General features: G+C 40.7%; 17 protein-coding genes and 1 long non-coding RNA gene across 32 annotated transcripts; 10 read left to right on the top strand and 8 right to left on the bottom strand.

Annotated features, from left to right (window-relative positions):
* Positions 1-5,643: 5,643 nt before the first annotated feature.
* On the bottom strand, positions 5,644-7,509 carry LOC108881452 (neurogenic differentiation factor 4-like). Its single transcript, XM_018673481.2, has one exon. It carries the CDS (start codon positions 7,495-7,497, stop codon positions 6,436-6,438), a length of 1,062 nt encoding a protein of 353 aa, XP_018528997.2. The 5' UTR covers positions 7,498-7,509; the 3' UTR covers positions 5,644-6,435.
* A 6,031-nt stretch (positions 7,510-13,540) lies between these two features.
* Positions 13,541-17,044, bottom strand: endou (endonuclease, polyU-specific). Its single transcript, XM_018673480.2, has 9 exons — positions 16,894-17,044; positions 16,631-16,753; positions 16,395-16,517; positions 15,160-15,331; positions 14,841-15,046; positions 14,371-14,484; positions 14,177-14,283; positions 13,943-14,085; positions 13,541-13,864 (listed from the first exon to the last, which is right to left on the bottom strand). The coding sequence occupies exons 1-9, from the start codon at positions 16,949-16,951 to the stop codon at positions 13,744-13,746; spliced, it is 1,167 nt and encodes a 388-aa protein (XP_018528996.1). The 5' UTR covers positions 16,952-17,044; the 3' UTR covers positions 13,541-13,743.
* Positions 17,045-18,204: 1,160 nt separating this feature from the next.
* Positions 18,205-21,701, top strand: tsfm (Ts translation elongation factor, mitochondrial). The gene is made up of 6 exons (XM_018673483.2): positions 18,205-18,335; positions 18,662-18,814; positions 18,925-19,053; positions 19,166-19,288; positions 19,840-19,921; positions 21,118-21,701. Exons 1-6 carry the CDS (start codon positions 18,288-18,290, stop codon positions 21,504-21,506), a joined length of 924 nt encoding a protein of 307 aa, XP_018528999.1. The 5' UTR covers positions 18,205-18,287; the 3' UTR covers positions 21,507-21,701.
* Positions 21,702-22,475: 774 nt separating this feature from the next.
* myl6 (myosin, light chain 6, alkali, smooth muscle and non-muscle) lies at positions 22,476-26,411 on the top strand. The gene is made up of 6 exons (XM_018673486.2): positions 22,476-22,606; positions 22,922-22,949; positions 24,126-24,269; positions 24,901-25,074; positions 25,216-25,293; positions 26,023-26,411. Exons 1-6 carry the CDS (start codon positions 22,604-22,606, stop codon positions 26,049-26,051), a joined length of 456 nt encoding a protein of 151 aa, XP_018529002.1. The 5' UTR covers positions 22,476-22,603; the 3' UTR covers positions 26,052-26,411.
* A 786-nt stretch (positions 26,412-27,197) lies between these two features.
* Positions 27,198-38,677, bottom strand: smarcc2 (SWI/SNF related, matrix associated, actin dependent regulator of chromatin, subfamily c, member 2). 2 transcript variants are annotated; one of them, XM_018673473.2, is made up of 26 exons: positions 38,520-38,677; positions 37,697-37,816; positions 37,509-37,594; positions 37,278-37,359; positions 36,559-36,651; positions 36,298-36,367; positions 36,124-36,193; positions 35,768-35,843; positions 34,501-34,745; positions 34,259-34,383; positions 34,056-34,109; positions 33,405-33,442; positions 33,181-33,311; positions 32,836-32,907; positions 32,582-32,695; positions 32,299-32,452; positions 32,087-32,203; positions 31,919-31,981; positions 31,540-31,798; positions 31,230-31,391; positions 31,073-31,134; positions 30,855-30,975; positions 30,606-30,769; positions 30,374-30,508; positions 29,911-30,274; positions 27,198-29,397 (listed from the first exon to the last, which is right to left on the bottom strand). In XM_018673473.2, the coding sequence occupies exons 1-26, from the start codon at positions 38,628-38,630 to the stop codon at positions 29,333-29,335; spliced, it is 3,153 nt and encodes a 1,050-aa protein (XP_018528989.1). In that variant the 5' UTR covers positions 38,631-38,677; the 3' UTR covers positions 27,198-29,332. The 2 variants fall into 2 exon arrangements, with proteins under 2 accessions (XP_018528989.1, XP_050930225.1); XM_051074268.1 differs by having other exon boundaries at positions 37,278-37,353.
* A 5,190-nt stretch (positions 38,678-43,867) lies between these two features.
* On the bottom strand, positions 43,868-62,455 carry c1ql4b (complement component 1, q subcomponent-like 4b). Of its 2 annotated transcripts, none has more exons than XM_018673484.2 (3): positions 61,945-62,455; positions 59,921-61,395; positions 43,868-46,714 (listed from the first exon to the last, which is right to left on the bottom strand). In XM_018673484.2, the coding sequence occupies exons 2-3, from the start codon at positions 60,458-60,460 to the stop codon at positions 46,535-46,537; spliced, it is 720 nt and encodes a 239-aa protein (XP_018529000.1). In that variant the 5' UTR covers positions 60,461-61,395; positions 61,945-62,455; the 3' UTR covers positions 43,868-46,534. The 2 variants fall into 2 exon arrangements, with proteins under 2 accessions (XP_018529000.1, XP_018529001.1); XM_018673485.2 differs by having other exon boundaries at positions 59,921-60,576.
* A 27,584-nt stretch (positions 62,456-90,039) lies between these two features.
* pfkmb (phosphofructokinase, muscle b) lies at positions 90,040-100,173 on the top strand. Its single transcript, XM_018673471.2, has 24 exons — positions 90,040-90,145; positions 91,581-91,652; positions 92,652-92,756; positions 94,168-94,241; positions 94,700-94,777; positions 95,077-95,266; positions 95,406-95,571; positions 95,651-95,695; positions 96,402-96,510; positions 96,609-96,704; positions 96,795-96,887; positions 96,971-97,096; positions 97,220-97,284; positions 97,379-97,442; positions 97,551-97,697; positions 97,794-97,864; positions 98,013-98,100; positions 98,232-98,384; positions 98,522-98,686; positions 98,789-98,850; positions 98,954-99,065; positions 99,173-99,272; positions 99,384-99,489; positions 99,868-100,173. The coding sequence occupies exons 1-24, from the start codon at positions 90,055-90,057 to the stop codon at positions 100,007-100,009; spliced, it is 2,520 nt and encodes an 839-aa protein (XP_018528987.2). The 5' UTR covers positions 90,040-90,054; the 3' UTR covers positions 100,010-100,173.
* Positions 100,174-100,320: 147 nt separating this feature from the next.
* On the top strand, positions 100,321-114,155 carry espl1 (extra spindle pole bodies like 1, separase). The gene is given in 33 exon segments (XM_018673470.2): positions 100,321-101,374; positions 101,537-101,625; positions 101,882-102,184; positions 102,281-102,802; positions 102,804-103,031; positions 103,166-103,267; positions 103,423-103,534; positions 103,679-103,806; positions 104,034-104,227; positions 104,411-104,653; positions 105,061-105,205; positions 105,464-105,623; positions 105,801-105,940; positions 106,314-106,448; positions 106,581-106,697; positions 106,788-106,959; positions 107,074-107,202; positions 107,340-107,496; positions 108,014-108,123; positions 108,309-109,453; positions 109,550-109,967; positions 110,112-110,243; positions 110,501-110,714; positions 110,902-111,095; positions 111,319-111,446; positions 111,636-111,758; positions 111,935-112,084; positions 112,235-112,402; positions 112,570-112,674; positions 112,786-112,901; positions 113,004-113,087; positions 113,226-113,390; positions 113,688-114,155. Coding segments are annotated over 32 exon segments (6,522 nt in total). The 5' UTR covers positions 100,321-101,374; positions 101,537-101,544; the 3' UTR covers positions 113,890-114,155.
* An 874-nt stretch (positions 114,156-115,029) lies between these two features.
* Positions 115,030-117,859, top strand: pfdn5 (prefoldin 5). The gene is made up of 6 exons (XM_018673469.2): positions 115,030-115,165; positions 116,184-116,286; positions 116,654-116,685; positions 116,825-116,899; positions 117,025-117,130; positions 117,441-117,859. Exons 1-6 carry the CDS (start codon positions 115,100-115,102, stop codon positions 117,524-117,526), a joined length of 468 nt encoding a protein of 155 aa, XP_018528985.1. The 5' UTR covers positions 115,030-115,099; the 3' UTR covers positions 117,527-117,859.
* A 1,671-nt stretch (positions 117,860-119,530) lies between these two features.
* On the top strand, positions 119,531-130,800 carry larp4ab (La ribonucleoprotein 4Ab). 2 transcript variants are annotated; one of them, XM_018673458.2, is made up of 15 exons: positions 119,531-120,079; positions 121,753-121,888; positions 122,238-122,484; positions 122,941-123,077; positions 123,333-123,436; positions 123,734-123,844; positions 124,341-124,394; positions 125,210-125,422; positions 125,636-125,739; positions 126,165-126,386; positions 126,635-126,686; positions 126,803-126,967; positions 127,077-127,210; positions 127,302-127,473; positions 127,954-130,800. In XM_018673458.2, exons 1-15 carry the CDS (start codon positions 120,077-120,079, stop codon positions 128,329-128,331), a joined length of 2,232 nt encoding a protein of 743 aa, XP_018528974.1. In that variant the 5' UTR covers positions 119,531-120,076; the 3' UTR covers positions 128,332-130,800. The 2 variants fall into 2 exon arrangements, with proteins under 2 accessions (XP_018528974.1, XP_018528973.1); XM_018673457.1 differs by lacking the exon at positions 119,531-120,079 and having other exon boundaries at positions 121,747-121,888.
* A 430-nt stretch (positions 130,801-131,230) lies between these two features.
* atf7b (activating transcription factor 7b) lies at positions 131,231-137,573 on the top strand. Of its 4 annotated transcripts, none has more exons than XM_018673461.2 (12): positions 131,231-131,356; positions 132,450-132,511; positions 132,879-132,975; positions 133,111-133,238; positions 133,368-133,493; positions 133,689-133,840; positions 134,015-134,111; positions 134,237-134,356; positions 134,537-134,686; positions 134,941-135,129; positions 135,256-135,361; positions 135,511-137,573. In XM_018673461.2, exons 2-12 carry the CDS (start codon positions 132,464-132,466, stop codon positions 135,744-135,746), a joined length of 1,449 nt encoding a protein of 482 aa, XP_018528977.1. In that variant the 5' UTR covers positions 131,231-131,356; positions 132,450-132,463; the 3' UTR covers positions 135,747-137,573. The 4 variants fall into 4 exon arrangements, with proteins under 4 accessions (XP_018528977.1, XP_018528978.1, XP_018528975.1 ...); XM_018673462.2 differs by having other exon boundaries at positions 133,368-133,505; positions 134,956-135,129; XM_018673459.2 differs by having other exon boundaries at positions 133,368-133,505.
* Positions 137,574-137,852: 279 nt separating this feature from the next.
* On the top strand, positions 137,853-175,452 carry dip2bb (disco-interacting protein 2 homolog Bb). 6 transcript variants are annotated; one of them, XM_018673452.2, is made up of 40 exons: positions 137,853-138,440; positions 152,562-152,639; positions 153,168-153,320; positions 157,344-157,469; positions 157,587-157,928; positions 158,247-158,393; positions 158,575-158,592; positions 159,026-159,145; positions 160,025-160,222; positions 160,482-160,573; positions 160,857-160,967; positions 161,086-161,209; positions 161,358-161,467; positions 161,781-161,883; positions 161,978-162,042; positions 162,476-162,569; positions 162,656-162,775; positions 162,876-162,990; positions 163,099-163,238; positions 163,914-164,050; positions 164,175-164,255; positions 164,439-164,566; positions 164,860-164,974; positions 165,087-165,288; positions 165,854-165,966; positions 166,235-166,258; positions 166,781-166,861; positions 167,014-167,137; positions 167,256-167,377; positions 167,787-167,898; positions 168,757-168,866; positions 169,461-169,591; positions 169,708-169,876; positions 169,975-170,145; positions 170,241-170,302; positions 170,796-170,853; positions 170,950-171,024; positions 171,136-171,310; positions 171,550-171,673; positions 172,228-175,452. In XM_018673452.2, exons 1-40 carry the CDS (start codon positions 138,356-138,358, stop codon positions 172,478-172,480), a joined length of 4,908 nt encoding a protein of 1,635 aa, XP_018528968.1. In that variant the 5' UTR covers positions 137,853-138,355; the 3' UTR covers positions 172,481-175,452. The 6 variants fall into 6 exon arrangements, with proteins under 6 accessions (XP_018528968.1, XP_018528967.1, XP_018528972.1 ...); XM_018673451.2 differs by having other exon boundaries at positions 153,165-153,320; XM_018673456.2 differs by lacking the exon at positions 158,575-158,592 and having other exon boundaries at positions 137,854-138,440.
* Positions 175,453-176,713: 1,261 nt separating this feature from the next.
* On the top strand, positions 176,714-181,560 carry atf1 (activating transcription factor 1). 4 transcript variants are annotated; one of them, XM_018673466.2, is made up of 8 exons: positions 176,714-176,895; positions 177,728-177,831; positions 178,720-178,842; positions 178,995-179,092; positions 179,179-179,312; positions 179,698-179,880; positions 180,146-180,293; positions 180,723-181,560. In XM_018673466.2, the coding sequence occupies exons 2-8, from the start codon at positions 177,733-177,735 to the stop codon at positions 180,865-180,867; spliced, it is 930 nt and encodes a 309-aa protein (XP_018528982.1). In that variant the 5' UTR covers positions 176,714-176,895; positions 177,728-177,732; the 3' UTR covers positions 180,868-181,560. The 4 variants fall into 4 exon arrangements, with proteins under 4 accessions (XP_018528982.1, XP_018528980.1, XP_018528983.1 ...); XM_018673464.2 differs by having other exon boundaries at positions 176,716-176,895; positions 180,140-180,293; XM_018673465.2 differs by lacking the exon at positions 176,714-176,895 and adding an exon at positions 177,147-177,166 and having other exon boundaries at positions 180,140-180,293.
* Positions 181,561-181,645: 85 nt separating this feature from the next.
* Positions 181,646-184,076, bottom strand: LOC108881441 (putative methyltransferase-like protein 7A). The gene is made up of 2 exons (XM_018673468.2): positions 183,421-184,076; positions 181,646-181,885 (listed from the first exon to the last, which is right to left on the bottom strand). Exons 1-2 carry the CDS (start codon positions 183,901-183,903, stop codon positions 181,649-181,651), a joined length of 720 nt encoding a protein of 239 aa, XP_018528984.1. The 5' UTR covers positions 183,904-184,076; the 3' UTR covers positions 181,646-181,648.
* An 82-nt stretch (positions 184,077-184,158) lies between these two features.
* LOC108881436 (putative methyltransferase-like protein 7A) lies at positions 184,159-186,187 on the bottom strand. The gene is made up of 2 exons (XM_018673450.2): positions 185,605-186,187; positions 184,159-184,922 (listed from the first exon to the last, which is right to left on the bottom strand). The coding sequence occupies exons 1-2, from the start codon at positions 186,097-186,099 to the stop codon at positions 184,689-184,691; spliced, it is 729 nt and encodes a 242-aa protein (XP_018528966.1). The 5' UTR covers positions 186,100-186,187; the 3' UTR covers positions 184,159-184,688.
* A 3,560-nt stretch (positions 186,188-189,747) lies between these two features.
* Positions 189,748-238,205, top strand: scn8ab (sodium channel, voltage gated, type VIII, alpha subunit b). The gene is made up of 27 exons (XM_051074529.1): positions 189,748-189,868; positions 194,008-194,345; positions 202,991-203,109; positions 203,301-203,390; positions 203,496-203,624; positions 205,364-205,455; positions 209,059-209,280; positions 209,505-209,568; positions 211,098-211,239; positions 212,331-212,897; positions 214,038-214,394; positions 215,655-215,787; positions 216,170-216,408; positions 217,773-217,946; positions 218,445-218,801; positions 218,914-219,087; positions 219,250-219,543; positions 221,220-221,337; positions 221,496-221,650; positions 222,363-222,536; positions 227,801-227,923; positions 230,195-230,479; positions 230,575-230,628; positions 230,718-230,855; positions 231,401-231,505; positions 231,622-231,892; positions 232,585-238,205. Exons 2-27 carry the CDS (start codon positions 194,064-194,066, stop codon positions 233,748-233,750), a joined length of 6,024 nt encoding a protein of 2,007 aa, XP_050930486.1. The 5' UTR covers positions 189,748-189,868; positions 194,008-194,063; the 3' UTR covers positions 233,751-238,205.
* Positions 238,206-253,813: 15,608 nt separating this feature from the next.
* On the bottom strand, positions 253,814-262,863 carry LOC108885996 (uncharacterized). Its single transcript, XR_001961330.2, has 3 exons — positions 262,789-262,863; positions 254,453-262,562; positions 253,814-254,355 (listed from the first exon to the last, which is right to left on the bottom strand). It is a non-coding gene; the product is annotated as an uncharacterized LOC108885996 (long non-coding RNA).
* Positions 262,864-266,301: 3,438 nt separating this feature from the next.
* Positions 266,302-280,801, bottom strand: si:dkey-195m11.8 (fidgetin). The gene is made up of 3 exons (XM_018680581.2): positions 280,603-280,801; positions 279,547-279,780; positions 266,302-270,388 (listed from the first exon to the last, which is right to left on the bottom strand). The coding sequence occupies exons 2-3, from the start codon at positions 279,569-279,571 to the stop codon at positions 269,226-269,228; spliced, it is 1,188 nt and encodes a 395-aa protein (XP_018536097.1). The 5' UTR covers positions 279,572-279,780; positions 280,603-280,801; the 3' UTR covers positions 266,302-269,225.
* Positions 280,802-281,841: the final 1,040 nt, after the last annotated feature.

The following is a 281,841-nucleotide window of genomic DNA, read 5'->3' as shown; positions in this document are numbered from 1 at the left end:
CCTTTTTAATGAAGTGATCAAACAGATCTTAACATGAATATTAATTTGGGACCTCTTTAATGGAGTACTTTAGTCTGGTTACAGTAATTGAGGGGTAGTGTGAATAAAAATGCACCAACTGTCTCAACCATACAATTCTTCATCCAGTCTTTAGCAGAAGTCTGAGGATGGCAGCCTCCTGGTGCTGCTGCTTTTTTCCCCCCAGTCACATTTCACAGCACAAAGCATCAAACATCAGGAGGCAGCTTTTACAGTAGGTGGCCTCCTTTAAAATGCTGATCCACTGCAAACCCTGAACACTCTGGGCCTCTCAGTCACCAGTCGCGTGCTTCAATTTGTCATCCAATGAAACACCCTAAGTGAAGTGTTGGGATTGCTGGGATGATGAAATTGAATGTGGGATGGCTGTGAGACGAACACAGTCGCACAAAATTTACAAACATGATACTGTGGGACTCCTGTGCGCTAGCATGTCGATTCCTCCCTGCTGCCAGTTAAGGTGCAAATTCAGATCGGATATCATAAATATGCTTGCAAGTGTCGTTTCGGAGAGGTAGGAGAGTATTAGGTGGAGGTGCGGGAAGAGAAGGCTAAGGTGAGATTGACGCATGGCACAATGTCGCACAAATGTCAGTCTAATTCTGATATGCTAAAAGGCCTCAGCTCTACTCCGCCTCCTCCATTACAGCTCACTGACAGAATATGGAGAGCAAATGTGAGGTTAAGTACCGTCTATCAAAGCTATATGAACAGTTTAATGACATCTAGTGTGTGAAGTGCTCTTGTGTAAATGAGACAGGCTGTTTAAAAAAAACCAAGTGTTAAATGCGAGTAGTAAAAGCAGTAACAGCACCGTCCCATCAGGCTTGGAAGGCTCCCACTGTGACACTGTGAAGAGATGCCCATGTAAACTCCTATCCCTGTTTAATTTAAGGCAGACACCTTCACTTTTATTTCATTTGCATAATATGGACACACATACACAGAAACAGAGACACCAACACCGTCTGGAAACATGCCACGAAGGGGTTAGGTTAAGGGACAGTGGGGAAGGACAGCGAACTGGAGCAGTAAGCACATTTCACCAGGGGGATACAGTTACACACACACACACACACACACAGATTCCTCCCCCCTCTCTCTCTCAGGCTTGCTCTCCTCTCTCTAAACCATTCTCTTTCTCTTTGCAATAAAATTTTTACAAGCACGCTCACCATTACATCTGACAGTCTCTCTCTGATCTATATATGGCTCATCAATGTTTATATATGTCTCCACTCCCCTCGACATGTGGAGCAGTTTGGACTGACGCAACAACTCATTCATCCAGAAAATTAAACTGCTGCTGGCCAAAAAGATGCATTTTTTATTACTCTCTGTTTACCTAGTTTTTGCCTAAGTTGGCATTTGTCACAATTAATCGTCCATAAGTAATAGGACACCTTATATACTGAGGCAGGGAATTTCTGTCTGCAGAAGGTCATACAAGGTCAAAAGCCAGACGGCAAATTTACAGTGTAACTGTCTTCTCCAAAACCAATGACATTCATGTGAATATGAATCAAAATCTGTTCCTTACAGGAATTATAATACAAAACAATATTTTCCTTTCTCTGTGTGGTGCTAATACTCATTGTGAATAAAACCAAATAATTTGACAGATACATTTTTATTTCTAAATTTTTTTTGTTGATCTTAACAATTGTAATTTCCAATTTACTATGTGTGGTTGCAGACCTCTGACTGTATGTAAAATTCATATGTGGACCGTAAATTAATTAATTTTAAACTGATATTTCCATCCATTGTTCGATGATTAATTATAACGGTTAGAAATTATTGTTATATGCAGCTTAGATGTACTGAAAAAATGTGGTGTAGTAATATTTAATAACTGTAGGTCATATTGCCCCCACTACACATTATACATACAACATTTCATACTTGGTCGGTATGATGGTAAAACTACATCCTGTGTGACATTAAAATCATCTTCAGAAGTCTTAATTGTAACTTGGTGAACCTGCATAAAACCTGTAGTGAATCATTATACCATATACTTTAAGTTATTAATTATTATTTTTTGTTTGTGCATTCTTTATTGAATTCAGTATTTCAGTTTAGAGTCTTGGCATTAGCATTAGCATTAATTTGCTAATGGATAATTAGCACAAAAGTAAACTTGAGGCTGATGGGAATGGCATTAATTGGACAAGTTGAAAGTAGTATTGGACAAGTATTGGACAAGTTGAAATTTTAACCTGATGATTTGGCAAGGAGAAAAGTTAGGTGATCGCCAGATTTATTAGGCTTCATGCTCTGCTGCTGGGCCGAGTGTCTGAACAAAATTAGTTCCAATCTATCTGGAAGATTTAGGGGATGAATTAAATATTTGGCTCAAGATGAAAATTTATCTGGGCACCATGAATGTTTGTACAATATTTAATGGCAATGCACCCAGTGGCTGTCAAGATCTTTTAACTTTTAGTTAAATCTTTCAATTTCACCGTGCACCATGTTTTTAAAGTCCCCCTCCACCTCAACCCTGTTTGAACTTATCCTATTATTACACATCTAAACTGCTAATCTAGTTTTTCTGTGCTGCAGCTGTTTTCTTTTGCAACTAATAAAATGGTGTGGTTGATTCTGATTCCTATTTTGCATAAATTCCCACCTACATCAGATCAGTTAAATACTTAATTTGTCTCATTGTCTATGATGGTGATACAGTCACGCAAAATCAAAGTGAAATTTATGAAACAATAACATTAAACTCAAATAAGAGTTTGACTTGAAATGGTGCCAGTCGTGTTGTTTTTTCCTACAGTCTTTTTTTGGCTCCTTTTCACCCCAGTGTGCCAGCAGTCCTGCAGAGTACTGTCTGTTTTTGTTCTTCATTTTTCCACCTCAAGGATAAAAGCACCAACCACATCCCTCTTCCCTATTAGCCCTTGCACTTCAGTGCCGCCTTTGAAGATTTAATCAGTCAGATTTCCTTGATTAATCCTTTTTCGTGTCCTTTCACGGTAAATAATTACAGAGTTTGATACGATCGCTAGCTGGTTAGAGAGGACAGCATGCAGATTTCTGATAGAGCAGAGTCCCCAGGTACCTTCATTAGCCTGATTATTCAGATCCAAACACACTCCATCAACCAGTTTACATGTAAATAGGTTAATTCTATTCCCACTCTTCACTCACTCTGTTGGCACACTGTGTTAAACAGATGAGAGCTCACCAAATGTTTTTTGTTCAGTCTCTACCTGCAGCATCACAACAGTGAAATTTGTGCAACAAATATTTGATTTGCACTATGAAGGCTGTGTGGTTTTTCAAGAAGAAAACGTTAAACCAATGACTGAATCTCAATCGCTTAACATCTGTGGAAAAGCCAACATTAAAAGAATATTTCCACTATTCCTTTTTTTCCATTACAGAACATTCAGAGGACCTCAGTCTGTGTTCACAGCTACAGCAGGTTGACTAATGGTGACACCCAGTGGCCAAATGCCCATCTCTCATCCAACCAGTGATTTTATTTTGGCAAAACCTGTCACCACTTGGTGGCAGTGTGACTCTACTCTTCTCATTTACAGCTTAATTTCTGATTTAATGATACAATGAAAAAAAAACAGCAAATTTTTCTGAGTTAGTGTTTAGCTCTGCCTGATGCTTTGTGTTATGTGTTGTTAAGTAAGTGCACAATAGTTGCCTACTGTTGTGTATCAGAGGAGATGAAGAACTGGTGCCCCGACTGCCCCTCTCCCCTCCGGATTAGTGAGTTAATGCAACCATTCAGTCACTGAGCTCTGATCAGCTGCTTAATACTGTTTTATCCCAAATAAAACAACCATGCACGCATGATGTGTGCACTCAGACAGACACATAGACTGCACATGCATAAGCATATATACACACTTTACTTGCTAAGAAGTTGCTCTCAGACAAAATCTCATGCTCACACAATTGAAAACAAAAAACTTAAGCCAGAACTGTTTTGGTTGTGATTTATTTTATGGCTCTATAATTTCCACAAAGAATCATGCAATTTATTACTAATTTACAGAAAACATGAATTTCCTGAATATCAGTTCTAGTTCAACCAAAGTAAACAGCAATTATATGGATTTGTAAAATAAGATGTTACCAAAATGTTCTTTATTTAGTCAAGAAGGAGCCTCATTGAGATTAAAAATCTCTTTTACATAAGTGCCCTGGCCAAGGACGCAGCAGCACATGAGCTATGTAGAATCTCTGCTGCCATCATAGGCTCATCCAGATAAGAGTCACAATCAGAGGGGTCAAGGGTCAAAAAGGGTAAGGACGAATGCCGCCTTTTCTTTGTATTGGGTGCAAAAGTCCCCCCTTTCAAAAGGCAGATCTTTTTTTTACCCTTAAACATTGGTCTGCTATCTATCATGTGGTTGGATAAATACCATCCTCTGTGTCCAGTGTCAAAGGCCCTATCTTCGGATAGTCGGGTGTCTCCAAAGAGCAGGGACGTGCCCTGTGTTTGTTATTCATCCTGCTGCTTCAAAGTTAGTCCCTGGTTTCCCTGGTTAGTAGTGCAAATGCACTGCAAACACACACACAGGCTTATACTAATCCCTGTGAAAACAAAGCTGTATATTTCTCCCAGTGCAGGTCAAGCGTGGGATGTTCGTCAGCATGTTTATCAGGATTATGAGCATTTCATCCATAATACAACCTCTAACATCATACATACCCAACATTCAGTGTTTCAGATAAAGAGATTGTACAGAAATTCACAGAAAGGTAAATTTACCAAGAAAATAATCATGCAAATGGCGACCATGACTCTTTCAGACCATTTCCCACCAGTGAGCGATGACCCAGTGTGACCTTGTGACCCCTTCGTACTGACCTCTCAGTGGGTGGCCTTCACACTGACCAACATGGACCATGAATCAACAGAAGTGGCTGCTCTTAGATCAGAGCTTTGTGGGTTTTTTTTTTTTTTTTTTTTTTATTGTCTTCTGCACTTTTACAGTACATCTCCAGCCCAATATTTTTCTACTCACTTTTCTTTTCAATCTACATTTCTCTTTTAGATTCACTCCTGTCTCTTTATTAAAAAGGGGTTAACCAACCCTATAAATCTTGATTTAGGTTTTATACATGTGTACATTCCTGAATGTCTCTATGTGTATTTAAAAGGCCAAGGGTATAGATGCACAGACATGTGTTTATTACATATGTATGTGTTAAGTTGTGGTCTGAGTGGATGTCTGACCAGGATTATGCCGGCCCAGTGTCAGTGAATCCAAAAGTCTGCATGGCCCGGGCAGCCATGTTAATCATAAATCTTTATCTTACAATCCATCCTTGCACATCCGCCCTTTCATTAAAAGACATCCAAAGGATTAGTGCAGATAAACCACAGAGATGTGGGGAGAAAAATGAGAAACAAAGTAGCAAGTAAACCGGATCCCTCGCTGTCGATGGTAACGCGAATGGACAAATCTGTCCATCTATCTGTCTATCTTAAAACATCACCCACATCAACAAAAAATAATCACAGAATCCATGGACTGATTGAATTTTTAATATTTTAATAACATCAACTTTCCCAAAAAAGAAACAAAAATGTAAAAGACTAATAAAAATTTACGTGGTATCCAATGCAAAGTCTGCTGAAAATTATTAATTTCCCCTGTGTTCACCTGAGAATGGTATTTTTTGCTTCTTCGCCTTGATCTCTCACTCCGTCACTCCCCTCATTTATTTTCTTACAGCTTGTTTGTCTTTGTCTATACATCTTCCTTCTGCAGACACCTTCCAAAAATCAGCTACATTGTGCTAGAAAATCTACCTCTGACGGTATTTCAAGTGCAAAACAATACCAAACAAAGAAAACTGGACACAAAAGAAAGATACAAAGAGACAAACTATCAGTCTAAGTAACAAAGAAAAAGCCTTGACCACAAATATGTACAAGAGGAAAACCAGACACACCTGCGCGTCAGAGCAGAGTCCATATATCATGTATTAAATTAGAGAATAAATAAAAATATTTTAATTTATGTAGAATATTTGATGTTACCAAAGCTAAATAAGAAGTGCTTGTATTACAGAAACAGGACATCTGGTCAAAATGGCCAAAGCAAGAATTCCTGTCAGGACCTGCAGGGTTTTATTTGGTAATCAGTTTTTAAGAAAATTTATTGGTTTAGGTCAAGTATTTTCTAATATTAACCATATCCAGCAATGCTAGTCTACTGTGCAAGTGCTCCACACATTAAAACCATTTTTATTCTAACGTTCTTCTACTAGCAGTTTGTCTACTGAGAAAGATCGATCCCTCAGTCTTAAAGTCCAGGAGACATCAGCATCAGTCAGTGTTCATGACGGATCGAAGACTGGACTCGACCAGTCAGGGTGTATTGATGGCTGAAGCAGAATTGCTGATCCTCTTTAGTCTCTGTAGACGGAGGTTAAATGTCGTGGGGGCATGTGCGGTGGATGGTAGGAGTCATACGGCCCCTCTAAGTGTACGTCATAGCTGCTCTGAGTCTGATACAGGCCCTGGTCCACAGGGGAAGGGGAGTAGTGGTGCGTGGGTGGGTAGTGGGGTGAAGGCTCCTGTTTGGGAACCAGGTTACTGCTGATGCTCAGAGGTGGTGTGGGAGGCCCGTCATATGGAGGGGTCCCCACTCCGCTGGCGTTGTACTCGTGTGGCGAGTGATTCTCGTATGCTCCCCCTTTCATCGCCCTCAGGTGAAGCAGGTGAGCAGAGTCAAAAGTACCATACGGCGGACTTGGAAGACCCGGAGAAGAATAGCTCACCATGCCACCAAGAGGAGTAGGTGGCGCTCGAACTCCGTGTCTGTCCTCTGGCCTCATCCCAGCACCGGGAGCTGGTCCCAGCTGCAAGCAGCCGGCCACCAGGTTGGTGGTGGGCTGAGAGAGTCCCTTACACAGAGTCTCCATGAAAGCCCTGCTCTCTGTGGACACGCCGCCCTCCAGAGCCTCAGACAGAGCACAGATGTAGTTGCGGGCCAGCCGTAATGTCTCAATCTTGGACAGTTTTTGGGTTTTGGAGTGACAGGGCATGATGCTGCGCAGGTTCTCCAGTGCATCGTTGAGACCGTGCATACGTGAGCGCTCCCTGGCATTTGCCTTTATGCGCCTCGCACGGAAACGCTCCTGCCGCGCTTTGGTCATCCGCTTTTTCTTAGGCCCTCGTCGTTTGGACTTGTTTTCATCCTCCTGTCCTTCCTCTTCGTCCTCCTCGTCTTCCTCAGCATCCTCACTGCCCATCTCCCTGACCTGTTGGTTGGGTCCACCTGCTCTGTAGTGATGTGATGAGACTGATGTGTCTCCGTCAGGTGAGCTCATGTCTTCATCCATCCACTGCAGAGGGCTGATGACCTCCTCTCCCTCACCTTGTCTCACATATGGCTTAATCATCATAGTACCCTGGAAAAAAGAAAACATCTCTATCAAACACAAACACTGTGGCACACACATCCTCATTACTGTTGGAACTACATAGTCGAGTAAAGCCTTTGTATTGATTGTATTGTCTTTACTTTTCTATTTAATGAATGCATTTTGTTCTTATTTTAGGCTGACTTGGTTTCACATTGCATTATTACACTCTAACTGAGTGACTGGCAAATTCTGCCATAGACCATAAAGATTATACAGGTTTTTGTTTCAAACAAGGACTTTGTTGTTGTTGTTGTTGTTGTTGTCTTTGCTGCTGTCATTAAATACAGTTTTGAGGCATTGAGTATTTTTGTCTTATGCTGCTTGATTCTTCTTGTCCACTGCATATCAGAGGACAAATATACACCACATTTATCTGACAGGTACTAGTTAGTTTACATGTTTAAATGTTACATACAAGCATAGAACAATGAATGAAATTATGAAATATGATTCACTGTTATCAACTCCACACCATAGACTCTATTAATAAATACTTTTACTAAAACTTTTGGTGTAGAATTTATAATACCTTTATAAATAAAATGTTGAAAACGGGACTTTTATTTGTAATGATGATTTGATGCAACAAGTCAATGTTTTTTTGTTTGTTTGTTTGTTTGTTTGTTTTTTTTAAATCTAATAATCATTATATGTCTGGGCTACTTTTGGGCCAACAGAAAAAAAATGATTCAATATTTCTCCACTAGTTTTATCCTGGCAGTGTAAACTCAAGAACAAAATAAGAACATGTCGAGTTCTTCTCTCTGGTGTGAGGAGGTTAAGGGATACATTGGGATCCTGTACAGAACGTAATCTAAAAAAATATCAATTTTGATTCTGCGCAGTCTTCAAACCGGGCCCAATGTTTCAGCACCGGACAGTTCCCCCCTCGGCCACAGGTGCTTCTGATTGGTCGAAACGCCACAAAGGTAGGACACGACTTTAACACCTTATGACCTGTGATCTAATTGTTTATTTCATATATGCATTATCTTTTTTTGTTTACCCGTTGTCTCCCCCTCTGTCTCCTCTTTTCAGGGTAATCCCGTCCAACTTGTGAACTGGTAATGCCCCGGCGAGATAAAGTCACTGACAGGACTTCAATCTGGGCCATCGCAGGATTTGCTCCGTGGATGAAGCGACGACCATGGGATTAAATGAAAGATCGACATCCCCCAGGTCAGTGACAGGACTCAGATTGAATTGAAATAGACTTTTCGAAAGCCAGAAATATTAATGTCTCGCCACAAATTGCGCGCTTTAGCAGCTATTTGCTGAATGTCAACTGAGGCATATAAAGATAAGCCTTTTATACTTTTTTTTCATTAGATATGTTCACTGCCTGTTGACTTTTTTTGTGTATTTTAGTCGGAAACCGCAGCTGCAGGGCTAAAATTGCGGTTTGCCCCATGACTGCCAAAAACAGGCGGAAAAAATCTGGACTAAAATATTAAAGAAATGTGAGCACCAAAAGTGAGTCCTATAAACTCATCCAGGCTGCATAGATCACTCGATCACTATGAATCATCTTTACCCGTACTGATGTGGTCCAGGACTTCGTGAAGAAGTTTGTCGGCTGGTATTTGTCTCTCCTCCACGGATCACAGTTTGGTCTCTCTGTCCATGAAACAGTGCTGAAGTTCGGTGCTGTCTCCCTCTGTGCAGCGCTGTCCCACACAGTGTGTCTCAGTGCAGGTCACTCTGCGGGGGCTCTGGGTTTTAACCTCCACGATAAAGCTCCTCCTCCCACTCCCTGCTGACGCTCTTGAGCTCGCGCGTGGCTGGCCCGTGGCTCGATCCCCTGGAGTTCGCCTATGGGTGTGTGTGTGTGTGTGTGTGTGTGTGTGTGGTGTGTGTGTGTGTGTGTGTGTGTGTGCGCAACCTGTGTGGAGGAGTCAGGGAGATGTGCATAAGCTCAGTGAAACAAACAGGAGAGGCCCGGGTCTTTGTTGCTTTGCGAGGGCGGCCGCCAAATCCGCACGTTTGCTTTGAGCGGAGGGGAGACGCGCTCAGTCGGCTGAGCCTAACTGTATGTGACAGCTTGAAGTTGCGTGTGAGCAGGTGTTTAGGCCAACTCCGTCCCCTTTTCCAGCCGTCCATCCCCTCCGCGCTGCGGAGACAGGACAGACTGTTAAACAAGTTCATCTCACCCAAGAGGCATCTATGACCAGACGGGGCAAGTTTGGTCACATGAGGTGTGCAGCTATATCGATAAACTGACTTTGGGACTTGTTTCACCCCCTCCTCCTGTGAAGAATCATGGGTGCAAGCACCGTGACCCATACTGAATGTTACTAGGGGGACACCCAGAATGAATGTCTTTACTTATCAGTGCTTCTAGATAATTATGAGTGTGTTTTTTAAAAGCTGGAAAAATACTTTTTAAATTATGTTCTTTCTTGATGCATTCAAGCAACCACATCATGCAGGATGTAGTTCATACACTTATTAGAGGAGTGATGATTCTCTAAATCTACAGCTTGGTATACTCCTCGATTTAATTGGGGTTCTGCCTTTCCTCTTTATCCATACAACCTGGTATCACCATTTCAGTCTTGGCTTCAGGATCATCATATCTCTAATATTTATACATCAACATTTCAGATAATTTGGTTTTGCAAGTCATTGCCTGCAAAGGCCACACTGAAACACTTGTCACTGTCAGTGAATTTTGAAAAGTGCTAAAAATTCTCATGTTTCAAAGCTGTTTTACAAAGACAACGCTGTGGGAATGTTTATTAATTATAACACAGTTCTCGAAATCAATATTGATCTCAGAAATAGAGGCAGTTTACCTCGAGAGGAGGCTCTGGAAAGCTAAAAAAAATCCTCAGAACTGCACTTTGTATAAGAATTTTTAATACTGCTATTTCCAAAGTCTATGATACAATTTTTGTTGACTGTGTAATATAAAGGGGCATAGCTCATATCAAAATACAGGCACGAATAATGCGTTTTAGTAAATTAACTCAATGTCTGTTCAGTTTACTCGGTGTCTTCTGAAATTAGTGTTGGGATATATGAATGTTTTTTTCCTCTAATACCCTCTTTCCACCAAATTAGCTCTGGTTCACTTACATTCAAGAGTCTTGAAACCTCGATGCTATCCAGCAAACCAACCTGCGTTTTTACTAGTTTTGAGCAGAACCACTGAAATCAAGGAAGTAACATTAATGGAGGGCATTGGACAATGCACATAGATGCATTGTACTTGGTTGTAATGTTTTCATTAATATGGGTGACAGTTTGTTTGGTAACGTATAAAAGGTTGGAGAAGGTGCAAACTTGTCAGTGTTGGAGTGTGGGCATATGGCTGTTTCCTGGAGGCAGTACGTGCCACTATAAACTCCATTTGTATGCAAAAATAGTAATAGATTTGTTTGTTCATTTTTGACCAGCACTCTGAAATGATAAACTTAAGTCATTTTGTAGACTGGACATATTCATACACCAATAGAGAGAGAATATATGTGAATTGGGATTTAAATGTGGCTCTAACAGAGAGGCTTGTGGTACTTTACAACGTAATCTGCACACCCAGAGTATGTGCTTCTCATTCCCAGGCCGACCACCTACCCCACTGCTCCTCCCCCTGGGTCTGTGCCTGTCCTATTCCACACCTGCAGCCTGAAATGGGAATAGCGGAGCTGGGGCTCTTGCATCCCCAGAGTGGAACTAGCAGGGGAATATGTTCGCTGAGGCCTCGTGTCCCCATTGCATATACGTACACACACAACACAGTTTATGATACTTAAATAAAACAGAATTTGCTTTTTATTTTGTTTCAGAGTTGTGAGCTACATCCTAATTTAGTAAAATAACAAGTGTGTCTTGATAAAAATGCTCATTTTTACTCCTTTATCATTTTTAAATCCAGTTTGACCCACTTACAGTATGTCGCCCATTCTTCATGTTCCACAAGTGGCACTCAAGTGCAATACTGTATGTATGCCATGATGTCCCCAGGTCCCTCAGTGCTGGCCACACATGACAAGGCCGTCCTGCAGATGGTCTTCTCTTAAACATACCTCTTATTTCAACAGTGTGTGGCTCAGATGCTCATCTATTCTCCACTGGCTGCTCAGCCCACTCAGCATGTTCACGTTACTCAGAGGACAGTCACTCGCTCACCTTTTGTAAGTATGTTTGTGAGATGGGAATTTAGTTCATTATAATAATAAAAAAAAGAGGAAGGACAGATAAAACTTCACTCCAGTACACACACAGACATGACCTTCCTCTGAATCCCCAGTGTTTCTGTGTGTGATAACGGGGGAAAGTGGGCCTTGTCCATCTGTCATACTGGAAGTCCTCAGAGAGATGCCAGCACTGCAACGCGAGGAGTGTGTGCATGTGTATCTCGGTGTGTTTGTTTGTGTGTGCGGCAATTAGAAATTATTTTCTTTCTACAATATCAGCAGCCTTGGTCGTTCTCCTACTGCAGCAATTGTCTAACAAGGTTATTTCAGTGGACCAAGGTTGTAGCTCTCACGCTGCATGTGTCTGTATCCACTTCAAAATTTCTACCATTGGTGACACTGGTGACAATGCAGTCATCAAATTGTTTGGAAAGCATACAAAAAACTCCAGAGAATGAACGTTGCTCTGTGTTTCATGGTCCCCCATCAACTTTAGAAATGGCCGGCATCTAAGCTAAACTTGAACCTCCCTCCAGCCCAGCACCGACCCTGGGGAGACAGGGGTGATGCTGACCATGTGTCCTTCTACTAACCATCTCATTGATGGACCTGGCTACTGGGTAAAATAGACACCCTCCTCTCTGCCTGAACCCCTAAACCCCCTTAACCCTATCCTAAACCCTCTGTTGGCCCCCTGTTGTGCGTGCTCATTGGCTGACCGCCTTCAGGCGTCCCTTTTCCACGGGTCCATTGTCTGGCCCCATAAGCAGCTTTGTTTCTGCATGTGCAGCTGGGCTAGCCCGCGCAGCCATTAGCCGCAACTCGCCAAAGGGGAGAGCGGGATAATATAATTACAAAACAAAAGTCAGGTGGCTCACGAGATCTGCCAGGAGAAGCCCATTTGGGGGAGATGCGGGGACATGCTGGCGGGTGGCCAGCCATAATTCGATTATGAAGTTGTGTGAGTGACAAAAGAAACAATTGAATCTTTTTTTCTTTTATTTGCCCCACTGTGATTTAATTTGATTCCATTGGGTCTTTAAAAAGAGGGCAGTGTGAAAAGAGAGAAGATTTACTCTTCTAATTTCTAGAGTCACCAGCTCAGAAAATGTAATATTGTCTAACAAAATAGTGAGAGAAATTCCTCCCTGGGCTGACTTTATTGTCATGTTGCCGCACCACTTCGACTGCATGTGAGGCCAAAATCAGATGAATTGCAGAAGGCTGGAGTTTTCCTGTGAACTGACTGGTCTTGTGCTCTTGTTTTGCATGAATGCACACAGACTGGTGGACAATGGGATCAGTGGCAGATCCATCTCCTGTAATACTTTCTTTAAACAGGGCTGCAAGTGTGTCCCCCTGTTCTGTCAGCAGACCCGAATTTATCCTGTTAGTCACCCTAGATGAGTGAAAGAGTAAAATCAACCCCCATCCCAGCTGGACACACTCGCACACACACACACACACACACACACACACTTAACCCCACACTGGGGAGCTCCACACACAGCTTTATGGACAGCTGATAAGAACAGGTTTAGCTGGTGGCTACTGTTCAGAGCAGGTCAAGCAGAACAGGATCTGTTAATGTCTTTTTGTTTCTGTAGTTCATACTGCAAAAGACTGCCTTTTTTTTGTTTTGTTTTTCTGTGATATAAGACAATAAGCAATTGTGTCAAATGCACACATGCTCTTACTACTGAAGGGCTGGTGTCAGTATTGTGCCCGCTCAGGGTGTGTAAACGCCCATTTTTTGCCCCATTAGGCACAGTTTGATCGTGCCCCTGGGAGAGCACCACATTCTCATGCTCTGTAACTGCTCAGAAATGTTTCACTGCAGATTAATCGACTGACTGGTTTACTGTTTTGTTTATTCAAGTGGATATGTGTGTGTCAGGGTGGGCAATGTCTGGGGTACATCAAACAAAAGAACCAGTACTTGAAGATACAGTTTTCAGATTATTATGAATTGCTTTATTACAACATGGTGGGAATGAAGATCAGATGGCGTGACACGTTGATGCCACCTCATACCTTTTAACTTTTATTTAGGCGTACTTCGCACTGAGATAAGTGCCTCTGTTGGGAAATGTTATTTCAAAGTATTTTACTGCTCTGTAAGTTGCTTCTCCTTCAGCAGATAACAGCTTCAGTTCCTGGGTGTTGCAGGAAAGGCCGAGCCAATGAACTTCTTCCCATCACCGTAGGTAGTTTTGTCCCAGGTGTAGGTTTGAATGATGAGCTCCTTTCCTCCCAGGCTCAGACGACACCTGAGGACGATGGACGGTTAAAAAAAAAATTAAATCAGAGAAGCCAGAGGACATCACAGGACATGTAGATTTACTCACTGTTTTCCGGGACGAGTGATGTAGCAGAGGCTGTAAATGGCAAAGTCAAATTCTGGGCTGCAGCCAATGACTGCAGAGCCAACCTGCTTGTAGTAGCCATCCCACATGAACTGCATCCCCATGACATCAGGGTAGGTAGTCCACTGAGAGTGACAGAAGGAAAGAAAATGAACAGAGTGCCTCATATATCACAACATAAACCACCGTAATGTGATCTTCATTGCAGATGCTTACAGGCCCATTGAAGCTATGACTGTAGTAGTTCAGCTCTCCCCTCTTCTCAAGAAGATAAAACTGGATCCAGTTGTGGAAACCAGACACTTTTCCTCCCTTGACCTCTCCTGTCATGCAGAGTGTAGTTCTTGATTAATACATGAACATTTTTTTTTTCAAGACATCTGTGGTGTTTCAAAGAAATCTGTCCAAACCTGCAAAGATGTGTTCAAAGCCACTGGAGTCCATCTTGTTGTTGTAGCGGGAGTATAGACCAAACCACATCATCTTCAGATCCTGAATGAACTCTTCCTCTGATGCATAGACACCTTCAAATGCAGAAAAACATACATCTTATACACTAGAGTGGAAGTTTTCAGACTGGAAGCTGAAGGGAGAAACATGAGGCAAAGATACTACAGAAAATGAAAGGGAGTCTTGGTACTTAAGACCCCAATGGTGCATCCAAACACTCATTTTTGGAGTCAAAACTCAATCAAGTCTGGACACGGACATGATGCACATATTCTTAGATTCAGATCTCTCATCAGTATCTCATCACTGGTCCATTGCAAATAATTAAAACCTTTCAAAAGTACTTGCATTAGAGAGTTCGCATTACCAGACCTCTACGTGAGCAGTGCAGAACCAGTGTCAGGATGTATGTTACACATGGAGCTGTTACCCTTTGTGTAGAGGAAGGCAAACAGCTCCCTGCCCAGCTCAGTGTTGGACATGGTCTCCTTGACGAAAGTCTCTTGCTCAGCCAGCTGCTGAGGGTTGAAGTCCTCTGTCTGCCCAGTCATCCTGTGGTAGTTGTCCAGAACAGCCAGGAAAGCAGCATATGTGGGTCTGGAGAAGAGAGTCTCCTCATCCAGGTAGCGGAACAAGCTGGATGCACAAGCACAAACAGAAGATAACACAGAAAAAGAGGTAAATCTATCAAGATCAAGTAGAGGAGGAGACAATAAGAGGATGCTGGGCTGATAAGATCGTCTGCTCACGGCTGAGAGGAGAGATCTGTCTCTGAGCTTGTCTCAGAGTTGGGCACCAGAGCCTGAGGGTCGATAATCAACTCGGACGCTGAAGCCTTGTTCGAGTCCAGAGCGTAAAGCGCCTCGGAGACGGATTTGATCTCAGCATCAGTGATCACACTGCCACCACCACCTCCATCACCTGTAGAATCACAAGCACACAGTCTACTGGTAACCTGTGATAGTGATTTATGCTTTTCTGTTGCAAATGTGGTATTATCAGTAGTAGAGAGTAGCTAAGTACATTAACTCAAGCACTAAACTGACAACTTTGTGCTTGATTACTTCAATTTTTCATTCTTCATATTGAGAACTTTTACTTTTTATATTTTATTCTAGTTACATTTTGTTTATAAAACCTCTGAATGCAGGAGTTTTATTTGCGATGGAGCATATTTATACTATAGTATTGCTACTTTTACTCAAGCAAAGGCTTGGAATACTACTATGTTCACCATTGGGTCTTAAACACAGAGGGAGCAGGTGAAGTTGAGGTGTTTTTTTTTCTAATGTAGCACAACAGTGACACCTGCTGGTAACACAGGAAAAAAATGGTAGATAGAGGCTGGTGGTGGACGTACAGAGATCCTTGAGTAAAAGTATCAATTCCACAGTGTAAAAATACTCAATCATAAGTCCTAAATTCAAAAGTTTACTGACATAAAAACTGTTTTCTCTTTCCCGGAACTGCTAACAAATCGTAGACATCTGAAAAGTGACAACTGGGCCCAAAAGCTAAAATGTTTGGGGACCCTTAAAAATGTAGTGTATTCTATGTTATTTTTATTTAAAGTTTTAACTTAAATTGAAAAAAATAGAACTGTCAAATACATGTGGAGTAAAAACTACCATACTTTCCTCTGTACATGAGTAAATATAGCTTTCGTGTACTTGTAAATCACCACTGCAAGCTGAGACAACATGCATGTCACTAATCACACAGAACACACCAGATAAACTGAATGAAAGACAAGAGGTTATAACTAAGATTTTAGTTCTTTTCACAACAGATTGAGAAATGTTCAGTTGAGAGCTTGTTCAGTGCAACACCACAGGGGTTACTGTTGACTACTTAGATTTAGCATGTGAAAGTCACCAGGTGCAACATAAACATATAGAAGCTACGTGACCAACAGTGTTGGGATAGAGATACGGTACGGCACGTGAGACAGGGTCAGCTACAGGTGGCACGTGGTTGTTCTTACTGTCACAGAGGTCTGTGTAGTCGCTGCAGCAGTTCTTGTACTGGGTGCACTTGGAGTTGCAGTGGCACTTGTTCTGAGAGTTGTATTTCTCACCACATCTACCTTTACAAGATGTGGCTCCAGCTAGAAGGGAAAAAAAGAAACAGGAATACTGGTTAATTAAAGATGTTCAACATAAGTTGACAGTGTGTGGTTAATGATTAGTTATAAAGCAAAAATCTGCTTTTGGCCCTCACCTTTGCACAATTCAGCGTAGTCTGAACAACAGTCACTGTAGCGTTCACAGGATGGGTTACACTGACAGGAGAAATTACTGTCTGTCCCATAACCACACCGACCCTGACACGAGTCCAGGGAGTCTGGAAACCAACAGGGCAGATTGGTATTTTAGTAACACAGGAATGCAGTGATAGCCTATTTGATACATGTATCATATTGTCACTGATAAACCTGTAATAATGGGTTATAGTGATAATAAAGCAGAAAAAATATCTCTTACTGCTGTATCCCTGGCAGAACAGAGTCACACAAAGTGCAAGGAGAGTGATGACTTTCATCTTGGCTCAGGAGCAACATGAAAACAAGGTGAGCTGCATGTCCTCATGGTCTCCCTTTTATAGCAAGCTTCACCTGACCAATACAAACATAACACTCACCCAGCCCATAGGTCAGGAGGTCAAGCACTTCAGCGTGATCGTGTCTCTTGGGTAAAAACATTTATTTTAAAAACACTCTAAAAGATGAGACATACCTTTTAATCACAAGTTATTGTTGATGTATTTATGGTTCGATAGGACATGTGAGCTGTTGGAGAACCAAGCCTAAACAAAGTGGCAATTTATAATTTGTGTGTGTGTGTGTGTGTGTGTAGATAAATTTTCTGTCTCTCTCCTCTTTGTGAAACTGGACACCTGCTTTGCACATAGACGGTGCTTTAATGTATCAAAATAAGATGATATCAAGGTGTGAGCTGCGATAACAACTGCAGTTTCAAACTTTTTACTTCTTGATTTGACAATAAATGTGTTTCCATTAAATTAAAAGTGAAATGTCTCTTTTGCAGCCCATTGCATTGAAAAGCAATGAAATCCATCTCAAAATATTTTTTTAAAGTTATAAGGTCTTTCAGTGACTTTTCCTTTTTTCTCCTGCCAGAGTGACCAGATGCAGAATTTCACAGGGTTTCTGCAAGACAGCTCAGATTACCCAGAATAGCTCACCTGCTTCAGTGTCCCCTGGTCATGCAGTGGTCACATGCTCCTTATGGAATTACAAATATCACATAACAAAGATGCAAGATTAATCAAAGGGTGGACCAGTACAAAGACATGATATATCCAGGGGGTTTTAGGCGCACTGGAAATAGACAGTGTTGACGTAATTAATTGTTTTCCATCTCTAACCCAGAGAGGAAAAGTACACATTTGTATTTTTTGGATATTTGCTTAGTGCAGTGTAGTCACAACTGTCTGTGTCTGTGACTGTCGGTTAAATTGTGGCATTTTTTTGTCCCATGTTTTTCAAATAAACTCTAACTAGTCATGTGCATATATGCAGGCTTAGCTACCTTATCACTGTTACAAGATACAACTAATTGTGAGGGTCTTCTCAACGTTTTTGTCTGGCGACCCTCTCAAACAAAGGGTGTTACATAATATGTAATATATATATGTATATTATATATATTAAGGTTACCACCTGTAACCAGTTCAAATAGAAAAGTTTTTTTTTCTCTGCAGCTGTACTCCTGTGCTGTGGGGGGCGCTGAGCGGTAGTAATAACCAACTTTATGTCGACTTGTTTGGCCCTACACGGCTTCCTTACACAGCGTGCCGTACAGTTCAATGACATTCTGAGCTTTCATAAGACTCTTCACTTCTTCAGGCTGTAATAATGTCGTTAACTTTCTTATTCAGAACCGTTGCAAGAGACGTAGTAAAGGTGAGCCGATGAAATCTTACTCTCAGACATATTCTTTACATTTTACCTACAGTTTGAGCTTTCACGAGCTGGTTTTGATGGCTAGCTTCTTCTGTACTTGTGCTGGGCCACTTTGAATGAGATGCCTGTCTGATCCGTTCACATTTTAGGTTAATTATATGTGATTGTGACCGGATAGATTCGCATGATATTTTTGCTTTAAGTGGCGTTTGTTGTGGCAGAGGTTTGGTACATCTGACTGTCTACTAGAGACAGGGTAAACCTAGGTCACTGGACTTTTTGAGGTTATACTGTATGTTACACTTTGTACCATCTGTCATCCTCAGGTCAGCCTTTGCCAGCATGTACAGTCGTTACACACAGGTTGTCAGCTCCTGGCAGCAGACAAAGCCCTCCTGATGAAACTGCGGAAAAGCACCGGCTACACTTTCATTAACTGCAAGAAAGCACTGGAGAAGTTTGAAAATGACATAGCACAGGTAACTGCCCCCGATCTCTCTCTGCACTCACAGTTCAAGGTGCGACACAACAATATATGAAATCACCAGCTGTGCGCCTGCGTAACTGATGTAATCTGTCACATTTTCAGGCAGAGACCTGGCTACACGAGCAGGCCCAGAAGGAGGGCTGGAGCAAAGCGAATAAACTGGAGGGCCGCAAGGCCAAAGAGGGTCTGATTGGTCTGTTTGTAGGAGATAAAGCTGCAGTTATGGTGGAGGTGAGGCTAGTTGTAACAAATACTGACATCATTGTTTCAGCTGTCCCCAGTTTGGTGGGCATGATGGCATCCAGTTACATGTCTTGTCTTTCTTCTTGTCCATTTGATGCAGGTGAACTGTGAGACGGACTTTGTTGCCCGTAATGAGAAGTTTCAGCAGCTGGTAAAGGATGTGGCATTTGCCACTTTGACTCATCACCAGAATAAAGCCCAAAGCCAGGCAGGATATGTCAAGGTAAAGCAATTAATTGTCTTCTGGTTTCACACTGAAACAGATGTAACCATAGCAAATAAGTGCATCTCCCAAAATGTTGAACTATTCCTTTAACCCCCACACTCTAGTTAGTGTTTGGCTACCACACTCCATCTTACAACATGTAGTCTGTATTCAGTGTAAGCAGAGTTTGTAAAACTGCAGTGACTTTCATTTATGAATTATAATATTGTCATGCTTTTCTCTGCTGTGTGAATGCCCCCCACCCCCTCACCCTTACTCAGTGTTTATGATTCACTATTATTTCATTGTGAGCAGCTGTAATATCTCCTGTGATCCATCCATAACTGGAGGGTGATGTGTAAACAGATATTGTTTGACAATATATGCATATATAAAACCTGTCTTTATATTATAAACTAGAGCTGTACCAAGCTTACACAGTGTGATGCCAGGCTGATTCGTCATCAGATAACAATGTGTTGCATATTTCAAAATTGTGACTTGAAGAGTTTTTTCACAGGAACTTTTCCTCATCTCTGACTCTGCTAATGTACTGCATGTGTTTTCAGAGTGTCCTGGCAGGTGAAGAGTTAAGCAAACTCAGTGTGGATGAAGGAGCCTCGCTTGCAGACAAGGTGGCTCTCACAATAGGTCAGTAAGAAAATATTTTTCGCCTTAAATGATGCTTCTCAGTTTCACTCTAATTCATTCTGATTAAGTTTTGTTTTTTGACATGAAACCCTCACGCTCCTTTTATCAGCAGTTTATGTTGTCCAAGCATTTTTTGATAATGAAACACCACTGAGGAGTGTGATAGTGTGATAGTTTTGGATATATTTGAAACATGTTCCCACCAGTTAAAGACAGACATTTGGATGTAGGTAATATCTTTGAACTATTCAGCTAAGTCATATCCTTAGACCTTCAGTTTATTTTTTAGGATATATTTTCTGCACCCATATCCATGACATAAAAAGATGAGAGTTTGTTGGCAATTTCTGCTTATAATTACGAGAGAACTGGTGATTCCACATATTTATCTACTGTAAGTTGATCTAAGTGTTTATGTTCAGATGCACACAGCTGATCTGATCTGACCGAAGACATCTGAAAACTGGATTTCATTTAGTTGCATTCACTGTCTTCATTACTAAATATTCTGTAGCAGTGTGGAAAACTGGACACTGATTGAATTCAGCAGCACTGAAGACTTAAGCAGCTAATTGATATTTTTATAAAATAACAATGTGAGGGGGAGTCTTGTTCCCCTGACTTCACAGAGCTATATAGTTTGTTTCTATATAGTTTGTTTAGCTGTTTTGCTCACAAAAAACCTACTGCCCACCAACCAGCAGACAGACAAAGTTAGCAGTTAGCTGGTGAACACAGTGGAGCATGTAGCAGTTCGTCTGATATTTCCCTTAGCAGGTAGAGACTAGAGACAGAGGTGCAAGAATAAACATTGGACTTTTATTCATCAAGTGGCCAGACACATGAATCAAAGTAAATGATAATGGTCTTCCATCCTTGCTGGATGTGCAAATAGGCAACTCACAAATTTGCCATAAGGTTATAATATGTCAATTTTTTTCCACAACTTGTTTCCACTGCCCCCAAGTGGTAAAAAAAAAAGTTTCTGCGGGATTGAAAGTATGTAATTGTTTAAACACTTTTCCCTGTTGCTCTAATATTACAAGTATTTTGAACATAATAGAATGTCATCAAATGCTCATGTTGCCATGAGGGATTTGAAAGTGACAAACTTCTTTTTTTATAACTTGACAGCAAAACAGAAGGAGGAGAAAACAAAAATAATTCACTGTTAAATACATTTCCCTCTTTCTTAGGTCGCCTCGGTGAGAACATGTCAGTCAAACGGGCGGTGACAGTCGGTGTCCCTGCTGAGTGGCACATCGGCTCATACGTGCACGGCGGTGTGAGCAGCCAGACTGAGGTGGCCATGGGGAGGTACGGTGCCCTGGTCGTATTCCAGGGTGGAAAGGAGGAAGAACGTGCGACTTTAGGCCGTAAGCTGGGACAGCATGTAGTGGGAGAAGCTCCCCTGTCACTGGGCAACATGGATGACCTGCCCTGCGGTGAAAGCGAGACACGTCTGCTGCCTCAGACCTTCCTGGGAGACCCCAGCAGGACTGTAGCACAGTTTCTCAGGGGTCAACAGGCTCGAGTGCTGGACTTTGTCCGATTTCAGTGCGGAGAGTCAACCGGTGAAGAATGAAAGGAGGCAAATGATTTATGCTGTAGGATTTCTCTTGTGTCTTTATTTCATATGAAATATATCCATTTATTATCTAACATTCAGACAGTCACATATTATCATCATGAATTTGGAAGCAGAATATATAAACCAACCAGCACCGGTGCCTGATGAAATATACAATCCATCAATAAAATGTGTTCTCTGGAAATCTCAGTCAAAGTTAATTGTATGTGATTCACAATATTTGAAATTGCAAGATTCACTTGTTTGGACAGATGTAGATGTATTTCTTGTTGACTCAGTGTGATGTGCTGTAATTATTTTTGACTCCTTTCATTCTCAGGGATATTTACATAGGAGGTAAGGTTGAAGAAAATATCAACCTTTGTCCAAGCCTTCGCTCCAAAAAAAAAAAAAAAAAAAAAAAAACACTGCCTAATGCAAGAAAAAAGTTTTGAAGCTAGATATCCGAAATATTTTGAAAGGGTGTTTCTACTTGAGTGATAGGTGATAATGAGTTAAGGTTTCCAGCTTTGTTGGTACCTTATATACTTATTAAATTACCCACACTGTGCTGCCCTGTTACCTCTATTTACTGTTGATTCCCCAAGGGATACACTGTGGTGCAAAAGTTTTAGGTGCTTTAGATGTTTCTGTAGATGTTTCCTGTGCCACTGGCTGCAACATAACTCCAAAGCTCATCAGATATAAAGTAACAGTGCATTAACATTTGAAGTAAGACTAGTTTTAACGTCGCTTTACTGCAGTAATTGTATTTCACAAACAAAGAAAGTATGGTGCCCACACTGCACAGTTATTATTTATTAGTAGCAGTAGCGGTTGTGTTGTGTTATTTTAAGGTATGTTTGTCGTTAGCATTACTATAATTTCATACAGTCAGAAAGCTAGAGCTGGTTTAATGTGTTGATGCTGCTCCCCTGCAAAACAAGCGATAATCGCAGTTGTGGAATGGAGGCGTGTGATTGGCTGTTGCTGTACAAGCTGCAGTGACATCATCGGGGATGTGGAGACGCCGGAGCTAACTGCTGGTCTCTTCATAGCAGAAGATACGAGACCCTCCCCCGTCTGTCTGTGTTTTACAGCCAGAAACAGACATGGTAAGTAAAGAGAATGTCCCAGACTGATATGTCCGAATAGGTTTTTATTATAGATACATAGACCATGAAAATTGGTCTTTATTCGTAGATTTTGAAAGCACATAACCTAGTTAACATTAAGCTAGCTGCGTATCTGTCCTGGCCTGCTTTAACGTTAAGCCTTTAGCTTCAATCTGTTTCTAAACTGTGCGTTAGAGTCAATGCAGGATTAAGTCAAGGCTTTTGTAAAAAACATAAACAAAACCCCCTAATGTCTGCCTCTTGTTTTTCGTCTCGCCACTACTCCCCTCTGTTTTTTAACCCTGCTTCAACCAGTCTGACTTCTCAGAGGACCAGATCATGGGTGAGTTAACATCTGATTAGCAAAAGAGATTGTTTTCTGGCAACGGTTAGTAATGTAGTAATGTAAATGTAAAGCAGTGTCTCAGTAATGCATTTATGCAACATCATTTGAAATAGATTTATGACTTTTGATCCTGTAGCGCGACTTATGTCTGTGCAAACCACTGGATCCTGCAGGTAACAACAGCTGACTGAGCTAAACTAAACATTTTCTAACTGTATGAGGTTTTAATGTTTATGTGCACTGGGCTGTTAACGACTTACATTTTACATAGCGTGAATACATCACAAGTGCCACTGAATATTGTACTAACCTGCAAAAAAAAGTAATCTGATAAACTGTGTTGGTGTGTTTTTGCATGCAAGTGCCAAAATATACATGTGACATGTCAGCAGTCGTGATGAAGACATGTGTGTATGGATTATGGTGCTGGTCAAGACTTTACTTCTCTGGTGTGCTGAAAGGCGTGGCAAAGGACACTGAAACTATTCTTCTGAGGCAGTCACTAAAACAGCAACAGATTGTTACGACAGACCGCATACCCTGATGTGGAACACCAGCTATTTTGAGTTATTGCTTAACATAAAAGAAGTCTTGTTGTGTCTTTAAGAATAGTATTTGCTCCAACAGCCACCACCCCCACCCACTGATACTGACAAGAGTTGCCTCAGGCAGTGAGAGAGATTATGTGTTTAAACAAAACACTGTATTTCAGTTTTTCCCTCAAGGTTTGTTTGTTTCTGCTCTGATACTGAGGTAATGCAAGTGAATATCATAACTTTAAATTATTAAAAGGGAGTTAATGTGGAGGAAACAAAGAAATGAGAAAAAAAGACTATTGATCTGCTCATCCCCTACTTCCAGAGTAAGCTATACACCCCTGTTCATCCCAAGATCTAGATATATGAGTTTAGCAGTGACTTGAGTAAAAAACTCACAGTGATATTTCACGAATGCAACTGCATAAAGCTAGATTTATTGTGGGTTCTGATACAGTGCCGTGAGCGGACAGGATACCCACCTACACAGCAGTCTGAGGAGTTGCCATGCAACTCGGAATATGCAATATTGTAGCATCTGTAGGACTGGAAGCCCTGTGTTGTTATGTGTATGTTGTTGCTTGTGTGTCCTGTAATGTTCATGTACCTGAGCTCCACCTATATATCCCTGCATTAGAATTCAAGGAGGCCTTCCTTCTATTTGACCGGACGGGCGAGGGGAAGATCACCTACAGCCAGTGTGGGGATGTTATGCGGGCCCTTGGACAAAACCCTGTCAATGCTGAGGTCCTCAAAGTCCTGGGAAACCCCAAATTAGAAGGTGAGCCTCTGATAAACTGTTCCCATGATTAGTTCAACCTCCTGCATTGTCATACAATTATAATCAGTACATGTGCTGAATTGTTGGTTTGTGGCTTGTTATAGTAGGAGTTTGAGGGTACAGCTATGAGCTTATAGAGCTTTTATTTTTGCAGTGTAAACAGTTCAAAGCTCTGCAAATCCACCATCCAAATAAGATTTCTTGTGTTCTCAGTGATCTCAGAGAGCCTATGACTGTAATGTTAACAGTAATTGGTGTGTGTGTAGGTGTATGCAACATGCACAGTTGCTACTATTAATACATTGTTTTATCAACAAGGTATCAATGCTTATTTGTGTGTTTTGTGGGAGGATAAAAGCATATCAGTCAAGCTTTATTTGAATAGCACTTTCATACAGGTTAGTGCAGTTCAAAGTGTCTTGCAGATGACTGATAAGGTGATAAAATAACAGAGGACATTTAGATTAAAGAGACAAAACAAAAATGCTAACAGTGAAATTACATGAAGATACATTTTAAAAGCTATAATAATAATAATGCTCCAATTTATTACAGTTATGGAGGTGTTTGGAAAAAAAAATCTATAAAGACTTAACTCTCATGTTTCCATTTGGTATTAATTCACCTGCAGAGATGAACCACAAGATGCTGGATTTTGAACAGTTCCTGCCCATGCTTCAGGCCATTGCAAAGAACAAGGACCAGGGCTCCTTTGAGGATATTGTAGAGGGCCTGCGAGTCTTTGACAAGGAGGGAAATGGTACAGTGATGGGAGCCGAGCTACGTCATGTCCTCACCACACTAGGTAAGACCTTAGATGTCTGCAAGACACAGTGTTAGTCCTCATCAAGTAATCACAGCTGTCATGCTTGTTATCTTAAGTAATATCTCAGAAGCCTTCTTATTGTGCCTTTAAAGAGTCAATAAATCTCTCTTTGTGTATCAGGTGAAAAAATGACAGAGGAGGAGGTGGAGACTCTTTTAGCAGGACACGAAGACGCCAATGGCTGCATTAACTATGAAGGTAAAACCGCACAAATATTTAACGGCTAAACAGCAAAACCAGACTATATCAAGTACTGTCCTGTGCCGTGTACCACGTGAAAATGTGTGACGCAAAACAATGGGAGTCGTTGTGTCACATGCTCACTGTCTCAGTGTCCCCACATTGTGTTCAGCTGAGCAGAGGGAAAGTCCTCCTCACTGTTGATCTCCTGTAGAAACCACTCAGAGACTCACCACCGCCCAGGGGCCTCACATTCATCCAATGAGCGCCAAAGGGAGACAGTTTGTACACGTCTTAACACGCTGTGGCAGTGCAGTGTGTAGCAGTTATTGTAACTTTCTTACTCCCAAACATGTCTGGTTTAGTTCCAACAGCAGCTGTGCAAGTTAGACAAAGAAACTAAAGTTAATATAATTCCATAAACAGAACAGTAAATGGACGAGGTTTGCAGATTCAGTCAAAAATGTAGCCTTGCAATTAGAAAACCTTGACAACATTGAGTGTAGCATGTGTATTTGGTGAGCCCTGATCAGTGGTGGTATGTATTTTCTGATGTACTGCTCTTCTGCTCTTTTTTCTACTGGTTTTAAATTTTTAAAATAACACGTATCAGGACAAATACTGAATAGATGGTTGGAGAGAGCTTGTATTCTTTATGACAGATGTTGCATGTTGAGCTTGTTCTGCTTTTATCTGACATTCTTCAGACTTAATTCCGATCTTGTGTTTCTCTCTTGTTCTCGTCAGAACTTGTCCGGATGGTGATGAGCGGTTGAGGAGTTCAGAAACACACTTCCAGCTTTAATTTTATTCCTGAATGTTTTTGTTTTGTTTGTCTCATCTTTCCCTCCCATCCATGTCATCCTACCTCCACCAAGTCTGTGTTTTGTTTATTTTGGCGTCTGCATTTTATTTCAAAAGTGCCTTTTCTGTCTAATGTGAAGAGACCATTTCATCTCATTTTCCTAACATTATTCACCCTTGCAGGCACAATCGGCAAATATTCCCTCTACAGTTTAACCTTTGCCAATCAACGTTTGTCAGTCTTGTCAACATTTTTCTTTCTTCTTCGTTTGGATGGATATGATAATGTGACATGTTACATTTAACAGTATTAAATAATCCTGGTCTACAAAGCGTCTTTTAGTCTTTAAGTCTGTGCTGAAATAGCTCTTTACAGGTTATAAATATTACACTTACTCAGTCACAAACAAAATATTTTATTAGATTCATATCAATATTAAATTAAAACAAATAAAAAATACTGGAAAATATTAGACAAAATGTTAAAACACATTGGTAAAACTTTCTAAAATTATTAGAAAAATTCCTCCATGATCCCTGACCATCTCTGGCACTGTAAACAAACTAGTGAGCAGACCTTTAGTTCAGATTGTTTTGTCATCTTCTGTTTCCAAGGTCTAATTAATTTTCAGAAATGAGGGATCAGTGAAAGATGACACATAAATATTTAAATGTTGCTTTTCAAGTGGCTGCTCTCATTTTTAATCTGTGACACAAACTGATCTGATCTCATCATTAGGACAAGGTTGCGTTGAAGCAGCACCCAGGCCTTTTTCACAGCAGACATTTTGACTTGTCAGAGCAGGAACAGCACAGGTGTTACTAATGACATTAACGAAGGACACCTACTCCGACAAGGATAAATGTCTGCTGTGGAAAAGGTCTGTTGGTGATTTTAAACATTTTCTAACAATTAAATTCTATTCTGCCTGCACCTGGTAGTCAGAGATTTCATAACAAAAGTGTGATTTATCTTTAAGTCTGTACTTTAGTATTGTGACAAACTGGTAAGCTGGTTTATTCATTTGTAGATTTAGCTTCATCTGTGTGCATTTTTCTATTTGTGTGACCAGTGTGTGAAGTAGGTGACAAAAGAACAGACCACTCTACACAGGAACTCCTCTTCACATCTTTATTTTTTTCCCCAACATTTTGTAATTAAAACCTGAACCGCTTTTATTTTGCCTCTTTTTTCCCATACAAACTGCCAGAGTAACTGCCAGCACTAACGTGATGATTTACTGAGGAAAAAATTCATTTCTACCATATAATAATCAATGCAATTGCTGCTACTTTCAGCATAGTGAAAAACATACAGAAACTGAACGGACACTTATTTCATATCACAAAATCCACACAATGTAGTAATAACACAGATAAAAGAAGTCCATTTATGCTCACAGCTGTGGTGAGGACTGCAATACTGGCTTGACGGACATTAACTATAAAGTTTCACCATCTGACTGGATTATATTTCATGACACTGACGTGATGTGCTGTGTGCAGAATGAAGCATGTTTTTTTTTCTTTTAAATTCTTCAAACTTGGTGACACACAACAAATGGCACTGAAAATAAAACTGAGCGGTAATATGGTTTACAGATCTTAATGGCATGCGTTCACATACACACATGCTCACAGTCACGTCTCAGACAGATCCTGACAGACCTGTCTGAATTCATACACAACGGTGGAGAGGGTAAATATAGGCTACAAAGGTAATAATATACAGGTACAATGTTGACATATCAAAGGAAAAAGATGGAAAAACGGACAGTAAAAAATATAAAAATTGATAGGATAAAAAGTGAGGATACTGTTGCAGATATTAAGGACACGATTCTCCATTGTCAGCCGTTTAAGGTGCGAGCTCCCTTGTTTTTGACAGCATTGACATTTCCACTTCCATCTGTAACTTGAAATGCACCAGCGAAAAAACAAGCTGCTAAAAAAAACACTCCTCTTCATTTTCCCCGAGCAACCACAATAAAACTCACTGAATAAATGTGAGATAAACATGATTATAAAAAACATTTTGGTTTAGCAATTAACACAAAGTCAAATTATGAATAAACACATTTATGGTCGCTGATAGAAATTATTATTCCCAGACCGTCTTCTTCAGTCATTTCTTCTGAATAAAACTACATTCCTCGCAAAACAACGACCTTGATGCTTTGAGTTTATCCAAATTTGCAACACTGAAGTGCCTCACTTACACATTAATAAGTGCTGTGGACATTAAGGGACATTGTTAAGATAACTAAAAAACGAGGTCTTTTCAGGGCCTCACACTGTCAGTACTTTCAAATAGTTCCCTATTTGTCATTACAGGGCAACAAATGGTGTGTTTGTAACAGAAAATCCAGTTTACAGTACATATTCTCCAACTGCATCCAGACAAAACATAATTTCAAACTGGCTTTTGATTTGAACATTTTTCATTCATTACAGACTTTTCTCTGGTGAGAGACATTGTTTGTTTTTTTTTTTTTAGACATGTGACCTCCAGGCCAGACCCTGTAGAGTGACCATTGTCCATGTAATACAAATGAAAAATAGAAAGCAGAAAAAAAGTAATATTCCCAATCAAGTTTCCAAAACCTTCTGTATGAAAAAGTATTTAAGACAACAGAAGGACAATAGAAGTGCTAAAGTTCAATTTCGTGGATGCTTCAAGTCTTTCAACGAGACCTAGGGAAACATTTTAAAAGTGCATTTTCTTCTTACATATACTTGAATTAGTACCTACAGTACGGGGGGGGGGGGCTCTGGAGAGATTATGAAGCATGAGACTTCACAATTTCCAAAACACTGAAAACACAAGATGAGTCTTTTCTCTTCTTTTCCTTGAGTGCCAGCATGTTGGTAAGACCCTCTCAGTTTACCAGATCTCTGGTATTAAGCTTAAAATAATGAAGTGAGATGTTGCTGTCTGAACGACCTCACGGGATGAACAGTTTCTGAACGAAAAATCTATTTTCTTCACCGGCCGATTCAATTTGAAAAGGACTTTTGTTTTTTTCTTTTTCAACTCATCGGTCAAAGCAGAGGTGGCTTAATTAAGACGTTACCATTTTTCCTTCTCACATCAATTGTCCAGTTGGAAACAAATAAACAAACAAACAAAAAAAAAGCTGAAAATGTAAAATGTGTTCTCTTCCTTCAGTTTATGATTTCTTCATTTCAGATGATACAGGCAGGAGTCAAAGTGGTCAGAGTCAATCGGATTCTCAGGCAATTTATTGACCTCTCACTGTGGAGGAGGGACTGGAGCTGCGGGGTGGAGTGCCTCCCCAGAGAGAGGAGCGTTGGGCTCTGAGGAGGTGAGGCAGGGGAACAAGAAAAAAATGTTAAAACTCTCAACAATGTAGAGCTGCCAGGTTTTACAATACAACCTTTAGTTCTTGTTACAAGACAAAGGACACAAATAGACTTACTAAGAGTCTGTGTAGTCAGAGGTTTGTGTAAGTAACTGACTATACATTTACATGGGACTAATCTTCTCATTAAAGCTTCACAAATGTGATAATTTGTTGCTTTCTCCTAAAATTGTACTACATTGAGTATTTTTAGGTTTTCTATTGTTGGTCGGACAAATCAAGACATTTCATGATACCACTTTTTGTTTAATCTTATTAATTGATTAATCAAGAAAAGAACTGGCAGATCGATCGCTTGGAAAAATAATAGTTGGCTGAAACCTTAGGTACCCAATCAGCTGGTCAACACAGAAAAAAGGTAAATGCCTGAATGTCTTTATCATAGCACTAACACACATTAAAGCTGCCAGTTTGTGATTAAATGTCAGGCCAATGAGGCTGCACTCACCATGAAGAACAGGTGTAGTGCTGGAGCTGGAGTGGGTCGCCGGGGCCTGGCTCGGGGGGCAGGGGGGCGAGGTGTGAGGGCCCTGAGGTGGTTGGGACTCAGGAGCCGGGGTGGAGGAGGCTGGAGGAGCAGGGCTGGCGGCCGGCTGCGGTGCTGGTGTGCTGGGAGCTTGCTGGGTCCCTGCCAGGCCCTGGGGTGGCGGGGCCGAGGCAGCCTGGTTGGAATGAGGGCCCCCGGCCTGGCTGTGCTGCTGGTGCTGAATCTGCTGGAAATGCTGCTGGCGAGCTCTCATCTCAGCGTACTTCAACTGCTCCATGTGGAAAGACTGACGGTCGGCCAGCAGTTGCTGTCGCTGGTACTCCAACTACACAAACACACACACATAATTATGTTAAAGGATTTATACTGTAAACAGGTTGATTACTGTCTGCTGACGCTACATATCCCACAATCCCTCACTCACAGCCTCCCTCTCTCTGTCCATGATGGTTTCCAGTTCTTCAAAGTGTCGCAGTTTAATCTCCAGCTTCTTCATTTGGGTTTCCACCAGCAGAGCCACAAGAGATTTGATCTTCCTCTCCTCCACTGCAGCCAGGTGCTGTGAGGGAAGGTGGAGGTGAAACCAAAGTTAGAGAAAATGTTTTCCAAAAAACAAGGTGATGAAGGTACAGCTGTTGTGTGATGAATAACTTCACCTTGGCTTTGACAGCAGCAGCGGCGAGTGCAGACGCAGCAGCAGTGGCCAGGTTCCCCTCTCCAACATCTCGCTCCACCTTGGCCTTCCTCTCTCCCTCGCTCTCTCCTTCTCTCTGTCCTTCCTCTGTTCCCTCTTTTCCCTCCTTCTCCTTCTCTCCATCACCTAAGAGAGAAAGAAACTTTACAGTTTTTTCACCCTTGACAAAAACATGGTATCTCCTGCATCTGAGAGTCGTGCACTTTCGTACCCATCTCTGACTCAGTTTTGTCCGCCTCCCTCTCTCCTTCAGGTTCTCTTCCCCGCTCCTCTTCCTTCTTCCCATTCTCTGCCTGCTTTTCCTCCTCCTCGATCGCTCCATCTTTGCTGTCCTGTGTGGGGAATTGAACGCAGCACAATGAGCTTTGTGGAAAAATGCATCAGCAGAACAAATAAGAAACACTATGTATTATAACACACGTGTCATACCTTGGCCTCTCTCTTCTCTTCACTTGATTGGCTGTCACTCTTGCTTTCATCAGCATTTTCCTCTAGAGGTCAAGAGAGAAGACGGGTCAGAAGCTCTGTCCTGCAATTTTATATATGTACTGTATGTTGTACATGTGTGTGTGCGTATCCATTCTACCAGGTCTGTCTCCCTCCTCCAGTCCAGTTCCTGCAATGCCACTACCCTCCAGGCCGTACAAAGGGTCCTGGCGGCCGCTGACCCTCGCTGCCTCCTCCACCCGCCGCACGTGAGCTTCAACCAGAGCTGCAGGAACCTCCTCCTTCATACGAGAAAACTCCTCTGAGAGACAGAGAGACAGACGGTGTTAAGGTTAGTAAATCGACCATCAGTTAATACATTTCAGGAATTTGACTGCCTAAAAATAGATGAACCAATGATGCATTACATTATTATTAAACTGTTTTCAGTGTCTGTAGCCACTTCTCACCCAGAGCAGATTTGGCTGCAGCTGAGGCCACACGTGGGTCGACTACAGAGGCGAGGAAGGCCACTGTGCTCATGACAGGGTTTCCTGCTTGGCTGAAAGGTATCGGCTGGTAGGCGAGCGGTCCCAGGGACGAGGAACTGTCCTCCAAGTAGGGGTCTTCAATGGGCAGCCGCAGGAAGTGCAGGATACACTCATCCTGTGTGCGGCTTCCCACGTGTTCTGACACTTTGTTCCAGTCATCCTTGTACATCTCCAAGCCCTGAGGAGAGTGAGGGACTACATTTAGCTTTGTGTATTATTGCGATTTATTTTATACATTTTGTGTTTATGCTGGTACACTGATCCACTGTCACAGTGTTGACTTTAAGGACGTTTGTACCTCAAGTAGTAGTAGTGTCTCTTGCTCGGTCCACTCCCTCATGGAACTTGCAGCACTCTTGCTCTGCACACAAAAAAATCACCGCTTATTAAAAAGAAACATCATTGAAAATAAGTAATACATTTCAGTAAAAGAATCATTCTGCCACCCATCCTCTCTCACTTGTACCTTCGCAGAGCCAGTTTTCTTGCTATACATGTCAGTCCGCAGCCCAAAGTTTTGCAGATCTGCAGGTTTATCCTTCACTTTATCTGGGAATGACATCATCTGCTGGGTGGCAGGGGTCTACAGGTCAACAGTGACAGAGGGACAAAAGTAAAACACCCTGGAATCTGTGTGTATCTGTCTATTTGTGCGCATATGTGTGAGTGTATATGGACCTGGGACGACTTGGGCTGCAGGGGCACCAGACTGGATGGAGTGTCTGCCAGGACATGGAAGTGAGAGGTGGGCGGAGGACCCATGGGTGTGGGCCGGCTCTCAGAGTCCACCTGGTAGTTGATCAGGCCCCACTGCTCTAGGAAGGCATGGACTCTGCAGAAAAGGAAGCACAGCGTTCCTTACAGACCCAGGCAGTTTGACTAAAACATGTAACTGTGTAAATGCAGACAGTTAAAACTCTGGACTGGCTGATTATGTTCGTCATGTCCAGCCTCCACCTACCTCATGATTGCACACACATCTCCTGCTAGGTTCCTGCGGCAGGCGGTGGAGGTCAGGTACTCCTGAGGGTTCAGTCGGTAGGTGTCAATCATGAAGTTCCTGTATGCCAGGTAACTGCCAGAGGTAGACAACAATCAAGATATAAAAACCACAACTTACTGTTGGATTTTGTAATTGTGTGACAAATAAGTCTTTCACATCAATACCTGTGATAAAAAGTCAAATACTGTGTTGTGCTCTGATCACATACTTACATCTCAGGGGTTTTGGATTTGTTCTTTCCGTTGAAAAACTCTGGCAGAGCTCTGCGCTCAATGGCATGAACACTGCAGGGAAAACAGTTAAGACAGAATGAAGACTCACAGTTGAACTACATGCTGATGACTCATTTTTGACTTTTTGAGTCACCTCAAAAATCTCCAGCTGGTTTTCTTTCCAACCAGAAATGATGACAACTGAGTTCACCCTTTAAGTCTCTATGATTTTTATTTTGTACATTTGAATCTTTAAAAAACACCACTAACATCTCTGAAATCAGATTACTACCAAAAGTGGAGAAAATACTGAAAAAACAAAGAGAGAAAAAAAGATAATCTTACCTGTTGTAGTCAAACCAGGCAGCGTAGCTTGGTATGATGATGTGGTGCGTTTGCTCTGTCACATTGTCCTCGTGAAGGTCTGAGCCTTTCACCGGTTCACCCTTCACACTCGGAGAGCCTTCCTCTTCCTCCTGTTTAAACACACACACACATATGTCAAGATGACATATGGATTTACTGTCCTCAATACATAATATCTTCTTGCACTTCTAAAAGTACCTTACCTTGCCTGTTGTTTCCATGGACTCATCCTCTTGCTCATCTGTTAAAAATCACAGATTAATACTCTGAATCAACAGAGGATTTATTCACAGTTCGTGGCCACGCATGTTTGTGCATACAAGGAATCTGAGTCTGGTTTCTAGTGGCTCTCAGTGTATTTACACAGAGTACACAGAACCCATAACAATATCCAGTGAGATATGCATGGACATATAGCAAAAACAAAGACAACAAAGCTGAGCAAAGATAAATAAACATAAGCATGGCTATTATGTAGTCAAACCAGAGGGTAAAAAATGGCTACAACACACAACACACACAACATATAATGTGTATATACATGTCAACCAGTATCTGACTGATGGATGATATGTACATGTTATTACACAATGTGAGTTTCAAACTAATATAAATGTGTCCTGTAGCTGTATTATTACAGAGTTATTGCAGTTTCTGATATTAGATGACTGATTGACTGTTCATTGGAGTGATGTCATGCACTTTTCCTTTCTTCATGTCAAGAGGGATGACAGTAATGTGAAAAATAATGTGCTCTTATATGGAAATAAGAGTAAACTGGTGTCTTATGACCTGACAATGTAAACATGTCACAGGTGGCCATGTTGGTGGGGACACAAAAACATCCTGCTCACCCATATCTGTTCCTCCCTTGACTGGAGTTGAATCAGAGTCCTTCTTGGTGTTATCTGCAGAAATCAGGTATAATGTGACTGACAGCAGCTGCTTTACAGTTTTAAAAGATAACAATAGTGATTCGTGTTGATGATTATCTATTGTTGGAGTTGGCTGTATGGATATTTTTGTTTATATTTTGCACATATGTGGACGTGTGTACTTGTCTTGGCTGGGTTTCCCTCTTCAGATGCTGGAACAGGTGACGCTTCATCTAAGTCCTTACTAAGATCCTCCTGCTCCTCCTCCCTCTGGCCCCGTTTAGACTTGGTGTATGGGGTCGTTGGCCTGTCAGCACACACACAAAGGACAGTATTTTACTATGATACCATGCCTTCTACAAAAAACATCTACAGCATCAAATAACTGTCAAATTTCTGAGCATCTGCACATCAAGTCACAAACCCTTTCTTGGTGTTCTTCTTCTTGCTCTCCTGAGGTGGAGGGGTGGGGGAGGGCGACGGCGAGCGCTTCCTCTTCTTGGCACTGCCGGGTTTCTTGTCCCTCCGCTCGTCAGGTGTGGTCACCTCATCTGTCAGGGTCTTGGCTGAGATCCTCTTCCTCTTGGGGCAGCCCTCTCCCACTTCGTAGTCCTCCTCGTTCATCCACTCATTGTACTGGTCCAGGTCTAAAATCCATTTGGCATGGACCTGTGAGCAAAGACCACACATTGTATGTCAGATATTGAAACACTGTCAGTAAGCATGTCAACTGCTTGAGTGAAATGTCAACAGCTCGTCAATGAGCTTACCCAAACAGAGCTGCGCATTTTTTCAGAGACAAACTAGAATGTCTAAATACCATGTCTGTGTTAAATTTTAGGTACAATTTAACCATACAGGGTTTTGGTTTGGAACAAGCTCACTAAGGAAAAGTCACTGAATGAAAACAAAATATGAGCTGACTTAGGATTGAATTATATCTGTATGAAGTCTGAAGAGGACTGAGGGAGAAACATTTTCACTGTGAGTAAACAGAGTGACAAGAGGCTTGATAGTAAACTAACCTAGTGTGCGCACTGCTCTAAATATTTGAATGCTTCACTGCTCTTACTATCATGTCCTAGTGAGCGCCCAATGCCTTGAGCGAGTGACACAATAAGAGCTTCTGACGCTGCTTTGAAATCACGGTCGGCTCTGTTGCCTCAAGTGCCAATTTGCAGCAGCACTTCGTTCTTGGATGTTTTGCACAGAGAGAAAAATATTAAATGAGCAGGAATGCCCAAATAGGGAGCTATCAGCTCAGTGTACACAGTCTCCCTGACAGGTTTGTATGAAAAAGAAAGCTGGGATACATGAAATTAAATTCGGTTATTATAGACTTGTGTTGTTCAGAAAACCACAAGACGTTTATTTTAAATTATAGCCATTGTAAAGATGTTTTCCAAAAATCTTGCACATAAATGGATGCACAAGTCATCTATAATTTTCAGTCTAATTAAACAGTGCATCAGACTCCCATAAAAAATGTTTTACTCATTCCAAGTCTCATGTAGCCTAAATAAAGGGATAAAATAATTAGATACTACATATATATGCACAAATATGATGTAGTTGAACAGTGTAATTAAATGTTTAATTAAATGTAGGGATATATAAGCAGCATTGTTAAAATTAAGAGAGACTAAAGAACACACAAACAAGGAGAAACAATTAAAAAAGAAATGAGGTACCTTCCTGGGCTTTTCTGGGCTGGGAGGGTCCTCCACAGCAGCCTCAATCTCGCTGGCTGGGATCCAGGTGTCATAACTATACAGTGAGAGGGACAAAGTAAAAGGTCAAGCCTTGGGAAAGATTACAAGTTTGAGTTTGTAAAAACACCTCAGGAAGAGCAATGTGTGGGTTAAGTTTATAGACAAAAAGGCAGGAAAGAGCTCCAAGAAAACAAGAATAGCACTTGACTGTGTGGGAACTGTTTTATGCTTCCACAATCAGATCAGGTAACAGTTCTCAGTCCAGTGTAAAATGTCATGTGGTGCTCACACTGTTCTACCACTGCTGTGTAAGTGAGTATCAACTGAGGACATACCTGTCAGGAAAATATCCCCAGTGGAGCAACACTTGCTTGTCTCTCTTCATCACGGGACGCACCCACTCCTCTGGACCAAAGAGAAAAAATTCTATCAGCACAAAGTGAATCAGTAAAGCTGAACTGACAACAGGCACAACATGCTGTCTTTAAACACAACATTTGAAGACTCACCTTCCTCCAGACTGGCAGGAATAGGAACCACAACATGGGAACTGGAGGCCTTGTCCTCAGTCACTGAGCCCTGCAACAGACATTCAAACAACTGATAAACTGTGTGCTCTGAAAAAGGAAACTCCACATCTTTGCTTTATTTGGGGACAATAAAAGGAAACACAGATTTAACTAAGAACCTCCAGTGCAAGAAGTTTTGTGTCTACAACAATGACATATAATCGTCTTTAACTGAGAAAACAAAACAAAAAAAAAACATACCTGATGTCTTTTGATTATGTCTTTCAGTTTCCCGAGCAGTTTTGGTTCTATGTCAGGGCTCAGGTAGATGACGGGTCGAGTCAGGCAGTTGTTCTGAGATGACGAGATGCAGCAGATGTGTGTGAATGAATTAAACTATGACATTCACAAGATTAAATTCTTATAGGCCGGAAATATATATATATCTCAACGCATACACACTCTATTTCATATAATCTCCATCATAGTAAAACTCTGTCAGTGCAATGTTCTGTTGAGCTCTTCAGATTAGGAGTGGTGGAGGATCTTGTGGTGCAACTGCAGGACTGATTAAGGAGGATTACTGGTCAAGTCACATGACTGGGTGCCCTTCATTATTCCTATCTGTAGAGCTCAAGCAGCCTGATTCTCAGACACTTCACAAATATGATGTAACAAGAGGAGACATGTAACCTCTCAAAGAGACATCATTTATCTCTGGTGCCTACAGCAGGAAAAAAAACTGCTCCCGCTGAGCTCAAAGTTAACTGCATTAAAAAACAACAGTGATTTAAACAAATATTGGGTAGTGTGGGAATATTGTTATAGTTTGTGAAGTGAACTAAGGTCTAGATGGATATGAATAAAAACAGCTGTCACCTCTATCCAATTTCACAAATTTAGAGCTGAGAATATCCTCTATAACTATGTGACTTACACAATAAATTGCACATATATAAAAGCACCAAGGTAAAACTCACCTGCACAAGGGACTTCTCAATGGTCATGAACATCTCCACATTTCGGTCCATCCTCGACGGATTCTGGAAGTCAAACCTGCGCCTACCAGGAAATTAGACTGGAGTTACACACGAAACGGCAACATAGCCAAAATCCAACTGAGCACTGTACTTCTAGGTGACTGCACAATGTATGTAATTTCACTTTGTTTGTCTGTCATGCATCTAAACCAGCTAGAAAGAAAGTCTTACCATCCTTGGTCACTCTTGAACTTGTAGGCAGCAGCCAGGATGTGGCACAGAGCCCCCCCTGACTTGAAGTCCAGGAAACACTTCATCTGTAGACACACACAATGTAACAGTTGCAGGGTGTCTCATTGGAGTAAAGTTAACAGTATTTGAGTGAATGAGGTGGATAAAAACAGGTAAAGGAGACATACCGGCAGTTTGGTGAGCGGAGGGTTGCTGACATGTCGTCCGAACACCTCCTCCTGGAACTGGAGCAGCTGGACCACCAGGCTGGACAGAGACTTGTTGGTGGGGGGCTCGGCCTGGATGTACTGAGAAGACCACAACAACACAGAGGGGCAGTCAGAGCTGAGCCACAGAGGGGAGGACGGACACATGAAAATAAACTACAATGTGCTTTTAGCTGCTGTGTGTCGATGGAAGTTACACAGCTTTCAGTTTTACCACTGAGAGCTTGAGACAGTGAAGTGATACAATATGTGATGAATGGATTAATTCATAAATATCGTCCATTTCATCATCATTATTTTTGGCGAGTTTTTAAATAAATTCTGTATTTGGTTGCATCACCCTATATAAACACCGGCACACTGCTCAGTGCTCCTCCAGACAGGCCGTGGCTTCAGTCAGCGCGGCGCGCCACACAGAGCCAACATCTGGATCTGAGCTGCATTACCGTTAGCCCATTAGCTAACTAGCTTGCTAGCTGGCTGGCCGGCTAAAGTCACCCCCCTTTACAAAAATTCATCCACGTAAGTAGGACCGTGTGCTGTTTTCAAGTCAGTTTAGCTACAATAGCGTACGGGGACACCGCCATTCGCGGCTGCATCTGGCGCAGCTGTTGGCTCAGCATCCTTTTGTATCCCGGCTCGAGTGAATCAAACAGCTGGACGCTCAGCAGCACCCTCCCTCCCTCCTCTCTTTGTCACTGCCTCTGCCCAGCGGGTAAGTGCCCACATTTCATGGTGAAAATGTATGGTACGTGTGTATGGGTACAAAACATGCGCTCGGTACCTTTTTGTAATTCTTTCCCAGCCAGACGCGGACATTATCAAACTGAGAAACGGTATCAGACGCTTCGAAATATTTTACATTCGGGCCGCCGTCTTTCTTCCGCACCGCCATCTTTGCCTGCAGACAACCAGTCGACGTCGCCTGCCGCCCAGCGGCCACAGTTTGGTACTACAACCGCTGGACAACATGGTGCTGCAATGACTCCTGCGGAACAGCAGGGGGCAGAGTGGTGTAGAGGATGTTTTTTTATCTGCTTCAACATTGTGTGGCAGGTTTCAAAGAAGTCATGTTACCAGCAGGTTACTCTGATTACATACTTGAAAGCATAGCAGCGATTCAATTAAAATACCTCAGAACTGTGCTTACAGTAAGGACAGTGCTTGAATAAATTTACTCAGTTACACTGCCCTACTGCACTTGTCAGGGTTTTATTTCTATATTACTGATTCATCATTATTGTTGTTAAAATGTGAGGATTTCTTTAGTTATACATTTGGTTGAGTTAGGGCTGAGTTTTACTGCTTTCCTGACTGTTGGGTAGTTTAGTTATAATAATGTATCATCTTTAATAAACTGTTTTCTATGAAAAATGTCAGATGTCGGTGCAGCAGTGCAGTAAAAAAGTGCAACATCTCCCTCTGAAATGTAGTGGAGTAGAAGTGTAAAGTAATAGAAGTTATAGAAATATATATACAGAAAGAATAAATAATTTATATTATTTCATCGTATTTACTATTGTAGTCTCCGAGGTGTTTTATTTTGAAAAATGACCTTTCCATCGCATCCGTCTGTCCCTCCTTGACACTCACCTGTCTCTGTCATGGCTGCGATGCCCGACAAGTTAAACTAGCTAGCTAAAATGAGCAAAACAAAAAAACAATGTCCGTGGAGAGCGTCTTTGAAAAGGGAAAAGGACCCAATGATGAGACAGCAGAATGTCAAGAAAAGCTGCACTTAATGGGAAATACCAGGAGTCCAACTTAAAGTACGACCTTATCACGACAGGTGATTCACATGCAGAGACCTCCTCTACATGTGGCAACAGGCTTCAAATAAAGAAATGAAGCCTTCAAAACTGCTTCGACACATAGAGACAAAGCACCCTGCATTAAAAAACGAGACAGAGCCCAAATTCGTTGAGGAAAAAAACGTGAAGAAGAAGGACAGAAAGAAGTCTTCACGGCCACGGCCACCACAGCAACAGGTGTAGCTGCACTGAGAACACTGTACTGCTGCTGCGTTATGGTGAGTTGTATTTATTATGCTCTTTTCATTAGTTTTTATTTTATGCCAAGCAACTTTCTTGGTGTTATCATAAACTTCTCTCTCAGGAAATAGTTATTACCACACCTCAACAATGAAAAGTATTCTTCTTTGTTCCCCTGGTTATCAGCTCTGGACTTGTTCTTCCATGTTCAACCCTCTCAAGAATGAAGCTGAAATAGTAGAAATAATTGGATGTGAGGTGTGAGGGATATTTTGTCCACAGCCTTTATCACTGCCCCATGTGCCTTTGTAGAGGACAAGGAACAACATATTACAGCCAGTGTAATGTTTTCCAAAAAGAAACAAACACTCAGGTCATGTACATTACTGCAGACACTCGTTCAGATCTTGTTACTCATGAGTCAACTTCAGCCCTGTAAGACAGACTGGATGTTTTGACTACAAAGGCTCACTTCAACAAAGTTAACAAGTATCTCTGTGCTACAGTATCTGTTATGACAACACTGTGAGTGCAATCTTTAGGAGCCAAACAAACAACTGGACCACACTGGTGGAAAAATCCTTGTAATACAAGGATATTTTGAGAGGGATGTACAGCAGTATAAGGTGTTGGTGGCCCCTGTCTTAATCTTTAAACATTTTTTTGTGTCAGTGAGGCATTTATACATATTAAGGAATTCATATGAAAGAATGCTGTTCTTTCATGAACCTCTTTGGGGCGTTATAAGGCCTGATTGATTTGGTTTAACAGGTCAGGTGTGACTTTGCCTTCACATACTAAAAATCAAACAATTTTCAGAATCAGCAGGTTGTTTGATGCCCCACAAAGTGCTGCCAGTGTGTGATATACTGTAAGTGGCAGTTGAAAGAAGTGTGTCTGTTTGAAAATTAAGTATAACCCAGGCCTCACAACTACACCTCAGTCTTTCACATTAAACTTCCTCTCTAAGTGATTTGAAGGTTGATTAATTGCTAATGCCTTGAACAGACTGCACAAGGAGGCCAAACCTGAAATAAATCACTTACATGCAAATCTTTAAAAAAGGGTAATTAAATTTTTTTAATTGGCAAAAAATGACCTCCCGCAGCAAGACCTGAGTGAGGGTGCTGATGAGATGAGACAGAAGAAAAGGAAAGGCAGGCAGCAGGGTTTTTTGGATACACAAGCGAATGAAATAAGACTCACAATCAAAACAAAATGGTTTTGACTCAGTGACAGTGAGTGCACAGTGGATATTTGATTAAAATATGGCTTTAATAATCTATGTAATAATCATTCATATTAATCAGGTAGTTAGTGTCTCCTGGGCCGACTATCAATTAATTATCTTGGTTGCAGCAAGACCTGACCTATGAAGGCACTCTCTTGGAAACATATAAAGTTTGTTTCACACTTGAAAGTTGTTTTTGCAGGAATGTCTGTTATTCACTCAGGAGAGTCAGGATGTAGCAGCAGGAGGAAATGATGACTTCATTTATCCCAATTTAATATCTAGTCTTAAAAGTTGTTTGTTATGTATTTCTAGCTTGTGATTCATATGGATAATGTGTCAAACAAGTTTTACTGGTCATTTTTAAAAGGCAGTTTCGTCAAAAGAGGGTTGCTTCATCTGCATGTTACTGTTAAAGGCAGAGGTTCTTAACCTGGAGATCATGCTTGAAAAATTTATATGAAATCAAATAATCACCAAACTAGTTGGTGATTATTTTTCAGATGACCAATTAGTTGACCAATTGAATCGGCTCTAGAAACTGTACACAGTTCACTGATGTGTGCATCAAATGTGTCTCATGGGATTGCTGCTATGCAGAGCTTCATTTATAAGGTTCATATAGGAAAAAATAGGGAGGGGTTGTAAGGACTATAGTTCAGTGATGTGCCTACTGTTCTCTAATAGGTTAAATATTTTCATATTGTCATGCAGACATCATTAAAATTATGTTTGGGAAGGGCTTGTTTCAATAAAAATCATATAGAATACATACATATATATATACTGTAACAAATTCAGCAAATGACACATTTAAGCCATTAGTGCATGCTCCATCACAGACTTATGTATTATATGAATATAATATGTCCAAAAATATAATATAATACATCCTATAATATTCTATAAATAACACAGCAAAAATAAAAGCTTCCATGGCGTATACATGGATATATACAACCAAAAATTATGCACAAAATCATACACATTTATCTGGGCAGTACGAATTATATTCCATAAATTAAAATGTCCAAGGACTACAGCATTTTTTTGTCATCCTACCCCTATAAGACTTTAAATTAACACAGACTTTTACATAAATGTCATAAAAATGGGGAATTCAGCACACATAAAAGTACAGAAAATATAGACATGTCAGACTGTTTTCATGTCTGTGACCTTTTTACTGGTCCTCATTTAGTCAGAGGCTAAATTAACCTTCATTAACAGAGAATAGGTGTGTGTGTGTGTGTGTTTGTGTGTTTGTGTTGTGTGTGTGTGTGTGTGTGTGTGTGTGTGTGTGTGTGTGTGTGTGTGTGTGAATCTTACATGACCCAGGCTAATTTGTGAAAGTCCAGAGACAACATTGAAGAGAGTAGTGCCCCTTGAACTAGTATTCCTCAGACTCTCTGTGTGTTTGTGTTTGCTCGTGAGCGTGTGTACGCATATCCGAGTAACAGCATGTGTCTGTGTGTGTGTGTGTGTATGAGTTGCACCCGTCTGTACTGAAGGAAAGAAGCCTATTGATTATTTTAATCCTCCTATTTGTGAGTCTGTGATCCTCTCGGCTCAGCCTTCCACAGGGGGATTGCTAATGGGGCTGAACGCTTCCCTCCTCAGCCCTCTCTCCCTGTCCAATTAACTTAACGCTGGAATCTGCGAGGAGGGAGCACTGGGACCTGGGGTGGGCTGGGGGGGCTTTCACTGCTGAGATACAACCCAACTGACCCCCCCTCCCCCAAGTCCAGCATCTCCTCTTTTGCACCACACTCAGCAAGAACCTCCTCATCCAGAATAGTACTACCTCCTACCTTTAATTAAAAATCCATCCCCTTGTTTTTATTCTAGTGAGGTGAGAACTCCCTTCAGCCAGTGTTTCATTTTCACAGGGTGGCTTTGCAGCAGGTAGAAGCAGCATCAGGTTCAGAAAGGTCAGTGTAGCTGTAATTCTGTAATTCTGCTTGATCTCAGATGTTTCATTCCATATTTTGTCCAGTGAGTATTTGTGTTCAACTATTTCCTGTACCTGAATTTAGTCAACCACACCTTTAATTATGGAGTCAGATACAACTGATAATAAATCTGAAACAGAGACATGGTGACCACAAGGCATTGTTTGATGAAATTTAAATTTAAACACAGGCTCCTCTTCTCTAAAGATAAGCTACATTAAATCTTTCCAACATGCTCCAGTATTTGGGAAGAACTATGAAGACACATTGTACCACAGAATGCTGAGGTTTTGGTATCTGAGGGACTTTACAAAACTCTCACCATCCCAGCAGATCTGTGTTAATTATCAGCCACACTAGTGGCATGGCTCTGTGGGTGGCAATGTCGGTCAGTTAATTGTTTCACCACTCTGGTACCAATTTGAATATTTTAAGTACTACTAGATGGGTTGCGATGAAATTTTACCATAAGTTAATTTGTAGTTTATGACTAAATACCTGCAAAAAGACATGGCTGTAGTTTGTGTTTGGTGCTCATCAGTATTATCATGCTATCTCCTAAACTAAAATGATCATGGTAAATATCATACCTGCTATAAATCGTCATTGGCATTATAAGCACACAGTGTCAAAAAATACCCTGAAGATTATAGGCATCATGAAAATAGACTTTATGGCAGAAGATTTGCAGGTGTACCTGATAAAGTGACCACTGAGTGTAGTATTCTTTATCAGTGGAGCAACACCATGGCAAGACAGTTATTGTTGGATTTTGTTTGTAACATTGGGAAATATTTGTGGATCTCAGGGTAGCTTTTATTCCGCTGTAATTTAATAAATATTTGGTTCCAGTATAAAATGTTGCTAAAACATTGTAATCTTTGTGATCAAAAAACCTGAGTGGTGGAGTAAAGAATAAAGAAAGTGCTGGTTTTACTGTGACTCAGTGACAGCAAAATAATCCTGAATTTTCTTTTTTATTTGTGTTTTGTGGTCTTCGGGGGCAGAGAAAAATCTATGTTGATTTCATACATAACAAATACACACAACTCAGCTTGCAAAGTACAGTGACAACAATGAATCCACACTGCTCATGAACAAAGGTAACAGCGCCAGAAAACACACACAGTAGGACGCGGCATGGCACAGAGGTTATGTAAAGCCACTCAGCAGGAATGTCTGTGTAGGATAATACACAATGTCAGAATGTTTTTTTTTTTTTTTTTTTTAAATCACAGCACAAGAATGACAAGTTGATCAGAAAGTTCACATTCACATCTCATCAGGGTACAGTCATGCTATCAGGCCTCAGGGCCGGACCTGCTCTGCCACACATCGGACCAATACAGAGCTCTCTTCTTCTAAACTACAATAGATGTGTTAAATTGAGATTTACATTAAACCCGTCTAAGCATAATATCATGAAAAAAATAGAATTGTTAAATATGCTAATTTGGTTACAACAATATTTTTATATTTTTTCTGTATGCAAATTCTGAGTTACACAGTGACATGCTTCTGTTGTTCATTTCCACAGGTGTTTCCCACCATACAGAACAAACCTCTGTCTCCATTTAAGAGGCTTTTATTTACAGCAGTGAGTTACCTCCAGTTACATACAAAGATTCACAGTCAGAGTGCTCCGTTAAGCATCTGCATTTCATTAAGTGTGTAACAACATTTGCATGGACTGCCTACCGTTGGACAGGTTTTCATCAGAAATCCCTGTCAGAACGCTGTTTGTTTTGCATGGGATTAGCTTGTTCATATAGCTTGGATTCAGCAAGGGATACTGTCTCATGCATTAAAAATAAAATAGAAAGTGTAAGGCACAAAAAACCTATAGGTATGGCATATGGCAGTAAAACATTAACAACAGTCACTTGCATTTCAAATACATCTTCACGTGGTTACATTCACAGTAAAATCCATGGAAGTTTGACATTTTGGGAAATAGCCTAAGTCATTTACTTGCAGAGAGTTGATGATGAGATTGATACCACTCTTGTGTCTGTGTGGTAAATATTAAGGTGGAACTGGCAGCCTGTTAGCTTAACTTAGCATACAGACTAGAAATGGGGAAACAGCTAGCCAGGCTCTGTCCGTAGGAAAGAAAACCTGCCAGCCAGCAAAACCTTAAATTCTTCTGCAAACAAGGTATAAATGTTCATTAGTTAGCTTTAAAGGTTCTGGTAGGTGGAGTTTGTTACATCACAATAGAGTCAGGCTAGCTGTTTCCCCCCGTCTCAAGTGTCATGTTAGCATTAAGCAGTAAGTATGCTTTTTCAGAACTTCTCAGGTGGTGGAGTAGCTTTCCAAAACTCCTTCCCTGACAACCTAGATCTTTTCAGAAACTGTCAATCTGACATTCATGTTTACTTTATCCCAGGATTAGCAAGCTGTGCAGAGGTGAGAAAGGAGCTCAGATTTTAAACTCTCTCTTTTTTCATTCTTGACACAACTGAGTGTCAAGAGTGAGTAGTCATGTTTTCATATAATTGTCAAGCAAATTTTGAAGCAAATTTTTTTAGTGGCATATGCATAAAAATATGTTGATAGAAATAAGGCTAATGACAGACATCTTTTCACTCCACCTTCCCATTTTCCCACAAGGTCAGACATGGCAGGGGTATCAACCTTCTCACCTAACTCTTGGCAAGAAAAATTGGCAGCTGAGCGAATTTTCCAAAATGCTGAACTATTTTTTTTAAGTCTTATTCACCGTACTACAGACTGTGGATGTCTGGTTTGAGTGAGGGTGTAGAGAAAGCCTCAGCTCATTAGCAAGACATGATGAGACTCTGTCATAAGCTCTGGCTCAGGGAAAATCTCAAAGCTAAACCTCAATATCGATATACTGTGTGTGTTAAGGGACTGTTACCGACAACCTGACACCCTTCCCCTCCCCTCCCCTCCCTCAACAGGAGTCAGAGACAGTGCAAGTCAAACTAACAGCAACGCAATGATTTTTTACACCTCAACACAAACGGGAGAGTGAACACACACATATGCTTGCACACGGCTGTGAACACAGACATACGGCACACTGGATTGTGATCATGGTGTTTGGCTGTTATATCAGCTGCGATCAATATATTCATGACTTTTCTCGTTTGGTGTCTACGGCCATATTGAAAATCCATCTCATGGTGAAGGCGAGAGGCAGCAGCCAAATACACACACTTCGATTTACAGTCTACATTCAGAGATCATTTCAGTCGATTTCAGACCGGTGGGTGAGACGGTCATCAGTTTAACAACTAGGAGCAGTTCAGTCCAAGTGTGCACACCTGTGTGTGCGTGTACAAGCGAATGTGTGCATGTGAAACAGATGTTAATTGTGTGTTTTAGCCATGCTTACACATACTGTACATGGCACAGAATAATGACCACACAGGTGTGTGTATCATAAGTAAATGTTAGCCTGTGGTATATACAATACTATATTCATTTTTACACAAATTCTCCTCAAACTCTATTTGTTAACTGTGATCATGTTATTTTATGTTTTGTGTACTGAAAGCATTGGAATGACAAATTACATTATGGAAGCATGGCGTGTTAGAGGAGAGGAAACTTTTTGCTTGATTATAGAGAGAGAGAGTATATAAACGTGAGTATACTGTCAGTCGGGGTAGATGAGGAATCCAGAGAACGTGCTGTATTTGTTGGTGTTTCCCCCGTGAACTTTGCCGCCGTCCAGCTGTACACAGACTTCGTCCCCCACATCCAGATGCAGGATGACGCTGTTTGAGGCGTAGTCGTAGTTCTGATCTGCGTCTTGAGCGATTGCACTGGCCCTCACCTGAGATAAAAGGCAAGAAACATTTAAGTAGAAAAGGAAATGCCACAGAGAAATTAGATTATTAATGAGCCTGTTTAGTAGAGTTTTTGTGCCATGTGTTGTTGCTGGAACACTGTGTCCTATGGTGTTAACCTGGCATCTTAACCCCTAAACCACAGGGGTCTGCCAATTTCATATTGGCCATTTTGTACCATATCGGACAAAGATTTGATCCCTCTTTGTGAGTTCTAGTTTAAACTGAGTGGAAAACCTCCTCAGCAGTACATAATTTAATAGGAAAATTCAAGTCTTCATGCTAATACAAATATTGTATAATTAGTCTAAACTTTGCAGATTTTTTAATAACAACTTTGCAGCATAGTTAGAGCTTCTGCGTATTTTACAAAATTGGGAGACAGAGAAGAAGGTTGAGGTTGGATGAGATTGAAGAGAGGGGGAAAGGGAGGCAGTGTCTTTCAGATCTGATTTTTACATTTGTGGTGGTGACATGACTTATTCAGGTTTACCACTACAGATTTACTTAGGCACATTCTTGCTCAATGTATGACCAACATCCTTGAACTTTATCTATGAATGGCACTGAACCATTTAACTAAACTCAACTCAAATGAAAAAAATATGTTATTTGTTTGTAATGACTCTTCATTTTAATTATTGATAATTATTGTAAATTGTACTTATTTGAGATTTGAGAACACTATTGGAGCTCAGATTAAAGACAGACTTTTTGAGCTTTCATGGATCTGTGATCATCAACTTTTTTCCATTATTACTGTATATTGGAGATGAACGATTTTCACTGGCTAGTTTCCAATATTTCATTAAGGCAAATCCAATTTATTGGTCTCACCCATTTGTCTCTTCAAATCACTGTTCCCACAGTCCTCTCTTCTCTTATTTAGATCCCTGGTCCTGTCTTATAGGCCCAAAACATTAATCATCACCTGCAGTGCAGACATGTTTCACCACAGTTGTCTAAATGTTAATTATGGGGTTAAAACAGTGAATATGGCAGAAATATGGACATCTATGCTCCATGTGAAGAGAGCAAGTATAATGTAATCCAGTGATGCTTAATGCAACACATAAGCATCGCATAATAATTAAGAAAAAATGACCATCTGACATTTTTTTATATGATTTAGACAAGTTTATCTTTTTAATCTTATCCCAACCTCCCACCCACAACCAATCCGTTCACTTTATCTGGATGTAACTAGTGCCAATTTATTTCCTGTTTCATTCTGTGATCTTGGTGTAATGTCATCAGCACAGATGCCTTCCTGCCCACTGTGTAGATAGATGAGATGTGCAGTGATCTTTGGCCTCAAACCTCCATCTGAGAGCACAACCTTTCTTAGTTGCTATCAATTTTTCCAGAGGACTGTTGCTCTCACACCTGATCCACCTGTTGCAGAGGCGAGTCTGATAGGGGATTGCAAGGGTGGCATCAAGGAGGACATCAGTTGATTTGTCAAGCAATTACAACAAGTACAATAAATACTGTTTCTTTCAGCTGAACTGCTAACACTGTTCACCAAACTCATTAGGTATTCACAGTTTCTGACAAATTTTGGCCATTAGTTTTTAGTGTCTATGGTTGTTTTTGGCCATTGTTTCATTGGTATTCAGCTTTGCAAAGTGATATACATTAAATGGTCCATTTTACACTTGCATATACAGTAAGCATAAAATGGATAAAGACCATCATGTAAATCAGCAAGTAATGAACACACAACTGGCATATTGTCACCTTTTAAGTTTATAGAACAAATTGTCAGCATACAGTTGCCATTACACATTACGCTTTCATTTGGAGTCATGTTTCTGTCCACCAGATGAATATAAGTCCAATATTCACTCTCTCTTTGGTTCTGGTTTTGGTCCTAACTAACTCCTGAGGGAAATATCTGTCTCTTTGGCTGCTAATTGCTCCACTGTGTTCACCATGTAGTCACTAGGTGTGTCTGTTTGCCGTTTGGTGCTGGACAGATAGTGCACGCTGGAGTTTTAAAGCTTTTATGCCACAAACAGCTGCCTGCTGAGGCTGAGAATACAGCTGATGAGAGCAGTGAGAGGGAACCAAAACATCAAAACAATGAGCTGAAAGTCACTGAGGTGCTTTGCAGTGTTGTGGGGAATCTGGATAATTCTCTGTGGGTTTATAGGAGTGACACCTTTCACATTAAATATAATAATTTTTATCTATTGTTATAATAAAGATATTGATTATAGCAGCTTTAAATTTGAGCACAGTAGGGCCCTGTTCATACCTGATATAAACAGGCATCTTGGGTGATCCAGTCACAAGTGTAGAGGTGTGAATGTACCCATTGAGGATGTACTAAGATCCGATCACTCAGACCACATTCAGTGGTGGTCTGGGCTGCATATGGCCATATTGTTTTACCAGTGTGTACACAGATGTGTCCTGGGCCACACTGACGGACTTAACTAGCGTCTTCCCCTTATGTGGAAGCACATACTTATTCAGGTGCTCAAGTAGTATAAGCTGGCTTTGTCACAATGTCTGAAATTTTCAAAAAGCCCATAGAGATATATAACGAATGCATCAAACATCTGGGGTGATTTGGTTTGCCTGAAATAGAGCCAGTCTGTGTTGTTTTGATATCTTCGTCTTCTTTTGAATTCAGACGGACTAGGCACAGGAAGTGCATTGTTGCCTCCCACTGGTTAAAAACAACAATGCATTTGATTTTTACAAATGGAAATGAGATATGTGTTTATTTACATTTTTCTAATTTTTTTTTCTAAAATGGAAAACATTAATTCAACTATATTAAGTGCTAAACATGGCAAAAGATGCCATGCATGAGCCTCAAAATTACCAAACAATGTAATCAACACCCCTTCAACACAGTTACATTATGGCCTTTAGACATTATGAGCTTCATAAAAAATGGCATTAATGGCTGCCATCCAGCAGTTGCTGGTATTCACAGATACATTATCTGGTGTGAGGACTATAGAACTTGGAGCAATATGGTCTTGTCAGCCATTCTTCATTCTTTTATCTGCATTTGGACAGGTTTACGATGGGACAAACACACTCTGATTAAATATGATATTGGGTGTGTAATGGTATGACCAGCCATTTAGAAGGAAATCGTTCCATCTGATGATTACTGTACATGTTTACATACCAGAGAACAAATACCACACCACTGAGTGCTGATCCAATAATGCACCAATAATGCTCCCATACATGTTGCAATTAAGAGGAGGTTTCATTAGGACAAGAATGAAGCCAAACACTTGCAGCAGCCCACACAAGTAGATTTGATGTCATGTTACTTCCTTCCCCCTGTAATTGGAGCTTTTTCCCTAGATGAACACTCCAGTATCCCAGGACTTAGTTGCACACACTTCAAGGTGGGAAAACAGCTGACTCCATTATTTCATCTACTCCCATTCTAAGATCAAAGTCTTAAGTTTTGTTTTCGCACACAGCAAGCAAATCTCCTTATAATAAATTGCGCCATTATTGGGTAAGTAACCGACTATTCAAGCGGGCGATCAATTTAATAGTGGAAAATAAAGTACACAAGCACATACATATTAATGAATGCAAATATGATACCCTCACTCCATCCTTGTCTCTTGCTCTGTGTCTGGGTCTGACTAAGGATATGGTCCATCATCTCCACCAGCCTCATCAAGCCTCCCTGACTCCCTTGTGATCACTAAAACAAATCAAATAAGACTAAACTACCCATTTCTCCTCATCCTCCATCCAAAATGAACTTCTTTTTTTTCTTTTTCTTCTTTTTTTCATCAATTTGACTCACTATATTTGTCTGTACAAGCATTTCCTCCGTGTAGAAAAGGTGAACATTTTTATTCCTCCTCCTCAAGACAGAAATGAATCAATACATTGCCTTTGTTTTAATTCAACTCACATCACTCCATTAATTGTTGTCTCTCACACCTCACGCCCCTTCCATCATCCCTCTCCCGTTCGCCACCCCATCCCTATCTCTTCATCCTGCGCCCATCTATCCATCTTTTTGTGTCCATACACTCCAATGAGATGCAGGTCACGCACACACTCTCTCCTCCCCCCACCGTGGCAGTGTTGGCGGGAGCAGCGACTAAGTGTGTCCCTGTCCGGTCTAAATCGGATTGATTAACGGCGTGCTGCTGTGGCAGGTCTCCTGAGGACCCCACCCCCCACCCCCCCCCCAGCCCAAAGCCAACCCTTCTCTTCCCCATCCCCTCGCTGCATCCCTCACCCCTCCCTATACCTCCAGCTGCGTCAGGGCAGGCTATACACGGCTGCAGGCTACGGTAATTGGTAGCCGGACAGCCATGGCAGCTCCCCGCCTAATAGGTCCAACTCCTCAATAACTCCATACAATCACAATAAATGGGGGCACAGGATAGGCTACAGTGGTCAAATAGGCCCATAAAATACTAGCAGGAGGTCAAGATACGATCCTACACACACACACACTCACACACATGCTCCAGTTCTTTCTACATCTCGATAAGAGCAGTTCTCTTTCCTGTTTGTTTTTTATGAATCTCAAGTGAACACCTGAGAAAAACCACACAGCATGCAAGACATTTTGTTATTTTATACTGTTATACTGCTTTGCACTGAGGGGACTGAACAACTCCCCTGAGGAGGCCTAATAGGTTTTGGGAAAAATATAACAGTGAAGAGATTCTGACATCTTGTACATCCAACATCTGTCTACATGGTTGAGCAGGATGATTCCCCTGACAATATTTTCAGCTGAGTTAGAAGCTGACAGACTGCTGTAACTTGCTACAAGTACAGTATATGCTTACAATTAAAGCTAGTTTACATCTCTATATGTGAATACACAGCAATATCACAAGCCTTCATTTTATAGTAGCTCACCACACTGCTGGGTTCTGCCTACCTGAATCACCCACATTTAAGGGTCATAACAAGTTGCAGCAGTGATATTCACACCATCTCATTGAAATGGCCTTTTAAACATGAACATCAACTAATTACATTTGCCAGCCAAAAGGACACAATGTTATTTATGGCTTTTTATGGTTGACTTCCTTATGAGAGGCACAGGTTTACTTAACCTCAACTCAGTGTGGAGATGCTGACATTTAATGTGTTATGTCTATGATTAATTCATGGTTGCAATCCTCCTACGTATACAGTAACCCAGTTCACTATTTTATACATTTTATTCACATATTTGTGTGTGTGACATTTTAAATATTATCACAGTAACCATCAATAATAAGTATAATCAGGAACTAAATGCCATCTGAGGCATCTGCCGTAAAACAAAACTCAAGATGAAAAGACATGCACATATAGTGACTTAAACCTGAGGTTAAACTACTTGTTCATGACATCCACTACATTTATTTGACAGATGTACACATATGATGCAATGAAATAGTTCCACCTCAACCAGCTATAACAGTAAAATGCCTCTTATGTACTGATGCATTGGTATTAATAACTAAATAATGTAACATATAATGATATTGATATAACAGTATATCAGTCATAGAGGTCATTTATCAGCCAGATGAGTACTTTTTCTCTTTACACTGTAAAGTCATATATTATTATTATTATTATTATTATTATTATTATTATTATTATTATACAGTAACATGGAACAAAAGCTAAACAAAAACTACAAAAACTGTATTTATCTAACACCTATAATTACAAATGCCTTTTCAGATTTAGATTTTACAACATAAAATATATATGTTGAAATAAAATTAGTTTTGCCTCAACCAATGACAGTAAAATGTTTCTTTTGCACTGATGCATTCGTATTGATGATCTTATAATTTAACATGTAATAATATATAATTAATGAGGTGCGTTTTTCTGCAAAACAAGTAGTTTTATTGTGATACTTTTTTGTACTTTGATGTAAAATCAGACAAGTTGATCTTATTAAAAAAACAGAATGTAAGTAAATGTAATTATCAGCTACTTTCAAGGTATTTACTTTAAGCACATACAACAGAAAAAAGGCGAAGCAAACTTGATCTTTTTATGTGTTCTGATAACAAATATGTACTTTCACTTAAGCAGCACTCAACTTTTTTGGTGCTTCTCTCATCTCAGGAGTCATCCGAATATTTCCTGCACCTCCTATAAAAAATACTGTAATTTCTTGCACCAGGCCGAGCCGGTCACATTGCACTGAAACCAGCACAGAGGAATCTGCAGGTTCAGCTGCCAGTAACAATTACAGGGAAACCTTGTTTTCTTAAAGTGGGCAGGAAGCGCTGGGGCTTTGGGAGTGAAAACGAGAGGGAAAGGCAAATCAGGATTATTGTCAACAGTGGCGGAGATTGATAGCGACAAGGGAGTGAATTTCTGTCTGTTGGCCCAGCGCTGTTCTGACTTGATCTGCTGCTGCTGGGGAGAGGGGTGACCCACGGGACAATAGAGAAGATTACACTGCCTCCACTTTTCATTAGGGGGGTAACATTAAATGGGGAGAGAGAGAGAGACAGAGAAAGGTGGGAGAGAGAGAGAGAAAAAGGGAGAGTGGGGAATTGACAGTATAGAAATAAATTCACCAACAGCGTTGAATGCTCTATAAAATCTAGATTTTCAGTTGTGGGCCACTGATTTGTGTGACATATTTAAGGGCTGACATACTGTATTTCAAATGTATTCAGCCACAGATCTCCATCATTTTTATGTATATCAACTCAATATCAAACTGAGTGTTCATAATGTTTATGTCTGAGCTTTGTGTCAGAGAAAACTGATGGAAGGAGGACATAGGGTAAGGAGAAAAGAAGGGTACGAGGTGAAAAGGAGGGTGTGGAAGCAGAAATTTGGATAAGGACACACAGACTGGTGAGCAGCTGCACGCACTTTTAACAGTCTAAGCACAGGATTCGAGCAAAGGAAGCCAAAGTTGAGAGGAGCTTTGAGTAATGGGGAGGGAGCCTGTTGGATAACAAACTGATCAAGCATGCCTATTTCAGAGGAGGAGGGAGTAGGGGGGGGGGGAGTGTAAATGAGGTTGGGGAGGTGGGCTGTCCATGCAGCGTGTTGTTTTTTCAGTTTTGTTTTGTTTCACAGTGGCGCCTTGATCCTCTGGTAATAAAACTGACAGGATTCATTCGCTGTGATGTACAGACCTCTCAGAGCGGAGCGAGGCGATTGAGACGGGGTCTCTTAAACTTACCTGAGGGACCTCTAAGGGTGAACTGGGAGAGAGAAGACAGGCAATTGAAATGCCCCCACCCCCTAGCCCCATTTTTTGTAAAAGCTGCTGTGTTTTCTCTGCCTCCATCCATGTGTACCAGCCTGATGTATCCTGTGTCTATACGCAGGTCGACATGTAACACTTCTCCTGCACTGCAGACTCACACACTAATTGGCATACTAAATGCTAATATTTTGCTATGACACTCAAGACCCAAGGTGTCAAGATGTTGATTAGAAAGTCTCTAATTGGCTCTACAGTGAAACCTTTGAGGGTAGAGGAGATGCCTTAATTGGATATAAATGGGTTCTGTGGACAGTCTACCTGCAGAGCATCAGCTACAGGAAAGCTTCAGCTCTGAAGTTGAATTATACTATTCCTTAATGACATGTTGTTGACTGTCTCATAATAATCAAGTTTGTGCACCTGCATCTGCTGTGGATGCACAGTAAGTGACAACACAAACAGGAAATATAAAATGTGTCACAGGTCAGATGTGAATATCCATCAAATTCTGATTCACCTACTCTTAAAATTTCTTAATAATCCAATGCACATTTTAGCATTATTCATTTTAGTTCTGTTACTATCTGTGAAACATGGCTGTTTATAATAGAGACGAAATGCTTCCTTGATGAGGAAAAATAATGATAGAATGGGGAGGCAAGAGGGAAGCACAACAAAGGCATGACAAAACACCGTAACAACCAGCCAAAACCCTTTAGTCTGCAGAATATAATGGCCTCAGCCATTATAACACAAACATATAGTCAAATAATGGCTGTGTGCATGAACATACACATAAACGTGTGTGTTTTCAGTCAAAAGGACAAGCAGAAAAAAAACAAGACAAGGGCAAGCTGCAGGGTATAGAATAGGATTCTTTCTATTCACTGAACATAAAGCGCTGTCTGAAAAGATGGACTTTTGTCCTTTATCATAAGATAATCCCCATTATAATGTTCAGATCATTGCCTCTGACAGTAATGCACAAAAAATTTGAATGAATTAATTATTCTATCAACACGCACAACTGTTGAGGAGGGGGAAAAAAACACAGCTCAAAATAAAATACATTTGAAAGTGTCTAATGAAGTGCCACACTGGGCCCATACTGACACCTCGCATGACATACTGTAATTAGCAGCTTCCACCTCTCACAGTAGCCACATCACACCTACCTACTGGAGGCGAGCCATTACTTTCTTCTAATTCAGTCCAAGCTTGTCATCACCACAAACTCTTAAGTGACATATTTAATTATCTAATTAGCTCACAGAGCTTATTAGTGATTCTTTAATGTTAACACATAAAACTTGGTTTCTAGTTAGTTACATATTAAAAAACAATGACTTGAAGAGCTTTTATGGTAAGCACAATGACAATTATTAGTTTGCACAACATTGTCATTGCTGTTTGTTGCTAAAACTAGCCTCTATTTATTGGTCCCTGGTCACTCACCTTTAATAATATATTAACCAATACACTATAATAAAAACCAACAGATGCACCTTTATCAGAACCTACACTTCTGTTTTTCTAACCCGTGCACTTATAATGCACCTTTAATGCAAAGATTCTATCTCCACTTTTAATTCGTCTTTCCTTCTAACCTTTACATCTTACATTGTTAAGGCTGAGCCACATGTCAGAGCATTTTGTTGGGCTTTAATAAGGCACCGCTTTGTCCACCAGCCTCATCCTCCAGGAGGTTTGAATCCAACCTAATGCCGCTGCCACATAATGAGGTTACCAAGTGTCAACAGATGAGATGCTGAAAAGCTACTATGATGCTGATGTCATCAAAACTGCAGTTTGTGTATACGTGTGTGCATGTTTGTGTGTGTGGTCACTACAAACCGGCCAACTGACCAACCCAGTTTCGGCCATATTGGACCAGCTATAAATATTCATACTCCCACTCCATGCTCATCACTGTAAAGGGCAAAGTACATATTGGTGGTGAATTATATATCCATTGAAAAGGTCATCTACCTCAACACCAATCTTTTGATGAGTTATGGGACACTAGGAGTGAAGAGGATTCTTCAAATTGAGTAATTCAGCTCTGAAAACTTGGTGTAAACATGCACATACACTACATGTTTCATTAGCCAACAGCTGAGATAATGAGAGCCTGAATGTCTGAATTGTTTCATATGTACCAGTCATATGTCTGATTACATAGCTTTATCCCCTCTCCTCAGCCCCTTCCTTCAACGAGGACAGAGGATGCTATATGTTGCCTTTTTTTCCTCATCCTCCTCTGTCCATTCTCCTGTGAATATCCATCCATCTCTCTCCCTGTCAGCCCACTTGTCTGTGTCCTGCCTGTCTCTGCGGTCATCTCTCCCCAGGATGTGTCTTATTCTCAGCTCCCTTTGACAAGACATTGATCAACACCATGTATATCAGTCTGACAATACTTGCGCGCACACACACACACACACACACACACACACCCCTGCTGCCAAACACACTACAGACAGACATAACAGACTTCAAAGAACCAGGTCGGTGGAGGAAAAAAAAACCCTCATTCACTTTTAATACCACTCTCACAGTAAACATAAAGCAAGAGCCAGCAGCCTGTTAGCTTAGCTTAGCATAACATTCCAGGACATAGCTCAAAGCAGCAAATTGTTATTGTCACACCTTGGTTTTTGGACCTGTTTATTTGCAGGTCATAAAACAATAATTTGTATTTTCAGTGGATAAAAGTAATTGTAAACTTTTCAACAATATTAATGAGTGGTTAAGTTACAGGCTAAGCTGTTTCACCCTGCCACCAGTCTTTATGCTAAGCTAAGATAACCAACTGCTGGTTCTAGTTTGATATTGACATGAGATCAATCTTCTCGTCAAACTTTTGGCAAGAAAGAAAATAAGCATATCATCCAAAATGTTCTCACTCGTTATCTAATTTTCACAGTGTGAGAATGTTATCTCACAAAGCTACAGCTGCTGAATCTCTTTACAGGCTCTCAATTGACAAACTTTTTCAATATCATCCTCAAGGTTTTTCTCATTGACCTAGCCGTCTCACTGTGCTCCCAGAACACTTGTCTATTCACAGGAAAAAACAGCGAGTGCAATGAAACTGTGAGGGCAAGATCAGCACTGAATTGGGTTAAATAATTTAGTTGATCGAAAAGATAATTAATGGGGAAGGAGTCAATAGCCAGTGTGGACGACAAAGGTGTAAAGTGTGTGTGTGTGTGTGAGTGTGTGTAAAGGAGGGGCACAGGTGGGGGGAAGATCTCATCTAAAGGCTATGAAAGATTTAACAGCAGGAGAAGACAGGAATGACAATGTCTGTGAAGGCACGCAACAAACCAAGTCCCCCAATTATATCTGGCATTTAACTGTCCTCTTTACTCTGCACTTTATGTACATCCTGTCAAATCAATGAAATAACTATTTTTATGAACTTGATCAGTCATATAAAAGATCTGCTATGTAAGTATTTGGAGCATAGCAGTGCATCTCAAAAACATTCTAACAGATTCTGGTCAAAGAAACACATGCCTATCTTTGGTGCAGATACTGGACATTTTGAACATTTTGCTTGTTTGCTTGTAGCAAATTTTCCAATATAAAAAATCTGTGTAGCCTACTTTGGTACATATTGTATCATTAATTTGGTTAATTGCACAGCACTGGTAGCGATGTGCTTTCAAATTAATTTACTATCTTAATATTAAATTTATTGTCTCTGTCATTTTTCAAGCCAAAATGCCAAACTTTCTGTTCCCAGCTTCTCAAATGCGAGGATTTGCTGCTGCTTCTTTCCATATTATATTATTGTTGGGTTTTGGGCTGTTGGCCAAGTAAAACAAGCAATTAGAAGATGTCACTGTGGACCCTGATGAGCATTTTTTCACATTTTTTTTTTTCACATTTCACAGACTAAAAGGTTAATCAATTCATTGAGAAAGTAATTGGTAGATTAATCAATAATGAAAATCATTAGTTGCAGCCCTAATTTGTAATCTCCATCTGGACCCAAATCGGCACAAAATACACATTGTGATAGACAGTTATGGTGATAATCAGTGTATGCCAGATTTTTTTCACATATCTAGTAGTAGTAGATATCCAGCTACCTAACAAATAAATGGACCTGATGTGCCTAGGTGGTGCAAAGATGAAGCTCCAGTCGACTACTGCAATGATCCCTAAGTATGATTCCCAGCAGCAGGCCTAATGATGTACCGCATGTGCAATTAGCTGTATGTTGTTTTGTTGGTGATGTTAGCATTGTTGCAGTGAAAGTCAACAAGGCCAGGTGCACTAGTGACTCCTACTGGTTGGCCACCTCATAAAAAAAAAACACATAAAACACAGACAAGGCGATTCTGATAGCCTGAGGGTCGAGACTCATACCACATTACCTCAATATTCAAGGTTCAGTTTGAGCTGGGGACTTTGGTTACATACCATGCATTTTCTGTCTATCTCTACATTTTTTAAAGATTTCACTTATATTCAGTAAAAACTGTTCAACTAGTCCCCTGACATATTCTTACTGGTTCACATACTATATTTAAAGTATTTTAAGATGAGATTCAGTAAGGCGTATCGGTGAACAGCAGTGCAGCAGGGTGATGGTCTGCTCAGCAGCATATTGCTGTCAGTTCATGTACCGTGTAAATTATGTGTAGCGAAACCACCACTGTACCATCAAACCACTCAGTTCAGCTTGTAACAATGCAAAGCATGTTTTTTTTCTCATCCTCTGGTAATCCCCAGGACGTCATTCTTCTGTTCTGCAGCACACATGTCAGAATCAGAGTTCCTCAACAGAGTGAGGGCTTAGTATTTCAAGCTTGTCACGGATCTCCAGATGGAAGCGTTCAAGGCTTTTTCCAGGCATTTGTACTTGTTTATTTATCAGTGCTAAAGTCAGAGTTCCTCAGAGGACAGTAGCCAGCTGTTGCATTTTGGCTTTGTTCCACCGAGACTTGGAGGATTGTTATCCTCTTGATCGCTTGGCTGTCAATCTCTCTTTCTCTCTCCCTCCCTTTGTTTGGAAGTTGTACATTACATTTTGGTTCTCCACATAAAGCACTTTGAAGTCCTTCCTTTGTTTGTACTTTGATTCCACCTTTGTTATTTCTTCTTTATCCTCACATTTCCTAATCATTTTACTTTGATTCTACTTTAAGTAAACAGCAATTTGATTCTTTCCTGTATATTTTGTCAAACCTTTGCTAAAGAAGTGTCTTTGTCGAAAACATTACCATTATGCTCTCAGTCTATTGTTAAGAACCCACTTTTTCATTCTAAAAAACTGAGAGGCAGTCAAACTATTACACAATAATTTCAACATCTGGGCAATGCAATATAGGCCAGGAAAAATATTACCTTTGCGATGCTTTTAATTATCAGCTTTTATTGAACTGAGTCGTGTTGCTATTGATATCTTTTAAGGATGTACATTTAGTTAATGTGGGACTGTCCTCCCAAAAAAACAGCACTATCAATCATTTCAGCAAATGTCCAAACAATTACACTCATTTGCGTTCAAGTGACAACGCCCTCTAGTGGCTGTGGGAGTTACGACTCCTGCCTGTCAGGAGTGGACAAAAGTAAAAAATGAAACAGAATAACATTGTTCCACTGTTTCTTTTGACCTCGACCACAATCATTGAAGCTGTAATTGTGACCCAAACCACAATCTTTCCCAAACCTTATTTTAACCCAAATCCAGATCTTTTCTTGACCTAACAGGATGCAAACTCAATGCACTTTACAGGTTACGTTCGCCCATTCACACACTTATACAGCAGTTGCTCTATGTATATAGAGCTCACTAACACAGACACACACATTCACACACCTGTGGTTTGCTGCTGTTATTGTAGCCACTGTTGGTGACACAAAGAGATACAGGATCAAAAAAGATTTTTTGACTGAGGGTTTGTGTCAAGAGGCCAAACACTCAGATTACAAGTTCAGAGAGACACTTCAGACACACGATCGCACCCACACTCACCTGTCCATTCTTCTTCAGGTCAGCCCACATGCTCGTCCCATCACCACCTCTCATCAGCACATGGTAGGTGAAGTAGTAGATACCTGGCAGAGGGCAGGTGAACTTGCCGGTGCTCGGCTCATAGTAGTTCCCTACGTTGGTCACCACGTCATCAAACTTTAGTATTTCGCTCCCTTCGTGCTGTTTCCGGAGGCCAGCATAGAAGGCGATTTTGGGGTTGTAGAAAGAGGGGCCATAGCCACCGGGTCCAGGCCCCGGTGGACCAGGTGGGCCAGGCTTGCCAGGCTCTCCAGGGGGCCCTTTAGGACCTGGAGGACCAGGAAGTCCAGGGCTCCCTCTATACCCTTGTTTTCCCCTGCGGTTTGGGAAGTCTGGGGGCTGAGGGGAGACGGCTGTCAGCTCTCCCTGTGGGGGGGTTAAAGTGTCACACACCATCTTGCAGCTCCCGAGCATGTCGTAATGCGTGCCCCCTCCTCCGGACCCTCCCCCTTTGGTGGTGTGGACCAATAGGGGAATGGCCACCAGTAGGACCAGGACCATGGCCACGCCAACTCCAGCCCCAATGACACGTTTCTTGCGGCTGAGCCGGGAGGCGGCCAGCGTGAGGAAGTCCTCCTCCCCCTTAGCTGGAATGGTTGTGCCAGCCAGGCTGAACTCTGGGGAGAAAAGTAACTACTGTATCGAGAGGGTGAAAGGCGAAAATGTGTGATTGTGCGGGGCAGAGAAAAGAAATGGGGGCTATTCTAGGAGCGGGACCGGCAAGTCTCAGACAGGAGCAGGAAAAAAATCAACAGTCTGGGGGAGAATGACATACATTTTTCCATTTCTTGATGTTCAGTACATTTGTTTTGTCTCCTTTTATTTTTTAGTTTCTCTGGCTCACCATGTCTGGGGGCTTTAAACCTAGGATATTTAGAGATAGTACCTCACTCTGCAAGCCAAAAATATGAAATATTTGAAATGTCTTTGTCAAAAATGAGCATCACCTTTGAAATGTTAGGATTTTAGGCCAATGCTTTCATTTTTTGAAATCCAGCTCTGTAATTGTGGAAGTTCCAGTGAAAGGCTTTCAGTTGCTCAGGCAGAGAGCTGTCAGGTGGGGTCTACAGTATTCCCACTGGAGTTCATCTCACCCACCACATACAGGGAAGGGCGCTTTACTTGTCTGTCCAGGAATGAGAAGAGAAGGAAACTGCTAAATCTTCCTTCCTTCCTCCCTTGCTTGTGTGTATTTTTGTTGATGGGCTCACACCTCTCTATATACTTGTAGTTAAAAGGAGCCTGGATCTGATTTATCTCAGCAGTCTATCCTCCATTCAAAGCACAGATTTGTTACAGGTCATAAAAAGGCAAATTCTGAGGAAAGGGCAGGCCAAATTGTGCTGAGCGGGGAAACTCTTGTTTTAAAGGTAGCTTGGGTAAAGCTGAAAACATTTTATCACAGCATCACAGCAAATCACTGAATCTCTTGCAATCTAGAAGGAAAAGAAAACAACAAATACTCACACACGTAATAAAATAAGCAGTCATGGACAAACAAAACCACATCCCTTTGCTGTTGTCCGTATTAAATTTGAACTTAAAATGTAGAAGAAATGTAACAAATTAAGCAGCTGAATTTGTCATGAATGAATATTTAAATTTGTATTTTGCAATTTAAAATACAGAAAAATGTGAAAGACAACAGAGGGATTTGTCATAATGCTTTAGGTATATTTAAACAGCTTTGTTATTGCTCATGAAGGAAACAAAATAGGAAACCTCAGTAGTGTAGTAATCAAAGAGTTCATTGCTACATGTTGATATTATTACAGGCCTACATTCATCATGATCTACACACTCACACAGTTATTAACAGCAAAAATACTAAATTAATTATAAAGAAGTTTCTGGAGTAATTCTCTTTTAATTAAAATAGTCACTTAAATTTCAAACACTCGCCGAGATTTAATCAGGGCACGAGGAAATAATGATCTCACGAGCAAACTTTTCAGAAACTCGCGCAAAAAAATACATCAACTCACCCAGATTTTTCTCTTCCCTTCCCTCTTTCCTTTCTACCCGCGGTGTTCAGTGTCTTTTCATGCTGCGGGTTCAGATGGAAACGCCGCAGGAAAAATTGGTCCAGGACCGGAATGAAATCCTCCAAAGACTGACTGAGCGCCTCCACTGTCGCATCGGGTGAAGTTGCAGCAAAAAAAAGAAGATCACACTAATATTTGAACTTGCAGCATCTCGTTCAGGACTCCTGCGCGGTGGCCGGACAGCAGCTGTCCACAAAAAATGCTTCAAGGCAGGCAGTCCGAGCAGACGCGGAGGATTTTTTTTCTTCCCTTTAAAAGAGTAACAATAACATGCTACAACTCAAAGTCTCGTAGCGCTCCTGCAAGTGAAATTACATATTCTGACGAGTTACTTTTGCAGACTTGAGACGTGCACAAATCCCGGTGCAGGGCGACTTTATTTGCAGAGCAACAGTTCACTCACTTGTTGTATTTTCCGTCCTGCTTCTCTCTCCTCAGTGTCTGCCTACAACTACTCCCCCGCCCTCACTCCGTAACACACACACACACACACACACACACACACACACACACACACTCACTCACACTCATATACTCACTCTCACACACATTGAGATCCACCATCCCATCCTGCATGTGACCTTTTCACAAATCAAATGACTACTGTTTAATAGTTCAATCAGAGGATGTCGTTCTCTGTTCAAATATTGAAGATTTATTTGCACCACAGGTTATACAACCAAAAATAAATAAATAAGATAAATTGCAGTAATATTCACAATATGACTGTCATGCTCTTAGGTGGATTTACAGCAGCCTTACAGGTATCAGTATCATTTCAAGTTGTTTTTTTTTTTTTTTTGTTTGTTTGTTTGTTTTCTGTTAGATTTTTGTAATTTTCTTGAAAAATATGAACTGGGATATCAATCCATGCTCCAGGCAGCAGCAGCAGATCATTTGAGGCTACTACAACCTTTGCGAAGATCTTTCAGGTGTGAGTAAAACACAGCTACTTGTTGGAGCTGTGTTTGGGAGAACAGCAGGTGTGAAGAGACTGAAGTATGAGCACATAACGTGGGCTACAGATGTGAGACTGACACACATCATGCTGGAATAGCAGAGTGAAAAGGATAAGGTGAAAGGAGGAGAGTGGTGTTCTCAGGGTTTGTTGTCAATGTCTGTGTCTCTGTAGCTTTCAGACCTCGTTAGAGATGAAAGATGTATTGCTGCTGACAACCCCCCCTCTTCCTCCTCCTCCTGCTCCTCCTCCTCCTCCTCCTGATCTCTTTCTTATTCCTCTCTATCTCTCTGACTTTATATTTATAGCACTCCCAAATTAATGAATTCTCAAATTGGACATTGTTTTCATGTTGTCATTTTTGGGAGTGTGTATGCCTTGCGTTTTTTTTTTTTTTTGTTTGTTTTTTGTTTTTTGTTTTTTTGGTCTGTGTGAGAAACACTCCTGACATTAAATTCTTCCCTGCTAATGTTGCTTACATTTTATCCAAAAAAATGTAGGTCTGGGGGCATTTACACAAGAAACAGGCGAGTGAAACCATTTAGGCAGCAGCCAGTCCTCTAAGGCACAAGTCTACTTGTGTGTACTGTCAGTTCTGCTCCTTATTTATTCATCTCCCAACTTTACAGAGCAGGAGAGTGTAGCAGATATTGAATATGGATCAATAGATCACTCCCCAGGATGCATACTGTCAGCCGACTGAGCCCTCAGGCAGATGCCAAGCCTCTAGTCACATTTGCATTTGGTGATAGAAAATAACTACTGCTTGTCAGAAACTGGGAAACTGTGTGGTCTCTACATTTTTGCAAAATTAGCAAATCAAAACTACAGAGGCTAAAGAATTCTCTGTATTTTTAAATAGGTGCTTTTGCTATATACCCTCTGCTCATACCCGCTCCTACGTGTGCCCAGCTTCTTTATGTGCCTTTATTGCATGTGTATGAGTGCCTACATGCATACATATGTGCACACATACACATATAATTTACATGTGGACTCTGACACACTGGCGACACACTCAGAGGCTCCCTGCATTTAAATTATTATTGCCAAGAAGGGAGGACAATTTAGAGAGAAGGAGGTTTTTAGAGCCCTATGAAATATTAACTAAGCCGATGAATATATAAGCTGTGAAGCGATAATATCTGTCTCTGACTCTGTTTCCTCGTGATATATGATATCATGTTCTTGTCTGCACTATATCATCCTCTCCCGTGTTTAATTAAAGCTCAGGCTCACAGGAAGAAAATGCTCGATTTTTTCTTTTGATGGGATTTGATCCGACAAAATATTATGTCACTGTTGGTTTTTTAAGCCACGTGTTTCTCCTTCCTTGCTCTTGACTCTGACATCTGTCTTTCTTTTTTCTGACCTTCAGGTGTCTGAGCTGTGGAGTTATGATTAATATAAAAGCTTTACAGCAACAACAGGCTGGTAGGACTTGAAGCCCAGAGGGTGGCAGGGTTAAGTCTCAGGTGGGATGTGGCTGTTGTTTGTAACACAAAGGTCTGCTGACCCAACCCCATCAAGAGCAAGTCTGGAGAAAAACTGAAGTCAAATGCCAGAGCACATGATAGCTGCTTGTTATAGAGCAGGTTTTCGTAGGTGAGTAATTTGTCATTAAAATCACAAGCGCGGCCCTGAAGACATTTCTAATTTGCCTCAAAGGGATTTATAATCTGTACAACATATGATATCACCTATCCTGAGACCACTGATGTCTCTCGAAACAACAACCACAATTACACCTTTTACTGGGAAAAAAGAAGAAACCTCAGGAAGAGGTTAATGAACAGAGGAGGGATCTCTCCTCCAACAAGAGACAGACCAGTAACACAGATACAGAATACACAGAAATAACAACAGCAGAAATTATAATATGGAGAAAAAGAAAGACACAAGTGGAAATATGAAAGATTTAATTTAGTTTGAAAGCTGGTTTTCAGAACTTGACAGAATAGCTGCATGTGGAGACACAAAAGGGGCATCTATCTATCTATCTATCTATCTATCTATCTATCTATCTGTATAATTATCTTGGCATAAAATTGCAACAGCATCTCACGGTCCTCCTTGGCAGATGGAGATAACTCAGCTGTCATCATAAAACACGAACGATAATGCACAATTATCTTTGTTTTTTTCATAATAGTGGTTTATTGTTTAGTTGAAAAGGTAAAAATCACTTACATATTAATCTTGGAATGAATAAATTACCATTAATTTATTCATTCCAAGTGATTTGCACATCACCTTGTTGCTGTGAAAATTTCTCCAGTTATGTAATTGCACTTCTGGACCTGGTGAAAACTCTGTGTCTCGCTGAAGCTTCCCAGCACAGCACTTTGAACTCAGGTCTCTGCAGGCCTATAGGCTGCTGTGTTATTCTGGATTTATGGTCATTAAAAACAGGCTCCCTGAGTTGGAATGACTCATTCCCAATGATACACTGGTTTTCCAGCCTCACAACAAGATAGCTAAGGCTGGACAGAGGTGATTTACCAGCAGGACAGTCATTCACTCTGTTTAAAACAATCAGTAAAAGCAATCAGGGCATGAGCAGAGAGTCAGCATGTGATCAGAGAGGTTACCATGGTATTAACCAGCTCATTCAAGGTGGAGGTGCTATCAACAGGGCTGCGGAAAGGGCTTAACCTGACCTGCAATCTCACAGGTCAGAGAGTGAGTGAGAAGGAGAGCACAAGAGCCTGAGAAGGACGGAGAGCAGAGAGGCAGTGAGGGTAATGGAAATGTAGGGGTCATAGCATCACATTGGCAGTGTATACTGTAACATGCTATTGTTTAGTGTGAGTATTTGCTGTATTTCTACACAGTGGAAAATGTAATTTCATTTTGCTGAATGGCATGGTTTTTTCAAATGTGACCTGGTGGCCGTGCAAATTACAGGTAAAACAACATTGCTACAGCAGAACCTCTTATGGTGAGGATCCTGCTGCAGGCTAATAAACTGTGCAACATCGACTTCTCGCTAGTTGCTGTGGGCGTGTCAAAAGTAGCTGACTTGTTAGCAAACATTTTGATAACAACTTATGACGTTCTCCAACAATTTATGTGACTCCGGTTTTTGTTTGTAACTTTAATCTTGGAGGCAATAGACATGCAAAGAGGGTCGTCACCAGAGGTCACAGATCACATCCTGTTTTCTGCCAGCAATCGCTGTTGTTCAATCTTTCCCATAACCAAGGAGTTATTGTGCCAAATCTAAACCTTAACCACAAGGAGGAACGGCACAGGATCAGAAAGAGCCTATCAGGTCATTATTTTGTCAAGACTCCAAGTTCACTCTTGATCTTAGCTGAAAAAATAGTCTCACAACAAGATCCAGCTGTTCCACAGCTTTAGATTATGTCTTGTTATTGCCCAGTTGAATCATAACTGTTCACATTTAATTTTTCATAGAATTTATAGGATTTCATGTCCATATTGGGTTAACAACTGAGATTGAAAGTTCACTGTTGACCTTTCGGAAACAGTAACTGACAAAATGATCTCAACTCACAGTACATGGGAGCTCAAAGCTCTGTGAATGACGTATTTGCATGGCAGATGAACAGACACAGTATTTTCAAGGATTTATTCAGATTTTGTCTGATTTCTGTATATTTCTATTACTACTTGTAGGTGTAAGGGAACAATATGTGAAGTTTTGGGAACAAGGGGTTTACAATATGGGAACTTAAAAGCTGTTAATACTGTAGGTATTTTATAACGGGTACCTTTTCTATTATGACACAGTACATAGTAATAGTATTAACACTGAGTAAACAAGATGACCTCTGGGTGTCAATGTTGTGTTTGGGAGGAACTTAGAGAGAGAAAATTTCTTCCATAGTATTTCATACAGTATTTTTATGCACCATGTCTAGTGATACAGGGCACAGTTTGACCATCAATAACAATACAAGGTTAAAGATGAACAACATCGTATTTTTTAAGTTTTGGGTACTTCATGAATAACTACAAGGTACATTAATGTTTTTATTTCAGAACAAAGGGAAATAAAGGAAATAAAAGGCTGCTCCATGCTACTGTTGGCCATTAATTTCACCTGCAATCATGCTTGTTTATGACCTGTGTGCAGCTCTTATGTGGCTGTGCCTGCCATCGGTAGATAAAATCCACCAGCCCTGCAAGATAATATATGTCACTCACTTACTTGTATGCCTCTGACTAAATGCATGTTGAGCATTTTGAAATTATTCAGTTATGATTATTTTCCGCCAGTTGTGTTTGCCTGTCGAAGTGCACTTCTGTGGAAAACAATTGTGCCGTTTTCAGATCTAGGTTTCATCTGTACATGGTTTCCTGTCGCATCCCAGGAAATAAAATACAAATATAAGAAGAGGAAACACTACACATGGATGACAGTGTACATATATCTGGCTGATATGCTCTTTTGACAGCAAACTGGACATTAATATTTTTTGTTGATCCATGATTTGAGGTGAGTAAAATCTAAACAAATTTGTTCTCTTATACCTACTAGTATGTATCAGTACTTACTTTAGTGGTACACTCTCATTTAAAAAATTAGAACATAAACTGGGAGTAATTACACTGTGCTTTGCGGGCTGTAATCTAAAGCATTGCTGAGTTTATTTTATTTTATTTTATTTTATTCTATTCATCTATTTATTATCAACCTCCAGCAGGCAGTAGGTGAATCCTAAAGCATATCTTGCGTTGCCTACATCATTCAGCAGTGTAATGTAAAATTAAAACATTATGGGAATAAACACTTCATCACCCGCTTCAAGTTCGAGTTCAGTGTTTGGGCTTTAATTTAAGGTTAAGAGCAGAATTATTATTAGGTGCTGGACAAGAGTTATGTGTTCAGGATAGTTGAGGCTTGGGGACCGAATCAAGCTGTGGACATTCCTCGTAGGTGCAGAGAAAAAAAAGGAAAAAAAGAAGAAAAAAATGGTGTGCATGTGCATGAGCCTCCATCCCCTTGTACACCTCTGTCTGTGTGCAGATCTGATTATGGTCCTTGATTGCAAGTGACAGTGTGCAGATTGAGTTGCACAGCCTCTCTAATTCTCTCTATTAATGAGTTGCGCTCCACACTGCTGCCCCGGACCCCATCTATTAATCACAATTTGTCATCTGTCTTGTGCTCTCCACCCTCTACCCCCCACCCATTCCTCCTCCTCTTCCTCCTCCTCCTCCAAACCACACTATCCCTCCCCTACCTGTCCCTTACCTCCCAGCACCTGATTCCATCTCATCCCTTTATCTCCTCCTGACTTACTTCTCCATAGATTCTCCGCACAACACTCGTCTCTAAATTCGCTGTCTTTCTGTGTGTTGTTCTGTTCCCTGCACCTGTTCCCTTTCCTGCCATTTTTACTTGCATCTCCATCTTCAGCTCTTGCGCTCCTTTTTTTTTCCTCTCCTCCCTCTTGCACTCGTGTCTTGCTCTCCTTCCACAGCATGGTCAAGCATACAGAGTGGTTTTCCCCCTGAAATCCACATTTTAATTCTGCCAGCACTCCAAGGTTAAGTAAGCCCTCTCACATCGGTAAATAATGATTTATCACTCCAATTCATATCCATATTGGTACTCTGTAATTAGATATTTTGTCATAGACATACGGCTATTTGTCGAAATTAAAAAAATACTCAGCAGCTTATCAAAGCCACCTCTTCTTCTCCTCTCTCCTCTTCCTCTTCTTCAGACACATCAGTTATGTTTCTGTCTGTATAAGCTGTCAAAAGTTTGGATGGTGTTCGACTGACAACCATCACTTCTAAAGTGTGTGAAAACCAGGAGTTGCAGCACTGTTACAGTGAAATGTTGGGGAGCTGAATGAATTTGTGTGTGGACAGGAAAAGAAGGAGAATGAGGGTACCATGTACAGTTCATTACTCTTGGATCAAAAGTAGCTGGTGAATCCCTACTGGGCAACTGTGTTAGAAATCCTCTACCCCACATTGGGCATTAATTAAAGCTCTTGTCTGTCCCAACAACCTGCTGCTCCCGCCAGGAGATCTGTGTTCTGAATTTCTCCAACATGGAAAAGACCACACCGGGGTGAACGAGACACATGCACCAATCTGGAACGGATGTGAAAGAATATTATAAAAGTCAAGTGTTTAAAGTAATACTGTGACATTTGTTCCCTCTGCTGACGACTTAAATAACCCAGCTGTTTTCATGTTGAGTCCTCTGCTGTATTGTAAGAACACTGAAGTTTTATTGTCTTGTTAAAAAAATCCTCTGACCACGATGTCTGAACATTTACATGCTATTATGTCTAAAATCCCTGAAGTAGATCAGGTGGTCTTGGTTTTCTTCGATTTCTAAAAAAAAAAATATTAAAAACAACTCATTACACGAGACGTGAAATCTTAGATTTTAATCTAGACATAGCCTCTTTGTTTGCATGTCCTCTGTCCAAATTAGTAAAGCAGAGAAGATAAAATAAAAATAAATAACACCTGATTGAATGCTTATGAAGATAATTGTTGTCTTGTAGTCGTTATTTGGAAAAGTCACCGCTTTTGATTAGGAAGATCAAATTAGAAAGACAGTGACACCAGTGGTATGCTGGGAAGTGTGTGAACAGCGCGTGTTAGCAGACACATGTAGCGCCATTGGAGAGGATATGAATTTAAAGGGTTTCTGTTTGCAATATCTGAAAACACTATAGGATGATACAGGTCTGCATTACATACACGTGAGACACATTCATATTTAAGTAAAGCTTTTGTTCATTATAATACTAAAAGCAGCTGCTACAATACTGGCAGGTAATTGCAAAGTGACAGCTGGGATGTGCAAAACCACCACAACAGCAAGAAAATAAACATTGAATGACTGAGAAAAGGGAACAATGAGACCAAGGGTCTTTACTGCTAATGTGGATGGTGATGTCAGCGATGTAGGCCTTTTGTTTAGCCAGGATGCTAGCAATGTGTTTCCAGGGATGGTAATATCTTAACAACTTTCAACTGCATTGCCATGGAATTTGGTTGGTGCTGAGAGGATAAATCTCTCTGACCTTCAACACCATGAGCAGTTAAAAGTTTTCACTTGATTTGAAGTATCTCAACATCTCTTAGGAGATTTGGTGCAAAATGTTAAACAGACGTTTAAGGTCCCCAGACCATGAATCCTACTGACTTTGGTGATTCTTTTTCAAACTACCATGAGGTTAACCTGTGGTTTTGAAAGTAATATCATGACAGCTATTGGATAAATTGCCATGACATTTGGTGTAGATATTTATGTCCCACTCAGAACTGTGCTAATCCCTTCATTTTTCATCTGGTACCATCATCAAATTTTTTATTTGTCCAAAACAGCCTTATCTTTACTTGTGTTAGGTGCTTATTAGTATATGTTAACATGCTAACATGCTAAACTAAGATGGTGAACATGGTAAATTTGTTGACATTGTGAGTGTATTTCCATGCTAGCACTAGCTTTTCATTCAAAGCACCAGCACACCTGAGTGTCAGCCCCTGATCTGGTATTTTACTCACAAAACAATACATTGTCTGTGAACGTTTCACTGATTCACTCAGTGTCATTGTGTAAGCGTCTTGGTAAATATGTAAATTAACAACATGTCTTCATTACATTAATAGAAAATATTATCCGGTTACATTTATGCATCCAGCAAAACTTAGATGCTGTTGCAAATGAGTTATGTGTAATCATTATTTCTAGGAGGCAGGGTTGATGACTACAGTCTCACAGAGCTGCTAGCATGGCTGTTGACCTTTATGGTCAAATATTTAGGGTCACATTCGTGTACAGAACATTGACTTCCCAGATTATTTCAGTTAAATCAGCTGGACACCGAGGCTCGTGCTGTATTACACCCTGCTACAGTGCATAGATGTAGATATTTGTAATAAGATGTCCAGAGGTGATATGGTAGAATTTAATCTGATTTTCATTCGCAAGTGCCTGTCAGGAGATGCAGCCCCCTGTCACCTGAGATAGAGGCTGTGAAAACAGTCAACAGTTCATTTAAACCCAGCAAATTGCCCGGACAACCCCACCCCCCACCCAACACCCTCTCCATCCCACTCCTTCTCCCAAAAAGAAAAAAAAAACTTGTGAATAATTTAGCAGCGGTGTTCTTCTCGCTGCTCAGAGGTCACGGCCTCTCTAAATGATGACAGGAGACGGATCTGGCAATCCTGTCTTAGCATTTCTCATTCCCTGGGACTGAGCGACAAACCTGAGCTGGACTGGGACCCTTCTCCTCCCTCTGTGCTACAGATACCTCACACTTTTTACTTCCACAGTTTACAAATACTTTTTTCTGTGGACCGTGAATTTAAGCACAAATAAAATCAGTTCAGAGGATTGGAGTTCAACACGGAGCAGGATGCAAGGAAAAAAAAGAAAAAGAAAAGGAAAAGAAATAGAACACAGCAACCCGTGACGAAGGACAGAAAGACAGCCGGGGTGGAAGAGAGAGCGAGGGATCATCCAGTAGGGATGACAGGGGCAACAGAGAGAGGAGAGAAAAGCAGGGAGAGATAGTGAAGCGAGACATCGATGACCTTCTTTTAGCTCTTAAACCATGCTGTTCATGCCATCGCATCACTCAGAGACAAGAACACCTCCTATACCCTGCTGCTGCGACATGAACATGACAGCCGCTGTCTGATATACTGGACAATGCTTTCTAATACACACACACACATAAACACCCACACACACAATTTTCCTTTTGAGGCTTTATGTGATTACATCTACAGTAAAACATCAGATTTTCATGTATACCTAATTTGATTTGCCTCATTAGAACAGGCTCATGTGTGCAGCGACATATGGCACACAGACTCCCAAAACCATGTTACACACATTGGCTTATTTGGATTTAATTGGCCTCTATGTTTTCAGCTCCTATAATACAAATTCTTAGATTAAGGAGCTTATCAATTTTAAGTATATCACTGTTTGTGATTACAGATTACATTATAACATTCCCCGTTCAGCACTAACACACCCACCGGGAGCTAAGAAACCAATATATCAGAGTGGAGAGTAACAATAGTGGCTCTTTCCTGCTCCTTATTTGATTTGGGGAAGTTTACACTCCAGCAACTCCAGCGAAACTCATTATCCAAGACAGTTATGTTGCCAGTCTCATCGGTCAGCCCTCATCCTCAAAGCCTTTTCTCTTGTGTAAGTGTTTTGAAAATACAAACAATAAAGCAGAAATGTAACCATCTGTGTTGCTTTTCCAACCATGTGTTTCTATTCTAAGCATTAAAACACATTTGTCTTAGAACAAAACAACATTCTAATTTTGCTTATTTAATACTTTACTATAATACAAGGACCATAGCCATACCCTGCAATACAAGAACAATGTTTTTATTCCCATGTCTTCTATGTGGACCATCAATTTGTGAGGATGCTGACTTTTTGCATGCTACGTGTTAGCTTTAGCACAATGTTTGGCAAGATACATATGTAGCCATCAAGTGCATGTTTAGGAACCTTTTAGAAGATCTTTGTTGTAAAACAAATCAGCTGGAGGCATTAAAAATTCAAGGAGTTTTCGGCTGGCTGATGAAGTCTGTTTGTCATTATTTCAGGCTACTAAATCGATAGTCATTAGCTAGAAATGAGAAGCCTGCTTTTGTTTACATCTGTCTAGAATTAAAAGTTTTAAAAATACACATTTCAAGTAGTAAATGTGCCATATCACATTATCACTGTAAACTTCAGGATGGAGAGCCAGGAAGACACAGCAGTGGTAAGAGGGGGGTGGGGCTTATGTCAGACAGTATGAATGCTGTGATATACAATGCACTACTCTAAATATTTGATAGCAGGATATTGCAATGAGCTGAATATTGTTAATTAAAACAGATTTATATTTTCTCAGATTTTGTGATTCTCATTAAGCCTGATGTGTTTTGCTGTAAAAACACACCCTCAAGCGGTTTCTTTTTGTCCATACATGAGAATCCACATTATACACTGAGGCTAACTGGTCATCCATCTTCCTCCATTTGCCTTAAATGTGCAGTCTAACTGTGAAAAGCCGTCTGCCTCATAATCTGTCTCTCTCACACTGATCTATCCATCTGTGTCCTTAATCTGAAGCCTGTACCTGTCCTCACTGCTGGGTAAACAAGTGCTCCGGACACAATTACAGCCCCAACACTATTTCTATTTTACTCCCACACACAGTCTCACTCGTTCTCCCTCTTTTTTCAAAACTTTACCTACAGCTCTCGCACTCTCGCTCTCTCCACAAACCACAAGTGAAGCGGCCTCATTTGTTTTTATCTTGTGGTTAACGACATTTCATTTAGCCGGTGTTTGGGTGTCTGTCTCTCTCTGTCAGATGGAGAAAAAACTTGGGCCACAATTGTGCAGAAAATGATCATAGCAGTAGCTTTATTTACTCAGATTTGTGTGTGTGTGTGTATTTTTTTCAGTACTCTCAGCTTAATTGTGCTGCTTCAGGTCTGAACTTGTTGACAAATGGCTCCTATGAGTTCACGACTAGATATTGATCTTTTCTGCTGATTAATAGTTAATGCCAACTGTTCATCAGACGTTTTTATTAACTGTCTAAAGGTGCATTTTACTGTACATAATGCTTTGCCGAGGTCTGCTTAATGATTGATACCCTTATTGAAAATACTGGAGAATTTATGCCACTGCTTCATCGCTGAATATCCATGAGGAGAGAAAGGCCATCTGAAGACCAGGAACCAAAAAAATAGAAATTAATCTATTTGTGTCACCATTAACATGTTGTGTATAGACAGGAAATCAGCTTGTCTTCTAGTCTAGCCTAAATTTGATGTTCAGTGCCTAAAAAAGCATGGCTCCTGCGTTACCTCTTTCTTCCTCCTCAGCTTCTGACTCAGTTCTCAGTTTCTGTGTGTGTTGCAGAATTTTCCAGACAATGTTATGCCTCACTTCTCTACTAATCACTTTCCCTTTTTCTGCCCCTGATTAGTAACCTGCCTGCACTCCTGCCCCCTATTAGTCATTAACCCTGGCATATATACATGTAGTACCAAGGCTCATTCTTCAACCTTCAATAAGCTCTGAATAAACCTGATAGCAGTAGTGACCGGGCAGATGTTTTTCTGCAGGGTTTATAGTCATTTTCAGCCTCACTGTGAAGGTGGCAGGGAACAGCTGATCAACAAATACCTTCAGACTATAGGCTGACTACTACACCGTCTTATTTTCTTGTATCTACACAAATGCAGAATAATGCAACATGTGGTTTTGGAGGCTTGTTTACAGCTACATTTAATGGAGCTGAGCATCAAAACCTAAGTAATGTATCTTATTACTTTTGTTGTCAAATAAAAATTATTTTTCAAGGAACTTACACAACATTTAATAAAGTTTGAAGTGGAAAACAGTTCCTGAAAATGTTCCTTCCACTCTGATATTTTCTGATTAAAATCTTTTACTGTAACAATAGTCAGGCAGGTCATAGACTCTTCAGTTCATGGTTTCCACATGCCCTTGGACAGATGCAGACATAAGCTTGCTTTTTCATTCATTCATTCAGCTGGCAGCATATGGGTATGTTCCACTCATGCACTCTAGAAAACATCATGGTGACCTTGTGACAGCAGGAGGAGGTGCTCCTTTGTTTATTGTACTTGGCTGAACATCATTCATTCATCAGTACGGCTTATCCATTAAGGGCCACAGAGGGACTGGAGCCTGTACCAGCTGACATTGGGAGAGAGGCAGGGCACACCCTGTACAGATTGCCAGTCCATCACAGGGCCAACATATACAGACAAACAACCATTCACATTCACACCTATAGGCAATTTAGAGCAATTAACTTAATGCATGTCTTTGGACTGTGGGAGGAAGAGGGCAGAAAAGAGGGCATAGAAAAGCCCTGAGCAAAGCAGGGTTTGAACCTGAACCTTCTTGCTGTGAGACAACTGTACTAACCACTGCACTACCACACCACCCTGGACCAAGGATGACAAACATACTATATATATGGTGAGTGAAATTTGTTTGTTTGGCTCATTTGGTGCATTATTGGCCAGATGATGAAATTTACATCATGCAGACATTTGCAGATGAATTGACCTTTAATGTGAGGCTGGTCTGGACTCGTGTACTTCATTGTCAGGTGACTTATTTACTGGAAGAAAAAGTTTTTTCCTCTTTTTAACTGCTTTTGGTGGCCTAAAGAAGCCTGCTGTGACAGAGAAGGCCTGTAACCTGAGTGTGTGAACGGTCCCAGATACTCTTTGCTCAGAGGTGGGCACCCCTGGGAAGTGGCCTGGAAGGGGCACCAGTTTCTTTTGACACGGTCACATCGATGGGACAGTGTACGGACGAAAGTCTGCAGTCGTGGTTGGGAATACAGGGCAAATGCCTCGATCCGTGGGCAGTCAGGCCCGAGAGCATCTTTGATATGATGCTGGGACCTTAACCTCAAGAGAAAAGGTACAACATTACCCCTAAAAATAGTGAAGTGGTGCAGCAGTTGAAAGGAATAGCCCAGGAGAAGGCAGTTAGCTGCTGAATGAGTCATTTCCCTCCAGTGTATTCTGATCAGAAACCCAACTGAGGTAACAGTTTTTTGTGTACTGTATGGTTAAACGTTGTTTGTTAAGTCTATGGTATGGTATCTCAAATTGTATCTAAATCATCCACCCCCTGACCTCTTTGCCACTGTTGTACTTCACTCTGCCTTTATATAAAGCTCACATTTCACTGAAGACCTCCAGTATATCTTTCTGGAGGCTGAAGCTCAGTTTATCTAAGCAGGAGTGAACAGGGGCCTGAATGATGTGTTGAAAAAGCAGAGACAAGACGGCCATGGATTTTAAGGATATATCGCAGCTGCTTAGCTGGTGACTTATTATTTGCTGCATTCACAGCCGAGACAGTAAATCTTAGCTGACCAAACTTACTCCCTCTCCTTTTTCCTGTTCATCTGTCTTTTTCAGCAGCAGTCTTCCAACATTTCTCTTTGTCTCTGGCGTCTCTCTTTGTCGTCTTCTTCTTTTGCTGAATAACGACTGTGCATGACATTTGCTTCATTTGGGGAAATTGCCTTATCATTACATCTTTAACTCCTCTCTCTGCGTTTGTCAGATGCAGCACATTAATTGTTTACTCTTTACAGGCGGGATGGATGCTCACAGGCTGAAATTCAGCTTTGTCTTTGCTCAGTCTGAGTGAAATGTGGCGCTGGATACCATAGGACCTGAATAATTCATGTCTGCTCTGGCTCCGTCCATGTGTTTTAAATACTGGTTATAGACCAGAAAGCCATGAATCATTCATCAGAGGCGATTAAAGTCTGCTGTTAATTAACCCTTATCCTTTCACGGTGGTATGGAGGGGGTCAGTGACTGGTCCCTGCCCTGACCTCTCAGACCACCTGCTCACTCTCTCGGTCTCTCACTCCTAAAATCAGCTGTCTGTCTTGCTGGAGTGCGAGGCAGTGTGCAATTGTTTTGTTGCCTTTTCTTTGGATAGGAAAGGTCACTTCCATTGAGACACAAGACACAATTTTTCCACCAAAAATGAAAAAGATCATTTTTGTATTTAAGTGATATGACTTCCAAGAGTATACTGAATTGTTCAGTATAAATGATGCATTGTAACACGTTTGGAGTGTACTGAGTATGTTAAATGTGTGTATGTGTGTGTATGTGTGAGTGTGTGCGTGTGTGTAATTGCCGTGACGAGACAAGATGTTGAGAACTCAGCGGTGCATGTCTTCAGAGCGCTTGAACGCACCGCGGACGGCCCACAGAGAGGAGGAGTGAAGGAGAGACAGAAGGGGGTAGAGGGATGAGAGGAAGAGAGGAGAGACGGATAAATGAATAAACAATGTTTATTGTTTAGACAACAAGAGAACTTTACAGAGATATCAGGGGGAGCAGCTGATGATACTATACGTGTGATCTGGGTTTTACAATGTTTCTGTGTTTTCTGTGTGTGTGTGTGTGTGTGTGTGGAGACTGAGGTCAGATTAGTTTCATGACATCTGGTCCAAAATGTAATTTAGGGGCTAATTAGAAAACAAAAACTGTTTAATTCTGTGTATACACTGTGTGTGTTGCTGTGTGTATTTGTGTGCCAATGCTGGAATCTGTATTCAGATTCAGATTTATTCATTCGTCTGTGAATGTGCAAAGAATGTCTCCACTCTTTAATCCTTCTGTCTCCTCCAGTTTCTGACATATGATGTATCCTAGCAGAAATAAACCAGTGAAGGCAAAGGACTCTGATGAAGATGGATTGGACGAAAGGGAGATGGCCAGTTTCTAAATGAACACAAAGCCATTCCTCTTCAGTTACTATTAAGGGCTTTACAAAGGGCTGGTGTAGTTAACAAGATCCTGGTCAAATAGATGTTTTTAGAAGTCCCTGCTTCAGAGTCTGGATCACACTATCTGCCTGTATCCTTGTATCTGGGTCTGCAAATGTAGCTAATTTAGGCTATTTAGAGGAATTAACCATCTTGGAATAATGCAAGAACACTCCCACGTTGCCACGACTTTCTTGTTGCCTGAATGCAGCATTAAAGAATACAACATCTGGCAGTGAATAAAAGAGTGAAGTGCAACCTGTGGAAGAATGCCAATGGGGCAAGACCAAGAGTGTCTCTTCAACTGGAGCACTGATCTACATTCAAACACACCTTTAGAATATTTCTTATCATTATATGACAGTTTGGAAGAAACTGATAACGTGATGTTCCTCCTCACATCTTACCCCCCTTTCCTCACTGTACATTCCTTTCAGCTCATTTTGCAGAAGATTTGTCTTTGAGGGAAAAAAAAGAGGGAGCGACATAGGAAGAGGGAGGCAGGAAAGAGATGAGGCCTCTGAGGACCCCGTTAATTTCTGTCAAGTGAGCAGCATTTTAATTCCATGTGCCAAGGCCAGCGGGCTGCAGATGGACATGCACACACAACCGCACTCATATTTTTATCTGCGCATTCCCACTGCCTCGCTGTACAGTCAGCCTTACGATCTTAAAACACTAACAAACACTCCATACACTCTATCACCAGAGCTGTTAACCTGTAAACTGCTCAGGCTTTCGAACTCTATTCACCTCAGCATCCTCTTTGCAAAGGCAAACGGTTGGTAGGTTGGTGATTCTATGGACAGTATATCGTTGACAGTTCCTGGGACTGATGGAGCATGTGTGTGTGAGTGTGTGTGTGGATGCTGTTGGTGGTGGTGGAGGGGGAGTGACAGGCAGTGACGGTGGGTACACAGCGTAACCTTTAGAGTGGAGCCACAGGAGCATGACGGCCAGACTCCAAGGTAACAGAGAGAGAGACAGCGAGAGGTGTGCGGGGGTTGTTTGGGAGGAGAAAGTCGACAGGTAGGGGAGATAGAAACTTCAATGTATTTGTGTCATCTGCTCCTCTGTCTGCTTGCTTCGCTGTGTCCCACTGCAAAACTGCTGGCAGCCTAGAGGTTACATAAAAATAAAAATAAAAATTTAAAAAGTTCAGTGATTTAGAAAACATGCTTATTTACTATCTTTCTAAGAGTGAGATGACACAAGATAGATTTGGATTTTTTTCAAGTCTGTCTTGCAATAAAATGTAGAGCAGTAAAATGTAAACCTATCCTTTAAGTATGGAGTGTGGACGTGTTTAGCTCAGGTTAGCATTTATGTTTTTAATCTGTAAATTAAAGTCCCTGCACACCCATAAACCTCGCGACCTCTCTATGACCTCTCTCCAGCTGACATGAGACACAAGATTAATATAAATCTTTTCATCTCCTTCTAAGTGTATGAAAACAGTGGTTAAAATTAGCTTTAATTTTGCTTATAGTAGCAACAGAAAGAAGGTGTGTCTGCCTGTTTTGATGCATCAGTGTGATCTACACTGTTAAAGACTGTGAGTGTTTAAGAGCTGAGTGAATTTCTCCTATTCCACCATGACTTAATTACACAGAGAGACTTAATCATTTCTCTTGTCCAGCGGCACTGATGCTAATTAGTTTCTCTGTACACACCCTGAACACACGACCACGTACATGCAAGCGCACACCCTCTACATATGCAATGACACGGCGCCTATTTACACTTCACCCACGCTCACGTGCACACACTGCCATGGCTGAGTGTCTCTCTCTGCAACATTTTTCTCATTAGGATCTCTGTCCCGTCAGTCAGTTGAGGCTTGGTGAATAATTTATAGATATTGGAGAGAAGATAGTTGGCAGTGGATCTGTGCGTCCAGCCAAAGTCCCCAGTGTGAGTTTTTAAGCTTCCACGAGTCACAGGGGTCTTTCTGCCAATACTGTCCGCCAGCTAAGATCTCCTGTTCATCTGCAGCAACAGGCCACACACACACATACTGTATACATAATGGCACACAAACACACATACTTAGGCATGCATATACATGCACACATACACACAGGATAAACACACATTTATACACACTTGTATTTTTATAAATTCACATACATATTCATCTATTTAAATCACACAAACACATTTACATGTTTCACATTAGTTTGACGTTCTGGAAAGACACTAATCATAATGTCATTGCTGGTGGCCATTCTCACTTTGGCTCATGCTAACTTTGCATTCACCACCTCCATTGTAGAGATATGGAAACAGAAAGTTTTGCAAACGAGCTACATCAAAACAGCCAGTGCAAGCCACCAAAATAAGATAGTAATAAAAGAAAAATCATCTCAGACGTGTGTCCCAGAGTCAGACCAAGAGTTAACACAGGAATTAGAGAGAATGGCGACAATGATGACGACGACCCAGGCTGGAAAATAAGAGATATTTTTAAAATAACAGTAGAGCAAATTGATGTTTCAGCGAGTGATCAGGCAGGGCAAAACACACTGCATGAAGTCAGCTTTTACGGACAGCGTCTAAGAAGAAAACCATTCCTCACAAAGTGGTACAAAACTGCACCTTTAAAGGACGTAACTTTAGCATTAACAGTTGTTTACTCACCAGTTTAGAACACACATTGCCAGCAGTGGAAAGCAACACTGATTTTTTACTTTTATCTCTTCTTTTCTTCTATTTAAGTAAGCATGCTAACCAGCCAGCTTTGGCCTGGCCAGCCTGTCTCATCACTTTCTGATAGAGACTCACTGTAGCGCTCACACTGCCCTTAGGAAGAAGGGCTCCTCAGAGGGAGTACTAGAACCTCTCTTATTCCTCTTAACCTTGGTGTTGGTGAGGCTTCAGCAAGTGACCATCACCACCAACCTCCTCCTCCTTGCCAGAAACTACTTTCAGCAGCACAGAGTCCCTGACTTGAATCCGAAGTATTAAAGTAGAAGGTAGAGCAACAAAATCTTTCCAGAGAAGAGCAGCCACAAAAAAATCACATGTGAAGAATGGCAGATCATCTCTCCACAAATCTATGCAAGACTGGTGTCATCCAAGCCCAACAGGATCAAATCTGTCATCAAAAATAAAGGCAAACGTACAAAAATATTTAAAAAGAAGAAGAGGAATGGAATCTCACCAATAAAAGGTCTTCTGTCTTTGTGTTTTTGAAATTAAATGGCTTCATTCTTCTTGGGCTTTGGCTTAGGTGCATTTTTTATTACTATTTTGGTTAAGGTCAGATGAATTATGATTAATTATTTTTTCCTTTTCATGGAATAAATAATGAATATTCTCTCAGATTGTCCTACATGCAGGCGTGCATAAACAAATTAGAATATTACACATGCTCATACAAATTGAATACATGTACATATGTTCAAACGCATTCACATACAGTATGGATTCATATGCATATTCTACACAAAGAGAGAAACACACACACACACTCTTCCTGGACCTAGGCCTGTGACTATGACAAGCCCTGCTGTCTGCCTTGGTCCTCTCCCAGGCTTTGGTGAGGATGGGGAGGAATGCTAAAGAAACCAGGAGAAGCCAAGCATGTAGTTCCACTGTGCGGGCTGAGGGAGGTGGAGGCTTGAAGTGAGGGGGAAGGGAGAAGGAGGGGGATGGACGCTGCTCACCACACCACACAACTCTCTTTCTCTCTTTCCCTTCCTCTCCTCGCATCCTCTCAGTCTGCAGAGACCCCATGTGTGTCAGCCAAGCAGTGGAGCATCCCTTCTGTCTATTTTACCTATTTTTGTTGTTCCTCCTGCAGTTCTCTTTTTCATCCCTTCTCAATTTGTCTTTTATTTGATCTCCTTTAACAGTGTTGTTTTGTTAAGGGTGGTGTAGAGGAAGACATTCAGAGGAAGGAAAAATTAAAGTCTGGAAGCATAGATGGGGAAAAGCAAATGGGAGGTGGAAATGGAAGTGTAGAAATGCACAAGTGTCCCTATAAGAACAAATGGTAAAGGATGTGGCAATTTTTGTTCACCACACTCCCTCTCCTTCTCCCCTGAAAACATATTGAAAAACGATTATTCAAAACCATTATTGATTTGGATGTTGTTTAAAAGTTATAACTGGTCTAACTTAGGATAGAAAGTACTAAACTGTAAAGAGAGACAGACTGAGTGGTCCTAGAGATGCTGCTCTAGTCAGCATGCCTGTCGATTTGTTTCCTGTTAAACTTCTCCACAGCAGGTGTCAGCTGAAGGAGGAGGTTTGGAGGCGGAGACATGGTGGAAGAAGGCAATTACTGTTGTGGAGCGTTTTGTTTTGTTTGTAGAAGCAGCATTGTGTGGCCCGGTGCTAATGAGGCCCTGCGAGCTTGTTAATAATGAATTGGGAAAAAAGTGACACAGGGACTGTGAGTGTCTGTGTGTGTGTGTCTGTGTGTGTGTTTGGTGGAGATGGTTAGTGGGGTCATCTCACCAGAGAGTGTTGACATTCTCTCTGATAGGTCCCCAGGTTGAATATGGTATCACAGCACTGTTTGATATTGATCTGGCCACACACACACACACACACACACACACACACATTTTTCTTAGTATCTCCTTTTTTCCATCTCAACCTTGTAGCTTTTGTATGTGTCCAATTCGATTGTGTTCTGACTCACCTCTTTTATTGACTTACTTTTCAAACAGAACAATGTATTGCAAAAAACCTTTCACTTGTGCCCATCTGTGTCCGAATCTCAGGTGGATGGTTCGGTTCATTAGCACCTTTGACTCCTGAATTGTGTTTGTTAGGGGACTGCTCTCTGATAAAAGTATATGTGCTTTTTTATTTTTTGTTTGGTGTGATTACAGCTTCCAAAGTTATTTTGAGGTTTCCTTGCAGGATGTGTGACCACACCCATGTAATTGATTGGCCAGTGCAGTTTGTCTGACAACCTACTTCTGTCTTCAGTATTACATGCTCTGTAACGTGCTGACAATTGTCCTTTGACCAAAACATCCAATTTTTTTGGCTACACACACCTTACACTACAGAGCACATACCCACTCCCAACTCTTTGACTTAAGCTTTGTCACTGCCTTGTCATTAGCATGTTAGCATGCTGATTTTAGCTTTTAGCTCAAAGCACCATTGCACCTCAGTGCAGCCTTGCGGTGCTGCTAGCACAACTGTCTTGTTATTTAATGTTTTTTCATTATTTTTTTTGAACTCTAATTGTATCCTTTCCTCTGCAGGGAAGTGTTATTGGTCACGTCTGGGCTACAGTAAAAGGTTCAAGGATTTGGGGTGGATCTGATAGAAGAGCTGACCACCATGATAACAACACTCTGTGCTACACACTCACCTGTGCTGTACCGAAAGAAACAGTCACCTCTGCTTGTGGGTGGCTTGATATGTGGGTAAGAGTGTGATTCGGCCGGGTGGGTGTGTCTGTGTTTAGTTCCGAGGGGAAAGACGGAGAGAGAGAGAGAGAATTATTACTCCCCTCACTTTGGTGTCCAAACGAAGCCCCTAAGATTCCTCCAGACTAACACCTCCCTGAGGAGAGAGGATCAGACAGTCTGCAAGAGGAATGAATCAGTGTGTGTCCGTGTGTGTGTGTGTGTGTATGAGTGCGTGTGACCAGCAGCCGTGTTGGAAAGTTTAGGTTAGCACGGACCAGAGGACCAAAGACCACTGACAGCTTCTCCTCCATTATATCTCCTCAACGCTCTTTGCACTCCAGCTCCTCTTTGTCGCTCTCTGTCTTCATTGTGAATACAGCCTGATCCTTCCATTTTTCCTTTTAGCCTTCCAGTGTACCACCCGACTGTTAATAGCCTCTGTCAACACCAGCGATCTCGTCTCTGACTGTCTGTCTGCTTTTTTTCCCCTCCTTACCTTTAAAAGGTAAAAAAAAAATATTTTCTGCATCCTGCTTTTGTCTATGTAGCTGTCTGTTTTTGACACTTTTCTCCCAGTGCTTCATAAACCCTTTCTCCTCCCTTGTCTCTTTTCCTCTCACCTCCGCAGACACGGTGACCAAAATATACAGTCTTATTTAAAAAAGCACACTTGTATGCCTCCCTCCAGCCATTTAGCTTTTCTCTCGTCTCATGTCTCCTTTCATTTCTCTCCCTTTCTTTTACTCGTTTGTATCCAGCCACTGAGAGCAGGGACGTGAGATGCATTCTCCTCCTCACATATTACTTAAATTATTAGTCTCTTCTTATCATTTTCTTCTCCCATCTACACCATCTATCATCAGACTGATGGACAGAAAGATATTTCAGACACATTTAAGTCTGAATTTTCTTGATGATGAGTCAAGTGTTTGTATCATGTCTCTACCTTCATGCATCTCTATAGCTGCGACTGTCTGCTGTCACCTCAAACGAGTTGGTCTCTTGTCAAACAACTTCACATATAATAACCCTGGAGGTCTCTCTCTCTCTTTTTCTCCCTCTCTCTCTCTCTGTGTTTTTCTATCTCTCTCACCCTCTGACTCAGCCTGTCCCTCTAGGGTGGGGCAGAGGAGTGCCCAGTGGACCACGGCAGACCTTGTCTATTTCTGTCTCCCTCTCACCCTGTACCTCTTCTGACGACACAGGCAGCCCCCTGGTACCATGACTGACCCCCTCAGTCAGCTCTCATCAGCTGGATTGACAGCTGTCAATCAAATGTCTGGGCTGCAGCGTGACAGGGGGAAGCATTGATAGACAGATGCTATGTGTGTGTGTGTGTGTGTGTGTGTGTGTGTGTGTGTGTGTGTGTATGTGTGCGCGCTGCAACAGTATACTTACCATTCATTAATATCCCAACTAACATTTGTCTGTTGATCAGAAGAGTGATTCTCGGGCTCAGTATTGGAGCTTGTCGAGATTTAAAACTTAAAATAAACTAGATATCTGAGACTGTTCTCTTGTAAAAAATGAACTATGAGTAACTATGACTGGAGCAAAGGAGGAAATCAGGTATAGAGCACCACAGTCTGTTATAGGAGGATTTTGAGGTGGATGGATGGATGTCAACTGTCTGACTTAAATACAGGAGGCCACTGTTTGTTTCCCATTCGAAACCAACAGTTGTCTCTGTTCCTTTTAACCACAATTTATACCACAATCTTAAATGCATGTTTATTATTGTAACCATGATGGCAAAGGTCCTCTAATCTCAAAGAAGTACATGTTTTTAACCCAAACCACAATCTTTAAACTTAATCAAACTGTGACTGTTTCATGAGCTTAACTGCATGCTTATTATAGTAACCATGACGATAGAGGTCCAGTGCGCCTACTGCCGCAGGTGATGCTCCTACAGGTGGTATGAAACAGAATGGAGAGCCCATCTAAATGGTCGCTCAGGTTGGAAGACTTCTATTCATTATTTTTTATTACTTGAATATGTATGAGCTTAAAAAAGAACTTCTCAACTGAATTAGTTTTGTCTGAATAAAATACTAATGACTAACTAGTCAGCCAGGTGAGATTCAGCTCAGCAGCTCTGTTCATTTAAAACATGCCTCCTGTGTTGTGTTATTGAGCAGAATAAACATGTCCAGACGTCTGAATGCTTTGTAGCCAGTGGCAAAAGAGCAGAGCAGCGATTTCTCAGCTTGCCTCTCTTTGTTGTGTGGGAACAGACACATCCATTGTTTATCTGCATTATTATTCTCCATTGCCACCAAACCACTAATGACATGGCATTCAGATCAAACCCCTCTATTTATGGCAGCCAGGTTGGAACTCAAGCCATATTCTGCAACTGTGTGGACAAAGTAATGGCTGAACTGTGTGACTCTGTAATATAAGGCAGGAAAAACAAGCCCAACCATATAACAATACTTCTCAACGAAAGCATGAAAGAAAAATGTGGCTTTGCACTTGACATGACCTGTACATCTCTGTATAAATTGCACCAGTGTGAAAGTTGCAGTTAAGGAAAAAATAAAAATAAAAAAATACAACATGATACTCTGATACAAGTAAAAGCTCTGCATTCAAATACAACTAGTTACAAGTAAAGTAAGAATTTTCAGCAAAATGGACTGAAGTGAAAGTACTCCTAATGCAAAATGAATCAAAAATAAATACAGAAATACGAGTCTATCCTTGGTATAGTACTATCTATATTATAAATAATGTACATTATTATTATTATTATTATTATTATTATTATTATTATTATTATTATTTGTTCAATGTCCAGGCTTTGACTCATCTTCAGTCTGCCTTTGCTGCTTTCCAATTATCACTTCTTAATATCAGACTTGCTTTAAATGTAGAAAAGACCAAGTACATGGTATTCTTTACCTCCACCAGTGACTCGCTATTTCACTCAGGAACTAAAAATCAACCTCAGTTTCCTGTATAGAATTAAGGGCTGTCTGTCTTTTCCAAACCATACAAATACTGTGCAGTCAACTTTAATGTCTGTACTTGATTATGGAGATGATTAATCTGACAATTTATTAATAACAATAACTGTAAAACAAATGCAGTGGAGTGAAAATTACAATATTAGCCTTGTTAAAGAAAGTATCATAAGTATAAAGAACTTATACCTCTAAACTGTACTTACTTAGTTACATCCCAAAACAAAAAACTTAAATAGGATCTAAGAATTATTATGTTTTTATAAGCTCTAAGTAGCAGCATTTTATAAAGCAAATTACACTAAATCTTAATTTATCCATTGTAATAGTAATGGCTCTGTCCATAGACCACATAGCAGAGGATTGTGAAATAATGTTAAAATGAATTTAATCTTGGGTGTCAGGATGATCTAAGATACTGCCTATATCATGTTTGTGGAGTTGATGCACGCATTACTGACACGCAGCTATCACCCTAAAGCTATTGTCCACACAATCCTCATATCAAACCTCTAGCTGAGGGGCAGTGATCAAGTTAAAAGAAACAAACATCTTGTGGGAAAGTTCCCAGTTTGAGTCCCTGGATCATCTGGGAAGATGAGGATGGTAAAAATGAAACCTCCCTACCCCCCTCTCGACAGCTAAAAATGTTTTTCTAATATCTTCATGTAACTGTGTCGCTGTGTCTCCTCAAAACCAAACAATATTTCTGGTGAATCAACAAAATCAGCAGGTTTAACAATCCATCATTATATGTAATGAAAATCTTATTACATGAAGGCAGTAGAATTAAGACTGTGATTTATATGACTGCAAATTAACATATCAATAAGCCTTATAGGAAATGTCTCATTAATTAGTCATCCCTTAATTGGCCCTGAATGCCATTAGTGCACTGTGTGTGTTAAGCATGCGTTCATTAATAACATTACTGTGAGACCCAGATCTGCATGGCCAAGCTAAGATTAGTTTAGCTGCTGCTGCCACTTCAGCTGTTGCACGGCCATGTGTGTGTGTGTGTGTGTGTGTGTGTGTGTGTGTGTTTTAAGTGTCTTAGAGTGATATGACACCCATGCCCATGCTGATGCACAGGCTGATTCAGCTTTGATCAATGGTGCCTGGCATTGGGTGGGGGTGGGGGGTTGAGGTGCCATGCGGGTGGGGGGAGGGTGAGGAGGGGTTCTGAACCTCCCACTGGTGCTGATGAAGACGAATGAGCTAACAAGACATGACGGAATTGCTTTTGCAAAGAGGGGGGCCGAACGCTGTATCGTGATATTGTGTTGAGGGCGGCTAAAGGGGCAGGTTGATTTATTGTTCAAGCGGCAGATAGCCGCCGTTTTACCTCCCCTCCCTCTCCACCTATTCACGAGGCCCTTCGCTCTGTAATTACAGCCCCCAGCCTCCTCCATTCTCTCATCCATGTCCTCATTAGAAGATCCATACCACACATCATACATCCATGCTGGCAGAGGACAACAGTATATATGAGACAGAGCCTGGGGGGGGGGCTGGTGTCCAAAATGTCACAGACATGTTGATTTTGCATTCCATTACCACCTTATGGTCAGGAAAACAGGAAAGAAATACAGAAATGGGGGAGAGTAATGAAGCCAGGGAACTGAAGGTCAAAGGGAGAACTAGGTGGGAAAAAAACAAGGTATGGATGAGATCGAGGAGAGGAGGAAAATGGGCCGATTAAGATATGTACATAATGGGGAAGAGGGATAGGGGATGACAAATGGAGAAATAGAGCAATCCTCAGAGAGAGGAGGCGGGGTGAGGACATGTTAAATGGTGTGGGAGGCCTCAGAGTAAGGTGGAGCCCACTGGTCCGATCTGATGAATCCATAAAAGGTCTTTGGAAGAAAGAGGAGAGGGAAAACAATGAGAAAATGCATGAAAAGGGCAAAGTTTGAACGTTAATACAGAGAAAAAGCCAGGTCTGTTTACCAATCAGCCAAATGCACAGTTAGTGCCTTGGTGGCCAATTACAGATTAGTCAGATTATTTTTTTCTAAAATGAATATGAATAATCTAAGTACATAACACAAGACCAATATCCCTGCACCAATAAGTGGACAAATAGCTGTGCAGCTCAACATTAGTGATTCTCTGCAGCGAAAAGGCAAGAGCAAGAGAGGCGGGGGGTGAGGCGTGGGGGGGGCAGCTCACCCCACACAATTTATCACTGCATTGCCATTCGCTCTCTGAAATATCAGCCTATTAATACATTCATTGAGCTGATTAAACTGCAATAAAATCTAACAAAATTTGCACTGACACTTTCAGTGCATGATTTATTAGGCCGAGGCTTTGCATGTGCTCCTCTTGCACTGATAAACACGGAGCTGGGAAAGATCAGATGCTGCTGCCACCTGTTGGCCAACCGCGAGCTGAGGGGAGCTCAATCAGAGTTTTCAGTCTGTTTTTTAAAGCGCTGTGAGAGCAGGAAAGTGACACTGAAAATTACTGTTTGTTTTTGGTTGTGATTGCTTTTTATCACAGTGGTTTAACCTCATTTCGGCAGCCAGGCAAATATATAAAAACATGCATTTTACCTTTAAAGCAGAAGCAGTTTTTCAGCCAAAACTTTCTTTCACATCTGTAGCTCAGGGCAAGTGTTGCTGTTGACCATTTTCTTGCAGTGTTTGGTAATATTGATTACTGACTTGAAATTATATTCATGACACTTTTGCTTAGTTTGATGCACCATGCATTTAAAAATCATGTGTGGCTCTGGCTTTACTAAATGTCAGAACAGTTTGGGGTTACATACAGTTACATATAGTTATATCAATACAATTTTGCAACCAGTGAGAACTGTGTAACTGTACCATTCTCCCATTCTCATATCTAATTACTTCCTGCGTAGTCCAGATCACAGGAGAAGGATGAGGGGTCAAATTGTAACAATATCCAGTCCACATTTCACTGCATTAGCCGAGGTGGAAGTGGTTTGTGTTGAACTGGTGTCGTATTGATCCATTTGGTTTATTACAGGCTGTGCGAGTGTTAACACTGTCCGCAAAGACAGGAGGGGGGATTACCTGGAAATGGTGCTATTGATCGGGGGTTTGCCTCAGGAGAGAGCTACTCGTCACTCAACCCACCCGGGGTGCACAGTGTTTGGCAAGAATCTGCACAAACATCCGCCAGAGACGTGTGTTTATGACGAGCTGCCTTTTGTCCACAGTGATGTGTCTGCTTCAGAAATCACTTTGCTGGTGTTAAAGGAGGAGGCTGTGGAGTCACGACCTTCACAGAAGACACCAGCTGATGAATCTTACCGATAGGAAACCATTTTATTTAAGGCCTCTTTAACTATCATGATGTGCTTGTTTGTGTGAGTGTATGCTCCTGTATCCTACTTCTATCTCTGTGAGGACCAATTAGAGTTTTAGACCTTGAAAGAGAGAACACGTTTGAAAAGCTGATGATCCCTTTTTAAAAGTGCGGTTTGAGGGTGGGTTTAAGAGCTCGGTTTAGGTTAAGGCTAGGATATGGATGTGGTTTGGGACGTGCTGTTGTCACGGTTTAAAATTAGGTGCTAAGGAATGCATTATGTCAATGAGGGTCCTGTAAACGTGTGTGCATGCATAATGTGTGTCCGTGTGTGCTTTCACATTGTCAGGCTGCATGTGTTCCACTATTATAATCTCAATCTGCTCTGGCATGCAAGTCAGTCCAGTGTCACTGCCACATTGTTGCATAGCTTGCTGTCTTCTGAGTGGCTGCAACGTCAATCAGGAGTGGTTTAAAAACACTGTCCCTGTTTTACCTCACAGCACAAATATACTGTCCTATATACTGCACCTGAAAACGTAGTAATTTATCCACTTTTGAATTACATTTTTGTCAAGTTAATCAACACTGACTGATCTATGTTTAGTTAGTTAGACACAAGTTAGCTTTTTGTGTCACATCAAATCAGATAAATCAACATGAACTTTAACATTAAATCTTTATTCATTAAAATAGCAATAATAAGATGCACCATTGTCTATGAAAATATTCAATTTTATGTCACCAAAATCTCATAGTTTCAACTTTCATGAATTATACAGCCAAGATGGTTTGAGTGAATTTTTCAGTAGCATTTTTTAAAAATATGTTTTTTAGATGTTGTGTAGGGTCCAGTCCAATTCAATTAATATTCACCTGTGCTTTGTATTTTCTAATTCATTGGGTAAATTAATAAATACCTATTTGAAACATAAAACTTACACTCTCTTGTCTACTTTACAGCACACAAAAAACGTGATGCTTGGGCAACTACCCAGCACTACAGCCTTATTATTATTATTACAGACGCTGGCAGGTTGTATCTGATTACCCGCCATGCAATGAAGGTCATTACTCGACAATGAAGTGGTGATATCAAAGCTATTAATACAGATCAGATCTGGAGTAGGAACATGTGGTACCCGTCCGTCCTCTCAGCCCAGTGGTTTCTTACTGTCACGCTGCTGGCCTGTCTGCTGCTCTGGCTCAGAAAGAAAGGTCAAGGTATGCACACAGTATGGATATTTGTGTCTTTGTGTGTTTGTGACAGGACTATCCTGTCTGTCTCTGTTTCAGTCAGTGCACTTTTTATTACATTTTAATGTGTGGGACCAGCCCGCACATTGCATTTGCCTGAGCATTGCTTTGGGAAACTTTTGACAGGTAATATTTTGTGAAATTGTCACATATATTTACCAGGCAATAAATCCACAAGCAAGATATGTTTTGACATGTGCAGTTATAGGAATGACTGTGCAGTTTTACAGTAATGGCGATGGAGTAAGGGGAGGGGTTTCTGTTTGTTTTATAGATAGCAGCTCTGTGTCTGCATTCAGAGATCCTGAATCTATTTAAAGACAACTCTGATGAGCTGCCTTCAAGAGACGAGCCTCCTACTCTCACCGTTGTCAAACTGAATCTTTCTGTTTCATTTTAATCAATTCCTGCAGCCATCAGTATCAGTAATTCACATTCTTAAACATGATTGTTGCTTTTATTTTAAGTTTATACCACACTGACTACAGTATTAATATTGACCTTTACATGCCTGTTGTAGTTCTACCTTAATATGCAGAGAAAATAAAAGCATGTCAGTATTGTCGGTGCTTAAATTAAATCAGTGATTGAACAAAGACAGTCACAACACGTCGCCAGACACACACAGACAAGCCTATACCCACATCTAAGTGTAGTACTGTGTTGTATTTAATTACTCATCTTATTCATAATTCTAGACATGAATAGCAGACCAACAAGATATAATGTCTCTGTTGGTGGAAGAGGAGACAATTAGAAAGGGAAAATAACTTAGTTATGTCATGGGGGCTTTGGGGTTTGAATTTCTTCTATACAGAAAATGTATATCCAAAGAAACTGAGTGTGAATTTAAAATATATATATATATATAGGTTTTATGAGTGGGAGCCATCAGTTTATAATACTCAGGGGTCTTGTTAGTGCGCAACTAGTTTTATCTACTTGGAAGGCATGACATCAATCTGTATTGAGTGGTACATATCTGATTTGCTGAATTCAGAGGAGACAATTTGTTTTTCTTAATAAAGGAACTTGTGCAAAATATATGTATGTGCATTTTCCGCAGCATGCAGTCCTCAATCACCAGCCTATCAGCTGCAGCTCAAAGCAAAAGACAAGATAAGGCCAGTGGGAGTAAACTAACCTGCCATGTACAGATAGTGGCCTTCACTAACAAAATGGATACGAGAGAAAATGCTGAGGAATAATGCTCGAGCAGGTGGTTTTTTGTAGAGAGGGTCTATCATGTGAGTGAGAAGCTGCCTTGTAAACTGGAGTGAGTTATGGAGCTTGTTTTCTATGATAACAGCTGATGATTCAGCTGTAGAGTGGAGTCATAGACACAGTGCAGCTGAGGCTGGATCACTGTTTGAGGTAAAGTGGTATCGTTTGTCCTCTTCAGGTGGTGATGACCTTTCAGCATCTGAATTTGAGAGCAAGAAGTCCTCGAGCTCTGATCCAGTAGGGGATGCTGGTAAGCCAGACTGAAATTAAAGGACTATTATTGTCAGTTTGAATATGTAGAGGCAGCAGGAAATGAAGGAAATGATCTAAAATTCAGTTCCAGAGATCAGACATGTACAGATGTCTAATATACAGTGAATATGGATTGATGGCTACAACATTGAATCACAGTGAATGTTAACAGAGATTCTGATACTGATACTACAAAAAACATACTTTAATGTCAAAAATAAAACAAATGTAATTGATATATAAAACCTAAAATGAATTGCATGCAATAATGAAACAATAAATTGTAACAATAAATTGTAAGTAATTGCCCAGTTCACCACACACATCTAAGTCACTGGTGTTATCAGTGTTTTGTTACATGAATTCTTTACATAAAACATTTATACATACAACTCTGCCTCTCCTCAGAAAGGTGAATTATTATTATTATTATTATTTTAATTATGGCTCAACCTTAAATTGTTTAAAGCAGGCTACATTTGTGAAATGAATGTATCTGAACACAGAGAAATCCTGTAGGAGCCCCTGCTGTAGTCTGCATAAGAAGTAGAATAAAACTAAAATTTATTTTTTACCTTGCCAAAACTAAAGGTACACAGGAACAGCTTTAAAACACCAACATTACTGTCCTGGAGTGGTCAGGGTCCAGATTTCAAAACAATCCAGAATTTGTGGCAGAAGTCTTGGATGAGGATGAGGGGAGCTTAACACTTTTAATAGGCACTGTGTGTGTGTGTGTGTGTGTGTGTGTGTGTGTGTGTGTGGTGTGTGTGTGTGTGTGTGTGTGTGTGTGTGCGTGCGTGTGCGTGTCTAAATGTGCTTGCGCAACTATGTGTGCCTCGATGTCTGCCAAGAGGATAGTTAAGCTGTGCACCCTTGCAACTGCTATAACTTTCCATAACAGGCAGGCTCAGTTAGAGGTGAGAGGCTCCTTGCACTCCACACACAGTGAAGCAGGGTGGCTGGGATTTTTACACTCAAAGCCTCTTTCCCTCAGCCAGCTTCAGCTCCAGGACCATGGCACAACTGGCTCCCGTCGACCCCACCAAGATAGGAGTGGGTCGGGCAATCGCTGTGCTGACCTCGGGAGGCGACGCTCAGGGTAAGTGGAGGGTTTCCAGGGTGGTATGTGAGTGTGGAGTGCCAAGGCTGGGCATGTCTGTTGTTTGTATGCAATAGCAGGTGGCTGAGAAGACCTAGTGAGTGGAAAGACAGTAATTAGTTACTCTGCAATGCCAGGGTTTAATGCCAAATAATGAAGTATATACGTTCTAAAATGAGTGAAAACCTAAATATTAAGCGACACTACTTTTATTCCCTTCTTGCCACATTCATGACAGCATCTCCCTTTTATATCAAATCTGACTACTCATAATATTTTATTACCAATAATAATGCTTTAATGACCTGAACAGTTATCTAGATGTCTGTCTCATAGCTTATCTCATGGCATAACTTATGGGAAGGGTAACATGGACTTCTCCATTCAAAGCTGCTGGGACCACAGAGTGAGACAGATGCTCCTCTGACCTTTAACTTGACGAGGAATATCTCCACTGTGACCTTTTAGGAAGTGTGTCACTGACCCCACACACCCCTGTAGTGTGAGCGTGTGAGGCAATGAGCCGTCCATCTGCCTATTTTTCTACGTATGTGAACTTTGTAAGACCTTTGCAGAAGTGTGTAAATGCATACCTGTAAAACTAGAGTCCCTCACTCTTCTCCTTTCTCATTTGTAATCATCATACACAATCCTCATTATAGCCTTACTTTTTAGTCATCTTGACATCCTTTAGTCCAACTTCCTGTCCTTTATCCTGTCTCTCTAACTCTGTATCTGCCTCTAATTTTAGAGGCATGACCTTTCTGTCATGTGTTTATAAAGTGGTGAGGTTGTGAGTGAGAGGGCCGTCCTACTCTAATTCTCTCTCCTCTCCTCCTCTACACTGTAAGTGGAGATGCTCCTGGCACCCCTAAGGTTAATCTATCCACATCTTGTCCTTTAAGCAACCCCCCTTGAGTGTTGAGAAAGCAGGCAGAGGCCCACTTGCCTTTCCTGCAATATAAGCTTCCCACTATCTCTGACAATCTTACTGTTAGCAACAATTACATCACAGTCTATAGTATGATTTTATCATCTGCCTTAAGTTTGTGTTGTTGTTGCGCCCATGTGATGTTCAGCAGCTGCAGCAGCAGGTTAAGGTGAACTCTAAGCAAAGAAATGCTAAAATTAGTCAGTTATCACGAGCTGTGCAGCATCAATGTAACATGTCATGCACTGAGATATAAAACTAAAGACAATCTACCCAAAATCCATGAAAGGTTTCAAACTTCATATAATTGTACCTATCATCTTTAAATATATTATATTTATAAATATATATAAAATGTGCATTTGTCAGCTACAAAAAAGTAACCCACATGTTTTGCAGAAATATAGAGCACAAACCTGTGTGTGAGTGCTATCATAATATAATTACAAGTGCTAATGTGCATACATACTGTGCCTACAGGTATGAATGCAGCTGTAAGGGCCACAGTTCGAGTCGGACTTTACACTGGAGCCAAGGTGTTCTTTGTCCATGAGGTAAATACTGCTTCTGTTTGTTTTTTAAATTATTAATTAATTAATTAAGTCTTTACAATATCAGCATAAATATATCAGACTGTGAAAATTTGGATTTATTGAGAAGCTAAAGGGCTGTTCATTTGTTTGACTGTCCAAAACAAAAAAAAAAAATAAATTTACAATGATATAAACTACAAATGATCTCAAATGAGAAGCTGGCACCATGTGAATGTTATGCATTTTTGTTTGAGAAATTACTTTAACAGTTAATTTACTTTTAATTGACGAATTATTTTAGTGCTATTCCACTGCCTAACATCAGCAAATGCCTCTGTAAAAAACAAAACTTGTTGAACTGAAATAGGAGCAGGTGCCAGAATAAAAATATGCCTGTATCATTAAGCCTAAAGGTCCTTCCCAGCAACAAGCCCTTTTCAAGGAGGTGACATTGTGTGTGTTTGTTTGTTTGTTGACAGGGTTACCAAGGCCTGGTGGATGGAGGAGACCATATCCGTCCTGCTACTTGGGAGAGTGTGTCAATGATGCTGCAGCTGGTGAGAACAAGCATGAGGATGTAAAAATATATTTATCTGCATGTTTGTTGTCTCCACTGTTCTCACAGTCACAGTCCAGCCTTATTTTTTGAGAGTGGTATGGATGATGTGTGTAACTCTGTAGTCTCTTTCTACTGTGCAGTACTGTAGGTCAAATGCCATTTAAATGCCAAGGTTCATTAAATAGCCAGACTTATTGGATCTTAGACAAGGTTTCAGATGATCTTACCCCCTCTCCTTGTCTGGCTCCTGGTGATTCTTGTTTTGGATTCAAACACTTCCTTCTTGCCTGACATCAGGGTGGGACAGTGATTGGTAGTGCCCGCTGCCAGGATTTCCGAACCAAGGAGGGACGCACCAAGGCTGCCTGCAACTTGGTCAAGCTGGGCATCACCAACCTGTGTGTGATTGGAGGTGATGGCAGTCTGACAGGTGCCAACCAGTTCAGAACAGAGTGGAGCGAGCTGCTGGCAGACCTGATCAAAGCTGGTGAGAGCAATGGCCATAAAATACACTGTCCAACATGTGAAATGATTCTATTTATACATCTGCTGCTCTACAATAATATATAGTACAATTTACTACACTTGGTGTGTCTGAGATTTTTGCCTCTTTAACCTTTGCTCAGGTAAGATCACCCCCAATGAGGCCAAGTCCTCCTCTCACCTCAATATCGTTGGCATGGTCGGCTCCATCGACAATGACTTCTGTGGTACCGACATGACCATCGGTACAGACTCTGCCCTGCATCGCATCATAGAGATAGTGGATGCCATCACCACCACAGCACAGAGGTATACATTTACTGTAGGTATTTATATGTTGATATGTTGTTATTTTAACTCTGTTGACTTAACATGTGTCATTCTGCAGTCACCAGAGGACGTTCATCCTGGAGGTGATGGGCCGGCACTGTGGGTGAGTACAGCCTGTGTGCATGTTGTGTGGTTACAAAGCTGTATTTATCTATGATTTTTAAAAATGACACTACAACTAGGTGGCTGTAATATAACTGCTACATCTAAACTGCTGGTTATACACCTCTATAAAATAAATTAATATTCCTCTGAACTGCCTTAACATCTCAACTAAAGAGGACTAGTCTACAGTTATACTAGCAGCACTGTGCTCAGTGCTTTGAGCTAAATGCGAACATCAACACGCTAACAAAGACAATGCTAATATGCTGATGTTTATCAGGTTCTATGTTTATCATGTTCACTGTTTTATTTTAGTATGTTAGCATGCTAACATTTGCTATTTGGCAATTACTACAAAGTGGAGCTAAGGCTGATGGGAATATTATTAGTTTTGCAGGTTTTAGGTAGTTTATTGGATAAACTGGTCTCACAAGCCTTTCCTAAATAATTAAAACTACCTCTAATATGATGTATATCATGTTAAGACACAGTTTGTTTGATGAAATATTTTCTGTATTAGTATCTTTGTGTCTTTTTTTTCTAAATGCCATTTTAAAAGCTTTACCATTCCACCAAGAACTCATTTCATAACTTGTCAAATTTTAACATTTGAAACATCAGCAAAGAATACATTACGTTAAAACATTATTACATAAAGTCAAAAGTCACAGTTGAATCCCAGCTAATGACCCTCTTACCTGCAGCTACCTGGCTTTAGTGACAGCTCTGGCCTGTGGTGCTGACTGGGTGTTCATCCCAGAGATGCCCCCAGATGACGGATGGGAGGAGCATCTGTGCAGAAGACTGACAGAGGTACATGTCTTGTCTCGCATCATCTTTGTTGACTGGTTTGAATCTGGCTTTAAAAAAGTTTTCCTGTTGATCTTAATGCTTTTCTCTGTCCCTGTCAGCAAAGAGGTCGTGGCTCCCGTTTGAACATTATCATTGTTGCAGAGGGAGCGATAGACCGCAGTGGTAAACCTATCAGCTGTGAATATGTCAAACAGGTCAGTAATGACAGTACTCTGACATGTCAGCACTTAGGATTGGCTCTAGTGATGTTAGGCAGACTGCTCATAAATTATCTTTCTGTCCAGCTGGTATCAAAGAAGCTAGGCTTTGACACTCGTACCACCATCTTGGGCCATGTACAGAGAGGTGGCACCCCTTCTGCCTTTGACAGGATCCTGGTAATATCTCATTTTTATACATTTTTAAAATCTGTTGCTTCTCTGGATGCCTGTCTGCTCTCTCATGTCTTATTCTGATTCAGGCAAGCAGGATGGGTGTAGAGGCTGTGATGGCTCTGCTGGAGGCCACACCAGAAACTCCTGCGTGTGTGGTCAGCCTGTCTGGTAACATGGCTGTCAGGCTGCCTCTCATGGAGTGTGTGCAAGTGGTGAGTCAAATATTTCCCATACTGTACACAAAAAAATCTTAATTCTTCAGTTTATACAAAATGACAGTTTTTCTGATTTAAGTCTCTGTTTCCTTTTTGTCTTTTCACCTTTTTCCACATCAGACTAAAGATGTCACCACGGCCATGGCTGAAGGGAGGTTTGAAGATGCTGTGAAGCTCAGGGGAAAGTGAGGCATGCACTTTTGTATTATCCAGTTAAAATTCTCAAGTGTTGTATTGAGTTTCAAATGTCTGTACATTTCTGGTCATTTCTGTCAATAGGAGCTTTGAGAACAACTGGAACACTTACAAAATGCTGGCTCACCTGCACCCCCCGGATACAAAGGTCAGGAACTGCACTTGTACTGTGTACATAAACTGTCTCTCTGTCAGTAAGTCTCCATGGAAAATACATTTGTTCTGACAAATGTCTCTGCGAATTTGCCTGTGCCAGAGTAACATCAACATTGCCATCTTGAATGTGGGAGCTCCGTGTGCTGGGATGAATGCTGCAGTCCGTTCAGCTGTCAGGATTGGGCTTCTCCAGGGCCACCAGATGTTGGCAGTGCACGACGGCTTCGACGGCTTGGCTCATGGAAAGGTAAATTCTAGTCATGCGTACATAAACAAACACCTTTGTGACAGTTAATTAGCTTTACTTTGTCAATGCATAGCCTACACAAATGTCTCTGCACAGATTGAGCCCATTGGTTGGTCTGGAGTGGCAGGATGGACTGGAAAGGGGGGCTCCATGCTGGGAACGAAGAGGTGAGACATTTCAATAAAGCTCTTGGTACAGTAATGCTGCTACATGTTTCAATGTACTTGCACTTTATGAACACCAACAGTCTTGATTTTAACTAAACACAGAGCAGGTGTAATCTACTCTAATTCTGTGTTTTTCCCTTTTCTTAAGAGCCCTGCCTCATGAGTTCATGGAGGAGATCAGTCTGAGCATCACTAAGTTCAACATTCATGCTGTAATCATTATTGGAGGCTTTGAGGTGAGCAGATATAATATGGAGGTTTGGCTGGAGTATTGCTGTTGTACTGTTGCCTACACACACACACACACACTAAAAATGCAACATGTGAAAGTCACTTTTTCTAATTTCATCCTTCATGTCTTCATCAGGCATTTATTGGAGGTCTGGAGATGGTGCAGGCAAGAGAAAAGTATGAGGAACTGTGTGTTCCTCTTGTTGTTATTCCTGCTACTGTCTCCAACAACGTTCCAGGATCTGACTTCAGTATTGGAGCTGACACTGCCCTCAACACCATAACCATGGTAAAGTCCTTGTAGTACACAAAAACAAACACAAGACAGTCTAACATAGACCTAACCTTAAATCTAAGACCTACTCATCACTGTATATTCTTATTCTCTCTCTTTCTTTTTCCCATTTTTCTCTTTCTCCTTATCAGACATGCGACAGGATCAAACAATCTGCTGCAGGCACCAAGAGGAGAGTGTTTATTGTCGAGACTATGGGAGGACACTGTGGCTACCTGGCAACCATGGCCGGCCTGGCATCTGGAGCTGACGCTGCCTACATCTATGAGGAGCCTTTCAACATTCATGACTTAGAGGTCTGAACTTATTACTGCATAAGAGCTGAACAATGACATATATCAATGGGGGATGGATGGACATTTATAAACTCAGTGGTCTGATAGCTGATTTGTTTGTAGGTGAATGTGGAACATCTGGTGGAGAAGATGAAGACCACAGTGAAGAGAGGACTGATTCTGAGGTTTGTGGGAATTTATATCCTCTCTTGTCTGAACAGAATCAACTTTGCACTCTGTGGCTCACTGTGGCTTCATATCTCATCCAGTATTCTACTTGTGTTTCAGAAATGAGAAATGCAATGCAAACTACACCACAGATTTTATCTTCAACCTGTATTCAGAGGAGGGCAAGGGTGTGTTTGACTGCAGGAAGAATGTACTTGGACATATGCAACAGGTGTGTGTACACTCTGTGTAGATCTTTTGTTTGTTGTGTTACAGACTCATTATTTTCCATCCAATACGTTGCTAGAAACATAAGACAACCTCTTTCCTTGTTGTTAGGGTGGAACACCCTCTCCTTTTGACAGGAACTTTGGCACAAAGATGGGCATCAAGTCTGTCCTGTGGTTGACTGACAAACTGAAGGAATGCTACAGACACGGTGAGGACATGACCTCACTAAGAACACACAATGTTTGTGTACTTTTATTGTGCTGACCTCCTGTGCTCCCTGAACTGATGTATTGTTTTATTTTTAATCTCAAACCTCCAGGTCGCATCTTTGCCAACTCTCCAGATTCAGCCTGTGTGTTGGGCATGAGGAAGAGATCTTTGGTGTTCCAGCCTCTGGCAGAACTTAAAGAAGAAACTGACTTTGAGTAAGACTTCATTTCTATCCCTTCAGTTTATTTATTTATTTATTTATTTTTAAAGCTCTTACTCAAAATCCACAGGCACATCAAAGTTTATATATATATATATATATATGATGAAAACACTGATAAAATTGTTATTGTTGTTTGACAGGTACATATGCACATATGCAGCTATCTGTTAACATGTTAGCTATAAAGCTAAAGCTAACATGTTAGTTATCAGAAAAAAAGCTCATGTTAGCTATAAAACTAGCATACTTTGAAATTGCTTTGGAGTCTGTCTGTCCATATTGTGGTGTAAAATTGCTTTGTCATTGAGAATTTTGCTTTTGTTGTTTTCACTTGCCTTCTTGCTCTGACTCTTGCTGTTTTTTCCTGCAGCCATCGTATTCCAAAGATACAGTGGTGGATAAGGCTGAGGCCCATCCTGAAAATCCTGGCCAAGTACAAGATCAGCCTGGACACCTCTGAAAAGGCTGCGATGGAACATGTCATCAAGAAGAGAGGCTTAGTGCCCCAGTAGCCTTCCTGTGTGATTGTTCTTGCCAGTCAGGACCTGACATGACCTGACTGTCTTCTTTTTGAAGCACTTTGTAAACTCTGTCTCTAAAAAGTGTAATATAAATAAAGACAGTGATTGTATCACCAACCCAGACAGCAATACTCACAATAAACGCTCAAAAGTCACACTGGTATTTTTATTTGATAGAAAATTTAACTGATGAGCTAAAAGCTAAAAGAGCTCCAAAGGAAAACAGGTGTAAGCAGATATCTGCCAGGTAAAGCCAGCACACATTAACTAATTTCTGTCTCTTGTCCTTTTTCTCTGCTTCTCTTTTTCACACTTCTAATATAATATAATAATAATATAATAATGATAAAACCAGCAGCCCCACCTGAAGTTTCAGCATGATTGTTGAAATATGGCTGATCGGCAGTGGGTCAAGAGGGGGATCATGAACCTGTGCCCTCTACTGGATGTGTTCCTACCAAATATTTTTATTCATCAGTATACTCACCAATTACAAAGAATGTTTATAAACCATGCTTGAACTGAAAGGCTATCTGGGATAGTAGTCTATAGGCTATTTGGTGATTCACAGTGGCCTCAAAAATAATTTCATATTGTTGTATTTCATGGGGATTGAATTATAGATTAATTATGAATACCAGGACAGTAATATTGTTATTTTTAAGCCACTTCTGTGTAGCACTGTTTAATTTACATTTATTTACTTTATGTTGTGTGCAACAGCAGGGGAGTGTAACTGAGATTTACTCAAGCATTGTACTTAAGTATATGTTTGAGATACTTTAAGTAATTCTATTTTCTACTACTTTATTGTTGCTGTTTTGAGTGCATTATTTTTTTACTTATAACACATTACTTCTACACTGTGGCATTGCTGCTATCAGCGAAGATAAAAGTAAAAGATTTGAGTACTTCTTCCACCATTGGTATGGAAGGTAAAGCCCCTTGTTTCTGAGAGATGTGTGTAGCCGTGGTTTGACAAAATACAAGCGGACATTAATGTTTGAGATATCTATCTGTTAAATGGTTGTCAAACCAGTAGGTGTTAAAACATACCCTCTTTCTGGTTTCTAACTGTGTGTGGTTTTGAGCAGATATTTGGACAAAACTACATTACCCATAAGTCCACATATTTCCGGGTAAAAGCGGATGTGCTGTCGGATTGGTTAGCGAACACCTTTCAAAAACAGTGCGCGAGTTGTGCAGTTTCCATGATTGTTGAGGATTTGAATCTTTTCATTTAACTTAAGTTCAGCAGCAGCCGTACCGCTGCTTGAAAGTCTGTTATTATGTCGAGCGATTCTACATCTTATCTGCTGTAAATAAAGGTTTTGCTACAAAAATCTCCCGCTTCAGGTAACTCGCATTTAACGCTCTCAGTTACGTTAGCAAACGTTAGTTGAGCAGTGTCATATTGTGGTGGACGATGTCGCTAACGTTAGCTAACAGCTAAGCTCGCTCTCTTTATCGAGACATAAAACTACAGCAACTAAACATTAACTGACGTGTCCTCTACAGCTGTCGACATGAAGTGTTTGAAAGCGGACGAGTACATCAAGCTGACCGCCTCTGTGGAAGAGACGGAGCATTTACTGCAAGAACTAGAGGTTAGCACAACATTTATCACAAGATGAACCACTCGTGTTCCCTAGTTACATTACAAGTTAATATGATTTTACTAGACTTAGAGAATGTAATTGAAGTGCTGACTTTTAACCCAGGATTAAACACACCCAAATGAGCGCAGTTGCCTTTGCTGTGTTAGGTATTAGGGATATTTTGTGTATAAAATACAAAACACCTTACAGATAATTCTCTCATGTTGAAAAGAGAATCTAAACCAGTTTGTTTTACATTCTGCAGAATTATCTGAAGAGTCGACCAGGCCTCCAGGGTCGCACGCTGTTTGACAGGGTCATCAGAGCCTGTAACCATCAACTTGGAGCTGGATCCCCTGACTCTGACCATGTCAGTCAGTTGGTAAAGCTAGTGGAGCTTTCCCTTCATGGCTATGATATTTCTGCAGCACTTGCTCCTCAGAGCACTCCACTGTACATGGAAAAGATCATTTTCCATATCGTCAAGAAGCTAAGCTCGCTAGAAGCTCACAGTCAGTGCAGCCATGTCGCTGAGTTGCTTTACAGCAGGCTTACCCCAGCACAACAGGTATGTGTCACTGTTAATTGTGCAGTATATCCCTAGCTATACACTGTGTGACTGCTTCATTGCTGTCAGCATTTACAATATTTGTATGGTCTGTAGGGCGAAGACTACTCTGTTCTTTTGCGGAGCTGCTTCTCAGTGCTCTGGACTGGACTAGCTGCTGCCAAAGACAGGAAAATCCTGAATCCCCGGGACAAACTCCACTGCCAGTTCCAAGCTCTGAGCTTTCTCCTGTTGTTGGACACAGAAAGCACGACTCCTTTCCCCAAAGCTCCCACATACACAGAGGATGCCATCGCTGAATTTGAGAGTAGCTCTGGAGCGATGAGCAAGGAGGATGCTTCGTTTCTTCTCCAGGAAGTACGCTTGCTTTTCAGTAGATGCCAGACTGGTGGTCGAAGCTTGGAGGAGGACAGGTCCAAGCAGTATATTGAGACATCAAGTGCATATGTGCTGTTTGAAATGCTGCTGATTATAGCTAGGGTGCTTTGTAAGGCTGGCCACTACAATCTGGCCTCTACCTTCCTGAATGAAATTGAGAGCAAGGTTAAGGACTGTGCTGACTGTCCGTGTACAGCTCTGTTGCTTGGCAAGCGAGCAATAAAAGTTTATTCAACAATGAAAGGCTGGTGAGGAGAACGGCCAGGCTTTGACAGAGTGTGCTAGAGCCTTGAGGTCTCTCTCAGCGGACCTTGAAAACAGAGAGGCTCATGCGGTTCTGGAAGGGTGTGGACTTGTGGTGTGGACTGTTGAGAATGGCCACAGCAAGGGATTAAGTGGTCCTGTACTCCTGGCCTGGTTTTCTTTCCTTGAGGAGCACCAGGAGCTGATATTAAAAATGCTAAAGAAGGTGTGTGCAGTTATTGACAAAGAAAAATAGTTCTTTTAAGTCCATCAAAAAATGGATTTAATTTACCCAATTATTCAGAGGTCACATATATTTTTTTGAGAACTTGCTGATGTGTGGCTTGTTTTTGTTTACAGAATTTGACATGTCAGACTGAGGGCAGCAGATTGCAGCAGGCCCTTTGTTTCAGTATTTACCAAGGCTTTGTATTTGCTTATGAGAGCATGCTTGCATCACAGGTGAGGATAACATCTGTAACATCCAAGTTCATGATAATGATAGTAATGCTAAAACTGAAAATGACATAGGTGAGCACATGCTTGCAACATGTTTCAGCAGTTCTAAATGCTCTTGAATTTAGACTTTACCTCTGTTTGTGATTTGTTGTTATTAGCTGGAGAACAGTGATACACTGGACAGAGTGCTGCTGTACTGCCAAGCCACAGCTGGACAGATGATGACTGAACTGCGCAAGCTGTCTAGTGAAAACCTTCTCATCAAAGCAGGTGATTTTATTCTACTTAATATTGTGAGGTCACTTTTAGTGTTTCTGAAATGCTCCCTTAAATTTCCAGGAGTGCTTCATATATAGACACTTAATATGTGATTATGACATTTTTCTCATTTTGTGTTCACTGTGTGTCTTGTAGTGATTGCTGTGAGCAACTTAGCCTGTGGATTGTATAACCGGCGTCTCTATGACCAGGCCTTCACGCTAGTTGAAATCCTCTGCAGGGATCTGTGTAAGAACTGCCCCGCCTCACTGTCTGTTGATCGGGTGAGCTCTTCTTAAGTGTGTTTTGTTTTATTATGCAACACATTTCACTACTTACTGTGTCATTGCGTGCCTATAAGGAGGTGGCTTGGATAGATGTAACCCTAAATGATCTTAGAGTCATGGGGGAATTTGTTTTACATATGTATTTGTGTTTATTGTCATCTGTACTGTTATCGTGGCCTCAATCATTTGTAATCCATAAGGACGTTTACATTGTCATCACCTAGTTGAGCCGGCCCTTCATGCTAGCCGTGCAGACTTCTCGGCGGGCTGGACAACTGGAGCGAGCACTGGACTGGGTGATTCTGTGGCTGAAAGCTCTGGGGGACCAGATCCCCTCTCATATGGCTGAACCGGTCTCTCTGTGGGTGAAAACAAAGACTGACGCAGCACGTAACTCTGAGGAGGACATCCGACTCAGGTACAGACAAGTTTTAATGAGGTCACTTACAGAAGTAAAATCTCAAAATAATTCCTGTGCAGATATGTAATGACTATGTGTTCTGTTGTGTGTATCACTGAGATTTTTGAATTGGTGTTTTATTCATGTGTTAAGAAAAATTAATGGAAAGGAAACTTACATTGTTGGCTTGTCATGAAACAGGACATTACGTGATGGTTTTGGCCCCGACGTCCCTGAAGAGGGAATAATGCTCTGCCTTTTGGGGGAAGAGCTACGTGCCTATAAGGAGGTGGCAGCAGACACTACCCAGGAGCGTTACAACACACTCTGCGATCTGCTGGACATCTGCCATGAGGAGAGCTCCTACACACACCTACGTGCTGTCTACCTCTGTGAAATGGCCCAGGTTGTGTGTTTCCAGGATTTCAGTGAACAGACTGACTGGTAGGAGCTTTTATTTTGCATCATTTTACAATGAGAAGTGGTCCTTGGACACAAATTCACTTGGTTTGCCAGCAGTCAATCTCAATGTTAATGTGGCTTCATGACAAAACAAACATATTATGTGCTGCCTGGCTTTGGTGAATTTTGTGGCATTTGCAACAACAACAACAAAGTCTATTTAGTAAAGGCTATAATGTATAGGTGTCCTGTGTGAATGGGGTATACATGGCAAACGTGATGTCAAGGGAAGTGGGTCAGGCCTGGCACCTGAGCAGTGTTTTGGGTACTGCGTGGTTTTGTGCTGGGAATATGTGGATGTCCCTGGGAGTTGAGAAAGCTAGTCTGGTGCCCCGCTGGGCCAACTTGGTTAACCTGTGTCTGTGTTTATTATGTATCTCTGTAACCAGCTCGGCAGTTGATTTTACCCATGAAGCTTTACGGCTACTGGAAGAAGAACCAGAGACCACAGAGAATGTGGATAGACTGAAGGATGACAAGGCCCATGCTTTGCTTTGGCTCTATATCTGCACTCTTGAGAAGAATCTTCAGGAGGTGAGCACTGCTGGATCTCTCAGGATATTATGTGCATGTATTCATGAGTCACCTTTTTTGTTTTGTTACTGAATAATATGTTAAATTGTCTGTGTTTCTGTCTTGTGTGTGTGTTTCTTCTACATATGTCTTAAGTTTACTGTAGTCTTTTCTGTTCAGTTAAGCAGCTTAATAATTTGAATTGTGGTCTGAATTAGAATTGAAACAATTGATTTAAACTGTATAACTCAACTTTAAATTCTGTATGTTTTCGGTCAGGCCATTGAGAAGGACAAAAAACTGCGAGAGTTGCGTGAGCAGACACGGTGTGTGGCCAATCCCATTGGAACCAATGATTTTGATTATGAAGATAAGCAGAAGACACAGGACAGCATTCTGGTCTATGAAGGCCTGCATTTCAACCTGGCTGCAGAGAACAGTAGGAACCTCTTTGTTCATACCATCACATCATCTTTAACTAGACACTAGTATCATTATATATGTTATACTAGTTGTTCTGCTCCTGAAGGCATCTCTGCCATGTATCATTGGTGGGTCTAATCTAAAATAGATTATTTATAATTCTTTTTCTCTGTGTGTGATTAATCCCTTTAAGAACTGTGCAAACCTTTGGAAAGAGCACTGGAAGAGTGGTCTGCTCTTCTGCAGAGTCAAGTTCTGCCTTCTGTCAGGAACCCCAAACAGACTTGTAGCTCCATTGCTTTGACTGCGGCTCTCTTCAGACTCATGGGAAAGGTAGTAATACAAGATGTGATCTTTTTGCATGTTTTTGGGTCTCTCTTCAGCTCCAACTGGATTTTTAGCTTCTATTAAACACGCACATATAACCACCTCATTAATTCACAAAGCTTTATATGAATCAGGGATATTCATTTTATGTTTCTCCCATTTTATGGAGAGAATTTTTATGGATTGACTACAACAATACACAGCGCAAATCAGTTATGAATCAAATAAATTTGGTTTAAGGCCTTTGGAAAAGCTGCCACCCTCATTTGTAGTTGTATTTTATGGTATATCCTGGGGTCAGTTTGTTCTAATTAGCTTTCATGTTGTTGGTAATTACAGTATCTGTGTATTAATCAAATGTTCCTTTTCTCTTATGCAGCCACTGAAGGCTTTGGAAGCTTACCAACTTGCTATTGGACTTTCACGCCATCTTGCTGACACCCATGGTTGTGCCAGCTCCCTCTGTCAATCAGCCAGCCTCCTCCTGGATATGGGCGCCCCTGAACTGGCTTTGGTAATGCAGTTTTGTAATGATTATTCTTGGCAAACCGAGTATATCACTTCATATCAATAATGATGTTGGTAGATATTTATTGTACCATTATTATATGAGAAATTGCACCCTAATGTAACTGTCCGTTTTTAGGCCCAGTTGGAACAAGCAGAAAAAAATCTTACCTCAGATATCACTGCTGAGGGACCGTCTTCCCTCTCGATGCTGGCAGTTCTGTTGAAAGCTCAGTATTACTACAGCACAGGCCAGGTAGGTAACATGTCTGCCAGCAATATTTCTCACATTACTGGACTTCTACTGTGCAGCTAATTGCCCCTCTTCTCTTTGGACACATTTCAGGTGGATCGTGGAGTGCCTTATCTGTGTGAGGTGCTTAAAGAAGTGAATGAGCAGAGACAGTCAAAAAGCTGGTACCTGCTGCGTGCTCGGGCTCTGCAGACATGCAGCTCATACCTGAGTTTGGACACGGCTGCACTACCACAATCTGAGCGCTGCCGTATCACACAGCATGGTTAGCAGAAGCATTTGCTACATTTTCTATAAACAGGCGGCTATGTTTTTTTATTTTTCACTGTGAGGATGTAGTGGCTATAGCCAAGTACAAACCTCTGCTTGTGTTTCTCAGGTATAAATAGCCCAGACACTGCCCTGTATGAAGGCCTGAAGCTTCTCTGCAGCCTACTGGTCACTTTAGTGGGGAAAGGGCTCTATGGGACTAATGGCAGCAGCTCAGATGTGCGCTTCATCGACCAAGGTACATTTGTCTCAGACATTAACTGACAACTCATGGGAAAGCTGATAATACTTCACTTACATTATTTTTTCAGTTCTGTCAGCTATGTATATTCTTCTCTCTCTCCCCCTCTCCCCCTCCCTTGGTTCCATGAATAGGAGATAACCTTGTGCTGAAATGGCAGCTGCTCTCAGAGCTGTTAACCTGCTCTATGAGGATGGTGGCTGTTAGGAGCAGCTGTGGGGCCATCAATGACGCCAGGCTCCAATGCCTAGAAGCTCTTAAACTGGCCATCAAGCTGCAAGCACTCAGCCAGTATGTACATATATATTTCAGGGGGTTAAAATGTGAATAGTGAAACAGGGTCCAAAAGATAATTTGTGCACTGATACCATCACAGCAGTGCTCCTTTTGTTTTGTGTGCTGTTAAACTTACAGTGTTCTTTGAACCTGTTGATTTCTCTGGGACCATCCTTGATCAGTAAACGCACAATATAAATATATATATATAACGTACTCTTATTGCACTTTATGAAGCTTTTTATAAAATTTATTTAGTCTCTTAGGTAAGTGCTGATTTCAGTGGCTGTACCTCGTGGTGTTGTGATCACACCGTCTTATATTAAAAGTTGTTAAAGGTATTTTGCAAGACTGTTAGACTATACGGGTGTGCCCTTTAAAACTGGCATGATAACCAAATCTGTTCTACTAGTACATGCTTACTAATACTTTATTTATAGCGTACCAGGCCAGAGCGCAGCACAATACATAAAACCAACATATTGTATAAGCTTTTTTGATGGAATTCACTCTTTTAATGTCATTGTTTTAGATGTGCTGAACTGCTCGTGATGAAAGCTGAGTTGGAGCTGATGCAGGGGGAGAGAGAAGAAAGTGGAATTGATTTAGACAAAGTCAGAAACCTTCTGGAGCTCTGCACAGGTCAGTTAAATACACAGATCCACCAGTTCAAATAGTGTTGGGTGTTGATTCAATGTATCATTCAGGGACTTTCAGAGAAACTGTATAGTCATGATGTGATCATATTGTGTTATCTGCATTACATCAGACTTACTGTTGCAATGTTTTACTGAGCTGCATAATGGACTTTTGTTTCTTTTCCCCAGACTTTTCAGATCAGGTGCAGAAGGCAGAGGTGAAAATCAAACCGAGGAAAGGTCGCCCAGCACAGAAATCTCAGTCTCCCTTACCTCCTGTGGAGGATGATTTTAAGGGCATCCTGAGTACTAGGTGGATTGCTAAAGAACCTGTAGTTAGTGATCTGACCAGCTCCCCGCCACTCAAAGCCCAGCCTCGCCGCTGGCTCTCCTCTCTGGCACATGAATCTGACTGCCAGTGCCCCTGCTGCTCTGAGCCTTGTCTGGGCCGTGCAACTGCTCGCTGGGCAGCCACACAAGCTGATCTGATTCTGAAGCTGGATCCCAATGAAGCCAAAGTCAGTTTGAAACTTCAGTGGGCAACATTAGCTCGCTGTAAGAGCGTCACTGCCAAACTTGGGGCAAAATTGGCTAAACTCTTCCCTTCCTGTGGCCCCACCAAAGGCTCCTCTAAACCCGCCCTGATGCAGGATGTGGTGGGCCGGGTGTACCTTCGCATGGCCCAGTCTGTGCTGGAACCAAGGCATAGCAAGGTCTGTGGTATATGGAAAGTATTGGAGGCTGGCTTAGCATTTGTTGATTCCACTCCCTCTCCTGTGCTAAGACCTGTGAGAGCAGGCCTAATGGCAACTAAAGCCATAGTGTCATTGATTACCTTGGCTTCCAAAAAGGGCTGCAACCCAGAGGAGCTGTTCTCAAATGCTTGGACTTGGAACACACCAAAAGAGGTTGAAGAGCTGAAATCAGAACAGAAAACAGTTCCTCCCTCATCATTGCTTAAAAAGTCAAAAGACTCTGTTAAAAACCCTGATGTTCCTGACAAAACAAAGGAGGCAAAGAAGGTCAAGGCCGTCAAGCCCAAGATTCAAGTGACAAGCTCCTCAGCCAGAGGAAAGGGGCTTGTTCCCATGACTCCTGTAATGGTAAAGGCAAAACCTTCAGTTAAGGAGCTCAGCGCTTTTGACTTCAACACAGTGGTGCCTACTTTGGCTTGTACTCCTGTTCAAAAGGTGAAAGCTCCTGCCTCAGTGCAGAAAACACTGAGGACTGCCCCAAAGCTACAGTTTCATGTGTATGAAGAGTTGTCACCGGTTCAAGACAAAGCCCAACCTGTGCCTGCTGCCCCCAGACGCACAAAGAAATCACGTTTCAAAGTAGGTATCCAATCAGAGTGGAGGTTTTGTTACAAAAATATATAGCTTTTTGTGTGTGTTTATGAAAAATGTCTTTATTTTATAACTTCAATACAGGTGGAGTTTAGCGATGAGAGTGACTCAGAGGCTAGTACCCAAGCAGAGCCCAAAGAGAAAACAGATGTCCCTAAAAAGAGACCAGCAACTAGAAGAGCTGCCCAGAGCGCTAAAACAGCCCCAGATCCACCTGCAGAGAAGATCCTACCTAAGAGGCAGGCTAAGGGTAAAAAAAGCACTGCGGTGCCACAGGCCATGTCCTCTGAGGATGATGAGAGTTTGGTCTGTAAGTCTGCATCAACAAGAAGAGGAAGAACCAGAAGGGAGCTGTCCAGGACAGAGGCAGAGACACTGGAGGAGCCAGACAAAATGAGGACCATTGAGGAGGAAACGAACGAAGTTCTGGACATGAGCATTGAGCAGCTTAGGACATCAGACACTGAGACTGAAGACAATCCTGCTTCAAGTAAAAATTTCGGTGTGTATTTTGTGCACATGGAGAAAATCTAAGTTTATGTAATTACATTGCATGAGTTTAAAATTAGCAGTTACTATAATAATATTCTTAGTTAGGTTTTTATCATCATTCACAAGCTCTAATCTCTTCCTTACCTCTCTGTAGACATTGATTTTGAAGTGTTGCGGAGGGATATGTGTTGTAACTTGGAGAGAGACGACTTGTCTGAGCTGAGGAGCAGAGGTCATCTGAGAGTAGGTCCACAAACCCACCTCTCTCATTCAGACACCAGGCCAGGTGAGTTGCTCATGATATCTTTATGGTATCTCATTTCATGGAGATGTAATTCACAGTCTGATTATATGTAGTGTGTGATTACAGTGAAATTAAAAAAGTGGAATTTGTACATTATTTTTAAAGGTCATCTACATCAATGCCTGACAATATGTGTGTACCAGAAAAAGGAAATATGCCACATAGGGCTGTGGTCTCTTAACTCTTTGCTCAGCTGTGATCACCAGCCTCTTATCCAGTTTCCTTTTTTTTCCCTCCAGAGAATCTCTCTCTTGAGGATGTTCAGTTGTTGCTCCGCTCAGCCTGGCTGGCCCTTCAGCACTTCCCTTCTCCGACCATTTACCCAACCCTCTGTGGTCTTCTGGCTTTGGCACTGGGACAGCAGGACCCCATGACTACAGCAATGCTACATGCTCAGTCCTTGGGCATCACAAGCCGCCATCGCACAATCAGGCATTTAGCCAGTTGTCTCAAGTAAGCACATCTGTAATTGGGTTTAGTGCTGATTTATGGTTTTGCACTTTGGTCACAAAAACTCAAGCAAAAAGCATTTTTTAAATACCCGAGTCCAACATTTTTAACATTTATAATACTTAATATTTATTTACATTATCACAAATTGTGTGTTAAACACTTTCATCGTTTTGTATGGTTCTTATAGGAAGCTGAGAAAGTCGTCCAGTGAATTGGCTGACAAGATGGATGCTCTGAGTCTAAATGAGCTTGGTCCGACTTGTAATGAACAGAGGTTGGCTCAGTTGGAGAATATCTTTTCCTTTCCCACTGCTGACTCCTCATCTTTCCCCCAGAACCACTGCCAAGAGTTTATCCACCAACTTCAACACCTTCCACCAGGTAAAGTAATGAATACTGTTTTGATCTCTGTAGCAAAGTGGGTACATTTCCATGTTTGATTTATATGGTTTGCACATCAGTAATGCATTCTGAGAGGCTAGTAGAAAAATATCTCATTCCTCTCCCATAACAATACTTCCTGAGGAATAATTTTACTGCGTGACCGTGCTTGGTAAGTTAAGCAAAATGTGAATTGTATTATATCCTTTTTTCTGTTTTACAGGGGTAACAGTGTGTGTGATGTCTGTGCTTGGAGTAAAACCTGGTGAAATAGGCGACAGCATCATAGTGACACGTCTTGAGAAAGGATCTGTCCCTGTCACTGTTCATATCTCCACATCTAAGCAGCAGGTGATGATAATAACACAGTTCAGAATCTAGGAAAAATGGTCACAATCTGAAAACAGATAATATATCATATTATGTGGGAGTAATTTAAGCCAGGTCTAAGTTGGCTTGTGATATCACTTGGGGTGCAAGTTTTATCTTAATGATTCCAGAAAATGACTTTAACTTTGTTTGTCTCTTTGTATCGTGCAGTACCCAATTAGCTGGCTCGTGCAGGAGATGGATGGTATTCAAGTGGAACAGAAGGTTGTGAGCTGTGTGTCTGAGAAAGCCAAGTGGTGGGAGGGCCGCAGGGCACTTGACTCTCGAGTTGAGGTAAGTGATGAGAAAAGCTGAGAAGACATGGGGGGCTTCGCCATTCCTGCATCACTTAAAGTTACACACCTGAAGTAATACTTTTTTGGTTATTTATGTTTGACAAAGAAATGTTACTGAAACGTTGACTGAGTGAGTGATTGTTTTGTCTCAGCACCTTTATTTCTTTCTTCCAGCGACTATTGAAAGAGATGGAAGGATTGCTCGGATGCTGGAAGAGCTTTCTTCTACCCTTTTCATCAGATCCAGAGCTCTCCAGTCAGGCCCAGCACCTTTGCAAGGCTTTGTCTGCCAGAGGAGTGACATGCAGTGAGGAGATATTGAAGGTGTGGTTTTTTTTTTTTTTTTTCCCATTTCTTTTCACTCCCTGGATCCTGTAGCACCAGCACTCAACCTTACATTCCATCTTGATCTCAAAAGTAGCTGGAGCAGGAACAGCAAAGCAACAATTACTTAACTTCTGGTTTTTATTTCAGGCTGTGCTGTCTGCATTTCCTGAGCTCTCCCAAGAAGATCTCCAAAGATTTGCTCTTGGAGTTTCTCCGCAGTGGGACACAGAGTGTGACCAGCTTCTCCATACAGCTGCGTCCCAGCTTTCAGAGCGAGACAAGCCTTACGGTCATGTGGTTTTCATCCTGGACAAGGTTGGTTTCATCAGCTCGATTAAATACTATCCTGTGGTCTGACTTGTACATAGACGGGCTTTTTGAGAGTTAAAAACAACTTTAATGCCCTGTTCTAGTGTGTCCCTTGTGAGGCAGAATAATGCCTAAGCATAGAAGTATCACCTTCTATCTTGTTTCCTTTGCAGTACCTTCAGAAGTTGCCATGGGAGAGCATCTCCATCTTAAAGTCTCGCTCTGTCAGTCGGATGCCTTCTCTGCACTCACTGATTGGACTGAGCGTTCAGAAAGAGGCAAGATTAAACCCCATAAATATAATGTTCAGTGGAGCAGATGTAATTTACGCACTGACAGTTAAGTTCAGTGGTGGATACAGGCCTCATTACTTAAATCTCTCCCTGTAGATGGACTCTCACTCCATCCTAAAGCAAGGTGTGGATTCAAAGAAGGTGTTTTACGTGCTGGACCCTGACGCCAATTTAGGAAACTCTCAGGAACGATTCAAGGAATGGTTTAGCAGGTAAGACCAATACACAGCGTTAAACGAGAAGATTAGATTTCCTCCATCTTTTTGTCACTTCCTCTTTCTTTCTCGTTTACTGCATTACTGTTCTCCTTAAAGTAAACTGGACTGGGAGGGTGTGTGTGGTGTTGCTCCTGACACTGGTGAACTGGAAGAAGCTGTGGCGACCAAGGATCTGTACATGTGAGTTTGTGATGATCTTAAGCATTCTGAAAGGGAGAGGTGTTTTGTATGTTTAAAAATTCAATTAATATATTGTTTTTTAAATTTTTGTTAACTTTATATTTTTGTCTACGTTTCTCCTTCCCTGTGGTCCTTTAGTTACGTGGGCCACGGCGCAGGCGCTCGGTTCCTAGACAGTCAGGCGGTCCTAAAACGGCAGATGAGAGCAGCCTCTCTGCTCTTCGGCTGCAGCAGCGCTGCTCTGGCAGTGCGCGGGGATCAGGAAGGACAAGGAATCATTCTCAGCTACCTCATAGCGGGCTGGTGAGACATCTGTCTTTGCATGCAGTTGAATCAGTTAATACTGTCAAATTAATTAATACATATGTTTCTAACAATTACTTAAAATAGGATTAGAGCTTTTAGAATTCTTGATAGGGCAGATTAAATAACTGAATTAACTGACTTTTTCAGTGGAGTTTTGCTCTGACCAGGTTAAAACCAGTAACTTGATGAATCACATTTGCACACTAGTTATTCAGTTAACATCAACAACATTGAACATTATTTGGCAGATATATCATGAACACTGACTATGACTGACCTTTTTTCTCTCCTTAGCCCATTTGTTTTGGGAAACCTGTGGGATGTGACAGATCGGGATATTGATCGCTTCACTAAAGCCTTGTTGGAGTCCTGGTTATCTGCTGGACCTGGAGCTCCCCTCCTGGATTATATGGGCCCATCACGTCAGGCCACACACCTGAAACACCTCATAGGAGCCGCACCTGTGGTCTACGGCTTACCTGTCCACTTGCAGTAGGTGGGCTGGAGAGCTAGTACTCTTCTATAAGCAGGATGTAAATAATCCATGCAGTATTTCAACATTATTGTTTTGACACACAAGCTGGAGGATGTTTTTTTAAAAAGTTTTATCAAAATTAATATACTGCATTTTCTTAATTTAAACCAATCCATCAATTTTTTAAACCAATGTAACTATAGTGTGATTTTTTTTTAAAATATCTTAGAATTTTTATTTTAATGTGTTGATTCAATGTGTTAACGATTGTTTTTTTTTTTTTTTTTTTTTAATAAATGTGCTCTCATGCAGTCGGTGTCTGTTTTAGAAATTATTTTGCAATTACTCACATTTATGCAAAGAGATGGGGAAAAACCTGAACCAGGGTATTTATAGTATTCTAGAAACAAGAATGTGCTGTGTGAAATGTGAACAAGTTAGATTTTACACATATAGATCTTGTAACATTTAAAAACGTTTTGCCTGTATAAAGTTGGCTCTTGAAGTACTTAGTACTTAGTACTTAGAACTTAGTACACAGGGATTAAAATGCAGAGTTTGGATAAGCAGGTCAGAGACAAAGGCCCTAGAGGTCAAAAACAGGAATATCAAGAACATTTAATGATTAAAGTTTTAGTTTAAATGTACATATGGTACAACAAAATTAAAATGAAAAAAGCAAGTACAAAATAATCATCACTCCCACAGGTAATTTCTCTGTAACAATAATGAAACTGAATGTGAAATGGACTTTCCACATTACTTAAACTTGAAAATGCATATTGACCTAGACCTTGAATTAGAATTGTATCCTGATCCTGATTTTGCCTCATAAAGTAATGCCAGTTTTATTTGAAAAATAGTGCTTTTGTACATTGCCAACCAGACAGTAAAGCAGGATCTATGACTGAATTAGCGTTTTCATTTTCAAGTTGAAGTAGCTATTTAAAAATTAATAAGCAGTTAGGACAGATGAGTATGCTAAAAATATTTTATCAGTTAAGTTTTAATTTTATTGTCACTATGTAGTACCTTGAGTCTCAGGTACCTTGAGAGAACTGTTGCTGTGGTTGCATTTAATTTAGATGTTTAAGTATAATATAGGTATTGTTTAGAACCATTAAATCGTCGTGTCTTGTCCACAGAGGGGCGACGTTTCAGATTAATAACGGTCCTTCAGCTTCACCCGGAAACACACTCTCAAAGGGTCATCTAGCATCGCGCTTCCAACATGGCGGTGAACCTCACAGACCTCACCTTGCCTCAGTTAGAGGGACTGAAAACCCAACTAGATCAGGTAAAATGAAAAGGTTTGAAACATTTCGCTTCCGAATGTGTTCTTAGACATCGACTTTATGAGGGCGGTAACCTGAATGAAAACGGGACGGTGGTGTAGCTAGCTAACATCTGCAGTAGCTAACGGCACAAACGGTAGTTAAATACTCTGCGTATTACCCTGTGTGTAACGTTAATGTTGAGTGTTCCGTCAATGTTTTGTGTCCCTTATCATTTCACACGTTATATGTTAATCTGTAACCTTATGGGTTGCTAGACCTACTAGTAAAATGATTCACAGCGTTAGGTGTGGGCACATTTGGTTATTCTAACGATAAAACAGTTCCATTGAGTGAACAGATACACTCTTGAGGGACCCCCACTGCACCTGCCGATGTCATTATTTCCCCAGGCACCCAGAAACCAACCACTGCTCTAGCTGCAATGAGTTGAACTTGGTTGTTGATAAGTCAAATAGATGAATGACAGAAACTTAACTGGCAACATTTTTTAAGCTAAATTCACTGACCAGCTTTTCAGATGTGAATTTTTGCCAGTTTTCTAAGATAATGAATTCACCATCTTTGGGTTTCTGTTTGTTGGTCATACAAAACAAGTATTTGTTGTTTGTTTTATGTACAGAACAACTTTATACACTTTTCTGTAGATTTTCTGTGTGTTAATTATTTGACAATGAGAGAAAATGAAGCAATTTGATAAAACACAATGGAACAACAATTGAGCACAATGTTAACTAAAACAATGAAGGTCTTGCAGACTGGGACACAAGATGGATGGTAGAGGACCAAAAAACTGATATTATACTTCAGTGGAGGAAATTTCTGATAAATGTTCGGTTAATCAAATTACATAGACCCAAAGAAACCTGGGGCGTTATGGGCCTCTGAGTGATTGCCCTCTGGTTTGCAGTCCAACCCTTCTTGTTTGATTCAGACAGATGACAGGTATGGTTTTGTATTTGATCATCGTGGTGTGTTGGCTCTGACCTCGGTTGTTTTGTGAATATAAATGTTTTGCAGGAGATTGAGTTCTTGACATCTTCAATAGGTCAGCTCAAAGTTGTCCAGACCAAGTATGTTGAAGCAAAAGATAGTTTGAATGTTCTGAACAAAAACAATAAAGGTGAGTAAAATTTATTTTATTATTTTATCACCCACCAAACCTTTAACAGAATCACTGGAATGACTAATAAAAACATGGTGGTTCCACTTCTCCTGTGAAACAAAGTTGTCCTCCTCTATATGTTGAAATGGGTAAGTGTATATTAGCAGTTCAGTCTGTACATTATGAAAATATCAAGTAAAATCGGCACAATTTAGACACAGTACTGTAAAACTTATTCCATTCACTGTGTTCACTGTGCATTGGTGTACTGAGGTGTAGCGTTTTCATTTGATTAGGTTTCCGAAATCATCCACCAAGTCTTTGGATCTGCAGCCGAAGTTGAATAATTGTTCATCTTTTTCCCTTTCTTTCCTTTCTTGTACAGGGAAAGAATTGCTTGTGCCTCTCACCAGTTCTGTATCCTTCGTCACAATGGGACAGCCAGCAGTTACTGTTTTTTTTTTTTTTTTTTTTTTTTTTTTAAAAGATGTGCTTGAAATGAAGTTAAGTGTCTCTTGAGATATATAAGCTTGTCCTTGACCTGACATCTTCTCAGATGTATGTCCCTGGAACATTAAATGACGTGGAACATGTTTTAGTGGATGTGGGGACAGGATATTATGTTGAAAAGGTAAAAACAATATTTGCAATTTGAGAGCCCATAGATAATCATTATTTCCACTATGTTACATAATGTAGAACAGGTGATTGTCATGTGAATTTTATTTATGTTCCTGTATTTGTTTGTCTCTGTAGAATGTGGAAGACTCAAAGGCATTCTTCAAGCGCAAAATAGACTTCCTCACAAAGCAGATAGAGAAAATTCAGCCAGCCCTTCAGGAAAAACATGCGATGAAACAAGGTAAGCCCAGCTATATTTTCAGAAGATGATTTTACTTCTTATCTTAAAAATAAAATGTCATCATGTTTTCCTTCAACAAAAACATACATTTTGATGCTGCAGTTCTCCCTTATATTTTACTCATACATTGGATATGATGAGCCACAAAACATGGTGGCTTAAATTCTACAGAAACTACAAATCAAATTAAGAAGATCTGAGTGTATAAATATTTTTATTTAATTTGTCGTGACTCGGACTCATCAACTCACAACCTCATCGTTTAGCACCTTTAGAGTATTTACTGAATACGTTGGGTTTTGTCTTGCAGCTGTGATTGAAGTCATGAATGTGAAGATCCAGCAGCTACAACAGAGCCAACAGACTTCACAGATGGTTGGGACCACCAAAGCTTAATGAGAAAACACCTGCTCTTCATGGCTGGGGGGAATTTTTATGTTTGTGTACAAAAAAACTCTTACATCTGTCATTGTAGGACAAGAAAATGCCCTTCATTAACCTGAATGAAGCCACATTACATAGTGAAGAATAAAAAATAAATGTTTTTGTTTCTATGTGAAGTTAGTGCACAAACCTGGTCACTAGTAAAGTATAAGTAGATTATTGTCAAGGCAAAGCAATCATGTGTACTTGGTCAATTTTTACATTAATTTAATTGGGTTTGCATAATTAAAAATGCCACTGTGCATTCAAGAACACTGGAGTTTTCTTACTCCTGTATTTCCATTACCAAGTCCTATTTTGTCATTTGTCAGACACAACGTTAAAGGCCCTCCACACACACACACGCCCACGTTGTTATCCCTTATTCTGACTAATTGGACTGTTCAGATTGAATGCGAACAAAACTATACTGATATCAGTAATGATATAACCTGTGTGGTGGACTGTGGATGTGTGGGGCTTTAAAACACAAAATGGTGGAAAGACTTCATTTGTAGAGTGTGCAAAAGACCCTGTGCAAATCAGGTCGAGTACAAATGTTAAGTTATAATCCAACATCACAGTGTTTCTACTAAGGTGTGGACACTACAGTTTCAGTGCACAGTAACATTTACCAGTTTAATTGTACAAGTTCTAAGATTGAAACTAAACATTTATGCATCTTTAGGCAAGACCTAAGTCAGTCCTTTTAACTGTGACATTTTTTACACTGTTTTGGGTCATGTTAAAACGGTTTTTGTATGGACAGAGACTTGAGAGCAAGAAACATCCATAACTACACAACCAGTGTATTAACACATTACAAGCCTTTTGAGCTACAGTCGTTGTATGTTATCAGCTCTGAGTAAGCTCTGTTGACTGTAGCAACTGGTTCAAACACTACATCTGATTCAACTCTCGAAATAGAAGTGAACACAGAAGGAGACCAGTGTTGAATTTGTATATCTTTTCAACTTGCATTCACACTCAGCCTTAAGTTTGATGATACCAGACTGTGCAGTTGCAGTAATGCATGTAGCGAAGTACATTACTCAAGTACTGATCAATCTAAGTATAATTTTGAAGTCCTTGTACTTACTTCAGTGTTTTCTTTTCATACTACATTATCCACATCAATTCAGACTGCACTACACTGTACCTTCCTAACCTTTACCCTACATGTATTTGATAAGTTTAGTTACTAATTAATCCACAAATTAAGATTTTGCATACAGACATATGAGGAGTTTATGAAGTATGGTGATTTGTTATTGGTCAAACTACCCAACAGTATACACAGCTAGAGCTAAAATAATTAGTTGATAAATAAGATCACATAAATCTGATAAGTGGATTGACAGAAAATGAATTAACAATTATTCAGATACTTGTTTAAGTCATTTTCCATGTAAAAATACTAAACATTTAATGGTTCCAGCTTCTCATATGTGAAAATCTGCTGCTTTTTTTCTGCTGCTAGTAATTTATTTATTTTTATTTAGAGGTATTGGTTGGACAGAGCAGGCGGTGTGAACGTGTCACTTTGCTGTAGGCAACTGTGATTCTCCCTATTTTATGAATATTTACAAACCAATCAATTAATTGAGATAATGGGACGATTAAGCAATGATGAAAATAACCTTACATAAAATAGTTTAAAATGAGCTTCACCTATAACAGTGTAAAATGCTGTTTACACACCAATTAATAATAATCCAGTGATATAGTATAACAGCAGAGGCAGTTTCTGAATAGAGTGCGTTTACTTTAATTACATTTTCCTAGTTATATTTTCATAATTTAAGAAACATTTTCACTAAAGGGATTTTACTTCTAATTGAATTTTTTTTTTTAATAAATACTTTAGCTGAAGTGAAGTATCTGAGTACTTCCACCACTGTCAAGACAGCGATACTGAGCGTGTTTGACATGTCAGATGTAAATATAGATCGACTGTGGCATACAGCAAACAGCTCGGTGTGTTGCGCCCAGTTTGCGTCGTTATCGCATGGCAGGTTTCCCTGTCCTCACACAGAGGTCACCGTCAGCGGTTGCTACGCTGCGTTGTTAGCGTTGCAGTTGCCGGGGAGGCAGAGGTGGAGGCGGAGTGCAGCCTGTTGGGACGGACGGCGGTAGACAGAGGACGCAGCTGTCACATGCTGGATGAGCGGTGCTTCGAAGCTGACCTGAGGGAATTGAGCAGAGAAACATACATCGAAAAATGGAAAACGCTTTCTATTAGAAAAAGAGTTAAATCAGTCGATAGTGCTGTAAGTTAGAGGCTTTAAAAGTTGGGGTTCGCGCGGACGCACAGTTTGGACTGGGGCACGTTCGGCCGTGTGAGTAACGTTACCAGTTGCCGGGGAAACAGTAGTTAAAAACGGAGAAAGCGACGACGGACCATTGATTAAAAAAAGTACGGCCATTCATCTCTCAAACCTTCGCAGGATAATAAATCAAACAGTGTGATTGAATCCCTGGGAGCCGAAGAGGACACCGTAAGAAGGCGAGGATCAAAGCAGCATGGTGAGTTTTAGGCCTGGACGCTGGCACGCTAGCTAACATGCGACAACCTGTTTGCGTTTGACTCGTGCCATCTGAAGCACGACCAAAGCGCATTTACGCTGTGGCAGCAAATTTATTGTTCAGCAAGTGTTTGTTAGCGTTCACGCTCTGAAATACGACTTTTAGTAATTTACACGAACTGTTAATCACGTGTTACCGTCAACCTGTCAAACAAATTGGCTAAGGATAGCAGCGTATAGTAAGGCCGGTTCTCACTGGTCTGCTAGTAAACTTAAGCTAGTTAGCTAAAGGCGAGTATTTACGGTGTCGCTGGTTACCATATGGTAGACGGCCACAGAACCATCCAACAAGCCTAATGCACCCAGCTAACACGTGTTAAACAACATCCTAAAATGGGGGAGATTGTGACATTTCGCTTCGTAATTAGTTGCAATGAACGTATAATTTAATTCTCTGTTGCATATGTAGCAGGACCGCACGTGATTGGCGTTAAATGTTAGCTGTTACACAACTGTAGCTAAATAGCTATCAAAGGGTTCCGTGATAAAGGTCATGACAGCGCGCTACTTAAGATGTTAACTTGGAAAGGAGATCGATGCGGGGATGATTTTGTAATTACTTTACCACAAGCGCCTTGCATCTACAATCGACCGTATTTATTCGGATTTGAATCGAGACGAGGGCGTTTTGAATGTGCCATGTTGTAAGTTGCATGGGGCACGTCTGCGCCATGTGCTCTTCCTTCCTGACTCCTAAGTAATCATACTTTGCTTCACTTTCAGCCCAGGGCTGCTTAATTGTAACCAAATTTTGGATAGCAGACGGAGTTGATAAGAGAGGTTATGAGACTTGGAACCATTTACTAGTTTGGCAAGAATGACTGAAGCACACTCGCGGTTTTACAATGGATGACAGGTCATAGTGTATTGTTCAAGTCACGCTGAACCTCAGAGGCGGACCAGCGCCATGTATGGTTACATGTGACCGTTTGAGAGGCGGGGCAGGAGCAATAAGGAAGCCAATGAAAACCCATTGAGAAGTGTGTGGGGGGGAGGTCAACTGCAAAGACGCAAAACTGGATTACAGGTTCTAGATTCATTCATTGGATTGGCTATGATATATTTGAGTAAAGAAGTCAGTTCTAAGGGTTGTGGGGGTTGAAGGGTGAGGTAAAACTAGGGGATTTTATTGTACTTTTAGAGTTTATCCTTGTTTCACACAGCTTTTTCAAATTTTTTGAGTGACTGATGCTAATCATGATGTTTTGTCTGAAGGGTGGACCACTACACAGACTGGTGTCTTTGATGAATTGTGTGTCATAAAACGGTGCTTTGGCTAAGATGATAATCCACGTCTTGAAATACAGATTATCATGTGTAATCCATATTTTTCTCCCTCCACAATTCCACCAGTCTGAATCAGGACGCCTCTTTTAGAAATCAAAAACAGTTTTGAATCGAAATAATTTCGTATAATGTCTGATATAATGCAACGGGAATGTCTGAAATCAGTCACATTACACCTCATCATATGAAACAGGTTTCAAAATGAGATAATGATCAAAACACTGCTTTCCTGCTCTAACTATACTTTTGCTTCCTTTAACATACAGTGTAACATGTGAACCCGCACCTATTTTCCATTACTCAGAGTGTATTATTATAATCATGCAGGTTACTACAAAGGGAGCAGGTCTGAATCCCAATGCCAAAGTGTGGCAGGAGATCCCTGCCCACCAGAATGACATCCCAGAGGGAACAGAGGATTCTCCCTGGCTGCACACCCCTCCTCCTGCTGAGATGACCAATGGTATGAGCACGTTCAGTCCTGTGTTAAGAAAAATGTTTTCTAGCTTTAGCTCATCTCCATCTTCTCCTCACCTAAATTTGGCATTAATATAAACCAAAACCCTGTTTCTCCTGCTCTGTGCTAAAGTATGGGGATAGACTGTATGCAACACATATAGACATGTTACGTATTTCATAGACATTACCAAGATAATTATAGATAGACATGTAAGAGGAAATCAGTCTGTATCCTCATGGTTATACAGGAAATACAAAGCATGACAGAGCTTGTTTAGAGTATTCCATGTCGTCGTCTAAACATGACAGCTATTTCACAACCATTTTGTTACTGCCTGCCTCCTCTGTCTTAGGTTACACCGATGTTCCTTCAGCAGGTAGTAAAGGATACGACCCTGAATATCCTGACAGTGCTGCTGACTACACCTCCATACCCGTGGAGGGCATTGTGAACGGCATCAACCATCCTGATTTAGGGTTTCTAGTCTTTGACCCACAAAGTGAATCAGCTGTAGATGGTGATGCCACTAAGGAACAACCAATGTCTGAGGAGAGCCTAAGAGAGTCTTTGAAGAAACAGCTCGAGTTCTGCTTTTCTAGGTGAGTAGTGACTATAGCAACAAAAAATCCTGTTTGTATACCTCAAATTGTAATTCTTTACAGTGTTAACTCCTGTTTGTGCGAGTTCCATTCATAAATTAAACCTTTAAACAAAGGTTCCCTAATACTTCCCTAATATACTTTATCACACTAACTGGAGTATACAGATTCAGTTGTGCAAACTCTCAAGCAGTTGATATTTTCTCACAAAGAGAAAGTGACACACTATTGTAAAATAAGACACAAATGTATGTGTTAAAGTGTTAAAATAATGAAGCAATGAAGCAATTCATGTATGATGAATGAAGCAATTGATAATTTTGTTATCCATCAGAGTTCTAATGTTGTGAGAATGAGGTCTTCAAAGTGGTAGTTCAGATATAAAACAAAGAGATTTTGAATTATTTATAACAATTATAATTTATATAAGATCAATGTTCTTTTTGGTGTTTGCAGAGAGAACCTCTCTAAAGACCTGTACCTGATATCCCAGATGGACAGCGATCAGTTTGTTCCCATCTGGACCATTGCTTGCATGGAGGACATCAAAGCCCTCACCACTGACATGGACCTCATTCTGGATGTACTGAAAGGTACTATTGCTGCTGTTCTCCATGTATTCATTAGAAATGCTCACAAATTCACTGACTTGAGTTCATCAACAGAATCCATATAAAAGTTTTAAGATTAGATACTTTTTATAACATAAATGGAATGGAGTTTGTGTGAACAATTTATATCTCAGGTGAAATCTCTCCTTCAGTTGTTAATTATGGAGTTGTCCCAGTTTAAAACGTGACGTCCTTTACTGACAGTATAAGAGACTGAAATCACTGTCTTTGTTACAGCCTCTCCCATGGTTCAAGTTGATGAAACTGGAGAGAAAGTTCGGCCAAACCACAGCCGCTGTATCATTATTCTGAGAGAGGTTCCAGAGACTACACCCGTTGAGGTGAGAAGACAGCTCATACTGCAAATTTAGCACTCGAGTCCGCAACATCCACCCATCACACTGTACAGTAAATCCTACTAACGAGGCACTGCCACATGATTGTGCTTGTTGACAGTAGCTGTTGACAGTTATAGACGGCAACTGGCAGTACCTGCCTTACTTTGATGTTGAAACTGTGTGGTTTGATTTGTGCTGCTGTATCATGGCTTATTGACAGCTTCTCAAAGAGCATGCAATGTGGCCTGAGGGGAGATGATTACATTGTGCATAATATGTGCCTTGCATCTTTTTTTGCAGGAGGTAGAGGCTCTTTTTAAGAGTGAAAACTGTCCAAAAGTGTTATGTGCGGAGTTTGCACACAACAGCAGCTGGTACATAACATTTCAGTCAGATATGGATGCACTACAGGTATGTCTCCACATTAACAACTTTCACCAAGTTGCTGTATAATTCCAAAGTTAGGATACAGGTACATTTTTGGTTGAAATCTTGTTGTATATTAGTATGGTATACATAATCTTTGCCATAAACATGAAAAAATTACATATAAGGTTACTTATTAGGTGTGGCTGTCATTTGCTCTAGCTCCATTATTCTTTTAAACCAAAGGTGACTTCCATGACCTTGGAGTGTGTGCAAGATTTGGGTTTGATAACTCTTGATTACAATGGTCTGTCCACTTTGCTAAATGTAGTATTTTCAGAATAGTTGCTACCAAGAGATTCTCCAACTTATTACAGAAGTTTCATCCTGTTATATACAAGTGATATGTTAATGGTTATAAAGTATCAAACATTACATTAGTGCTCTGAGAAAAAGGGGAGGAAAGCTTTTACTTTTTAGATTTAAAGGGGAGTAGTGCAGATTTTACAGTATTGTGAATGGTTCTTTTTTTTGTCCTCAGGCTTACAGATACCTAAGAGAAGAAGTGAAAACATTCCAGGGAAAACCAATCATGGTGAGTTATGTCATTGAAATGGCATTGTGTAGTTGACTTTATTCAGTATAACAAGTTTTTATCTCAGACTGGATCACTGCCTGTTATTGGTTGTAATTTAGACACTAGTATGGTGCCCAGGAGGCTTTGTGTTACACAAGACCAGTTGTGTTGTCAGCTGTCACGTCATTACTTTCTTGGCTAAGCTGTAGCCTCAGGTGTGACCTTGGGATTTGTGTGTACAGGGACTTGATAAGCAAGGAGGAAATCCATGTTTGTCAGAACTGGCATGCACCCATATCTCCAGACAGTTTGATTGTCCTCCTTATCACAATATGACATTTACCTTTGCATTTCAGGTATCTAATAGATCCCTTTTTCAGCTGGACTTTGATTTGACCTTGTGTACCCTATTTCTTTCTGATAAAAGAAAGGCGGTGACATATTAATGGTCGTGTCTAAGCCCCAGTGATGATCAGTATCGCGCTTGGAAGGACCCATATGCACTGCGGCTGACTGGGAGGAACTTCTCATCTGTAGCTCTCTTTAAATCTACTGTATCTCTGCTGCTGCCTCTAATCTATACCTCTACTCCCCCCTTATCCTCCTTCACTCTCCCTCTCCCCCCAATACCCTCTCACTCCCCTCCCTCTTACCCCTAGTCAGAGCAGTGTTTTATGGCCTAATGACCGTGAGATTATGAGATCTGAGGGGACTAAAGGACAATATACAGAGCTACAGTGTTACCTCATCACAGGTTCAGTGGAGGCTTCACAATTTTAACCATAACAAACACACCCAACTCACTCCTTTCCATCTTTTTCCCTCCCCCACAGGCCCGCATCAAGGCCATTAACACATTCTTTGGTAAGAATGGCTTTCGTAGTGTGGACTCAAGCGTGTACAGTCAGCATGCCCAGCCACAGACCCAGTATGGCTCCCCTGTGTATATGCAGCAGATGTACAGCCCTCAGCAGCAGTACCCCGTTTATCCTGTGGTGTCTCCCACCTGGAACCCTTCAGTCATACCTTACTTTGAAACACCACTGGTAAGTTTCAGTCACAGTTTGGCTTACAAAATAAAATGTAATTGTCTACAGGTTTCTAAAAAGATATGTAAAAAGTTTAAACCCTGGTGTCATATTTGAAATATATTACACTATCCTAACAGTGTCTAATGTCAGAGTTTTCTAGCTCATATTCACACAGTTGCTGTAATAACATTGTGTAATTGGATTTCCTATTGCTGTTGTGATACCTAGGCACCTTTCCCTAATGGTGGATACATGAATGGTTACAGCAGTCCTGGCAACTACAAAGCAAACTCAAGCTCCATCAACACCCATCGACCCATGAGCAGGAACCGGTTAGTGCAAGTCATGATGACATAACTCATTCACAGTAATTCTGTCCGGTGTTAATTCTTTCTTTCGTGAAATTTATATCACATTTGAAGCAAATGTTCACTCTTGAAGGATATTAATTTACTTCCTCCTCTCTCACAGTATCTACCTTAATCACAGAAAGACACATGTACTTGTCGCATCTATCCTTTGATATATAATTTAAAAGAATTACAAATGCTCTTGCTGTAATATGTATATATGTTTAACGTCATATATAAAGCCAGTAAAGTTAAAAGCCTCATTTATCATTTAACGTCCATTATCTTAATGTGTTCATCGTCTCTTATTGTTTAATTGATTAAACTTGTGCAAACCTAAAATATCAAAATTAACTTTTTCATGGTAGAGCTGACATTTAAGAATTGTGTCCTTTGTGTATGTCCAGAAACCATATGAAGGGTCATCACAGGCCTGGTGATGTGCTCCATCCTTCTTCTTTGGCTCCGGGGGCCCTGATGGATGGCCTGTCTGGTCCCTTGAGTCCACAGTCCCCCCAGACATCAAGCACCAGTTCAGAGCCAGTCTCTCTGTCCTCCTTTAGCCTTAAAGACACCTCTCTACAGGCCACTATACACAGTGGAGATCTGAGTGGGAGTGGACGGGGCAGGTGAGTTATTAATATCCTGCTTACTAACGCTATGGAGATTTACAACAAAAATGTGACTGGCTAATGCACACTGAAACATGTTTGTGCGTGCACACTATTAATGTTTTATAATTTTTTGTCCTGTCATGTTTAGTTAAACTCTCAAACTCTGTTTCAAAGTTAAACAGTGTAGACTTTACACAGTTTTTACATGTAAACATAACTTGTAAGTATATAAGTCTAATGTAAATGATGTGTCTTTATTGTAGGAGAGTTAGCCACAGAGGCATGAGGAGGAAAAGAGAAGATGAACATACCATGGTGAGCATATTTCTCTTTATTGTTTTTACACTTTGATCATGAGGTCATGAGGATATTTCTTTATCAAAAAGTTTGCAGGATCAGAAGTTTGACTTTTACTGAAATAAAAATTGCAGCGTCCTGTCCCTTTGATGGAGGCAAAGGTACCACCTCCACCAAAGTTTGACCTGGCAGCTTCCAATTTTCCACCTTTACCGGGATCTGTGGTCAGTACGCGTGGAGAAACCGCGCCGGAGATGCGCCTCTCTGATGTTGTACGTGGCCTGAAGGTGATCAACAAGGTAAATCCTGTCCTCCTTTGATACATTCTGCTCTGTAGACTTTTGTAAACAGCATTTAATTTACAGCTGTACGAAGGCACATTGTATTTGAAATTCTTTATTATTTCAGTCTGTGAGCCAAGAAGTGAATGAGACCCAAAGCAAATCCGTCTCAGAAAATCCTGTGAAAACACCAGATTCTATGACCCCAGCTGCTAAACCTGCTCCTGTGACACCACAAACAATGGCACCACCCACCTCAAGGTACAGTTAACTAACAACTGTTAAAATGTCTGTGAATAATAACGATATGACATGAAAAATGACACATTTTTTGCTTTTTATGTCAATTTAGTGTAAAGGAAGACAAAGAGGATAAAGCTGAACATCCCATTCCAGAGGGAACAAGCTCCTCATCCACACAGACTGTTTCTCCAGCAGCATCAGAACAAGCCCCCTCCACCTGCAGCCAGTCTGTTTCGACAGAAGCACCTCCTCCATCTTCCCCAACTCCAGCATCAGAGCTGGTAAGGCCTGCTTTGCTCCTCTGTAATACTGTAATAGCTGCCTATAACATCAGAAATATTAATATAAATGACATGGAAGAATATTTTCTCTAACCTAAACATGTGTCTCCTGTAGGTTTAACCAGTGACTCTGAAACATTTGTAGCCTGCTTCTATGTGGATAATGGATAACAGCAGCATTCAGCTGGGATTCACAGCTGTTTAAATAGATTCCAGGCAAAATAAATAAATAAATAAATAAATAAAATAACAGGCCCAACATATAGACTCCTGTAAAAAACGTCTCACCACAATAGTAGTGGTCAGTGTGTTAATGATGGAATATTTATTACAGAGTATTTTAATATTTTGGATCATGTGGTGTTCCAGTGGGCATAACCTTTGTTTGTTAAACATGTGGTGAATTTATTATCCTTGTGTAACATTTATTGTAGGATTTGGTTTTCATTTTTTTTTATATATACCTTATTCTCTAATCAGGGAGCAAGAAAGCTCAGCTATGCAGAGGTGTGCCAGAAGATGGCCAAGGACCCACCACCAGCACAGACGCCCTCTCCATCCCCTCCTGCCTCTTCAGCTAGCCAACCCCTGCAAGAGCTCAAGGTCAACAGGGTTGACGAGCCTTGTCCCAACTCCAGGCGCACAACAGACAAACAAGAGAAAGCTGAGGACAGCCGGCCGCCCCGTCAACCATTGCGCTCCCACAGAGGAGCGAATGGCCAAGCCAGAGTTGGAGGTGCAGGGCTGAAGATTCGAGAGCATCAAAGAGGCCTGAATACTGGCAAACAGTTTTATCCACAGCGGGGTGCTAGACGCAGTGGAAAGGAACAGAACATTCCCCCAAGGTCACCAAAATAACTAAAAAAAAGGAACTTTCTAATCATGAACTAAAACAAAATGAAAATAAATATATGTAAATATATAATATATGTAAATAGACAGATGAATATATTTCATTTGGCAGACTCTGTCAAAGAATCTCTTAACATTGTTGCAGACCTGAAATTATTTGGAAACACTGTAAGTAGATATTCCCTTTAGGAAAATGCATATAGTCTGCTGACAGAACTGCAGACTCACAGGAGATAAAACTTGCTTTGTTTTAAGTAATATCACCTTAAATGAGCTAAATCCCATATGTGTGTTTGAAAGCATGAGAGGGAGAAAGGGGAGATCTTTTTTTTTTTTTTTTTTTAATATATGGTGTTCTAACATGTAGCAAGCTTTGTCAACATCCAAAAAGACAACGAGGCACATCTTCTTTCTTTGAGTGGTTATCGTTAGCATGTGATTCATCCTCAGTTTTTCATCAAATTTGTTTTAGGATTCATATTAATGTTACACAGTGAAATTATAAAAAAAGATAAAAAAGATTTTTAATCCACAGCAGAAACAATGGGGTGTGTGATTATCTGCAGGAGCTTTTAGGTTTTGATGAGTAGCAGTTTTTGAAGAAATTCTCATGATTGTGGAATTGTTCTCTACAAATGCTAGTGAAATAATAAGTTACATGGAGTAAAAATATTGTATTATGTAATGACCAGAATTCAGTACCCTGTTTAACCTGTGCTATCTCCACCTGGATCCTTCAGTCACGTCTTACTTTGAAACAAGTCATTTTTGCATTATTTAATCAGTGATTTAACTCTTGTGAAAGTCAGAATGTGTTATATATCATTTGCTTATTTTGGTTATTTGATGTAAGCAGGAGCAGAGAGACTGTCTCCATGTTTTACCAAGATGTCAGTAATGGTGGTGTTTGTCTCATGAAGCAAGATTAATGGGCTACCCCTGAATTTTGGAGGGCATAGCAATTCAGTCCTGGCTTTTCTCAAACACTTACCTGGGAATAGAATTTATCCAGTTAACTAGTTCAGCATGGTAATGGTGTGCAAGTAACCTGTTCCTGAATAGGTGAACTTCAAAGGATCACTTGGTAATCATGGTATCATAGGATATGGGTAGTACTGCTTTTTCAGTAAAGTTTTTAGAGGAGGATAGTAGATGTTCAAGAATCACTGGTGACTAACATCTGCATGTGAACATTTTTTTTCCTCAGAAATTTGACCTCTTAATTAAAGTAGCTTTTGGATGATTTATGCTGTGGACCGTGTCTCCTCTTGATTTGGTGACACTGTCTGCATTGTCTGTTGTGACGACACATAATGCTTCAGATGAATGTCGTCGGTGTAAAACCACCTTGATCTTGATTTTGTAAATGTCTATATGTATTTGCTTTCTTGAGTATGTGGTTTATTTTGACCTGCATTGTTAATGTTCTTGTTTTCCTGCTGTAGACTTTGTCTTTAAGTTTCATTTTATGTCCAATTTGAGTGTTTTTCTTTTGGTATATTCAGTATTTCTGTAATATTTGTACATTTTCCTGTAGACTGATCTGAGAAAAGATACTTGGTTATAGACAACTGAGTTGAACACTGATCTGTACAGTCAGGGCTCATGAACATACTTATACCTGTAGTGGTGTTAAGTGAAATGCACTGTCCTTTGAGTTCAAGGCTTTTAATCTTTACAGTAAGAAATGGAAAGGTGTTGCACAGAAATGCTGAACTTGTGCTTCAGTGTGTATTCTTTCATCTGAATAGTCAGTGGTGTTGCAAACTGAAATGAACAAAACACGAGTGAAGGTTAAGAATTACACATTTTCAGGTGTAGGGGAATTTTTAAAAATGCCTTAGATAAGTGCTTTGAGTCCTTTGCTTCTAGGGAATTTACTGTGGTGTACAGTATTTTGTTTTTGTAAATCAGGAGTTTGGTTGTCTCCTGTGTGTGTGTGTCTGCATATATATGTGTATATGTATTTGTTTGTATCTGATAGTGTAAACTTAGGTGCAAGGAAGAGAGAGAGAGAGATTGCTTCTGCTTCAGATTACATGGAACTACTATCTCAAACCAAACCTCCAGTGCCTTAACAGTGTTTCATTTCAATAGAAAGAAGTGTGAGAATTTTGAGCACATCAGTTACACCGATTAAGGCTGGTTACTTGGTTGTCAAAATCCAACATGATCAGTTTATGACACATGGAGACACTAGATCCTGTTCAATGTAAATCTGTGTTTATTGTAGCTGCAGCTGGTTAGAGTGGAGCTCAATGTGTATGTGCATGCTTTTATGTCCAATGTTAGGTGTGTATGACACTGGTGTTTATTTGTTAGCTTGTCAATGCAATGTCAGTATCAGAATCCTGCTTATAATTGTCATAATCAAACACGGGATTGCAAATTTCAGCCAAGTACACACTGGTTTTATCAAGTAAATATTTTATTACTGAGCCTAATGTATGAAAATAAAGATTTATTTTTAAACAATTCTGTCTTATGTTTTTGTGTCTGTTGACACATTGCATCTGTGCAATATATGATGTTTTCATCTTCTGTTAAACCTGGCATTTGCTTTATTTAGCGTAACTGACAGACGTAGGCAGTGTTAGTGTCCTGCTACGTACTGGAATGGATTTGTTGACGGATTTTCACATGGCATCTGCCGAGTACATATCCGCAAATAACCCTAAACATTATGTAACTGGTGTTGGCATATTTGGTTTAGAATCCTTAATGAGAGTGTCCACGAGATTTCTGTTATCTTTGACACAACAGCATTTGTGTATAAATTAGGTAAGAGTGGTAAAAGTAAGCGGATATACGGATATATAGAGATTTAGCTACATGTCGAGACTCGGCATTATGTTTACGTTTCCAGTCCGATGCCGTTCCTGTTACGTAACACTGTGCCAGGTTGCAGTTCTCGCGATGTTTGGCTAATGGAAGTGTCGGAGTGTCAACAACGGGTAAGCAGCAGCAGCAGCAGCACAGCGGCGCTGTCCGGAGCAGGGAGGGGGGAGTGAAGAGGCTGTTTTAACGTCGGGTGAGTTAGGACACTATTTGGATCATCTAACGTTAAATTTGACATTTTGGGAAATATATACACTCGATGTTTATGAAGCATGCGATGTTTTCACGCGACTGTAGTTAAGTTAACGAGCACAGCTTTCGTTAGCATTAGCGTGCTAACGTGTAGCTGCTAACTTGGCGGACCTAATAGTGAGAACTCACAAGGTAAGCTAACGATTAGCATTTAGCATTATCGTAGCTAGCTATGTTGTGACTGGCAGCTACACAAAAATATCGCTTTGCGAGGCGTATCCCACCGTCCGTTATCTGTAATTAGTTTGCATGATATTAGCCTCCACGTTCTTTCTAATGACACGGCTGTCAGGTTTCGGAAACAAATGTGTCGGCGTGGCTGTCGATAAGGTTATGCTAGCTTGAGGCCCATCTCTCTTATAAAGTCAGAGTTAGCCAAAGAACTGGCACATTAGGTTAACCTATCCTTTAGTCCGTAACCTAAGCCACCTAGCTAGCTACATAGCCGAACGACCTCGACTGTGGTCGCCAGCTAACGCCACTGACTTGATGACACTGTAGGGCAGGTTGCGTGGTAGCTCGTTCTGGCTCTGCTGTTCCATCGTTGAATGCTGGTCCCCGATTATTTTCGACCGTGTCCAAAGCAAATGTTTCAAACAGGCCGCCAATCTTCGGCCTGTTTGCTTCCTAACGAGTTGTCAGGTCGATTTTGTCCTAATGATTTTGCTGACAGGCGAGCTCAAGTAAATAATGGCGCTAAAACAGATTGTAGTTCTCAACAGGTGCATGTGTTACATGTCATGTAAACCGATTCTGCAGGTTAATGAATTTTCAGAATAAACCACAAGCTAGCACGCCTAATATTGTGTCAGTGACATAAAAGTATTTTCTGGACAGCCACTGGCTTCTAGACAAACACTGTCAATGGTCTAAAGAGATCAGTAAAGCAGTGTCACTGTTGAAACATTAGGTACCATGCAATGATTATTGGTAGTATTTTGTGTTGGTAACTTGACTGTTAGCTGTCAGGTAGCCTCAATGTATTGATGAATAAAGCAGATGACAGTTTGCTCTGTTTTTGCTCTCCTTTTCAGAACAATTGTCTGAGATGGGGGATGATCGTCCTTTTGTATGCACTGCCCCTGGATGTGGGCAGGTATAGTTTCTCAACATATTGATTCATACACATGTCTGAATGACATTCTGTCACTCTCATTTCCCTTGACCTCCCTGATTATTCAGCCCTGAAATCTGTAACAAATCCTTGCCTCTTTTATTACGTGGGCTCACTGCAGGATAGCTTATCGCTAACTTAACAGTAAAGGTAGTGTACAAACGGCAAAGCAGTAGTAAGACTGCTTTTACAGTGCCTGACCTCAGTGTGGACCTTCTGCACAGAGAGCAGGTGCTATTATTCATCTCCAGTCAGACTTGCCAGCACCACAATAGACACACTGACCACCCACCTCTATATTTCTGTATCATCTTTTCATTTTTCTTATCTGCTGTGTTATTTTTTGCAGAGATTCACCAATGAAGACCACCTGTCAGTCCACAAACACAAACATGAAATGACATTAAAATTTGGTCCTGCCAGAACAGACTCTGTTATCATTGCAGGTAATGACATTACCATTTACATTAGTGTTGGAATGGAGATTTGTATTGATAGGCTGCTCTGTTGCCTGTTAGGAAAAAGATATTTCAGCTAACTCTCTTGACTAACATAAAGTATGCCTTTTTTTCTATTTTCAGACCAGACGCCAACACCCACACGTTTCCTGAAGAACTGTGAGGAGGTTGGACTATTTAATGAGCTGGCCAGTTCCTTTGAACAGGAGTTTTGCAAAGCACAGGAAGATGAGCAGAGAACAAAACACCCGGTAAGATTAAGGATAAATGTACTGTTGGTTTCCTTGAGAGACAAGATAAAAATCGTGTTATGGTTTTATTATTTTTAGATAATCTGAAAGTCTGTATCGATCTCCTCCTGTCTGCTGTCTGTCTCTAAGGCTGCACCTTTACAAACACCATCTGAAGCAAAAGATGAGGATGAGGGTCCTTTACAAGTTGATTCTTCCCCTCCTGGAAGTCCAGATTCCTCCTCCAGCATGTCAGACAACAGCAGAGATTCAAGGGTGAGAGGCAAGGTACAAGACATTGCCACAAACTGCTTTTATGTGTCCAGCACACTGGCTTACATAAAAATGAATATCTTAGTATTCACAGAAAAAACTCTTGAGCATGAATGATTATATGTCTGTTCCTGAAGACAAAATAAATTGCCGTAAAATTAAAACAGAAATAAATGTTTGTGTTTGATGTGTCAACAGGAGATTCTCACAAAGCCCAGCTCTGCCCCCACTCCAACCATTGTGCGTCCAGGTTCCCTTCCACTTCACCTGAGTAATGACGCACTACACCCAACTCTGCCATCTCCGACATCTGTCATCACACAAGCGCCACCATCCAACAGACAGCTAGGGTAAACTTCAGTGTGTTCCGGCTGTTATTTGCATTTCTATGTGTTCATTGGCAGGGCGTGGTATTTGCAAAACATATGAAGTAAAATGTGCAAAAGGGCGGCATCAAACTGACCTGTACAGTTTTCTATCACTGTAGTTCTCCAGAGACTCAAGTTTGTTGATTTTGTCAACAGCTCCCCAACAAGTTCTTATCCATTGGTGAGGCACTTACCTAATGGGCAGACTGTCCCGCTTCTGCCCAGTCCTGTACAGATGACCTCAGTTATATCTGTAAGTAATTTTAAAAACTCAAAAATATAACAAATCATAGTTGGAAGATTTTTAAAATGCTTAATCATATCTCTTGTGTGTCTTTCTCTCTCTCTCTCTGTATGGGTGTTTGTTGGAATGTGCAGCTTGCGAGGCCAGTAAACACAGTGCCTAACATCCCTGGGATACCAGGACCTCCAGTTGGTGGAGCAAGTAGCGGTTCATCCTCCCCATCTGGGTATAGTCTGCATTCTGAGACTAAGATGGTGAGATGATAAGTCACATTGGCATCATTTTGTCGGCCACAGACTCTAAAGAACAACGTGTATCACGTTTAAAATAGCTTTTAATGTGATAAAAATTGCAGATGCCTTATTTTTGAACAGCTAGTTTGTGAGCTTAACATTTATTTACCTGTGTGGTGTGTTGCCTGTGTGTTTCTGTAGCGTCTGAAGGCAGCTCTAACTCATCAGGGCCCAGGAGCACAAGATGGGGCTGGTGGGGGGGCAGGATCTATCCCTGCAGTCCCACAGCGGCAGGAACAAAGCCAGCAGCCCACTCAAAACTCAGATGCACCGTCACCTGCTCAACCACAGGTAATGCACATGGCGTATAAGCTTACATACAAATCATACCCAAGACCGCATACCTAAATTCCTACAGTGTGGGGAAACCTTTGAGTTGAATGTGTACAATGACATGGGTCCCTATAGTACAGCATGTTTGTGCCTTTGAGGAAAATCTTACTGCTTGTTATAGATGTCTCTATAATCGAGCATGCCCCACTACCAGAATCAGGACACACACATAACCTAGATGGGATCACTTTTGCCCCCTCCTCATTCCCCAGGTGTCCCCTGCTCAGCCAACAGGCGGCCGGCGGCGGCGGGCTTCAGAAATGGATCCTGACGAGAGGAGGCAGCGTTTTCTGGAGAGAAACCGAGCGGCTGCCTCCCGCTGCAGGCAGAAACGAAAGCTCTGGGTTAATTCTTTGGAGAAGAAGGCAGAGGATCTCGCCAACATGAATGTCTCCCTGACGGTGAGTCTTTGAGGTCTGCAGGGTATAAATACTTAAACATGCTCACAGATGAGTCTCCCTGATAATATGACAAGAAGGGGCACACCGGGAATGATTTGTGTGCTGTGTCTTTTGTCTTGCCATCAGAATGAAGTAACCCTACTGAGGAATGAGGTGGCACAGCTGAAGCAGCTCCTTCTGGCACACAAAGACTGTCCTGTCACTGTTATGCAGAAGAAGGCAGCTTTCTTAGGTAACCACAAACGGTTGCAATGTGGCCAATGAGCTTCCAACACGTGTATCACGTCTTTTCTCAGGATCCATCTATCATCTCATCCATCTAATGTGTTCTTTTTACTCGCTCACCTCTCTAAGGGTGAATGTTTCTTTCTCTGTCTCTAGCTGCAGGAGGAGAAGAAACCTCCAGGGACGCTTCTGCTGAACCCATCGGCTCCCCAGCGGCAGTCATCCAACACAGGCTGTCACCACCTGCCTCAGCCTCCAGCCCGGGGACCACCATCAACGGGCTGAGCGTCCGCGCTGCAGAGGCGGTGGCTATGTCGGTCTTGGCCGGCATGGGATCGGGCCAGCCTGGAGGGGTCGTCATGGCGACGCAGTCACAGTCAGCTCCAAGATGATGTGCTGACGCAGGTAGCCAGAATGAACTCGAGTGGCGTTTGGAGGCCGGACTGGTGCAAAGTGTTTGAAAAGAGGGATCTGCCTGCCCCTGTTCTTCACACCCCCACCCCCCCCCAACCCCCAGACTAAGATTCTCTCCTCCCCTCACAGCCAATGATAATCACACAAAGACACGGCACGGTGCCTCCGTCAGCCCTCCACCCCTCAGCAGGCTCCCTGTTCAGAGAAACTTCGTCTCTCTGCGTATGTAAATATGAATAACACGTCGGACACTCACTCTGCAGGGTTTGGTGTAATTTCTTGTTCAGTTATGACAGTTGAAAAAGGTTTAAGATTGGAATGAAACGTATGAATGAAAAATTTTTATGTGAAAATCCACCAGTTTATTTTTGTTTCACTTAAAAATGCAGCTTCAGTCCAATTCTGTCCCACACGCTGGCTGTGATGAGGTTGGTTGCTTTCCAGGCTGACAATTTTACTTTTAGATATCTTGTATTTTTCCATGTAAGAAAAGATTTTTGTGCCTGATACTGGGCATTCACATACTGTTTTGCTGACGCAGTGAAAGTACAGTTGGAGATTGGCTGGGTGATTGCAGTAAAAGGCAGCCTGGAAAGTGTTTCTAATGCTCTTTTTTGTTTACTTTTCACCCTGTCTGTTAGTTTTCTGTCTTGTGTTTCCCTTTTGAGTTAATTCTCCTTAAATACACATGATGGTTTAGTCAGCCGAGTGCATAACAAACCAAATTATAGATGTGTACACAGTTTACCCTGTGAATGTCTGTCTGACTTTTGTAGCATTAGTTTTAACCCATTTGGAATGGGTGCCATTACATTACTTGTAGGTAAGGTACAGATAACTATGTATCAAACCCTACTGGCTGCATGGATTATTCGTGGCTGAAGAATACCACTGTTGTTGCTTCATTGTACTATCACTGGTTATTGATCTGCTTTACTTCTGTTTTTATAACATCAAATTATTGATGCAAAAACTTTGTCCTTGTTATGTAAGAATTGCATCCTCAGTCCTTGAAATGGTTAGCTTTAGAAGGCCCTTAAATGATAATCAAACCTAATAGATTTTAAATCATATGTACCCTGGCATTTCAGTTGAGGAAAGAGTAGTGCAATATATTTTTCTATTGAATATCAATGTTCTTGCATTTAGCTGACGCGTGTAGCCCAGCCACTGAGAGGGGTTTGGTCTATTTCAGTTGAAAGTGAAAGTTATGAGGTGATCAGAGAAAATGTGAAGGTGAGTATTCTTGAATGAATGAGGTTGGTGATGAATGCACATCTGTAGGGGATTACAGATGTCCCAGACCTGGGTGCTTTCCAACATTTGAAAAGCCGTCTTATATCATGAAGTAGACTTCATACTTGTGCAAGGTGCTTCTTTTGAAATCAAAGTTTTAAAATGCAGATTGTTTTATACCGCATTGTACTTCCAAGACTATCATATTGTTTTTCCCTTTGTCATTCTGTGTGTGTGTGTGTGTGTGTGTGTGTGTGTGTGTGCGCGCGTTTTTTTTTTTTTAATAACATGTCATTGTTTCAAGATGTTTATTTTTCTCTGTGGGCTTTTTAGGCTTTTATTTTTCCATCATGTGATAATATGTTCCCTTATTTTGTTTAAGAGCATAGATAACCTTTTATGTGTTTAACAGAGGTTGAACCACATGAAAAAAAATGTCTTGAAGATATCTGTATGGATGGAGTTTGTCAAATACTCAGGCCTCAAGATGGGAAAAATTACTTGTGTATAGTCTTGACTAATGAATAAGTTGTCTCGGGCAAATAATAAAATAAATTAATGAAAAAGCATCAGCATGTTCATCAGCAAGAGTCTGAAGATCCTGGAAATACCTTTAGAACAACAGTTAAGGTTATTAAACAATCTTTTGGGACAAGATTATAAGACGTTAAGAAGTCTTGAGCTTCATTTATAAGAGTAGAGTAGATCTTTTTGAGTCAGATTGAGTCAGCAGCATCAGACCTATAGTAAACAGTCAGCACAGGAAGCTCGTGGTGTCATGAATTTAAATAAATCTTTAATCTTTCCACCCGTTTGTAGTTTACTGAGAAGTTACTTAGAAGTTTCACTGAAAAATAGTGATTCAATAATAAATAATTGTGGTCACTGCTGTAACACTTCGGTCAAATTATAAATTAAAACCATCTTATATTGAATGTGATGACCCCAGCAGACACTCCGTCTGAGAAGCATTTAAACCGGAGCTACAGTCTCCATCTACAGGGGAGGGTGGCAGGTGAGTTGGATCTGGAGAAACGCTGTTTTGCCTCCCAGCTGCAAAAAAACCCACAAACAGCAGAGGGAGCAGAGAGTCTGCTTTATCCCACCATCCTGTCACAGCAATTACCATCAGCCCCGGTCATGTGACTGACAGACTCCCCTGGCGAGTTGTTCCCATCTCCCACAGTCATGGCGGTGTCGGGGAGACGCGGAGATGGAGTAAACACCACCGCTGCAACATCTTGATTTTTTTCCCTGTTTCTCTCTCTCTCTCTCGTTGCTTCATGCTGGACCGTGCCTGCTGTCATCCGAGATATCGCGAACATCCCGCAGGCTGCTGTGCTTTCCGACGATGGCCGACCGCGGCGTTGATCTGTCGGCTCTGCCTAAAGAGGTCAGGGACCAGCTGGCGGAGTTGGATCTGGAGCTATCCGAAGGTAAGGTAAACCCCCTCCCCTCCCTCCCTTCTTCCACCCCCCGCCGCCCTCCACCCCAACCCCACCGTCCCGGTACGGCGGGTTTTTAATAGTGAGTTAAAGTGTGGATCCTGAGCGTGTTTATGTGAAAACAGCCACGAACAGCCGTCCTGTGTCAGCTGGCTGAGACTCTGCTGCAGTGGATCCGGGCACGACTACAACAAATGATAAAAAACACACTGACCTCCTTTTCAAGCTGTCAGTTCTTTATCAAGCAGCCTTGCTGCTTTTATTCTACACAGGCGCGATTATTTGCAAAGGTTGCCACACAAGCTATAACTGTTTGTATTTACAGTCTGGCAGACTTTAGTATTTGTTCCCCCCAGTGTTCTTGTTTTGATGCACTTTATCTTCCAGCATATATGTCATACATTGCTTATCATCTGTGTTTCATCTCTGGTTCATCTATATGAGCATATACATTCCTGAAGGAGGAAAATGGGTCAAGTTTGTCATCCCTGAGGCCTTGTGTGTGTGTGTGTGTGTGTGTGTGTGTGTGTGTGTGTGTGTGTGTGTGTCTGTGTGTGAGAGAGAGAGTGTGTGTGCGGGCTCAGACATCAGTGGACACTAAATGATGCTGCCCTCCTCCACCCCAACACTCAGCTGTGCTACCCTCAGAGCCTGAACCCTGGAACTGCAGCAGATATACAGGAGTGTTATTTGTATTATAAGAATGACTGTGGGAAAAGGGGGGGGGGTTGAATATGGTGCCGGCTGTTATGCAAGTCTCCTCCTTGCGCTGTGAATCACAGTGCAGCAGCTTGATTGGTGCTGTGCAGTTCTCAGGTGCCCGGGGGTGGATGAGTAATGTTGTGTTTCACGTGGAGAGCCGAAGCGGTGGGGGGTGGGGGTGCATGGGACCCTAATGTGATTCCTCGGTCCCCTCTTGCTCCACAGATATACCTGGAACTGTCCCGCTCACATGGGACGACAGGTGAAACCTGAAATCATGTGAGACAACCGTCATCACTTTGCTCATGTTCAGAATGGTTTACTTTTATAGAAACAGAACCAGCATTAGGAATGTCGACTGTTCCATTCATGAAATGGCAGCAACTCTCAGAGGACATGTGTTGAAGATTTTAACAAACAGACTAGCTGACAGTCTTCTCCGCACTAGTCGAGTGTAGATCTCAGTGATTTTCCCTGTCGTTTGTTCCAGGTGACTTCAATATCTTGAGAAAACAACCAAGCTTGGGTCTTTTCTTCTTAAGCTTCAAGACATTGAAGCATTTTCTTTGCAATTTTATTGAATAATTTCTGTTCCTCTTCTTCCTTCCTTCTCCTTCTAAGAAGCTATAGCACTCCTCTCTTCCTCCTCAGCACTATGCAGTGCTACCCAGTACTACTATCCTATATTAGTTCAGAATAAGGCCTTATAGCCTACTTATTGTTTGAAGACATCAGTTTACCTTTACAGTATGTTCCTCATTTCACTGGGTGTCACAGAGTGTGGCTGTGGCATCATTGACCTGAACTACTGCAGAGCTGAGAATGAGTTGTGGTTAATAATAGACTGCAATTATCAGTGGTGATAATGAGGGTGGATAATGGAGGAGGGGATGTTCACTGTCTATTTAACTCACTTAACATGGGTGAGAGACAGTGGATGATGGGAAATCTCTGTGCAATCAAGTGCACAGCATGGACTGGTATACAGTAATTGCAGTCCTAACAATTGTGTTATTGTTATTATACACTATTATTATAATATTATTTTATTGCAAGCCCTAGCCTTGAGTGAAAATGTGGAATAACAGACCCAGTCAGAAAGATTCAACAGTCTTGTGCCAGTTACCTGGAACATAACAAGTATAGTATGTCAGCTGAATGTTGTTTTAAAAGACTGAAAACTATTAGTTTCAACTATATTAAATGCATTTAGGAGAATTCACAGGGTATTTACTGGATATCAGGGATGCAACTTTCAATTATTTCCATTATCAGTTCAACTGAAAAGCAGTATATTCTCACATACTGTATATACAAGCTGGAAACAGCTAATGTTTTGGGTTTTGGTTGATAAATTAATTAAAGGATGAATTGACTATCAAACGGGCCATTAATTGACTAATTGTTTCAACACTACTGGACACTATTTTTGCAAAGTAGGAATAAGTGTGAAACCTGTCCTCTAATTCAAGCCAAGTCTCATGTAAGTCTCTATCACATCTCAAGATAATAGAATTTACTCAAGTCAGAATTGAGTTGAAGTCATGTGACTTGCGTTTCCTCCTCTGCTATTTACACTCTGAGCGTTTTTGTTGTGTAACTGTTTGGAAACGGCCACTGCTTTACTCAGGTCAGATAGTCTGACTGGAGAACTTATAACTGGTGTATTGTCAGAACAATCAGAGATCTCTGAGTACAGTTACTGTCACCTGTAATGGTTTTAGTAGTATTGGTAAGGTGACACCTCCAGAGTGACTGTCCCTCAGAGGACCACGCCTCTGTCAACTGTAACTTTAGCTCAGAAACGACTTCTGCTGATAAAAAAAAAAAAGGCTCGGCACTGTCCAGATGTCCTGCTCCTGTTTCTGCATCTCATAATGCGATGAAGTGCATTCGCCGTCTGCTCAACAGCACTCAGCGAGGCTGATGGCACACGGCGAGCAGCAGCTGGCTGCCCAATGAGTCTGAAACTTTCTCATGGATATCTTTTACATGGCAACAATCACCCCATTGTTGTCCCCATAGATGGGACTCCCCTAGCAACAAAAAGAGGAAAATATGCATCAGCAGTTTTTTTCACACCAATAGTTGTAGGCAGCAGTGTGAGCGTGTGTGTATTTGAAGACAAGCGTGAGTGAGGGAGCGAGAGAGAGAGAGAGAGAGAGAGAGAGAGAGAGAGAGAGAGAGAGAGAGAGCAACTCCACCAACTATAACCTCCGTGACTGTAAAGACACAAAGAAAGCCATTGAGGGGATCAAAGACTTGGTGATTGAGCCGGACTGGAATTTAGAGCACTGAACCACAACTGTTTAAGCTGCTCAGCTCGGTAGTGTGTGGGCATCACAGTGTCTGCAGCCCCTGTATTTGTTTGTATGTGATTGTGTGAAAGTGACAGAGACGGAGAGTGAAAATGACCAGGACAGTTTGCTTTGAACAGATGCTGCTTACACAAAAGGACAGGCAGTGGCATGGCATCGATAAACGTGGCTGTCACACTCAGTATCGAGAACTGACAAGTACCAAAAATTGGCATCAGATGCCTGGTCAGTCGTTGTCTTGTTTAGTTATTCTTTTTATAGCTACTGGTTTGAGTGATTTAGACTTAATTTAATTCAGCTCTTTAGCTACTTGTGTGAGGCTGTGCTTAGGCAGAGTGGAGTGGTGCTTTGAGCTGAATGCTAACACCCAGATGCTAACACACTCACAACAATAATGTAAACCTGCTGATGTTTGGCAGGTATCATCTTAGTTTAGCTAGCATGCTAACATTTGCTAATTAACATTGAAGAGAAATTGCAGCTGATTGGATCGTACTTAGTTTTACGCCAAAGTATTGGAAAAATGAAAAATTTGACAAAATAGTGTTGCTACAGAAAAAGTCATGGGAACACAAAAGTTATTAGAATTCACCCTGAGAGGGATATGTGTGCTTATATTCAATTTCATGGCAGTCCACCCAGTAGTTGAGATATTTAAGTCCAGACAAAGCAGCAGAATAATTGACAGGCTGATATTGCTGTCTCTAGAGCTATGCTGCTAGCTTGGCTGAAAAAATAGTTTTGTGCTGTTGTTGAAACTCAAATATCATATAGATGCTAATGTGGATACATTTCACTTCAGATGACCCAGTCCTGCTCATGATGTATGCCATCTGTGCCTATAAGTGTACATGTGTCACATGCCCAGTAAAGCAGACAGCTCCACACAGATTGCACAGTAGTTTTCAGTTTTCAGTTTTCCTTGATTTGATCGCCGTCTCAGTCCCTGCTGCAACTGTCCGGGCCTTTATAAGTCGATGTGTGGATTTCCTAGTGACAGGCGTCCATCCTGCTGCCTGTCTGCGATACAGCGGAGGGGAAGCAGGTTTTCATCTCATCAGCCTGTTTTGTACTGAGAGAGAAAGAGAGAGAGAGAGAGAGAGAGAGAGACAGAGAGGAATGAGAGATTACGGTCCTGCCTGCGTCTCTCAATCTAGGTCACAGAGCATCAGGGGGCAACACGCCTGGCTCATTTAGCCTGTGAGTCACATTGGGCCAGGACTGCTGCTGGGGATCTCTCCCTCTATCTACCCCCCCCTCCCACACACACACACACACACACACACACACACACACGCCCACTCCACCCTGACACCACCACAACTGCCTTTTCTCTATCTGTCAGTTTTCCTGTTTCCCCCTACTGCTGTATTATTTTAGTTTTCCTGCCCTTCGAGATAAATAAGATGCATTCTTAAAGGGCAAGGCTGGTGTTACTCTGTATTTCTCCTACTGTCAGCAAATCCCATGAAAAGACCAAAACCAACAAATTGTTATTCTGTCTCTTATTACTTACTTTCCAAATCCCCTACCTAGTCTGTGGCACTGACCATCAAGTCCAGTGGGTCCTACCCAAGACTTAAACATTTAAAAAGTGAGTCACAAATATATAGTTTCATTTTTAAAAAAGGATTAATTATTTCCTGAAACAGCTGGGCACTGTCGTGTTACTCAAACAGAAGTGTGGACTTATTGGGGACTGTTTTCAGACGCATATTAATACACATTTGTGTATGTGCAGTATAAGCACAGTATATATTGTATATACAGTAAAGTGTCCATATCCATTGTAACAAAGGAACATGTCAACCTGTGCAACAGTGAGGATCATTTATGTCTTATGTAAATGGATCTCTATAGCACAGAGGAAGCAAATATATCAGGCTTTGGCTACACAGGCAATACTTGTTAACAGAATGAATTCCTTGTTGGTTTTGGTCTTTTCACAGGGTTCACTGACATTAAGAAAAATAAAGACTATTGTCAGCCTTATCCTTAAAAGCTGATGGGTTAAAAAACGGTTTGTGTGTGTGCATATTGTACGTGTCACTGTGCTTACTCGTGCATTTATTCGCACATGTGTGAACACGCAGCACTGACATAGACTGAAAGGAAGCTGATTTAGCCTATCTGTTTAAAAGCTCATTAACTGTTGCAGTGAAGCTGTCCTCTGATCACCAGCCAGTGCTCAGGGCCTCAGACTTGGTTTTACACCACAAAAAGAGGGACTCTTCTGACACCCGTGTCACACAGAAACACAACAGCAGGATTTATGTTTTTGGAAATGAATCATGAGTATTATATAACACCCCATGTGTCTAATTTTGCCATTCACACAGACCCACACACACACACACACACACATATATAAACACTGAGAATGCATTGAAGCTTTGTGTGCAAAAAAGACTGAATAATTTAGATGCGACTTGAGCACACACCTCCGCACAGGCGTGCACTGATGGCTGGGTAGCTGAACCATCTCACTTTCAAGTCCACATTGAACTGCAGGTGGGCTCTCAACCTCTTCTGCCTTTAAAGCTGTGGTTCACTAAACCCTTTGATAATCAGAACCAGCCTGCCCCAGTCTATTTGTTTTCTTACTTCTGTGGCTTGTGACTTAAAGTAAGGACTCACAGAAATGACAGCAGGGCTCACAGTGGTGGAGAGAGAGGAGTAAGCAGTGGTCAGGTTATTGTGCTGTTCACTGAATTATTAAAAAGTGCCAAGTGAAGTAGCTGCAGTCAGACAGCCTGCAGCACGTGCTTCAGACTCTGCACACCAAAGAGTCCGCTGCCATTTAATCCAAGTTTCTTTGTAGCTCACATGTTACTTTTTCCATGATGACTCACTTGTACTTTTATTTTGGTTGTGAAGCCACGGTTGAGCAAATGAAAAAGGGCTGCAAGTAATGACTGTTTTATTTGTTAGTGGGTTAATATTTGAATAAATTGTAATAATCTATGAAATATCAAAAACTAGTCAATGCTAAATCAGTTAATTGCCAGCTATTCTCATGACTAATTAATCATTTAAGTCAATTTACAAGTACAAAAAGAATATCTCTAGATCCAGCCTCTTCAGTGTGAGGATTTTGTGCTTTTCTCTGTTTACATCAATGGAAACAGAATATTCTCTAGGTTTTAGACTGCTGGTCCAACAAAACTATACATTTGAAGACATTGTCGTCAGCTCTGATCTTCAGATCTTGCGAGGGACCTTTTCCTCAACTTTTCTGACCACTTTTAGACTAAATGATAAATCGGTTATGTGAAAAAATAATTAGTAGCTGAATTAATGATTAAAAAATAGCAGTTACTTTATCCCAGAGTAACATCAGTATATTCCTTGTTTTATTTAACCAACAGTCTAAAGCCCAAAGACATTTAATTAACAGTGATACACAACATAGTAAAGCACTAAATCACATTTGAGAAGCTGGAAAAATACACAATAATCTGCACTTGTAAATCTATTTCATCTCATTCTTCATTTCTTAAATGCTTCCTAATGTGTTTATGTGGCAGCTGATATTGAACGGTGCTGGCCTGTGTTATCACCATGGTTTTGCATCTCCTGTTCCCTCATGCAGCACCACATGGGCCTGGTTGCCATGGACACGGCCCATGTGGTGCCCCCATGCCCTGCCCCCAACCCCCCACCCCACATTCCCCCACCCGCCAACACACACACTTTTACTTTGTGAATTTTCCATAAACCCTTTCCAGATTAGAACGGCCATATGTCGGAGCCACACGTACAGTAACACAATTGAGTGTTGTGCTAAGATGTTAAAACCATTACAGGGGGAAACGTTAGGTTTCTGCCAATCATCCATAGCTTGTCAACAAAGCCTTGTGCCGTCGCAAAGGCTGCTCCAGATGAAACAGGAATGTTGCTGTGTCTCACTTTAATTTGAAGGATACAATCAGTCTATATGTAACATTTAGTATCCCATAATTCAAGTCTAACCTGTGTGGTCACTGTTTGAACTAGTCATAAGTTATGGTTATGTTGAGGTGAAACACTGTAAGTTGTACCAAGAGTTGGGTTTCAGGGAACTTGGCTCGATCTCTGAGTTGCATTCATATTTTTTCTGTCAGCTGTTTGCTTGTTCTGTGAGGCTACAGCGTCTCTGTTTGCGCAGAGCTGCAGATTCACAAACATGCTTGGGCTACATCCTTTGCAGGATCCAGCTCTTGAATTTAGATACAGCTATCGAGTCCTCGTTTGCCCCGCAGTTGCTTATTTCCAAAGCAAGATGGAAATGTGCTGTGGAAAAAAAAGTTAGTAGGAGGGAGTTAGGGAAAAAGTAAGCTTCTCATGGACCGGTGCTCTATTTTTGCTCACAGAACATGCAGTATGTTGCTTATTTTAAACTAGAAGTGTCATCAATCTGTGTCTTTTTCAGTATTTCTGTCACCTTAATAGCTGAGTTCTGGGGATGAGGCGACATTGCTAGAGTGGAGTCAGGTAAGCAACACATACTGTCAGGAGATCAGATGGGGTTGTACACAAATCCACCAGTTTAATCCAATGATCTAAACCTGAATAATTAGGTTTCTAGCCTTGGGAGAGCAAGTGCCCTTTTCCCTCTATAGCTCTGGTTGTAGTCAGTCCCCCTAGTTGTTTGGAGGAGGAGGGACCTGTCTTTAAATTTTCTTTTGTGCTGTGGGATTTTTCAAGAGTCTTCGATGGGCTGGGTCAGGAACTGTTATTGGTGCAGGCCCGTGAAGCACACTGAGACACTGTGTGTGAAAGTGGGCTGGACATGTACAAATGACTTGACAAGACTGCAGCATCTGCTCGCTTTAGATTAACAAACAATTCAGATGTCTTGAACTTTACAGGCAGCATTTTACAACCTCTTCCCCACAGGTTCAATTTTCACCTGGTAGTTTTTGCTCCATAGTAATGGCTAAAAAATCAAAGTATGTCCACACACTGTTCCACAGGGTTAATAGCTTGCTCCAGGGACATGTATATCACTTGGTTTATATCATTGTCATGATTGTCACTGTCACTGTCTCATACTGCTGGGTAAATCCCACAGGAAGAGATATTCTAGTCAGTGTTATGTAGGGTTTAGAATAGCTTTGCCGCTAAGTGTTGAAGTGTGTGAAGTGTGTGAAGTGTAGTGTGTCAGGTGTGTGAGCCACGCCCTCTTCTTTCACTCAGAGATAAGAAAAAAAAATAGACTACAGTAGGTAGAGAGGAGCTACTGGTCCGAGTCACGTCAGCTTTTCGGTTAACTCGTTCTTTTCTCCTCTGCTTTGTAACCCCTGTTATTACTTCAGCTGGCCCTCAAGGGCCTGTGCATGAGTGTGTGTGTCTGTGTGTGTGAATGGTTGTGTCGTTCCTCCCTGTTTGAGTTTAGTTTAATGAGTGTGTGGAGCGAAACATGATTCACTCCGTTACCTGAGTTGGCCACACCCTGCCTGCTATTGCAGAGAGAGAGGATTACTTGAGACCTGCAGTGTATGTGTGTGTGTTAGGGCTGTAGGGCTCTTTTAAAGCACTTCTTTCTCTCACCAGTGCCTGTAATACCAGTTTTATTGTCTTGACTTAATACATTTGCACACACAGCCTCTCCTTATCAACTGCACTGCACAGTCAAAGAATTACATGTATTTGAATAAGACTCATTTTCTTCCTGGTGAGTCCAAAGATATCTAATCTGTCAGGCTGAATTTTGGGAAATTGTGTATAAAATGATTTAGACATCTTGAATATTCCCATTTTATGAAATGATGCAGCCAAAAAAACACACTGACTCTGTACTCCCTGTAAACATTATCACCTGAATCCAAACCACCTAAAGGGAAACGAAAATGCAAAACTTGGATGCTAAGTGGGTTAATAAATGTACATTAGGTTTTGATTGTGGTCTACATTTGAGTAGCTCTAATGCACCCTAAATGTTGACACACTTGTGGTTGTGTTTCGACACACAGTCTGAACCGTTGCCTCGTTCACTGAGGTTTTTATTCGTTATATACAAGTATACACATGCATAGACACATGCCTGTCATTCCACATATGTAGCTGTGATTATTCATGATCTGATGCAGTCCTGTAAGTCAGTTGTCAAACAACATGCTGAAGAATGAGCTGCATTTCAAGAAAAAATAGTCATATGGTGGTAGATGTTCTGTTATTGTGCTAACAGAAAAATAAAGCTGGATATGGTCAGATCTGCAGGAAAACACTTTCATGGAGCATAAGATTGAATACTGGAGAACCTGATGTCATCCTCCCGGACAGGAAACATGTACTGTATATGTGTGAAAGAAGAAGAGAGACATATACATAAGATCTATTTGAGGTTTAATCAGGTTTAAATGATGGCGACATGTCCCGGGATGTGTGTGTTCTGTGGCTCTTGTATGTGAGTGTGTGGACGCAGTGAGTGGGTGATCTTTTTAGCTGAGTGAGATGCACGGCCTGCTGGTAAGAGGAGGCCTCTGGGAGGTTTCAGTAAGATGTTTGCTCTACAGATAAAAATGTGCTGGCTCTTTAGGCCACAGGAAGGTTGGTTTGGCAAATAAACAAGTCCCACCTCAACCCTCCCCATGAAAATAACACACTTGAACTCATATTAACAAATGTAGAGAGGACACAGGCCCAAACAGAGGGGGTATTTCATCCTTTATTCTGGACTTCAATATTTTCCATCTGTTGCAGTAGAATATTACATTTTAGAGCATCTGACTCGGTGCTTGATGTTGTGTTGTTTACAATGTGCCTCATTCCAGCATCTTATCTTCAAACCTTGTTGGAATTTTCTGTTTTCTGCGAGATAACAGCTGAAAGTTCCAGTCTCACGCTGTAATATTTTAGTATGTGTTCATATCGTTTTCAGTAAGCAGGTGTTGACGTGTGTTTTCACAAGAAAAGCAACTGAGTGAGATGTGATAAGGGAGAGGAAAAAAGCAGGGAAGGAGAATAGAGGTCGGTAGCTAATTACTATTCAGATGGAGTGCCTGTGGGGTAGAAGGAGAGAGCAGTCTCGCTGCAATTCAAATAATCTGAGGCTAGCAATAGTGTACGGGGCTGGGAGAAGACACAGCTTTGATGTTTTTCTGTCAAGTGGAAAAAGAAACTGTACGCACTGAGGTGAATGCACCTCGCTGATGCAACTGTCGAACCAAGATGAACCAGGGGAACCGAGGCGGTCTTGTTCAAAGCCCGACTGTAACACTGAAATGGTTTGATTGTGACCTCCACCATTGGAACAGACATGACTGGGTCACTGTGAGAAAGTGGGCTAACAAGTGGGGCTGTGATCACCTCAGCAGGGCTGTGCTTTGCCTCTTAAGAAGATCTCTTTGACTGTTTATTAGAGAGTAAACTGTGAACAGACAGGAACAGATTCTTGTAGTAGATTTTAAATAAACTGGAAGTACTGTATCACAGTTGTGTGTCTGCCAACCAGTCATGTTTCACTTTACATCCATGTCTGTCCAGACTCACATATACATAACATATGCAGTATATAATGAAGACCCATCATCTGACCAAATGTGAAATATGGTCACAATCTCCCCTTCTGTCTCTGAGTTATGGTGTTCAATAAAAGTGTTTTTGCAGAACATTATGATGTCACAGTGACCATGACCTTTGACCCTGTCATAATTTCATAATTTTATTCTACAAGACATTTGAGTAAAATTTTATTGTAATTAGTGTATGAATTATTGAATTATGACCATTAGTGAGGCCACAGTGACCTTGACCTTTGACCTTTGCTTACCAGAATTCAGTCAGTTCATCCTTGATTCCAAGTGAATTTTTTTTAAAGAAACTCTCTTGCTGCATTTCTGAGATTTCGTGTTCATGAGAAATGGACAGACCATAACCATTAGATAATGCCTCCAGTCACAGCCATGGCTGGTACAGAGGCACAATTAGATTTCTTTAAAAAGTTTATTTGTTTTGTTTCATACAGAAGATAAAGCTCTGGCTGTTCAAACTGCACTGAATAATAAAAATAAAAAAAAAACAGCAAAAAGAACATTATAAGGGCTTCTCTCATTTTTCTCATATACCACTTTGCCAGTTTTACCACATTTAATATCTGTTCACCTGTAGTTCACCTGTAGGATGGACCTTTGAAAGAGGTTTAAGTCTTTAGGTCCCACTACTGGAGTCTGGATCTGATGATACAAGCATAAACAGATGAATTTCAAATCATCCAGATGGAAGAGTGATTACTTTGTGATTCATTTAATGCTATGCCAGCCCCTCCCCCATCTCTGGCTCCATCCCTCTCTCCCTCTCTCTCTCCTCCTCTCTCTGTCTTTCTGCAGAGAAACTGCCTGTTCACATGAGCTAAAAATAAATCATGTGACTGAGCGAGGCCAACTGTACCGTTCATGCATTACTTATGGAAGTGTTTGCTTTTCTTCCATTTTTGTTCAGAAAAAAAGAAAAGAGCCTCAGTTCCTGAGTAGATACTGTGTTGAAGTGGGCTCTCAGGTGATACCCTCCAAACATGAGCACTCTCATATTTGTCTGTGGTGTGTCAGCAGTGTGGTGGTGGTTTAATTTTGTAGATGGCTGATTTGCTGTAGATCTTATGATGTTTCAATTAAAGGTAAGATGATCAGTCAATGGTTAAATGTCTGTGTATTGTCTTTCAGTGGCGTCGTGCTGAGGTGATATGACCATATTATCATACTGGTGTTCAAAGTTAATGATTCCAAGCAAGAGAGTTTTGTCTCATGTAGTTTGATTATTGTGATGCCGTATATTTTCCATATGGTGTTTTTGTAGTTTGACCATCTACCTCTAACATTTAGAAACACAACAGTGCTAAAAAGACGTGGCACAGGGCAAGAAACACAAGCTTTCACAAACCCAGAGGTTAGGAGGAGAAATCAAAATTATTACCCAAACTGTCCACCACAGATTATAGACCAACCTCTTGGGTAAACTTGGACCTGGTGTACTTGCTGCAGTTGCACAATGAAGGATTATTTCTGACATTTTGTGTACACTCACTTTTGGTTTTGTCTGATCCAGAAGTTGAGTACACAGCGTACATGGACCCTTTCCAAAGGTTATCTCACATTTCACAATACATCCATGGGTTTGCTGTAGACTGCAAAGGGGTTTGACTAGAAGCCAGTGTGTTTTTTGTGTAGGCTACAGGACAACTACAGTCAAGCTCTTGAGGGGGAAAGATAAGCAACATAAAACCAGATGGATTTTGGTTTATGACATTATTCATTATTGTCTAAACATAAGTAAAGGATAATAAAAACCTCATTTAACTGAGCTTCTTTACATTTCCCTTTCCAAATAAAAACACATTTGCAGCAACATCCCTACTTCTGTGTGTGTGTGCGTGTGTGTGTGTGTGTGTGTGTGTGTGTGTGTGTGTGTGTGTGTGGTGTGTGTGCACACACATGGAAACCTGGCCCATTCCCCAGGTAGTTTATTGAGTACCTCAACCTAATCATTCCCGGTAGAAACAATGGCTAAAACTATGAGAATGAGACCAAAGCTGTCACAAAGCAGAATTCTCCTTCAATATTGTGACTGAATTCGTCTGATTTGTCCGACCCCAGGTCTGCCCTCTGTGTAGTCGTGTGCCTGGCAGGTACACACCTGTGTCGTGTGTGCCAGGAAATCCTCATCTAATCTCTATTGTCCTTTGTGGTGTAACCGGGAAGAGACGACATTGGTATCAGACAGTTTCAACCTTTCATCGCTGTGCATCTCAGCAGCCTAATTTCTAATCAGGGATTAAAGCTCGGAGCTCTGGGAGATGATACAGCTACAGAGGAGTCGCTGCTGTTCACAAAATAGGATCACCTGTCAGATCGGCCAATATTACGCAGAGAGGAAACAACCCGGAGTTATTACACACACGGAGGAAGGCTTATTTCATCATCTGTTTCTACTTAATAAACAGGCCTGCCACATTCGTATAGATACTGGACGTCTCTGTATGAAAATGTTGAGGTTTCTCCCTTGTCACAGAGAGAGTCCTCATGATGAAGATGGAGTTTGAGAGAGGCCAGAGCAGCCATTAGCAGACATACTGAATGAATCATCACTGTTCATTACCGTTACTAGAAAAGTGAGTGCAGGCTCTCCAGATGGATTTTTAGTACGTGTCTGAAAATCTGACAGCTTTGCCCACGGAGGAGTTTGGCAGAGTTACTGCATGGCTTCAGGGCCAGCAGAGAGCTTCGTCAGCCTGTGTTGGGTCTGGTGGGGCGGAGGAAGATGCAGATGGGCTGTCGGCAGGAGGGGCAGGGGGGTAGGAAGGGGGGTGTTGAAGGGACACTGCTCGCTTCCCAGCTTGTGAATCGGGATTCCTCCCTCTTCCCCTGTCCTCTGTCACTCACCTGTTGTCACCTCATCTCCGTCTCTTCCTCATTCTTCTGCGCTCTTGTCATTCCCGGTTTTATCTCCACGTGTCTCCCACCTCTCTCGTCCTCAGCTTTCATGCCGCTCTGTTTTCTCTCTCTCTCTCTGTGTCTCTGAATCATCCCATCATCTCATGCCCACGCTTCCGTAAGTTTCCAAATTTAGCCCTGTTTTGTTTTTCCCTCCGTGTTGTCGTTGAGGCTGGAACAGAGCCACATCTTTGACGCCCTCGGCCATCTCTGGAGATTACTGCAAGGCTGCTTGCATCCATCTGTGTTTCCATCTTCTCCTTTACTTGTTTTTTGTTTTTTTGTACCAGTCTTTCTCCTCTCTGTTTCTCTCTCCTTCCTCTGTCATCACTCTTGTGTTTAAACAGGTGGTGACTGACCAGATTCAGACACATCAGAGGAAGTAGATCAGCCCAGAAGTGTTAAGTCTGTCATCAAAGTATGGAGAGAACACTTGAATGAGTGTTTCCACATTGCACGTAGATGTGATCTCACCATTAAAATGGGGTTGATGCGCGTTTTTTCAAGAAGGAAGACATTTGAATACTTGTTATGTAATGTTGAATGGGGAAGGACTGCCGCCAAAATGTTGCTCATTGAAGTAGTGAAAAAAAATCCTTTAGATCAAGGCTGTTGACAGTGTGAATACGTCCAGTCTGTAAAAAAAATACATTACATTTTGGTTTTGTTTGTTTTTTTTGCAGGTGACATTACACAGAAGGGCTATGAGAAGAAAAGGGCCAAACTCTTGGCTCCCTACATCATCCACATCCACACACCAGGTAAACCCCCCCACACGCATCTCATCTCTCTGCTGTTTTCTTCTCTGGTTATACACAAATATGTTTTTTCCTTTATGATTCTATTTGAATTGATTTTCAGTGTTGTATTGTTTTAACTCGGTTACACAAAATCAGCGGTCTGCTGTTATGAGTCGCCCATTACAGCATGTTGTCACACCCGAGTCTGTTTATAACAACAGAGTTTCACACTGTAAATGTATTTCACAAACCAAAAAAAAAACAAATGATGATGACCTAACTTCACTGTAGAATAACTTGGGGAGTGTAAATGTTCATTACGTTATAATGCTCACTGCTGTGGTACAGTCTCTCCCCTAATCTCCCATCATCCCACTGGTAGTTGAACACAAAACTTATTTTCGGATGCTCCTTTTCTACTTGTAGAAATCGTTGGTTGACCAGTAGCAGGTGGAGTCCACCAAACACAGAGGCTGCTGGCAAGATGTTAAGTGTCCCATGTGTTTGTTTATCTATTAATGCTTCTTTGTTGTGTTTCTTTGACAGTAGAGCCGCCCCCTCAGAATGACGTGCAGCCCCCAGCTCCTAGTTCCTCCTCCTCTAGCCACGCCCCTCCCCCCTCCAGCTCATCCCGGTACCGAGAACGGCGTTCCCGCAGAACGCATCGTGGTGGAGGAACCAGGGATGACCGCTATAGATCAGGTCAGCAAGAACTCATACATCAAAAAAAAAAAAAAAAAAAAAAACCCAAAACAAAACAAAAAACGGCTTCAGCAACTAGATTTCACTCAGTCACTGAGGAAATCTAGTTTCCTCTGATAAGTTTGCAGCATTCAAATTAGCCTACATCAGCTTCACTTGTTGAGCCGGTCTGTTTTTAAGCTCAGACACACTGGCCTGTTTCAAAGGGACCAATTAAAGAAGAAGAGCATGTGTGTGTGTGTGTGTGTGTGTGTGTGTGTGTGTGTGTGTGTGTGTGTGAAGGGCTGAGAAAGACAGACGGCAGAGCAGCCCTGCAGCTGGGGAGCCCCTCAGTGAGGACCCCCACTCTGTGAAAGCAGAGTGATGTCACTGCCCGACTATGTGTGAGGAGGCTGTGTGGAGAACAGAGGAATACTGATGTGGTGGGGAAAACCTGACGCTGCCGAGGCTAAAGAAAAACAGAGTGGCAGAGTAGAGGTGAAAGAGCATGGAGCAATGTGAAGAGGATATCTGTGTGTCTGTTAGCTGAGGTGCAGACTGTAAAAGCATCCTCCCTCCAGATCAGCCCACACCCCTCTGTTTCGCTCTTTAACTCTCTCTTCCTGCTCGCCTTTTCAACAATTCTTTCCTCTCATGTGAAACACCCTCGCACTCCAGCATGCTAAGTACCACAACTGACTGGAGTCAAATCTGTTAAGCTGGAGCTCGGTGGAGGGTTGTTTTGTTTTCATTAAAAATCTGACGCGCAACAGGACATTTTTCATCTGATTGGAGGATTCAACACAGAGGCAAAACTCTAATTGGCACAATATATCAAGAAATAAATGAGGAATGAGGGGCCATGCTGAAATGTACAAAGTGAGTATAATGCAGCATTGTCTTTCACAGCCCAGTGTTAAAATGTTTTAGGACTGATGGGTTGAAAGAAACGGCCTGGAGGAGAGCAAGGACAAGAGAGATGATGAGCTGTTACAATGAGTGTTTCATCCATTTCACTCTGTTCAGTTCAAGTACAGTAAAGTGCACTACAGCACCATTTCAGCCAGGCTGTTTTCAAAGGGAACTGTGAAGTTTCAAGTTTCTTAAATCCCTCCCTTATTTATTCATTCACTATTTGCTATATATTACAGTGTGTGTGTAGTAAATGGTAAATCGACTGCATTTAAATACTTCTGCCTCCCGAGCCACAGCCACCCGCTGTGTAGTGTTACCTGTAATTTTCACTCCTGTCAACAGCAAGTGATTTCAATGAGGTGTGTTTTCTTACATTTGAATAAGCCTACTCTCAGTAAAGGGGATAGACAAATACTGGAAACACCTAACAGTAAAACTCAGTACAATTTAACAGCACTACAAACTCATTCATTCATACATTATCTATACCACTTATCTGCTGGAGCCTATCCCAGCCGACATTGGGCGAAGAGGTGGGGTACACCCTGTACAGATCGCCAGTCCATCACAGGGCCAACATATACAGACGAACAACCATTCACACTCACATTCACACCTACAAGCAATTTAGAGTCACCATTTAACCTAGCCTGCTTGTCTTTGAACTGTGGGAGGAAGCTGGAGTACCCAGAGAGAACCCACGCAGGCACAGACAAGCAAACAGAAAAGCAGGCAAACCGGGGCTTGAACCCAGAACCTTCTTGCTGTGTGTAGTGCTAACCACTGCACCACTGTGGCGCTGCACTACAAACTACACCCTCCAAAATGATCATAAAGTTAAATCACCACCTCAAAAACTTAACATTACATTACATTAGCTACTAAATGCTACTGTCAGTGTGACAATGATAATATCTTATGTTTAGCAGGTATAATGTACATCATGTCAGTCAGCTTAGTATAGCATGTTAGCATGCTAACATTAGCTCATTAGTAGTGATAACAAATCACAGCTGAGGCTGATGGGAATGTCAATTGTTTTACAGGCATTTGGTCATAAACCAAATTCATAATGACGAATGGGTTGTGTGTGTTAATTTGACATCATTGCTACACTATGTGAAAGATAAAGGAATCACCAAAGTGATTACAATTGATCTTGAGGCCAACATGAATCCCTCTACACATTTTCATGAAGACCCATCTAACATTTGTCACCAAAAACATCACCCTCATGGTGGCGCTAACTGGAAAGTAAGGGAGTCACTGAAGTCATAAACAGATGAAATGAAAATGTTTATTATTTTATGGGCTGCGGAGAAAGTGCAGAACAACCTTAATTTAATTGCCTCTCATCTTTCCCAGCTTCCTCCAGTTATTACTCCTCTTAAACAACCTGTCAGCACTGTGTCCGCTAAAACACAATGTTTGCTGTTTTTTATGATGCTCCTGTTTCTATAGTTTCACATGTATGTTCTGTCAATGATTCCACTGATTCAGATTCTCAGTAGTAAACCAGAGGCATGTAATAATACTGTATTATAGCCTTTAGCTGCTTGTAAATTTCACTGTTAATTGGAGACGATATAAAATACATCCCACCACCACGGAGACAGACCTCGTCCTCCCAGACATGTGTAAGGAGTCAGCCTCTCCTGACGCTCCTGTGTGAGGGTGGACGACGGCACATTATGAGGGTGGATGATTTAGCCCGGAGCAATCTGTTCAGCAGAGTGCCAGTTATGTAATAATGGTCCCCACTGCTGCTGTGTAATGAGCTGTGCTTGATGATTTATTTAAATGTGTTGATGTGTTGAATGGAAATAATGTCCCTTGAGTTAATAGATGTGATTTGTCAGTGAGTGGGTTTTTGTTGCGCATGTTTTGTTGCACAGTCTGACTATGTGGCTGTTCACGTGGTCATTTTTTAAAATGTGTCCGTGGGTGTCATCAAGTGAAAGTATCTCTGCATTTATTACTGTGTGCATGTGTGTAGGCAAGTGTGTGGGCTAATACGCAGCTTTGCTCTCTGCTCCCGTCGTGGTTTCCTTTTTTCAGTGGGAAAACACAGTCATCAACTCAGAATTTTCTTCTGACTTCACTTATAATTTTCTTTTTATGTTTTAATATGCTGTATCTTCTTGAACAAAAGCTTATTGAAACTAAAAGGCTGCTGTTAAAAATGACTGGAAAAACACTGTAGTTGATACCAGACTTTTTGTCTTGTAATCATTCATAATGCAATGTTTACCTTCGTCACAGGTTGAATGTGGCTATGAGCTGTGAACAGAACAAACCAGACTGATTTTTCTTTCTTCTCAGGTTGTTTAATGCAAGTATTTTTTCAAGCAAAAATAATTTTGTTCAGCAGATGTTTATGTTTATTCTGTTCAGTCCAGATTTATTGTAATTGTGATTGTAATTTATTTATTTGAACAGAGGCCGTGCACAATAAAACATTATCCTTATAAAAAAGAAGGAGAGATGCCTTGTGCCAGGTAGTAATGCTATTCACTGTAGCAGGTAGATGGAACAATAAACTAATGACAGAAAAAAAATGCGAATGGAGCTATTTGATGTTTTCTGGATAAATGGAAATAAATAATTGTAAAAACATTTTTTTTACAAATAGTTCTGCAGAAACCCAGAACTTTAGTAGAAAGGCTGGATTTTTCACTTTCCTTTCAACTGGAGGAACCAGGGTCTAAACTTAGTTCTTAGACCATAGTTTCTGCCCTTGATACATTTTAGAGGCTCTCTGTGGGTCCTCTAGGCTGGCATTGAACTAGAGGATTCACAGCTCAGTGGAATAATTCAAAATAAATAATAGTAATATTGAAGCAGCTTCAGGAAAAGAATGCAATTTTAAAGTCTTTACATAAACCAGCATACGAAGAAAGAAGAAAAAGTCTGCTTTGAATCCACACCACAGAAACCACTTAGGGCGATAGCAGAAATCTCTCGTTATTGTAAAAAGAAGACCATGACTGTGTGTTGTGGGCAAAATATTTCTTGCTGAGTGAATTTTCAATTCTTTTTTTTCATTGTTTCCTTGTTTTTAATCAGTTCCAAAGCCACCAGGACTTAGTTATCCTTAACTCAGAGTGTTATTGTTCTCTGTCTATGCAGATATCCATACAGAGGCAGTACAAGCTGCCCTGGCTAAACATAAGGAGGAGAAGATGGCGCTGCCCATGCCTACCAAGCGGCGTTCCACTTATGTCCAGTCTCCTATTGAAACCCGCACACCACCAGGTAGGAGAGGAGGAAGGACAATCCTCCTGTCCCGTCAAGACACTATTTTAGACAGAACTGACCTTTAGCCAGAGAGATACACAGCTGGAGATTCATACTTTGTTCCATCTTATCTAGACTCTTCATCGGGCTCCGAAGACGAGACATCGGTGCGCAGGCAGTCGTCAGTGGTCGCTCCCCAGCCCCCGGTCAATCCCAACCTGCAGAGCCCGGACTCCTGGATCAACCGCTCCGTCCAGGGCTCCTCCACCTCTTCCTCGGCCTCCTCCACCCTCTCCCACGGGGAGGCCAAACCGCAGCCACAGAGCCAAGCTCAGCCTCAGCCTCAGCCCCAGTACAAACCACAGTACCAACCTCTGTATCAGCCACACTACCAACCTCAGTACCAGCCTCAGCAGCAGCCGCAAGAGCAGCCCCGCACCGCGGCTGTGACCGACATGCTGGCAAACAGTCGCATCGGTGAGACGCTGCTGTTAATTGTATTAGTTCATCAAGTCAGAATTTTCCCTCATTGTTGCTATAACTCTAAAGGAAGAAAAAAACAAAAAACACAATGTAATGCCTACAATTGTAGCATAACACAGTATAAATACGCTAAAAGACAATATGACAAACAGTGAATAAATCCTATATACTAAATTTTGACTGAATCTTGACAGTGCAAATTTTATATGTATGCTGGTTTCTAGTGTGTTTGAAAGCCTTTAGGCATTAGAAAGTGAGCTGAATGAGCTGGGATGACTTTGCTCAGAGTGTCCTCCATTGTTTCCCCTGCAGCCCCCTCACAAAACAGCGCCCCTCCTCCAGATGTTACAGCTGTGGCCCATCCAGCCAGAGGCCCACGCGTGGACCTGCCCTCCAACGCCGTGGTCCGGGGCATGAGCCGCGGGCAGAGCCGCTCCAGCATGATGGAGACCGCGGACGGTAACAGCCACACCACACAACGTTTTATTTGTCTGTGGCTGGAGCCTGTGACTGACTCCTCTCTCTTCAAAATAAGTGTTGACTTCCAAACCACATGATGTATCATTAATCAGACTTTACTGCTTTCTTTTCTTCTTGATCTTTTTCCACCCTGTCACATGTTTATTTGACTGGCTGATAGGAAGAGGTAATATCCAGAGTAAGAAAAATCTTTACTGTATCATGTCCGTAGCCTTCTGTGTTTGCTGTTCTACCCGTACTCCCCCTCCTGTTTGTACTGAATGATTCTAGAAATAAATGCAACAAACACAACATCCACACACAAAATGAATCCTCACGTGTGATCCCAAACAAAAAAAAGAAAAGCAACCTTTACCCCACTTCTCACTGTGTTTTCCTCGTGTTGTTGCCACCTCCGTATGCTGCTTTTTATCCATTAAAGTTATTACAATCAATTCATGACAAATAATTTAATCATAACAAATAATTACAGTCTCCTGTGTCATGGGATGAAGAGCAGCAGACTGTGAGATGGGAAGAAGTTTCAGCGTTCAAGATGTTTTTGTCACTGTGTGTATGAACCACGGTGTGTGTGACTGTGTTTTTGTGTGTTTGCCCCCCCCCGGTTGTAGGAGTTCCTGTGAGCAGCAGAGTGTCCACTAAGATCCAGCAGCTTCTCAACACCCTGAAGAGGCCCAAGAGGCCCCCGCTCAGCGAGTTCTTCACCGACGACTCGGAGGAGATTGTAGAAGGTACACTGATTCATGAAAGACTTCGGCCACTGTGTTCACAGTATTCCCCTTAAATTCTTACCTTAGTAGCTTCAGTGTCATTTTTTTTCCTGAAATTATACTACATTATAACCTGAGTTTGAATGTTCCAGTTGCATCGATAAATACATTTTGAATGACTTGTGCAGACTTTAAACATTCTACTTTATTTTGAAAACAGACATTGGGCACTACTCATAAGTCACCCCATATAAAGTACTTAGAAATTGTAACCAACAGCTTCATCAAATGTTAATAAATGTTTATTACTTGTCTAAAGATCAGTTGTAAACTATCAAGGGTTTGTGAAAAATCCTAAAGTTGTCAGTGTTAACCCTTCCTATCTGGTAACAATGCAGTTCTAAAGGTTTGTAAGTTGTTAATAATTGGTACATGCTAATGAGTGTTGGTAAAGTTGGAAAAAAAAGTCCAGACAATTGAAGGGATTTTCACAAACTGGCAAAGCTTGTTCTTATTAGTGGTTCATAACTGATCTGTACAGTATTGTAAATGACCGTTAATAAAGCAGTTACTTACAATGTATGAAAGGTGCCTTATTAGAGAGTGGCTCCAGTGTTTTGGTTTGGTCATATATTTATCACCTTGTGATCTAACAGTTTGAAATATTTTTCTGTTTTTGAGCGGTGTTATTCTGCACATGAAACAGTGCATATGTGAAACTGAGAGAGAGAGTAGGTAAGAAAGAGGAAAGAGAAAGCCAGTTCAGAGGTTGAATCAGTGAAGCTGACGTGTACTGTAGGCCAACAATGATGTATGGGCCGTGTTTTATCCTGGTGTCATCCATAATGGACCTCATTAATCTGTAACGTACCCAAGAGTGTTCTGTTGTCTCTCTCATAGTGCCCCAGCCAGACCCCAACACACCCAAGCCGGAGGGTCGTCAGATCATCCCAGTGAAAGGAGAGCCTCTGGGAGTGGTCAGTAACTGGCCCCCAGCCCTGCAGGCAGCACTGGCCCGCTGGGGGGCCACGCAGGGGAAGAGCCCTGCCCTCACTGCTCTTGACATCACGGGCAGACCGCTCTATACGTTGACTTACGGTGAGACGCACGGCTGTGCTATTCAATATGCAGAAGGCATGGGAGGCTTGTTTACAGTGTCAAATCAAAGTGCAGCTTGTATCATACAACTGCATGGAGTCATAACATTTTGTACTGAAAAGAGCAGCAATATTTCTGTGGTGGAAGTTATCTCCCTTGATCTCAATATGAAAAAGCTGTTTGTACTTTGTGCCGTGACATTTTTTTTGGCAGTGTTTAGATTCGATCTTACCTCCCCCGTCCACCTTCTGTCTGTTAGGGAAGCTGTGGAGTCGCAGTGTGAAGCTGGCGTACACCCTCCTGAACAAGCTGGGCACTAAGAACGAGCAAATCCTCAAACCTGGAGACAGGGTGAGACAGACACACACAGACACACACAGACACACACAACGTACCACAAATGTAGTGTCATCCTGGCTGAGTCATTTAGTACAGAAGAATGCATTTTGCAGTATTTATGGGCAACAAGATGTGGTAGTCCTTGATTTAAATTGGTGTATTTGGCTATAGACTTGTAGTGTTGTTACTCTTATTGATAAGAATTTTAAAGAGACTAAGAATGTTGTATCTCCAGACACATTTTTCTATTTATAATCTAACATAATGCTAAATGTCAAGTTGAATGTCTTGGTAGGTGGCACTGGTGTACCCCAACAGTGACCCTGGGATGTTCTGGGTGGCCTTCTACGGCTGCCTCCTGGCTGAAGTTATCCCTGTACCTATTGAGGTACCACTGTCTCGCAAGGTAAGAACGCCACCAGGGGAATCAAGAACATATTCTAAGTACAGAAATAGCCTAATTTCTTTAATCTTGTAACCTGTGAATGTATAATTGTGTTTTTTTCTGTGTGTTGTGTTTTTAGGATGCAGGTATCAGCCAGGTGGGGTTTCTGCTGGGCAGCTGCGGCGTTGGTCTGGCTCTGACCAGTGAGATCTGTTTGAAGGGTCTACCCAAGACACCCACAGGGGAAATACTGCAATTCAAAGGTCAGTTTCCTAAAAGAAGATTTTTTGCACACAAAAATTAGATATGTGACAACTGAGAATATAATGGCTCACAGTTTAAGTTACAGGTCAAATTTCAGACCATTTCAAAGTTGTTTAATTTACTTTTACTGATGCCTTTCTCTGATAGGCTGGCCTCGACTGAAGTGGGTGGTGACAGACTCAAAATACCTGACCAAGCCATCCAAAGATTGGCAGCCGCACATCCCCACCGCCAACACTGACCCTGCATATATAGAGGTAACAGAGCTGCCTTTTTAATGTTATGACCAACTGTACTTTGCCCTAAGTTAAATGCAGGCTAGGTAGTATGTTTGTTTTATCCTCTAGTGAACAGAATTTCTTTAAATTCTTGCATTTATTTGCAAATGACTAAACCAGTAAAACTAAACTAAATCAAACTCGCTACACAACTGGATCACAACAGAAGCAAAATTTTATATAGGAGCATTAAAACCTAACCATTCTTACACCTGGTGTAATATTAGAAGTGTGTAGCATCTTGCACATCTTGTATTTACATGTGTTTCTCATGTGTTTCCTTTCTGTGTAGTACAAGGCGAGTAAAGAAGGCACAGTGGTGGGTGTGGCTGTGTCCAAAGTCGCTATGTTGACCCACTGCCAAGCACTGACCCAGGCCTGCAATTACTGTGAGGGTGAGTATAGACCTGCAGCTTCGTCATCTGAAGGCTTCTTTATCACCACAGCTGTAACAAGTCTGAAGTCATTTCTGTCTTTCTTCACTTTAAGGGGAAACTTTAGTGAATGTCCTGGACTTTAAAAAGGATATGGGCCTGTGGCATGGTGTTCTCACGGTGAGCGTGTGTGTGGATTTTGCTTGTAGTTGCATTTGATTGAATGGCTAGGCATCACTTTTCAAATTCACTTTTGTTCCTTTTAGTTGTGAATTTTGGGTGATCTCTTTGTGTTTTTATTTGGTGTGCTCTGAAAACAGATTTTTGTAGAAGTCCCCTTGTTGTTTTTGTTTATCCCACTCACACATCTGATTTCCTTTCAGTTATTTCTGTTGTTGAAGTGATACAACATTATATGGCATGTAGCATTTATAATGGTACAATAAACTAAGATATAATTGCCTGGTAAAGCAATAGCCTGATAAAGTTTTTTAAATTTCAGTAATTTGAGAGCATAATTTAGTAGAATGTCCTAATGTGGGGTTTTGTCACAATGGGAAAAATAACTATCATACTGTATTAGGAGGCTTAATTAGGTTTTGTTTGTTTCCAGGCTGTGATGAACAGGATACACACTATTAGTGTTCCCTACGCAGTAATGAAGGCTTGTCCTCTCTCCTGGGTGCAGAGGGTCCACATCCACAAAGGTACATTACACTGATTTCTCAGTTTGAGTGGTGGCAGGTAAAGAACCTCACGTATAACATGTTGTGTCTCTTTAACTCTGGTGCAGCTCGTATAGCTTTGGCGAAATGCCGCGATCTACACTGGGCCATGATGGCTCATCGGGACCAGAGAGACACCAGCCTAGCTTCATTACGTATGCTCATTGTTGCTGATGGTGCTAACCCCTGTGAGTACTTCACATGACCTTACAGTTCTGTGAAACAAGGCCTTTTCAAACTGCACAGCTCTGGTGTATCACGTTGAATCTCCTATCTCTTGCTCTGCAGGGTCGGTGTCTTCCTGCGATGCCTTCCTGAACGTGTTCCAGTCCCACGGGCTGAAGCCTGAGGTTATCTGTCCCTGTGCCACCTCCCCTGAGGCCATGACAGTAGCTATACGCAGGTATGTCACTGACCCATTTTTTTTTTTCATGTAAAAGCGTTATATAGGAAGAAATGGGATAGATGGAAGTGTTCACGTCTGATCGAGCTCTTTCTCTCTCCTGTGTAGACCAGGAGTACCGGGTGCACCCCTCCCTGCCCGTGCCATTCTTTCCATGGGCGGTCTGAGCCATGGTGTCATCAGGGTCAACACAGAGGACAAGAACTCAGCCCTCACTGTGCAAGATGTGGGGCATGTCATGCCCGGAGGTGAGGATACAAGGGAACATATATGAGTCAAAAGAAAAACATGAAAAACAAATGATGGGTCCTTGTGCATTTTATGTTGCATGATGATGTTTTTTATTGCTGTGTTTGTTTATTAGTGTCATGTGTACAACTATGCCCAGCCTACATGGGCTTAAAAGTTCAGATTTTCAGGCATCCATGTCAACAACAAAATGAATAGATGTACTGATTAAACACAACTGTATCATTACAGTCAGAGTGGAGGAATGAGACTAATTACATAGTCGATCTTGCCTTCGTTCCCACATCAAAATTCAATAACCAGTCTGACTGTTGATTGTCTGTACCACAGAATATTTCACAGTATTGTCACATCTCTCCATTAACTATTCATACTCCTCTGCCATTATCTACATCTATCTACAACAAGAAAATGAGACGCTCTTGCCTCTTGTCCTGAAAATCATGCAGCTCACACATCTATTTTCTTTCAGAATATTTTTTAACCTGACAACCCAAACAGCCAGAGAAAGTTTGTTGGCCTCTAGATAACTGTTACATTAATGGAAATGTAATAATGGGTGGATGCATTTGAACTGTGCTGAAAAGTACATAGCCGTTGGTAAATACTGTACCTAAGCTTAAGCTGAGAAGTCTTCTGTATGTTTTCTAAATGTTCTCTGTGTGTGCCCCCAGCTCTGATGTGCATTGTGAAGCCTGATGGGCCGCCTCAGCTGTGTAAGACAGATGAGATAGGAGAGATAATAATCAACTCTCGTGCTGGAGGCAACATGTACTACGGCCTGCCTGGAGTCACTAAAAACACCTTTGAGGTATGAAAGCAGAAATGTAACACAGCCCTGCCTACAGTAATACGATCTCATAAAATAAAAGGGTTGATTAATTTCTTTTTCTGTTATAATGCCATCCTTTCTGTCTGTGTGTCATCCTGTCCAGGTGATACCGGTTAATGCTAACGGAGTTCCCATTGGAGAGATTCCATTTGTGCGGTCAGGACTCCTGGGATTTGTTGGCCCAGTAAGTGGGTTTGTTTCATTAGAGTACAACATCTTTGGTAACTGGAGCCCTCCTGGAAACCATCCTTCTCTCTCTGTCTTTGAATGGATCTGTATACTTACAATATAATGACCCCCGCTCTGTGTGTGTGTGTGTGTGTGTGTGTGTGTGTGTGTGTTACACCCCTGTCCTCTCTCCGTACAGGGCAGTCTGATCTTTGTGGTGGGGAAGATCGAAGGTCTGCTGATGGTGAGCGGGCGGAGACACAACGCTGACGACCTGGTGGCCACTGCTCTTGCTGTGGAGCCAGTCAAGACTGTGTACCGTGGGAGGTGAGGAGAAACTCCTCTTTGCACAAAGTATTTGTAAAAAGGCGACAAGCTCCTCTGTGGGTTTAGTGTGAATCCTGATTTATCACTACTGACACCTGGTGGTACAAAGCAAGTACAGCAGGCTAGATCAAGGCACACCTGGATGTGTTGTTGATGTACATTTCTTTGTATCTAGTGAGGAATGGGGAATTTCAGGCTGCATTTAATGTGCTTTCATATAAATATCTGACTTCCCCTCTCTCCTGAATAACTCTCAATATATTTATGTGTGTTTCTTTCTTTGTGTGTGTTAGAATTGCTGTGTTTTCAGTCACAGTCTTCTATGATGAGAGGGTGGTGATTGTGGCAGAGCAGAGGCCGGATGCCAGCGAGGAGGACAGCTTCCAGTGGATGAGTCGAGTGCTTCAGGTAAATTATTATGAATCATCTTGTAAGAATATATAAATACCCAACTAATTTAAGTGATACTTAAGCATGGTAGTTCTTAAGTTATCGTCTTAATGTTTGCTTTCACCTGTAGGCTATCGACAGCATCCACCAGGTGGGCCTCTACTGTCTGGCTCTGGTCCCGGCCAACACCTTACCCAAAACACCCCTGGGTGGCATCCACATCTCGGACACCAAGCAGTTCTTCTTAGACGGCAGCCTGCACCCCTGCAACATCCTCATGTGCCCCCATACATGTGTCACCAACCTGCCCAAGCCCCGCCAGAAGCAGCCAGGTACATGTGTGATAAAACGTGTGTATTAAAGCACAATTCTGATGGGATACGTCCACGTGAGGAGATTCCATAATTGAAGTTTATTATGTTGAGCCCCCTGACTGGGATAAGCGTTCCTCTCGAACTGACGCCTGAATCACTCACTGTATCCCAAAAGATGAGAGAAACTGCTGACTCTGCCCTGCGTGTGAGAGTCAGCCAGGGTACAAAGTGTTTTGAAAAATAAGAGCATGGTCAGTTGTGTTATATAACGCACACATAGCCTGTTTCTAAATTTGGGAAAGTAATATTCCTGCCACGTTGGCCGTTGCTGTGGCAAATGTTTGGCAAATGTCACCCAATCTGCATACTGGAACGCAGCCACAGTGAACCCAGTGTGACGCAGACTCTTCACCTGAATGCTTAATTCAGTTTTGTTATTTTGTACTCTGGATTTGTTTTAGCATTACTCTCCTAAAAGGTCAAAATTACACCCATGGTTGATTCTGACGGGGTAACAATTCTATCTTTTTCTGTCTTTCTCTCTCTTCCCTTCCATTTCTCTGTCTCTCTTTTCCTCTTCTAGTTGGTGTAGGTCCAGCATCTGTCATGGTGGGCAACCTGGTAGCAGGGAAGAGGATTGCCCAGGCTGCAGGCAGGGACCTCGGCATGATCGAAGACCAGGATCTGGTCCGGAAGGTAGTATGAACCTTAGCCCTAACTCTGAGTGTTTTTAACCACATTTTCAAAAGAGCCACATGCATGTCCTTCAGAAGCAGCTTGGAAAGTTCTGTATATGATCAGTACCAATGCTCAAAGTCATGATGATACATAGTGAGGTTAAAAGACTTCCCACTGCCGGTGTAACATTGGCCCAAAGCTCAGTTGAGCTCAGTTCTATAGATGTTAAAAAAAAAAAATCTGGACTCTTCTCTCTTTCTGCCCTCGTCTCTCTCTCTGGATGTAGCTCTGTATGTGGCCCACTGTGATGGTAAGAACTGCAGCCCCTTCTGGCATCTTCCCCGCACCCTTATTTTTTCTTCTCATGCTCTAATCTTCAGTGTATTGTGGTTTTATTTTGTGTGCTTGTGTTAAAATGTGACACAAGCAAAAAAATTGCATGTTTTTGTTATTGTTTTTTTTTATTTTTTACATTTGTGTTGTAAGATATGCACCTTCTGTAGCTGCCCCTGTTTTACTGCAGATGTACCTTTCACATCCTTAAGTTAATGTTCATTATTTTAAAAGCTGGATTGGCTCAGAGTATGTGGTATAAATTTTTTGCACGTTGGCGAGAGATAATTTATGCCAGACAGCTGTCTACCGAGGTATACAGTCTCTGAACACCACTTTATTTTGTTTTTATTGAGGTGTATTTAATTAGGTTCTTCCATCAGCCCCTCCCTGTATAAGCCCTTTATAGTTGTGTTTGAAATAATGTATACAGTTTATTTATACACTCAGATGTACAGTATACATCCCAGTATAATCGCTTTGTTTATTATTATTACAGCATCAGTATTTGACAGAGGCTCTACAGTGGAGGGCACAGACAGACCCAGACCATGTCCTCTATGTCCTTCTTAATGCAAAGGTACCATACTCATCTCTCCACACACTGATAGTATATCATCAGTGCAGATATTTAAGTTACTCTTACTTTAATACACAAGAATAATGTTAAGATTTTGCTACAAGAATTTCACCTTGTGTTTCTCACTCTCATTATTTCTTCCTGTCCTTCAGGGTGTAACAGTGAGCACAGCGTCCTGTGTCCAGCTTCATAAGCGAGCTGAGAAGATAGCCGCAGCACTCACTGAGAAAGGCAGCATCAACACCGGAGAGAACGTAGTGCTACTCTATCCTCCTGGTAGGTTCTGCCTCCGGCCTCCTGTCAAAGTATAACTCCCATAGAGATTAATTACTGTGAATCATGGATGGTTTTCTCTCTCTCTCTAACTTTTTTCCCACCACCTTTCTCCTCTCAGGCATTGATTTGATAGCCGCCTTCTACGGCTGTCTGTACGCTGGGTGTGTTCCCGTAAACGTCAGACCTCCGCACCCTCAGAACCTGGCAGCCACGCTGCCCACTGTCCGCATGATTATTGATGTAAGTGTATATGTGCTCTTTTGCACATGCACGGTTTGTGTGTGTATGTGTGTGGTTGTTTTATCACAGGTTTCTGACTTCACATGTTTTCCATGCAATCATGCATACACTGTAGCTATGTCATGTTATAATTTGCATTTTAGATTTTATAACCATAAAATGGCACAAAATCTTGGTCACAAATCTATAAAAAGATTATTATGAATTAATTCCAGGTGATTTATTTTTTATTGGAGTTCTTAACTCTCAAATATCAATCTGTTTCTGCCTGAAAAAGAATCAGTCAGGCTATATGAAGATAAATCTTGTTGTGTGCAAGGGTTAATTTTTTATGTGGTTAGGGTTGTTTTTGTCTCTCATTTATAGCAGCTTCTCCTAATCAAATGAATCACGCTTGTTTTGTTACCAGGTCAGTAAAGCTGCATGTATCCTTACCACTCAAAACCTCATGAGGATTCTGCGCTCCAAGGAGGCTGCTGCCTCAGTAAACATTAAGACCTGGCCAACAATCATCGACACAGGTAAGATACCAAAATATACAGCAGCACAGCAGACAGTTTGACCTATCATCATAGTGTTTTATTCTCAGTAAGACATGACAGTGTGACAGTGAGGCAGCATGCACAACACCAGGACCCTGAAAATGAAGCAGCTAAATGGAATTCAACCATCATTAATTTTATTATTTACACTTATATGCTTTTCCTAATGTGACATGCTAACATGTAGTCAGTGAAAATTCTCATCCACTGGCGAAATTTGTGAATACTGCATAAAGATATTGGAGACCTCTTATCATGATTTATAGTGTTGCAAATGAATTTAAAGAGTAAAATAAGTAGTAAGTAATAGTAAGTTCACATAATTTCTGCAAAGTTTCGTGAATAATTCTAAGCGTGTGTCTTTTTCACTTATCCTATTTATGAATTTAGGTATTTGTACTAAAAAACGACTTTACTCTGAATTAATAATAAATGCATCAGTAGAAGTCAAAGGGAGTGTAAAGTTAGTCGTGTATAAAGTGCACAGTTCTGTCAGGAATGCTCATGTCAGTTATTGCAGACTGTTTGCTGTGACAGAGTTTGCAGCATTAAGCCAAACAGGAAGTGAGACATTTCTCTGCAATGCTTTCTCCAGTTATTATCAAAATTGCTCAGTGGGTAGATCTGTAGTGAGCTTGATGTACTTTTGGTTTGTTGCTGCTTGCAGCTATGCTGTGTCTCTATTTTTAAACTTCCTTTAGTGTTTGTTTTGTGTGTTGAATTTCCATAGTATCAGATACACCTAGTAATGATTACCATATTGTTATGTCATTACTGCTCAAAAGAATTTTCTGTTTACTTTGTTCTCTGTGAAACAATCACTGTTCCTGTTTGCAGATGACCTTCCTCGCCGTCGGCCTCCACAGATCTACAAGCCGCCCACAGCAGAGATGATAGCTTATCTGGACTTCAGTGTGTCCACTACAGGCATGCTCACAGGAGTCAAGGTCAGACACAAGACATTCACACAAAAATATTGTTGTGTTCCCTCTTGATCAAAGTCTAGTATCCACCTGCTAGTATACAGCTGATGAGCTCTTAACATTTTACAATATGAATCTTCTGCAGGAAAGAGATACAAATAAAAACATAGTTGTACCACATTGCTGTTTGCAAAGACCATTGCTAATAACAACAAGCAGTCCAGTCCAGTCATTTATGATTGTGAGTGACATGAAAGTTGTAGACTTGCAAACATATGAGCAGAATCAGGACAATTAGTCATTGTAACACTACTATTCTGTTTTGGTGTTTAAAACATACAGTGGGAAATCCATCATAGAAGAGGAAGCAATACCTTACAGGCACTAACCTGAATAGATTATATATATTGCAGTGCAGCCAGACAGAGACTTTTTGGCATCTCAAAATGATTCAATGTCACGTAAAGTGTAAAAGAAGTCACTAAGACAAAATCAGCAGACTAGCAGGAAATATTACAAAGAAAAATCACAAAATTGCTCCTGGAAAGAATCAAACAGTTTCATTGTCAGGTTGAAGATTTCCTTTGATGTTCTAATGTGTCTTCTTGTTTGTAACAGATCTCTCATGCAGCGGTCAGTGCACTTTGTCGCTCAATAAAGCTGCAGTGTGAGCTGTACTCCTCTCGCCAAATAGCCATCTGCCTGGATCCTTACTGTGGTCTGGGCTTCGTCCTGTGGTGCCTCGCAAGGTACAGTTAACCATCGCTCACAGGGCACACTGTACACTTTTTGCACCAAAATTTTTTTCTCTGATGTGTTACTCCTCTATTCACTCACTCTTTCTCCTACACTTCTTGTGCCACAGTGTTTACTCAGGTCACCAGTCCATCCTGATTCCTCCATTTGAGTTGGAGAGCTGCTTGTCTCTGTGGCTGAGCACGCTCAGTCAGTACCGCATCAGAGACACCTTCTGCTCCTACTCTGTCATGGAGCTCTGCACTAAAGGACTCGGCACTCAGACTGAGTTACTCAAGGTGAGGACTGCTCAGATAGAGAGGGATTACTCATGACAGACACAGAGAAACATAGACTCAAGCTCAAGGTTTTGATGATCGCTGTGTTTGTGTTTCAGGCTCGTGGTGTGAATCTGTCATGCGTGCGGAGCTGTGTGGTGATAGCAGAGGAACGTCCTCGCCTGGCCCTCACGCACTCCTTCTCCAAGCTGTTTAAGGACGTGGGGCTGTCGTCCAGAGCTGTCAGCACCGCTTTTGGCTCCAGGGTGAACCTGGCCGTCTGCCTGCAGGTACACCGACCAGAATTACCTGGCATTACACAGACGTATGCTGTAAACTATACCTCGATCCTGACTTATATGTATCTATTCTTTGTGCGTTGCAGGGAACTACTGGTCCTGATCCCTGTACGGTGTATGTGGACATGAAATCCCTCCGCCATGACAGGTGAGAACAAGCGGATTATTTCAGTCAGGGAATACCGTAAACCTCTGACAAGTGTCCTCAGTTGACACTTGAATTCAGGTCTGCACTGTGTTTATGGACTTCAGGTCTGATTAAACGATGCTTAAGAGTTGGAGATTAATGTGCCTGTTGTATCTGACTGTACCAGCCCAGTCACACTTTTGAAGTTATTTTCATGTTGTTCATGTTCATGTGATTTTGCATAGATAAGCAGCATTAATAGGCTTGAAACAGTCTCATAATCTGCAGACAACCTGTCTGTATCCCAATAATTCAAAAGGCCTTATATTATGAAGCAGTAAATTAAATAAATAAATGTGGATTGAAAACAAAACTCCTTAGACTTCATGTCCCCAGTGAAATCCTCCCACATAAACGTGATAAACCCAGCACACTTAAACAAAATAAATGGGCATAGAAAGTCAGAGTCAGCATATTTAAGCGTTTTAGTTCTGAATAACTGCATATGTTTCAGAGTGAGGCTTGTGGAGAGAGGAGCACCTCAAAGTCTTCCCCTAATGGAGTCTGGCAAGGTGAGATGTTCCACATGCACTCCAGCGGTGTAGATTCAGTTGTATGTTTAGTTAAAAGGCATGTTGACAGTATCTTCCATTTATTTTTATTTTCAGATACTGCCAGGTGTGCGGGTGATAATCGTAAATCCAGAGACCAGAGGCCCGCTCGGTGATTCTCATCTAGGAGAGGTCAGAGGGAGTTGTGAACAGATACTCATCTTTTGTAATAACATCCTGGGCACAAACCTGAAAATGTTCTTCCCTTTGCAGTGACCCAGTGTATGCTCCTCTCTCTCTTAGATCTGGGTGAACAGCCCTCACAATGCCAGTGGCTACTACACCATCTACGGAGAGGAGAGTCTTCAGGCAGACCACTTCAACACCAAACTCAGTTTCGGGGACCCGCAGACCTTATGGGCCAGAACTGGATACCTGGGTTTCGTGAAGAGGACTGAGCTGTTGGATGCCAGCGGGGGTAAATAGACTCTGATGGGGCTAAAACCTAGATTCAAAACAAAATAGTTCGGATTGGCACAGTCAAATCTTAATGAATTTATAATCTGATAAATTCTACATGATAAACACAACCTTATACAAGACCTTTTAATGAATTAATGACACCTACAAACTGAGGTGAGTGTGCTCCCACATTTCCCTCTACTTTGTCTACAAACTTTTCTGGGATGATCATGTCGCCTGTTTGTCTGTGCTCAGATCGGCATGATGCTCTGTTCGTGGTGGGCTCGCTGGATGAGACCCTGGAGCTACGAGGGCTGCGTTACCACCCCATTGACATCGAAACCTCAGTGTCCCGGGCACACCGCAGTATTGCTGAGAGGTGAGATACACATTATCTACCTGATGCGTGCATCTGCACATTATCTGTGCATGTACATTATCTCGCTGAAACCCAAAATAACTTATGTTATTTTCAAAATGGATATTTAAAGGACACAAAAAACTTGCTTGTACTAGATTGTAAAGTGGATTTTGTAGTTTTTTGTCACCCTTCATTCAGCATTGTTGACATTACGACATAATCCCTGCCTTGTTTTATCCCATGACCATGAATCAGGCCCCTGTTATTTGACTCTTTAGCTCTACACAGAGATACAGTGGGTAAACAAAAGCACACGCGTAACACAATTAACAATACAAGGTGTGATACATGTCACTGAAACTGAAAATAAGGGACAATATTATGAAGTTATGCTTATTGCTTCTTGCCAGAGTTAATAAGGGAATTGATATCAGCCTTCTACAGACAGCTTAGCTTGTAAAATCAGGAAATCTTGGCAAGACAGCATAATTCCTAAAATGTTGAACTACTCCTTTAAAGTCACGTTTGGGTTTCAGCCCTACTCTTAGTCGCCCTCTTCTTGTTCCTCACAGTGCCGTGTTTACGTGGACCAACCTGCTGGTGGTGGTGTCGGAGCTGTGCGGCTCGGAGCAGGACGCACTGGACCTGGTGCCTCTGATAACCAATGTGGTCCTGGAGGAGCACCACCTCATTGTGGGCGTGGTGGTTATTGTGGACCCAGGGGTCATACCCATCAACTCCAGGGGAGAGAAGCAACGCATGCACCTCCGCGACTCTTTCCTCGCCGACCAGCTGGATCCCATCTACGTTGCTTATAACATGTGATGGGCTTGTTCGGCCGTCATCCGCAGTCTGGATGCTTCTGCACCATCATCTAAACATTTGACTACTGGCTTGGCAGACGATGAGAGGGAAAAGCATGAACCACATATACTGCCACCAAGCCCCGTGTGACACCAGCATATCTTGGCCACTGCATGTCTGTGATTGGAGCTGCCATGTTTGCAGTTGTTCACTGTGTTTTATAAATAGAATTTTACAAATGGGATTGAAGCAACATGTATTGCATATGGTATAAGGAAAAAAAGTCCCTATTGCACTTTTTTGGGGGAAAGAATCAAACAACACATACAACAGGACCAGTTTTAATATAAATACTATATTAATGTCTATGTGAAAGTCCGTCTTCTTATTCTGTACTCACCACAAACCTCTTGAAACACTTTCCCTTTTGTGTCTACCCAGATTCCAAGAGCTACTAAACTTAAATCAACAACTTGAAATATTTTTACATGCAGCTTTCAAACTAACGCACACAAACGCATGTGCTGAGCCCTTGTCATTTCTCACCAACATGGATGAATAAAAGAGGGCACCCGAAAGCAAACCTTGAAACTAGTAGCTCGTCTTGGCCTGTGCACATTATTTAGTACGCTTATTTTTTCCCATGATAATGAAGCCAAATAGATTTTCTGCCCTTATATATTTCCTGCCTTATCAAACTTCAGCCATACATTCCTATCTTAATTTTTAATGAATCTATTATTAATGGCTGTTGATTCTTCCTTTGGTTTTGACTAGTAGTGGAAATCCTGACAGATATCCAAAGGGATCAAAGTAAAAGAGGAAAGAGGCCATATTCTGTACTGTACCTATAAAGGCCTCCTTGTATTTTAGATACTGTATGTTACTGTATAGATATTTTTAATTGTATAAATGTATAAATGTTTGACTCATCTCTCTCAGTCGATGGTTTCTGGATAGTTAAGCTGGGAGATGATAATAGTAGCAGAAAGAAGATTGTAAATAAGATTTGACAGTTTTTGAAGTGGAATATTAGTTGTATAACAGGGGTGGGGTAAAGATGAATAACTTTAAAGCATTGTTAGGCAGGACAGATATAACATTGCACTTTCTCAAAAATTGTCTAATCTATTTTATTATAACAATGAGGCATTATAACTAATGGTTCAGGAACATATATTATTTTGAGGAATCTTGTTTGAGGAGCTATGAAAGTTTACCAGGAGGGCTATCACTGTTAATGCCAGGAACCTTTCCTGTCAGCCACTAAAAAAAAAATGGTGAGGAGAAAGCTAAAACCAATACTATGACTGTTTTCAGGCTACCAGGTTATTTTGTATAGACAGGGGGAAAAAAGGCCCACAGCTGTTCATTTTAAATCCATCACCATTGTACTTTTTACTGCTAAAGATTCACACCCCTCTCGGTTTTGAACTGCATAAGAGAAAGAAAGAGAGAGAGAGAGAGAGAGTTTGGCCCTTTCCTTTTCCTCTTTACACTCAAAGCTCATTCGAACTGTGTTTTGTGTTTGTGCAACTTTGTAAAGAATTACTTTGAACTCCAACAGGATTGTTGTTGGTACTATAAGTCTGTAGTCAATAGAGGCAAGTCATCATGTATCTGGATTATTTTCTGTGTTGAGTCACTGGATTTATAAGCACTTGTGAATGCAGTTGCAAAGCTGAGCCACATCGGAAACATCTTTGATTGGCAAGTAAAGTAATTGTATGAAAACGAAAAGGGTAAAAAAAAAACAACAACAAAAAAAACGTTTGCATCAAGATGTGTTTGGTTTCCTGCGATCTTGTGCTTTCCTTGTGCTCCTTGCCATAATTTATAGGTTCTTTGTACTGGATAATACTGTATTTCAGTGATGAACCCTGTCAATGTCAACATGTAAATAGTTTTTGTTATTTTTGGACTTTTGCAATCGTCCCATTATAACATTCAGTCATGCCAAACACAATATTTGAAAGATGTTTATTATTCTTTCAAGTAAAACAGGAATATGACCCATTGAATTACTGCACTTTGCACTGATGGTACTCACAGTAGGTTTCTACTGTGTGGATTTAACTATCCCCATTTCATGTTAGATTAAATGTGTCAATAATTTTAGAAATATAATGCTTTACATTTATTTTTCCCCAGTTTTAAGTCGACCTAGAAAAAAAAAGACTAATAGCACTTCATCTTAGTTTTAACATTACATCCTACATTTGCAGCAGAATGTTTGCATGACTCAGCCAAGCACAAGAAGAAAACAGCTTGAGGCACATCTCATCTCGAGGCACATGCGGAGGAGATATATATGTATGAAACTGTATATTCAGGGAACAACACTCAGAAACACAGGGATGGACCAGGTGGTCCCTTGGTGCAATCTGTGAATACAACCCATAAAATGTAGACGTCTGTCAAAACAAATTTCCTCGTAATCATTGCGGATCTTGCAAACCTAATGAGCAAAAAGAGGGGTTACTGACAACCAGTGTCCATCTACCATCTACCTGCTTCGCTGGGGAGTCTACAAGGGCTTCCTTTGGTTTCCGCTCTTTTTTCTCCGTCAGAGTTCTTACACACTATGCAATCCCAAAGACGGTGCAATTTAATTTCAAAGCTTGCACAGTCTGGTGAAATATACATGCTAATACATTTTGTAACAATGAAGAACAGAGGACTGATGAAATTTAACCAGTAGTGTACTTAAGACTGTATTCATCTCTATTGAGTTGTTCTATCAATATTTTGTGTATGCACTCTTGGTATGTTGTATATTAATTATTTGGTGAATTCTAAACTGCTCCATTAGGGTGTGATCCACTGATGAATCTTTAATGCTAGGGAGGTGTTTTAACTCGTATAGTTAAGAAATCAAGGTGGTACACCCCTTCCCATTTTTCTCACTTATTTTCTATTTTGGTTTGTTGTACTTTGTTTTATACTTTATGTAAAAGTAATACAGAATAAACAAAAACATTTAATCATTTAAAGTGTCTCGATATTCAAGAGTGTAGTGATAATGTCGTAGGGATCTTAATGTCACACTCTCTTTGGAATATTACACAAACTGCATCCTCACAATGAATGCTTGTGGGTTTGTCTTAATGGACAGGAAAAATATTTTTCTTTGCAAAAAAGGCAAATACAAAGTAACATCAAAAGATTTCTCTGCTGGGGGCAAATAAGCAAACAGCTAATATACTTGTATTGTTGTATAGAGCCATAATTATGTGCGCAGAACCACAGGAGGCTGGTTCAGTATGGGTTGCTTAAAATGTCAACATATTGTGAAATTATATTGCAAAACTAATACAGGCAAATCAAGAAATCTAAATAGTGTTTTTGTCAGACCAATAATTGTGCATCCATCTGATGCTGATACAGTTGTAGGCATAATGCAAAGTTTCTCCAAAAGATCAGTCACTGAACACTGGATTGTTAATGTGATGTTCATTATCTTTTACAGTAATGGGAAGCCCAGCATCAAGGCTTCAAGTATTTTAATCTGCAAATTCATTTTCATATTATACAGAAATTAATGGAACCTGACAGGAATCATCATTCAGAATTCAAACGGTATGTAATGCCTTTTTTTCGTATTAGCACTAAACATTCATGTAACTTGTTGCAAATTGGTTAAAACATAAACAGGATTGTCCTAAAGCAGGCTGTATTGTAGTGGTGTTTAGAGCCTAGTCACACACAAATGGTTAGGAGCACTCCAGCACTCCTAAATACTGCAACTGGTGGGGGAAAAACATTTAGATCCTTTGTTTGAAACAAAGTGATTATGGATCAATTTCAAAAGTAGAAGTGTAGATGTGTCAAAAGTAAAAGTATTCACTATGTAAATGGACCTATCAAAGTGTAGTGTTATGATTGGATTACATCGGCTGCATTACTGTATAAGCAGCACTGAAATGTTGTAGCTGGTTGATGCAAAGCTAAGTTTCAGTACTTTGTTTACTGTTGTGTAATCTATACTAATGAATCATATAACGACATGATTTGAGAAATATTGACTATTACTATAAACATACAGTAGAGTAAAAAGTAGAATTTTCCCAATGAAAGTTGTTAAAATAGAAGTACTAAGTCGTTTTTAGTGAACACTCAGGTAAAGTAGTTTTGATTACAGGAAAGTAACAGGCAAGTTTTGCCTCTCATCTCTGTAATACACCAGTTGCTCAAACTGTTTTTACCAATCACAAAGCCTGGAGAAACTATTGCGTAATGCATCCTTGCTAACAGCACCGCCCATTTCCTTTGGGAAAAAAAGTGGTCAGCTATTTTTTTTTAGCTGACATCTTTGTATTTTTAGCTGTTAGCAGTTGCTGCTAAGTAACTTTTCACGGCATTTCTTGTGTCAAACTATACACGAGTTGCACGAAGTCCACGCTGTGAACAAGAGCAGTTACGCGACCCTTGAAAAGGTAAATTCTGGCTGGCTGAGCGGTAATTTTGTGCTCGTCTGACTGTCTGCTACGCTGCGGCGGTAATGGCGGCTGTTGCTTCGTCAACTCCTCGCCGTTTTACGAAAAGGGAAGGTGTAGTTAGCTTAATGGCTCCCCGTATCGCTGACGTCTATTGACGCGGTAACTTGCGTGCCAGTGACAGAGTTACACATATTTGCTCATTGAGACAAAAGCTCATCCATCCTGTGAACCAGAGTAGCGAAACTTGCCCCGCTTGCAGCATCAAAACGTTTGTTTTTAACGGTTTAAAGTGGTTAACGTCCGTTTAACTGAATGTTAGCCTCCGTTAACTAGCAACGGTAACGTTGGTGAGCTCGAACATTCTAGCGATAATGACGCGAAGGATAACTTTACATTTCAGTTGTAAACGTTTTCACTGGATGGAGTCGGCCACTTTGCAAAATTTAATAATTAGTGCTAAATCATGAGGGACAAGAGCTAATAGTATTGATTGGGCCTAGCTTAGCTATGTTCCGTAACTCCATGTTAACATTAGTTGCATTGGCTAACACGATTGAACCAAAAAGGAAGTAGAGTTTTGGTTAGCTTAAACTCACATGTTTGACTTCAGAAGTGGCGACTGGCTATCTAAAATAAGAAGCTGTGATTTGATATCGCTCCGATCTGCTCCACGCTGGTCGTGAAGAGTAATTTAAACAAATATTGTAGAACAACCGCACAGGCCACAGCGGAGTAACCGACAGCATATTACAGGCAGCCCCGCCGCAGATAGCTGTTGTGTTAGATTAGAGCCATTGTAAAACGGTAATACTTATTTATTTCTTCCCAGTTACTATGGAAGAAGTACAGCAGGGCAGCAATGGCACTGAGTCACAGACTGCCACCATTCCCACTACCATCACATCCTCTCAGTTCTCACAGATAGCCCAACAGGTAACTAATAGATCCCTCTCAAAATACCATTAAAAAGTATCTTAAGCATTGCCACTGCTAATATCACCAGTCCACTTTGTTCAGGAATGCCATGCTGAAAGCACAATTTAAAGGCTTGAGACTGGCTTAGTGATACAGCTTTTTGTCAGTGTAATATACTGTATGTTGCAAGTTTGCTTTAACTCCTGCTGTCATGTGGCTTAAATTTTAAGATGGATCCAAGTGGACAGCCATGTTGATCATGAACTAAGTCATAGCTCTTATTTTATCAGCCATCTTCAGCAAAGTTAGAGAAGAATAATTTGAATTGAAACAATATTATGAGTAATTTGTGCACTGACAACTGGATTATTTACAATACTTATTCTTACAATGCAGTATAAAGGGGTGGCTACTGAATGTGGGGGTTAGTGCAACTAGTTTGTCTGATGGCATTTTGTTCCTCTGTTGCTGTCTTGTCTTGATTCTCGTTGATATACGAGAAGTTGCTCCAACTTCTATTCTTACAGTGAAAAACAGTCTGTAGCTGAAGGACCTTTAGTTCCTGACTGAGGTCATGATATCTGACAGTGGTTCTTAACTTTCATGGACTCAAAACCTCCACTGTGTGAAACTGTAAATGTGATTGTTTACTACTCTGAATGAGGGTAAATGAGCACATACTGAATCCTCTTGTGACAAGACCCATTATTTGTTCATTGTTAGTAGGTTTCTATACTTTTAGAGATAGGTTCATCCAAATTAAAAAATGTATATGTATCCCTTGCGATATCTAGAAACTCAGAAGTCTCACCCTCAGTGTCACTCTTATACATGTATACTGAATGCAGTTACCATGACAAATGTACTGTGTTTTGTGGATTTGAAATTGTGTTTGGATTTTTGCAGATGTCACTGGGTGGTTCTTCTGTGGCTGTTGTACAGCTGCCAGGGGGTCAGTTTCAGGTTCAAGGGGTGATCCAGTCTGCGCAGTCGTCAGTCATTCAGTCCCCTCAGGTGCAGACTGTACAGGTAAGACCAGCTGGTTTTGTTGGTGCTGGAAATATTGATTCTGCATGAAAGCCTCTGTTAAATTTGTCTCTTTAATTTCTTTAATAACCAGTCAGTATGCCATTTCAAACAGTTACTCAATTGCTCTTGTTAATCCACCTCCGTCTTTCAAGGCCCCGGGTACAGATAGTGAAGATTCACAAGACTCTTCAGACAGTGGAGCAACAGCCCAAAAGACCAGAGAAATACTGGCAAGGCGGCCCTCATACAGGTAAAAAAAACAAAACAGGAATTACAGAGAAGCAGTCTTGTTTGATGAGTAGTAATTTAAGGAACCTACTTCTTCTCACCTTGTAGGAAAATCCTAAATGAGCTTTCATCTGAGGAGGTGACACACATCGAGGGAAAAGATAACAGCCCAGCATCCACTGGAGTCACAGGTGTTACAGTACCCACCACCCCAATCTACCAGACCAGCAGCGGCCAGTACAGTACGAACTATTCCCTTCTATGTTCTTAGCATTAGAAAGAGAAAATTTGTTTTTAGATGTTTGTATGTATCTGTCGGCAGCAGAATTAATACAATAAGGCACTGGTTTTGGTTTTCAGTAAAGGGAAATCTGTGATAATTATGATTGATTTTTATGATTGTTTTACTGTATTTTTTTGTGTTAGTATGCTCACTAGATAGAGATGTCTACCAGCCAGCCACTATTATCCAAAGTGACTAATGGGACAAATTCTCAGAAAGTCTGTGTGATCTTTAAATCAAAAAAAGAGAACTCTGCAGTACTCAGAATTTTAGCCTGGCATGCTGGAATCTGAATTTTACTTGTGCTTTGCTCAGTTCTGTTGCCATCTGTGTGCTTTTTCTAGTTACCATAGCCGCTAATGGCACAATCCAGCTGGCGACTCCAGGGTCTGAAGGCATTCAGGGTCTGCAGGCGGTCACCATGGCCAACTCTGCTGGAGCCCAGCAAGGCACCACCATCCTTCAGTATGCGCAGACACCTGATGGCCAGCAGATACTGGTGCCTAGTAACCAGGTAGTTGTACAAGGTGAGCAAAACACCATGTAGTCTAACAAAATTAACCTGAATTTCTAAGTCAATTTTATTGGCTAATGTAGTCAGTTTGTTGTGTACTGTCTAGCATTGTGCTAATTCTAGTGTTTACTTTGCAAGTGCCAAGACTGATGGACAGTGCATTTACACAGGTTTAGAAAGTGTACCGGGTTGTATTTAGATGAGAGACTTGAAAATCAGCAAAAGTGATGCATGCCGTGTGGCAGAGCTCTTATGATCCCTGTTGTGGTCAGGTGCAGGAGGAGAGGTACAAACATACCAGATCCGCACAGCGCCCACATCCAGCTCCCTGCCTCAGACTGTAGTTATGACCTCTCCTGTGGGACTGTCTCAGAGCAAAACTGATGATCCAACACTTAAAAGAGAAATCAGGCTTGCAAAAAACAGGTAAGCGTGCAGTGTCTGGGTTTTGGAAAATATATAGAATAATCTGAAATTGCAGTAAAGGAGGGTACTGTCTTTAATGTAATAAATGCTCCTCTTAACACTATAGTAAGGAACGATGCACAGTCTCCAAATGTTCTACTTCCCACTTGATAAATAACAAATCATTGTATCATTTTTGTTTCCTGATTGAAATATTTGTTATTGAATAGTTGAGTAAATACAGAACACTCCTCCACCCTGGGCGTTGTTTTAATTATTTTGTTGACAGGTCATTAATTAGCCTGTTAGGATAAAAAATATGGCCACTTCATGGTTATAAAAATGTTGGTGCATAACTTCATATAAAGTATATTTGTTAATTCCCTCCTTAATGCACTAACTACACAATCTCTCAGTTGGTCTAACTGCACATGTTTTTCCCTCTTTCAGAGAGGCAGCCCGTGAATGTCGACGAAAGAAAAAGGAATATGTTAAATGCCTGGAAAACCGTGTAGCTGTTCTGGAGAACCAAAACAAGACCCTGATTGAGGAACTCAAAACATTAAAGGACCTTTATTGTGTTAAAACAGGATAACCTGTTTGTATACAGGTCAAGGATTGAGGTGATGTGGCAGCGGCACGGCTCAGCCATTCGGACATGTTGGGGTTTCTGGGAACACTTCATTACAGGCTGAGATCCTCCAGTTTTTTTACTCTGTTTGATATAAAAATGACATGTGATCACAGTGACATTTACTGGACATATAAAAAAATTAATTGGCCATTTTTCCACCTGCTGTTTTTTAAAAATTTGCTAATGCTATAACATTTATAGTTGTGTACATTTTTAATACTGGGAGGTTTGAAATTGTGAGCTTTAACTTTGAGTCTCAGTTTCTAAATGTGTTCCTTCCTTTTCTCTTGTGTTTTTTAAAATGTTGCTGTTGGAATTTTTTTCTTCTAACAGCATCTGCAGAATTTTGACTGTATGAGTACTACACAGACATAATTCCTGTTTATTTTGTGAACCAGCAATTCCCCTCATTTCTCCATTACAATTGTCATTCCTTATTTTTGTGCAATGGAATATAAAGGGTAACAGAAAAGTTGACCTTGAGCATGGTTTGTTTGGTTGTTTTTTGGCAGTTACTTAGACAATCAGGGAAAAAGCACAGTGTCCAGGTAATATTTATTATGTACATCTTGGGAGGGGTGGGGAAGAAGAACAAACCATGTATGAAATGTTGCTGATTCTGTAAGAAAATAAATATATTTTCACTCAAAAGATGTGGTGTGGCCAGTGTATTTTTGTTTGTTGTAAATGAAACAACGGGCGTACAGAGGGCAAAGTAACATCTGTCCGTTCTCCCCTGTAGTCACTTAATGGCATATCCCATAATATGTGGCCTAATCATTAAAGTAACCTCTGGAGCCTCAATTTGCTTCAGGTGAAGTTCAGAGAAACCTGCGGCCTCTAGATCTTTCCACGTTGCTCTGGTGATCATACAACCATCCCCAAGATAGTACCACAGAGGTTCAAGCACATGTTGAAAGAAGTATGTCCAGGAGGACGGATCTGAGACAACGTGTTCCAAAAAGTAGAAGGCTCCACCCTGTGAGAGAGAGCCAACAAAAACAGATTACTGCATGTTCTATCAAATATGGTTCTGTCACTTTGTTACTATGTACACTGAATTCCTGGCTGTTACTAGTTAGAGCTGTCAAGCATAGAAGCAGCATAGGAAAAAGTTTAAGTGCCATGTGTGGTGGTTCTAAAATAAACACAATAAATGAATTTGTCATTCTGAAGTAAATGTCATCAAATTTCATTCAAATTTCCGACAGTAATAAAATGACTGCAAAATAGCTTAAGTAGTAGTAAGACTGATCTTACAGAGAAAACCAAGATCAAGTATCTTAAATGTAAAGCAGACATGTCAAAACTCACTTCATTTTATGTGGCCTACAGAGAGACTGTGTTATTGTAAAATACAATGCTATACCGCTTTACAGAAGGACAGTGAATACACCGCGATTTTGTTATCTGTGCAATGAAAGCATCTAGCCACTGGGTGGCAGTGTCTCAATAAGAGACCATTTCCTACAGCTGTTTTTTAGTCAGTGATGCAGTGGGGGGAAGTACATAGTCCCAAAATGTTCAAGAAAGAAAAGTTGATACAGAGGGAAGTTAATGTAATTAGAGATGGGAAAGAGAAAACATGTTTGTGGTTAATGGAGACAAGTTGGTATGTCTTCTTTGCTACGAGGCAGTAACAGTGCCCAAGGAACAGTTTACGTCGCCATTTAGACACCAAGCACGGAGCTAAGTATGCTAACCTTAGCCACAAAGAAAAGCAACAGAAGGTCCAAGAATTAAAAAGCAGCCTGCAGTCTAAGCAGAACATGTTTGCAGAAGTTTCAGCAAAAAACAGTGAAAGCCAGCTTTATTGTGGCTGAAGAAATCGCCCGAGCTTCAAAGTGTTTTTCAGGAGGTGCATTTTTAAAGCAGTGTATGCTGAAGGTGTGTGAGCAAGTGTGCCCTGACCAGAGAAAGGCTTTTAACAATGTTAGCTTGTCAAGAAACACTGTCGCAGACAGAGTCAGGGAGATCTGTCTGAAGAAACGTTCTTTGGCTTTTTAATTGACAAAAGCACTGGCAATACTGAAACAGTGCATCTAGCCATTTTTTTAAGAGGCCTGAAGGCAGACTGGTCTGTCAGTGAGAAACTCTTGGATGTGACCGCCATGCACGGGATGACAAGGGAAAGGGACATCTTCAGTGAAGCGGAGCAGTCCGTAAGTACAATGAAATTACTAACTAATAATAATTGATTGCAGAGGCAGTTATGTAAGTAGTAGTAGATACATTTATATAATCTCTAACCTTTTGTTGTAGTCTTTAGTATGTGCACTGCACTTAATAGACACTTGAAGGCAACAGAGCAGGCCCTACACACACTGCACACAGTGGCAGTCGATTTATGACAGAAGAGAAATGATAAAATATCACAAAAAAATGTTAAATGCCCCAGTGCCTCCTAACAGGTTTATCCAGCCTTGCCCATGTGGCTTACCACATTTCATTCATTTGAGATCACAAACACGAAATATTTCCGACTGCACTTGAAAGCATCATATTAACACTCACTGTTTTGAGAATGCGCCGAACCTCCTGCAGTACCAGCCGCACGTTGCCCACAGAGCAGAGAACCAAGGTGCAGACAACGACGTCCACAGTTTCGTCATCCACTTCCCTCATGTCCTCCCCAGACATAACCACAAACCTATCATAAGTCAAATGCTTATTGTCCTCCATGCTCAGCCGCAGGTACTTCTCGAAGTGCGGGTTGGGGTCAGTGCAGGTCACCGTGCAGCCGTACGGGTAGAACTTGAAGTTCGCCCCGCTGCCGCAGCCGATCTCCAGCAGGCGAAGCGTCCCGTCCGCGTTCGCAAACCGGCCCACGTTTCGGAAAAGATTTCTCTTCGTGTCGTGCATTTTATCGTTGTACGAGAACGTGATGTTGTAGGCGAGGAAGGGAAACAGACGCTTGTACGCACCGTACAGGCCTGTGATCTCCATCATATGTAAGGGCAAAGTGACAGCTAAGCACAGCAGCCTGCAGAATTTCATGAGCAGGATTTCATCTTCCACTGAGGTGATCTTAAACAAAGTCTGGCTGAGGGCATTTTAAGACAGGCGGCTTCAGAGGATCAACAGATTAAACTGTAATACCTGAGCGACAGCGTCTGTGCTGCACTTTCACCACTAGGTGGCGCAAATTGTGTGTGGAATGTGAGGACAAATCCGAGACCCCCTTAACTTTTGGCTCTGCTGTCTCTGCCATCTCAGTGCTAGTTTCATATGAAGTAATAGCAATAATAATAATTCATCAGGAATCAATTCTTTAATCACTAACATTCTGACACAACACAGTCACCTTCACAACACAATTTACATTCTAGTGGCACAATCGTTCACACAAATCACATTTTAAAAGGCAGTCTACAATCCAGCAGTAGCACACGGATAAACACTGATAAGAGAGCAGTTCTCTATGGCAGTATCACACTGATTTATCAGCAAGCAACTTGGAGATGAGGAAAAGATATAAGAATAAACAAACATCCAGATTTTTTTTCCCCCCTTCAACTTCATACAAAATTAGTACTGTGCGCTGTCTAGGTAAGGTGCTTCTTCAATGTTAAATCATTGGTCTTTACAAAAAAAAAAAAAAAAAAAAAAAAAACACTGAAAGTTTTTTTCAGTACAAAAATAAAGTTAGTATCAAAGTGACTGGCATTATCTCTATCACTGGTGATCACTCACAAACAACAGGAGAGGCATTTAGTGCTCGGTATATTTGTACACTGATAATTGTGAGGGAGGTTTTACTACAGAGAGGAATCAGGCCGAATTTATTTGACAGCATAGCCTGTGATGTGCGGTTTGATCAGGAAGAGGAGAGGAGCTTCGACGTGTCTCAGTTTGAGCTCGGAGAATCCGGCCGTCTCCACGTGTTTCCACGTCTCCCGGGTGATCTCGCATCCGTCGCCGAAGTAGTACCAGGCGGGCTGGAAGACGTGCTGGAAGAAGTAGGACCAGGTCGAAGTGTCTGCGACGACGTGCTCGATGAAAAAGAAGGCGCCTCCCTGCAAAGCAAAGGTTTGTTATGAGTACACCAAATTCCAAATATACTGTTTGTCTTCGAGCTGCATTAACAGATGGTTAAATATAGAGCAGACACCTCATTAACCTCAACAAACACAGAAGGTTTCAGCACGTTCATTTTCACTCCATATTCTCAGAACAAAGGCTGACCAGCTTTTTGAGGCCAGTACCAATATTGATATTTGACTTTAAAACATCGGATATTAATATATCAGACAATTTTTCAGTTTCCCATGAAATGAAAACCAAAGAATCCTGCACAATGTCCATCACTTGAACTCACTTTAAGTATTCCTTAAGTTAGTTTTTAAAACGACATGTACTGAATGAGACATTTTACAGTTGCAAAGTAAACTTGTGTGTGCTCTCTGCTGAACAGACTTTGTTTGACTACATTTTCTCTAAACTAGCTCTAACATGACATATATGTACTGCAACTTCTTGTTTCTTATTGGCTGACTCATCTGTCTATACTGATATTATCTGCAATAATCTAATACAGGCTGGTATATACTAGTTGGTTTTGGTCCATCTGATTTATCAGTTGGACTCAGACTTTCAAACAGTTTTCTTGGACTGATTTTCATTCCTATTTCGACTTATATTCAGTTATTAGGGAATACACTGAATTTGAACTACTGGTTCAGTAGTCAGACGACTTACTGGCCGCAGGATACGGTGAACCTCTCGCAGAGTTTGCGGTATGTCCTTGACAGAGCAGAGCACCAGGGTACAGACGACAACGTCTACCGACTCGTCTTCCACTGACCTCATGTCCTCCCCCGACGCCACCATAAATCTGTCATATTTCAGGTGGTCATTCTCGCCCATGCTCTTGTTCAGATACTTCTGGAAATGAGGGTTCGGGTCGGTGCAGATCACCCTGCAACCGGGCGGATAAAATTCAAAATTTGTGCCGGAGCCGCAGCCAATCTCCAAAAGAGTGAGCTGTCCGTCAGGCTTGTTGAACTCTGGGAGACTGCGAAACAGTTCCTTCTTCTTGTCGTGCATTTTCTTGTTGTACGTTATAGAAATCCGGTACACACAGAATGGGAAAACGCGTTTGTATATTTCGTACAAGCCGACCGCGTGCATCAGATGAAGGGGCAGACATAACACACTGACGACTAAAGTACAAAATTTCATTAGAATAGTCATCTTTCCAGACCCTGACCAACGCGGCGACCAGCAGGAATAAACAGCACCGTCAGCCCATGCGTTAACCCCGACAACAGGCGAGAAAACACGGCACGTCCGGTACGGATTTTCAAAATAAAAGCTGGCAACCATAAACATAGTGAAAGGAAATGGCATTTTATACACATACTAGTATGTTTAGGATACATTTTTAAACCGTGAAATGTTGTCACCATTGAAATCCATTCTCGCTGAGTTAAATCAGACTACAGCCTTTGCTATAGAGTTAGCTAGCTCAGTGTTAATGTTAATTATTATTGTTTTAGTTGCCTGAACTTCACATCTGTTTCCATACATTGAATCTGCAATAACTGATACAGTGGCTTTTTTTACAGCTTTTTTGGTTGCTGGAAACAGCTGTCTGCTGTAGCCAGTAAAGTCAATAAGCTATGCAGGCCATGAGTGTGAACCAAATCAGTATGCAGTCGGACAGCTAAACAAACTTGCCATAAGGCTCCTTAAGGCCGAGAGAAGCTGCAGATTCATAGATTCATCACAATGACAGACCACTTTTACTTTGAACCACTGTTTTTGCATTGTCATTGATATTGCAAAAATATTGATAGCTGCCTTAAGTTAGCTGAACACTTACTGTGTTGACGCCTTAGTCCAAGATTAGTTTTGCCATTTAGGGGCATAAGATCTAACAAGCTGACAAACCCACAGCCTGACATATTTAAAGTTGTTGCAGCTAAAGCAGAAAGGGATTGACCCGAACTCTTTTGAAATCATGTTTCTGACCACAGGTCCAATACCCACTCTCATTTTAGGTTTAGTTTGGTCTTCATCAACTTTTCAGAGAAATACTGAGAGTCATAGTCCATCTTTGGACTAGTAGCAGTAGTAATGGCATTCACACACCCTTATTTGGTTTTTTAACAGTATAGATCTTGTAGCCCTTTTTTATACATTATTCGTCCAATTTTAGGCCAGTTGGTTGAGAATGTGTTTATGTTAACTTGCTTGAGGCCAGACTGAATACACCCTTTGAATTAAAGTTTAAAGTTGATATTTGAAGCTCATAGTCCATTAACAAAGCAGTTTCATCTCAAGGTCCACTTACTTCCTTTGTTCAAGAATCTCAAAAATGAATGTCTCAGTGTCTGTTCTGTGAAGCCAGGAGGGGGTGGAGAGATTTACCTTTCACTGTACAGGGGAGGAGTTTACAGAAGGAGAGGTTATATAAAGAGTGGGTGTGTTCAATTCAAATCTCTTTGTTTGAAGCCATGCTGCCACCAGTAAGTTTGTTTGAGTCATTCTGCCTGTTGTTTGATATGACTAACATTTTGGTGCTGTGTGATATACCTACCTCTGAGTAAGAGAATTGTGTTGTAGCCACATACCCATACATAATGTTTAAGTTTAGAGGAGAAAGTATTTCATATATTTAGTTATCTTGTATTTACTTCATTTTGTATAAATAGGACCCTGATGAAGGTATGAAAGATTCTTTCTTAACCTTAGTGTCAGCTAAATTATGTATTCTTTATCATGGTATGTATTGCAATATATTGATTTATATTTGTCTATTATGCAAAAAAGTCATCCATCTATCCAGTCTCCCTTCATCCATTTATCCGTCCATTATCCCCTCCACTGAATAAATGGTTTAATGGCTCTCAGATCCTTTTGTTTAAATGTGCACACCAGCTACAAGTTCTGTGGTTCAGACAACTTTAAACTACCTAAATGATAACAACAATAAGCTATTTTCTATTACATGTCAAGTTTAGATTATAGTCTTTTTCCGTTTTTGTTCTGAAGCTTTCAACTATATCACACAGTCTCCATCAGCAGATATAGTGTGTAATGTAACCTAGAAGCCCCTCTGACTGGCTCCTCCCGTGCAGTCAAATGCTACAGTCTGACTTCAAGTCTGACTTTGTAGAGGATTTAATTTCTTAAGTATTTTCTATGCTCACAATATTGAAATGGACTGAGATGCGGAACTGAAAAGTAGCTTAATGAATGGAAATGCCTGCCAAGCATTTTACTTCCTGTAGACATTAAGCTGCAGTTCTTCAAAACTCCACCAGATAGAGACATTGTTGGGTCATATTCAAAACACTTCCTTTAGAGAAAATCCTCCAACCCTGTATTTTGAAGAGTGAAGGCTGTTGACTAAGGGTCATACTATACTGAAAGTAATTTATTTCAGTGACAGAATGTGAGCAGTGGTGTTAGTAATCTTCAGTCTGCACAAAACAAACAAACAAAGCCTTCTCCTGCTACAGACATCACAGAACATTTATAGTACAACAAAACCAGTCTGAAAATTTGCATACAGTTACAAACCCAGTCTCCCGAATGACCCATATACACTGCTTTATTTGTCTAAGACAGCAGACAAGTGTCGAGCGAACTGTGTGAATTTAAGTAAGGTTTGAAAGCCACGTCATGAAGGTTAACTTGCTCCAGTTCAGATCTGCTCCTCAAGACTTAACTATGCAAGTAGATTTTCCATTGGCTTTGAGTTTAGAACCATTACAACCAAAACACTCAGGAGCCCTATTAGTGCCAACGTGGAATCATTAATATTTTTTCAGTTAGAATCAGAAACTAATAAGAAATTCAAGAGCAATGGCTCCATTTGTACCAGTTTGCCAAGTGTGAATCGCTGTATAACCAGCTTTGTGGATTGTCCTTGAATCATATCTGTTACAGTACTTAATTATATATCATTCAAGTTTTTGATTTGTGTAGGATGGGCATTTATGACACTGACCTCCCAACCTCTACATATCATGTTATGTTTACATGAGATATCTTAAGGGAGATACTAGAGTATGGATCATGGTAGGATTTAATCTGTTGTCTGCAGGGCTTTAGTATACTGTGTGTTTACAGTGGCAAGGATTCTCCCACAGTTATACCACACTTTGAGTATGGATGCAGAGGTCACTATGCAACATGGATCTCACTTGCAGTAATACTTTTTTCAGGGAAGACATTTTAGAGAGTGTGAATATTAAAATTGATTGAAATTGATGCTTTGGTTTCAGGGTCCTGGTGTTGTCATGGCTTACTGGGTCACTTGAATAGAGCAGAACCACTGTGGCAACACCTGTGCTTTTCCTAATGTGACAAGTCAAATGTAAGCTGTGGAAAAGGCCTATATATACACATTTAAAACTTTAAAAATCTGCTTAAAAACAAAGCCATAAGAGCAAAAATAAATATACTATAGTTGCACATTGTCAATAGTTTGGTGTCAGAAGTTTGTTTTTAGATTTCTATACCTTAAAGGTCACACATTTGTATTTTATCTGGTTTTACTCAAGACTTAACACTGAATTTTAGTCATACATACAGAGCTGCAAAGCCCACACTGAAGTCAAATGAAATCTTATTGTCTTCTAACTCTGAGGTCTAACTCTTAAAATAACATGGAATCACCCACTTTCGGTATTTTCAGTGCAGTTTCTGATCAAAACAAATACATTGCTGATAATAATCCCGACCAGAAAATCAATTATTGTTATTACATGTACAGTGAACTGTGGGTTTTTTCTGCTTACGATGCTGCGGTCTCTTGTCCGTTATTGAAACTAAAGGCATTTACCGACACTCCCTAACAATTTGCTGAGAGTCATCAATTATGCAGGGTAGCCGCACGCACTGGGAAGGAATATAGCAGCAACAATATGGCGACAGCCGCAGTTACTCCCGACTCTTTTCTACATCTGCAGTTCAGTGACAGCTGTCTGGATTTCTGTTAATGCGAGAAAAAGTAAGTAGACTATCTGTTTTCTGCTTTGTCTGATATTTTTTTTTGTCGTGGGATGGATCGCAGTGCTACTTTGTCGACTGACTGCATCCCAGTGCCGCAGAGCGGTCCCTCTCTCAGCATCTTTTCCTAGCGTCTGTGGAGGGGGCTCCTTGCCAGTTTACATGGACAAACATGTATGCCGAGGCATCAGTTAGAAGTATAGGGAAGGTGTGATTTTTTTTCAAGGGGGTAAAACGCGGACTAGTGATGCGACGCGGCAGGAAAAAGGGGGGAGACAGCGGGTTATTTGGGGTGTTGGCCTGCCGCTGGATGGAATGACATTTCAATGTGTCAGAATGTGAAACCTACGCATATGAGGTGTAGAAGTGCGACCGCGTCAAACTTCTCTTGAGTGGCGACTGTGAACTAACCATGTATGCTCCAAGCGCGCGGATAATGCGTCGCTTGCAATTTTTAAAAAAACTGTTTTTTTTCGCTACCATCATTTTATAACTATGATAGTTTCGTGTGCCCCCCCCCCCCCCCACACACACACACATACACACACGCCCCCCCTCCCATTCCACCTCTGCCCCCCCCCTTCCCTTTTGCAATCTCTTTGGAGACTGTATTGCGTGAGGAGGTAGGTGCGTCTTTAGTTTTGGCAGTCCTCAAAGGGGCCGCGGCACCCCTTTTCTGCTCTTTTCACGCAGTCTCCCCCCATTAAAAACAACATTTCCCATCATGTTTTCACACCATTAACCCTGCATCACAAGCAGTCTCTGGATCTCTGGTGCCTAGACATTATATATACGGGTGTGGTATAGGCCTGTAAGCCCTTATAGTTTCTCTCTCTCTCTTTTTGCTGTAAATAATGTCTCTTTTTGGTGTGAAACTGGGTTGTGCAGATGTGCGATGGGTTACTTTGACTCGAGGCCGTGGGATGAGTTGTCAGGACGCGGCTCGTGTGTTCAGCTGACCTACTATGAGTTACTTAGTTAGAGCCTATAGCAGCAATAAACCACACTGCAGTATTTTTTTTAGGCGTCTGGCCCTATAGGACAACGGCGCGCCTCAGTGTATAAAACAGTGCACTTTACCCAGGCTGCAGATCACTCTCAAGTCAATGAATGGCACTTACATGATGCAACATACAACGTGAAGGTGGGGGAGCGGGTGGTCTTCAGGGAGGGTGGGGTGGGGTGGGGAGTTTTCCCTTTAGAGATAGGTGGAGGTGTTCTTTATCTGTGTTTGGCCTCGCGCTGAGTAATTTCCGCCTTAATTCCTCACTCCTCGCGGGTAAAGCTGCATTATCATGTCTCATTAAAACATTTTCCAATCAGGTCGTCATAACTTAACTTTACCCGAAACTGACTCAGCTCAGTAGTGGAGAACAGGGGCTCCCACTCGTATGAGAGGTTATGCGAGGCCTCTAAAAAAAACAAAAAACAAAAACAAATTGGCAGCACTCTCGGTAATGCTGCTGGACTCGGGCCTGCAGGGCTCACCTATTCTCAGCGGTATGTGGACCGAGCTGACATCTTAGATATTCGGTGACAGGCGGCGTTAAAATATCACTGCAGGAAATGAAGGATGTGGAAGTTCTGTTGCCGGCGGCCCATGTGACTCTGATGCAAGTAGCCTATACCCCCCCACCACCACCTTCCTCCCCAGCTCATAGCACCGGGTCCGGTTTGCTCCATCAGATGTCAGGTCATCGTCAGAGCGCACGGAGCAGAATAAAGGGTTTTTTTTCTCCCCAGGTGACGAGACGAGGAGGGGGGAGGTTGTTTGGATGATCTTTATCCTCCCGCACAGAGGACGCAGCGTCAGAGCAGTTTGCTGCTGAACCGGACAGCGACGAGCTTTTCTGTTTTTTTTTTTCTACTGGAAAGGCAATTGAGGCTGCCGGAATTGTTAGTTTTCTCTGTCATCCATCAGTTGTTTTTAATTTCCGGACTCACTTTGCTCGGATTTTCACTGAACCGAGATCGGTTTTGCGCTGTGCTCTTTCGGTGCCGATTACCTCAGCTAATAAGTTTAAGTGAAATTGTTTGAATGATCGCAGAAGCGGTTTTTTAAACAGTGTCAGTTTTAGGCAATGCAGTGTTTCTCACATGGTCCAGTAAGTTAGTGGACATCAAGCATAAGGCAACATCTGAAAAAAACAATTTCAGGCAGTTTCTCCCATGGTCTGGCTCCCTGTGTTTTTTTTTTTTAGGATTGTTCCAGCATTATGGGTAAAGTGTACACGCACTGCTGCCGGCCATGGTATTGCATCCTGGTTTGAATCACCTTGACGGTAGATCAATTGATGTGCCATTGGTGGAAGGAGACTTGGAGGTTGTGCCGAGGTTGGGTTACTTACTTGAATCGGAATTCATCCCTCTTCTGGTCGGCTGTGCTTTTTCTCGAAGATATACCTGGTTGTTGGATCGCTCTCTCTCTCGTTGTGTTTCTGCCTGTGGATTTCCTCTGACTTCTTTCTGATTCATTCCCAGGTCTGTACCCCTTTGCCACTGTTTCCTTGAATGTTGCTCATACTGTCTAATTTTTTTTGCCTCAACTGTGATCTCACTGTCAAATAAACAGCATGGCCATCAGCCTGCTGAGTGCAGTGAAATTCATCTGTTGTAGGAGTCTGAAGGAGATGCAGGTGATGATATTATTAAAACCTCACTGTTTGAGCAATGAGTCAGAGCCTCAGAGGTTTAATAATTTCCACTTAGGAGTCCAGCAATTATTTATGGGACCATCTTGTGAAACACTTCAATAGTTTAGTTTATGTTTAGTTATTTGTAAATCAATAATTTATCAATTGTGCTGTGTAGAGTCCTTGTTTTGATCAGTATAGTCAGGATGCACAGAGGTGTGCTGTTACATATGATACACATACAGTAGGTCAGGTGACATTTGTCAAGGGTTTTAACTGTTGTTTGGCCAGAATAAGTGTTTATAATCACAGTTGTGTGCATTTTAATGTCAGCTCAGCAAACTGCTCTTTAAAAACTGTCAACATTTGTATTATTATCATGCAGTAAACCCCACCCGTTCCATTCCACCACAAATCTCAGTCACATTAATTTATCTGCTTCATCTTTAATTTATATGATAATTGATATTATAATGGATATGATAAGTAGATGGCAGAAGTAAAACAAATCTCCCAAAACAAACCTACAGCAATGAGCCTTGATATTCAGTGTCAAGTTAAGTTCTTAAAGTGAACATGTAGCGCTGGACTCCTCACTAAGTTTACTTGATTGTTGAGCAGCATAGCATGAAATATGCTTGTGTTGGGAGCCATTCCTCCCCTGTATTTTCTACTTATTGTCAGTGAGAATTGCTTGGACTCAACTGATAGAAACCTCCAAACCAAAACAAAGAGCTGAAAGCCTCACAGAGCTTTTCAGCTCTATGGATGGATGTCTGTTCTCATTGAGACCGGCGGTGCCACCAACACATTCATATTAGTGTAATTTTAGCAACTGTTAAAATCAACAACATGGAACTTAAAGGAAAACACTGACTCTAAATGACTCTGACTGTCAGATGCACAGAAATAAATATTTCTGAATGTCATTTAAGATACTGGTGAAGATTGTCCGACAGACGAGTGCCTGCTGTGTTAAGAAGCCTGTTATTTGTGGGCATAAAAACAAGAGTAAACCTGACACTTTCTTCTCGCTGCTGTCGGGGGTCACAGAGGTGAGAGCGAAAAGGAATTCAATGCTGTCTGTGTGCTGGGTACCGAAGTTTAGCTTACAGGGATGAGGGATCAGTACTTTGGTCATTAAGGTTGATGGAGAGATCATGAATAGTGCCTACTGGCCCATGTTCCAAATGTTTGCACTTTTTCAGGCTTATTTTGCTTTGTTTGCTTTCTCTGGCAGAACTAGTAAATTCCATCTGTGAGGCTTTGAGCAACGCTGAGACTGAAGTGAACCAACCACTCTAGAATTTAAATATGTCAACCATATTAATCATAACCCTTTGTTGTCCAGTCATTGTTATAAATAAAATGACACTAGATTAAAAATGACTTTATTTTAAAGACTATATATATATATATATATATATATACATATATTTTTATCTGTCGCTTTCTCATGCTCGCTCCCCCTCATTTTCTCACCCTGTGTCCCTCTCTTCCCTCTCAGAGCTGGATGTCTGGGATGGAAAACAAATAAAGAGGAAATAGCTGCAGGATGAAAACATGGCCGCACCCCTTCTTGCACCCCCAGGACCTGACAGCTTCAAGAAGTTCACCCCGGAGTCGCTCGCTAACATCGAGAAGCGCATCAAAGAAGAGAAGAACAAGAAGCCACCCAAGCCCAGATCGGACAGTAGTCACCGCGACACATCTGACGACAATGAGCCCAAGCCCAACAGCGACCTGGAGGCTGGGAAGAGCCTGCCGTTCATCTACGGCGATATTCCTGATGGAATGGCAGCCACGCCACTGGAAGATTTGGACCCATACTATATGAACCAGAAAGTGAGTTGTCCCACAGGCCCTCACCAACATTTAGCTGAATGTTGGTGAGAGGTTTACAGAAAGTTGGAACTTTGAAATGCCTTTAAATCTTTGCAAATGTATTATTCAGCTGTTGTGCTGAATCTTAAAATGGATAAAGTCTTTTACCATTCTCTGATGTGAAACTGCCAGCTCTGTAAAGTAACCACACAACACAGATAAGTAATATGAAATTCACTGTCATAACAGATTCCAGTCTCATATCAGTCCAGTCAAAATGATGGAAGTTATGACCTTGAAGCATTTAAGAGCATCTTCTGTAGTTTTTAGCCACTGGTACCTCAGAGACAGTCACTGCATTATTCGGGTGCAAAGGGAGATCATACAAAGGCCTGTGAGGTTTTCTTTTTTTGTTCCAGTACACCTGTAAAATCAAATCACAGCTGAGTCAGAGTCACGTAGCTGCTCTGCTCCTGCAACACTGCAGGGCTGCTGTGGAACGCACATTCTTGGCCAGAGGTTTAGCCTCATATAGGTTTCGGCAGTTTTGATTAATCATCTGTGTTGTGAAAACACAGCTGGAGGGTGAATGACACACTTGCTACCTCTTTCAGATTGCAAGCGCCTTGTCCAACAGATTGTCTTAGTGGAATGCATTTTCGTCATTGCAGTGGAGCAATAGTTTAGCTGTAATTGCACCACATGTGTGCGTGCACGTGTTTACAGATTTCCAGCAACATGGGGATCTGAAAGTATAATTTCTATCCACTTTCTTCGATTGGCTGCAGCCATGTTTTCATTAGAGTACAGATAATTGCCTCTTCTGTTTTTTCTGTAGGACTTTTTTGAGTTTGGTGCTTTGCAGTGCTTTTGGGAGATTCAAAACAGACAAGCATGTCCAAGTGTTAGGCAAGATCATATTGTGATTTTTCACCGCAGACATGCCACACGGTCGCATAATTTCTAGATCTAAGGAAAATCTGCTTCTGAAATATTGAGAAACAGGTGCAGATGACACAATGATGTATTTTTTTTCATTAATTACAGACAAGTCTTAAATGTGTTTTAGGCTTCAGTGCCACACCACTTAAAATCCAGCTTGGCTCTGTCCTTACTGTAGCTCTACACTAACAAAGGAGGAATGAGGAGTAAGGGCAGAAGATGGCAGGAGAGGACAGGAAGTGGAGAGAAAAAAGGGCAGGAGCAAGCTGTAGTACCTTCAGCTGTTTATAGGTGAGGGGTAGCCAGTCTCCTGTGTGGCGGCCGTGATGATGTGTAAGAGGATCTGCGGCCTGTGCAGCAGCGAGAAGCCCAGTCAGCAGGACCGGCCGTCTCAGCCAGCCAGCGCTCCCTTGTAGGGCGGATGAAACTATCAAGTGTATGTGTCTTTTGTGATCTATTGATCCACAGCCCTAGTTCAGTGGTGGTCGCACAGGAAAGGGTTGCGTTCCTGTCTTATCATCCTGACCCCACTTTGCTTATTGCCCAGTGCATACCTCTTTACCTCTCCTCACTTTCCTCTGTGGCGTCTCACTTTGGCGACTGAGGGAAGATGTTCATTTTGGCCTCCTTAAATGCCTCCTTTACCTGCAGCAGGAGGTGCATAGGCTATTTGATTGATGATTTTAGAATAACATTTTTGCATAGTTGGTGCATAGTTGACTGTGAAATATGAAGAATTACAATGTTTTTGATCTGTGATGTCAGGATCTCTTTGGGTTAAACAAACACTGGCTTTCTGTCTCTAAAGGCAATTTGGTGAAGTAGTTTTCTTACTGAAAAAGTTGTTGAGGACCAAACAAAATGTCCACTTTCATAGAATGACCACAGAATGACCTGTGCAGGTCATTTCATGCTTAATCACATTGGAGGATTTTAAACATGTGCAAAAGGTGATGGATTTTGTAAATGAAAAATAGAATTAGAGAATAACAGGCTGCCAACGCAGACACTGACACAAGTTTTCCAACACTTAAGTATAGTAGTATAGTATTTTATAGTACAGAGAGCTTCAAAGCACTGTTCATGTAAGAACCAATACAATAAGCACATGCTTTCTGAATGTGCCTCTCCTCTTTATTTACTGATGATTCTCTGGTAAATGATGCCATTTGTTTTCGTAAACTCTTTGGCCAATGTGATGAATAATTTCATGCACACATTATCCCCACAGTCTGAGGGTTACTGTATATTTTCTCATGAGTTAACTGATGTTTAAAGCCTTCAAACAAAACATGGAACACATCTGAAGTTTGCTAAAATAATTGAACTGGTTTATTCAAATTTAGAAAATTGTATTAAGTCGTCTCTAGATGATGAAACAAACTTATCAGGTGCACTAGCTGTCTGGAACCTTGAAAATACATGGTCAATTCATTTTTTTTAAATTCAAATTGTTATTGGCAAGAGTTGTGAAATCTGATAACAGTTACATGATCGGTATGATACCGTTGCACTCCAAAACAAGAGTTAATTTACAAATTGTGTATTATTTCTGAATGATTATTGGTCTCAATTGTGGGCCAGCGGTCATACCCTCATAGATTAATGAATATTCCATCAGCTGAAAAAAAACCAATGGTATACTGGCTTTATAATGATTTTTAGGGTTGGGGTCCTGTAGAAATATAGAAATGTGCTTCACTGGCATCTGACAATTTACCAAATTATTCTCAAAATGTTGTTAATATTTCCATGACGTAGAAAGTTAGTTGCAGTTTACACACAGACCAAATCTGCAGAATCCCACAACAGTCACGGCAGGAGGGGATACTGAGCTTTTAGACTGACCGGTTATCTAACCATTAGGCCACTGCTTACCTCATGTGTTTCTGCTTGTACAGGTTCTGGCTTTTACTTCATTCTGCTTAGTCAAGATCAGTTAACTTCATCATATACATTCACGTGTTGTCTCAGTCTTGTAAGAGCTCCGGGCTAAGACCCTGTCCATCTCACATCATTCATATCAGTCATTTTCCCAATCCACTAATGTCTTTGTCCTTTATCACACCTGAGGAGGAACCTCTGAGTAATATTCATGGTTGGCGTCCATTCATTCCTCCTCCGCTGTTCGTGTCCTCACCTTTCCAGGCTGCTTGTCTCCTCTACTCGACCGACATCCTATCGCTCACCGTTGCACTGTATGTCAATGAGTGTGTCTAAGTGTGTGTGTTACCGTCAGCTGCAGGAAACCTGATCACAGCACTCATGCATCAAAGAGAGGAAGAGGGGGCAGTGGTGAGGAAGAGAAATGCAGCGTTGCAGTTCTTGTTTTCCCCTGTGATGGGGAGAGAGGACTGCCTGGGCTTTTCAAATGTCTGATGTGATTAGGCAATGTTAAAGCTGCTCTAGTCATACAGGAAGAGCAGGACAGGATGGATGGAGGGCATGCTAGCATTTTTTTTAGCCATCGCTGTGCATGTGCACAAGTCTGTGTTTTTGTATTTTGATATACATGGAAATATAGTTAAGATGATTCAGCTTGAATTGGCTGCTGTACATTGTGGGAAAAAAGAGAAGCTTAAACAGTGCTTAAGCTTAACAGATTTTGTTGATGCAAAAATGTTACCCTCTTCCTGGCTGTGGCGTTTTGGTGACCATCTTGTAACAGGAGTGTGCAGCAGACCAGTCATTTCTTGTCAGGCGTCTGCAGGACAGCAACTAACGCACGAGGGGAGCTCACGGCTAAAGCAGCAGCTGAATCTGAATCTCAGCATGTAGCACTGTACACACCAATACGTTCTGTCCCTATCCCAACATCTCCGTCCCTCTGTGTGTGTCTCTGTCCATTACTCTGCTTTTCCCTCTCCCCTCCACTGCCTCCACTCTGGCGTTCTTTTTTTTTCCAGGGTGTAGTAAATTAGAGTGAGGGCCAGGCTTTAGTGCTCTGTCTGAGTCCTCAGTCTCTGATGACACAGCATCCTCCTGTACTGGGCTGAGTGAGGAAGGGATGGGGTGGGGGTGGGAAGAACGGGGTGGGGGGTTGAGTGTGCTCTCACTGCTGGCCAGGTTGGTATAAAGACAGAGGGTGGGGTAAGGGTGGGAAAGTGTGGTTTTGCAGCACAACCTACAGGTAAAAAAAAAAATAGGATGACGCATTATTTCAAATATCGTATTGTATAATTTGCAGGGAGATTATTTTGCAGTCATTTAGATGAAACGTTACCAGCAAAGTTCTCACTGCAGTGAGCTTAAACACAAGTACATGAGTTATGTTTCTGGCTGTAATGCTTAATAGATATTAAAGCTCCTTCTTGGATCTGTGTTATGTCACAAAGCATCAAAGTTTCACGGTGAACAGCGAGGAAGTCCACTTAAGATATTTTTGCTTCACTGTAAATTGAATCAAAATGTTCTTAGTCCATCACAGGTGCTCATTACAGAATGGGCTAAAATCCAGCTAAAGCTGTATGAGTGTCACGTTTTCTGTTCAGCTCTGCAAAGAGACCTTCGAATCCCGACATGTTATTTGTCTAAGTTTTGACTTGCAGTATTTAAAGGTCCAGGTTAACAACTGTTTTTATCATTTTTACAATAAATTGATTAATTGTTTAGTCTTGTTTAGTTCAGGTCAAAACTCCAACAAAAAAGGTATTTGATTTGCAACGATATAAAACTTGGAGAATCCACAAACAAGAAGCTGGAAACAGCCTTTTTTTCTTGACAATATCTTAAGAGAAATAATTAATTATCAAAATTGTTGACAAACACATATTGTCCAATTGATTAATCAACTAATTGCTTTTACTATGCAGTACTGTAATCTTCTAATAGGTCTACAGATCGCAGAGGCCAAATCTAGAATCAGTTTTGTAAAGTAATAGACCGGTCTGTGTCAGGCCGAGGTCCCGGGATGATCAAAAGAAGTACAACACGTCCTCCCCATGATTTTCTTTCCATTGTTTCTCTGCTTAGATCTCACTCATCACCTCATTCTCAGTTTCTCTCTCTCTCTGCTGCATGCCTACCCGGTCCTCCTCCTTTTCCTCCTCCCCGTCTACCCATCCATCTCAGGTTTGGCTCTCTCCCCTCTGCAGCTCTCTGGCTTTCTGTTCTGCATCACTCCCCCTCCACCCCCCCATCTCTCTCTCTCTCTCTCTCCATCTCTCTCCATCTCTCTCCCTCACCCTCTCCCTCGTCGATTCTCTTTGCTGCTGTCCCATACCCCTGCAAGCTGCTCTCCACATCCCTGCTCCACTATTCCACCTCCTCACACACACACACACACACACACACACACTGTCCTTGCAGCTGCATTGTGCCTCCAGATTCTTGCATATGTGCCTTTTTCTTTAAAGCTCTGTGGAGAATTAGGAACATTTCTTCAGCTTTGCAGCAAATAAGGCTTCCTCACAGCGAGGCTTACTCTGCTGAGTTATGTGTTTATGCATCAGTGTGCATGAATGGATGAATTTAACTATTTAAGTAGATAGGTAGATCAGTGTTATAGGCTGCTCGTGTATGTGCCTTCGTGCACTTTTAACATACATTGTATTACATATAGAGTGTAATCTGTGATCTAGAGCCTGTCTGTATGTTTATCTAGCTGATATGTTGATCCCGCTGAAATGTGCTGTGGAGAGCAAAACCTTAAAAGATGATGAAGTCAGTGTCTCCAATTAACTGTCTGCCAACCTACTGTACAGGAGTTTCTCTGGAAAATTAATTAAACAGGGGAATTGAGTGATTAATAAATCAATTAATCACTGTTAAGAATGTATCACACAACAGTTTTGTGTTTGCATTGTCTGGGTGTGGGTGTTTCCAGAGGTAGGATTCATGCTGTGCTCATTCGGCTGGGATAACTACTCCGTGTGTACCATGTCTGACCATGATTAAAGCCTATGGTCGTTACACAGTGTGAGTGGTTTTCTATAAAATGGCAAAGATGCTGCTTACTTTGATGGAGTTTTGAGTTCATCCAAATTGCAATAAGCACCTATTGCCTGCAGCTCTTCATTTATCCACCTCACCACAGCTACTTAGCTTTTCTACCGTTCTCCTGTGTGGTGGTATACCATGAAAAAACAAAACAAAACAAGACTTTAACAAAAATAATGTCCAGTTAACAGACTGCGCATATGATTCATCTGTGACCACACAGTTTTGCTCATATTCTTAAAATAGGTTCGACTTTGGCCTGTTGTCAGGAGATAGGAGCAGCCCATTTTATCTTTCTGCTTGATGTAGGCTACAAGCCACAAGATTGGTTTAGTCTTTGCTTTGTGCCCTGCATGTTTCATCTTACCTACCTCATGACCTCTAGTTAACACAGAATTATTCAGTTTAGTCAGTTAAATTGAATTTAATTTATGATTTAGATAATATACTATTTTGTGACAATTAATCCTTCATTGAGAAAAATTACGCATTTAGTATTTTAAAAGCTTAAATCATTGATCAATTATCGATCAGTGCGGCAGACGATCAATTAAGGAAATTGCCTGAGATTTGCATCCCTTGTTGTAATTGTGCCAGGTTGCCAAGTTTGCCTCAACAAATTTTCAGCCTCCAAGTCGACACAGTTCATTGACTAACAGAAGCCTCTTTGTAGTTGAATCTTTATGAAAATGTGTGGATTTCCATATGCTGGAAAGGATGACCTACATTGATACTCAGACTCAATAAGGACAAAGCAGACGTGTGTGTGTGTGTGTGTGGGTGGGTGTGTGGGGTGGAAGTTTTCAAAAACCTCTGCAAATTCACCAGCCTTATCCACCGCAATACTCCTCACTTGATTAACATGTGGAACACAGTTATGCATGCTCGGCATCTGTGAACTGGTAATGATATATCGCTCATTTTACAATCTCTCCCTCCATCTGCATACTGCATACGCTTGGTCAGCAAAACACTTAGCCTGACCTCCAAGGGAATGATCTGAACATGACTGTAGATCCTGTGCTGTCCTGTTTTTATAATGTTGATTAACTGTAGATAATTCTCTTCTTCATGTGAGAGGAAATTTAAAGTGGATGCTCTATATGCAGTGAGGAACAGGAGAGAGAGAGAGAGAGAGGAGTCCTCCTTGGATGGAGAGAATACATTTTGTCTTTCCCCCACACTGTGGACGCCGGTTTTGCTTTAATTAGATTTCAGGACACTGCTCGTCTCTGGACACTTCTGGTCGCCTCCTCGGTTCTTTCTAGTGTTTCCCGTGGTGTTGAACCACAAACTCGTGGTGTGTGTATGTGTGTGTGTGTTTTTCTAGTTGCTTGTGTCATATGCATACAAAAGACCAATTGCTTCTATTAAAAGTGTGTTCTCTACAGCAGCAGGTCCTCATTTTTGAGTGCAGTGACCATCATTACTCGAATGAAAACTAGACATAAAATTTAGATATTTTTTCCAGTCTGCAGGAAAGTGCATTCATATCAAAGGATGTAAATTTGTATCATAAATTCAAAATTATATAAATTATTGCAGCGTCTGATGCAAATTGATCTCGACATTGTTCTTCGGTGCTCGTCACATACAGGGCATGATATGTTTTCTGTAAATACCAGCAGCCGGCATCGTCAGCCGTGTCATAAATACGCATGAGAGGATGCAGTGAGGGAGGAAAAACAACCTGCCATGTACACCCTCATAAGTCGCTCACAGATTCTCATCCAAACCACACATTTACAAATTATCCGTGAACCAGCTCTAGACCGTAATGCCTTTATGTAACAGTGTGTGTAAATGTAAAGTATCCTAGTAGTCGGTTTGTTTTGTAAATAATAATACCTCTCACTCTGACCCCACATTATTTTTGTCCAAAATCTGGGCACAAACGACCACCAACTACACACTCACATGCACAAACACAAACGCACACTGCTGCCTCACCCCAGTGCCCAGCCCCACTTGGCCCAGTGCTGTTTATGGGTGGGGAGTGGTTGTTGAGAGCCTAGAGTCAGCAGATCTGGCCCTGATCGATGACAGCATTTGCAGTTCTCTTCCAGTAAGAGCTTTAAACTTGGGGAGAAGAGAGTCATTTGGCCATGAAGATGGTGGGGAGGGGGGGTGGCAGAGCTTCCCATGCGCCTGTCTGCTGCTTCTGAGGCAGCTCAAAGCTACTGATGTGGTGAAAAGCTCGCCAGGACCCGGGCATCCAGTCTGATGCAACCAGGGCAGAGGTGTTAACTGTCCTACTCTTGGTTCTTGGGTGACTGGCCACAGAGGGAGTGATGTCAGTGGAGTAAAACAGAGTCTCCTGTCCTTGCTGACTCTGTGTGACTATGTGCCCTTTTGTATACCTTTATCTTTTTCTTTTACTACACTGTTTTTATCCCGTGTGCTTTGCATAGAGTGAAGCCATTACAGTATGAAGTGCTTCCCTCACTGTTGTCTCATCGCTAGTAGGCTAAAGACTATAAAATGGGTAAAGTAACAACAGTGTGAGCACTTCAAAATCAAAATCAAAAATCCCAAAAATTTTTTTACCATCACTTGTATTGTGAGAATCAGCTCTGTAGCTACAGTGGAAACCAATGCGGTAGTGCTCCATGACTCAGAGGTGAGCTCAGGACTCACATCAGCTGATCTACAGTCAAGCTATAGTCATCTCTTCCTCATTTAAGTAAGCTAGCACAAAGAGCTGCAGACCATATGTGCCATATAATTAATTCTGCAATTTATCTAACTGTCTTGCTCTCTCTCTCTCTCTCTCTCTCTCCCCACAGACATTTATAGTCCTAAACAAAGGGAAAACAATCTTCCGCTTCAGTGCCACGCCCTCCTTGTACATCTTAAGCCCTTTTAATCTACTTAGGCGAATAGCTATTAAGATTTTGATACATTCATATCCTTTCAAGTGATTCCTTTTCTCTGCTTTATAGTGAATAAAGACAGATGTTGCAGTATTTTTTAACATGGTTTATTCTGCTTGTATCACAAGTGGTCAGTGAATAGTAAGTAAAGCTAAATCACTGTCTTTAGTATTAAAATGTTATTCATGTATATGTTGAAACTTTCCTTAACCTTTTTCCTCACGTTATTCAGCATGATCATCATGTGTACGATTTTGACCAACTGTATTTTCATGACATTTAGTGACCCCCCAGAGTGGTCCAAACAAGTAGAGTGAGTACACATCTATACTTGTTATTAGCAGTCATGTCCTTGTTATGTGTGTTTGTCACCATTTTACTGTCTTCTCTTCTTTGTTTTTCTCTTTTCTTTTTCAAGGTATACCTTCACGGGTATCTATACATTTGAGTCACTCACAAAAATTGTTGCCCGAGGGTTCTGTATAGATGGGTTCACCTTTCTCAGAGACCCGTGGAACTGGCTGGATTTCATGGTCATCTCAATGGCGTAAGTATTTAAACTTATTAAATATGTGAAATAAGAGGTACATCAAACTGACTACGGGCAAATATAAAAGAAATAAAGTAAGAAACATGATGAAAGATGTCAAATAAAAATATTATGACATTTATCATCTAACTTATTTATAAGCCATACTAGTTACAAAGTAACAACGGTTGAATCCCAGTGGCAACAGAACGTCCTCACTGCATCTGCTGTGAGAAAAGTCTGAAGCTGTGTCCAAAATCACCTCCTCATTCACTCATTCACTGCTCCCTTTACAATAGAAACTTCACTATTTAGTTGTTTAGAGTGAGGCCTTTTTGGATCTTTAAAAGGTGCCCGTGTTGCATTGTGGGACTGTTTGGACACTACTTTTTTCAAACTCCATTCGGAGAATTTTCAGGGCACTCAAAAATTTGGACACTCAAATAAAAGGGCAGAGTGATTTCAGACACAGCCTGAGTCGTTTTAGTGTTGTTACAAAAATGTCACAAACCAACATGTTAACTAAACTTCCCACATTAAACATAGTAATAGCCAGAGATTAACATACATATTCCATCATAGCAAACATTTGACTTTGTTTTGGTCTTTTAACAACAGTCTGCTGGGGTGGTTTTCACATTGAAACACTTGATTTTTTTCTCCACAATTTTTATTTCATAACAGACAAAGACAGATCTCCCCCCATCTAAAAGCTGCTGTGGGCAACGTTGGAGATATTAGAGAGAATGTGTGAGAACAAAATCTCTGAACCTGAAACACTATTATTAGTCAACACATACAGTACATGTCATCTGCAGCAGCATATACAGAGCACACTGTGAAGTGGCAACTCTGTGTCAAAGCTTCATTCAATAGTGCAGGGCAACTTTTTTGCAATCTTTATAAAATTTGTGCTGTTTTACCTTGGTCACAACTCAGTCTAGTAGTTACTGATTATCACTCAAGCATGTGTTGCATATAGGTTTGTCACCACAGTTTCAGTACAAGCAACTTCTTATCCAAATTTATTTCAGTGCCAGTTACTTTTGTTTCATGTCACCTTCTCTGTGGACATGGATTTGTTCCCCTTTGCAGGCCTGTAAAGACTAGGCTGAGTTGTGCATTTGTGATCATAATCAGTTATTGAGACCCAGAACATTGAATTTTATAATTAATGGTGGAGTATAAGGTGATTTTCTTAAACTAAATATAGCAAAAAGATTCTAAACAAAAATTGCCCACAGCACCTTTAATCCCCATGAGTCCATCATACCACCTTGCTAATGCTTATTAAAATACCATGTAACTATCTATTCTCTCTCTCCTCTGTTTGGGATGGCTGCTGAGTAACTGTATCTGATCCACCTTGCAGGTATATAACAGAGTTTGTAAACCTAGGCAATGTGTCAGCTCTGCGTACGTTCAGGGTTCTGAGGGCTTTGAAAACAATTTCAGTTATCCCAGGTAAGACAGTCCAGGTGTTTGTGTTTGCGGGTGGGCGAGTCACGGGGGGGTTGATGTTAGGTGTGGTTTTGTTTCAGTCCCCTCTCCTCTCCTCTTCCTCCTTCGTTCTCTTCCCACTTGGTCGGACAGGCGCTTTCTCTCTCACCGTGGTGTCCCCTCCCGGTCCTCTTCGGTGGTGGTGGTGCTGGTGTCGTGCTCTTGCGCGTACATGCGTGCGTGTGTGTGTGTTGTTGTTATTGTGTGTGTTGTGTGTCATGGGGTTCTGTTCTGTGTGTCATCCTACCTTATTACAGATATATAACAGAGTTTGTGGACCTTGGGAATGTCTCGGCGCTGAGAACGTTCAGGGTTCTCCGAGCATTGAAAACTATTTCTGTCATTCCAGGTGAGACTCCCATTTAAACACTAAGGCTGAGCTTACTTTACATATTAGCTGTCTTTATTTCCAGTACTTTTTTTTCTTAAGGAGGATGTTTTAGAATTCCTACTTTTTTTTATTTTTTAACTTTTGTTTTATGATGATCAAAAATGGTAGCAATACATTTTTGATAGGCTTAGCAGTCTAGTGGCAGTCTTTTGGGCTCACATGTCCCATATGGGCAGCTGGTATGTAACAGCTATCTTTCTGTACATTTCAACCCAAAAACAAATATAATAAATTTACAAAACAATGTGATCATACAGGGTAAGAGTTTAGATATTATTTCCAAGGAGCTGACTTTAGGATTTCAGGATATTAGGGAAAAACATCTGTGCACATCAGGTTTGTGTTCATTTCCTTCACTGCCTTCTTATTTCTTAAGACGTTTTTTTAAATTCCCTAAGACTGCCAAGCCTAATTTGACAACACACTGACGCTGCATGAAGCTTTGAGACACATGCTTTTAAAAGTTTGGCTTTAAGGGGCTTTTCTTTTGGATTTTTTTTCTTTATTTATTTGATTCAGATTTTTTGATTGCTCTTTTCTTTTTTTCTTTTTTCTTTTTTTTTTTTGAAGATCTTTGTCCATCCTGGGAGCATAAGAGAAACATGAATGAAAGCAGATGAGCAAAATTCTGCACACATTTGTCAAATTTAATAAGATTTTTTTCTGGGGAACACACAGCAGCATAAGTTTCTACATTTGCATATATGTAAGATCCACTCAAAATACTTGTAAAACAATTTTGCAGACACTATGAAGTCACTGTACATCAGCACATATATGCATGCACACACTCTGAGTACACAATATAGTGTCAGCATAAAGTCACCCTCCAGCATGTAGCGCTCAGTTGTGCTCTGGGCTAAACCAGCCTGAGGGCTTGCCCAGCACCGAAAGAGTGGGAGAAAGGGGGTGCCTGGGATGGGAACGGTTCTTCAGTTAAAGCAAGGTCACCATCACGGTTTACAGACAAGTGATGCTGACACAGAGTCAATTTCTTCAGCCTTGGCGTTTAAATGACCTGCATGCCACCTCTCATTGCCCCCCTCCTTCCCAACCACCTATACTCTTCCTCGCCTGTCCTCTCTTTCTCCTCTTCACTTCCTGCTTCCTTGACTGAGCCTGGTTCTGGCTGTTTGCTGTTTGCTGTGGTGCTGCCGTGTTCAGTTGATTTGTTGGATGCAGTGTGATTAATAACTGCAGTTAGTCAGGGATGCTCCCATAGATGAACACAAGTAATATAAAGGGGAAATTATAACCTCATGATATGATTTCTCTTTTCCAGATGGATCTTAAATCCAGCTGTAGTGCTGCCTGCTCTCTCTCAGTGAAAAACATACACATTTCTATAGTGTGGTGTACTTACAGAGTAGTCTATGTAAAATGTGCAAATGAAAATGTGTTTTTCTGATGGAAACATCCCACATAGCTGCAGTGTTTGTTGTGGTGTTATGTGTTTTATGAAAAAAAAACCTGAATGTGATATCTGTACCTGTGGTTTAACTACATAGTCATGTCTTTGATTTTACTGAATGTCTCTAGAAAAATCTCCTCTTGATAACCATATAGATAGAAAACTGCACTATATACATAAATCCCACCAAGGGTTTAAACTTGAGGATGTGTTCAGGTGATAACAAGCTGCCTGAATTTCTGCCGAGCTGAGTTTGGATAACTTTTTGAATATTTGTGTAAAATCTGTGCACAATATTTTACTCAGACATGGGCTGCTTTTTATAATAGGCTTTTGTAATGGAAGGAAGTTAAGTATTGTGAGACAAAATAACCAGTAATTAAATTTAAAGGTATTAAAAAAACACCCTTAGGTGTTATTTATTAACATCCAAAAACTCAGCTAATCTGCTTCATCAGGACTGTGTGCGTGGTTTGATCAGATTTGACTGACAGTGGCCTGGTAACATAAGCAAACTACCTAATAGCTGTCATCAGATGAGATTGATGTTTTTTCTATCTGAGCCTTGCCCACCTCAAACTAGTGACAGGGAGCACAGGCAAAAAAATAAAAAAAACGAAATCTCTTATATTCCTTTTTCACCAAATTAGCTCTTCCTCCTGAACTGGTTATGTTCAGTATTCTTGTAACCCTGGTTACACAGCTGTTTTGAGCAGAACCACTGTCATGAAGACTGCATCATTAATAGAGAGCGTTGCACATTGATTGCATTCATTACCTATTTTGGGTCCAGCTGGGAGCTGACTCTTCAGGGTTCTGAACCAATGTATGTTTGGTCAGATGCTCCCAAAAGCTCAAATTTAAGTGTGTGAAACAGAAGAGAACTCATTCCATGTTGATAGAAAAGGGATACCAGTGATCTCTATGTGTTTGTTATATTATGAGATGCATATTTTCGCCATGCTCAGTTCATACCCTAAAAATCAAACACCTCCAGGAAAACCGCAAGCTGCAAGAAAATTAGCACAGGAGAAGAGACAGGGTTTTTCCTCCCAGGAGACGTGGAGATGCAGGGCAACATGTTCCTCTGTCTCTCAGCTGCAGAGTTGTGCCTGCAGTCAATGACTGAAGATATTAAGCCCCCAAGCCAACACACACACACAGATACCACACACAGGCCATACTTTTTTATTACCTTATGGGAATACCTGTGCCATTATTGCACTGTGCTTACATTATTTATGTTTGGATATCAGAGAATTTCAATTTCTACCCTAAATATCTTTCACACCAAAACCAGGTTCTCAGCTTTCTTCTCTCTACTGTGGGCTCTATTGTATTGCCACCGTGCAGAAGTGTCTTTATGTAGCAATTAAACAGTGATAAAGCAGTTAACTTATTACATGTATACATGATTTAAACTCCCTAGATATCTTTATTTACTCCAAAGTTGGAAACGGGAAAGCTAAATTTAACAGGAGAACAATAAACTCATCATTCCAGACAGACCTCATCAACTCACCAGCACATCATAAATCAGAGCCAATATTTTCCAAGAGTGATGATTTTTCTGTTCAGATGTTCGAATTACAGTCTGTATTTGCTCAAATTATACATCAAGTGATACATACCCACAACATGGCATCAACTATTTAAGTAATAAAAAAGGGACAACTGCCTTAACTACATATTTCCATGCAATAGAGAAGAGAATGCACAAGACACTGAAAATCAGTTTCTGGTGTTGAGGCTTGGCATCACTGGGTGTAGATGCTTGTGTAATGATGCCTGCCAAGTTTAGATTTATGTAAGAGCCTGCAAAGGGTTAAATACAAGATTAGATGTACATTACTTAACTAAACTTCTTTCCTACGTGACTTGAGTCAGCTCTGAATTGCATCTGTAAATCCAAACTCAGCTTGTGCATTCTTGCAGCGCCAAAAGTTGCAAGTCTTTTTATTTGCGTCTATCTGTGTGTGTGTTTTTGTGTGTGTGTGTGGTGTGTGTGTGTGTGTGTGTGTGCATTCTGAATGGGTATGCTGGTGCGTGTGTGTATGTGAGTCGGCTTGTTTGCCATGTATGTGCATTCGTGCACACCTGTGTGGATGCGTGCGTGCGGGCATGTGTGTTTATCATGTATTAATTGACAGGCCTGAAGACCATTGTGGGCGCTCTGATCCAGTCTGTGAAGAAACTGTCGGACGTGATGATCCTGACCGTCTTCTGTCTCAGCGTCTTTGCTCTGATTGGACTGCAGCTCTTCATGGGGAACCTGCGGAATAAGTGTGTAATCTGGCCGATCAACATGACTGAGCAGTACCTGGCAAATGGTAGCAGGGGTTTTGACTGGGACAGATACATCATGAATGACAGTGAGTAATTACCTTGACACTTGATTATAACTAGTTGCACATGACTACATAAATGGAGAATGATATGTGTTTGCATCTTGGTAATTCCTTTCTCCTTGTATTGTTTTATTTTTTAGAAATGTTATTGTTCTACCTGATATAAAAAATTCACAGAAACATTGAATAATGAAGGTGCTCAGTGGCTAATGCAAGTGGCTGTGGTCTGTTTTTTTTTTTTTCCACAGCTAATTTCTACTTCCTCCCTGGCCAGCTTGATGCTCTACTATGTGGAAATAGTTCTGACTCAGGGTAAGTCAGTGCTTCTTTCACTTGCCTCCATATTTATGCTTTACTGTTTTTTGCAAGTGTCTCCCATTTTTCTGTTGTTCTTTCACAAGTCTTGCGAAATGTTTACACATATCATCGGTGATGTAACCATGTCAGCACCAGACAGTTTCGCCCATTTGATCCATCCAGGGTTGATCTGGCCCCAGCTTGTGTCCAAGTAACGTGTGGCCCATGGGTCTTGATCCACAGCCATCTTGATGCCATTTTTGTAATGTTCTTGATGGTGTTCTTCCTGTGCAGTCACAGACAGCCAGGTCTCTGCAACAGTCCTGCGACTGTCTGATCAACCGAGTGACCACTTCTTTGCACTCTGGGACCATGGAGACTAACAGAGTTGTCGATGCATGAGTTCTTCAGGAGGTAGTCTTGAGAGCCTCTTGCTTTCAAAGCCGATGAGTGAGATGGTCCAGAATTGCTTCATTGTGTTTTTTTGTAATTCAGACAACCCCTGCAAATCTCTACAATCTGAGCTGCCTTCCTCTTCCTCCAGATCACCTTGAGGATCTTCCACAGTTGTCACAGGAGCCTGGGTCACTTCTTTAAGGCCTTGTAAGGCACTCCACTAGCTTGTTCTAGTGCCCTGTTGACCTCCTTCATGGCTGGCTGTCTCTGCCCCTTCAGTTTCTCAGGGGAAGGTGAAGGGGTTTGCCAAAAATGCCACTTGCTTTCTAGCTCCCTGTCTTCCCTTTACTTGGTGCCACCCTGCTCTGCAGAGGGTGATGACCTCCTCATGATGTTCTGAAGATCTGCTAAGATGGTCTCCCCTCTCTTCCTTGTACTGAATCTTTAGAAATTTCCTGTCCTGTCCTCATCAAACTGGAGCTACTCTTTCTGTCAGCTACTTGATCCATTGATGTTCAGATCTACCTTGACGTGGGGCTTGAGGTGTTCTGGGCATGAGGCTGACGATGAGGGCTGATGATTCTGTACACTGCACCACTCACTCCCCCCACAAGCATCTCATTTTGGCCTGCTGGAACTTCAGGCCATGCAGGTTCTTGCAAACCTTACCACATGTGCAAAAAACCCTTAATTAGCATGTAAACAAGAAACTAGTGCTACAGATACTTTAAAAAGCTAATTTTAGTCATTACAGAGGCCATTACTCAGGGAGAAAACATTTTAGCAATTTACCAAATAAACAGTATGAGCATATTGTTTACTGTGCTATATTTACCATATTGAGAGCATGTGTGTACTCACATACACATACAGTGTAAGCAGTCAACTATGTATTCATAATTCATGAGCCAGACTTTCTTGCTTTTGAAAAGGTCATGAAATATTAAGGTAAGTCATATCAATATCCTACTCCTAATACTTTACATGTAAGCATGCATGCACCAGCAAACAACCACTTATCAAGACTTTTCAAGCTCATTGATGCTCTTTTCATACCCTTGTTGCACCTTGGATGGCCGGTGATGCATATATCTGTGTTCTAACTGTGCTGAAGTGACTGTTTTTACATTGTTGTATGTTCCCTTCAGACGATGTCCAGAGGGCTTCACATGTATGAAAGCTGGAAGGAACCCCAACTATGGCTACACCAGCTTTGACAGCTTTGGATGGGCTTTCCTCACCCTCTTTCGCCTCATGACCCAAGACTTCTGGGAAAATCTCTACATGCTGGTAAAGCAGTGTTTTTCTGATTTGTTCTGACTCTTCTCCTTATTGTCAAATTGATACATAGATGCCCAGAGAAGGCAAAAAGCAGGGCTGTATATTTTGTCACAGTGTGACCTACGGATGAAGTCTTTGACCCTTCTTACACCTGTTTTAGAGAACTATATTAAAGCCTCTCCAGTCCTCGGCAACTACCCAGAGAAGTAAAACACTCCCTAAGCAGTACTAATGATTTTGTCCTCACTTCATCATAAAAAATGTGTACATCGTCATTCTAATACCTGAATGAATCAGCAAAAGTGCCTCCCAGCATCTCTCCCCCTCAGTTCATTTGCCCTCCTGAATAAAAGCAAGGCAAGGACAGCTGATCAGAAAAGCTGTTGCTAGACATGTTTGACTACCCCACCAGTTTTGTATGTCTCTCATGTTTGGAGAGAAGAATTTCTATATTTTAAAAGATGTAAGGGAATTTATTTTTGTTAAATGATCTTTAGAACAGTCATATTCTCTGCCAAATGAATTTTCTAAGAGACTACTGAACCAGTATGACTTATTTGCCTTCTTTAGTCCTCTCACTTTCAGAGACACAAATGCATCCAAGAAAATGTACAACATGCACAGATATGCAGTCTTATACTGCACTACCATGACACTGCACTAGCTTTTCTTTCGTCGTCCTACAGACCTGCACCACCACAGTCATAATAGATTCACTTCATTTGGCAAATAGGCCAGGCACTGTTTTAGTGTGTGTGTGTGTGTGTGTGAGAGAGAGAGAGAGAGTGTGAGGGTGTTAAAACTGGAAATTCCTGCACTCTAAGGCTTCTTTCTTGCCTGGAGGTTTTCCTGGAGAAAGCCATGAACCGGATATAGAAGTACCAGCAAATGCTGACACTACACACTTACATACAGTCCCTCTGACCGAATAAGACAGCATTGTAGAAAAAAACACTTACCAACAAAAAATAACTGTTTCACCAATATGCATTCCATTTATATTTTATCAATATTATTTTATCAATAGAATATTTCTGTTTAAAAACATAGTCTTCCATCTTAAGTAATTTTTGTTGCTTTGTGTGTGTGTTATTTGTTAGACTCTGCGAGCTGCAGGGAAGACCTACATGATCTTCTTTGTACTTGTCATCTTCGTGGGCTCCTTCTACCTGGTGAATCTCATCTTGGCTGTGGTGGCCATGGCTTATGAGGAGCAGAACCAGGCCACTATTGAGGAGGCAGAGCAGAAAGAGGCTGAATTCAAAGCCATGTTGGAGCAGCTGAAGAAGCAGCAAGGAGGAAACACAGGTTGGTTTTATTCAATGTCAAACAACCTTCACCAATTTTTCACAAGTTATGGTTATCATGTGTCTTTTTTTTCTCAGGCTGCTGCCATGGCGACATCTGCAGGCACAGTGTCTGAGGCTGCGTTAGAGGATGAAGGAGGGGGGCACTTGTCCCGCAGCTCCTCTGAGGTCTCTAAGCTGAGCTCCAAGAGTGCCAAGGAGCGCCGAAATCGCAAAAAGAAATGGCGTCAGAAAGAGCAGGAGAAAGAGAAGGGAGACAGTGAAAAGGTTGTTAAGTCTGAGTCAGATGATGGCAGCAAGAAAAGCACCATTCGTTTCCCAGGAAGCCGGCTGGGGAGGAAGACATCCATCATGAACCAGGTAAAGTGAGCAAAAAAAACAAACAAACTATGCAGTAAATGCAGAAAAATGTTTGACTTAACATGTGCAAATACATCTATTGCTGTGGGACCTTAATCTACCTCTCCAGGGATACCAGCAGCAGTCAGTCCTTTGCAGAGGACTGGATTCTAGTTTAAACTTCTTGATGTTGATGTTGGCCTTTCCCTGATGAAAATGATGGTATGCTTGAAAGGGAAAGTCCTCTTTCTCCAGTCTCTTCCTACATTGATGGCTTGGGCTTGACCTTCATGACGTGGTCATGTTGCCAATGGTATCGTCCCTCTGCCAGGGCTCTGGAGCAGCTCCTGGCAATTCTGCTTTGCCCTATATGTGGAGGTTTGTTCGATTGTGAAGTGCATCACACACTGCCTGGACAAGGAATTTGATCTGGTTGGTCTTAGCCTTCCACAGCTTAGCCTAGATCACTTTTTTCTCCAGAACACATTTCCATCTTGACAAGTCCAACTACTGTGTCATTGACACCACTCTGCAGGTCCTCTGCTGCTGTCCTCTCGACTTGGAGACACTTTCTTATTTTGTTGTTGACAAAGCAAGTTGCAAAGGATCCAGCGTACCCTCTCTTACCAGCCTGCTGTGACAAAGCTTTGAGTGTTCACCATCCTCTTTAAGGCCTTGGTTATTTAGAATGGTACTTGTGGTCACATGATAGTATGGATATTGAGGCCCTAAGGATGCTTTCAGACACCTTTTTCACTGGCTTCTCAGTGATGGTTGGATTCATGGTGCTTGCCCACCAGAACAAGTCATCGATCTTGCCTTTCTTCAGCACCAGAGATTTGGACTTGGCTGGTTTTAGGCTCATCAAGGTCCAGCTTATCAGCTCATGTTGTGTAGTAGTTGGAGAAGTCAAAATTAATTTTACATTGTTTTAAGAGAACAAAATATACATTGTCTTGTTTTCGGCCTTTATGTGACAAACTCCCCAATTGCTTGAGATTGTTCATTTCTTTTTCTCTCCATTCTCTGGTTTATTCTTGTTTATCTTTTTTTTTTTTTTTTTTTACCTAGTTTGCCTCTTTGATTTACACATCAACCAAGTCCTGCTGTTTTTAATAACTCTTCACCTCTCCCTCTCTGCACCTGTCTCTCCCTCTTCAGTCACTACTCAGCATCCCAGGCTCGCCCTTCATGTCGCGCCACAACAGCCGCAGCAGCATCTTCAGCTTCAAAGGCCGTTCCAAGGACATGGGCTCAGAGAACGAGTTTGCAGACGATGAGCACAGTACGGTAGAGGAGAGCGAAGACCGCCGGGGCTCCCTGTTTATCCCTTACCGCCGCAACAGCTACAGTGGCTACAGCCAAGGCTCGTCACGCATACACCCGCTGGCACCCCACTCTGGAGGGAAGAGGAACAGCACAGTGGACTGCAATGGCGTGGTGTCTCTCATCGGCCCTGGGCCCGGCAGACGGCTTCTGCCTGAGGTGAAAATAGATAAGGCAGCCACTGATGACAGTGTAAGGACGTCCATGGGACACCAATACAGTCTAGGCATGATGGTGGTGGCCCCGGTCTCTGCAGCTTCTCCTTCACAACCTCTTCCCCTTGGCTCTTGTTCCTCTTTTCCCTAAACTCAGTAGCTCCCTTTTCCTCCCCCGAATATCTAGATTCTGTTTTATTATTTCATCTTACATTGCCACTTCCGCCTCCACCCTGAATCTAATCCCTCTTTTCTGCTGCTCCTTTTGTAACAGCTCTAGAAGACACTAACCAGCTGAAGCAGTATCCTCAAACTCACTGCCTCACCAGCATCACGATTATCCTTTCATTGATTTTTCATTGATTAATATCTAACAATAACGCAATATGATATCAGCCTCCCTCAGATCCTCATAAGCATATGCCTATACAGTTACTGTTATTCATAAAAAAAAACTATTAAAAATTTTTACAGGAAAGAAAAAAAATCACTTCCCACTTCTTTTTCCATTTTTAGTGGCATTCCACGCCCGTACTGTTTTCTATCTCTGCTTTTATCTACCCCTCAATTTCTTTCTGTCTTGTTCTTTCACTTTCACCCTCTTCCTGCCTCTGTCTCTATCCTCCATGTCCTAATTTATCCTCTGCTCCTGAGCCACTGGATGGTGCAACAACAAATTCGAAGCTTTCCTCTATAATGATATTTCTCCTCATTCTAGCTAGCATGGTAGACCCCTCTTTTCTTCTCAACCAATCTACCTGCTTTTACCTTTTTACCTTCTTCACAAAATGTAGCATGGTGTAGCAGCAAATGGTGTCTTGAAGTCCCCTCTGTTCTTGATATGCATGCCACTGCATGCAATTTAAGGTCGCTCACTTAGGGGGTTGTAGTTCTTTTGTGCACAGTACACAGCAGGGGGTTTGGAAATTGTGCAGTAAATTCTCAAATAAAAGCCAGAACTAAATGCTGACTAAAATGTAACATGCATCAAGAAATCTTTTGAAATTTGAAATAAAGCCCAAATAACCGCTCTTAGTAAAGACCTGGGAGTCTTCTCAGTTGTGGTAAATTAAGGCAACGGTTTGAGAATTTGCAGTATTTGAAATGTGTTGTATGATATGTTTCAGGAAATGCTTAAATGGAACAAATCAGGTGATTTAATCACAGTAGATTTTTCATCTTCTGAGCAGACCTAGGGCATTGTTTATCATTTAGAAAATTTCAGATTATGACTTTTAATGTGTGTGTGTTGAGCGTGCATTCATGTGAGTACCATCATGTCTTTCTCCGAGTACAGACTACAGACGTGGAGGTTAAGAAGAAGCACTCGGGCTCTCTCATGGTATCTGTGGATCAGCTCAACTCTTCCTTCAAAGGAAAGGACCGTGCCAACAGTCAGATGAGCATAGTCACCAACACGCTGATAGAGGGTACATGTTTTCCTTTTTTCTCAAAACAGTTTAATCCCCTGCTAGTAAAGATCTAATTTAGGTTTTGTGAAAAAAAAAACATGATCTGCATTATTCAAATTAAAACATTCAGTGTTTTTGACTGACTGAGTTATGATCATCCTACTGAGGTCTAGAGAATGCACTGCGTACTGTTTGCGGTCACACCTCAAATTGACAAATTTTCCTTATGCAGACAAGGTACCCAGATACAGATGGTGTCTGTTACTTGCTGGGAAATGTATTGCAGATACAATAAAACTGGAAAAAATATTTTTGCTTTTGTGACTTTAGAGGCTCACCCTTATTTGTTGTGTTTTTCTCAGCCTATTTGGTTCTATTTCTTCTTCCTCTGTTACTGCAGAGTTGGAGGAGTCTCAGAGGAAGTGTCCTCCCTGTTGGTACAAGTTCGCCAACATCTTCCTCATCTGGGAGTGCTGTCCCATCTGGCTGAAGATCAAGCACATTGTCTACTTGATTGTCATGGATCCATTTGTTGACCTGGCCATCACCATCTGTATTGTCCTCAACACCCTCTTCATGGCCATGGAGCACTACCCCATGACTGAACACTTTGAGGGGGTCCTGGCTGTTGGCAACCTGGTAAGAAACTGACACTGCACTACTGTCATTTGTCTTTGTAACTTTTCTATGCCTTGAACCTCATTATCTCTCTCAGGAGTTACAGAAGCATTGCAGGTTCAGTTTGCCCCACCCACATAACCTCAAACCAATACATCAATGCATCATTTGGTATGTGCACTTAAGAATACACGCACGCATAGTGTATATAGGACTCTGATGGGGTCTCATTAAAGATTTAGTTCCATTTTAATGCAGCCAGCCAGCCTGCTCCCCAAACTCTCATCACCCTCACTCAGGTCACTCTCCTGCTTCCGTTGCATCCCGCTTACCTCAACTCTACTGAACTCTGTCCAACTCTCTCTTTCCCTCCTGTTACACATACAGCGGTTCACTGTACACACACATGCACACACAAAACATAGCAGTCGTGGTAATGAGGCTTGTCACTGATCTGTCCAGGGCTGGTTTGGCTGAGTATGTATTAACCAGATGTACAGCAGGCGTTGTGCTCTGCCCTTGCTGTCACATATCACTGTAGCACAGCTGTGTGAGGGCAGCAATATTGGCACAGCATCAGTATCCAAGACAGGAAATGAGGTCACAGGCATTGGCATGCTGTCAGGGGTGAAACAGGAACTGAAGTCAGAGGAACTGGCGTGATGGATGGTGCAGTATGAATCATTGGGTGTTCTCTGCAGCACTGATCGGGCACATGATTAGCTGTTGGATGGACAATGTGGGAAAGGCTACAGACCACTACTACAGCTCCACACAAGTTCGGCTGGAACGCAGTGCCATCACTCTATGACCTTGCCCTGTCAGAAGAGCTCTCACTCTAAGCAAATCCCAATCCATTTTTAATCAGCGCTACATCAAACAAAATGCAGTGCAAGCAAACCACTTTTTTTATTCTTAGCTTTCCCCAGAGACTTCTAAAATAAGGATTTGTATTTTTTTGTTTGTCATTGTGCCATTTTTATTGGAGCTTTTTCACAGTAATCTGAAAGATTTGAAACGGTTTGTCAGTTTTTAATAATAATCAGATTATATCAAGTAACTGTGTGTGTAAATGTAACCGACATGATCTGTTACTGCTACTTTTACTTCCTGGAAAGCAGTACAGTTGCGCTAGTAGGTGCAACTAAAAAGTCCAACTAATAAGGCAGTCACAAATCCCACTGAAATCCCATTGTTTTACATTGATAATTCATCACTAACTGTGTACATTCTCCCTCATTACTCTTTTTTGTGTGATATTTAATTACATTTGATTTTGTGGGAATATTGTAAATTCAGTACCAAATTTGTGGAGTTATGACTGTAATGTGCATCAGTTTTTTTTAAATCACACACTCTATGTGATATTCTGTGTGGGTCTACAGGTTTTCACAGGCATCTTTGCCGGGGAGATGTTTGCCAAGCTGATTGCCATGGATCCCTACTACTACTTCCAGGAAGGCTGGAACTGCTTTGACGGCTTCATCGTGACTCTGAGTTTAGTTGAACTGGGGCTGGCTGATGTGGAAGGTCTGTCAGTGCTCAGGTCTTTCCGATTGGTAAGTGGAAAAGAGTAGAGGCAGGGATGTCATTGTTTACCTCCTCTGGCCAGCATGTACAGGCCATGTGTCAGCATATTATTAATGAGAGATGAAGTGGTCAGCCTCAAAAGACTGATTATAAAAACTATTCATCTTTTAAGTGTAATGCTCTAATTTTTGTTGTTGTGTTTGTATAATGCAGATTTATATATATATATTTATATATATATTTATATATTATCATCTTTTCTCTGTGTTTAAAGCTGCAAAGAGCTTCTATAACGAGTAAACCACCAGAAGATTGTGTTGTTTATTGGATAAAACTGTAAACCCTCTTAATGTTTGTATCTTGTGACTGTGCCTTGTGACTAAATGTCAGTTACATGTTGGTAGTCAGTGCATTTGCTTCTCATGATACTGAAAATCAAACATATGACTCTGTTCATAATCACATCCTTTAAATCACTATCCTAATACAAACAACTGGTACAATCATGTTTTTTGTTTCTCTCATAGTTAAGAGTGTTTAAACTGGCCAAATCATGGCCCACCCTCAACATGCTGATCAAGATCATCGGAAACTCTGTGGGAGCTCTGGGTAATCTGACCCTGGTGCTGGCCATCATCGTCTTCATCTTTGCCGTGGTGGGCATGCAGCTGTTTGGCAAAAGCTACAAGGACTGTGTGTGTAAGATTGCGGAGGACTGTGAGCTGCCTCGCTGGCACATGAACGACTTCTTCCACTCCTTCCTGATTGTGTTCCGAGTGTTGTGCGGGGAGTGGATTGAGACCATGTGGGACTGCATGGAGGTAGCAGGACAGACCATGTGTCTCACAGTTTTCATGATGGTCATGGTCATTGGAAACCTGGTGGTAAGGAAAAGACAAAGGTTACAAAGTGCAGATGCTTCTGAGTGACTTCCCCATTTACCGTTTACTGTGAGTGCATGGGTGTTCCAGCTTTTGTTGTGTTTTTTTTTCTGAGGTGCTGAATCTGTTCCTGGCCTTGCTGCTGAGCTCATTCAGTGCAGACAACCTTGCTGCCACAGATGACGACGGGGAGCCCAACAACCTCCAGCTTGCAGTCGCCCGCATTAAGAGAGGGATTGCCTGGTTCAAAGCCAACATGCGGCTCTTTGTGGCCACAGTGCTTAAAAAGGTACTATATAATTAAACATCTACATGAATGATTTGGTTGTTTGTTATCTTGAACTATGGCTGTTGTCAAATAAATGTGTCTTATTCACATAGCTCTGTGATGGCATTCATGTCACCTAACTTTCTGCTTTTGCTCATACCATTTTGTCACACTGATAAGCAGCCCATTGAGGATGAACAGAAGCCACTGGACGAAATGTATGAGAAGAAGCTCAACTGCATCGCAAACCACACGGTGGACATCAACCGCGAACTGGACTATGCTAAAAATGGCAATGGCACCACCAGCGGAATTGGGAGCAGTGTGGGAAAGTATATGATTGATGAAGACTACATGTCCTTCATCCACAACCCCAACCTCACCGTCTGTGTTCCCATCGCCGTTGGCGAGTCGGACTTTGAAAATCTCAACACAGAAGACTTCAGCAGTGAGTCGGACGTGGAGAACAGCAAAGACGTGAGTAGGAGGGACTGGTGAGAGTGTGAGAATGGAAGAGAGGCGGTGAGGCTTTAGTGTTAGATTATAGTCAGGGAAAAATATTTCTTGATGGAAGGAAGTATGTGGTGGTTTTACTTTGGATGTTGCTTATTGGAGATCTGAGACAATTCAGAGATGTAGCTGTGATAATCCTTGTGTTTAAAAAACTTATTTACAAGTGTAGCGTTGAAATTGGCGTAAAATTTAGATGTTAACATGGACAAACGAACACCATGATACAGTCAAGTTTACTAAAAAAGGTGATTAAATCATGTAATATGAGGTAATAAGTCAGAGTGTGCATGCGTAAATGTTTGTGCGCACATGTGGCATCAATTGATCCATAAAGCAGAACTGGATTGAGCTGCCACACTGAAGACATTCAGTTCACTTGACATCTCAGAACATTCATTTAGATATGACAGCTGTAACGCTGAGCCTGAATGCTGACCCTGCAGTCAGACAGACAGACAGAGACAAAGGCAGTTCTGATGAGAGGACAGACAGAGAAACACACTGTCTACTGCACTGTACGAATGTGGGAGAAGGGTAAGCCAGACCCGAAACCTTGTAGAACAGTCTGATGTGTGGGGTCACCTTGACCTGGTTTGTAGTAGGAAGAAAGGAGATAATGCAGCAGTCTCACTACTGTACCTGCACCAGGTTCATATTCCGCTGGGCTCCCTCAACCAACTGCACAACAATTTTCCCCTGCACCACAGCCAGCAACGGGGTACACTGCAGGGAGTAGACACAGACAGAGCGGCTAACAGCCAATCAGAAAAACAGGGATCCATCTGGCTGTTTGGTCGAGAGACAGAGAAGAGAGAGGGGGAGGAAGAGAGTGCGAATGCGGTCCTTTGCTGACGACTTAAGATTATAAAGTGCAGTATCATTCTCTAGTGAACTGAATTGACTGAGTGTCTGCATGTGCGCAAGTGTGTGTATATGCTGTATTACAATAAGGCTGCTGTTTTGCTGGTGGTTCACTGGTTTGCCCTGCCTCACCTTGACCCATTGTTAAGATATGACATGATTTATTGGTACAGGTGAACTTAACCAAGCTGTGGTTTTAATGTCTTACAATGAGAGGCTTCACTTTCTTCTTTACTATACCTCACAACTCTTAAATTCATATGTCATCTAACGTGTAAGTGAAATCGTAATATACTTATACTTAGATATACTTTATACTTAAGTATGCATTTTATCACAGGTTTCATCACAACAGATTGTCTTTTTGTGTATTGAACTGACTCCTTTGTTTGAATATGTACGTATTAGCTTATTTGTTTAATTCTTTCTTTTCAAATAAATAAGAGAAGAATCTATATTTCTGCATGTATAACAATGATCATCATTAATGGTGCAATCAACCACTGGTCAAGCTTTAATTGGTTCCTTTTGAATCTATTAATAGCTCTGCAGAACAGGCAATGACAGAGGGAGAATTAGCTTCAGTACATGGCTACAACATGTATACCTCTTGCAATAAATCATGTCATGCATATAAACCCAAGGGGCATTAATGTAATGGCTGTACTGGCTCTGTGCCGTGTCCATATGCTTTCAGCATCTCATTGCTGAGCCTGTGGTGTTCAGAGAAAAAATCCAGAGGTTGAACTGATCTCTTCGCTCCCCTTGTTTGTCCCTAGCTGGATGACACCAGTTCGTCCGAGGGCAGCACAATAGACATCAAGCCCGATGTGGAGGAGGTGGCAGTGGTGGAGGTAGTGGAGGAGTACCTTGACCCAGAACCCTGCTGGACAGATGGTAGGTGGTATTTATTTTCTGGTTCAGACAAGAACAGACAGCAATTATTATTAACATTGCACATACTATATTATTATTTGACCCTGTGATACATATTGCATTAGGTCCATGATAGTATTCACTGTTGCATAACAGTGGTGTTTTTATTTGTCATACAGAATGTGTGGCCAAATACAAGTGCTGTGATGTCCCCATCACTCATGGCTGGGGGAAACACTGGTGGTTCCTGAGGAAGACCTGCTACCTGATTGTGGAACACAACTGGTTTGAAACGCTCATCATCTTCATGATCCTGCTCAGCAGCGGAGCCCTGGTAAGAAAGTGTTATATTAATGCCCTTGTGAGTACCTCTAATTGTTATAATGAAGCACATATCAAAACAAAGTTACACGGTGAGGTACACCATTTAAATAACAACCAAGAAGAAAAGAGGATAGAGGATAATTGAAACAACAGTGTGACGTTCATTTTAGAGAAGGTGAGTCTCATTTCCTTATAAGGATGTCAGCAAGCAAGATCATCTCCTGCTTTTCTTCTGCAGCTGCTCTTGATATGATTGTCGCTAATGGACAGCAAAGTGCTGTAATGCACCAACCTTTCAACCGGCAGAATCCAGCTTAGGTTTGCAGCTTTCTGGAGAGGGGGGGAAGGCCTGTGGCCAAATCAAAACACTTATGTGCTGAAGAACGGATACAGGCAATGGCGAAAACAAGAGCTGAGGGAATAATCAGTTGAGTTTCACTTGGTGAAAAATTGCCTTGATCAACCGGTTTTCCTTCAATATGCAAACAAGTCATTCTCTGAAAAAACAAAACATAACACAAGTTAAGATGATTAATAACAACAAAAACAAAGTTAGCTATTTTTCATGTCCATCTAAAAATCATTTTTTAAAAAGGTTGTAAGGTGTGGTTTACTTCACAGTTTACTCATTATTCAGCTTTATATGTGTAATATATCTCTGAGGAATGCTTAGGGAAATCAGTGAAGTCATTTTCTGATGCTGATTCTCTTCTGCTCTTTAGGCCTTCGAGGATGTGTACATTGAGCAGAGGAAGACAGTCCGCATCATTCTGGAGTATGCTGATCGAGTTTTCACCTACATCTTCATTCTGGAAATGCTGCTGAAATGGGTTGCCTACGGCTTTGTCAAGTACTTCACTAATGCCTGGTGTTGGTTAGACTTCTTCATTGTGGATGTAAGTACATTTTACACACTGTTTTGTTTTATAATAATAATAATGGAGCAATGTAATTTAACTTTGGTTAACTTCTCATGTTAATTTAAGGAGTAATGCATGGATTTGAGAGATTACCTCATTGGTCAACTTAACCAATAGGGTTAGGCTTCCTAGGACTAGAACTAATAATTTCAGATGAGTGGTATTTTTTTATTCAGTTTAGCCTGATAAACTGTTTTGATTCTCAAAAAGTCCTCTACTGACTTCGACAGATATTTGTCATTTTTGCCTGATTCTCTAGAGAAAATGGTCTACTGAGGAAATGTGGACAAATTTTGTCTCTATCCTCATACCACAGATGTTGATGAAATGAGCCAGTCTCTCAAAAACATGGTGGATTCCTGACCTAGTCTGTACTGTTTTCAATACCATTTGAGTAAATTTAAGGTTATGATGTTAATGTATCTTATGTAACTAAATATTAATGGGTCACAGCTTGAGAGACATATTTGATTTATTTCCTATGTGATATCCAGGCTTTACTGCAGTGCTCTGTGGACCACATTCACAGTCTGCAAAATGCTGCAGCTTTAAATGCTACTGTTGAAAATGTGGAAGGGTTAGCATTGGTATGGAGTCAGTGTGGTTTAGAAGCACCAGTACTTACAGAAATGTAAGCAGTAAAAGTGGACATACAATGTGATATTGCTGGTCAGACAGCAGCCCTGACACAGTAAATCTCTATAAACCGTGGTATGTTTGAGAGCTCACTGTCCAGCTCTGGACTGCTGAGTCATTCACTGTTTTCCCACCTCACAATTACTATTACTCATATGGTTTGTCCTTTTCTGCCATTTGTGCCTGATGAGTTTCTCACTTGAAATTCTCCCTGTGTCTGTGCTTAAAAAAGCAAAATATACATTACATTCTTAAAATTCCTGATGAAATGGGATCCTTACTTGAAATACAGCTTGACTGAATATGGCCAGCTAAGCAAAGCTGCTGCCTCACAGTTGTTTTTGTAATTGCATGTGAGAAGCAAGATGGGATAATAGGCAGAGAGGGATAAGCAGCAAAGATGGCAGATTAAGTTCTAATAAATAACCTGTGACTTGGAGGTGGGGTACAACTTATTATTTTGCTGCAGACAAAGCTCTCCTCAGACGTACAGGAGCCTCTGTACTGATTTGTGTCATGTGTGAAACTAAGCCGTGTCAAGCACAGTAACAACTGTAACTGAACTGAATTTGAATTGACATCATGACTGATCTTTGCACAAGCAGCTGATTGTGGGATGTGTTAGTGGCATCTGGCAGCATCACTGTATTCTGTCTAGCTGTACCCTGAATGTAATGTATTTCCTGTTGAAACAGGAAGTTGGAATAAGACATAAAGCAGCATACGATCACTGTTAACCTAAGCCAAGGGGATATTGGTTACGACGAGAAAGGCAGATCTGTGTTGTAGGCATGTGGCTGGGTTTTATGTTCACACCTACTGGTGCAAGATGAGGTCACCATGAAATATTCACCGCTGTCCAAAAATGGGATCTTTTTGGAGATCAGTGGCACATTTCCAGGAACTTGAAGTCCCCATTTTATGGTGTCTTTATATATTGTGGTATTGTCATACACTGAAGAGGAATGGGGCCATGTAAGAAATTATTTAAATTCTGCGACTAATCTTAGAAAGTGAAAATACAGAATTCAGATCATGCTAATGGTCACTTGGTCACTTACCAAGTAGGCTATTATCTATCATCATTCATTGTGCATGACCCTATACAGTTTAAATGGTGAACAATTTTAGAGACAGTGTTTGACTTTTTTTGTAGAATCAAAATTAATCTGAGAACTTTTTCTTGTTGTCCTAATCCTCTATCACATTCTTCACATACATGTATCTGATGATGTGTTTTGTGTTGTGAAAAGTGATGTATTGGTTGGTAAGTCATCCATTATCCCTTAACCACCAGTTTTCCACTGTCCTCGACTGTGAGGTGCCAATCTGTGTGTGATTCAATATTAACATTCTTATCATATGACAATGTCACATGAGGTCATGTGATAAGGATGCACAATATAATATGTACTGTGTTCCTGTTTTTGTTTTTTTTTGTTTTTTTGTTTATTATTTATCCCAATACCCACACTTGCAGTAAGTGCCTATTTTGTGATGCATTTCCGGTAACTGCCACAGTGTCCAAGTGCTCATTCAGACTGCAAGCATATGGAAGTTTATCAGAGCTCACTGGGACATGCTTGAGTAATGAAGACATTCTGTGGCTCACACAAATACATGTCTCAATCGAGCTCAGATGCTTTGTTGATTTTGTTTAATTTCCACCTAATTATCAAATATTGAAGATCAACATAATGTTTATTTTTTTAATCTGTCAATTATGCATTATTATTTTCTCTTTCGTCAACAGGTAACTTGATATAACATTATTGAAGTTTCTGCCATAGTTGTGCAGTATTTGAACATGAATAATAGCAGGCTATTGACGCTGAATCTAGTGTCACAAACTACTAATTCTTTATGTTTGTCGATTAATGTTGACCTAAAAAGTCTTATTGCCACCAGCAGCTGGAAGGTGAAGTTCAATAGACTGATGAGTTTTCACTTAATTCCAAATACAGCAGGAAGTGTTGAGTGCTTAAAGTGCCTCAGACTGCAAGTATGGGTATTGAGACGGACTCATAATCCCAGTTTTGTCCATTACCTCCTTGTCTGTGACTGTGTGAACTGTGAATCTGCCATGCCATGTCTTTTTGTGTCCTTAACTGCTAAAGTGTTGATCACACAATATGAAAATGTCTCAGTGAGGAATAAACATACGATTTTGCACTCTTTCAAGCCTCACCAGTAGCGAGGCTAAAATTCAGTGTTTGTCATGAGGGAGTACTGTAGATAAAACCCTATCCCTATCCCCTTAAGAACATGCATGTGTTCAGAAAATTTAACCAAAATCTACCAGTTAGATTATTATTTCTTATTTACTGTCAACAATTTGGTCTGATAGAGGAGCACAAAAGGAAAGATCATAATGTCTTCAAAAAGGAATGGGGTTACACTTCAGGGAGCATGAATGTGCTCAGTAGATTTGACCTAAATCCCCTAATACAATTTTTTATTTATGGAGAACAAGTGACAAGTGCTAGAAGAGTAGTCAGCTGTCACAAAACATATCTAGACTCTTCCTTAGGGGACTATGAATATTCAAGATTTCAACTTTCATAGTCACTTTTCCAGATGATATTCATGGTTAAGGGTAAATTTTCACTTGATGAGGTGCTACAAGAAAGTTTATGGGGCCAACAAAAAAAATCATTAGGGTTTATTCTCTGAGGACTGTGGATATCAGTGGATACCAAATTTCAGGGAGACTGGACAGCAGCTCACATAATGAGCCAGATTCTAGAGAGTTACCATGTCTGGTATGAGCTGAAGGTGCCCACTGTTACAACAGCCCTGATAGATTCAAGATTAAAAAATAAATGTGTGTCTGTGTATATTTGAGTATACAAGGCTTGGGCAGAACATACAAACAGTCCAGTCAGAACTACCTTTATGAATCTTACAATGTGTAGTTGTTGAGAATGCACAGTTACAATGTTAATTTAACTCTAGGGTAATTTCCATTTATATATAGTCTTTGTTGTATTGGATTGCATTATTTTATTTCTGTTGTCCTTTGTATATTATTAAACAAAACTGAGTACACCCCTGTGCAATATCACTAAAATGTTAAATTATCACAATTATACCATCTTACAATAACTGCAATTAACAGTATTATCTAAGTTGACAGTTAGGGTATTTAATCTTATTTATAATTAATACAAACAGATTAGATAGACTACATTGAAAATCTGGGCTCCAAAGTACAACCTCACTGCAACAGGGTGAAGACAAGTTTATAAAGTTACCTTTGAACACCACAGCTTCCTTGTTTTTGGCCTGCGTTGTGTTTAATGCAGCATGGCTCCACGTGGTAAAGAACTGCCTGAACATAGATTGTGAGACTTCAAAAACATGGCAGAGGGTAAAAGAGCATTACTAGGCTACTGAACATAAGCCAAAGCACAGTTGCAGCAGCCATACCACTGATAATGGAGGTGTGCACTGCCACTAGGGAAACATTGAGGTGTGAGTGTGCTGATATGGGGCAGCATGAGTGCAAAAGGTGTAGAGGAGATGACATTTATAGATGGCTGGAGAGGAATTTTCCAACATGTCAGTGATCCCAAACACTCTGTGAAAATTACACAGGGGTGTTTTAAAGAAGGAAAAAAAGCAGAAACTATAACCTGGCCAAATACTGTGTACTCAGTTTTGTTGTATACTGCCTACTTTGTCTATAAAACTTGCTAAGAGTCAAGTTCTCCAGGTTATGTGGTGGGATCCAGTGCTTGTCAAACCACTCACTGATTCTCCAGTAGAAACCCTCAAATAAATCTCAGTATATTCATAAGTGCCCATATGTTGTGAAGATAAGTTATCCTGACTTTCCATGCAGACCTTCTACCCTAATATTGACCTGTGCTTTCTCTCACAGCAGATCCCTATAACTGTGTCTCTCTTTAAGTTAAGAGAGACATTGTGCAGCTGTCGAGAGGGACTGAGGGGTCGGTGTTTAAGGGTCCAGGGTAAGGTTTGTGTGCTGTGTTGGGACTCCTACTTTCACAGGTTATCCTCTCTCTTCTAACCCTGAAAGTTGTCCTCAACCTTCTGCGTTTTTTCTCTCCCCTCCTTTAAGTAAGATGCTCTCTGGTGTGGAAACTGTACTGTTTTTGTACTGTGTACTGTGTGTATATTATTGTGTCACATTGATTTAGTGTTTGTGAATACATCTCTCCTCTGATTTTTTCCCTTTGTTTGACTCTTTATCTTCTCTCCCTCTCACTGTGTCAACCACAAGTTTCTTTCCAGGTGTGCTCACTGTGCTGTTAAGCTGGTTATCACGCCAGACTGGCTTGCCAAACTAAACCAAACACAAACATAAGCAAACACATAAAAAGAAAAAAAGAAAACTTGGGTCATGTACACTTTATTGACCTTTGCATTTTGTAACAACCCCTGTTTAACCTCATGTTATATAGATACATATATTTATACATATAGAAACTATATATGTACTTATATATATCTGTATATAACCATTCAGCCATCCTTACAGTATATAGGGTCCATCTTTCTCTCTATATTCCCTCTAACTATGTGGATCCTCTCTTCCTTTGCCTCTGTCTTTCCCTCTCCTTCTGTCCCTATCTGTGTAGGTGTCTATAGTCAGCCTTATAGCTAATGCGTTGGGCTTCTCCGATCTAGGCCCGATTAAATCACTCAGGACACTGAGGGCCTTGAGACCCCTCAGGGCCCTTTCACGTTTTGAAGGGATGAGGGTAAGACCCAAGATACCAGGCAGCTGGTCTTTCTGCATGCCAATTAAATGAAAACATCAACGCATGCTAGAGTTGGCAATATAGAAATGAAAAAAATAATAATAATAATCAAAAGGGGAAAGAAATTTCTTTAGGTTGCCCCTTTTATCAAATAGAAGCTTTTTGCATGAATGTAGATCATCTCAGATGGTTATTAATACATCTGATTTGATTTATCATATTTCATTTCATATATTGTAAATTTAGTGCTATGTTAAGACAGTTTGCAATGAGTTATCCATTAAAAATAGCAACAAAACAACTTAAAAAGCTGTTCCTCTTCTGATGAAAGGCTAGACCATAATAGAGATTTTGAATGATGCAACACATTACAATAATAACTCAGCTCTGACGTTTTCAGTATCAGCTGAGAGAATAACAAGAGGTTGGTATGAACCATCACACAAAAACTGAACCAAAGGACGGGGTTAATGTAGACTGAAGTCATGCAATCTGAGCAAGAAAACCAATACCTGTGAAAGTGGTTCTAAGCTACAGAGCCGGATCGGTTGTCATATGACAATGATGAGGTGAACATGGTCAGTTAAATGGTGCATGCTCATTTATTTTGTAGTTATAATGTGCACACAATTGATTAATCCATCCTTAACTGTGTGTGCAGTTTCCACCTCAATAATTCAGATACCATGTGAACCCTTGAGGGCTCTATACTAAGCTATGCCTGAGAAGGCTGTATTGTCTTTCTACAACAATAATGGGGTTCCTCTGATGATTACTTTAATGTGTGATGGGTTGGATCAGCCTCTGGTTGTTGCTGGGCAGTTGAAAAAATGTCAGTGTGTAGGCTCAGCATCTTCTAACTGTCGCTCTGCCTCGAGTGTCCTGTTATTTGATCTTATCACAGTTTGGCTTTGGCATTGTCACACTGGAAGATCAACAAACTTCTGGTTGCATACCCCCCCTCCCCCGCCATCCTTGCTTACCACTCCTCAGTGAATTTCATCACCATGATTTTCATGATCACCATTTTGCAGTAGTTGTTATATAAACTGATCATATGGATGCATTGTCTCTATATTGTAATATTAGGCAGAACACTAGAATGAAAAGAAAACCTAGAGAGTATTGATATTTTGATGTTTGCCTATATAGTTTTGGTTTATTTGGCTTTCTGTTATCATGGCACCTCTGTGTTTGTAAATGCACATTCATATCATGTCCTCCTGAAGTTAATGGCTTTATCTCCTCCAAAGTGTCCACAGTGCTTTGGAGCAGTATAGTTGTATATACACACGTATACACTGTTCATACTCGTAACCCTGTATAGTTTAATCCTTTATCAGTTATACACAGTCATTGTTTGAGGTTAATCTGTAGAATGTGCTTTCTTTACGTTAAATAAAAGTTTATAAGTAGTCATATTAACATGGTTGATCTAATCCAGCATAAATACAGGAAAAGTGATTGTCTGCCACAGTTGGCTTGATTGACATACATTTTATACGACAGTATATGATTCATTCATCTATACAATCCTATGTACAAAGACTAATTGCATTTTAAAAAGGGGTGTAACAATATATCGTGGCACAATACAATACAAAAATATGATAATATGAATGTGGAGCTGAAGATGGATTGCAATGTAATCTCTTATAGGTAAATGCCAGAGGGCACAATTAAATGTCATTCATGCTATCAAAGCTTATAGCCTTAAATACAGTATGTAAATAGAGTACATTTAAATTGTGGCATGTTACTAACAAAAGTGGAAAATGTTACTCCAAGTTCACACATTTCCCTAGACATCTGCCCAAGAACATTGTTAAATATACATTTTTATTTTCAGTTTAGTTTTATGCAGGTTGATTCTGTTATCCACATTTTGCATCAAACAGATAAGAAAAAGTGTGTTTTAAGAATGACTTACTGGTAAGATTAAAAAAAAAAATCTAAAATCTAAATCACAGTTGGACAGTCACAATTTGTGTCCATTCCAACTTTGTTAAAAAATATCATGGTTGTATCATGGGTGGCATGCGGAGCTATGAGCTGATAGTATTGTTACACCTCCTAGCATTTTAGTATTGGATTCATTTTGTGCCAATAAGTTGGATTAAACAGCACAAGTTTTTAATGGAGGGAATGAATGTGCATTTCTGTATATGTGTGTGTCTGTGTATGTCAATGTTCTTATGTGTGAACATGTCCATGCAGCTGGTGTGTGACTGCTAAACTACAGCGGCTCCGTTTCCTTGCTGTTCTCTTCAGGTTGTGGTGAACGCCTTGGTGGGTGCAATTCCCTCCATCATGAATGTGCTGCTGGTGTGTCTCATCTTCTGGCTCATCTTCAGCATCATGGGTGTCAACCTGTTTGCTGGAAAGTATTACTACTGTTTCAATGAGACGGCCGAGGAGATGTTCTTCCCTGATCAGGTCAACAACAAAACTGAGTGTTTCGCGCTCATTAATGCAAACTTCAGTGAAGTCAGATGGAAAAACGTCAAGATTAATTTTGACAATGTGGGTGCTGGATACCTGGCACTCCTGCAAGTGGTGAGACACCTTTTGCTGACACTTCTCATTTGTTTCTCTCTTGTAATGTCAAGCGTCTAACCAGTTTTCTCACACACTGTCTGCGCACTTAACAGGCAACATTCAAAGGCTGGATGGACATTATGTACGCAGCAATAGACTCTAGAAAGGTAAGTGTTTTTTTGCAGAGTTTAAGTCTGACTTCCAGATCAATGTCCAGTACAGTTTTGTACATATTTTCGCTTTTAACACTTCACAGGTGGAGGACCAGCCCCTTTACGAGGACAACTTGTACATGTACATCTACTTTGTCATCTTCATCATCTTCGGCTCGTTCTTCACCCTAAACCTCTTCATTGGTGTCATCATTGATAACTTCAACCAACAAAAGAAAAAGATAAGATTTATTTTCCACACTTTCACTTTCTCAGAACATGCTGCCTTTAAAGAATAGAAAGAAAATTGATGTTAGTCAGAAGTATCGATGCCACTTTCATCTCTCCATTAAATATGAAGCTATAGCCAGCAGGTCTTATCTTAGCTTAGCATACTGGTAACACACAGACTGGAAACAAAGGTAAGTGTTAATTAATGAATTTTAGAACAGCTGATAGGAGGATTTTGTAACTTTTAGACAGAGCTAGGCTTACTACCACAGCCCTTCCAATGTTTGTGCAAAGTTAAACTGCCTAGCTGCTGGCGGTAGCTTCATATTTACCTGACATGAGAGAGCACGAATGCAAGTAAGCATATTTCACAGTATTGAATTACTTCTTAAAGCTGAGAATCTGTAACCTATGAATAAGTATAAAGAATGTGTTTGTATTATGCCCATCAAAACACAGTCAAATGAGCCCTTATATTAAATGATATTTGGATTAGGACTGGAATGAAAGGTCTGAATCCTTGCAGATTGTAACCAAATTGTTTTTGTCCCTTTACTTTGGAGGTCAGGATATCTTCATGACAGAAGAGCAGAAGAAATACTACAATGCCATGAAGAAACTTGGATCAAAGAAACCACAAAAACCAATACCCAGGCCTCAGGTAAATATTGTTTTGCACTCTTCAAGTTCACCACCAAGCAGGTTTGTAATTGTACATTTAAAAAAAACTCTAATAAATAAAAAATCTCTTACTCCCCTCCCTCTTTGTCTCGTCAGAACAACATCCAGGGCATGGTGTTTGACTTTGTGACGCAGCAGGTGTTCGACATTTCCATCATGATCCTCATCTGCCTCAACATGGTCACTATGATGGTGGAGACTGATGATCAGTCAGAGGAGACAGAGGTTGTGCTTTACTGGGTCAACTTCATCTTCATCGTGATCTTCACCGGCGAGTTTTTACTGAAGCTCTTTGCGCTGCGTCACTACTACTTCACCAATGGCTGGAACATCTTCGATGTGGTTGTGGTCATCCTTTCAATTGTGGGCAAGTATTCAAAAGGGTTATTTATGCACGGGAAAAGAAGTGTGAAGCAACTTGACTTGATTAGCTAAGATCATGTCTGTATGAGTGGTATGAAGCCACGCAATTTATTTTGGTTTTGACACATCTGTCTGACAGTTTCCGCTGCTACTCCTGTACAAAGGAACAGCATTTCACTGAACAGTTACATTTGTAAAACTCAACATCTGTGGGCCTCCGAAAGAGACAAAAAACAGTAAAAGGTTGGACCAGTCAAAAATGTGACTGAATATATCTATAGATATTTAAAAAGACAAATCATTAAGAGGTAAGACCAAAAAATAGAAAAACATAAGAACCCGGGAAAAAATGAGCTAGTGAAATTTATATATAGTAGATATTTTGACAATTTTTCCCTAAAAGATTGGAGTTTCTCAGCACTTTGCTGTCCTCTATTACTCTGAATAAACTCACTTTCAACTACTACTTTCAACAGGAAAAAAAAAAAATCCCTATGAAAACAGTAACTGTATTCTTTGGTTCTCCTGATTTCTCCCACAGTTTGCACAAAACTAAGAATATTCTTCTCTTACTTGTAGGCATGATACTACAATGTGTAGAAAGTAAAGCAGTCAGTGGGCACTGTGTCAATAATATTATCCCACTATAGCTTAACCATGCATATGTTGTATCTCTTTGCGCTCTTTTAACTTCAGGAATGTTTCTGGCTGACCTCATCGAGAAGTACTTTGTGTCGCCAACACTCTTCAGGGTGATCCGTCTGGCTCGCATCGGCAGAATCCTGCGTCTCATCAAGGGTGCCAAAGGAATCAGAACTCTACTGTTTGCCCTCATGATGTCCCTTCCTGCCTTGTTCAACATTGGCCTGCTGCTTTTCCTAGTTATGTTCATTTTCTCCATCTTTGGCATGTCCAACTTTGGCTATGTGAAATATGGGGCCGGAATTGATGACATGTACAACTTTGAGACCTTTGGCAACAGCATGATCATTCTGTTTATGATCACCACGTCAGCTGGCTGGGACGGCCTGCTGCTGCCCATTCTTAACTACCCTCCAGACTGTGACCCCTTATTGGAAAATGCTGGCACCCCCGCTACAGGAGACTGTGGCAACCCTTCTGTGGGCATCTTCTTCTTTGTTATGTACATCATCATTTCTTTCCTAATTGTAGTCAACATGTACATCGCCATCATCCTGGAGAACTTCAGCGTGGCCACAGAGGAGAGTGCCGACCCGCTCAGTGAGGATGACTTTGAGACCTTTTATGAGATTTGGGAGAAGTTTGACCCTGATGCCTCCCAGTTCATCACCTATGCCAAGCTTTCTGACTTTGCTGATGCACTTGAACACCCACTTCGAGTCCCCAAGCCCAACACCATCGAACTGATCGCCATGGACATGCCCATGGTGAGTGGCGACCGCATCCACTGCCTGGACATCCTGTTCGCCTTCACCAAGCGAGTGCTGGGTGACAGTGGCGAGCTGGACATGCTGAGGCAACAAATGGAGGAGCGTTTCGTGGCAGCCAATCCCTCCAAGGTCTCTTACGAGCCAATCACCACCACTCTGAGGCGCAAGCAGGAGGATGTGTCAGCCAGAATCATTCAAAGGGCCTACCGCTCCTACCTGGCTAGGCGGGGCTTTGTCTGTAAGCGCAAACCAGCCAATAACAAAGTGGAGAATGGCGGGAACAATCAGGAACAAGAAAAAAAGGAGGGCACTCCCTCAACTGCCTCCCTGCCCTCTTATGACAGTGTAACCAAACCTGACAAGGAGAAACAGGATGACAACAATGAGGGCAAGGGAGGGAGGAAAGAGAAAGGAAGAAACCAAAAAGACATCAGGGAATCTAAATGTTAGAGCATTGGATTAATAATCACAGTAATAACAATAAAAATTATAATAATGTAACTTCAAGCAAAGCGAGAGGAAAACTCACCCACACAGATGTACAGATTATTTCATTTGCAAGTCAGAAAAAATAATATTCAGTAATTTTGTTTACAGACTTCATTCTTATATTGATGCAGAGGGAAACCGCTTGGTCTGTTACAGCTTGAAGACTCATGAACTTCAGTCAAACCAAACATAATCAGCATACTGTGTGACACTGTTGTATCTAGACTACTGATCTTAACAAAAGGGAATGACAAAAACAGACACGGAAATGTCTGTTGCTCACTTACCACGGGTCTACAGATAAGACAAGTAACTCTACACCAAGAGGTAGGATGAAAAAAAAACACTAAAGGAATCTGGCGCCTGGATGCAAGTAATAGATTCCTGTGGAAGATAGTGTTGTGAAGGAAAAACAAGGATGCTGCTTGACGCTGAAGGATTGTCTTCTTAAAGCAGCCAATGAGTGGTTCTGTGTCATTTAGTACTGAAAATGTATAGAGGAGAAAATGACAGACTCACTCTATAAGAGCAAACAGAAGAATGACTGGTGAGTGAAAGACACAAATGACAGAGAGCGTTGGAAGTACTTTTTTGTTTTATTAAAGCTAGAAATTGTTAATTTGAGCAGCAAAAATGCAAACAGATAAAAAAAAGAACAATATTCAACATTTTGCCCATGTCACTTAACTCTTCTACTCATTTTATCTTTGTTATACCCACATCAAAAATGCTTTTTTTTTACATGGGCTTTCACACCAATTGGTTAAGGGTCTGTTTATTATGGGGTCAACTCGGGCCAAGGGCTTACATTTACTCAGAAAGATTTCCAAACAAATACATAAATAATTGTGCTTGTTCAATGCATAGAAATGACTTGCATGATGGCATGTTTTGATCAGAAATCTTGCATGAATTATCATAGTCCACAAGACACTAATACTCAGACCACACCAGTGGCTCGACTGTAAGATCGAGACATTGTCGAAATTTGAAAGTTCAGAGTTCAGAGTAATTTGTTTAACAAAGATAAGTGATATGGGGGTTGATAATCTAAAATGGATCCGTATTTTTATCTCATTACTCAACGCATTTCAAATGACTATGTTTAAAATGTTGCCTCTATAGACAGAAGAATGGAATATGTGTTGGTAAATAATACCACCATAGTGGATCAGTGGGTGAAATCCAAACAATTATTTGCTGCTCTGGAGAGTTTTGAGTGTGTAAGATGTAGAAATGGATGTCTGTGTGTATCATGGGATTGAAATGTTTGTTAATTTGGACAAGGGCGCAACACTTTGAAACTTAAAAAGCTTATATTTATAATTTGTATGCACCTATGTAATGTTCCATGCCATCTGCCTTTAGTTTTGTGTGAGCGGGCATTTTGGGAGTCCTACTGGCGGTTATAAGTGGTTTTTGGGGGATTTCACAGGTATGGCAAACTCCTTTCTAATTATGATGTTTCTCTATGGGTGGTTAGACCTTTCTGAAAGGGCTGAGAAGAGTTTTAATTATTGTTCAGTTTACATCATTTGATGCCATGTATTTACACGTGTGCGTGCTTATTTTGTTTATTTATTTTTTCCCTGATGTGTTCCCTTATTTTACACAGTTTTATAAGCCACGTCTAAGATGATGTCGAGAGGAAATGGTCTCGTGCTGGAACATGTTTGTCGGGTGTTAGCTATATCCTATTTTAACGAGAAACAAAAAATATTGTGAATGGGTGGTGAGAACATTGTGTGTGGAGAAGCCAAAGAGATCTGCCTTGTTATCCCTTGTTGCCCTTTGTCCATGGAGTGGGATTGGGTGAAGTATGCCCTGCCCATTCTGTTTTTTCGCTGTCATTATTAGACAGAGAGACCCTAGAAATGTATGCAATGCTTGAAAAATTCATCCCTTTTTCTCAGGAGATATTATAGATGTACTATTATGAGCTCTGCAACAAAATGCAAGTGAATGTGATGGGAGTATTTATGAAATCATGTTTTACTCTTTTGTGTTTTATGCCATGTTGATGGACAATGATCTCGGCTGGCTGCCTCGTTTCGGCAGCTGCCTGGTCAGGGGCCAGTTTAGCGCTTCCTGCTTATGACGCTTAGATTATAGGGCTAGAAGCATCTCAGTGAAACAGCAACATTTCGCTCGCTTGTAATGGCGGCGTTTATATTGATAGTGGATTACATTTGTGGTTAAGTCATTATAGGACTGTAGTCTGGTCTCAATTAATGTCGGTAAACACAATAATAATAATAATGTTCACCCCAGTAGAAATCACAGATACAGGAAACACTGTGTGGAGATGTCATGAGAGTGAATTGGTATATGTTGGTTTGAAGCAGCGCACTTCATTCTTTCCAAAGCAGAAGTGGCATGCTCAGTGGATAGGCCCCACATTTCTGTATTTAACAACAAGTGCTCTGAGCCTCTCATTTGCCGTTTTTTCTTCATATTGCTCTACTGCGAAACAAATACCAAATAACCAACAGAGCACTTGATGCATTCTCATGGTACTGTGAGCCTAAGCACCACACCAGAGCTTTTTGCACTTCCTGTTGTGCAGTGATGTCACTTTCTGTTTATGAATAACTCCCTCATCCGTTCTCAAGTTCTACGGTCCAGTTGCTGCATGAGATCTCCAAAATCAGTGTGGGTGTTAACTTGAACCAAATAAAACTCTGAATGACAAGCATAAAAGCTACTGCCGTCCATTTTCTCCAAGATCACCATGGATATACAGATACGTATAACAGAAAGAAGCCGAAAAAAAACAAACAAACAAACAAAAAAAATAGACACACATACATCCATTTGGGAAAAAATAAAAATAAAATAATACAGTTCAGGCTATGTTCTATACGGCACAAACTGCAAAAGCTAAGAATGGACTTTTTAAGAAACTATAAATAATGTAATATATTATTTTATTTTAACGGCATGTGTAGTTTTTTGTAAATACAGGATTACTTAAAAAACTACAGCTATTAATCTAACACTAAATATTAACCATAAATAGAATGGCTTCCAGCTGACACCCCTTGTCACACTTGTTAGGCCGTGACACATTTGTTAGATGGAGTAGATTTTTTTGAGTCACTTTTCACAAAAAAGGGGGGAGTAAGCTAAAAGAATCTATGTTAAAAAGCAGAAATTGTATTTAAAACTGTATAAATCAATACGTACATATACAGAGCTATATTTCATATATATTATATATATATTCTTTCATATATATATATATAGTATATATACCTTAGAACAATGTCTGTAACTCAACTCTCCTGTCCACTCCTTGCATTGAGGTGAAACCAGAACTACAGAGTGTAACTGATCATGTTTCTTTCTTTGTGTGGTATGTTCAGAGAATAACCAAAACTCTGGCCTGCCCAGGATTTCTGCACACCAGGTACCAGCGTACAATGCATGGTGTTGTACTGGCTGCTTCTGAGAATTGTGGAGCCTGCTTTGGTGAGAGGATTGCACTACCAGCATACCCTTTTGTACATGTGTGAAGATGTCTTGCCCCTAGTTTCCTATATTGTGCACACACAAAGATACACAAGTGCAGACACACAAACGCAGACACACATACATGCACACACGCACGTACACACACACACACACACACTCTCAGCATTTTGCAGGCAACTGCTGGTTAACCAGTGTGCCCCAGTATGAGCCACAGCTCACTTTGTGTGACAAGTTCTTGCTCGTTTCAGCTCTAACCCTGCTCCATGTTTCCACTTAACACACTGCTGCAGTTTGGAGTTGATCTTTAATTTTGCTGTCACTTTCAATATGATATATCTAATGATTTAAGGGTTAGTTGTCTTAACTGTCTGTGTGTTTGTTTATGGTGCAATATCTCTTAACGGCACGTGCCTTTTTAGCTTCCTATTTAGTCTGTCAATAAAATCAGCAACGAGGATCTCAAAACCCATGGGAGTGAATCAAAACGGAGCACGATAGAAATGATGTATTGAGTTCAAAATTAACTTGTAAACTGAAAACTCACCACCTAGATTAGACTGTCTGGACTAACATCTTGTAGTCATGTAGTACAAGTGCTCTCTCTGTGTGTTCTGTTTACTGGCTCTTGGGCTAGTAAGAGAACAGCTTGCCTTCTGTTTTACACTTCTGTTCATTTCCAAATGTTGGTTTACCAAACGGTATATGAGGCCATTCTTTTGTAGCATGACTGAGATAAATTTTTTTCTTTGCTGAAAATAGGCTAACTTTAAAAAAAAAAACAACAACAACCTTTTGACTGTCATTATCTCTTGCCACTAATACAGTCAGAGAGAGGACGTGTGTTGCACAACCACATGGGACAATTAAATGAGAATCAGTGAAAGAATGTCTTCATTTGAGCACGAATCTATTTCCAAACAATAAAGCAGCCTTCCAGTTACACCTCTGGCTGGTGTCGTTTTTGGGGATAAACTGAATGACTGCCATTTTATCATACAGAATATTCTCCACCATGTCTGACAATGGATGTCTTAGTTGCTGTTTAACTTGCTTGTTTACTCTGAGTGTACACATCTGAAATGTTAATATTTTTATATGTGACGTAGTGCACTTTGATGCTGTGAAGAAGGTGGCTTAGTTTGTGTTTTAAGCTAATAATCACTGAAATTGCTTGTAGAGGTTGCAAACATAGCAGAGAAAATGTTTGAAAGCCACACAGGGCAAGGAGGGACAGAGACAGAGCAGCAAGGGAAAAATACAGACTGTTCAGTCTGAGAAGCAACAACACAGCATACTTAAGAAATTCTAAAATTACGTTGTTTTTATTTATTATATTTACATTTAATTGGTTTAATGACATTTAAATACAATTATCGAGTTAATATCGCTGGGTGTGTCATGGTGCAACAGCACCCAGATGACTTTAAAAGCAGGTGTGTACGTGTATGTGCGTGTGTGCGTACGTGCACGTGTGCCTTTCTACCCCCCCACCCCCTCCTCTGTGTGTGTGTGTGTGTGTGTGTGTGTGTGGTGTGTGTGTGTGTGTGTGTGTGGTGTGTGTGTGTGTGTGTGTGTAAGGTGGTGCACTGAAAGAGGGAAAAGGGGGAGGGGAAGGGGGGTAAGCAGAGACTGCACTGCAGTGCAGATAGATGAATGCAGTGGCCTGGGCTGAGTCAGCAGCATGCTCCCAATAGACTCAGACTGTACAGTGCACTGTATAGCGCCTCCTTACCCACAGCAAGCGAGCAAGAGGGAGAGAACGAGCTACAGCAAGAAGATGAAAAGTAAATGAGAACAATGAACAGAGGCACACACAGTAAAAAAGATAGTCTGTTGCTATGGATTTATCCTTCACCTCCTACCTGCAGTGCTGCATGCGTTTGAAGTGCATCACTTACTGTGTACTGCTTGAGGCTGTCTCTTACAGTATGTTCACACTGAGCTATTGAACAATACATGACAGATTTTACCATACATATAAATAGAAGATAATGACAACTACAACTGTTATAGTAATTTTGGGCGGTATGTTCACATTTAATTGTTAATATTAGATTACTTTAAAGACAGTCTGTGTATAAACTCTTCTTTTCTAAGCTGTATCTCTTAATGTGTTGCTTCTCCTCCTTAAACACCATCAGCATGTCTATGTACTGCACTTTACACATGCTTTGTCTTGCCTTCCCTCCTCAGGTTTTTGTCCTTCTTGCATCCATCTGAATAGCAGGACTTAGTTGCAGAGGTGGGACGTGGATTAAGTAGGACATTGGTGTGATCTGTCGGGCTGTTTGAGGTGGGAGCAGGTTTGTGTGAAGGAGAGAGGGGGACTGAGAGAAGGAAGTGTGTGTGTAAGGGATACACAGAAAGATTGTATGTCTTCAAGGAATCAATAACATGTAATCTGCAATATTGCTGTGATCAAGTGTCTAGGGATGAGGTATTGGTTTTCTTTGTTCACTTACGGTTTTACAATTTCTGTGTCAAGCAGAGGACATGTAGAAAGTGCATAGATCAAATATATCTACATAGTGTCATTTTCATTCAGTTCAGTCACTGTGTATGAAGGAGGCACATGAGGGCAAGGGCCTGACATGTCTGTCTTGAGTTCAAGTGTTTTCAGAAAGCAACGCTTTTCCCCGTTTTCACATATTGTTTCTATTACCTAAAGAGGGAATGATTTAAATTATTTCAGTTTTTCCAAAATGGAATAAAAGATGTGTTATTTTTATCCTGGGTTTTGCTCTCTATTCCTTTCATTACCCCCTCTGTCCTGTTGGGATGGGGTTTTTGTCCATCCCTGCCCCTGAAAGTGTCTGTAGACATCAAAGCTGTTGACTTAACCTTTCCAACAGATTTCAGTAAAGTGCCTCAAATTACTTCTCACAGCTCTCTAACACCCTCTAGTGGGCCTGCAGGACATTTCTCAAGACAGCTATGCCACTTCCACAGGTTAAAGGGATACTTCTTCTTTTTTTTTTTTTTGTTTTTGTACATAAGGTAGTATGGGTGGTGGTATGGTGTATGGATGTGTATTAGTTCTCAGTTTGTTATTCCTGCATTTGTACTTATCCCCTCAATTCAACAGCCTGCAGTAAGAGAGTAGAAGAAGCTGACAGGTCTGGAGCATGAGGGCCTCTCCTGTATGGAAAATGGCTGTATCCCAAGTGGCTGTACATGGGAGCCTTGCCTGATGGGATTGTCAGTTGCGACTGTCATGGAACAGGGGCCTGTGAGGATAAAGGTATATTCCATTTCATTCCAAAGATGTTTGACATATAAATTCACAATTTAACTTTAAGGTAAAGACAGAAAGCATTTAAACTGTGGATATGATATGTATACTTGTTTACATGGTTAGGTGATATCTTCAGTAGGTGTTGCTGAAACTTCCTGTCAGTTGATTTATGTAGACATGATGGCCCTACCTGTTGCTGCATAAATTAGCCAGGAAACCTCAGTAACATTTCTGATGAAGACCTCAGGCTTGGCAGCCGTCAAGGGATTCTGCCTCATTAATGACGGAGATGATGTTACACCAGAGCAGGAGCCATACTTACTACTTCCACATCCAGGCACAAGCTGAATATAGCAGTTCTGGAAATACATATAACATTTGTAAAAGACACTTGTCCTGGTGTTGCAGCGGGGCAGAAACATTCTATATCACAGCTGTGATGATACAATACAGTAGATAGCTGTTACCAGTTGCTCACTCCATGCCTTACAAGAAATATTATTAATATATTCTGTCATTATCAACATGTATGTTTATATGGATATATTCCTCTATCCAGTAAAAACTTCTCTGAGATGTGTTCAGGAAACTTTGACAAATAGACCCACTGCTAGCTGAGAGTGCATTTTAGAACATATTTGAATCCTTAATATGGTTTATGGTCATATGACTGCTGGCAATTTGTAAAGATTATTCTAATATGTAACTATTTGTCAGGATTACAAACATTTTTTATCTGCCCTGTTCATAAAAGGCTGTAATGATACATCACATTCAAATATACTTATCTTATCGATCATAATAATTATCATGTTAAAGCAGGTATTGATATGTGCCATAATTAACACATTAGCTGCTTCTCTATGTTTAACATTCTTTGGATTATCTGAGTCACAGTTTGTAAAAAATATTGTGATCATTTGGTTATATAGAGCTTGTTATCATTACTACCCTGTTTTTGGTTAATTTAAATGTACCTAAATGTATCATCTTTAGACAGAGTGAATGCAGTAAGTCATTTTTTCTGTTGTATTTCTTTTAGCTGGTAGAGGGCAGTAAATGGGCACAAACTGTGATGCATTCTTGTCCTGTCCCCTGCGTTCATGTCAATGCAACAATTTCAACAACATATCTATCTCAAGGTTTTGAGATAATAAGTCATTGTTTTTGATAAAATTTCTCATTATAAACATGCCATTCCAGATAACGTGTTTTTGAAGTTATAAAGGAAGGAGCTCTGCAGACATGCTAGCAACAATACAATATCACCACTGGGCAAGAACATGGAAAATCAAGGTGGCACTATTTCAAAGTTAATTTTAATTGTATATCTTCAAACCACCATGTTGGCTTTTTGTCCTCATACTGTTTTGTATAAACACTTAAATAGTTCAAACAGTGGCTAACTTTAGAGGGCAAGAACTTTTTATGGGATGACACTCTTTGAAACCCTGCCTACAAATGATAAAAGAGAACTGAAAACTAAAACCATCCTGAATGCCTGATTCATTTAAGTCTTCTTGTTTTAATTTGCTTTAATGTGTTCTGCTTTAATACTCCATAAAGCCCATGATTTATACTAATATATTTGTGTTATTTCAATTTTTTACATAGTACATTACTTTACTTCTTAATTTAGCCCTGTAGGTGTCACTGTTACATTTTGGTATCTGCTGCAGCTTGTTATGAATGTCACAGGGCTGGTTCTAGGCAAATATATATGAGGGGGGCAGTCAGAAATGTGAAGGGAGCATTGTGGTACACATCATGCTACAGCAGCAATTTTCTGGTATTTTACACACACTTTGTGGAGGGCATTTGACATGACAGTTTTCTCCATGGAATTGGGTTATGTATCCAACCCCCAACCTGGAGAGGTGGATTGCACTTTGCCTCTACCCTATGACCTGTCCAGTTTGGGTGTCTCACCTGAAGACTAAGCTCCTGCTAGAATAGCTCCTAGGGTCACTGAGGCACACAAACCCCCTGACCACAATAAGGTGGCAATCCCTCAGGGGGAAAACTGAAGAATAAAGATGAAAAATAAAATAACATAAAAGATCCCTCATCCAGATTTAACAATTAACACCATAACATTCCGTTTCTCAATTGGATTAGCCTAATTCTTGACTGCACTACCCTTTTTTAAAAGTACATTTACACAGGTAGTAGACATTTCTGATGCCATTTTCATACCTGACAGGTAGGACCTAGTTCTTACCCTCTTTTTAAACTACATTTACCTTATATGTGATGGTTTATATGATCTGTGCAGTGTCTCATCTTTTTATATACAGTCTATGGTGACTGAAGTTCATTAAACCGGTCATCCACTCAAAACAACCACAATTATTTATTTATTCAAGGCTTTAATTCTCTCAGTGTGGTAAATCCTTATCATGTAGAACACAGATGGGGCTGGTCATAGTGATGAAGTGGGACCTGCAGTACCTCCATCTTAAGTTCCCCATGTCACCCACAATGTCACCCACAAGTTAAATAGACACAGTTAAATAAACTGAGTAAAGAAAAATATATTTCAGAACCTTAAACCCACTATCAGGCAATAAAGCTGCTGTGACTAACTACAGTATACATATATATTACAGGAGCATGCTCAATAGCTTCCCTATTACGAATTACATGTGGCTCATATCCAGATTGTCAGAAAACAGTCACAAGTAAGTGAGCTTCAAACTTCATATTTTGCGCACTGATAATACATCAGGCGCATGGATGTAACCCCAGATCCTACAATACATCTAAGGCTTCTCTTTACCCTGGATGTATTTTAAGACCAATCAGACGCGGTTGCCAGGCAGACCAGATTCGGCCGGCCAATCAGCGTTATTTTACCAATCTTAGCTGACGTATGTCGTCATTGACCCCGACGTGTCTTGTCATTGGCCATTACCTTTTGGGAGGAGCGCAGAGAGGCGGAGAAACGGAAGTTGGTAAAGGGATTTAAACCAAGTTTGAATTGTCGCTTCGGTTTGTCAGTACGGTGAGAAAATGTCGTTACCGAGGCGGTCTGAATGCTAAAACAAACTCTGGAGCTGTTTTTGTCGATCAGGAGTTACGCTGGATCTTGAACACACCTGCAGCGCAAAGGTAAGGCAAACAGTTAGCGGCTAGCATTAGCATTATATTGTAACGATATCTCGTGTCAGTAAGAGTGTGTTTGTGTTTCTGTGACTGCCGAGTCCCAGATATGGGTTGTGAATCCCCGTAAATCCCTGTGTGTATTTGTTTTCACTTTACCGATATTTTGCGTCTCTTTGTCAATTTGTGTTCCACTCTGAGGATTTTAACTTCGTCTATGATGGTTTATGGCGTCGTTGTCATCGGTTTGTGGCTATTTGTGGTCATTTTAAATTATTCTGCTTCCCTACCTGGCTATAATGTCTTTGGGGTTTTCCTTACTCTCTTCGCCGTTTTTATTTGCATGGGTTAAGGTGTGCTTGGGTTTCTTAGACTAAAGCATCCATGACATGAATTGTGGAGGGTGGTAACTGTTTAGTAGTCTGTTTGCAACTCCATTTGCATCGCTTTACATTTACTTTGCAGACATTTTATTGCTTAGTTCTTTGTAATTACATTTTGGTAATTTTAAGTCAAGTTTATGGCAGATTATCATGTCGATGTGATTTGTGGTCGTTTTGCATTTTAGCTCTATTCCACGCCATTTAACGTTCTTTGTGGCCATTTTGTGTTTCATTGTGGCAATTAAGCATCTCATTGTGATTATCATACGACTCAGGTTTTTGCCTCTTTGTCGTTTTGTGTGTCTTTGCAGCTTTGTGGTGTTAATCTGCCAATAACCATCCATTGATCTCCTGTTGTGTATGTTATTGATTAGAACTTTGTTTGTGGTAACTTGAGACAAGTTTTAAGCATCAAGAGTAGATCACAACATATGAGCTGAAATTACTGTTAAAAATTATTATAAAAACTATTTTAAAATTTGCTTTTTTTCTCTGAGACCAATAAAGTCTTATTCTAGTTTTAATTTATTAATTAATTTATTCACCTCAAAACTCAAAGTGTAATTGTCAAGGTTCTAGTGTTTAGTTTTCAGTGTTGTATTCTTCTACACTGTTCAAGTTTTGGAGGTGAACTATTCTTTATTAATGGAATTATTTGTTTTTCAAGTGTTGTACTTGTGTTTCCAGGTTTACTCGTTCAGCTGCTCCAGCCTGGACAGAAACACCAGCTCTCCCCTTACAAACCAAACAGGTATGTATCCTAAAGATTTACCCAGTCTGAAAAATGTGTTGATGAGCCGAATTATTAATGTTGGTAACACTGTTATTGTTTAAATCCTTGGTATTCAATGAGTTTAGTATTGAATATAATAATGAATTAATGAGTGATTAATAATGTCTATAAATTGTCAGAAAATAGTACTAGTTATAATAATTTTTAAAAACTCAGAATGGTTGTCAGTTAATTTTCTGCCTGTGTACTGAAGTGTTATTAAAAATACCATGTACCACGTACCAAGTTAAAACTCAGCTTTCAAAAAGATTTTTATTGTGCTTTTCACAGTAATATACAGGATTCCCTCAGTGATTATTTGACAGACACTTAATATTTAAGTTTAAGATTTAAGATAATCATTTTAGTTTAGATTTTTTCTCCAAATATTTATTGTTATTGATTCTTAGAGATGTGATGCTTTTTCTTGTCATATGTGACAGCTCATTTTATTTTATTAGAGGAGACACTGGAAAATGTTCTGGTTCAGCTGTAATGTTGAATATGTATCTATGTTTTCATGGTTAAACTGATGATGAGGAATAGGTCATAGTGTATTGATAATTTTCCTCTGTATATTTCTCTTTTTATTTCCTCTAGGTGGAACCACTCCATCCACGATTGCAGAGACGTCATCCAGGATCACAGTCTTCATACAATGAAGAAGTTCTTTGAAACCAGGAATGAGGCCTCCAGGTAATACACAACTTTACATAAACTGTCCAACATAGAGAAATGACACAACGTATCTTCACCATTCACTCATTAATAAAATTTATTTACATAGTTCATGAATGTGCAGTATTTTTTTTGAAGTACAGTTTCTTTTGGTCTCTCTCTCTTTCTCTTTCTCTCTCTCTCTCACTCTCTTAAGCCTGACACACTTAAAGATTTTAAAAATCTTACCTAAGGTAGAAAATGTGAGACACCACACACTAACAGATTCACCACCACCAACCAGCATCTGGACACTGAACTCCAAATCTTGCGTGGTCAAACGCGACTTTAACAAACATGACGGACAATGATGTCTCGTTTGTTGTGCTTCTGTCTTCAGTCAGCTTGCTTCCTGATTGGCTATCGTTCCATTCCACGTGACAATCCACAGAGTACGTGCTCAGCTCTCCTCGGTGTACTCCCTACACAACAGGATTTTTGATTGTAAATGTTAAACATGGTTAATGTTTATCAAGGCAGCTTAGGAGCAGTTTGGGGAGGGTAAAATCACTCTTACCACACATCACACCACAGGAAAATCTGACAAGATTATTATCTTATGCTGACTTTGATGAGGAGGGGGAATTTGGGACAATAATTGGCCCAGTTATCTTTTGGTGGGTACCCCGTTTTACTCTCTAATTCTCACACTCTCTCCCCGCCTCCTCTCTGTCTCTGTTTCTCCCTGTGTCTCATTCTCTCCCTCTCTGTCGCCCTCTTTCTGTCCCTTTCCCTCTCCCTCTTTCTCCCTCTCTCTGTCTTTCTCATTAGTACAGTAAATCATAAATGTGTGAAGAACTTATTCAGTTCAGTGTCACACTCATTCTGCTTCATTTAGGCTTTTATCAGCCAAATTTAGCTTGAATTTTTACTGACATTGGAGAAAAAAACACTTACATCTTCTGCTGCTTTGTGAATATCAGGAGCTGATGGAGTCAGTTCTCCAGTCAGTGCAGCTTCTTCTGTCTTTGTGTATAAAGTAAATGTAACTCTTGGACTAGTTCTGATTAGTCCACAACCAGTTACTTTCTTTGTAGATTTTGTGTCTTCTCTATCTTTTGAGAGTTTGAAGTTCAGTACCCAGAAACATTTTTTTATTTTGATTTGTTAAAAGTCACATATTTATGTTAATGTTTGTTGTGTTTTCCTCCACAGGATTCAAACTTCAACCATTAAATCACAGAGAGAAGAAACAGACATGAAGACATTTTGAGAAGGTCAGTGGTAGTTTATTTATTTCAGTTTGACTCTGTCATGATCTCATCTGCAGTTTAACACTTTAAAACCTCTTGTCTGGAAAAAATAGCAACAAATTAAAACTGCTGTAACTTATCAGTTTTAATTAGTATTAATTAGTATTTTTTTAAACAATGTAGATATATATATGTACATATATATGTATAAAACCTTCAGAAATATGTTTAAAAACTAAGTAAACCTATGAAAATTTAATGTAAAACCTTTAAAAATACATTTCAAACCTTAAAGGGATATCGACTGGCCAATGGTTGGCAGTGTGTGGAACAGCACCGTAGTGTCCAATGTGGAGGCTGATGTGAAATTCTACCATCAAAACCCATGCAGAAAACAGCTTTTTAATAGCTGTCCACTGTATACTGTGACCAGTATGCATGAAAGGGTTAAACAAGTGTAAAGGCCTTGAAATAAATGTAAAACATTTTAAAAATATATTTTAAACTAAAACATTAATATGAAACTTTTTAAAAATTAAAAAACCCTTAAAAATATGTCTGAACAATGAGTGTAAAACCTTTTTAAAGTTCCATAAAAATAAATATAATATAATAATTAATATATAATACTTAAAAAAATATATCTTCAAAACATTAAAAATAGGTCTAAAGATTAAAACATAAGAATCAAAAAGAATTTGTATAACATCACCTTCAAAATAGAGAAATGCAACTATAAAGTTTAGGAAGACACTTTATTGATTTTATTCCAGACAACATTTGACCACAAGGAAACACTTGTTAGAGCTGGTTAGGGTTAATGTAGTTATGAGCACATTTTCCAAAGATAAACATGTCTACTAAGCATCTTTGTGATCATTTAACTGCTAGTGATACAATTATTAATTAGTTGTATCATAAACAGTTGAATGTTTTCAAAGGTGTTTAAGTCTTTGGAAAATTTGCCCATGACTACATTACAGATGGTAGAGAAAAAGTGTTTTCACTTGTACAACAGGAAACAAACACTTTTTACAGCAGTTAGATGGTGGAGGTCTTTTATCTAATTAACAGCTTCGTAACACTTGTTTTCTTTCATCCACAGCTGCTGTCGTCGTCTCCTTCTGCAGACACAAGAAGACGTGTCACAGAAACTGAGCAGTAAATCTTAATATTTTTATAACATACTATACTATGGTTTTTGACACCTTAGTATACTATGACATTTTTACACATTTTTTAAATGCCTTATTATAACTTTGACATGACACGTGGCTCTTAAAGTAGCCATCTTACCTTTGTTTTCCACATTCACATCTCTACTCAGTGTTTGTGGGTTAGGTTAGATTTTAATTTTGGTATTTTGCTATTTCAAACAGTGCAGTATCAGTACTCAAATCCAAGCTATTACTGTGTACATAGTCCTGTTTATAGTGTTCATATTGTTTAGAATTTGTATATATATATTGCTATGTATTATCTTGTTTTAAATGTTGTCTTGTTTATGTAATGCCTTTTTCTATTTTTGCTGTTGCAACACTGAATTTCCCTGCTTTGGAACTGATAAAGGATTATCTCAAATAAATACTTTTGAACACTGATTTTTTTGCTAGTCTGTTTAATAATGTGTGAAAATGAATATTTTTAGCCAGTTGTAGGTTAGGGTAGGGTTATTGCTTTAAACTATTTTTAGCCAGAGAATAGAGTTTTTAGCTTCATTTGTACTTTCCAAGCTGCAAGTAGAGAATATTTGGCATTTCTTCATTACAAAATCACTTGTGGTATTAATTTGAAAATATGGACATGCAACTCAAAAGTTATACTAATGCATTTTTGACCATTTTTCATGCCTCTGACATTTTTTTTGACAATTTTTTAACACCATATTATACCAAGGCCTTTTTTTGACCATTTTTGACACCATAGTTCAGTATGACATTTTTTGACCATTTTTCGTGCCTTACTATACTATGACATTTTTTGGTGGTTTTGGAACCCTTACCATACTATGACATTTTTTGAGGGTTTTTGACCCCTTACTATACTATGACATTTTTGGACCATTTTTGACGCCATACTATACTATGACATTTTTGGACCATTTTTGACCCATACTATACGATGACATTTTTTGACCATTTTTGACACCATAGTATACTATGACATTTTTTGGTGATTTTGACACCATACTATACTATGACATTTTTTGTGATTTTTGACCCCTTACTATACTATGACATTTTTAGACCATTTTTGACACCATACTAATGACATTTTTTGACCATTTTTGACACCATAGTATACTATGACATTTTTTGGTGATTTTTTGACACCATACTATACTATGACATTTTTTGGTGATTTTTGACGCCATACTATACTATGACATTTTTTGGTGATTTTTGACGCCATACTATACTATGACATTTTTTGGTGATTTTTGACCCATACTATACTATGACATTTTTGATTTTTGACGCCATACTATACTATGACATTTTTTGGTGATTTTTGACGCCATACTATACTATGACATTTTTTGGTGATTTTTGACGCCATACTATACTATGACATTTTTTGGTGATTTTTGACGCCATACTATACTATGACATTTTTTGGTGATTTTTGACGCCATACTATACTATGACATTTTTTGGTGATTTTTGACGCCATACTATACTATGACATTTTTTTTTTTGACCATATACTATGACATTTTTGGACCATTTTTGACGCCATACTATACTATGACATTTTTGGACCATTTTTGACGCCATACTATACTATGACATTTTTTGGTGATTTTTGACGCCATACTATACTATGACATTTTTTGGATGATTTTTGACGCCATACTATACTATGACATTTTTTGACCATTTTTGACGCCATACTATACTATGACATTTTTTGGACCATTTTTGACGCCATACTATACTATGACATTTTTTGGTGATTTTTGACGCCATACTATACTATGACATTTTTTGGTGACCATTTTTGACTGCCATACTATGCTATGACGTTTTTGGACCATTTTTGATGCCATACTATACTATGACATTTTTTGACCGTTTTTCACACCATACTGTACCGTGAAAATCCATTGTGGACAAAGTGGTGACACCTGGAGAAAAACAGAGAAACATACAAAGAAAATGATCAATACACTACTACCTATTCCTCATCAGCAGTTTAACCATGAAAACACAGAAAAATATTCAACATTACAGCTGAACCAAAACATTTATCAAACATTAGAGGGGCTGTTTCAGAAAATAAACTGTTAACTGTCATCACCTGCTTAAGAGCCAACAAAAATAAGCCAACAAGTAAAATGATTATTAATTGTGTGTCTATCACTGAAGCAATCATGCATGTTACTGTGAACTGCACAGCAATAATAAACACTATCAGTTAAGTAAATTTTGGAATGCAGGGTTTTAACTCATGGTTATTCTTCTTCAGTAAAAAGTCTTTCTTCCACCACAGACAGTCACATACAGAATCATCATTTCAAATTTCAACCCTCTTCTTATTAACACATATTTAAAATGTTTGTTTTCTGTTGTTCTTGTTTAATGAATAACAACCAAATTTACAAAGGTCTTAACAGCAGTTTATGTGAAAAAATTTCAGTAAATAAGTGTAGAACTGGTTATTATACACCGTAAAGATATTCTTAAACTCACCCTCTGACCAACAGTTAAAATTAACACACTTACGAAGAACTCACTCCAACATTTTATTTGTAGAATTGATAATGATTTGTATGGTGTAGTCTAGTGTCTAGCACATACACATAATTAAGAATTTTTGATCATGTACAATCAAATTGAGAGTAAGATATTTTTCAACCCCATTTTAACTGATCCTTAACAATAATAATCCAAGAGAGAAAATTTAACATTTGTTGGTTATGACATATTTGATATTGTTGGGAAAGAAGGCGAGGGGAGCTACAGTCAATTTGTCCATAGACAAAACATTGACTATGCCAAGCCATTTTCCGATTGTCGTTTTGAAATGCTTAAATCAGAAATAAAGAACGACTAGTATTTTTTTATTTTTGTTTTATATTAACAAAGGAAAAATGAGAAATCGGTTATGGGCTTATAAATGGTCTGTGTAAATAACGGCTAATCGATTTTTGTTCTGGAGTGGGAAAACAGAAAACGTGTTCCTGCACACATATTACTGACTAAATAGATATCACATTATGCCACAGACACCTCACTGCAGTAAAATGGTTTCCCATTACATAAGAACAGAGATGAAAGACTTAAAGACTCTTAAGAGATGGATCTCAAGTGTCTCAGACCAAATGATGTGACAGAGAAGTCCTTAAAAAAAAGAAAATATACTTTTTAATTAGTTGTCTCTATATAATGCAGCCAAGAACTCCTTTATGTTAACTATGTAGGTTAGCATTAGCAACAGCTGAGCTAATCTTGCGAGGGCAACCAACAGAGGAGACAACGGTACATTCACAAAGATTATTTCCAAGCTTGGAGCAGCACACCACTTATAATTCCACTAGGGACACACCAATCATAGCACATACAAATGTGTGATATTAGCAGGTATGATGACAGATTTCCCTAATCAACAAATGATCATTTTAAAGCCTTTTGAGGGAAAAAAAAGTTGGGTAACAATAGTTTTAAATCCCTGTCAGTGGGCAGTAGCATAAATTAATGCATGGTAATTAGCTTGCTCTGTGTTCACTGCCTGTTTCTCTCCCAATGACTCTTAATTTGTCTCTCCTGTGTATTAAAAATATTTCAGTGAATCTACATGTACCTTCTTTATTTCATCTTTGAGTTTGAATCTTTGTATTTGAAAATATATCTTGAAAATGTCTTAATAGTGCATAAACATAAGAAAAATGTGTTGTATACAATAATAGATTTACACAATAATACTATATTGTGATACCATAGTTATGCCTGGTTTGTGCGGTTGTTAATTTGAGTCTCTAGGTTCCACTGTAAATATCAATGAACATATCTCAGCACAGGGACATAATGCTGATCTAGTAATTTATAACTCCTGTATACCTGTAACGCTGATCTGTGTCTCTCTGGTTTGGTTGATTATCTTCTGTTGGGGTCTACAGGTGAAGCTGTTGCTGTGTCTCCTCTCCAGTCACTCTGCTGCTGACAGTATAGAGATCATTAAGACCTCTGACTGTCTCTGTAGGTCAAACAGGTTTCCTTCACCGTCCAGCCACAACCCCTCAGGCTCTTGAAACCAGCCTTTAGACTCACTGTAAAACCACTTTACTGCTGACTCTGTCAATACTCACTATGACAGGTGAGGAAGCAGAATCTGGTTATGAAAGACAAGGAATCCACCCATTACTTTTTGAAATTAAAATTTTATGCAATTAGACTAAGGTGTGATAGTCAAAAGTCAAAGTCAAAGTCAGCTTTATTGTCAATTCTGCAGCATGTACAAGACAACAGAGAATTGAAATTACGTTACTCTCAAACTCTGTGACAAGAGTAGACCTAAATGTCTCTATATTTAAAAAGAAATAAATATTAAAAAAAAGTAAACAGTCTAGAATAGACAAGGCAAGTTGCAGTAGTGCAAATGTATGGTAGTGCAAAAGTTAGCTTATCATCTGGTGGTGATTAAAGTGTCTGTGTGTTGTTTTCCTGAGGGGAAGAGTTCACTTCAGTGAGAGAGTTTTTAGAGACCAGGGTGTGTGTGTGTGTGTGTGTGTGTGGAGGGCGCTCCCTGGGCGCAGGGAGTTGTAGTCCGGGTGGTGTGTGTGTGTGGAGGGGGGTGGCAGAGCAGGGAAAGAGTCAGAGTCCAGGTGGTGTGTGTGTGTGGGGGGGGGGGCAGAGCAGGGAGTTCAGCATCCTGACAGCCTGGTGGACGAAGCTGTCCCGCAGTCTGCTGGTCCTGGCCCGCAGGCTCTGCAGTCTCCACCCCGATGGCAGCAGGCTGAAGAGGCTGTGTGATGGGTGGGTGGGGTCTCTCGCAATGCAAAGGGCTTTGCAGGTGAGGCGAAAGGTTTAGAGGTCTTGGAGGGAGGGGAGAGAAGCGCCGACGATCTTCTCAGCTGCTCTCACGATGCGCTGGAGGTTCTTCCTGCAGGACATGGCGCCATACCACATGGTGATGCTGCTGGTCAGGACGCTCTCGATGGTGCCTCTGTAGAAGATGTGCATGATGGGGACCTGGGCTCTAGCTTTCCTCAGTTTGCGGAGGAAGTAGAGGCGTTCTAAGCCGTTCGAAGCACTTCATGAGGATGGGAGTGAGTGCTACCGGACGGTAGTCGTTGAAACAGGAGGGCGACCCCCAGCTATAAACCAGACAAGCCTACCTATTCAATCCTTTGATTAGAGACAGGGCCCTCCTTTCTCATCTATCCCCACTTGTTAAAGTAAGTTACTTATCAGTAAACAATGCACAGATGGAGGAAACAGATCTGGTAATGATCCATAACGCTGCCTTTTTATCTTTGGACCTTGTGAAGATGTTGAAATTAAAATCAGAGGACAGTTAGAAAATATCCATCTTCTGCATCAACAATAGGCCAGATGAAGCAATTTTAGCAACCAGACTAGACCCGACTAAAGCCATATGTAAAACTTTATTTGGGCATTTTGCACTTGGGGTTACTGGAGACCATAGCTTGTTTTAGACATTTTATCAATGACTAGCTAAGTATCTTAACCGGTTCAACCAGTGGATTTTATCAGCATTTAAACTGCTACTGTATGTAAACTTTTGCACAGTACACACACTTATCTATTCTACAGGATCAGTAAGGACAGTGCTGAATGAACTGAGGCAAAATACCTAGTAGTATAGTATTTTGCAGTGAAATGCAATTACTTGGTGCACTCTTCCCATTAATTCATCCCTGTCATTTGAGCTGCTCAGCTTCCACCAGCATACGGGCCCAAAGAACTACAGAGAAAAACATTTAATAGATTAAGTGACCCCATTAAAAGATGCAGATAATCACCTACATGCCACTCCCCCATGAAGACTAGAAACTCAGCAACTTGTCCATGTTTGTTTAACTACTATGCATTTCACAAAGGCTACATATCAGCAAACAAGTGTGTTGTTGTGTTTTGTTGCTGTTAACATGATAACTGAAAAATGAACCAGGCAAACCAAACAAATTAGAAAATAAGCAATAATTTTACTTAATATCCAACACAGGAACATACATGTACTTCAAATACCAATGCAGATTTTAAATGGAGACATAGTACATTGTCTATGTGCTGAACACCCACGTCAGAGAATCATCATCAAAAATACAGTTACAGAATGTCCATCTCCCAGTTATGATGTGGTTTTTCCCCATTTCCCCAGATGGGTGTCCAGTTTGTGTTGTGGCGAGTGGTGGTGAGTCTGATGGCAAGAAAGAGCCTCCTAAGCACTTTGAGGGACATGGGCGAATGAGTTCGTTGCTGGTTAGGCAGTACATAGTTTGGGCAAAAGTTTGTAGGACTTGGGCTCCAAGAAGATGCATCTTGTCAGGTTTACATTGTTCATTAACGGCCATAGTTTGTGTTTAGTCAGCTGACTTGTGCAATGTTGGCATGCCACTTTGGAGAGAGGTTTTCAGACTTGTGGGGGCAGGAGGTCAAGGTAGAGTGCAGGGCTTGGTGAGCTGAGGTGAGGCCACAACAATCGAAGCTTCCTGAAGGTTGAATATCTGTCAAAAAAAAAAAAAAAAAAAAAAACCCACACACAATTAGTAGAAAGCAACCAAAGAATACAAAGAAGTGAATAATATATCTGAGAAAACACACCTGAAGACATCAATCACATGGCACAGACGCATCATCATCAAGGAGGGTTTGGTACAGTCTGGTCTTCCTCTTCTTCCAGTCCAGGACAACTTCAGGGTCATGGGCCTCCCTCACTGATTTTTCTGGGGTCACAGGAAACTGCTGAACTGACTGCAACCTCTGTCATGTGGGGCTTGGGCATCCTCCAACTATCTAGCCAAAACATTACAATGAGATATATTCTTTTTCCTGTAATTTTATCCAGCAATGCTTGATTAAAGCCAGCCTTTTCAGCACAAGTATTAAATCTGGTATTAGGAAGCTTACTTCAAAGATTGGTGCCAATTGGTTCTGACTCAGGACTCTTGAGACAGGGCTGAATTTGTCAGAACTGAATGAGGGTGTGAATGCCACAGCTGACCTTTTTGATACATAAGGGATTTTGGTTTTGGGGATTCCCTGATAATACTGGAGAAAAGTCCTTAATGTCCTTTCCCTAGGTCATGCTGGACCAACTACTTAAGATAGAAATATAACTGGTTTTACATGTGGCATTACCTACATAGCACATAGCTCCTGAAACTAAATGCCTTTAGTCTCAGTACATCTAGGTTTGTCACTTTGATGACAAAAAAATGTAGCATTTAGTCCTTTGATTTCACCTTTTGTTTGACTAATTTGCAATTCAACATGTCTGTCTATGTGCCCAAAACACAGAGCTGGCAACCTGCTAAGATGACAAAACAGGATTTGACACATTTGAACTACATGCTGGATGGCTGGATAGCATCTGAAACTCCTTTCCGCCCATACCTTTCCAACATCAGCTGAAAGGTGCCTGTATTGCCCATCTATAGCTTTCCTGAATCAACAATATGACTGACATGCATCATGTCGTGACTGGCCAGCTCAGAGAGTCATTCAGGACAAAGCTTAATTCAGTGTACTGATTTGCTACACAGGAAACAGCTATCACCTAGCTGTTTAGACAGACAAGTTCCCCTCAGCTCCCAATTCTGCAGCTTCCCAAAGTTCCTCTCCCTACATCAACCCTCATTTGGCTGCACATCAAACAATCCCACTGCATTTTCCCCGGGTCTCCTTTTCTCATCATGCAATTTTCCAACATTCAACTGCTGCTGTTGTCACATTTGCAAAGGGAACAGGTTCCTAACTTGGCATTGTTTTCACATGTTTGGCAAGATGTGGTTGTAGACTACTGACAAAGCGGGCAATTTGAAATGCCAGACCCTGATGTACCTGAATTCTTCAGACTCACACCAACATTCTCAAGTGGTAATGTTAAACATGCTTGCTTTCTTGCCAAAATTATATCCAATTGTAGAATGTGTCTTAGAGTAAGCTCATAATAGCATACCATGGTACGCTGATTCAAAAACCAGAGGGATCCTTGTCTGGTTTTGGAAACTGCACAACCATAGCACACAACCCAGTAGGGGTCTATAGTCTGTACGCTTACTCAGCTAGACTTTTTTTCCAATTTCTAAAATATCTCAAAGTTGCTTGTCCATTACAAATACAGCTTTAGGACAGAATCAGCAATAAGGTCTAATTTTATAATCATTTTACTTAAAGCACAGACTTCCTCACACACAGAGGAGAAGGGGAAGGAGAAAAGCCTTGCCTTCTTATGTGATATGAGTCGACTCTGTTTACCTTGTTCTCTGCAGTGTTAAGATGTCCTAGCTCATTCCTGGTTGTGATTGCCAAATTTGGAGAAAATATGTAAAAGCTTGCTCCAAATGTTGATGATTCTGTCAGAACCGAACTTAAAGTCTGACTCTGACATTGGTCCAAACATGTCAGAAATCAAATTTATAGACAGTGACTTAACGTCAGTGTGAAGAGGAATCTGACAAATCAGAGTCAAGCACCTCAAGTTGACTGCTTTGTCAATGGTCTACTGCTATATCCTACCAAACATGTAAAAACAATGCCAAATTTGGAAAACACCCCCTTTGCAGACATGATAAGAGCAGCAGTGAATGTTGAAAAGCCACATGAAGAGAAAAGAAGACCTGAGTACAATGAAGTGAGATTGTTTATGTGCAGCCAAACAAGAATTAAAGCAGATAGAGAGACTCTAGGGTGGATACAGAATCTGGACTAAGGATGACTGTTGTCTAGACAACTGGGTGATCACTGCGTCCTGTGCAACAAACCAGGACACTGGACTAAGCCTCATCCTGAGTGACTCTCCAAGCTGGCCAATCATGGCATGAAGGGTGTCCATCAGATTGTCAATTCTGGAAGGTTACAGAGAATGGGTGACACAGATACCTATTAGCTGATGTTAGAAAGGTGAGGGGGGAGCGAGTTTCAGATGCCATCCAACTATCCAAACACGTAGTTCAGATGTATCAAATACCACGTTGTCATCTTAGCAGGTTACCAACCACACGTCTCGGACCTGCAGAAAGATGATATGCAAATTGGTCAAAAAAAAAAAAAAAAAAAAAGACAAAATATCCAAACTCTAAATAGTTGAGAAGGTTTTTACTATTCAAGTGACAAAGTTAGAGTAAAAAGAGACAAAAAAGAAATCATAGAAGTAAATCTTCCACAATAGAAATCTCACTTCATACAAGCTGTCACTCATTTAACACTACAGGTCTCTCCTGTAAACATCTCCTCCCACATTAACAATGGCAATACTTAATCTACCACAAGTACTCTCCCCACAGCATGTATCTCTAATTAGGAACAAAGTCTTAGAGTTCTAATTCTATTCGGTGTCTCTGCCCCAAGACAACACCAACACTTTCTCTGGAATTTAGCTCATAGTATTAAGTTTCTAACTCATGTATGTCAATACCAGGTAACTGAGTGGGAGTAAGTTGTAAAATATGGTGACAAGTTGATACACTTGACACATCAGTTTGGTTTTCATAGCCATCATTGCTGTCAATTTCATCACCAGTAGATTGAAAATTAAGGAGATATGCCCAAATTGGGTGTCCAGAAGCTTCTTCAGATTCCTATCAGAGGTATCTGAGTTGTCTCTTTCTGCCAGGTTTACTCCCTCCCAGAGAGCCCAAACGCGCTACTATCCAGTAAAAGTCTACCTAGAAATAAAAAGGACAATCCCATGCACGTATGAAACTGCCCAATTTATCCTGTCTCAACTGATGCCACAGTGCATCTTGTTAGAAACTGATGTGACCGTACCCTAGTGGTGAAACGCTTTGCAGGGGTGGGATAAAATTCCCCTGCTGGGAGGCCTCCCAATGTCGCGCATACAAATACGGATACGAAACGGAACGCCGCAAGAACTACTTCAACTCAAAAGGTTCTACTGGGGTCTCCAGTTGGAATTAAACTTGGCAGATCAAAACAAGACAGCCCTTAATTTCAAAATCCCTTTAAGTGTATAGTACAATAAATAGTTTGGTATCAAAATTTGGGTGGTGATGATCAACAGCAACACAACTACATTAATATGTAGTATATGAAATTCTCTGACTTAGGATCTCTGATTAATCTACATCAACGTACACCACATACCTGCACTATCCAAAGATGGAATAATGGATCCAGGAAAAACAAACCATTATGGAACAGGCAATATTTGTTTGTTTAATATTAACAACAGGTACTACACTGTGCAAATCCTAGCAGGCATGAGCAATGAGAATAAGTATCAACAACAAATTAAAAGCATTTACCATCTATGATTGATAAGTGACCTGAGCTGGCAATCACCTAACTTTCAGAGTATACAGTAAGCAAAGAGGAAAAACTAATAAGCTGTCTTCAACCAATCTCGGACAGAGAGAGTTTCCCCCAGCTATCAGAGACATCCCCCAACTATCAAAATGGCTGACTTTATACTCTTATGGGCTGTGTATGTGTCCCTAAAGTTTAGGTGGTACATAATGTTAAGGCTTCATCAGGACAGAGACAAACAAAAAGAAAGAGAAAAAGTGAGACATACAAAGACAAAGAGACAGGCAGACAAAGTATCTGTTTTTGTTGTTGAGACACAACAACAAAAACAGAGACAGAAAGACTAAAAGAGAGATAGACAAAGACAACCCAGAAAAAAAATAAGCATACCTAACAAAATATGGGGTGGGCCAAGACAGCACAGACATGGTGAGATTACTAAAACACATCAAGATTGAAGAAAAAAAAAAAAAAAAAAAAAAAAAAAGATACTTACTTGTTTAAAGATTGTCAGCCATCCAGGTCATGGTATTTGTAAGTGCTTTACAAAGGCAACTGAACAGAACTTAAGCCTTTCAGATGAAAAGGTCTTAAAGAACCTAAAGCAAGGCCAGTTGCCTTTGCACAGCACTTAGAAAAGAAATACTTACTTTTTTAGCTATACCTGGGAAAAAAAAAAAGTTGTTGCACTAAAGCTAACCCAAGCCAATTAGACAGATGGAAATAGATTGTCATGGCGCTAGCCATGTTGGTCTAATAGATTAATTTCTTTCATATTTTTGGACATTTCTGTCCTGCAGGGGCAGGAGTTCAACTGAAGAGAATTATTTAAAACCTTTAATTATATTGATAGGATTGGTGATATTTACACATTGCCAATTATCTGTCAATGTTAATTTTGATATCTTAATATAGGTTTCTGATTAGTTAGTTCATCACAGTCCATCAAAGCTACTTTGACCAGCAGTTGCTGAGTCTAATAAAGCCAATCTGACAGTCAGCTGGTCAGACAAAGTCAGTGAGTCCAATAAAGCCAATTTAAATGTTGGTTGTCCAGTGCAACTAATCGTACTGTGACGAAGACAGAGTCAGATAAAGCTAAATTGATTGTCACACAAAGACAAAGACCAACACACAAGACAGACAAAGACTGATAGTCTGCTAAAGCTAATTTGAATGTCAGTCAGATACAAACAAAGAGACAAACAGACCAACAGACAAGACAGACAAAGACGGATAGTCTGCTAAAGCTAATTTGAATGTCAGTCAGATACAAACAAAGAGACAAACAGACCAACAGACAAGACAGACAAAGACGGATACAGTCTGCTAAAGCTAATTTGAATGTCAGTCAGATACAAACAGACAAAGACAGACCAACACACAAGACAGACAAAATGTAAGTATCAGTGTGCGTGCATGTGTGCATGTTTCTGTCAGGCACGGCGGCCTGCAATACACAACATAGTTGGAAAAAGACAGTGGATAGAGAATGTATAAGTATCAGCATGTGTGCATGTGTGCGTGTTCATGTGAGAGACAGAGGAAAGAAAAGGGTGGCATGGCAGCCATATTTTAAAAAAAAAATGTAGGACTTACTTGTTTGTAGATTCATGAAACCGATTATACAAACTAACGGGTAGACAAACGGATAATTGTTAATCTTGGATGGACATCATCTTAGGTGCGCAGTCATGTTGGATGGATAAACGAGAAAGGGATAGATCGGTAGATGGGCACGGCGGCCAAGACAAACCAGTGAGGGATAGACAAGAGATGGCACGGCAGCCCAAAAATAATAAAAAAAACAACAAACAAAGACGCAATCTAATTCTCGACGAATACGCACAAAGAAAAACAGAAGCAGACAGATGCTACTGCAAGTGATGACACGGCAGGCCATCCAAAAGTTGGAAAAACAGACATAGGCTTCAAGGTACAGCAGGATAGACAAAGCACCACCAATATACAACTGAAAAACAGGTGATGAGAGATAGCTGACTTTACACTGCATTACACCCCAGCTCTGACCTAACACTTGATTATTTTAGATCATTAGCTCAGCAGTTACAAAGGGAAAAACAAAAAAAGTTATGTTAGGATTATTAGAGGATTAGAGTGATCATCTGTACACCTATGATGTTCAGATGATCAGTCTAATCATAATTTAGATATTAAGAGATTTTTTTAAAGGATTAGAGTGATCATCTGTACACCTATGATGTTCAGATGATCAGTCTAATCATAATTTAGATATTAAGAGATTTTTAAAGGATTAGAGTGATCATCTGTACACCTATGATGTTCAGATGATCAGTCTAATCATAATTTAGATATTAAGAGATTTTTAAAGGATTAGAGTGATCATCTGTACACCTATGATGTTCAGATGATCAGTCTAATCATAATCACCTATTTGATGTTTGGATGATTAGAAGGACGGATGAACGAACGGGAGCAAAATTTGAACCGACCGACAGCGATGTTGCACGGATGAACGAGAAAGGGATAGATCGGTAGATGGGCACAGCGGCCAAGACAAACCAGTGAGGGATAGAAAGAGATGGCACGGCGGCCCAAAAATAATAAAAAAAAATAACAAACAAAGACGCAATCCTCTTCTTTTGTAGGATGAAGGCTGAAAAGTGAAGTAGTTAGTTATGGCATGGCAGCCAAAAAAAAAAAAAAAAAAAAAAAAAAAAAAAGCAGCACTTACTTGTGGATGGAGTATGGATGAAGGCTGAAATAGAATTTGATTGTTAGTTTTGGCACGGCAGCCAAGCAAAACCCAGCACATAAGGAATAAAACAGCACTTACTATAGACCCACCAGGAGCTTCTGTTTGGAGATCCTCAAGGATAAAAAAAAAAAAAAAATGAACAGGTGATTGATAAATGCAAGTCCAGAAATGCAGCCAAGTTGAACGGACGAACGCACGGCCTGAAATGCAGCTAAGTTGAACGGATGAACGCACAGCCTGAAATGCAGCTAAGTTGGACGACGGACACCTTGACTGGCTCCGATGGCCAGAGTTGTTGATCAAAAGGTAGTGATTAAAAAGCTCAAGTTTATCCTTATCCTATTTTATGGGTTTGTAGATTTAAAAAAAATAATAATAATGTTAATGATAAGCTTTGACCATGTAAATGTGTTTGTGTGGTGATGCATTTGGCAAGAAAACCCAATTCATTGGTTTTTTTTTGGTTTTTTTTTCCAAAGAAACACACAACCCTAACAGATTTTATTACAGTCCAAAACCATCAAAATATAACAAATCTAGAGTAAGACTGAACAATATGCAGAAAACTGCAGCTCAATATTATAAATGTGATTACAATAACATTCATTGTTCAACCTTACTATAGAGACATAAGCAAGTAGGCATTCATTTAAAAAAAAAAAAAAAAAAAAAAAAAAAAAAAAAAAAAAAAAAGGGTACTCACCGATTGTAGATTTACCTACAAAGAAAATGTTAATGCACAAATATTGATCAAAACTTAGTTATGACAACCAAGAAAAAGCACCTTCATTACACGGCCAACAGGCCAAATTAGAGAATTCTGACTTGTTACACAAGATTACAAAACCTTTCCACTCCTATCATCTACTACAATGCCACCAAATCATTGTACACAAAAATCTCCCCTACCTTACATATACCCAAGCCCACAGAAATTCAGAATTTAAGGATCAGTGAACCACCTGCCCTGAGTCAACATAAAATCTGTCTGATACGCCATAGCATCTTGACAGTCACCTCAGGCTTTGCACCCTATCAGTCCAATCCTGACCAAACATCTCACTATTCCTGGTCACACCATCAGTAGCTTAGCAGTTCAAAACAAAAATTCACTAAAAATCAGACTTTTTCTACTACCTATTTAGGCCCAAGAAATAAACAAGGGGAGAGAATTTCTCTCCTACAGCTTCAAGCCATTGTGCAATCTTCTAAATAACCTCACTATCCAAACATCAACAGACAACTAAATGCTCTAATTGTGTGGAGAGGTCATCCCTCCCAACACAATTAAAAAGTCAGCTATCTGCTCATCTGACAGAATAAAGAAAAGAAAGGGAAATAAACAAAGAGAGACAAACAAATAGGGTGGCCATTTTGGACGAACCGGTGAACAATTGGGTGGCCATGTTCGAATTGGATGCGAAGACTATGATTGCTAGACGGACGGTCATTGTCAAAAAAATTTGAAAGTAGCATAGCACAAAGCACAGTCATGGCATGGCAGCCAAGCAAATACATTTCAATCTCATTAGACAAAAACAGTCATGACACAGCAGCCATGACAAAGCACACAGCAGAGAAAGAGGGGGAGAATATAAAAGTCAGTGTGCGTGCATGTGTGTGTGTTTGTGAGAAAGCGGCGCAGCTGCCATTCAAAACCACAAAGAATTTTAAAAAATGAGTCTTACTGGTTCGTAGATCTACCTGTGGAAAGAAGAAAAAAAAATCAGTTAGAATAAGTAAAGTCTCAAGCCACTGACAATTACCTAGCCTTGAAAATCACTTTACCATCACAAAAAGGGCCATTATAAAAACAGGTTACTCTAAACATTACAGATTATGAGTCTAGCAGAAACCAACACACCTGACAACAATGACATTGTCACTATGCTAACTTGTGGCTATTAGCTACTTTACAAGCAACTCTTACCTTTCTGGGTGACTTTTAAAGGACAAGATTCTCCTGGCATCTTTTCCCCACACCTTACAGGAGGGCACTGTCCTGTTTTTTAAAAAAAAAAAAAAAAAAGAAAAAGAAAAAGTGTCATTTTCCAACCTTGAAATTTACTTTAGTGTCTGTGTGGTATTTTAGAGAGGTGGGAAAAGAGGCACAAACAAGTGGGAATATCATTGAAATGACTCAGTTTCCCAAAGAGTCTTTACAAAGAGAACACACATCTTAAAACCATGTCAGTTTCTAGTGCAATGTCAGTCTCATGCTACTTATACTGGTGATTTCATCAACAGGAGCAAATTAAGTGCTAGAGAAAATGAAAACCCAATAGCAGGATCATGCTTACTCCGTAAATAAACTCTTGACAAAAACAAGAATTTTACCTCACAGAGCAGAGTTGCTAAAATACCACTGTCGAATCACTTAGTTTGTGTTACTATGTCGTAGGCCTACTTTTATTTAAACCTAAACCACATGATAAAACAAACAAGTTAAGCAGTAGTTATCCAGCAACTCCGCATTATGCTTGGAAAAAAAATGTAGTGATATATAACATGTCTCTGGTTAAAAAAAAAAAAAAAAAAAAAAAAAAAAAAGGATTTTACTCTTTCAGAAAAACGCTTGCTCTGTAGGAATCCTATGCATAATGTTGTCAGATAAAGCACTTTAGTAGACATACTTTGCCGTACAAATGCTCAGCTGAATTACAATGGAGCTGCTGTTTGGTGGCGGGTGCAGCACACGTGCTCAAGCCCACCTGTGTAGGCCTCATTCCATTTGTTTGATTGCCTCAGCTGTTACGGAGTTGCGAGGTTACTAACACGATTGAATATATTAACATATAAACCCTTTCAATTTATATTCACCTATAATAAATAAATAAATGGGCTAAACAAGGCGGTTTATGTTCACCTTCACCTTCTGTTGGCCCTTAAAGCCGCGAGCCCTATCGCATTACGCTTGAGCAGTTGATACAGGCCCACAATGTTTATCCAAACGTATTTTTTTCTCTGTGAATTTAATCCCTTCATAACAAGAAGGTTTACGGCATTGTGGCATCCCGTGTCCTTCTGAGCGACCACACACCACTCTGACGTTAATTTTATTTATTTATTTTAAATGAGTGACTTTGTATTTAAATATGGGCGCTTAATAAAAACAGCACGTAAAATACTACAAGAGCCTGCAGAGCAGTAAAGTTAATCATCTTACTCAAAACAAACGCAGTAAGTTCCAAACCTTCCGAGTCCCACACGCGCCGACACACCTGCCGGCATTGACATTAAAACCACGCTAAACTGCGGCTAAATTCTCTTACCTTTCTGAATAAGTTTCTGAGCTCCTCCTGTTGTTGGACGCTATGGTCCCGGTGTCTCGTAACTTACAAAAACTCTTGTAGTCAAGGGCAGTTTCACTGTCAAGCACCTGGGGTTTTAAATCTTGACCCCGCCATTATACCTCCAGCATCGAGCTGAGCTCGCCATGGTGTGCCAATGTCGGCGTCTGACGTCATTTTTATAGTTGAGGCGCATGCGCATACGGTGATGCGTTAAAGAATCACGGTGGGTTGTAAAAAGCAAAACTTTTCCCTATAGAAAATTTTGAAAGATTACATTTTACAAGAATTTTAAATGTAGTTTTTGTCACTTACTGAAAATTGTAAGCAATAATGTCAAAAGATAAATGCCCTTAATAAACATACAATATGGAGACGAGTATTAATTACTGTAGACGAATAAATAACCAGCGCAACTTAAACACATTTAGATATTTTAGTTTATTTACTAATTTATTCTAGTTTGCTTTGTAATTGTGGCACTTTCTTATTTCATTCTTTTGCAATAATAGAAAATGTATATGGCTTAGTTCCATCAATCACAATTATTGGTAACAAATGTTAATTGATGACCAATAACGGCCAACTGTTGCTTCTGCCTGCAGCGCCACCCACAGAGGCTATAAAGGAAACCAGTTTACCTGCGCTACTTCCTGTTCCTACTTGGAAAAAAAGAACGTGGCCAACTTCATGGTGGACGGTCTGTGTAAATAACGGCCGATTAGCGATTTGATTTCTGGTGTGAGAAATCAAAAAACAGATGACGATCCTTTTCCCATTTCTCATTTTGGAGTAGGGAAATGGAAAACAAAAAAGAGACGATTTTCGTTTTGGGACAAAGAAATCGGAAAACAGAACGACTAGTATCTTTTCATTGTTGTTTTATGTTAACACAAGGAAAACGACAAATTAGTTACGGGCTAAAACAAACAAACAAACAAAAAAAAAAAAACACCGTCTATTTTGTCGTGCGTTAAATTATTTTTATTTTGCCCCGGAAGTCACCTAATGAACGGTAGCACATGATCTCCATGAGTTAGCACAGTCCTTTTCTGTGCTGTCCAGCTAAGGCTAATAAAGCTGGCCTTAGCTAGCGATTTTTTGGCAGCACGGAAAAGGACCTAAACTTGGGCCTGATGTAGATCTTAATAGTTTTTAATGAGGATAGCTGGTCAGCGAGGTGATGACCATACCACTACAAAGATACGTTTGGAGTAAAACAGTTTGGGGAAGACCAGGTTTTGGTTGAAATGTTTGGATGTTGCTGTGGGGGTTAGAGTCACTGTGACTGAAAACACAAATGTGTCAGACATCTCTCACACGGCAGCGCATGCCCTACGCCCTCTAGACAATAAAACTGTGGGTTGGGATGGGTTGTCCAGTGGAAGAGGATAAGGATCTTCTCCACTCTTGTGGTCCTATTATTCTATGCTCTCTTGAGCCTCTTAATAATCATTACCATAATACAAATACAAACAGCCCTGTGGCTCCTTGCCAAAGTAAAAATATCAGTTTAACAAAATCACAGTTTAATGAGATCTGTGTAACATTTAATTTTAGAATTGCATTATTTCTAGAAGCTTTACAGGAAAGAACTCTTAATATGGTGTGTGAGGGTAAGGGGGAAAATGGGGGACAAATTTATGAGACTGGTATTTAAAAGTTTAGGCAGTTGCTGATTTCCAGAAGAATTTCCTTGAAATAAAGAAATTGGAGTAAAAATATACACTTCATTATTTACTACTAAAAGCTTTACTTTTTACTTAAGACTAAAAGAAGTTAATTAATTTGAATGGATAAATTGGAAGTGTACCATGTTAATATAATTAGTGCCAGATTACATGGTTCTTTCGAGGAAACTTCCCCTGAAGTGATTAGGAAATTGTCATGAATATATGGCTTAGTAAAATAAATCAGTGCCAAGAGTTGAAGTTAGCATCAAAAACCACTGATTCACAAGAAGTTAGAGGGTGTTGAAAACAGCTGTGTGGTATGCTGATGTTGCAATATTAGGTGAAGCAGACAAAGAGCTATGTTTTCTTGGGGTGGACACTCATTTAATTCACAGGAGCAATATGTCACTATTGTGCTGCAATATGAAGTTGGACCTGGTCAGTATATTTGTAAGGAGAAAACACCAGCAGTGCAACAAATGTTAGGGTCTTGCCATTGTATATTTCAGTGAAAGATGAGGACACTCACACATTCTTGAATTTCACTGACAAAAAGCCAAAGTCAGGTGTTTTTTGGTATATCTTCATTTCCATGACACAACAGTCTGTAGTGAGGTAGACTATAACAGGTCAAGAATTAGAAACACTGCTCCTTAAACTGGCATGTGAAATGACATGAAATAAATATTTCCATGTACAATGTCTTCAAAATGAGGTAGAAATGGTTTCAGAGAATGTACAAGATACAACAAAAGTACAACTGAATTACAAAGATGACAACCAAAATCCCATTTTTGATCTGTTGGACAAATTCAACTTTGACTTAATTCAATGAATCAGAGTAACACCAAGAAACAGCAAATACTGTTGTCTGTCGCAGTATGTAGGGCACATTCTTTGTGTGGTATTGAAGAGCATTCAATTGTTGTAGCTAAGCGCTTAGATACTTTTAAAATTTGGGGGTAGGAATACATCATTATATGTTTAACAACTTTTTTATTTTTTTCTTCTGCATAATCTTAAGCAAATCAGTTTCACACTCAACCACATTCTGAGTAAGTTACTTTATGAATGTGCTTATATTTCCAAAAGAGGTAATAAAATACTTTTTCATCACACTGAATTTCAGACTAAGTTGTATAACAGCCTAACTCTTACTATTAAAGGGGATTCACTCAGTGGGCATGTTTTGGGGAGTTTGGTTTGGTTACAACTCCCAAATGACTTAATTTTTGCACAAAATACTTGTATGGCACAATTTATGAAATAGTGGAGCAGCAAAAGCTACAACTTGATGAAAAAAAAGTTTTAGGGTTGTGACTAAATATTTTCTGACAGTGCACATCCTTTGTTTAACTTCTCCCTTCTTCATGGTGTCAATTCATATTAAAGCTAAATTCAAGCTGACTGACTGGTGACACGCTGCTGAGCGGTTTTAAAATACTGACACGTGAAATGGAAATTGGACATTTTATTAAGACATTTAATAAACATACCTATTATGGAGCATATACTGTAGTATGTGTATGTCTTGATATGTCAAATGTTGTCTATCAGGAGTGCTTTGTTTTGACTTTTGACTTTTTGTCCACAAAACCATTTCCCCACTGCTAACTACACTAACACTTAACATGTCATTCATCTCTCCACCAAAACCTATGAGAGAATTACATCTATACATGAAGAAAATATGTTTCATATATCTAAAAACATCATTGATGTACATTATGGCATGTATTGTCCTTTTAAAAAAAATATCTGAATTACATTCAACATTTCAGGCCTTGGTATAAAAACCTCAAGTTTTATTTCCCCAGAGCTAAGAAGCAGTGTGATCATGTGCATGCATGCATGTGTGTGTGTATGTGTGTGTGTGTATTTTCTACTGTTAGTATCAAAGGCCTTGTAAATTAATTGTTTCCCTGAAGTGTTCAGAGTATCTTTTGCTCTTAAACAAAGCCATGACTCCGTTTTCATCTTGCTCCATAAAGCTCCTTACAAACACCCTAAGGTAATAACATACATTCTTATTTTATCATTCTGAGGTAACAATATTCTTCCTGAGTATTCAATAACATGACTATAAATCATCCTTTTGAGAGGCAAAGGTAAAGAGAATGCATATTTAAAAAAAAAAAAAAAGTAAAGTAAATCCTAGAAGACAAGCAGGTAGATCTTCATAAAGAATGTAAAGTTGAACAAAAATTGTTAGAGGCACTCACTCAGAAGCATATATCCTGTACTTCAACCCACATGCCTCCCAGTCTGGGCTGTGCATCCAAACAGGTTTTAAACAGTTTGTTCTGAGTGAAATTTAGCAGTATGCAAACATAAGCATGATTATTTGTTTTTTGGTTGTTTTGTAGGTAAGTATGTGGGTTTGTAATATTTTAAACATTAAAGACAAGGTATAAGTTGGACCAGGTATTATTCTTCACAGATTCTTTAGAAAATATACATGTTTCTTTTAGGATTAGCAGAAATTTGCACGTAAACAACAAGCTTTGAAGATGTTCTGTATATTCTCTGTATATTGTCATGTGTGAAAGCTAAATACATTTTAAAATGAACATAAAATCTTAGATTAGTTCCCCACTCTTTTTTAATGTCAAAACAACTTAAAGGGCGGCTTCATGTTTACTATCATGTAATCATTTGATAAGCAGCTTGGTATGTATAAACTGGACAAAGACAAAAGTTGTTCAGCAATGAAAAAGGTTGAGAGTAGGAGGCAGGGCTCCAGGACAGAGATTAGATAAAGGGTGAGAGAAAAAAGGGTTAAGGAAACTGAAAAAAAAAAGAGAAGAATAGGGAAAAGCAAAAAGCAGGGAAAACATTCATTTGTCAAAGCCAAGTGACACACTGAGCCTTGGAGTGAGCTGTGTAAAGTAGAAGTGATTGTGCTGAAGTAGTATGGCAATCTCACCATTTCAGTTATTGCTCTTCTTACTTTTTGGTCAGTACTGATTTCTGTGGTGTGGTAGAACATATTGCAGTCAAAGGCCTTTTTACATACATAGTGGCCACAAATAATTACACCAACTTCTATATCAGCAACACTGCAGTGATGTTGCCACAGTAGCAGAAAGGAAATAAATAGGATCCTGAGAGAAACAGACACTCATACATTTAGACTGTCTTAATGCTATCTATGTAGAGAATGCTTCAACCTCACCCCTAAGACTTACCTCAACCTTACAGGGCAAAAAGTTCTTGTAAATCTTTGGAAAAACATGTATAATGAAAATGTTAGATGCACAAGAAACACCAGACTTATGCCCTCTTGTGTTTGCTAGTGAAATTAAACCTTTCATTGACAAATCCAATGTTATTCCCCCAATCTGTCTGGATTAAGAACCCTGGTTGGTTTCAAAGAATGAGGAAATCCTCTCAAATGCAGACCATCAGCGGCCTCCAGCAGGGTCCTCAGATCGTGTGTGCGATGCAGGTATCTTCATAGACATTCTCTGCTGCTGAGGAAAGTTGTGCTCCCCTGATACACTCTCCACTGCCAGGCGTGATGGTGGGCTGTAGTCCCCTGCTCCACCATAAGAGGGAGACATCAGGGGCTTTCCAGGTTTGTAGGCCTGTGGATCTGAGGTCGACCCACTCATATCATAGCCGTTGCCATGCCCATTGCCATGCCCATTGCCATGGCTTTTGCTATGACTGTTTCCATGACCATTGCCATACTTTCTGTAGCGTGATCCCTCCACTTCTGCTCCCTCCTGTCCTTCCTCTGCCATCTCAAAGGCCTTGCGTTTCAGCGGCACCCCTGTCTCAGAGCTCCCTCCAAGGCTGTGAGATGCATAGCTGTAACCCCCCCCCACCATGGTGGGCCTAGGGGCCAGAGGAGTTGGGGCACTAATCCCAGAGGGCAGGTAGGAGGCACTGGGGTGGCTGTATCCAGAGGACAGGCTGGTTTGGGGGTAGCACCCTGGAGGGTAGTTGTAGACAGGAGTGCTAGCACTATAGCTGGGCACTAGAGTGGGTGTGGCCTGCAAAGGGGGAAGTGCTGCACTGGGCTGAGGACAGTATCCTGAGGACAGGTAGGTGCTGTTGTAGGCAGGAGGGTATTCTTGAGATGACGGAGCGCTGCAGGAGCCAGCACCACTGTAACTTGGCTCGGAAGCCAAATTACTGCTCACTACTGTTACACTTCCTGTGGCTGGGATGCCCACAGAGGCAGAACCCACCTTGGTGCCAGTTAATGCCTCTAGTCCAGGGTAACACTCGACACCCTGACCCAGAACCCAGGGCTCAGTTTCAGTTTTCAGGAAAGTTCCAGGCTCTGAGTAGGCCCCTGTAGCAGGGCGTTCATAGGACAGCTCCAGGCCTGAGTACTTCTCAGCATAGCGTTTAAGCAGAGAAGAAGCAGTAAGGGCTGATATGTCATCACTGGCCCAAGGGTAACCTGCAGGGGCATAGCTGCGGCGAGCAGCTGAAGCATAGGGGTCATGTTTGTGGGCAGAAGGGGGCGAGGTGGTAGAGGTGACATCTAGGTGCTGCTCAGGCCACTGAGATAAGGGGGCAGCGTGCTCCGGAGACCAGTGCATCTTCAACAGACCTACAAGAAACAAGACCAGAGCAGAATTAGTCCACATAACTATGACATCATGTACCAAATGTTTAAAATTACATAACTGCAGAATTTGTTTTGACCAAGTAAAGACTGTGCACCCCATTCAAGGTATTTTGCTACCTCTTTCTTCCAAAACTCACAAGCGAGCTAAAAGTACAGCTTCATGAATATTTGTCCTCATAATCACCTTGGCACGCTGACCCTTTTCCAGAATCATGTCAGTGCTTAGCCAGTGCTCTTCTACACAGTTTCATCCAAGCAGGGGACAACTGTTCTGATCTTTATGTGAAGCCGCCAACATAGCCCCTAGCCCAGTCTCCACGGCGATAAGCCTCTATCAGCCTGCGCGCTGCCCTCTCCCTTTGCCTCTCTCACATTGGGGCCATTGTTGTCTCTCTGTGAGTCTCTTAGTCCACAAAGCCACCCCCACTGAGCGTGTGATCTAATTCGGCCAAAACCTCAGGGGTCTGCTGGACAGGGGGAACAGGGGGTGGGGCCACTGTGTCGAGGGGGGATCAGAGTAGTTTTTCACCATTCTAAACAGAAAATGGACCATCTACACATATATGAACACAATTACAAGTGTACCGATTGAGCAGACAAAGTCTGATTTTCACGTGCCATGTGTGATTATACATGCACATTTACACAAATAGAGTAATCCACTGGTTTAGTGGTTGTGGGCTTGTCTTTTTGAACTGGCATTAGGCTGACATTCCAGGCATTGCAGAGTATTATTAAACTGTCTTGACCCCAGGCCGGGGCTTCCCTACAACAGCACCGGACAGAGAAAGAAGCCAAGGCCTCGATTTCACCATGATATTCATGGCAGTATATTGTAGGACACACTATTTATACACTGGCACCAATATTGTGTTTGTATTGTGTTATCCTCTACATATGATCTCAGTTGTGTACAATTAAAATTTTTGTCATGATTATTTGAATAAATAAAGCATGTTTATTCATTGTTTCTTTTTTTGAAAATGATCCTCCCATTGCAGTTAGTCATATATTATGACATATCATTGATGCTTGTCTTGCAATCATTGGAAACATGTTGTGACTGCTTCATGACCTAAGCTATGATTCAAAACAAAGGTTACAACAATTATTATTAGTGATAATATTAATCTTACAGTATTTTTAAAAAATTAATCATTATGTCAATAAAATGAAGGAAAATAGTGGAAAATGCCCACTAACTCCCAATGGAGCCCAAGGTGACTTCTTTAAATGTCTTGTTTTATCCAACCAACAGCACAAAACCGAAAGATATTGAATGTACAATTATATAAAATATGGAAAAATAGCAAACTATCACACTGAAGATGAATGGTTGGTGTCTGTGCTTAAAAAATGACTCAAGCACAAATACTGACACAACTCCATTCAACACCCTGATCAAGATGTTGTACTTATTTGCCCAGGAAAAGGAGGAACTAATGGTAGCAGTGGTAGATATTGCACACACTCGCTCACTCACCAGTCTGGTCTGAAACTGTCTACATGTGGATTGTGTCAGGTTGTGTCACATGGCCACCAGGACCACCAGATGGGCCTCTAAACAGTCCACATGTTGATCCCTAAATTAAATGATCCTTCAGCCCAATAATCCCGCTCATCCAATCCAGGGATCGTAGTGCTCTCAACCGGCACAAGCTCAACCCTGGATGTGAGAAATCCCTATGCTCCAGGGAATTCTGACAGATCATGGTACCCATATGGAGCACAAAAACATTACTAGCACAAACTGGAGAAAGAATTATATTCTTAGCATACTCAGTATGACATATAACTTGACACTTAGGTTAGAATCAAAATTATATCAGACTTAACCCTGACAAGAGGGTGTTGATTGATTGTACTTTACAGTAAGTCAACAGATCATGGCTGGATTACCAAATGGGTGTACTGGGCATCAACCCAGGGGCCTAAAGGGTTAGGGGGCCCTAAGCCACAGTGTCTGCTGTGAAGCAACTGTTATTATCGTTTCTCATTGCACAGTCAAATAGCTCAGTCATTTATTTCAATATAAGAGACCCAAAAACTGAGGTAAGTGGTTGTATGAGACCATCTGTGCCCAGGGGCCCAGGGTCACCCAATCTGTCCATGCTGCAGATAGACATAAAAACAATGTAAGAAACAGCAATGACTGGGAAAGAACACTGACAAGGTGTAAAATTATGGATTCACAACCCAAGTCTGATATTAGATTTTGTTACCTATGGTTGTATATACCTGTTACTATAGATACACTCACAGGTACAGTATGATCACTTGATGGATATCACTCAAGCAATTTTCTGCTATAATAGCGAAAACACCTGATATTAAAGATAAAAAAAGAAAAGGCTGCAACTGACACACAGTATAAGTAGCTTTTTTCAAGTTTTAAATATTAACTGATGGGACCTTGATAATATTTTAGTTTTGCAGTAGAGAACCTGGTGAAAAAAAACTTTTTTCCCCACAATTTTTACCAATCACTTTCTAAGAGTGGGAGTTCTGTGTTTTTGTGGAGTTTTCTCACCTCCCCTGAATTAAGGCTTTAAAGACAGAGGATGCTGTATGTTGAACAGATTGTAAAACCCTGTGAGGAAAAATTATGATCTGTGATTTGGGGCTATATGGGTAAGACTGACCTGAAAGTGTTTTGAGTATTTACTATAGATGAACATAAAATACCCATAATTGAACTGGGTAAACATTAGATTAGATGTACCTTCATTAGCTCATCTTCTTCATTACATCCCCAGTTGTAGGCTAAAGAGAAATACAAATTTAACATTTAAAAAAATACCAGGTTCAGCTTTAAATATTCTGGCTACAAACTGAGCACCACTTTTAATGAATCACAATCTCCTTTTCTGCCATCTTAGTGTATCTGTGAAAATTATTTGTCCAAGAAAATCAGTTTTGTTCACTAAAAATCTTGTTAGGAAAAAAATGTATTTTTTTTTAAAATACAGTGCACTGAAGATTGTATTCACTTGATGGGATGGTAGATGAGATGTGGAAAACAACTGTGTTCAAAGAGTAATACATGACATGAAAGTAAATTATCATCTGACAGCCTTGACTTGAAAGCTTATTGAAAGTTTATGATATGGATTTTTTTCCCAGAGCCAGTCACGCTGAGATCATTCTGCAGTTGCATTAATAAAATTGAAAATTTTTAACTTTAATGTGAATAACTGTATGTGAAGAATCAATCAATTTTGTAGTCTTGTGGCAGGTTTTACACATCCATGAAAATCTGGGCATTGTACATGTACCCACACAGACGCACAATCAGGGTCATCACACTGGTACTCACTGGTCATGCTGATTGCTGGCATGAGCCAATCGTTTGCCGCTTTGCTTTTAATCTCCTCCTCGCACCCCGTCTTCACCAGATGGTCTATAATCTATCCAAGACATATTCAAGTGTAGTAATCTACTGCATTTGGAATCCTCATCGAAATTCAGCGGAGGAATGTGAAAACTGACCAGGATCACTCTGAGATCAGACGACAGAAGAATGAACTGGTGGGTCTGGATGGGTTAAGGACCAGACTGAGGAAACCAGACTAATGAAGGATTAGAGCACACAAGGCTTATGGGAGCGTCAGTGCTTGGTGACAATCTCACAGTCATGGACGAGAATTACAGAAGCATCACCACCGCGTTTTACTCCTTATCCTTTCAGTAAGCCGGCAACTTAGATGAAAGCTTTGTTCCAAGACGACTCAACTGTTAAACAAAAATGTAAACTTTACTTGATAATTATTGTGAAACAACACAAAATGATGATATTTCTTTGATATAAATAAGACATTACAAATATAAGGCTACTGAATAAGGCTGTTTAAAAAATATTTCTCACATAAAGGCAGACACCTCTCTGGATACAAGTACATGGATCTACTTAATGATAATGATATGCATACTTCTCATGATAAAGCAGAAATCTAGTGTAGTTCCTAACAGCACTGCCCTCCTTAAGAACTAATGGATTCAGATATCTTCATATTTTATTTCCTATAGCAGACGTTCTGTCATGTTACTGTCATGATCTGATCTTTGTTCTAATTTTACTACTTCCTCATAACATTAAATTTATGATAAGATTGTCACATTTTGCCAGAAATGTGAATTTCTTGAACTGACTAAAACCTCTTTACTGCTCCTGAGTGCTGTAGCATCAGACATCTGTGTTAAAGTGAGGATATTAGGGAGCAGGGTTTGGGTATTAGGAGGGATGAGTGAGGGAGCCCCTAACCCCTTATCTAGCATCTCATGTTGGCTTGGGGCTTGGGAACACCCCTCCATTCTTAACTGAGCTTGGCTTACCAAGAGACAAAGATGAGCACTAAGCCGACTTGGTACTATGGCAGCTTTCCTTAATCATTGTGATTATCATACTGTCGGCCAGCACCAGAGTTTCCTCTGGGTTTGTCCCCCAGCAGTTTGGCTACTGGACACAGATTAATGGAAAGCTCACAGAAAAAACAATGGATGCATGAAAGGAGGTAAAATCTTTGAAACCAATCAGTTTATACTGTAAATATAAGTTATTTACAATCCTGTGTAGGCTCTGTTTATTACATACAGAGGTGATTAAAATGCTGTAACTTCAAATTTTCAATGATCTTGCAGCGTAAATTTTAAGAATTTATTAAAATAAGCACTGTAATATATTGTAATTCATTGCAATCCAGGCCAGCATTTCGAGTAATGTTAACGTTAGTTAATGTTCACATTCCTCACATTCTCAGGTTGTACGCAACAATTATCCAACTCTGACCACCACTAAAATCTTCCCATCAATTTATTATTTATTCTGTATTTGGATACCAATTTGCTTCCACTGAGGGGTTGCATGTTATTCCCTTTTATCTTCTTCCCCTTATACTGGTGTTTAGGATTTTGTAAATGCATGTTTGTTCATTTAATTCCTGGGTACCCTCGGGAGTTGTTAATATCTTAATAAGAGTTTTCAAACTTAAGTGCCCTATAAAGAGGGGAATGATTTCTGCATTTTTGATTTTAAAAAATCATACTAATCACTTGAATGTGGATCACAACATGCTGGGGGTTGGCTGTCTCAGTGAAATCAATAAAAGTCCTGTTTTTCTGACACAGTTCTGATGTCGATCCAAACATGGCCTTTGCATTTGTACATGTGCAGACACCTTGTGTAGGTGATACAAAAGTAAACTGTAAAACAGTCTCATGTCTCTGTTCAGCTTGTTCCTTTCAACTATGTTTAATACCCAAAGGTTACTAACTAAAACAAGGAATTTTTTCCACAGACACAGCTCTGATTGGTCACCTGAGCAGCCACAGTGTCAATGCTTCACTGTGGTTGCAGTGCTGCCTTAAAACTTGTGGTATTGTAACATCTACAGTTGTTGCCAGTCATTGAGGTCATGTTTACATACTCCAACATCAGTTTCTTCAGAAATTGTTAGCACTACAAATGCCTTCATTAGATGATTTATGTAGCAATATAGAGAAGAACAAGATTACATAAGAAGAGAAGGTGGACTTGTGAGAGCACTGGATGTGTTGAGGAAATAAGAGGGTACAAAATGTGAATATCCCAAGCAAATCTATCTATAATCTATATTGCCTGCATGGCCACTTCATTTAAATACATGTAGTTACATATTTGCAGAGGCATATGTAATCTACAGTTCCCTCTGGGAACCGGAGGAAACATCACCCATAATGTAGCTACAGTGATACTTAAAAGCAAAGGTATAAATCAGCCTTGTGTGTTGTATGTGAGTGTAATGAATCATCCCAACACAAGCAAATGCGACCAGAGCAGGAGGTGAGGTAAAATCAAACTGCTGTGATAAACGCTCCCCCTTTTCCTCTCCTGTCAAAATTAAGACCTAAACATGGATGGTACATGGCCTCTGGGTTCACCAAACAGCAAAATATGCATTATACATGTGTGTATATGTGAGAGTGTGTGTGTGAATCACTGTGTAAAGGAGGGAATACAGCACTTGTAAACAGCAGCCTGATAGATCCAATAAAGAGAAGGACTAAGTGTGACCATCCCAGCTCTCTGTCTAACCATCAACAGCCTTCACTAAAATCGGTTTCAGTGCTCTAACCTTTCCTTCTTTGTGGGTATTATCATCAATGCTGTAGTCAGAAAATATTGTATTACCTGACCACATGTTTTTTTCTTTAAAGAAAACAGCATTATGCAAGTCATAGATATTTTCTGTGCATCAGTGGAGGGCAGTTTGACTCGTGGTCCACTGCATGGTCAGTATGAGTAATTAGAGGTTAATTAGATGAAAGTACATGTGGGGGAAGGGGCTGCCTGGAATGGGATTTGGGGGTTGTGAAGCATCAGAGCTGGCTGCCTGGCTGGGGAGTGGAAACAAAAATCACCATTCTCAAAGGTCCTTCTGTTAGTGCTTTTACTCCACTCACAATAAACAAAGACTTACATTTCCTGAGGACAGACAGACACACACCAAGATGCGCACACACACACGCATGCAGGCTCTCGCACTCCTACTTTGTGATTTTGGTGCAGTGTTCAGCTTCAGCTGGCCAACATGCAGAGGGACTCTTGGTCATCTATAGGATGAGTCAGGCTGCTGGAATGTCAGGAATCTAACCTGAGATCTATTTACAAAGCACATATCCTCTCCATACGCTCAACACGCACTGTCCACTCCCAGGCTAAGAGGAAGGGAGGAAGAAAGTGGAGAGAAAAAGAGAGAGGGAGAGAACATGCTTACTTACAGTGCTGATAAATGACCCTATCAGCTGTTTGCACATTACTGGGTGATTTGTATTAGTTAGAGTTCACACTGCTGCTTAGAAGATCAATACAGAACACAGCACAGAAGAAATGGGAGATGAATATACATGGAGTGTGTCAGGAGTCCCCCTGCAGTGGACAATGGACTACACATACATATCACCCAGCTATCTCTGCCCTCCTTGCTTACAGAGTAAATGAGGGTTATATTGTTATGTAAGCAGTGACTATAGTCTAAAATGGTGTGCATTAAGGAGGATCTACTCTGCTGAGGAGTAAACCCTCCCTCTCCCTCCTCTCTCCCCTTCCCCCTTTCCCCCAGGCCTGCACAGTCCACTGGGCCACACTGTCAGCCAATCAACAACTGTACCATATCTGAACAAACTTTTACACATCGCTCATATACAAGTCATGTCTAACTCTAAATCCAGTGGCAATTAGAGACTGAATATGGCTTTTCTACTCAAACACACACATTCAGTCAGATAGATTTATCTCTAAGCACCACTAAGAAACAAGTTAAATAGTTTTGCTCCTCCTTTCATTCCTCCCTCCCATTCTATTTTTCACCTTTCTTTCTCTCTGATTTTGCCCTAGAGTCTTCCTCTTTTGAGCCACCCCCCCACACACCTCCTACTCTCTGTGCTGTAGTAAAGACAGGCCTGTGTGTCCGACCCTGTGTGGTCAGTTTCCCCATCCCCCACTCCTTTAGCTCACACACACACACATGTGGCAGAGGCTGGCCTGGCCCCCTCTTTGCTTATTGTGTCCACTCATATATCAGGCTGCAGCTGACCAGTCCCTCCTCATGTCCTCTCCATCTGCCCTTCACTTTGCTCTTTCTCTGTCATTTTACCACCAGCACCACAGTTCTTTACTATAACACCTAATGAGGACCTAAGGTGTGCCACAATTTGCTTAACAAGCTTTCATGATTACTATGGAGGACTAATGTGTGTGTGAAGGCGGAGGGCGATGTTTATGTGTCCCTCTATATAGGACTGAGGACTAATGAGGGGCTGTTGACACCAGGTTACAAAGGATCTGGCTTTTATTCACAGAATGGCCTCACCCGGATAACTGGCAACCAAGAAACAGCTATAATGGCCCATAATTAGATATGGATGATTGTGATTGCATGTTTACTTGTTTGTGTTTGTGTGTTACAAAAAATTTGTTAGTCTGTGAGATCTGATTAAAGCAGCTGTGGTTGTTAAAGAAACATAAATGCCAGCATAGGACTGTGCTTAGTCCATGTTTCTGCGGGAAGAAATCTAACACGACACTGTGAGTCTTTTTGAAAAAGGAATGTGACACACGCACGTTACTGAAACTTCCGTCTGCTAAGAAAAGTCCCTCATTGTCCCTCGAAAACTCCCAACATTTTTTGTTTAGACGTCTGTTGTTTGTCTCTGTACCTTTGTGTTGCTCTTTGGAATACAAAATGCATGTTCAAGTAAATCCCTGTTGCATTATTCCAATCAGGTTAGCGTTGTAATCCTGTTAAAGCTTGGCCTAATCAATAGCCCAGTCAATCAATATAAGCATATTCATCAGCCTGGATAGCAACCTCTCATTATTAGCATATATACAAACTGAGTCAGTGAGATTTATGTGATTTAATCTGCTTTAACATTAACATCAGTTGACATACTGTCAACTGTGATAACACGAAGACACACAAGAAGTTGCTAAGTTGTTAGGTTCATACTGAAGGAGGAACCTGATTCATCCATGACTCATGCTTTTACATTGAAACATGAGTTATTTTCACCCCATATTAAGATATAGTAAGGGTATCCCAAGAAATCTCAGGGTACCATGGTGCATTTTGTTGTTATAATCAACATCTTATGTATAGTCTATTCTTATGGGCTCTGAGTACAGTACAGATACACAGGCTGCTCCACCATATTCCTTTAATATGTCCATGTTTGGCCAAAGGGACAAACAATGGTGCTTTGCCTACTGTCTGTTTAAACAAACTGTAAAATATTCACATAGAGGAGCTGGAAAAACAGAGACTGAACACATTCTGTGAAATTCCTCAATGCAAAGCCTAGAGACTCAGCTGTTAAAGCCATTAGCATATCTGCCTTCTCAACATGACTTTTCAGAGATCCAGAGACCCCCCACCCCCCCATTCAGTCCCTCGTTTCCCTCTACACAACCACAGGAGATGAGTCCAGGACAAAAGAGGAGCCAAGAGGTTGTACAGGAAAACAGACTCAAGCCAAGCCAAGTCACAATATTCACATACAGCATGCCAAACACAGCCATCATCGGACATGACCACACATAATTGTAATCATCTGAGCACAGGCAGTGGTACACGCATGTGAAAATAAAATCAGGGCAGACTTACTGTATGGGGTGACAGGACTGAGCATTCTGCAGCCCTGGCCCCCAGGTGAAGAGGAGAGGACCGGGTCCACTTGGTGCTAGTGAGGGCCCAGCTGCATGCTCCGGGACCTCCCTGGGCTAATGCTTCTCCCGCTGCTGGTGGTGGTTGTGCGGCTGCTGGCTTGGCTAGTGACTGGCCTCCTGCACCCCTCCATGGTTCATCTCACACTTCAACACCGCTCTGACGCACTGCCACCTGAAGAACGCACACATGCCAGCGTCAGAGGCAACAGACACCACGAGTATAACTAGGTTGTATATTTGATGTCACTCAAAGTGAGATTCTGGGATATTTTTGAGAAATGTATTATTGTATATTGCAAAAATAATGAAAAATGTGCTTAGTTTCTTGCATTTATAACATTAAACTCAATATTCCTATTACAAAGACAAGCGTGACTGTAACGTTTGAGAAATACTTGCAGAAAGCAACTAATACTGACCGATCTCATGTACTCTGAATGATCTTGCCTTTGCTTTTCTTAGTCTTTCCATGTGTTTATGTGAGCACACTCACATGAATGTGTGTGAGCGATGGAGAGTTTGAATGCTGAATGCCCTGACAGAGAGGGGGCTTCTACCCTCTGACCACAAAACCGCACGGCCAGCTTAGACAAGTTTCCCTAATTCTTTGAAACTGCCCGTGTTTCAACACAAACACTACAAGCCACAACAGCAAAGAGAACTTTGTACTGCAGGGAAAGGAAGCTCTCCTGTCTAACATATAACACAAGGGAAAAAATGAAGGATGAGTGTAGAATAGGAGAGTTTGTAACACCCCCCTTGGTTGACATATAGAGGACAAACTAATGAGAATGCCATGCACGTGTGTTAAGAAAAGAAACTGTGGCACGTACAATGAGGTAAACAGAAGGAAAATACATGGAAGAAGAAAGAGGGAATAGGGAACACTGAAAAGCACTGACAGGAATGTGCAAGAAGCAGCAGAATCATTGTCATTACTGTTGAAAGGAGACAAAAACAATCTTTCACAACAAGTGCGGAAATGGTTACTGACCTGATCATGCCTGGATCTACTCGAGGACTGGCTCAGTTTAGAAAGTAATCCACTATTCCGCAAAGTAAAACAGAGGGAGCCGACGTAAATGTGTGTGTGACTGGGTGACTGTGAGTGTGTGTATGAGGCTTGTACTCTTTTCTGGGACCCTATCCTTCTCTCCTACACACCCTCGCTCGCCCTCCAGCTCCCTTCTCCCTCCCCCTCCTCTCGCTCTCCCTCGCCCAGTGACAACAGAGCAGCACATACATCCCATCCCCCAACCACGCCACCCCTCCCCCTCCTTCTCCCTCTCTTTTGTTAAAACTATTTTGTCAGGAAGGGAGAGAGAGGGAAAAAGTGACCTATCATGCAGTGTCAGAGAAGAGCCCATTTCCCCCTACTCTCTATGTGTGTGTATGTGTGCACCAGTGTATGTGTGTGAATTTCTGCATGCATGCATGCATGCATTTGTGTATGATCTTATCTCCATGTGCGCATGCATGTTTTGGATTGTAAGACCTTCAGTCTGACAAATGAGCATGTGGGACACATGCTTGTGAAAAATAGTGAATTTTCTCCTTCACTGGTCACATGAGAAGTTCAGTCATTGTCAATGACTTCTATTGATCTGGTACATTGATCTTATTTATTTTCGGGAGGGTGGGGTTGAAACAACCATGTCAATATTACCTAATTCCTGTGGTATCCCAACCCCCCTCTACACACACACACACACACACACACACACACTGGCCTGCACACATGCATGGGCAGCAGCAAATGACCTCCACATTGGCCTCAAACCTTTGACTAAAAAGTGGGTTAATTTCTTCACCTGTAATTTATCAATATCATTAAAATCTGTGCTCATGCGGCTTTTATTTCACTTTTTATTTGTATTTAACTTCTTCCCCTCTAGCCCCTATTTTTTCCTCTAACCCCAGTCCCTCATACATAGAAACACAGCTGTGGTTCTGCATTTAGAGTTATGGTGTAGGCGGGACAAGCTGGCCCACTCCTCATGTTACTCTGCTGTAAACAATCAAGGCCCTGGAGGACACACTCCTGAGCTGCTCTCAACACCAGGCCCTGTCTCAAGCTTCCACACTCCCACACACACACAAGTACGTTTGACATGTGCAAGCCATGTTTCAGTAGGTGGTTGTTCACAGGACAAAATGTAACTTTCCCCTATAATTTCAGTTTATTAGACCATAATCACTTCACTGGAATTACAAAGCAGAGTTGTAACAAATA

The sequence above is a fragment of the Lates calcarifer genome, linkage group LG12 (assembly GCF_001640805.2).
Source record: "Lates calcarifer isolate ASB-BC8 linkage group LG12, TLL_Latcal_v3, whole genome shotgun sequence".
Lineage (NCBI taxonomy): Eukaryota > Metazoa > Chordata > Actinopteri > Centropomidae > Lates > Lates calcarifer.
The sequence above is the reverse complement of the archived record's forward strand: the minus strand, read 5'-3'. Positions and strand labels throughout refer to the sequence as shown.

Bases quoted from the DNA above. Each gene is read 5' to 3' on its own strand.
- dip2bb (XM_018673451.2), top strand. From the start codon at position 138,356: ATGGCCGACCGCGGCGTTGATCTGTCGGCTCTGCCTAAAGAGGTCAGG. The intron at 160,223-160,481 runs GTGAGACGCACG...TCTGTCTGTTAG, and splicing joins GCTCTATACGTTGACTTACG to GGAAGCTGTGGAGTCGCAGT. The intron at 164,256-164,438 runs GTAAGTGGGTTT...CTCTCCGTACAG, and splicing joins TCCTGGGATTTGTTGGCCCA to GGCAGTCTGATCTTTGTGGT.
- myl6 (XM_018673486.2), top strand. The intron at 22,950-24,125 runs GTGAGTTAACAT...TCCCTGCATTAG, and splicing joins CTCAGAGGACCAGATCATGG to AATTCAAGGAGGCCTTCCTT. The intron at 25,294-26,022 runs GTAAAACCGCAC...TGTTCTCGTCAG, and splicing joins TGGCTGCATTAACTATGAAG to AACTTGTCCGGATGGTGATG.
- LOC108881452 (XM_018673481.2), bottom strand. From the start codon at position 7,497: ATGAGGATGTGTGTGCCACAGTGTTTGTGTTTGATAGAGATGTTTTCT.
- endou (XM_018673480.2), bottom strand. From the start codon at position 16,951: ATGAAAGTCATCACTCTCCTTGCACTTTGTGTGACTCTGTTCTGCCAG. The intron at 14,284-14,370 runs GTTTGGACAGAT...TCTGCATGACAG, and splicing joins CTTTGAACACATCTTTGCAG to GAGAGGTCAAGGGAGGAAAA. The intron at 13,865-13,942 runs GTGAGTAAATCT...CATCGTCCTCAG, and splicing joins ATCACTCGTCCCGGAAAACA to GTGTCGTCTGAGCCTGGGAG.
- scn8ab (XM_051074529.1), top strand. From the start codon at position 194,064: ATGGCCGCACCCCTTCTTGCACCCCCAGGACCTGACAGCTTCAAGAAG. The intron at 231,506-231,621 runs GTAAATATTGTT...TTGTCTCGTCAG, and splicing joins AACCAATACCCAGGCCTCAG to AACAACATCCAGGGCATGGT. The intron at 231,893-232,584 runs GCAAGTATTCAA...TTTTAACTTCAG, and splicing joins GGTCATCCTTTCAATTGTGG to GAATGTTTCTGGCTGACCTC.
- larp4ab (XM_018673457.1), top strand. From the start codon at position 121,747: ATGCAGGTTACTACAAAGGGAGCAGGTCTGAATCCCAATGCCAAAGTG. The intron at 126,687-126,802 runs GTGAGCATATTT...TAAAAATTGCAG, and splicing joins GAGAAGATGAACATACCATG to CGTCCTGTCCCTTTGATGGA. The intron at 127,474-127,953 runs GTAAGGCCTGCT...TTCTCTAATCAG, and splicing joins CAACTCCAGCATCAGAGCTG to GGAGCAAGAAAGCTCAGCTA.
- c1ql4b (XM_018673484.2), bottom strand. From the start codon at position 60,460: ATGGTCCTGGTCCTACTGGTGGCCATTCCCCTATTGGTCCACACCACC. The intron at 46,715-59,920 runs GTGAGTGTGGGT...CTTTTATCTCAG, and splicing joins ACCTGAAGAAGAATGGACAG to GTGAGGGCCAGTGCAATCGC.
- smarcc2 (XM_018673473.2), bottom strand. From the start codon at position 38,630: ATGGCGGTGCGGAAGAAAGACGGCGGCCCGAATGTAAAATATTTCGAA. The intron at 34,384-34,500 runs GTTTGTGACTTG...GTGTGCTGACAG, and splicing joins AAGAAGAACACCAAGAAAGG to GCCAACGACCCCATACACCA. The intron at 30,509-30,605 runs GTGAAGTTATTC...CTTCCCTCACAG, and splicing joins CTGCTGCTGTCAAAGCCAAG to CACCTGGCTGCAGTGGAGGA.
- pfdn5 (XM_018673469.2), top strand. From the start codon at position 115,100: ATGGCGGTGAACCTCACAGACCTCACCTTGCCTCAGTTAGAGGGACTG. The intron at 115,166-116,183 runs GTAAAATGAAAA...AATGTTTTGCAG, and splicing joins TGAAAACCCAACTAGATCAG to GAGATTGAGTTCTTGACATC. The intron at 116,287-116,653 runs GTGAGTAAAATT...TTTCTTGTACAG, and splicing joins TCTGAACAAAAACAATAAAG to GGAAAGAATTGCTTGTGCCT.
- si:dkey-195m11.8 (XM_018680581.2), bottom strand. From the start codon at position 279,571: ATGCTCAGTCCTGTCACCCCATACA. The intron at 270,389-279,546 runs GTAAGTCTGCCC...TGTTTCTTGTAG, and splicing joins CAGTCCTGTCACCCCATACA to GTCTGTTGAAGATGCACTGG.
- tsfm (XM_018673483.2), top strand. From the start codon at position 18,288: ATGTCGTTAACTTTCTTATTCAGAACCGTTGCAAGAGACGTAGTAAAG. The intron at 18,336-18,661 runs GTGAGCCGATGA...TGTCATCCTCAG, and splicing joins TTGCAAGAGACGTAGTAAAG to GTCAGCCTTTGCCAGCATGT. The intron at 18,815-18,924 runs GTAACTGCCCCC...TCACATTTTCAG, and splicing joins TTGAAAATGACATAGCACAG to GCAGAGACCTGGCTACACGA.
- atf1 (XM_018673464.2), top strand. From the start codon at position 177,733: ATGGAAGAAGTACAGCAGGGCAGCAATGGCACTGAGTCACAGACTGCC. The intron at 179,313-179,697 runs GTACGAACTATT...TGCTTTTTCTAG, and splicing joins GACCAGCAGCGGCCAGTACA to TTACCATAGCCGCTAATGGC. The intron at 179,881-180,139 runs GTGAGCAAAACA...TGTTGTGGTCAG, and splicing joins TAACCAGGTAGTTGTACAAG to GTGCAGGAGGAGAGGTACAA.
- LOC108881441 (XM_018673468.2), bottom strand. From the start codon at position 183,903: ATGAAATTCTGCAGGCTGCTGTGCTTAGCTGTCACTTTGCCCTTACAT. The intron at 181,886-183,420 runs GTGAGTGTTAAT...TCTCTCTCACAG, and splicing joins TTCGGCGCATTCTCAAAACA to GGTGGAGCCTTCTACTTTTT.
- atf7b (XM_018673459.2), top strand. From the start codon at position 132,464: ATGGGGGATGATCGTCCTTTTGTATGCACTGCCCCTGGATGTGGGCAG. The intron at 132,512-132,878 runs GTATAGTTTCTC...TATTTTTTGCAG, and splicing joins CTGCCCCTGGATGTGGGCAG to AGATTCACCAATGAAGACCA. The intron at 135,362-135,510 runs GTAACCACAAAC...CTCTGTCTCTAG, and splicing joins GAAGAAGGCAGCTTTCTTAG to CTGCAGGAGGAGAAGAAACC.
- pfkmb (XM_018673471.2), top strand. From the start codon at position 90,055: ATGTGGTACCCGTCCGTCCTCTCAGCCCAGTGGTTTCTTACTGTCACG. The intron at 98,851-98,953 runs GTTTGTGGGAAT...CTTGTGTTTCAG, and splicing joins AAGAGAGGACTGATTCTGAG to AAATGAGAAATGCAATGCAA. The intron at 99,490-99,867 runs GTAAGACTTCAT...TTTTTCCTGCAG, and splicing joins AAAGAAGAAACTGACTTTGA to CCATCGTATTCCAAAGATAC.
- LOC108881436 (XM_018673450.2), bottom strand. From the start codon at position 186,099: ATGACTATTCTAATGAAATTTTGTACTTTAGTCGTCAGTGTGTTATGT. The intron at 184,923-185,604 runs GTAAGTCGTCTG...TTTGCTTTGCAG, and splicing joins TTCACCGTATCCTGCGGCCA to GGAGGCGCCTTCTTTTTCAT.